At 33.4% G+C, this 206,895-nt stretch overlaps 3 protein-coding genes across 11 annotated transcripts; 1 reads left to right on the top strand and 2 right to left on the bottom strand.

Annotated features, from left to right (window-relative positions):
• Positions 1–4,560: 4,560 nt before the first annotated feature.
• Rrp40 (exosome complex component Rrp40) lies at positions 4,561–28,944 on the bottom strand. Its single transcript, XM_076514927.1, is given in 5 exon segments — positions 4,561–4,962; positions 9,484–9,635; positions 23,251–23,322; positions 23,325–23,402; positions 28,586–28,944. Coding segments are annotated over 5 exon segments (711 nt in total). The 5' UTR covers positions 28,787–28,944; the 3' UTR covers positions 4,561–4,754.
• Positions 28,945–37,876: 8,932 nt separating this feature from the next.
• Prp38 (pre-mRNA processing factor 38) lies at positions 37,877–59,220 on the bottom strand. Its single transcript, XM_076514926.1, has 7 exons — positions 59,035–59,220; positions 43,288–43,447; positions 42,665–42,786; positions 40,863–40,948; positions 40,106–40,207; positions 38,338–38,596; positions 37,877–38,176 (listed from the first exon to the last, which is right to left on the bottom strand). Exons 1-7 carry the CDS (start codon positions 59,162–59,164, stop codon positions 38,034–38,036), a joined length of 1,002 nt encoding a protein of 333 aa, XP_076371041.1. The 5' UTR covers positions 59,165–59,220; the 3' UTR covers positions 37,877–38,033.
• Positions 59,221–65,669: 6,449 nt separating this feature from the next.
• Cdc2rk (cyclin-dependent kinase 10) lies at positions 65,670–190,119 on the top strand. Of its 9 annotated transcripts, none has more exons than XR_013031642.1 (17): positions 65,983–66,136; positions 75,920–76,013; positions 81,672–81,744; positions 95,660–95,731; positions 96,422–96,524; positions 109,122–109,203; positions 113,948–114,015; positions 121,853–121,905; positions 127,900–127,969; positions 140,576–140,635; positions 144,345–144,468; positions 155,989–156,038; positions 169,818–169,907; positions 182,295–182,347; positions 183,007–183,094; positions 189,172–189,282; positions 189,937–190,071. XR_013031642.1 is itself a non-coding variant. In XM_076514918.1 (17 exons), exons 2-16 carry the CDS (start codon positions 75,930–75,932, stop codon positions 189,227–189,229), a joined length of 1,128 nt encoding a protein of 375 aa, XP_076371033.1. In that variant the 5' UTR covers positions 65,983–66,136; positions 75,920–75,929; the 3' UTR covers positions 189,230–189,235; positions 189,937–190,009. The 9 variants fall into 9 exon arrangements, 8 of the variants coding, with proteins under 8 accessions (XP_076371036.1, XP_076371034.1, XP_076371033.1 ...); XM_076514918.1 differs by having other exon boundaries at positions 189,172–189,235; positions 189,937–190,009; XM_076514921.1 differs by lacking the exons at positions 65,983–66,136; positions 189,937–190,071 and adding an exon at positions 65,670–65,846 and having other exon boundaries at positions 189,172–189,880.
• Positions 190,120–206,895: the final 16,776 nt, after the last annotated feature.

Below are 206,895 nucleotides of genomic sequence, written 5' to 3'. Positions count from 1 at the left end.
AAATGGATATATTATAAACATGTTAAGTGCCGCAGACAATGGCACTTAACTCAATTACTACTGAGTGTCAGTTTCTTACTTGCACTGGTTGGTGTTTATTGGAAAAAATTATGATACCCAACCAAAAACACTTTAGATGTAAGAGAAAAGATGCAGCCTAAAAAAAGGATTGATTGGTTGATTTAGTGTTTTATGGCACAAAGCAGCTAGGCTATCTGCGCCAAACGTCCGGTAAAATGGTAAAAATAAATTAAATGTAGTAAAATACATAAAAGGAAATGAAGGTAAAACAAAACATCATTGAAAAACAGAAAAAGTATAAAACCAATGTTGACACCTAGTCTACAATGTTAAGAGAGACACAGAGTAAAAGAAGTTGTAAAGTACTTACTCTAGCAAAATGGTAATGATCATAACCTGCCAGGAAGACTAACAGGTAAGTTCAAGAACCACCGTCAGTCACCTGAAGTTGGCCTTTCCAGTCCTGGTTCCGGGTTATGTGTCATAGCAGCCATTATCAAAATGTAAAAGAATAAAAGTTTTAAAAGACATATAGCAAATTCGTAATAATGAGTAGCCAAATGTCCAGTGAAAAGGTAAAAGTAAAGTAAATGGAGTAAAATTTGTAAAAGTAAATGAAGGTTTTAGGAATACACTGAGCAGCTGCTTGTATAATACAGCCAGTTACAGCTGCCACACAGTCGTCTATTGATAGCTGATTTACGATGGCAGGATCAAGTTCTGCGAGAGCAGTGAAAGTGGACCAGTCTGCCTTATCCAGCTTCTACCGGGGCACACGCGTAGGACTGGACCACGGCCAGTCTCTCTTAAAAGGATAGGAAAGTGATCACTGCCTAGTGGATTACTGTCAACCCTCCATGAAAAATGAGAGAATAATGAAGGGGAGCAAACCGAAAGATCAATAGCAGTAGAAAACTGACTAGGTGCATGAAAATAAGTGGAAGAACCAGTATTGAAAAGAGAAAGATTGTGATCAGAGAGCATACGCTCTACAGAGCGACCCCTCCAATCAATAGCAGCACTTCCACAGAGGGGATGATGTCCATTAAAGTCCCCCAGGAGTAGAAAGGGAGAGGGCAACTGTTCAACGAGAGCATCGAGGTCTGATTGATCATATGTTTCTCCAGGGGACAGGTAGAGAGAACAAACAGTGATGGTATGACCCAAGGAAACATGGATGGCTACGGCCGCCAAGGGTGTGTTGAGTGACAAAGACAGGGTGAGCACATGCTGATCAACCAATAGTGCCACCTCTCCATGTACTCGTCCATCACACAGCCTGTCATTTCTGTACAGAGAAAACTGCCGAATGGTGACTGTATCAACAGGGTTGAGAAATGTTTCTTGTAAGGAAAGACAAACAGGATGGTAGGAAGCAATCAGTGTTTTGATATCATCCAGATTAGAATGTAAACCTCGACAGTTCCATTGTATCAAGGTGGCCATATTTAATGATGGGTAGGTGAAGTGGTTGGAAAACCCTTCTGTTTACGACCACGTCGTTTTTCCTTACTGTCCTTAGTCGGAGGAGGTCTATCAACCTCCATGGATCCTGCCTTGGGTCGAGTGGGCAGGTCTTTGTTATTGCCTCTTGGGGTGGGAGAAAAAGATGTATCAGAAGAAATGCCTGTATTTGAAACTGAATCTTGAGGTTTGTTGGAATGTATGGGAGGAACAAAGATGGGTGTGGAAGTCAATTAATCAACCTTTTTTAACCGTGGAGATTTTTAACCGTGAAAAAGGCTTTTCATTTGTTTTGAAAACGATTCTCCTGGAGGAACAGAGAGATCTGTCTGCACTCCCACTGTAGTTGTGGAATGAAGTGCAGCAGCATATGTCCGAGATGGAGTGGTGGGCAGCAATTTCCGAGCCTCAGGATAACTAATGTTATGTATCGTTTTCAAACGTTGCACCTCTTTTTCCTCCAACCATTTTGGGCAAGAACGAAAGTAGGAGGGGTGAGAACCATTGCAGTTGACGCAATGTGGGTCCATGTCACATTCATAGGCATCGTGGTCCTTGCCCCCACAACAAACACATGTCAGGGAACCACGACATGATGTCTTTGAGTGGCCAAATCTCTGACATTGGAAACATCGGAGAGGGTTTGAAATGTATGGCCGTACCCTGCAAATGAGATAACCTGCCTTGATGGTGGCAGATGCACGTGATGAAGTAAATGTCAAAAAGAGGGTATTTGTTGGCAATATAACTCCATCTTTGCGAGTGGAGATGCGCCTCACTGCAGAAACTCCTTGAGTGGAGAGACCAGCAAGAATCTCTGACTCGGGAACGTTCTTCAAATCCCTTTCAACAATAACTCCTCGTGAAGAATTCAAGGTAGCATGGGGTGTAACCTCAATAGGTATATCCCCAATTGCCTTTGAATTCAAGAGGAGTTCACTGTGTTGGGATGTGGATGTTTCAACCAATATGTCTCCAGATCGAAGCTTCTTTACTGATTTTGGAGAGCCAGCAAGTCCCTCTAGTCCCTTCTGAATAAAAAAGGGGGACAATTGCCCCTAAATGTTTTTCCAAAAGGGAATGTAATATAAGAAAATGAGGTACGTGTGTTACAAATGTTGAAGATTGCTGTTCAGAGTCTTCAAGAAGTGGTCGCTTACCCATTGACTGTTTTTTCACTATTTGATTTAAATTTTTTGAAGGAGGATCCATAGGAAAAAAGAAAATTTTCGGTACCCACAGACCCCACCCACCATGGAGCCCTATGAGGGGATGCATTATAATGTCATGCAAGGACAATGCAGCAACGCCAGGGTTTCGTGAGCACTATACCCAAACACCAGCATCAGGCACAATGTCCACAACACCTGTTGAGAACTTCCAACACTGGTACTTGGTTGACTCTAGTCCAAGTGGACCAGCCGACTGACCCAAGGGGGGCCACCCAAAGGCCGCCCGTCTACAGGAATTCAAGGCCAAAGTGGTGTGCTAGGGTTGGACCCCTCAACCACCAGGATCCTCTCTTCCCCTTCACGGGTTGCCACGCACGGCAAACACGTGGGTGGATGTTTAGATCCCAGAGAAGGTAACCAGACAGAACAGAACCTTCCCTGGGAGGTCCCCTCACCACGTACAGGAATCCACACTGAGGGGAAAAAAAAAGAATTATACATGGAACTTAAAATTAATACAATAAAAGTTAAAGGGCAAACTAGTAGCTACATCCAAATGAGTTTGTTAGCTAGGGTGCAGTTTTCATTCAGCTTGAGATATGATGCTGAGTTAAACAAAAATGCAGCCTTGTTAACTAATGAATGAATATTTGATGCAAAATTATTATCAATGCTGTAAGTGTAGCTACAAATTTAGCTGCCAAATCTGATTTTTTTTTCTTAAGTCACTTGCTCAATCCTTTTTTTCTTTTTGGCTGTACCTTTTTTTCACATCTAAGGTGTTTTTGACTAGATGTGACTAACAATATCAAGTTTCAATGAAAACTAAAGGAATATCTGAGCTTCCTACATGGAGTACAATTAAAATTAAATTATCATTTAATAGAAAGGTTTGACCATTAAAAATAAATGATTTATGCAGAAGTTTTTAATACATTTAAAGGAAAGATAGTGCAATCTTAACTTCACTGTTGAAGAAAATAAAAAAAAGATTTTGTATTATCATTTTAAAATTTTAAATTACAAAACAGTTATTAGTATCTTATTATCAAAAACAACTTTTTCAGGTTTATATTTTAACTCCACAAGTTTCACATATTCTGTTTTCAAAAAAAGATTTAGTTATTGTGTTAGTTCAAAGTACCTCTAGTGAAACAGTAACAAGAATAAAACATGCTTTTCAACTCTAATTCTCTAAAGAAAAACGGTCTTTCCCAGAACTTCGTCAATAAAACAATGAAGAAATGTCAACAAAAAGTGAATATCACTCAAGTGCAAGTGCTTGATGTACATACATTACCTCTAACAAGAGTTTTACTGTTTATGGTTTGTAAGTTTTAAAAAAAGAAAATTATACTGAAAATTTTAAAATCTTCATTTCTACAAACTTCACTGAAAGTCACCTTTAAGCATCAAGTATGCATTAGTTAAAAAAAATTACATTCCAATGTACATTGGAAAATGTACCCATTTTAAAAAGGTTTATACTGGCAATATTAGTACACAGTTCAAATCAAAGCAGATCTCAAATGACATAAAGGAAATCATTCCAGCATTTAGAAACAATTCAACAACATGTAAACCTTTCAATAAATACATCAAGATTCTCTTCTCAATAGAGAATGAAATAACATTGTGAATAAAAAGCTTATTATGTAAACTAAACCTAAATAATACCTCTCCATCTTTCTGCTGTGCTTAGAATTGTAGGTATTTTTTGAACTCTCAAACTGTGTCAACTGTAAGACTGCTTGCTGTTAAATATTTTGGTCAACTAAGCTAACCCAGGAGTACCACAAATATTTTTTGTAAGTAAGCAAGGTGTTGCATTAAATAAATATATAAAAATATCCTTTCTTTGTTAGAATCATGGCAACAAAGGAAATATATCATCCAAATATGATACAGTTATCAGAATTCTTTAATTATAAATCTTTATGTGGGAATTGTCAACTTCATCACATACATTTTTTTTTGTTTAAAAATAAAACAAACAATAAAGCTGTATAAAAATATTTTATCCTTCTTTAAAATTTTATCTGACAGCTCTTGTAATTGAAAAACATTTTCATTTATACATTGTTAGCAAAGCAGCTTCTACTGATGACCATATAAAATTTCTGAACACATTACATTAACCTCTTCAGGAGTCATATATTCAGCAAAAGAAATAGCATTATACACCAATAAGGTATTCTGTATGGTGTTGGCATTGATCCAAACCCGACCATTAGCTCCTACTGTTACTTCGTAAGGAATTTTCTCACCTAGCGTTTTCAGAAGAGGACACGAAGGAGAAAGAATTCTGAAATAAATAACAGAAGTAATTTCATTAGTGAAAAACATCTAAACATGTGTATAATGTTTGTAGTTTCTTCTCAATTATAGCAAGGATTAATAAAATAACTTACAGAATAAACAAAATTATTCCACCCACTGATTAAAGTATGACTTCAGTAATTTACAGAACAAACATTTGACAGTTGAGTTACATTGTTTTAACCAACAACTACACTACTCATAACAGTTAAACTGTAATTATAGTTCATATCAGTCACATAATATTGTCTATACTATTAAAAGTAGCTCGCATAATCTTTTTTCAGTTGTTACTTTGAAGTGAATCCAAGTGATTCTATATTTAATCACTTATGTGCCACAGTTGGACTTTCTCAAAACATTTAGATTGGAAAGTCATCATATGTAAGGAAACCAACCAATTAATGCAGGGTGTTTTAAACTGGCCAAGAATGTCATCCGTAGAAAGCAGAACCAGTAACAAAAAACACGGTTTAAATTACATAGTAAATTTCGAACAAAGCAGAGAAATATCTATATTAGCTTCCTGTAATTTTGAAGTGATAAACTAGAACTAACCAGCACCATTCACCAAGAACTCTTTAATTACTCATTACCAATGAATAGTGAGGTGTCTGAAACAGCAGTAACATGCAATGATAAAATTTGGTCCCCCTCTCATACATTTCAAGGTGAGTGCCCTGTCCACCTGGCCATGTTATGGCTATTTATAACAAATTTATCTTGCATTTATTTGCACATTGACTTCTAGTGTTGTTTTGATCAATTTTAAGCAAAATAATATGAAATTAAAATTTATTAGAAATTCCCCATTTAGTTTTCAAAACAGTTTGCAGATAAAAAAATCCCATTTTTATAAAATAAAGATACTGTTTTAAGAGATTTTATCGAAGTTTGAATAACTAAATATCTTATAAGTCCATACCACTTATTGTTAATTTCAATATCAATATTACAAGACTACACAAACTATAACTTTGATTATCATTATTTTTATAATTATATATCATACATCAATATGTGAAATTAAAAATCCACTAGTGAAACAGATCATCTCATATGTAGATAATTTTAAATAATGTATATTGTGCAGACATGAAAAGTGAGATCATATTTTAGAATTTGTATGCAATAAACTTCAAACCTCAAATACTTGAAGAGGATTTGTATTTTTGTGCCTAAAATTTTAATTCAGAACATACAGGACATAAATATATCTAACCCAAGTCATTATTTGATCAAATCCAAAGTTTTTAGATGGAAAATATCCAAGGAAATTTATATACAGCGCAAATGCAACAGATGAGCTGTGTACTTCTTGTCATATATCATTATGGTACAAAACTTGCTTACAACTCTCACACAGATTCTTCATCCAATCTCATTACTACATGGAGATTTTTAAAGATGCCAATATACACATAGCATCATCTGATTTTTAAGTTTTTGCCGAGTTGAGTTCTGAGTTGACTCAATAATTGCATCAGCTTATAGACACAAACAGTGAGAATATTATATTTTCCTTTTAATATGTTAATTTGTGCAAAAGCCTTGAAATTGGAGGTTGATACCATTACCATGTACCTAAATCTAACTGATATTTTCATGTTAACCATTATATTATTAAAATACATTTAAATACTAATAGTTAATCTTTTATCAGCTTTCAAAGAACAATGCACTACAATTAGCACTGGAAGTTTTGATTTACTTATTTGTAAGCAGAAATTACATTTATTAATGCCACATAAGCTAAAAAAGTAATCAAAATTACTGTTAATCAAATTATGTTATAAAAAAATCAACTAATCTAAATCATCAATAAATAAATTGTCACAAATGTAATCACAATTAAATTTAGGTTTTTCATTTGCTTCAAATATCCAAGTAACAGAAATATTTGTAGTTTACAACACTATTTATAAATGTTTCCAACTCTTCATACAAGATTTTCTCAGTTCAATGAATACCATGTTCAAGTCTTTTCCCCAAAAACTTCTCTATCAACCCTCTTAATAAGAATATGGTAACTACTGTTGATTTGCCAGGAATAAACCCAAACTGTTCTGTTCCTTTTTTTGACCTAATCTGTAGAACAACACAGAAACTTTATGTCTTTATAGTTATTTCAGTCTTGCACATCACCAGTCCTTTTAATTACTAACATAAGGATATGCTCCTTTCAGGCATTAAAACATTGAAAATTCTGTTCAGCATCTGGCCCCCTCACTTTCCTAGTTTATTAAATGATTCTATAGTATATCATGTAGACTTACTGCTTTCCCATTTTTCATTTTCTTTTTTATTCTCCACTGTCACATATTCCACCATCCCCTAGCTTTTCATACTCCTCCTGGTTTCTCCCACTCATGTACTTAATTTAAAAGGTGTTTGAAGTATGATCCCCTTCTACTTTTAATATCTATAATATCTGTAATCATCTGACCATTATCATCTTAATAAACTTCACTTCATCTGCATCCCTATTTTCTCACTTCTCTGACTTTAATTATTCTGCCATCTTTTCATACAGCTCTACATACTCTCTCTTTGGTACTATGTATGCTTGCAGATCCTCCTTTTTAGCTTATTTTTCACACTTGGTTGCACTTCCTAATTTCATCACCATGCCTCTCTCTCTGGATACAGTTTCCTTTTTGATCTTTTCCACAACTTTTTTTCCCATATCTAATACACATTTTGAGAACCCATCTCATTCCCATTCTATCCAATCTGATGCACTCCATCAACATTAGGTCAAAGAGCTCCTTTAACATATCTAGTTCTCACAGCCTCAGTTACTGTATTTTGTGGGTGCACTGGTTTATCATCATCCTTTCTGTGCTTTTAATTTCATATTCCATCACCACTAGTCCATGCTGGAGTGCAACTTTTCCCCTGGTAGAACTTTATAATTTTTCACACTTTAATTCCTCTTTCTTAACTAATAGGTATTATATTTGGCTCATAATATTCTCAATTCTGTATGTTATGAACTATTCTTCTTCTTCTGGAAAAATGTATTACTTACAGCTAAACAATTTTTCTAAACTGTCTCCTTGCCTTTCTTATTTCTTTCTTCATAGCTATGTCCTCAATACCAGTACTGTCCTGTTCAATTTGTTCATTTAGATCAGTCCCACTGCAATTAACTCTTCTCTCAGTATATTCTACATTATTTTCCAAACCTCCTCTAACTCTTTTTCCTTATCATTGGACATCATATACACATATTACATTCAGCATGCCACATTCTGTCTCTTGCTTTACCACAACGAATTGAGTCACTCAACCTTGTCACTTCCACTACTTTCTTTTTCATTTCTGCACTTAATACAACGGCTTCCCCATTTTTTCTTTCGGAGTTGCATGAAAGATGAGTTGTAACTTTCTCTAATTTCCTGTGCCATTTATACATCCTGTCTCTTGTATGCATGCTATTTCTATTCTCCACCTCAGAACTTCTGCAAGCCATGCACTCCTTCCTGTCAATATTTCTATATTTTTTAAAATACATTATATATTTCTTGGTTTTCAAGCATTTCAGCATAGCAGCTCCTGCTGAAACCATGCTGTGGTGCCACATCAATTTTTTTCTCTTCATTTACTAATAAAACATGGCTTTGAAAAAACACCTATAAAGCAAGTTTGAATATGATTGGATAAATAAGGAATTGGTTTATAACAAATTACTAAAATATATAAGTTTAAATGTTTGTTTTATAGTTTCTGTAAACATTTCTTTCATTGTGAATGGTTAAAGTACTTGTGGTTAAATTACATCCATTTGAAAGACATAGAAACTATTTAAATATGAATAAATATTTCAATAGCCCCAACATTTAAGATATAGTACACAATAGAAGAAATTTCACATTTCAAACACCAGAAATACGCAAGAATTCAAGAAAAAAAAGTAATCAAAATCCAGCACCTTAATTAAAAAAATCTACTTGAACACCACACTTCACAACACCTTAACATTTCATAAATAACAAATTCCATATAAGACTACACGTACAGATAGCTAGATGCACTTAAGAATTTCATCAGAATTGTGACTTAATCACTCATTTACTATTACACTGACATAAAGATGTTTTCAACCTGTAGAATAAAACCTTGCCCAAAAAAACCATAAAAGGTAGCTCTTGCTAACACAATACCAATGATTTTCTAATTGGCTTTGTTCAGAATTTAACTTCACTGTTGTTGTTATAATAACAACTTACAGACCATTACTTTAACATTTAAAAAAAAATGTTCATTTTTTGTGCTGTGACATTGACTTGGCTAACTTGCACTGCTTAAGCCATTAACTAGAGGGCAGCATCAATAATTTGTGCAAAATTTGTTAGTCAATCAAATATAATATTTCAGCTACAAATAATTGGTGACTTTAACGTGTTTCAAAAGATATTTAAGACAAAACATCTTTTACAGCTGATGAGAGTATGATATAAAAACAGGATACTAATTAAAATATGCAAGTTTAAAGTAAATTTACTTTCTAACAAGATTCAAGGGGACTGTGAACAAAAATCCATCACTAGGCAGAACTCCTAGTTCTCCACTCTTTCCATGACTGTTCATGCAGACTAGCTCTGGCTCCATGTCTTTGCTGGCAATTAACACTCGAGCATAGACTAGATCTCCAACCTGGTAAAATGTTTACAATCAAGATATTTAGAACTTTAAGTTTTCTACTTAGGCTTCTAATTACTACTGTTATCCTTCATGTCAATAAAGAAATAAAACAAATAAATCAAACATAAAATGGCTTATTATTATTATTACGGACAAGCAAAATTTGAAGCAAATACAATAGCACTACAAAATAGCAACAAGGTTCTAGTAATCAGAAAAAACTTCAAAGTCAGAACCAATACCAATTTCAAAAAAAATTCCTTATATATATATCTAAAATTATTAGAAAAAGGTACAAGAATCAGTTATTCTGTAAAACTAGTTAATAATTAGAGCTTGGTAATAAATAGAACTCACTACACAATTACTTAACTAATTAGTCTACCATTTATCAAATTATAGTATGCATTGCCAGTATTAGTATTAATGGTGTATGTAAATGTGTACTAATTTTGAAAAGTGGTATGTCAGCTTCAAAAGTCTGAGAATCACTGCACTACTTTAATGTAATATTAATCTTTCTATTCTTCACCTAGTAATGTTCAAATGATCCTTTATTTAATATAACAGACATCTTCTAGTGCAAGGGTTCTCAACCAGGGGAGAATTCCTCCCTGGGGGCAATTTTAGAGTTTCAGGAGGGAGAATTGGGACCACAGATTGGCAGATTCAAACTATTGGAATATTAGCCTTTATACAAACTACAGTTCCACAGATTGTACTTAATTTACAGAGGATGTCATGAATTAAATTAAAAATAAAGATAAATATTACATGTTTTATCTGTGAAAATATTCCATTTATAGTTATCTTTGACTTATTTTCATTTTTTATTCACAGAATTTGAAGCCAATCATGAGTGTCAAAAAAAAAATGCAATGGTCCATATATTCAACGTGGATTCATATCCATCATCGTCAATGGTGATTTGTAGCAAAGCTTTGTCAAATGATTCTATAAAACCAACAAAGTTGAGGCAGCATTTGCAGAATGTTCATCCTCAATGCAAGGACAAAAACAAAAGTTTTTTGAACGTCATGGGAATGCTCTCACAAGGATGAAGCTGGATTCACCAAAACATTCCAAGAAATGAGCCAAAAGGTTATTGAAGCTTCTTATGTTGTAGCACTGAAGATAGCAAAGCAAAAACAAAACCACATACAATTGGAGAAACTTTGATCAACAAACTCTGCACTCTCAAAATGGTGGAAATTGTCTTGGAAAATGGATTGGAGAAAAAACTTGCAGCAGTTTCATTATCAAACAGTACTGTTTCAAAGGAGGATCAGTGACATAGCCATTGACATCAAGGATCAAGTTATGCAGAAGACCAAGTCTGTAGCATTTGGCTTATTTTGAGTTCAACTTGATGAATCAGCTGATATGGTATTACATTTCCAGTTGCTGGTATTTGCAAGATATGATCACTCAGGTTCATTTAAATAGGAGTTTCTTTTTTGTTCTTCTCTTGAGACAACTACCAAGGCCTCACATATTTTGGAAAAGGTTTCATCTTTCTTTGAATAAGAAAATCTGTTCTGAGATAACATTCGTGAGTGCTGTACAGATAAAGCACCAGCTATGTTAGGAACAAAATATGGATTTCAAGTTTGTGTGAAAAAGAGAGTTCCAAAAGTGAAAGGCATTCACTGTATGATTCATCATCAGGCACTAGCCTCAAAAACACTTCCAACTCCACAACAGAAGGTTTTGGATCAAGCAATTCAAATTTTGAATTTTGTCAAAGGAGGAGCTCTCAACTCATTACTTTACAAGAAGTTATGTACTGACATGGATGCAGGTCATATTTGTTTCTTTTCCATACAAATGTTTGATGGATTTCAAGAGGAAATGTAACTGAGCAAGTATTTGAGCTTAAAGATGAGCACAAATTATTTTTTGAAGTTCAGGGTAAGATAAATTTTTTGCATGGCTGGATGATAAGAAATGGATTGCATGCCTTGCCTGTTTGGTTGACATTTTTGAGCAGCTGAATAAACTGAATCTTCAGATGCAAGAAATGAATACAAGCATCATAAAATTCATGAATTCCTTGAAAGCTTTCTTGAGCAAGCTGGAAAACAAGAAGAGAAAGGTCAAGATAAAAAATGTTGCAATGTTTGAAAAACTGTCATAAATTCTTGTTACTGGTGGTGAAGAGCAAGTGCTTTTAGAATTTGCAAAAAATGAAATTTTACAATATCTGACAGCACTGGAAAATGAATTAAGTCAATATTTTCCTTAACTCGGTAATGAGGAGTTGGATTTAGTGCGAAATCCATTTAAACTGCCAGTTGAAAAAGTTTCTGATGATTGTCAAGATGAATTTCTGGAGCTAAAGACTGATTCATGAGCAAGAGATATGTTCGATGAGAAATCAATCACAGAATTTGGCCCTTGATGTGCGATTTCTATCCCAAAGTGGCAAAAACTTGGTTGATTTGGTGTTTTATGGCACAAAGCAGCTAGGCTATCTGTGCAAAACATTCAGTAAACAGTTAAAGTTAAATTTAGTACTATTCATATAAGGAAATTAGGGTAAAACAAAACAAAGTTTAAAAAAAACATAAATAGCATTAAAACCAATGTTTACATCTAGTCTACAGCAGTAAGAGAAAAACTACAGTAATACAAGTTGTAAAGGACTTTCTGTAGCATAATTATAATTATCATAACTCGCCAGGAAGACTAACGGGTAAGCTCAGAAAACACCGTCAGCCACCTGATGTTGGCCTTTCCAGTCCTGGTTCAGAGTTATTTGACGTTATGGCCATTTTCATAAAGTAAAGTAATAAAAGTTTTAAAAGATTTGTAGCAAATTTTAATTATAACTTGCCAGGATGACTAATGGATAGTTCTAACTGCAGCATTAGTCACCTGAAGTTGACCTTTCCAGTCCTAGTTTTGAGTTATTTGACGTTACAGCCATTTTCTAATTTCAAATCAAACTAGATGGGCTTTGATTTTTAAAAGGGAATCACATTAAAAAAGGTCTAATGTATAAATTAAAAGCTTAAATGGCATTAAAAATATTAACAGCCTTTAAAACACTAAAAACATTTCCAAGGTGGACAGTGTCACAATCACCAATAACACTATCTAATGCTATGGATAAACCTTGGGATAGAATGTTTAAAATGGTGCCATTGTTGAGAGTCATAACAACAGCAAGTCAGTGAAATGTGGTTTATTGTGACCTTACTGTTACACAGACATCACACTCGTGCATCAGTCCCAGATAAATGAAAAGGATGAGTTAAAAAACTGTGATCAATGCATAGTCTGGTTAGAACAACTTTCTCTTTGCGATCCTTACAGAAGCAAGACAGCCAAAGTCCAGTATAGGGGTTTATTTGGAAAAGCTTGTTTTCACGTTTGTCACTCCACATCGACTGCCAACTGGCACAGAGACGAGTCTTGAATACAGGACCATAGTCCATATATGGAACAGGCACAGCAGTGATAGTGCCAGAGCAGATTGATTTAGCCGCAGTGTCGGCGAGCTCGTTCCTGCAAATACCAAAGTGGCCTGGTATCCAGAAAAACTGGAGAAAAGTAGACTTAAAAGAGAAATGGGCTAATAAGTTTTGAATATCGATGAGAACAGGGTGTGAACTAATGTGAAGCACTTCTAGGGTCAGCATAGAACTAAATGAGTCAGTATAAATAGTGTAAACAGTTTGAGTACTGTTTAGTTTCTATGTGATCCAGGGCAAGAGAAATGGAGTACAGTTCAGCAGTGAACACAGAAGCTGTAGAGAGGATTCTATGCACAACCAACCACACAACAACAAACCATGGCAGAGCCCACACAGTCACCTGATTTCAAACCATCTGTATAAATAGGAATGGAAGGATGGTTCAAAAGATGTTCAGCAAATAACAGACAGTATTTCCAATTGGGAGTGTCTGCTTTTCTCAGATGTCTTAAAGATAGGTCACATTTGGGGAATGTATAAAGCCATGGTGGGATGGGCTGACCAGTGGATACAGCAATGTTATCCAAGGACAGACCCAATTCATCCAACTGTACCTGGATACGATGGCCAAAAGGAGTAATAGCAGATTGTCTGTTCTGAAAAAGTATGGCCCACTGAGGAAATAAAACACAACCTCAGGTGGGATTCGAAGTTTCGAAACATATAAGTAAACACAGTTGCAAACGGCAGAAGTGCAAAGTAGGTTCATGAGACTGCAAATAAGCTCTGAACTGGGGAAGTGCAGAAAGTCCCACAGCAGAGACAAAGTCCTTGATGATGAATGGGGTCCAGCAAATTTAAGGCAGAGGTCCTCACAGAGCCATAGACCAGAGATCCATTGTCAAGTTTCGATTGAATAAGAGAACGATATATCTTTAGCATAGAACATCAATCTGCTCCCCAAGTGGTGGAAGAGAGAACATGGAGAATGTTCAGTGCTCTTGTACATTTGGCCTGTAGCCATTTGATGCGTGGTATAAAGGTCAGCTTATGGTCAAAGATAAGCCCGACAAACTTTGTCTCAGAGACCACAGGCAGCACAACTTCACTAATACTGAGTTCAGGATCTGGGTGAATACCCCATTGGCAGCAAAAGTGCATGCAAACAGTTTTAGAGAGAGAGAGAAGTTAAAGCTGTTTGTTATGGCCCACTTAAGTAAATGATTGAGAGCAGTCTGTAGCTACCACTCAGTGCACCTCATGTTCGATGACTGACATGAGATGGGAAAGTCATCAACATAGAGTCTGTTTGCAACAGTAAGAGGGAGTTGTTCAGTGATGGCATTAATCTTTATACTGAAAAGCGTGACACTCAAAACAAAGCCGAAGGAAAAGTGTCGAACCCACACGAACTTGGAATCTCCTGTCCATTAAAAATTTTTTAATAAAAATGGGTAAATGGCCATGTAACCCGTATATATTAAGGTCGTGCAAAATGCCATACCTCCATGTTGTATCATAAGCCTTCTCAATGTCAAAGAATACTGATACAAGATGTTTGAGAAAGGCTTCTCTGATTGATGTTTCAAGTCAAATCAGATGGTTCATGGTGGAGTGCTGTCATCGGAATCCACATTGGTTAGGCAAGAGGAGGTTGTTTAATTCGAGGAACCAAACAAGATGAGCATCAATCATTCTCTCTGAGGTCTGACAGAGACAGCTTGTCAAAGCAATGGAGGGTAGTTTGAAGGAATCTGGGGATCCTTCCCAGACTTAGAGAAAGGTAGAACAATAGTGTGGTGCCAGGCATCAGGGAAAACATTCTCCTGTCAGATCCCGTTTAAAACAATCAGAAGAATAGCAAGAGAAGCAGGAGATAGATAGCACAGCATTTCATAGTGTTCATTATCAAGTCCAACCGATGTACTGCCAGACCAATGAAAGGCCAATTTGAGTTCCACCAGTGGAAAGAGATGCAGCATACGTCTGAGATGAAGTGGTAGACAACAACTTTTAAGCCTCAGGATAAGTAATGTGATGAATTGTTTTCAAACACTGCACCTCTTTTTCTTCCAACCATTTAGAGCAAGAACAAAAGTAGGGCAGGTGAGAGCCATTGTAACTGACACAATGAGGTTCATTTCACACTCATAGGCATCATGGTCCTTGCCACAGTAACGAGTACACGTCAAGGAACCACTACATAACGTCTTCTAGTGACCAAACCGCTGACACTGGAAACATCTGAGAGAGTTTGGAATGCAAGGCCATACCCTGTGATTAAGATGAGCTGCCTTGATGGTGGCAGGTGGATGTGGTGATGTAAGTGTCAGAATGAGGACACTGGGCAGCATCGTAATTCTATCTTTGCGAGTGAAGATTCGCCTCACTGCAGAAACACCTTGGGTGGAAAAACCAGCAAGAATCTCAGACTCAGGGATGTTCTTCAAATCCCTCTCAAAAATAACTCCTTGTGATGAATTCAGTGTAATCTCAATAGGTATACCCCCAGTTGCCTTTGAATGCAAAAGGAGTTCACTGTGTTGAGATGTGGATGTTTCCACCAATATGTCACTAAACTGAAGCTTCTTTGCTGACTTTGGAGAGCCAGCAAGTTCCTCTAGTCCATTCTGAATGAAAATGGGAGACATTTGCCCTAAAGGTTTGTCTGAAAGAGAATGTAGTATAAGAAAATGAAGTACAACAGGTATTACAGATGGTGAAGATTGCTGCTCAGAATCTTCAAGATGTGGTCATTTACCTATGGACTGTTTTTTCACTATTTTATTTAAGATTTCTTTTGGAGTATCCATAATAAAAAAGTAATATTTCAGTACCTACTGACCACACCCACCATGGAACCCTACGAGGGGACGCACTACAATGCAAAATAAAGACACTGCAGCAATGCGAGGGTTTAGTGAGCATATAGACAAGCACCAGCATCAGATACAATGTCCACAACACCTGTTGAGAACGTCCAACACTAGTACTTGGTTGACCCTACCCCAAATTAACCAGCCAATTGACCCAAGGGGGCCACACCAAGACTGTCCATCTACAGGAATTCAAGGCCAAATTGGTGTGTTGGGTTGGACCCCTCAACCATCAAGATCCTCTCCTCCCTTTCATGGGTTGCCACACATGGCAAACACGTGGGTGGATGTGTTGATCCGAGAGGAGGTAAACTGAAAGAACAGAACTTTCCCTGGGAGGTCCCCTCACTATGTACAGGAATCCACACCGAGTTGGTGGCAGGAAGAGCCATCCATGCATTCCTTCCATTTCTGTCAACATATCTTTGCGAGTCAGGCTTTTCAACTCTGTTGCAAATGAAAACTCTACAACAAAGAAGATTGGAGGTTGAAAATGACTTGCATTGTGCCCTTTCAAGCACTCCTCCACGCATCCAAGAATTGGCAAAGAGAAAACAATCACAGGCTTCCCACTAATTGTGACCATCAGAATAAAATAAATTACAATACCCTGGTATTCTATTGAACTTTTTATTTACTGAAGTATGCTTCAGTAACTTTGGTCTGTTATTAGTTATTATTATGAAAAAAATACTTGTATTCAAGTTTCAAAATCCATTAACATTTTCTATTGCTATTAAATTTGTAAAACTACATTATAAAAATGATCCAAGTAAATATATATGTACTAGTATAGAAAAAATAAAAGATTTTCAATATTATATCCATATTATTTAGAATGTACCTTTTGATTCAGACAATCTTGGAAAGGAGAGAATGACATTCTGACGTATGGTGGAAAGGGTGCATGGGGCAAAAAAAGGTTGAGAACCACTGTTCTAGTGGTTGCCATTTGCATGTTTAGCAAAACAATATTTTTATTGTATAAACAATTATTTTGACAAAAATTGTTTTTTAAAGATAATCTGAGCATGTCCTGCATGGCAAGTAACTCGTATTAACTTAGACAACCACATGGTCATAATTATGTTTTTAAAACAGACAGTAATCCACTATTGATTTTGTGTAAAATGAGTAATAAAAACATATTTTTCTATCACTAAATACACTGATAATGGTAATAATGCTTTTATTTAAAACATATCGCAAATGACCAACTACAATTTTCTGAATTACGTTTTCAATAAGAATTTGAGTCATAAAGACATTTTGATATTGCCTAACATACTTATTAAACCATGTAACCTTATTTAATGACAATACAAGTTGGAAAACAAAATACAGTAAAACCAGTCTAAGTCAGAAACTGAATAGGGCAGAAACCTATACAATTTGGAAATATTAAAATTTTGTAGCATTATTTTAAAATTTCTCTTATAAAAGGCCCTCTGTATGGTGGAACCTGTGTAACACAGATGGAAAACTATCTTTCACCTACCTCATCTATCAACAAGTAGGATAAGAACCTTGGTAAGGAAGAAAAAATGTTTTGATTAAACATTATTTTTTTATTTAATTAATCATTTCTTTAAATATTAATAAGTTCTTGTTTAATTAATAATTTGTTTAAATATTAATAAATTCTTGGACATTTTATTACAGCAAGTATTGGTTAAATATGTTCTGTTCTTTTATCTCCCATTATTATTTTTGCAGTTAAATTAGATTCATGATTTGTAGAAATATATTTGTCTTTTAAGTGCAAAATTCTACTCTTTAAATAATTCCCAAAAAAGAAAAAATCCTATCTTCCCTAACTTTAAAAGAGTGTGAGGAAACAGAAATTCCTACTTTATTGCAAGTGTTAAATTACATTAACACTATCAAATTGTATGAAAAAATGAAGAGGGAAAATGAACTTCATGAAAAGGCCGTAGAATTGGCATTCTCGTTTAACCTCATGAGAAAGCCCATTAAAAAACAAAACAGTTAAAACTGGATACTTCCTTCAAATAAATTAGATTATGATTTTGTGTACTTATGTATATTTTGAATGTCTATTTTTGTTCTTATTCTTGCATACAAACAATATAATAACTTTATTTATAAAAATCTTACTTCCCTTGAGTCAAGCAAGTATAATGTTCTGCTTAAAAATTATATATAATTAAGGAAATTTATGTTCACTATGTCTAAGCTGGAAAACCTGCATAAGCCGAACATTATACTCGGTCCCATGCGATTCTGCCTTAGACAGGTTTTACTGTAGTAATATAACCCTAATATTTACAACCATTGCAAATCAAAAGGCCATAGAGAGGCTAATAAATGCAGAGTAATTGTAAATAAAGATCAAAAAATCTTATTTATTCCCACATTGTCAAAACTTACCACTGAATTCCTTTGATCAATGCTACAGGAATGCCATCTACAAATTTTCTTGCAAAACAATAAACTACTACAAAGTGATCTCTCTAACCACATTGAAACTCTTTGTAGCTGTATTTTATTAGTAAATGGATGATCAAACCATTTGAGGTGAAGTTACAAAAATGTTACAGAAAAAAGAAAGTTAAATACTTGAATATGAAGAAATGAATATATTCTTAAGAGATGAGTAAATCTCAGGAAACAGAGTTATAAAATTAACTTGTCAAAAAATTATGAAAAGCCACAGGATACTCTGCTTTCACTTACAATAGTTTTTGAGTAACTTTGTTAATCCTAAATCGCTAAACATGAAAATGTATCATACATGAAAAGTGAGGCTAAAAACCTGCAACAGGCTAAAAATATGGTTAATAACACTGTTCAATAAGTTTCAGCCCAAAAAAAAATTTCCAAAAAAACTACTGTATTATCCTTTTACTTCTGTTAAGATAACCTTATTAGAAATTGTTAAGAAATCAAGAGACATCAGTGAGAGAACATTTACATTTTCAAATTAAAATTTTTACATCCTTGTGGACTAAACCAAGATTTCAATAATTCTACTATAGTGAATTTGAGTAATAATTACTGTATCACTATTTATTTTTTTCTTTTTGATGATGTTTTTCATGAGAGTAAGAAAATAAATGGTAAAATAAAAATAAATTAAAATGTTTTTTTTATAATTTTGTAATAATGTAGACAATATTTTTATTGTAGTATTAATGTACATAAAAAGTATTTTTAAAAGATTTACCAACTTAATTTTCCTAAAATATGAGCACTAATTGATTTTTGAAATGATCATACAAAACATTTACTTTAGACATTGTAAAATACCAATTAAAAGTTAATGACTTATGTTGAAAAAGGAGAAACCACAAATTAAGACTTCTCACTCAGTAATTAATTTGAAATAAGGTACACAATGACTTACAGTTTAAAAAATTATTCATCAATCTATAAAAAATATTTCTCCTTGTAAAAACTTGAAAGCCTCTCATTGTTTACAAATACAAAGTTCTAACTGATCCACAAAATCATACAACTAAAGTTTTTTTTTTAACTAAGTTAAATGTAGATGAAATTAATGGCTTACCTTATGAGTGTGAATAGTTTATTTATTGACACTTTTCATAAACACATTATCACTGGTAACTAAGCTATATGTACTTTAAAAACAATTAAGATTTTAAAGTTTTCTGCATAAAACTGAAGAAATATACAAATTAATCATTCTGTAAATTAAAAATAAGATTCAAGAATTAGAAGAACAATATGTTGTATTCCTCATTGATAAAACTAACTAATTTTGACTTTATTTGTAAAAACCTTTTATGCAACAATTATGATAAATGAAATCAACAGTACACAAAGGTATAAATTTATTAATCAGTCCAAAGATATGGTAATTAATGATTTCATTAAAGCTTATATGAAACTTTATTCTCAAACAAACTGAAAACATGAATATCAATAACAGGAAAAACATGTTTTATATAATAAAAATAATCAACCCCTTTTCAAATACCTAAATAACTGTGAACAAGTAAAAAATATTCAAACATGTGATTTTACCACACTGTATACCACAATTCTATTAAAAGTCTTAATTTCTGTTATGAATTCATAAGTAGAACAATTCTGTTATTTTTTCATATTATTGGAAGATGAAAAATTTAGCTCCAAAATATAAAAGATATATTAAATTTCTGCATTTATAATAATTATGTTTTTGTTGGGTTTTTTTTTTATAACCAGGTATGTAAGCAAGAGGAGTTCCAATGATAGCTAACTATTCAACATTTATTGCAAATTTATATCTTTATTTTTATAAGAATACGAGGGCTGTTCAAAAAATACGCGGACTGACGTCATAAAACAAAATGTACTTTATTTAGAAGTTACAGGTCTGGGACCCCTTCAAAGTATTCTCCTCCCCAACGCACACACTTATCCCAACGGTGTTTCCACTTGTTGAAACAGTCCTGGTACGTTTATTTTGTGATGTCCTCCAGCTCCTTCGTCGCATTTGCCTTACTCTCGGAAATCGTCTCAAATCTTCTTCCTTTCAAGGGTCTTTTGAGTTTGGGGAACAAGAAAAAATCGCAAGGAGCAAGGTCAGGAGAGTAGGGGAGGTGGGGAAGAATAGTGATCGAGTGTTTGGCCAAAAACTCACAAGTTCTGAGGCATAAATTTTGCAGCAACGAGGTGCATCTTCAATTTTTCGGTCAAAATCTCGTAACAAGATCCAACTGATATCCCACACTCTTCAGCAAGCTCCCTGACAGTCAGACGTCAACTTGCCCGCACCAGGGTGTTTTGTCGACGTGTGGGTTGTCAGTTGACGTGGAAGGACGTCCAGGACGTTCATCATCTTCAATGGACTGTCGACCATCCTTAAAATGTTCATGCCACTTGAAACATACCGTACGCTTCATAGCAACATCACCATAAGCCGTGTTAAGCATAGCAAAAGTTTCAGTCGCAGATTTTCCAAGTTTAACACAAAATTTCACAGCAAGTCGTTGCTCCTTCAGGTCATTCATTCTGAAATCCGCCAAACGAAAAAATCTCACTTCACTTAAAACCGCGTAGCTAATACACAAATGAAGATATCTGCAATCGGGAAATGGCGTCGTAATAAGCTGATCTATGGGAATCTAGCGAAACGAAGCGGATTCCCCTAGAACTAACTGGAGCCTCGCAATTCAAACAGTCCGCGTATTTTTTGAACAGACCTCGTAGGTTTATTGAAAATTGCAGAAACCAGGAAATATTTTCTTTAATGTATAAGATATATAAATCATTTACTTAATACAAGTAATCCTTAGATAAATAATTTTATAAACACTATTTATCCAGCAGAATTAGAAATTGAAATACTTCCACTATTTAAATCTAGAAATTAAAATAACTGATAATAATATCAATCTAAATATTTTTAATTAAATATATTTTTCTTTTCCAACATATGGTTAACCATGTTTTAATAGTAATGTGTCATGCTACTTTATTATGATTATTATAACTTCAAAATTAATATTCAATGGATTTAATAAAAAAAACTAAATTAAGTTATTAAAATAAAAAGTATAAAATTAAGGTGATTTTGATGACAGTTTCCAATAAGTATTTATTTTAGTTTTTAGTAAGACTGCTTAAACAACTTTGTACTACTTTTATGCAGATAAACACCTTTTTGCATATGAAGACTTGTGTAAAGTCTAAAAATTAGTAGTTAAAGTGGACTTAATGGGCAGAGATTGTGAGTTACACTAGTTAGTTTAGATAATCTGGTTGGGCTTTTATAACTTTATACTACTATAAACATTTTGTTTCAGGATAGGTGAAATCCATCTAGTTCATGAAATCAAAAGTATACACAACTAAATATACAATGATGTTTGGTGATGCACACACATATTTACAAAATGTTGCTGGTAAAGATTACAAGGCTTTCATATTCTAAATCTCTGGTTTTTGAAATAAGTACTGAAGGTTTTTCACTCAAAAGATTTTCTAACTTTTTTCATTTGGATTTTTGAATATCTAATTCAAATTTTGGCAGTTTGTATTAAAATACATAAGTGATATACATGATGTATAAAAAAAGATAATGCTAGAAAGAATGATTAAACATAGTATATGTAAATTTCAGCTACAATTACAGCAACTGTGTATTAGAAAAAAAAAAGAAAGACTGGTTTATAATCCACAAACCTTATTAGTAGGAAATATGCTATAATGAGGAAAACAAATGCATATTTGATAACAGATATCAAAGTGAAGGAGAAAAAATGTAATGTTTTTAAAAAATTAAAAACATATATTCTGATAATGACATACAGTGCAATTTAATAAAAACAAAATATATTATCTACCTACCCTAATTTTACACGGAAATATTACCTCAGACATAGGAATATATTTTGGGAAACTTGCATGCACTAATAAATAAATATGTAACATAGAACTAAAGATATAAATTTAAATTTTGCAGATTTAAAATATTGTTGGATCACTTCACAGTAGAATGTTATTCTGCACCAAATAATGACTATTTTTATACCCATGATAATCTCATTTTTCTCTTCATTTATAACAAAATCAAAATGAAACTTGGAAAGTAACCATGTGTCACGTACATATATTCTGTTCACCACAACATTATTGACAGGTGTTTGTAGTACTATTCAAATACAATCTTAAACTTGTTACTAAGACATCAATGTATGTAAACTTTTGTTAACCTGCACTCACTATAAGATGAATAAACCAGAAAAATAATGTTCTTCAAAAAATGTGAAAATGGCAACCTCAAGAAGATTTCTATCATATTTAGTGAAGAGTAAATCTGAAAATTACTTTAAAAAAATAAATTTATCAATTGAACAGTCAGCAAATACCATTAATTTCCTAGGTTTACTTGATATAAAATACATTCTTAGAAAATTAAGAGTTGTACCTCAAAGTCCTTTTCCTCACACACATGAATAAGCAGATTCCTGACAAAACTGACTTTGTAACTTCATTATGATAATTAACATTTTTATAACTTCAAATACAAAATCCAAATGCTATGTTTTTGTCCAATTAACCATCTGATACAAGTGCATGTATAATAACAACAACAATGATTTTCTTTAAAAACTACTAAATGTTATGGTGTTTACAGCTCCTTTCCTTCTTATTTACATTTGTATAAGCATAAAGCTCATATTTCTGTTATACACATTTTAACACCTCATAGTACATTTTCCTGAATATAAGGTTTATTTAGCTAAGTTACAAACAACCAAAAATATTTTATAATGCAAAAATTAAACTGCTAAATGTACAAACACATTAAAGTAAAAATTGATTACACTTAACAAAAATACAAATCTGTAAGTATACTACCTGTAAATTTGGCTTATTCCTTTTGGTTGCTCCTTCAAAACTCAGCAAGGACAACACAGCAGAATCGCCAGCGCGCCAATGTCAACTCGTACTACCTCACTTCCTTTGGTTGTAATGATTCCAATCACATACTCTCCTCTTACAGGTATATACTAAAATAAATAAACATTGTTTGATACTATGCATACAGTTGGGTCAGAATGGCCATCTCCTGGTATCATTACACTCACATTCAAAACTTACTTAAAGCTATTCAACACAACATCTGCCCAGCTTGCACTAATACCTAGAACCAGCAAACCAGAGTAATTTTGACTGCTACATTTCTTATTTATGTATTAAAATGGATGAAAAATTATTGGATATAACTGAAAAGTTTTAGCTAACTACATAAAATCAAATAATGTTATAGAAAACAAAATATATATATATGTATTAAATTGATTGATTGATTGATTTAGTGTTTTATGGCACAAAGCAGCTTGGTTATCTGCACCAAACGTCCGGTAAAAAGGTAAAAACAAATTAAATGTAGTAAAATACAGAAAAGGAAATGAAGGTAAAACAAAACAGCATTGAAAAACAGAAAAAGCATAAAACCAATGTTGACACCTAGTCTACAATGTTAAGAGAGAAAGCAGAGTAAGAGAAGTTGTAAAGGACTTTCTTTAGCACAATGGCAATGAGCATAACCCGCCAGGAAGACTAACAGGTAAGTACAAGAACCACCATCAGTCACCTGAAGTTGGCCTTTCCAGTCCTGGTTCCGGGTTATGTGTCATAGCAGCCATTATCAAAATGTAAAATGATAGAAGTTTTAAAAGACACATAGCAAAATTGTAATAATGAGTAGCTAAATGTCCAGTAAAAAAGGTAAAAGTAAAGTAAATGGAGTAAAATTTGTAAAAGTAAATGAAGGTAAAAACAAAACAGCAATTAAAACAGATATTGGCATAAAACCAATGTTGACATCCAGTCTACAAAGTTGTAAAGGACTTCCTGTAGCAGAATGGTAATGATCATAACCTGCCAGGAAGACTAACAGGTAAGTACAAGAACCACTGTCAGTCACCTGAAGTTGGTCTTTCCAGTCCTGGTTCTAGGTTATGTGTCATTATGGCCAGTACCAAAAAGCAAAGTAATAAAAGTTTAAAAGACATGCAGCTAAATTGGAATAACAACTCGCCAGGACGACTAACAGGTAGTTCAAACAGCAGCATTAGTCACATGAAGTTGGCCTTTCCAGTCCTGGTGTCGAGTTATTTTATGTTCTGGCCATTTCACAATGTCAAACTGAACTAGAGAGAATGAAACTTTGAAAAGGGAACCACTATTAAAAAGGTGTAATGAATAAACATCCAACACTGAAATGAGATTAAAAAGATTAATGGCCATTAAAAAACTAAAAACTTTATCAAGGTGGACAGTGTCACCATCACCAATAACACTGTCCAATGTTACAGATAAACCCTGGGAAAAAACATGTTTAAAATAGTGCCATCGTTGAGAGTCGTAACGATGGCAAGAATGTAAAATGCGACTTATAATGATTTGAGTGTTACACAAATTACACACTCGTGCAACAGTTCCAGATAAAAGAAAACGATAAGTTAAAAAACTGTCACCAATGCGTAGTCTAGTTAGAACAACTTCCTCCTTCTGAACTTTACGCAAGCTAGATGGCCAAAGCCCAATATAGGGTTTTATTTGAAAAAGCTTGTTGTCTCGTTGCTCACTCCAAGTGGGCTGCCAGCTGGCATGGAGCCGAGCCTTGAATACAGGACCATAGTCCATGTACGGAATAGGCACAGTGGTGATAGTGCCAGAGCAGATAGATTTAGCTGCTGTGTCTGCAAGCTCGTTCCCGCGAATACCAACGTGGCCTGGTATCTAGAAAAACTGGATAGAAGTAGATGTTAAAGAGAAATGGGCCAGTCGGTTTTGAATATCAGTGAGAACAGGGTGTGAGCCAAAGTGTAGTGATTCCAGGACCAGTAGAGAACTAAGCGAGTCAGTATAAATAGTGCAGTTAGAGTACTGTTTAGCTTCAATATGATCCAGGGCAAGAGATATAGCGTACAGTTCAGCAGTGAACACAGATGCTGTAGAGGGGATTCTGCATGCAACCACCGAACCGCAGCAAACCATGATAGAGCCCACTGAATTACCTGATTTGGAACTCTGTATAAATTGGAACAGAATGATTATTTGAAAGATGTTCATTAAATCAAAAACTTCACTTCCAAACTAAAGTACCTGCCTTTATCAGATGGCTGAAAGAAAGGTCAGGGCTGTAATAAGCCATGGTGGGATGGGCTGACCTGTGGATTCTGCAATGTTATCCAAGGACAGACCCAATTCATCCAATTGCATCTGGATGCCAAGGCCAAAAGGAGCAATGGCAGATCGTCTGTTCTGAAAAAGTACGACCCACTGAGAAAGGAAAACACATCCCCAAGTGGGATGCTTTGGTAAGGAACGAAGTTTCAAAGAATATAGTAAAGATAGTTGCAAACGGCAAAGGTGCAGAGAAGGCAGTAGAGAGGACACGGAGGATGTTCAGTGCTCTTCTGCATTTGACCCGTAGCTGCTTTAAGTGTGGTATAAAGGTCAGCTTACGGTCAAAGATAAACCCCAAGAACTTAGTCTCAGGGACCACTGGCAGCGAAACTTCACCGATATGAAGTTCAGGATCAGGGTGAACACCCCGTTGGCGGAAACAGTGCATGCAAACGGTTTTAGAGAGATAAAAATTAAAGCTGTTTGCCATTGTCCACTTCAGTACACAATTGAGGGCAGTTTGTAGTTGCCGCTCAATGTATCTCATGTTCGACGACTTTCACATCTCGTGCCAGTCGTCAACATACAGCTCATTTGCAACAGTGAGAGGGAGTTGTTCAGTGATGGCATTTATCTTTATACTGAAAAGTGTGACACTCAAAACATAGCCCTGAGGGACTCCATGTTCCTGTACAAAAGAACGGGAAAGTGTTGAACCCACACGAACTTGGAATATCCTGTCCATTAAAAATGTTTTTAATAAACATGGGTAAATGGCCACATAACCCATTTGTATGGAGGTCTCGCAAAATGCCATACCTCCACGTTGTGTCATAAGCCTTTTCAATGTCAAAGAATATTGATACAAGATATTCACGTTTGAGAAAGGCTTCTCTGATTGATGTTTCAAGTCAAATTAGGTGGTCTGTGGTGGAGTGCTGTCATCGGAACCCACACTGGGTGGGCTAGAGGAGATTGTTTGATTCGAGGAACCAAACAAGATGAGCATTAACCATCTTTTCTAAGGTCTTACAGAGACAGCTTGTCAAAGCAATTGGACAGTAGTTTGAAGGAATCTTGAGATCTTTCCCTGGCTTAGAGAGAGGTAAAATAATAGCCTGGCACCAGGCATCAGGAAAAACATTCTCCTGCCAGATCCGGTTAAAGACAATTAGGACATCAAGAGAAGCAGGTGATAGATGGTGCAGCATGTCATAGTGTACATCATCACGTCCAACAGATGTACTGCCAGACCGATGAAGGGCCATTTTTAATTCCACCAGTGTAAAGGGACAATTATAGTCAAAGAGACAGTCAGTTCGAAAGAAAAGAGGTGAACGCTCCACCCGAGTCTTGATGGCCAAGAAGATGGAGGAACAAGCAGAAGTGCTAGACACCTGGCAAAAGCTTTCACCTAGAGTATCAGCAATGCTACAGACATCAGCCACCTCCTGACCATCAAAGAGTAAGATCGAAAGGGGGACAGAATTGTAGTGCCCACTGACCTTTCGAATCCTGTCCCATACTACCTTGGAACTTGTGGTAGAAGATATGCTAGTTGTGAACTTAATCCAAGATTCATTCTGGCTTTGACGTCTTACCCACCTAGCATGTGCACAGGCCCGTTGGAAAGTGATGTGGTTCGAAAGTGTGGGATATCTATGAAAAGTATCCCAGGCCTGTTTTTGAGCCTTCCGTGCTAAGTGGCAAGCAGGATTCCATCATGGACGAGGGTATCGTGGAAAACGTGTCGAGGTTTTAGTAATACACTGAGTAGCTGCTTGTATAATACAGCCAGTTACTGCTGCCACACAGTCGTTTATTGATGGCTGATTCACAATGGCAGGATCAAGTTCTGCAAGACTAGTGAAAGTGGGCCAGTCATCCTGATCCAGCTTCCACCGGGGCACACGGGTAGGGTGGCATTGACCACGGCCAGTCATTTTAATAATTTTAAGTGATGAAAGATCAAGAAGTCTTTTAGACTGTCCTGGATGTCTTGTCTTTCAGTGCTCCTCAACAAATAGAAAACTTAAAACTATGTTTGAAAATGAATCCAAAAGTCTTCATTAACCCTTTTCTTAAACTTCTGTATAATTTGTAATCCATACCACTTCAGGTTTCAATTTCTCTACACAAATAATTAACTAAGGATGGGGTTGGGAAAAAGCCAGTTAATTACTGTATCGAAGTTTGATGAGAGAAAGTAACAGGTTGGAACTAATGAAGTTCAGTCAAACTGGATTATTGTTTCTTGTTAAGTGCTTCACACTGACAACAGTCAGTATTCATCTGACACAACATCAGGACATGTGGAACCTGGAAGTGGCTGGGTTGTACAGTAGCAAACAACTAGTACCCACATAACTTTCACAGCTTGTAAATTTTCCCAAAGATGTGAAGACTCGCACACATCCTTATGCTGTATATGAACTAATAATATGTAATATCAGCCATGAGTACAATATAAATATTAAGATAATATATATATATTTCAGATATGCTTGTCAGATGTGAGATTTTTAAAAATAATTAGTTAAATATTTACAATAACTGTTCCATATTTTAAAAAATGGGTAGCTGCAGCTTAGAGATAAGATAACCCAATAGAAATATTAGGAAAAAATAAAAAATTACAAATTAAAAAAGTTTGATTAACTATATTCAGGTGGAAAATTACAGGAGTAAAGAAGGTAAATGCTGGTAGTTGAAAAAAATTGATTGAAGTGCTCAAAACTATAAAGACAATGGTGCTGATATATTACTACTTTTGTGTCTTTTCTAATGAAAAGGGTAGGCCTACATCACATAAGACATGAAATATCATATGGAAGAAATCATCTGCAAATCTTTTTTTTGTTGTTGTTTTTTTCAAACAGGGTGATCAACGTTTCAATAGATTACCTTCAATTTACGATACTTGTATCAGAATAATGGCATCGAATGAATGAATTAAAACAAGAAAACTGTCTCCCAATACATGTCTACCATTATTAATGTTAAGCCTTCAATGTAGTTATAGTGAGGTACAATTTATAACTTTTTTTTTACTTACTCTCTTTTCGTGTGAATCCACCCAAATCAAATTTGGTTTCTTATACTTTAAAATGCCACATTTCGTAACAACAACATCGTCAGAATGCCTTTGAAGTCCTGGACCTAATACAGTTTTGGAATTATCAGATACTAGCTCAGAGATGAATTTTGATATACTTTCTCCAGGTAATACAACTCTGCAATTTAACTCATTCGCCATAATAACAACCAAACCACGAGGAATACGAACTCAGTTTTTCATTCTTATTCAAACATGAGCTGTATTTGACGTCACAAGAAAAAACAGACAAACGAATTTACCAAATTCTTCAGAAAAAAACTTAATACATTACGATTAACGCTCTTTACGAAATGTTTGTTTCAGCGTAAAGCCACACAGTGAGTTATCCGCGCACCATCCACCACGTCGAATTTTAGTATTTTAAAGTTTATTTATTATTATTTTAATTTAGTTAAGAGGATGGAACAGCCGAGATGGGCCAATAAGTCCTATGCTGTCCCAAAACAATAAATCTGTGAACCTTTTTATTAAATCCTTAACTCCATGTTTATTGAACTGTATATTTCAAACACGGCAAATATAGTAGCGGTAAGGAAATTTCCTATACACTTCAAATTCTGAAAGTACGCTTATACGAAATAAAACACAAATGGAAAAATAAAATAAAAATAATGTGTGGACATTGAATAAAATTGAAACTTTCCTATGAAGGTAGTGAATATTATCATGCTTATAAAATACAGTAAATTAGGCCTATATTACACATGAAGTCTTCCGCCAGGACAGCGGTTAGTCTTCAGATTTACAACGCTAAAATCAGGGGTTAGATTCCCCTCGGTGGACACAACAGATAGCCTGATGTGGTTTTGCTGTGAGAAAACACACACACGTATATACATACGAAAATTATCAATGAAAGCATTAAAATGTATTACTTCAATGCAGTCTCTTGTTACGGTGTTTATATTGTTTGTTTGGGAATTTCGCACAAAGCTACTCGAGGGCTATCTCTGCTAGCCGTCCCTAATTTAGCAGTGTAAGACTAGAGGGAAGGCAGCTAGTCATCACCACCCACCGCCAACTCTTGGGCTACTCTTTTACCAACGAATAGTGGGATTGACCGTCACATTATACACCCCCCACGGCTGGGAGGGCGAGCATGTTTAGCGCGACGCGGGCGCGAACCCGCGACCCTCGGATTACGAGTCGCACGCCTTACGCGCTAGGCCATGCCGGGCCACGGTGTTTATAACATTTGACTTATTTATAATACAACAATTATAAACGCAAAGTTGAAAACTCATTCATAGCAGTATTTTCTAAGTATTAATTTGTACCTTCATACAAGAAAAAACTCGGAACACGTAAAAAATTGTGGCGTGTCATAAGAAGTCTATTCAAAGTGTTTGCTTGTTGTTTAGCGCAAAGCTACATAGTAGATTATCTTTGCTTTACCCACCACAAGTATCGAAACTAGACCTTTAGACTTACCACTGAGCGAGAGAAGGCATCTACATTTCTTCTTTCTTTTTTTTTGTAATTACACAGCAAATACCATAAATAACTGCTTTACGGGGATTTCTAAACTCTCAGCATTAAAAAAATTGACATTGTTATTATGATGTAAACGGCTTGTATAAGCTAGCGACCCCGTCACTCCAAACATAAAAATGTTAACTAACATACAGATAGTTCACAGAAGCATTAGTTCTTAATAAATTAGTTTAATCGACCAATCTTTACTCGATAAGTAGCTATTAAATCATTCATTATTAAACATTCATTAAATTAACTCAACCACCACGGTTCTCAATAAATAATTCACTAAATAAACTGTTCACTGGAAGTTATAGATCATATACCCTCATTTAGTTATTAGTAAAAATTATTAGGTTCTTTTGAACTTTCTAGGCATTCTAAAATTACTAGAGTAACCTTAAACTCATGCAACCGTTAGAAAATATATAAATTAAAACATTTTCAATACAGCTTACAAGAACAGTATTTCAGTCACACCATGTCTACCACGACAACACGCTCTGCTCAACACAGAGCTCATTAGGATGATTAAGACAATCGCACACAAACATTTGAGGTCGGAAACTATTCACATAATTCATATATTACAACATTTATTATGAGATGAATGCCTTTTGTCAGTTGATGAACTAAAGTTATAATCAGCTATACTTGATATAAGACATTAGTATTAAGCCTATTATATATATATTTTTTTTACATTGTTACAAATGTTGTTGTATAATAACATCTTTTACTAATATTCTGACTAGCAGTGTGTTTCTTTGTGATAAGACCTGCCTAGTGGCCTCTGGGTTAACTGCAGTTTATCATCAATAGTCGATATAACAAAAAAGTGTGGTTGAAATACAATTACACACTTTTCCTTTTGAAAACCCCTAATGGAGTGAATAACCTTATATTTAAAATGTGTATGAAAATGTATATGTCAAGACTTTTAATGAAATTACATGAAAGATATAATTAACTAACTTTATTGTTAATACATGTTAACAAACTTGACAATAAAATGTATTCTATAATTATTATTTTTTATATTAGATAAGTTTAATATCTTTATTTCAAAATAAAATGTATGAATGCGTTTTCAAACTTAATTTGTTTGTGACACGTGACACCCTTGCGCTCCAAATTGTCCCATTTTAGATTTTATTTTGACTCTTTTTATAGGTTTCAAAGTGTATAATTAATCACATACTCACGGTATTAATATTGACAAACCAGAACATAAACTTAGAACAATCTTCTTTTTTGGCTGCGAGTTAAAAAAGAAAGTCAAACCAGTATGATACCATGTCCTGTATAATTCTGTCTTTCAAAAATTGTCAATAATTCTCAATTACTTTGCTATTGGATTATTTACAACCAGCATAAATAAGAGTTTTTCTTAAAATATAATATTTAAATGGGTTATATTTCCTTTAGCTGTTTGTATGTTTGGAAATTTATAGCGGTTAAAACCAGCTTTCGATACCCTTGGTGCACAGAGTACAGATTGCCCATTGTGTAGCTTTGTATTTAACTTCAAACAAATCACGAACAGATATTTGGCCTCAGTTTTATTTTTTATGATCGTATCGGAATTTTTAAAACCCATCCATAGCTTAGTTAGAAAGCCAGTTAACTTAAAAGGTCTTTGGTCATTGTATTATAGTGCATGATATATTTTTCTGTTATGTTCTGAAATGCATCCATCACAAAAGGCATGAGTCCAAATGTAAGCATTAAATATCTTATGTTTTATGTGTACTTTTTATTTGTCATAATAAAAGATAAATTAACTAGCATGCGAAAATTAGAAATGTATTAGGTCAGAAAATAAGACATATACGAAAAAACATGACTCTGTTAAATATCTTTTGTCGAGGTAATCACACTCACGTTGTGTAAAGTGATTGTAATTTGATCGTTTGTTTCCATATAGCTTTCCGACTGATAAATTATTTTAGCATGTTCAGAGGCGGTCTAAGTATAAATGTAAAACAATAAAGTAAATGGGACCACATGTGAATAAAAGAAACTTTTGCTGAAAAAGATTTTGATACTCATTTTGGATGTTTTATAAGTTTTGCAAACTAAATACACGCATTGTAAGATGAAGTATTTTTTTTAATTTTAGCATTAAATTCACCTTTCATTCAGTTTAGTTCATTAAAGGTTTTTTTAACCCAAATACCTTATTAAATATCACGATTTTTTACGTGTTAAAGACTTTCGATGTTTACTAAAAACTTACAAACTTTCATGAAGCTACACTATGTAAGATTATAATTATAGTAAACACTAGCAGGTGCCCCTTGAAACAGTTTAATTGAATTTTTTTCTCTAAAAACAGTGATGAATAAATATAAGACGTGCAGTCAACCCAATCCCTTTATTCAGAGCGTACGTGAAATACGATTCTCTGATGAGATGTTTATAATAATCTTTTGTCATTCCATGTGTTATTCTAATAAGAAACATTATCCATTGTTGGTTTTTAAATAAAGACGACTGAATACATGTATTTTTAGCCAAAAAATATCCGATTTTGATTCAATGGGTGCATCCAACACATTAGAGCACTCACCTTCGCTATAAAGCCAACGATATTTTTATACTGAATGCCACCATTCTTTGTCATTTTACTGAGCATAAAAAAATACTAGAGTGCTACCGAAATGAGCGCTTTTTGAGAGTTATCCTTTCTATAAGAAGTGTCAAAGGAGAGATATTCAAGTCAAACAAATTTATTTATGGTACAATAAAATCATACACGCATGTAATAGTGATATAAAAACAGAAATTAGATACTTAAGCAGTTCCACTTTTTATGCGTTTTTTATACTTATATTTATGAAATATTTCTTTCAATTACTTTACAGAAAAAGTCCCGCTTTTTTTTTTCGTGAAATTCCATTCCAAAACAAACATTTTTGTTCTTAATACGTTTTTTTTTTTTCAGATTGACTGTTCAGCACATGGAAAGACTAATGGATGCATGTTGAGATAGATACGAAAGCTTAGAAATTGCAAAAAATAATAAAAATTTTCCTAAACTTTTGAAAATAAGTATTTTGATAGTTTTTCTCTATGATTAATTGTTCAGGATATACGGCAAGTGACAGACATACAGAGCATGGCAGACACACATTTGGTTATAATATTGATACGTACGGTTGCGTTAACGGATAAATTGAAAGATTGTTTGTTTGTGTTTCTTACAGCAAAGCCACATAGGGCTATCAGCTCAGCCCACCGAGGGGAATCGAACCCCTGATTTTAGCGTTGTAGATCCGAAGACATACCGCTGTACTGGCGGGGGACAAAATTGAAAGAAAGTTATCACAAACTGAATGCGTTTTTTCTTATTTTAATTTTCAAACTTTATAAAGAAATTTAAAAATAGAAATTAAAATGAAATTGCATAAACCTAAATATACAAAAACGAAAATAACACCATTGAATTAAATGGCCTGTGTTTATAAGTGGTTTTAGTTAGTGTTGAATGAATCCAGCTGAACTTTCAAGCATGGCGATAATCCAAAAGTTCCCGTATAGCTTTGTAGCTTTGAATCTAAGAATCCAGATGAAACAGGTGAACTCCTGAAAATGACGTACGTCGAAATTAGTACTTGTAGTGTTGTTTTAAAGTGGAAGCCGTACGGTTTCAATAAAGTTTGAATTGTGTAAACAGTAAATGTTGTTTTTAATTATTTATTACAATTTTTAAAATTTCTTAATCAAGCTGTAGATATATTAGACGCATTTCTTAAATAAGTTGTAACAAATGATAATGTTCAAAATTATCATAGATTTTTTAACAAACTAAATACAGTGTGTTTGTTTAACTGTATGTTTTTTTCCATATAGCAAAGCCACATGGGGCTCGATGGGCTATTTGTACTCTGCCCACCAAAGGTTTCGAAACCCACTTTTTAGCGTTCTAAGTCTGGTTTGGTTTATTCTGAATTTCACGCAAAGCAACTCGAGGGCTATCTGCGCTAGCTGTCCCTGAATTAGCAATGTGAAACTAGAGGAAAGGCAGCTGGTCATCACCAACCACTCTTGGGCTACTCTTTTTCCAACAAATAGTGGGAATGACCGTCACATTATAACACCCCCACGGCTGAAAGAGCGAACATGTTTGGTGTGATGGTGACTCAAACCTGCGATCCTCAGATTACGAGTCTAAATTAACTATTTAGTAATAACAAATGAAATACTGGTTTTTATAATACATGTATGAAGGTATTTCAGAATCCTATTAGTCCACCTGGAGTCTGTTTTAAATTAACTTATAATGGTAATTTTGATATTCAAACAAAACAATTTAAAATTGTTAAAGGTGCAATTAATAACAATCAGGCTGTTGATTTATTATTAATGTTTAACAAAACAAAAATCAATGATAAATCTTTTAATATTCTTAATAGAAATAAAAATTACTGTATGTATTAAAAAGAATATTAGTCAATGATACTTTTGATACTGATAATTAAAAACAAGAGAATGATAGCAGAAACCGATTTAGTCGATACAAATTATGAAGATAAAAATTGTTTCGTATTTCACACAAAACTACAAGAAGACTATCTCCCACTAATTTAGCAGTTAATCACCACTACTCACCACCAACTCTTCAGCTATTCTTTTACCAAGGAGTAGTGGAATTGACCCTTACATTATAATGTCCCCATGGGCAAAATGATGAACATATTTGGTCAGATGGGGATTTCAACCCGCAATTCTCGGATTGAGAGCAAAGTGCCCAAACACTGGCCACATCAAGCCTCATAGAAGATAAAAAGAAAAATCAGAGAAAAACAAAATGATGGAAGCATAAGAATTTCAGAGTCAGATAATAAAATTACAATTCATTAAACACTGTAACTATGAGAAAATTACAATATTTGGAAAGTAATTTTTTAATAGGAAATGATGTAAAAAAATTATAAAATTATAAATGTTGGTTATCATGCCATAGAAACTGATGGTGCCACTAAATCTTGTGTATAACTAGAAAGTTTTAGCAGGGTACAAAAAGTATGTAAATATATTAAAAAATAATACAAGTGAATTAGATAGAGATTGAAAAGTCAATTGATGAAATTATTATTGAAATTAGTAATAACATTAATATAACAATGTTAATATGGAAAATGGGATAAAAGTACAATATTTTGAAAATAATTCATTAATAGGAAACAATGCAACAAACAATTAAAAACAGTTTGGTGATAGAATTATAGTTGTCCTAATGGAAGACAACTGTGCTGAATTCCAATAATTTTTACCCAATGGTTTTAACAAAAATATAACAGAAGAAAACTAAGGATATGAAAAAACAAATAATTTTGGTATACTGAGTAATGAAAGATTTTGGAAATAATAAAATATCCTTTGTCATTGAATTTAGGTCTTCAAAGTAAACAAAATGTTATTAACTTTAAAGATACGATTGTTACTACTTTTGTCATAACTATTAGAGACCTACTTCTAAACAACGATCAAATCTTTAATTTTAAAATTTTAATTTCTTTGCAATGCTATACACATTCCATGTACATTATTAAAAACTGTATTTTTTATGTTTCTGCATTTTAATATGATGTTTGTTATTTAGAGTGGTATTTTTTTCTTCCTGGAACACACTACATTGGCAACGTATATAGACTACTTACAAGTTGGGCAGCATATCACTTGAGGGAAAAAATGGTTATGAGTTCCCTTCAGGTAGTGTAGAATTCTTATATATACAGGGAGTAGGCAAAAAAAGTTTCCCTTTCACTTTGAATATGTAAATTTGTTATATCTTTTCTTAGATAATAGAAAAATATGTAAAACTATTTTTTAGAATGCACTAGACCAGATCTGTTCAAATATGGTCTGAAATCCTAATTGTAGCACTGGCTTTCATAAATACCCAAACTTTTCATCATTTTAGTTACATTTTCTCATAAAAAGTGTTTTGCACCTGCTATAGCTTTTTTTATCTTCTTGTTCCAATTAACCGATAAAATGATCTTTTTTTTTCCAATTTCCCACCCTATAATTTCCCCTTTATTACAATTTGAGCTTGGCATAAATAACACTTATAGTAAAGATATAATTTATAGTGTAAATTTATAGACTGCAAACTTCTTGTTTCATTGAGGTACAAACAAGATAGTAAAATCTTTCACGTTCATTCAAAAATATCAATAATTACCTCTGATATATACTATTGAATTACTGACAGCCAATAGAAAGGCAATACTCTGTATTACTAAATTTTTTACGAAGCTAGTTCATTCAGGCAGTAGGTTAAAAAATTTGTCCTTTTTGGTGCAGCTTGACCAGCTAAAGGAAATTTCTTAATATTCACTTACTGTTCAGTCAGGAAACTAGTCAAGTTATATTAGTTTTAGACCATTCTATTTTTTGTGTATAATAATGTGTGTGTTAATCTGAATATTTAAAATAAAAATAATTTTGCTTTTCACAACTAACAACCTGACAAAATGTAGGCTTAAGGTACTTTATCTTTTAAGCACATAGGTTATAATTTCGTTTTTCAAATATATTTTGTATTTGTTGTTAAAAAAGTCACTAAAATTTACAAGTTAGAAACGTATTAGACTAGATAAGAAAACTTCAAAAAGTACTTGTGGTACTGCTATCATAGTACACATACCTTGCAAGACATGACTGTAATTCAACTGTGTGTACTCTCAACTCAGTTATTTCTTAACACAAAGCTTTTGGCATACTTTAAGAGGATTTAAATTGACTTCTAAAGCAATAAAACTAAATTAACCCAGATTTAAAAAGCCTATTAAGCTTTGGCTGCAAGAATAAATAGTGTGTAATCGTCTGCCATAATATGCAGTTACTTTTGAAATAAAAAGAAAAAGAGGGTGATTTAGATTTATTTCACATTTGCCAACTTTTTATTTTACCATATATTGGTGATTCTACTACCTTCAGTGTTAAGGTTGAAAAAATAATATAAAATATGAAGTTTTACTAAAAACTTTTGATCTTCATTTAATAAATTCTAGAGATTATGCAAATAAAACAAAAATTGTAAGATTAAAGACAGTTTACAAGCATATGAACATTGTAAAATGTTTAATATATAAAAATATTACTCCTCTGTCAAACATTGCTATCACTGATGAAAAACAACTGCACAACCTCTGCCAAGTAAAGCAATGTCAGTCACCTTCTTCAACTCAAATGTAAAAAAATAAGTTTAACAAGAAAGTACCAAAATGGAAAGAATATAAATCTATTCTTATAAACGAACTTGGCAAAAAGAACTACAAGTGGTGAGACAGGCAAGCAGGTTACATGGTAGTTACAAGATTGGTCAAAAGGAAGCTACATATTAATAGGGTTACCAAAGTTACCTTTAATGTGATCATTGTGACTCTGTTAAAAAGTAACTTAAAAGTTAAACTGTATGATAATGTGAATATACAGAAGCCTGTTTGTTTTTTTTATTTAATTTTACTCTTTTCTAGAGTTACCGAAAGGGGCAATATTCTCCGAAACTAGTAAAGTTTAATGACAATGGTGAATAAATCAGGCTTCATAGTTATTTTTATCTAACATAAACTATTTAAAATATTTTTCAATGTAAAAGCTTTAGTATTGCTCATATCTGTAAGAACCATAAAAGAAATTTTGTGTAAGAAGTTACAATTTAGGCTTTAAAAACAATGCAAGATTTTTGCAAGTTTTCTTATGATTCAAAGCACTAGGAATGACTTTTGAACAACAAAAAAGTGTTGATGGTGATTTTAATTACAATGATAACATATAATTTTACACTATAAAAAGCATATGCAGGATTTCAAAACAAAATTTAAGTTTCTAAAATGTCATTCATTATTTCCAGTACCTCATCCACTTCAATGCACTGTAATGATTTCTTTATAGATTATCGCCTTAAAGGAGCAAGTCCAAGCTTAGCACGTAATGCATTAGACTCTGCAATATCAAAACTTTCCTTAGATTCTCTTTCACGGCGACTGTGTTTACTCCGATGACTTGACTTTTTCTCATGACTTCTTTTTTCATGACCTATATTAAATTTTAAAAATGCTTGTACAAATTTATTAAAGAAGAGTAAAAAAATAAGCAATATCTATGAATATCTTATGCAATATCAAGTTTACATTATGATATAGTGTTATTTTCTAATTATTGTGGTTAATGTGAAAAATTTGAGTATCATATCACACCTGGAGAACGATGCCTATAGTCTCGATCCTTTTCTTTTCCATGATAATCTCTTTCTCGAGACCTATGTCGACGACGGTCGCGGTCTTCCCTTTCAGTTCTTTCTCGTGACCTTCTTCGTGGTGACCTTTCTCGTTTGTGAGGAGATCTGCTGCGAACCCTCTTATGCCTTGTTGGTGAGTTCTGTCTTCTAGATTTGTCATCTTCTCGCTTCTGTGCTGAGGTTAAATAATGTTCTGGTGTGGGACTTTTCTGCACTGGCTACAAATTTAAAGGTGTATAGTTTAAAGGTATATCGAAAGATAATTGATATTTCAAACCATTAGTACTTAATGAAACTCCATAGTTACAGAAATGAGGAAAAAGACCAGAACAATTATGCTGTCAACAATGGTTATACAAACAAAGTTAATTGACACATTATTTTTCAAAAATTAAAACCCATAAACCTAAAATTAATATACCAATATACTGTACCAAAGGACAATAGTAATAAGAAGAAATGGTTTAAGATAAGCTACACTGGAAAACTCTCTCATGAAATATATATAACACAATGAAAATAAGAAATTTATAGACCAGATCAGTCTTCTGCCGTACAAACAATCATGCAAAATGTTGTGCAACAGTAATGTTTACTAATTAAAATGCCAAGACTGGAATAGCATATATATAGGTCAAACAGGACATCAACAGTTTTTTTTTAGAAGTTTAAAGGAAAACCATAGGTACTTGCCAGTACCTCAACTATAAATCAAACAATTCCAACAATGTGAAGATGGGAGTGTTACAGGCTGGCTCGTTTCCATGGTGAATAAGATTTGAGATACAGAAGATACTTTGAAGGAATAAAAATATTACTATTACTACAACTGTTAAACATTTGATAAAAAAAAATAACTGTCAATAACAGAAATAAATGAAATTATCATACAGCCATTTGTCAAGATATCCACAAAAACAATAGAAGATATATCTAAACAGTACAAAGTTAAAACACTGTTCATAAGCCATATCATACAAAACCACCCAAGAACTAAATGATAAGGAAAAACACCATTTATAACATCTTAAGAGAACATGAACCCCAATATACTAGAAATAACAACCAACAAAAGTCAAAATTCAGTTGTATAAAAAGCAAAAATCATGAAAGTTTTTGTAGTACTGACCTAACTCTAATAGTCCAGTGTTAGAGAAAAAAATGGCCATAAAATAAAATTGAATAATAAACAATATCAGAACAAAACCACACATGAAAAAGAAAAACAGGAAAATCTGCTACATACACTTAACTTTTAATAAACACTTGGTCAATCTAGCATGGAAGTCAGCTAAACCTAGTTATTCCTCTTAAAATCATTCTAACATTTAATTCAAGTCCTAACAGGGAAGAATTCAAACAAATGTGTACAGCACATCAGTTTTTCTTTTAAGAAACCCAGGATCAAAACCTGGTTATTATAACTAGAAACAGTTTTTCTCAGGATGTCTCTGAAGACAACAGCAGAAAGTTAGCATTTGAAATCAATAAACAACTAGACTTAAGTTATCATATATATTACTATCCATTAAAATAATTGATATGCAATTGTCACACCCCCTACCATATATGCACAAGTATTTTAACTCCAGACTAAGATAATAAATGGATAACTTTATCTAATAGTTTTATATTCTATTTTCCAAGGTTTTAAACACAAAAATATCATGTTGATATTTTCATTACGTTTTAGAAACTAAAAAAAACATATTCTAGAATATTCCAACCTTTTCTTCTTCCTCTTCTTCTGATTCTACGTCATCCAAGTCATCGTCTAAAGCACTAACTCTTGGATCTAATTCATTAAGTTCTTCTAAAACCTGACGTTTCTAACAACAATAATGAATAAAGATTTTCTGTTATAGAAACTGTATGATGGCAAAATATATATTATAAAACATTAAAAGAAAAAAACACTTTTTCTCTTTTCCTTTGTTTTCTTATGTATTGAACTATTCCTGACTATTCTTAAAATGCCCATATTATGAAAGAGTCAATAATAACTTCTGTGGCTTCATTCAAATAGATCAAAATTTGTTACTCTTCGATAAATTTCTGGGAAAAATAGGTATATATGTTCAAAATAAACAGTATTTTAAAATGTTATTGCTATTCCTAAATAGATTACTAATTAAAGTTCACAGTTACTAAAAATAAAAAATCTGGAAATTAATAGGCAATAAAATTATGAAATACTTTGAAACAACTATTTTAGCAGTAGTTATAAAAAATAACAATATTATTACACAGTACAGTTTCCAATGAATTATGTTAAATATTTGTTAGAAATAAAGTTCTCTTCTTTTTGTAATCATAATTACACTAACTTTTACATGGATTGAATTATACAGAAAATAGCTTACTATAAAGCAGAAAAGAGTTTGTAACCTAATGCAATATATTAACACAAATATTTGGTGTATGTATCTACATACAAACTCTCAAATAAAGAGATTATCTAGGTTTTCATTTAAAAATACTTACCTGTATCCTGGGTAAAATTACATCACAAACACGCTCTTCATGAAGTAATTCATCAATAAACTCATCCATGTAGATTGCTTCATATACTAAAATTATTTTACATAAGGAACAAAACTGGTTAATTCTTAAATAACTTAAAAGATTTTAACATTTGAAAAGCACCTACTCTAAAATTAATTACTTATGCTAAGTTTCATTTAGAATCTTACATTTTCAATACAAAAAACCTACTCAGTAAAACTTTTTACAATCATACAGCATCTGAAAAAAATCAGTATTGATTCAACAGAACTGAAGGTTTTGTTTACAAGTCTTCAAAAACGTTTGCATTATACAAAAATAAAATAGTTTATACTTCAGGCAAAAATTTAAACATACAAGAACTTGAAAGCTTGAAAAAATATGTTTACTTCATAGCTGACTATTCTTTACAACAACCATTTCAGTTTTATATTATATATCTGAACTATTCAGTATTCACCTCTTAAACTTTATAAATCAAAACATCAAGGTTCAACAAATAATAAACCCTTATTTCAACAACTTTTAACTTCATTTTCTAGAATCAATTTTGCTCATTCCATAACATTTAGTTAATTCTTAATACCCAAAGAAATATTAAAAACAAATGTCAAGTTTTCATTTCAGAACAGCTTCTAAGAGTCTTGTCTGTAGGTAATGCTTTTATAAATTTTTGTGAGTTTCTTCCCATTCCAAAGCAAAAGTTAATATCTGCTAAGAAAGTATCATTCTTTCAGAATACAATTATCTATATTTTATTTATGTGATTTCTCTTCTCTTTCACTGTTTTTATTTAATATAGCCTTTCATTCAAACCAGTTTATATCACAGCATGTTATATGAGAACTTTGGAAAAGCTACATAGAAGTTTTAAATATCTATGAATAGAGCAGAGTATAAACTACTTACATAAAAGTAAAGTTGATAAAGTGCTATAGAAAGTAATTTATTGTTTTGTGGTAATATTTTGTTTTTATGTATGTTCTTTTTCTTCCTGAAATTTTTTTTCATATTAACTTGTATTTGTTTGAAAGTTTCTTCAGGTACGCTTAGTTAGGTTTAGCTAGTACAGTAAGCAATGGCAAAATATTCCAATGACTGAAATCTTTATTTATTCAATATCATTGTTAAATTTACCAAAATCAAACAATATAAATAAAGAGTATACTATTCAACGAAAAAAAAAGTATATTTATTAAATATAAGCCTATCTGGACCAAGAATATTGTCAGCAAAAATATAGTTACTTAGCCATTATGAAAGTTCTAGTCATAGGACACCAGTAAGTCAATTTTTGTATAATTATTTCAGTTTAAAGCTGGAATTGACAACTATTATAATTAGCAAATAAAATATCAAAAGAAATATGTTAATAAATATCAATCAAAATGAAATTTATAAGGAATCTGACATGGAACTTTGTAACTTAAAATACAAACAGACAAAAGGAATTAATATTTTTGAAAACAAGCCTCACAATAAAAAATTTAAAGATTTCAAAATATAAAAAATGATATAAAACTAAATTAAATTACTTAAAACTTATAAAAGTAAAAACTAGTTAATATCTAGCAAGTTTGTTTCAAATTATATATAATTTGGTTAAGTTTTTTCCCACTGTAAGAAAGGAAAAAAATCTAGCAATATCAGTGATATCTCTTCTTCTGTCCCTGAATCAATTCACTCGCTTTATGCAGCAACTTTTACACTATTCCATTAACTAACTTAGTATTATGTGTCCTCTTGTTACAAGATTAAATTAAACTTATGTTCAAACTCACAGCCCTGTCTGTTTTGTCGTCTAATCTTCCGATAATCATTATACAGTGGTTCTAAATATTTATAGGAATCTATAGAAGTCCCTACCAGTCGCATATAGAAGGCTCCAAGTGCTCTGACATACCTAAGGAGATGTGTCAATAAAAATCAAATTATTATATTAAAAATGTGTTATTTGAAGGAATAAAACTTTTTTATGCACGTAACATATTAATTAGTTTAAGAAGTTTAAAACTAATAACATTTATTAATTTCATATAATGACAGAACAAGCAAAACATTAAAAACCATTAACAAATGTATAGAAAACTACTCTAAAGAACTCCCCTCAAAGTAGTAATAATGATGAAAACCCTGATCTCAATTCACACTTTATTTACTGATTGTTGTGTTGTGCTGCTCTCCTACAGAAAGGGCATTACTACCATAACATTACATAAACTAGTTTTATATATATTTAATATTTATTAATAATTTTAAGCCCTAAAAATATTGTTTGTAAATAACTATTAATCATTGATTTTGTTCAGTTGATGGATGTAAATAGACAACAGGTAGATCAAAACTTTAAACCTACTCTATACAAAGGTATGACACACGAAAGGTAAAGAACAATCAGACTCACTTAAAATCTTCTTGACGAATGAATTCAACAATGATATCCTTTTCAGGCTGAATCTGTAACATTTTTAGGACCAAACACAGAAATGGAGTAGGTTTGATGTTTCCACCAAAAACACCTCCTATGTACTTTAGTTCCATAGCCTTATCCACAAGTAATTCAGCTAAAACAAACATTTATTTAAAAAATGCAATTAAGGATGCAAAAGGTTTGTTTAATAAGCATACCTGCAATTTTCTGAAATAACAGTCAATTGTAAACTACATATAAAGGTAGTTTATTTTTACAATATATGTATTCCTCAAAGACTATCAATCAAGGTTTTCCTGATGTCTAGCTTACCATCTGAGTATAAACCAATGCTTATACAAAGGATATAATAAAATAGTGTAAACCTATTAAGTATTTATGAAAATTACTATGAAAATAATCTAATACTAAAGCCTAAGAATTCAATTTTTAAATTATTATAATAGCATAATTTTAGTGACAAATAATATCAAAGATTAAAGAAAAAGCAGTGAGGTGCAAAACAGAAAATGAAAAAGTTTTGCCATTTATACCAAATGTGAAGGCCAAAGGGAAGCTACATTTGTAGAGTATCAGCTCATTATATCCAAGCACAATAAATATGGGTTTTCTGTGGTATGTTTTGCAATAAATATTTAAGAGTAGAAATATTTTTAATGCTGATTGCTAAACATTTTTAGTTAAATGCACTTTCTGTTAAATAATCTTGATAAGCAATAAAAATTAAATTTATTTTATGAATAGCTGACCTTAAAAGTGTACCTAATGTTTTACACCCAATGCCCAAGAAGATACCTAATAAAAAGAGAAATAAGTGTCTGTCTATTCTAATCAACCCACTGTAATGAAATAGCATTGTTTATTTGTTCTGAATTACATGCAAAACTAAACAAGGGCTATCTGCACTAGACATCCCTAATTTAGCACTGAGAAATTAGAAGGAAGGCAGCTTATCCTCACCACCTACTACCAAATCTTGGGCTACTGTTTTACTAATGAATAGTGTGATTGACTGCTCATTGTAACAACCGCACAGCTGAAAGGGGTAAGCATGTTTGGTGAAACAGCGATTCAAACCTTCCTCCCTCAGATTGCAAGTCAAACACCCTAACCACTTGGCCATGCTGGGCCTGTGAAATAACATAAGCAAGGAAGCAAAAATGATAACTTATCAAGTATGACCACAGTATAGCAATTAAACTAAAGTTTCTTAGCTAAGTTTGTAACTAAGTTGAAGGCCATTACTAACATTTGTAATGTCCTAAGCAAAACTGAAATGGTTAGGAATAGTGTAGGTGTTAGATGCCTGCAATACTAGGGGTGCAATAGATGCAAGGATAGAAAATACTGGATGAACATTCACTTTCAGAAAGACAAAAGTGAAGTTGCACCATTTGTTTTGCAGGTTGAAGGAGAGAGTAGGGTCAGTATTAATTACAGTTACTAAGTTTAGGACAGAGAAATGCAAATTGAGGAAATGGCAACAGGGTTTAACCCTTAAACAGCAGGAATGTTGTAGGTAGCAGCATCAATTGATGATGGTCACCGTTAAAGAGTTAATGAACTTTAGTAGAAAGATTTCAGTAGATAAAAGGGGTTTTCAGGAAGGTAAACATGATAATTAATGCACTTAGGCCTAGGGAGCATGTTGTGCTAAGCAACAGGCTTCAGCTATTAGATGAAGAAGAAGGAAAGTAGGAGAAGGTAAATAGATGAGATGGGAAGGAATGATAATGCCAAGTTTAAATGGATCACAGTTTTAGACAGTTATTTGATAAAGGTATGTAAAAAGAATAGTTGGTGTGGTAAATATGGAGAAAAGCATAATACTCTGCAGAGATGGTTGGTTGGTTTGGTGTTTTATGGCACAAAGCAACTAGGCTATCTGTGTAAAACATCCAGTAAAAAGTTAAAATTAAATTCAGTAAAATTAATGAAAGGAAATTAAGGTAAAACAAAGTTTAAAAAACATAAATAGCATTAAAACCAATGTTTACATCTAGTCTACATCAGCAAGAGAAAAACTACAGTAATACAAGTTGTAAAGGACTTTCTGTAACATAACTGTAATTATCATAACTCACTAGGAAGATTACAAGATAAGCTCAAAAACCACTGTCAGTCACCTGAAGTTGGTCTTTCCAGTCCTGGTTCAGAGTTATTTGAAGTTATGAACATTTTCAGAAAGTAAAGTAATAAAAGTTTTAAAAGACTTGCAACAAATTTTAATTATAACTCACCAGAATGACTAAAAGGTAGTTCAAACAGCAGCATTAGTCACCTAAAGTTGACCTTTCCAGTCCTAATTTTGAGTTATTTGACGTTACAGCCATTTTCTAATTTCAAATTGAACTAGATGTACTTTGATTCTTAAAAGGGAATCACATTAACAAGGGTCTAATGTATAAATTAAAAAACTTAAATAGCATTAAAAAGATTAATGGCCTTTAAAAAACTAAAAACATTTCCAAGGTGGACAGTGTCACCATCACCAATAACACTAACTCTAAGTTCCTGTAGAAATAAACAGGAAAGTGTCCAACCCACACAAACTTGGAATCATCTGTCCATTAAAATTTAATAAAAATTGACAAACGGCTTCGAAACCTATATATACGGAGGTCCCGCAAAATGCCATACCTCCATATTGTATCATGAGCCTTCTCAATGTCAAAGAATATTGATATAAAATGTTGTCATTTGAGAAAAGGCTTCTCAGATTGACATTTCAAGTTGAATCAGGTGGTCCATGGTGGAGCGTTGTTGTCAGAACCCACACTGGGTGAGTGAGAGGAGGTTGTTTGATTTGAGGAACCAAACAAGACAAGCATTAACCATCCTCTCTAAGGTCTTACAGAGACAGTTTGTCAAAGCAATTGGATGGTAGTTTGAAAGAATCTTGGGATCCTTCCCAGGTTTAGAGAAAGGTAGGACAATAGCCTAGTGCCAGGCATCAGAAAAACATTCTCCTGCCAGATCTGGTTAAAAACAACAACAACAACAAAAAAGCAGGAGAAGCAGCAGATAGATGCCACAGCATTTCATAGTGTATATCATCAAGTCCAACCAATGAAGGACCAGTTTGAGTTCCACCAATGTAAAGGGACGATTATAGTCATAGAGACAATCAGCTCAAAAGGAAAGAGGTGATTGCTCTGCCTGAATCTTGATGGCTAAGAAGGTGGAGAAAGAAGCAGAAGTGCTAGGTACCCAGAAAAGCTTTCACCTAGAGTATCAGCTATGGTTCAAGTATCAGCTACTTCTTGGTAACCAGAGAGCAAGATCAAGAGGGGGATAGAATTAATTGCCCACTGACCTTTAGAATCTTGTCCCATATGACTTTGGAACTGGTGGTAGAAGATATGCTGGTTGTGAAAACAATCAAAGATTCTTTCTGGCCTTGACATCTTACCCACCAAGCATGTGCACGGGCCTGCTGGAAAGGGATGGGGTGCGAGAGTGTGGGATACCTACGAAAAGTATCCCAGGCCCATTTTTGAGCCTTCCATGCCATGTGACAGGCAGGATTCCACCACAGATGAGGGTATCATGGAAAACGTAAAAGGTTTTAATAATACATTGAGCAGCTGCCTGTATAATACAGTCAGTTACTGGTGCCACACAGGATCAAGTTCTGCAACAGCAGTGAAAGAGGGCCAGTTTGTTTGATCCAGCTTCCACCAGCATCGATCACAGACAGTCTCTCTCACAATTATAAGAAAATGATTCCTACCGCATGGATTATTGTCAGTCCTTCATGAAAACTAGGAGAACAGTGAAGGGGAGCAAACTGAGAGATCAATAGCAGTAAAGGACTGACTAGGTACACGAAAATAAGTATAAGAACTGCTATTGAAAAGAGAAAGGTTGTGATCAGAGAGCATATACTCTACAGAGCAACCCCTCCCATCAAAATCAGCACTTCCCCAGAGGGGATGATATCCATTTAAGTCTCCCAAAATTAGAAAAAGAGACAGCAACTGTTTAATGAGATCATCAAGATTTGATTGATCATAGGTCTCTCCAGGCAACAGGTAGAGAGAACAAACAGTGATGATACAACACAAGGAAACACAGATGGCTACGTTCTCCAAGGGTGTGTCGAGTGGCAAAGACAGGGTGGACACATGCTGATCAACCAATAATGCCATCCCTCCCCATGTACTCATCCATCACACAGCCTGTCATTTCTATTCAAAGAAAACTACTGAAAGGTGACTGTATTGGCAGGTTTCAGAAAGGTTTCCTGTAAGGAAAGACATGCAAAATGGTAGGAAGCAATCAGTGTTTTGATGCCAGATTAGAACGTAAACCTCGAGAGTTCCATTGTATCAAGGTGGCCATTTTCATTAAGATAACCTGCCTTGATGGTGACAGGTGGACATGGTGATGTAAATGTCAGAATGAGGACGTTGGTTGGCATCATAATTCCATCTTTCCAAGTGGAGATATGCCTCACTGCAGAAACTCCTTGGGTGGAGAAACCAGCAAGAATCTCTGACTCAAGGATGTTCTTCAAATCCCTCTCAACAATAACTCTTAGTGATGAATTCAAAGTAGCATGAGGTGTAACCTCAATAGGTATATCCCCATTTGCCTTTGAATGCAAGAGGAGTTCACTGTGTTGAGATGTGGATGTTTCCACCAATATATCACCAGATCGAAGTTTCTTTACTTACTTTGGAGAGCCAGCAAATCCATCTAGTCCATTCTGAATGAAAAAAAGCATATATCTGCTCTAAAGGTTTGTCTGAAGTAGAATGTAGTATAAGAAAATAAGTTACAGATGGTGAAGATTGCTGCTCAGAATCTTCAAGATGTGGTCGTTTACCTATGGACTGTTTTTTCACTATTTTATTTAAAATTTCTTTTGGAGGATCCATAATAAAAAAAAAAAGGAATATTTCATTGCCTATTGACCCCACTCACCATGGAACCCTATGAAGGGATGTGTTAAAATGCCAAACAAGGACAGCAGCAATGTCAGGGTTTTGTGAGCAAAATACCCAAACATAAGCATCAAATACAATGCCCACAACACCTGTTGAGAACATCCAACACTTGCACTTAGTTGACCCTAGCTCAAGTGGACCAGCTGACTGACCCAAGGGGGTCACCCCTAGGCTGCCCATCTACAGGAATTCAAGACCAAAGTGGTGTATTAGGGTTGGACCCCTCAATCACCAGGATCCTTTCCTCCCCTTTACGGGTCACTACGCACAGCAAACACATGGGTAAATGTTTAGATCCCAAAGGAGGTAAAGTGAAAGAACAGAACTTCCCCTGGTAGGTCCCCTCACCACGTACAGAAATCCACACCGAGGGAATGCAGAGACAGAGTTGAAAAACATAACTGATAAAAAATGTTTGATAAAGTGACCTTAAAAGAAAACAGTTGAAACAGACAAATCCAAAACAAACAACCAAATGAAGACCCAAGGGTAAATGAAGAACAGAAGGACAGGTTGGTTGAAAGCCAAGACCAATAGATAAAAGTCCAAAGTAGGGATAAAGCCTCAGGTACATGAAAAAAGGAGAATGGATGAATGATTCAGGCAAAGAAAGACATTACACAAGGGGCAAGTCCCAAGGTTGAAGCACAGGAATGAAGAAAAGTCACACATGAAGCTGGAATGTGGTAACATTGTGGTGAACATGGTTGTTGGAGAAAGGATCAGGTCAGGGATAAAGGCAAGAACTATAGCTTCAGTAAGGACCAGAGTAGAGGGAACCACATATTAGTAGCCCAATATGGAGCAACCAGCAGTAAACAAGGAGTGAGCTTGATAAATGAAAAGACCCAGGCAAAGAGTGATTGTTGTAGACCCTTCCAATAACGAGGGGTAAGGAACTGGAGACAAAACATGAAAGATGTTAAGCATTCCAGTGAGTAGGAAAGTAATATGTATGTGAAATACCAGTTGAGAACATATCCACACACAAAAACCTGAGGATAAAGAGACCACTCCATGTAGAAAACCTGCTTGGGATACAATAAATAACTGGCCACAAGATTAATAACTCCAGGAATGATTGATTATTTGGAATTAAGCACAAACCTACACAATAAGTTATCTGTGCTCTGCTCACCACAGATATCAAAACCCAGTTTTTAACAGTGAGTCCTCAGACATACTGCTGTGCCACTGGGGAACTACTCCAGGAATGTAACATGCCTAAACAATTATGTTGTGGTTGATGATCTAGTATAGGTGTGTGTTTTTCTTACAGCAATGCCACATCAGGCTATTTGCTGTGTCTGCTGAGAGGAATTAAAACCTTGAATTTTGTGTTGTAAATCTATAGACTTACCACTGTCCCAGCAAAGGATGGTTTAGCACAGAAAATCCAGCCTGAAAACAAAAAAAATCTGGACTTTGTTTCCATTTACTTCATAATATATCTGACAATGGTGAAATTGTCAGAATGAACTATAACCAACCACCTCTGCAAAAATGGGAGGAATGAGACAGGGCCTGATAAACTGTGAAAGGTTCATGGATTTGAAAATGGAAAGTAGCCTCCTAGAATGACAACTGGCCCCAAATCTATGGGGAAGCATCTACAAACAGATGGAAAACTGGTGTGAGACAAAAAAATGGGAATACCCACTGTGGTCAAGTCTCTGTTTAACCACCAGCAAGGTCAGTTCTAATCTCAGATGGTAGAAAAATGGGATAATCCAAGGGATCTTGGGAAAAGTTCCACTGCACAAGAAACTGAAAAGAGAGAGAACCTCTTGTGCAGAAAAAAAAAGAAGGGAAGAAGTTTGTGAATGCCTGCTACATATCTATGAACCAAAGTGGAGATGGTTGGGCTTCATTGAGATAGAAAGTGAACTTCCAAATGAATAAGATACTGTGAGAGTGCAGTAAATGACTTTTAAATTTGGTGAGAAAACCCACCTAAGCATCTTCTTGAAGAAGAAAATAGGTTGGAGCAATTGACTGGGCACTTGTAAAGTCTACAAGGTAGAGAAAAATAGATGAGCAAAATTATGAAAAACATGTGGGTTAAGTGTTGTTTGTATGAAATACTTTGCAAATAGAAAAACTAAAGTTGAAATCAAAACTAGCTGCCATATGATGACAATGACATTATGTCATCATGTAGCACACTCATTGCATTAAAAAGTTTGACAAAGCAAAAAAAAATCTAAATTTATTCTAAATGGAAAAGTCAACATGCAGTTTGGACTCTTCAGATAAGCCTTTCTGGTGATATAAGACTTGTATAGTTTGATCAAAAAATTTGTGAGGAAAGTTCTGTAAAGACAACTTCAAGCATATTATTTATATAATGTGTGTGTGTGTGTGTGTGTTTTAGAGAAAATTAATACTGATAAAGTTAAACACAATCAAATGAAAAAAGGAATGCATTAAAAGCAGTAAATCCAAACCTCTGACTAATTATATGTTTGTTATAACCTAAAAACAAGCTGAAACAAAAATAATCTAAATATTAAACAAAAAAATGCTGCACTAATTAAAAAGATCCCAGGATACAAGCTATAATGTGGGATATAAAATTTACCCTAGGTTTTGAAGGTGACTGCAGAAGTAGGACTGACATTGCAATGGGGATACACCATCTATCAGTCTTAACACCCATTTGCCAGTCTCACATACAGAAATAAAATAAAGGAGTAGCAATAGATATAAAAATAGAAATTAGGAGAGCAAGATGTAGGTGCTCAAGCCCACAATGTCCTATATCTATATCACCCTTCACTGCCTGCAGACAGTTGTGGGAAGGCAGCTGCTCTCCAAAGTAGAAAAGAAAAAAAATTGAAGAATAAGAGTAAGAAGAATCAGATTCTAATTTGGGGGCAAGTTAAAAACCTCTTGAAGTTAGCATTTCAGCCCCCATCATGGTAGGTAGGCACTAACTGGTAGCCCAGTAAACAAATTATACCAGTATGAAGAGTCCCATCTAGTTTATTTAAATAACTATTGTTCTATAAACAAGCTTTTATATGTGGTATATGTGCATAAAGTATAGGTAAGTTGTTAAATGACCTTATAACTAAAATTAGTTTAGAAATGTTTAGTAAAATTTCTATAATTTTTATTTATTTATATAATACATTCTTATATTTGTTACAAAATAGTTTAATAATTTTATTTAAAGTTTCTTTATTAAATCCATTAACTATTAATATTTGTATCAGAATTTTAAAATTACTGATAAAATATTGAAATTTATTACAAATTTTAATTGCAAAATTATAATGCTTTTTACAGAATGATATGGTACACTACTATTAAAATAGGGTAAGCCATAAATTGGAAAGGCAGAACAGTCACACTGACATCCTTACCAATGATTTTAATTTCTAAATCAGAATAATGCACTTCTGTATTAAATACTGAAGTATTTTCAATTTTTAATTCTGCTGGATAAATAGTGTTGATAATGTTATTTATTTCAGGATTATTTATACTAATTAAATCATCTATATATTTGTAAGTTAAGGTAAAAATATCTGGATTTGTGACATTTTCAATAAATCTATTATCATAATAGTAAAGATACAAATTTGATATACAAGTAGAAGAGTTAGCTTCCTTTGGAACTCCTATTACTTGTTTAAAAACCTGGTTATTGAAAACTATATAAATTATTGTAAATACAGAAACTTAATATATCTTTTATGTTTTTGGAGCTAAATTTTCTTTCTTACAGTCCTATAAAAGGATAACAGAACTGTTCTATTAATGAATTTAAAACAAAGATTAAATCTTTCAATGGAATTGTGGTGTGCAATGTGGTGAAATTAAATGTTTGAATATTATTTATTTCTTCACAATTTTTAGATGTTTTAAAATAGGTTGATTATCTTTTATTATCCAAAAGTATGTTTTTTATTATGAACACTTACACTTTTAATTTTATCAAGTAAAATATTAAGTTCTTTATTTAATAATATAGCCACTTGTTTAATAATTGTTCTTACTGAATTACATATAAATCGTAATCTGATATTTATGAAATGTGGGAACAGTATAAAGAAGAGGTAAATCTACATCAGGATTTTATTTAGAATAACATTTATTATGAACTTTAATGAAATTATTAATTACTGTATCTTTGGATTGGTTAATAAGTTTAAATGTTTGTGTACTATTGATTTCTTTTATTATAACTGATGCATGAAATTTTTTATGGATGATACCAATATTACACTTAGCCTTATCAATAAGAACTAACATTTTTCTTGAAATTCTTGGATCTTATTTTCTAACTGATGAAATGATAAATCTGTATGGATAATTTTTTATTTTTGTTAAGTACATAAAACTTTCATTTCATAAACCATCTAGGTGGATAAGATGTAATATAGTTAAGTTTTAAAATATATTCATCAATATTGTTTTCAATAGATTTTAGAACATTATTCTTATTACATTTTGTGACTATTCTGTATTTAGATCCTTTTTTGAGTATTTCATCTAATATTTAATCTTTTATAATTTTCAAGTTACTAGTAACTATGTTTATGAAAAGTATCAATAAATAAACTATTTTCACACTCACAAGGTAAGTTATTAACTTCATCTACTTTTAGATCAGTTAAATCTTCGTTTAATCCATAAGGATATAATGTTCTTAGTTTCAAAATGTAGAAGTTTTCTCGTTGAAGACTATTGGCATCTTCAATAACAATTTCTAATATAGTTATCTTAACAGAGGTAATAGGATGAATCCTAATGTTTTAATTATATGGAATTCATTACATTAATTTTAATTTGAGATCTATGCAAATTTATACCTATATGCAATGGGTTTGAAGTTTGATTCACATATTCCATATTACATTTAGTACATGTTAATAGACAAATTACATTTTTTGTTTTACAAAATGAATTTTTGTGAGTAATTGGGTGGAAAGTATTCAGAACAGGACATATGAGACATCTTATACTATTACATTTTATAACATTTGCAGCAATATAATTACCATAATCATTTCAGTAGGCTAAATTATGGTTTCAAAATATGTCATTAGTTAAGGCTCTTACACTTCTCTTCATAAAGATTAAACAATGTAAAAGTGCAACATAACAACAATTTTAGAGAAAATTAATACTGATAGAGTAAACACAATTACAAGGACTGTATTAAAAACAGCAAATCCAAACCTGACTAATTATAGTAGTTTGTTACAACCTAAAAACTTGCTGAAACAAAAATAAATAAAAATAATAAACAGAAAATGTTGCACTGATTGGCACGTTTTTAGGTTATAATCATTTATATATAAACACACACACACATCACCACAGTGGTCTTGTGTAAAACTTCATCTCAACAACAAGCACATAGAAACCAGGGCAGGTAGACTGTTACTCCTTAGTAAATGCAGATTTAGTGAAGTATAACTTGCAAATCAACACTGGCCACTGGGTGGGTTATGAGGTAGAGATAAGACTTAATAAAATGTCATTCAATGATCACTAAAAGAATGAAGCTATATAATGAGTTAAGAGAGAAATTTGATAAGAAATGATTAAGTCTGTGAATGTCCTCAAATGAACAACAAACAATCTGAATAAATTGCTCAACCAAACTGGTAAGTGTAGTGGACTAAAGATCCATAAATGAGGAGTGATCACACACCAAGAACAGGTGATTGCAGTCATCCCAAAAGATAGCAGTGTTTATCACGTAACACCAGACTGTCTGAATGGGCACAAAGGATTACTGGGATTAGAATGATTTATGTGCAAGAAAGGGATCAACAGTCAAGGAACAGTGATAACCTCAAAGAGAAGGAAAGAGGATAAGAACAGGCAGCTAAGGGTTCAAATGGAGTCTATATGAGAGTGCAAAGAACCAGAAGAATATCCCAATTAAACAAATAAGTTTAAAATGATGGAAAGAAGGAAATACCACAAGTTAGAGAGATAGGGAAGAAAGATGAAAAGTTGCTGGAAAGGCTACACATTAGTTGCCATAGTATAGTTTGATAATCTCTGGTCAAAAAGCACAGTAAAGAAGTTAAATGATGAGGAAATAATTTATCATTATTGCAGAACAAGAGTTCATAGCATACAATGGCTCAAACATGATCTGACTTTTTTCATTTGCAACAAATGTTATTTACAGCTTAATTATATTACAAGAACAAACAACAGAAGATTCTAGCCTAACAAAATTATGAATGAAAATGTCAATTACGTGTTCCATCATAAAAAAAAACCACTTTGTCTACAAAAAGTTAAAACTTCAGTTTCTGTGATAAGTTCTAGTTAAGAATATGTTACTATTTTTAATTTAAATAATGATGTTACTGGTCATCACCACATGCTTATTTATACTGCATTACTGAAATATAATCCAACATGCCTAGATTCCTCATATAACTTATAGCTTTTGTAAAATAAACTTAAAGTTATAAAATGTTACTACAAAATGCCACCTTAGTGCAATAGTGGATAAAATGGCACATGGTTATTACTATGATGAGCTGTGCAATTGCTCCTTCATTGTTCTGAGCTACAATGAAAATAACAAAGAATAACATTGTTTAGATCGTGAGAAATTTCTTATAAAATGACAAATACAATTGAATTTGATGAGCATGCTTAATTTGAAATGCATTTTTCCACAAGAGTAAGTCAAATACACATTTAGGCAATAATAAGTCAAAAATATTATCAAAATATTCTTATACAAAATGTTGTAACTGACAAATAAATGTTTTTGAAACTACTCTCTATGAAAGAAAATTTCGCATGCTTTCAGTTGTAAAAGGTATTTTAAGTCTAGATCTAAAGGAAACAAAAAATAAACAAATAAAGCTTTGTAAAAGAAAATGCATCCAACCATTACTGGGTTCCAAGTTTCAATAAAAGGATCCTAAGAATTTTGAAACTAAAAGTGGATGAACTTTACATCCTGGCTAAACAATTTCCAAGTTCAGTACCATCGACCACTAATCCTTTATATGGAGACTGGCTCAAAGAAGGTAAAAGAGAGTTCCTTTACTGTTGCAACTAGTGGTCTGTATATTGTCTTATTGATACCTAATCATTTTGCATTTCCTAGCTACACTACACATTACTTTGATTTAGTTCTCTTTGGATGCAATGAGAACTTTTGTGTTACTTTCACTTTACTAGTGCAGAGAAGGTCGATATCCTAAAAAGGTAGAAATTAGTATTTGTTAGTTTCCTTACTTAGCTTTACACCTACACAACTTGGCAAGTACATCCAAGTAATATTTTTGCCATGCAGTTGCACTGCTTTGTTGTCTATCAGAGGACCAACTATTGTGAATTTTATGGTCAGTCACATAAGTTAGTGCTACAGTATATTTGTTTTATAACAAACTGATATATAACCAACAAGCTCTTTCACAATCAATAATGCAAGAACCATCTACAGCTATAATGACAGGTGACTGTCCATCATGGTCTTTTAAACAGGTGTAGATTTGATTTTTTTGTTTCATTTTCCACCAAAGCTCTACATTTTCTGTCTAGTGAGGAAATATGAAAATTGGTTGTCAAAATTTTTCTCACTCATAACTATCTTCTACTGTGCCTTTTAAGCAACCTCCTACTAAGAATGGTGTTCATATGGTCAATGTAGAGCTGAAATGTTCCATCTAAAAAAGTCATTGGCTTGATGATAAAATGTGTGGTCTTTACATTGAGATGCCTCATTAAGAATTTTTTTGTTGTACTGTTGATGATATGCAATACTACTTATTGTAAAAACAAACCTTGTTGGTTGACCTGAGTTAAACTATGGATTAGTATATAAACAAGTTCTAATGAATTCTTTCCATATTTTGAAATCCATTACAACCTGTTATTTATGGTGGCTACATTGCAGTGTCATTAAGAACTACTGCAACATCATGAAGAATTATAACTTTAATATTATGAATCGATAAACATGTGCATTCTAACAAACATTACTGTAAATGAACAAAGCCTATAAGTGGAAGTAAATTTTCTTTTACTTTCATCAATTCTTAAAATCAATTTTCATTACATGATTTGTGGTTCCAGGAATATAAATAAAATTACATTTATTCAAGGGAAAGATTACTCAGGAAGATTACACTATTTCAAATTCCAATTTCTTATGAACTGTGTTTATTTAATTTATGCAATATGTTCACTGAAGCAATATGGATGGATCATGCATTACCAAATGGGAAATTCAACTAAAATGATGAAATTCCTCATGAATGCAAGAATATTTGTGATCCTTGGGTTTAAAGGAAAATGCATAACTTTGAAAAAATTGATGTGCCACTCTCAGAATGTTCACAAGTATTGAATTTCCTTTTTTTAAAAGTATGTGAAATATAACTCTACCTTGACAAAAGATGACAGTATTATATCTATTATATTTAACACTACATTCTTTATTCAGTTCCTTAGGGATATTTAAGAAGAATGTATACTAGTATTTCAACCACATTGCATCTGCAATATCTACTATCAATGTTCTTCACTCATTATATTGCTTATCAGGCTTTGCTAGAACACAACAAACAAATGTGACAGAATATAAGTATGTTATAAAAAATATAGTAAGACTAAAACTGATGTCTTATGACAAGTCTTAACTAATTATAATTATAGTTCCTACTCTTTTGAAATATTCCATAATTATAATAATCCATAACAATTGTTATGTAAAAGAGTTTGGAAATTTTTCTGGTTTATGTAAGTTTTGAAACACCTGTAAATGAGTTATTTGCAATATAATTAAAAATTTACAGCTATGTATATAAAGTTTGATATTTTATAATTTTTCATGACTTCTGAATGAAATGAAGTACCAGGGTAGAAATTAGCATTTGGAAATTTATTTTTCCTACAAGTGACAGATTTCAGCTCTGTATACATGATTGTTGCAATACATGTCAGTGTTTTAAACACTAAATAAGAAATGACAGTCAATCTATCCATTTCAGTGCTTTTACTTTTAGTGATAACTATCAAATGTAATAAAGGCATTATTTACTGTAATTGGTGTGATTTGTAATATTCATGAATTTCCCACGAAAGTTTAATTTGTATCCAGTTCTACATTTTCTGTTTTCTACTTAATAATTTTTGCTGCTTTCTTTAATATTAATTATAGATGTATTTAAAATTTACTGTGAAACTTGCTTTTTTTTCACGACAAAATAATTTTAGAGATCTTAAATGATCACCCATGATACTTTTCCATCTCCAGAATCATTCTAGCAGCCCAAATATGACCTAAACAATGAAAATATAGCATCTTTAGATATATATATATATTGAATAACTTTGTAGAGGCAACCTAAAATCCTGTTTGCTTTACCATTATCAATCACACACTGGTTGAATGTTTTAAGAAGGCTGACCAATCACAACACCAAGATATTTTCTTCTATAATACTATTTGGGTTATTCTCATAAAAGTTATATTTATAATTCAAATTATGAGATAACCCACATACATTATCTTGCATTCATCATAACTGAAAGCCATTTGCCATTTACTTGCTCAATTAACTACAGGACATAAATATTTCTTTGAAATCAGAATTATCCTCTTCATAGCTAGCAACAAAACTTTAGTATTACTAGCAAATTTAAGGACTACTGACCACTTCCTCATCTATGTCATTGACAAAAATAAAATACATCTTATTTATAACAACCCTCTTACTTTCTTCCACAAAGCCACTCCTCTATTTATCCCTCAGTTCTATACAGATTATTTTTTAACTAATCTTCATATTGCACCTTCTCAAATGCTTTATAAAATGCAATTACATAAATTCCACATCCCTACCTCCTCCTAAATATATCAAAACATTAGTAAAACATATTCTTCCATAAAACTTTTAACTTGTTAAATGGTTTTATATCTTTTATCATACTTTACTGATTTAATATTAATAGATCTGTAATTATAGGGACAAATCAATTATCTCAAGGAAAGAGTAGCATTATTATGTCATTAACCAACTACACATCATTTAGGAAGTTCTTACTAGCTAGGAGGCCCATGGGCTAACTTTAATAGCAATTAGATTTCTAAGCATTTTCTTTTCCATTCACCATTCTATTAAATATGCATCTCTATACTGTTTTCCTAAAATCATAGCTGTGTTTTCCTCTTGTGAAATTATCATTCATATTAAATCTTATTTTTTATTTTAAACATTGAAATTCCTATAATATCTAAAATAGTAAAACGTTCCTAGAATATGTCACTAGTATGATAAATCTCAACAAATTGTAACAAATGTTAACATCTTAACAGAAAAATGCTTTTCGGTTTTCTATTAAAAGTTCTCCTTAATGTTACACATATATATCTTATCTGCAATTGTTTCTTTCTTTGAAACAATTATATTTGCAAGCTGCGACTGATAAACAGAATTAACATATGTATTCTTAGAATGTATAAGGCCCAATTAGTGTTGTGAATGACCAGTTAAAACGTTCACGAATTTCAGATCCTGATACATCTTTAACACTTTAACAGTAAACCGATAAGTCCAAATTAAAACTTCTAGTTTATTATCTGCCACATTTCCAGAAAATACCCCTTGTCAGGCAGTAAAATTGTGTTTTCATTTAGACGTATCAATTTATTCTTTATTACAGTTTAACCAAGTTGTTCGTCTCACGTCTTCCGTAACAACACACACTCACTCGTTGAAAACAGTAGTTATACACCTATTGTAAATAAATAAACAAACATATTTAATACCTGTTAAAGCAAAACATTCTTCTTTCCAAAACTTTGAGTCATATATTCTAGATCTGACAATCTTTTCTACAAGATACTGAGGATTTGTTCCCCTAACAGACTGTGCATCTTTTACGGTTCTGTTAGCCATTTTGTTTTACAGAGGGCGTTAGAAAAGGAACAGAACCATGTCTTTTCCTCATTTGCAATGATTGTATGTCCACTATCGTTACTCCCATAAATGCGTTATACATCCTCCACAATGTTATATACATTTATTTTAATCCAATGTTTAGTGTTCATTGAAAATCACATTGTTATAATTTTCATAGTAGGTAAAAAAACAAACTAAGTTGATGTAATTAGTTATGACAAAATTATTAGTTTTCGGCAGAATAAAATTAATGACATTGTTGAATATGTATTTTGCAAATAAAAAGTAAAAGAACAAATTTCTCAATAATGAATAAATGATAATTCCAAACTTTGAATGTATATTTCCATTCATTCTCAAAAATAAAGGTTTGTTTCTTTGTAGTCAAGCACAAAACTACACAATGAGTTATCGTTGTTGGACCTACCACGTAATGGAATATCCCACTATTCGTTGATAAAAGAGTAGTCTAAAAGTTCGAGGTGGGTGTTGATGACTAGCTTCCTTCCATATAGTCTTATACTACTAAATCAGGGATGGCTTGCACATGTATCTTCGTGCAGCTTTGCGCGAAATTAAAATACAAATTGATTTTTAACGTTGTAGTCTGCAGACTTACTGCTGAGCCACTAGGTACATAAATAAAAAAGTAGTACAGAGCAGTTTTTGTGTGACTTATAACGTTATCACCAATAACTGATTTTTTTCATAAGAATGTTGTTATATAAGTTATTTGGAAGACAAGAAAGTTATTAATACCAGAATTTCTAACTAGAAAGACATCACATGTAATATAGGCTAAATGGTAGGTTCGGGCCCTCTAATTTTCAGATTCAGTATTGTAATTTTGAACTGTTAACCAGAAAAGAATGTAGACAGTCAGTAGCTTTTGTGTGACAGCTTCATTTTTTTCAGATTAAAGCTACATTGGAATATCTGCTGTGTTAGTTGCTGGGAATTGAAACCCAGGATTTTAGCATTGTAAGTTTGGAAATTTACCAGGGAACCAAGTTAGAGAAACTAGTTCCAATATACCTTGTGCTCCTAAAAATGAAAACATCAGAGTCCTTTCAGTGTATTCCCATTAAACTGTAATAAATGTACATACATTTCTGGGAAGCACTAGTTATAAAAAATGTTTGAAATGACTGCAAAAACTAAGAATTGTGTCAATGTACTGTTGGGCTGTCATAAACAATAGATGTAAATGTTCACACAAGTAGTCTTTATGTGAAGGTAGCTATTAATAATTACCTAAGAATCAAACCAGTACGACTGCAGTAAGTGCATCTCATAAACTATCCCTTCTAATAATATATATTTGAATTAATTTTATTTCTTAAATTTAGTATTTAATATTTGGCCTGGCATGGTCAAGTGGTCAAGACACTCGACTTGTAATTCGAGGGGTTCGAATCCCCATCACACCAAAGATGCTTGCCTTTTTAGCCGTGTGGTCGATATAAAGTGACGATCAATCCCACTATTCGTTGGTAAAAGAGTAGCCCAAGAGTTAGCGGTGGGTGATGATGACTAGTTACCTTCCCTATAGTCTTACACTGCTAAATTAGGGACGGTTAGGGCAAATAGTTTTCGTGTATCGTTACGCGAAATTAAAAACAAACCAATACTGACTATTTTGTCTCACGATACAGATTCAACTAACATACCCAAATGTGGTTTGTTTTAACCTTATGTATAAATAATTTCTAATATAGTAAATTAGGTAGGTCTCTGTGTACTTTGAAAATCAAAAAGAGAAACTATAGAATAATACTCAGTTCTATTAAATCTAACTCATTTATATGCAAAAACGGCTCGTTTGGGTTGAGAAAATATTTTACAAGCGAACAACGTTTCGACCTTCTTCGGTTATCATCAGGTTCACAAAGAAAGAGGTAACTGACCGGAAGCTGACCATATGTTTAAAAGGGGTTGTGTAACTGAGTGTCGGAATGTAGAGGGCGGTGTTAGATGCTTGAATATATAATTTTATTTATTTTATTATATAAACATAGGTATAAAGGCGTTCCTTTATATTGGTTTATTTTGGGTTTAAGTTGTTGTATAAGTAAAGCTTCTTTAATTTTGCGTTTGTTTATGTTTGTTTCTTTATTTAGTATTTGAGTGTTTTCTATGGTTATGTTGTGTTTATTTGACTTGCAGTGTTCGAAAACGTGTGAAGGTGACTTTTTATGTTCTTTGAAGCTGGTTTCCATTTTTCTACTTGTTTCTCCAATATAGAAGTCGTGGCAGTTATCACATTGTATTTTGTAAATAATGTTGGTGTGGTGTTTGTCAGTGTAGTTTTTACATAGTATAGACCTCAGTTTTGTGCCTGGTTTTTGAATAAATTTGGTATTAACTGGAATGTCATATTTTGTTACTAATTTTTGCCAAATGTTGGTTATTTGTTTGCTGATTTCAGGAATATATGGTATACAGCAGTATATGGTTCGTGATTTTTTGATTCGTGAGATATATTTACTTTAGTTGGTTGATTTTGCTTTCTGTCTAGGTGTGTGCGTATAATGTTTTCTACGGTTTGTGGGGGAAACTTACTGATGTTGATGAAGTATTGTTTTATTTTGTCTAATTCATCGTTAATTTTATCTGGTTAGCATAGTTTTATGGCTGTGTTTATTTGGTTTCTTAGTATGTTGAGTTTTTTGTTTTGTTTCATGTGCTGAGTCCCAAGGAATGTATAGTCCAGTATGGGTGATTTTTCGGTGGATTTCTGTTTTGAATTGTGTGTCGGTTCTTGTAATTTTGAAGTTAAGAAATGATATTTGATTGCTTTCTTCCTGTTCACATGTAAAGTTAATGTTGGGATGTATAGAGTTAATGTGATTGAAAAAAATAAGTATGTGTTCTGTAGATTTGAATCCCGCAACCGTGTCATCTACATATCTGTACCAGTATAGTGGTGGATGTAATGCTGTGTTAATTGCTTGTGTTTCAACTTGTGTCATAAAAATATTGGCTAGAACTGGTGATACTGGGTTGCCCATGCTTAGGCCATTTGTTTGTATATAGTTTTGGTTGTTGAACATTCCGACACTCAGTTACACAACCCCTTTCAAACATGTGGTCAGCTTCCGGTCAGTTACCTCTTTCTTTGTGAACCTGACGATGACCGAAGAAGGTCGAAACGTTGTTCGCTCTTCTATGTAAAATATTTTCTCAACCCAAACGAGCCGTTTTTGCATATAAATTTCTCAACAAGTGGGTTTCTCGACATCACTGATAAATCTAACTCAGTCTGTGCTAAGAAATAAGCACATTATTAATAAAGTGTGATATAAAATAAAAAACAATAACTATTATAACACAAGACAAATGAACAGTCTATGTACTTCACTTTATGGATAATGGATTATTTCCAAGCTGACCAAGTCGCTCAATATGATGTTCCAAACTACATATATTTTACATTACTTGGTTGAAACAGTAGTGTCAGACTTACCCATAGCAACCAGCGCTATCACATGTCTGGTCATTCCCATTCAAATATAATGAAATCTTTAACTTTGATATATTATCTGATCGACATTAGAGGACGCAGTGCACAAAGCGCATCTTCACAGTTATAAGGAACATGGATAGATCAGACGTTATTTGCAGGGGAAAATTACATGAAAAATAATTTTAAAAATGAACTTATGACTATCCATGTAATATTTAAAAAATGCATTCATCTAAAAATAAACAAAACTTTTTGAAAATTATTTATTAGAATAAGAAAGTTAAAAATGCTGGTTATGGCTTCATACTTCCCGTTCCACTAAACATGCTCTCTCTTTCAGTGGTGGGGGCGTTATAACGTTACGATCAGTCTCATTATTCGTTGTAAAAAAAATAATTCTAAAGTTTGCGGTGGATGATGATGATTAGCTGCTTTACTTCTAGTTTTTCACTACTAAATTAGGAATGGCTATCAAAGATAGTCTTCGTGTGGCTTTACGAGAAATTCAAAATAAACTAAACCAATACCATCGTATAAAACATTTTCTGTTGTTGTTGTTTTGGATTAAGCACAGAGCTACACAATGGGCTATCTGTGCTCTACCCACCACAGGTATCGAAAACCGGTTTTTAGCGTTGTAAGTCCGCAAACATACCGCTGAGCCACCGGGGGGCAAACATTTCTTCTGCCCCCTTTTTGTTTCATGCTTATTCAGTGGCGGATTTAATATTGTGTGGGCCCAGGGGCTAATAACTTTTGTGGGCCTTATATCCTATGTAATTTTATATTGAATAAAATTATCAATGGGCTCCCATTGAGATCACTAGGCCTACTAGTCCCTACCTAAATACACACTTGGCTTGTCCTCGATACCTGAAACCAACATTCATTCTGATATTACAAACCAATCAGCTTCATAAATGCTTTTGGTATATGAATGTTATAGCTTTCTCTTGTACCTTTAAGATCTTAAACCTAATACAGTGAACATACCTCTTCAATAGATATATAATTCAATATTTAATAAATATACAATAAATAACACGAAAATATCAATAACTTGGCATCTAAACGTAATTTATAAATCAAATTTAATATTATAAGTTTTAATTTCTTAATTCCAAAAGGAAATAATTAAATAAATTCATAGTCTTTAGTATAATACTTTGTAAAGGAAATTGATAGTGTTAATGCATCAATTTTTTCGTATTTAACAGTGAGAATAGTAGGACTAGGAAACAAAAGTATTAATTTTGGTCGGGTAAGAATCATCCTTAACTTAGTTTTCTTTTTCTACCAGTGTGGTTTGTCTTTGGAATGGGTTACTTTCAGATGTTTCAGAGGCTAAATGAATTTAAGAAAGAGATTGATAAGTATATAAGTCATAGGGGCTGGCTTTAAGTTTTTCTAGTTAATTTAATTTAAAATGTGGAACAGCGAAGATGGACCAATAGGACCCATGTTGTCCAAAAATTTTGTTACTTAGCATTGAGTGTTGATTATCGGTATTACAAACTATTTGTGTCAAGAAATGTTACATACCATGGGTTAGAGCATTTAATGAACTCAAAAAATATGTGTTTTGATTTGCGACTCAAAATCTGTAATAACTTAATACAGTTTCAAATATTTTTTGAGTAGGTATTTAGTATTCACTGTCGAATATCGATATTTCAGACTTATTCGGGTCATGAAGTGTTTTAACTCATAACATACAACATTTAAAGACCTCCAGAAATATTTGTTTTGATTTGTGACTCAACTAGTCCATAACAGGTTCATGTAGCTTCAAAGTAACTAATATGGTGGATTTAGTATTCAGTGTTGATTATCGGTATTAAATATATTTGTACATAGCTTATGGAATGCATTGCATCTTGGCCCGGCATGGCCAAGCGTGTTAAGGCGTGTGACTCCTAATCTGAGGGTCGCGGGTTCGCATCCCCGTCGCGCCAAACATGCTCGCCCTTTCAGCTGTGGGGGTGTTATAAGTTACGGTCAATCCCACTATTCGTTGGTAAAAGAGTAGCCCAAGAGTTGGCGGTGGATGATGATGACTAGCTGCCTTCCCTATAGTCTTACACTGCTAAATTAGGGACAGCTAGCACAGAGAGCCCTCGGAGTAGCTTTGTGCGAAATTCAAAAACAAATAAACAAACATCGCATCTTCTGGTATAATAAAATAAGCTGTAGCCCTCTTCAGAAAGGCTTTTATTTTAAGATTTCTCAACCCTTGTTTTTGTAAGTATTACTTTTAACATTTTGTTTGATATTTTAAGATTTCTCAACCCTTGTTTTTCTAAGGATTACTTTTAACATTTTGTTTGATAAACTTATCCGAAATGCTGACTCAAAACTAAGAATATCATTCTTTTTTTTTAATGCCAGACAAGATGGTAGAGTTTGAAGAAGCTGTTCTACAAATAAAAAAGGAAATATTGCTGTCTATTTGTGTAACTTGTGAGGCAATAAAGATCCAGTTGAAAACATTGCATTCTCTCTGTGTCATAATACATAAAACTTTTGTAAATTTGCACCACTAATATTAGTAATAATGTATAAAGTAATTATACGTTTTGTATTACTTATTAATAGCATGGCCAAGCGCGTAAGGCGTGCGACTCGTAATTCGAGGGTCGCGGGTTCGCGCCCGTGTCGCGCTAAAGATGCTCGCCCTCCCAGCCGTGGGGGTGTATAATGTGACGGTCAATCCCGCTATTCGTTGGTAAAAGAGTAGACCAAGAGTTGGCGGTGGGTGGTGATGACTAGCTGCCTTCCCTCTAGTCTTACACTGCTAAATTAGGGACGGCTAGCAGAGATAGCCCTCGAGTAGTTTTGTGCGAAATTCCAAAACAAACAAACAAAACTTATTAATAATGTAAAAATGTTGCTATTTCTGTAATCCGTCTCCAAAAGTATAAAACTATGCTGCGTCCTAACATAATGATAATGTAATACTTCTAACTGCTTTTTTACTCTCAAAAGACTGCATACCTTCCAGTTTCAGTTGTAACCTAATGGACTTTGTGGCAATTTCAAATTCCTATTATCGAACATGTTCGCTCTATTGGTCTTGGAGACGTTTTAAAGTGACAGCCGATCCCACTTTATGTTGGTAAAAGAATGGCTCAAGAATTGGCGGTGGATGTATTGATATTGACTAGCTACTTTTCCTCTTCTTTATCGCTTCTAACTTAGGGATAACCGACGCAGGTAATCCCGAAGTAACTTTGCGTGAAAATCATATGACAATACTCGTCATCAAGAAGAAATACTTGTATATTACAGTTTCTGAATCTTTGGAATCTCGTTTGTCGTAGTAAGGAACGGATATTTTATTAAATTTTGTTATGTTTATTACGCATGTGTATTGGTGCAGTATTACTTGCAACGGTGCAGGATTACAGGTTGATTTTGTTGATATACTAAGTATAGTACAAATACTGATGTTTAAGTGATTTTTATCTTTATTTTCGTCGCGTGGACGTAGATGATTCAGACCTGTAAGTATTAGTATTCATGTTTGGGATGTGTTTTTTTTTTTAGCGTATTTTAGTATTTTTTCAAATATCGAAGGAAATTGTTTTGACTATAGGCTGTCGCACCAGTCTGAATGTGACATGTGTAACTTGTAAGGGCTGTTCGTGACATTGTGACATAAGTACTGCTTGCTACAGTTTTATTAGTACTAGTAGAGCTAGAAATGTAATCTCAAGACGGTTGTTATGGGCATTAAAACTGTAATTAGAATAAAGTAAAGAACAACGTTTCAACCTTCTTAGGCCATCTTCAGATTAAAGGGTTAGATTTTTTCGGACCACTTTTTTCTCAGGATGTTCTTGGAGGGGAACATATCCTGTGCAAAAACTAGTAACATTTGATGGTTTAGCCCAATGTAGGTTTTAAGGCTAAAAGAGGGCTGATATGGTACATTTGCTAACGTCTTTCTAAAAGTAAAAGCTATTATGTTTTATTGTGAAATTTAAGGAGCTAACTTATTTGGGTTACCAGTTTCTCTGCATTTTTCATTGTTTCATGTTCCTGTTGAAACAAAAGCTTTCAAGTATTACAAAGATGATGTTAGAAAAACATGTAAGTTCAAAACATCTTGACAGCAATAAATAAAATCCTTATAACTTGAGCACTTTTAAAAGGTGGATCTTTCTTATTCCAGGGTGAACCAGTTTTAAAAAACTACCCAAACATGGAGTTTGATATAAATGCTATGTCTTCAGTTTTATTCAAAAAGTGGACTATGCACACTTTATTTTAAAGTTTAAGTTTTTTTTTTCTGTTTTGAAAAGCTGGAAAATTGTTCTAAAGGCTTTTATAAATAGTCTTCTATTCTATTTTGGAAGAGGTCTTTTGAACTATTAGGGTCTTGTATTTTAACAGTCCATTTTCATTTAAAATCTGTCACAAATGTCTAATTCTTGTCACTATAACTAAAGTAATCAAAACAACAGTTGGAGAATCATCAGAAAAAAACATCATATTGAGCTCAGACAAATTGTAAAGAAAAATAATTATCCTTAAATATCTCACTTTCTTTTATGAACTGTGTCCCTTTTTAACTCCACTCCTCGAGGTGGATTAGTGTACATGATGAGGGAACCTCTTGGAGAAGGTTCTGTACTTTCAGTTTATCTCCTTTGGGATCTGAACATCCACCCATATGTTTGCCATGGATGACGACCCAGCAAGGGCAGGAGAGGATCCTGATGGTTGAGGAGTTCAACTCCAACATACCACTTTGGCCTTGAATTCCTGTAGAAGGGCAGTCTTGGGGTTGTTCCCCCAATGTCAGTTGGCTGGTTTATGTGGGTTAGGGTCAATTGAGTACCAGTGTTTGACATTCTCAGTGGGTGTTATGGACATTGTATCTGATACTGGTGTTTGGGTATAGTGCTCACAAAACCCTGGCATTGTTTCAGTGTCCTTGTTTGACATTGTAGTGCATTCCCTGGTAGGGTTCTATGATGGGTAGTGTCAGAAGGCACTGAAATGTAGCATCTTTATTATGGATACCCCCATTTATGAAAAATAAATAAAAATGAAAAGAAAAAAAACAGAATACAGGAAAACAACCACACATGGATGACTCTGGTGTACAGTCAATATCACAACCAGATTCTGTACCTCAATTTCTAATTATCCATTCCTTATCTCAGAAATCCTTAGGGCAGATGTCCTCCTTTTTTTTTTATTGAAAAGAGATTATGGTGGCTTGCTGGCACTCCCCTAAGTCAGTAAAGAAGTTGCATTCTTGAGATATTTTGGTGGAAACATCTTCACCATAACACACCAAATTCTTCTTGAAATCAAAGGCCATTGGGGACATACCCATTGAGGTTACTCTCCATACAACTTTGAATTCTTCCAGAAGCATATTAATTGAGAGGGATTTAAAGAACATTCTTGAGTCAGAGATCCTTGCATTCCTAGTCAAGGCATTTCTGAGGTGTGCTGAATCTCCACTCACACAGACAGAATTATGGTACCTACTAATGTTCTGATATTGATATTTGCATTACCATGTCCTCCTGCCACAGTCAAAACAGGTTATCTGAACTTTAAGGTATGACCATACATTCCCAACCCTTTCAGATGTTTCCACTGCCAACAGTTCGGTCATTCAAAAACATCATGTTGTGATTCTTTAAAATGTGCTCATTGTGGGGGCAAAGACCATGATCCATACAAGTGCAAATTAGAACCACGCTGTGTTAGCTGTAGTGATCCACACCCCTCTTACTCTTATTTCTTGCCCTAAAAGGGTGGAGGAGAAAGAGGTGCAATGCTTAAAGATTATAAATAATTATCCTACCCAGAGGCTTGAAAATTGTCCCCAACTCCATCTTGGACATGTTGCTGCACTCCATTCTACTGCCACAGTGGGAGTGTAGACAGACTTCTTCATGTCTCAAGCAGAGTTGTTTACAAAAAGATCTGAAGAATTTTTTGCCCAACCTTAATGAATTAAGTTGAATAATCTATGTCTACATCCATCTCTGTTCCTACCACTCCTTCCAGTGATTGCATGATTTCACTTTCTTTGGATTTTGGTGTAAAACAACTAATTGTTCACTCACTCAGTTGCTAGAATCTTTGTTTACAGACAAAGACCTGCCAATCTGACCCAGGGTAGGATCCATGAAGGTTAATAGATGTTTGTCTAATAAAGAAAAAAAATGTGGTTCAAAACATAAGGGGCCTGGCATGGCCGAGCGCGTAAGGCGTGCGACTCGTGATCCGAGGGTTGCGGGTTCGTGCCCGCGTCGTGCTAAACATGCTCGCCCTCCCAGCCGTGGGGGTGTATAATGTGACGGTTAATCCCACTATTCGTTGGTAAAAGAGTAGCCCAAGAGTTGGCGGTGGGTGGTGATGACTAGCTGCCTTCCCTCTAGTCTTACACTGCTAAATTAGGGACGGCTAGCACAGATAGCCCTCGAGTAGCTTTGTGCGAAACTCCAAAACAAAACAAACTAAACCAAAACATAAGGGCTTTCCACCACATTCTTCTCCTTGTAAATATAAATGGCCACTCTGATCCAGTGGAACTGTCAGGGTTTCCATTCAAATATAGATGACGTTAAGGTTTTAATTCATTTTTTACCATCCCGTGCTTCTCTCCTTACAGGAAATGTGTCTGAAACATGCTGATACAGTTACTCTTTGGCAATTTTCTTTATATAGAAATGACTGGTTGTGTGATGGATGAGTGCATGGTGGACTGGCACTGCTGGTTTATCAGCATGCTCTCACCCTGTCTTTGTTGCTTGATACACCCTTGGAGGCTGTAGACACCCTTATTTTCTTGGGTTGTACCACCACTGTTTGTTCTCTCTACATGTCTTCTGGAGAGACCTATGATCAATCAGACCTTGATGCTCTTGTTGAACTGTTTCTGTCTCCTTTTTTTAATTTTGGGGATTTTAATGGACATAATCTCCCTTGGGATGGTGCTGATATTGATAGGAGGGATTGTTCCATAGAGCACATACTCTTTGATCACAACCTCTCTCTCTTAAATACTGGTTCTTATACTTATTTTCATGCACCTAATCACTCTTTTACTGCTATTGATCCTTCCATCTGCTCCCCTTCACTTTTCTCTTACTTTTCTTGGAGGATTGACAGTAACCCACAGGGTAGTGATCATTTGTCCTATCATTTTGAAAGAGACTGGCTGTGGTTGATGCCACATTGCATGTCAGTTGTCAAGCATGAGGTTTATTGAATGGCAGCTACAGACTTCTCTCAATCACTTACTGAAGTGGATCACAGCAAATGGTTTTACTTGTTCTTGGTCCAAAACTGCATGAATGCACTTCTGCTGCTGACCCAGATCTTGAGTTTCATTTCTGAGAAGGTGCTTTCAGTGGTTTCTAAGACAAAGTTCTCTGACTGTAAGCTAACCTTTATACCACACATCGAGCAATTACATGTCAAGTGTACAAGGGCATTGAATATCTTCTGTGTCATCTCTTCCACCGCTTGGGGAATGGATTAGTGTTTTATGCTAAAAATCTTATTGTGTCCTTATTTGATCAAAACTGGACTATGGGTCTCTGGTCTAGGGCTCTACCAGGATCTTGGACTTGAAGATGTTAGACCTTGTTCACCATCATGGGCTTTGGCTCTGCACAGGGGTCTTCTGCACTTCTCCATTTCAGAGTTTGTACACTGAGTCTCATGATCCACTTTTGCCATTTGTAACTGTCTTCACTGTATGTTTCAAAACTTTGGTCCATGCTATAGCATCCCACCTGGGGTTGTATTTTCTTTCCTCAGTGGGCCATGTTTTTTCAGAATAGACAGTCTGCCATTGTTCCTTTGGGCCTTCATATCCAAGTGCAGTTGGATGAATTGGGTCTGTCCTTGGATAACCTAGCTGTATCCACTGATCAGTCCATCACACCATGGCTGATTACCATCCTCAAATGTGACCTTTTTTGAGTCGTCTGAAAAAGGTGGATACTCCTATTTGGAAGTATTGCCTTCTATTTGCCAATTATCTCTCAAACCATCCTCCAATTTCCATTTATACAGATGGTTCAAAATCAGGTAACTCTGCAGGCTCTGCCATGTTTTTGATTCAGTTGTTGTATACAGAATCCTCTCTACAGTTTCTGTGCTAACTGCTGAATTGTATGCCATTTCTCTTGCTCTGGATCACATAGAAGCTATGCAGTACATGAACTGTGCTATTTATACTGACTCGCTTAGCTCTCTATTGACCCTGGAATTGCTTTATGTTAGTTCTCACACTGTTCTTGTTGACATTCAAAACATGACTGGTTCATTTCTCTGTCATCTGTTTCTATCCAGTTCTTCTGGATACCAGGCCATGTTAGTAATTGCAGGAATGAGCTCATTGACTTTGCAGCTAAGTCTTTCTGCTCTGTAACTAATACAGCTGGTCCTGTCCCATACATGGACTACAGTCCTGTATTCAAGGTTCAACTCCTTGCCGGTTGGCAGTCAACTTGGAGTGAGCAATGTGATAACAAGCTTTTCCAGATCAAATCTTCTATTGCTTTTTTTGCTGTCTTGCTTCTGAACTCATTAAGAAAAATTAGGGAAGTTTAAAGAACGAGAAGGCTTCTAGGCCAGATAATATTTCCTCAAAGGTTTTGAAGGAGATATAGATTGAATATGTGAACCACTTACTACTATTGTTTGTCAGTCTGGGCAGGTACCAAAAGATTGAAATTAGCTAATGTAATTCCTCTTTTTAAGGGAGGTGATGAAAATTGCCTCAGCAATTATAGACTTGTTAGTCTATCAGTTGTGGGAAAAGTTGTGAAAAGTCCTGTTAAAAGATGCTTTGCAAAGTCATTTAGCAAAGTTTAGAATTTTATTAGATATTCAATCTTGCTCTACAGATCTTATAACCTTCTTTTGAAAAGGTTACTGCTTTTGTAGATGAAAGTAACGATGTAGATTTTGTGTATCTGGATTTTTGGAAAACATTTGAAAAGGTGCCACATAAAAGGCTTGCAAAAAAAATTCTCTTTATAAGTGTGAGTGATGAGTTAATAAATAGGATAGAAGAGTGGCTGAATGGAAGAATTCAAAAGTTTGTCACAAATGGAGTTCACTCAAACTGGATTAACCATTTTGCTGAGGGTCATGTTGTTGTGTTTGTAGACTTGCATTCAAAATTTTATTGAAATACTATATTATGAATTTGTGTCAATAAGTTTGGAATCAAATTGTAGATTATAATTCAAACTTTGATATTATATATGAGCTTATTTCTTAGTTTAAAAGTGAATACTAAAAGAACACATCTAAGTATAGATTTTAGTGAGTCCTGGTATGATGAATGCAGCAATGTTTAAAATTAGATGTTTGTGATGTTAAAATACTGAGTCTGTAGCTTTGTACAAATTAGGAATTCAAATTACTAATATTGATAAGCTAGTATATAAATTAAGAACATCAAATCTTTTTATTTTGCTGAGATATGACTTATGTACTGAATAAAATGTGATGGCCCATTCAACTCTTTCCTTTTTATAATGTTTTTAATAATTTTTTAAGTAGTAATAACACCACATAACACAAATTTTGTTCCTGGATAATATGTATTATTTCTTAATTACTTATGTTGTAAAAGTACAGAAAATGGCCATTATTCCCTTCAAACTTTGCTTTTGTGTCCTGGATAATGAAATTTAGAAAGTAACCTATTTTCTATGTAAAAATGGGCAAATTTGCACATTTTCATTTATGTAACATATGAATAAAACAACATAAATCAAGATTTACATGTATTTATACTAAAGTTATACAAAAATGAACAAAGCTGTTTGGAAGTGAGTAGCTTTTTGAGATTTGCGACTGTAATGTAAATCACCTTCACATATCAGTCCCCAAATATAGTCTCTCATTATGTTTTCATTATATGCTTCTTGGTTGTGGTGTTTAAAGTCCAGTATATCTTGGTGGAAGCACTCACCTTGCTCCTCTGAGTATGCTCCCATGTTTTCCTAGAATTTATGAAGATGAGCATCAAGGATATGGACTTTCAGGGACATCCTGCAGCCCATTTTGTCGTAATTCTTCACCAGAGCTTCAACCAATTCCACATAATTTTTGGCCTTGTGATTGCCCAAGAAGCCCTAAAACCACTGTGACAAAGCTGCCCCAAGCCTTTTTTTTCCTTTCTACTGAGCTTCTTGGAGAATTCTATGCACTCCAGGATTTTCTTTATTTGATGTCCAACGAAGACACCAGCTTTGACCTTTGCCTTAGACAGTTTAGGGAAGAAGTCTTGAAGGAATTTGAAGACTGCAGACTCCTTATAAAGTGCTGTGACAAATTGTTTCATAAAACCCAATTTTATGTGCAATGGTGGGAACAATGCCTTCTGGAGGTCCACTAGTGGCTCACACTTGACATTATGCCTCCCCACAGAGAACTTGGTTTGTTGTGGCCAGTGCTTCCTGTTGTAGTGTGCTGCAGTGTCCCTGCTGTCTCAAAGGCAAAGATAACAGGGAAACTTGATAAAGCCTTCCTGGATACCAATTAGGAATGCCACCATTTTGAAGTCTCCGATAACCTCCCAGCTATACTCATCATACTTCAAAGCTTCTAGCAAGGTCTTGACGCTGTTGTATTCCCCTCTGAGGTGCACCGAATGAGCCAGGGGAAGAAGCAGATACTTATTCCTGTTATGGAGAAGCACAGCTTTGAGATTTCTGGATGAGCTATCAATGAAGAGGTGCCACTCATTTGGGTTACAGGCAATTTCAGTTGCCTCACATAGACCAGATAGGTTGTGGCAGAAGCAGAGCCAATCTTGATGAGTTAAGAAGCTTGAAAAGTGTCAGTGACACTTCCTCTGACTTGCTACTTGCTCAATTTCATCTAACAAATCCCACTCCTTGAGCCTAGATGTCAAAAGCTCGGCATTCGAAGTTGTTAGACCAAGATCTCTGATCAAGTTTCTTTGGTTGGGGTAGTATAGGTTTTTTTCACCAGTTGCACCTCTGAAATTGTAATCTGTATCTTCAATGTCTGCCTCCTCTTCTGATTTGCTGCTTTCTTCTGAGGATGGCTGCTTTCTCTAGCAGTGGGTACAGGGAGCTCAGGGCAGTGTGGCACTGGGGCGAGAAAATTCTTTCAGTTACTCAGCACTGAATCTACCTGGAATGTTCTGGAAAATAGGTAAGTTTAAAAATTTCATTATCCAGGTCACAAAAGCAAAGTTTCGAAGAGAAAAATAGGTCTTTTTTTTTCCATTTACTTTAGGCATAAGCAATTGGGAAACAACACTTTATGCCCACGAACAAGAAAAATAAAAATTTTGTTACAAAGTGCAATGTATAATAATTGAAATGTGACTGTATATTACAAAATATTATTGCACTAAAACATAACCAAGACAGGGAACACCGAAGGTCAGTGTCATATTACTGGATGTGTTATGGTGAATGCACATGTACCTCATCAATTCAAGTGTTGTAATTTTAGCTAGGCATGAGTGGAAACATTATGAAACTTAAGCTACTTAGACTAAATATTTGTATTTTTGTGTTATTATATGTAGTCATTTTAGCATGAAAAAAGTATGATTTATATTTATTTCCCAATTTTTTTACAATGGTTACAAGATTGGTTAAGTGACAGACCTCATATAGTTATAGTATAGAAAATAACATATATAGTCTCTCTGAAAACAAACAGTTAAATGTATTTAGGAGGTTTGAGATTATGTAAATAATATTTGAGATTTTTGGGACGAATAATAGTTTTTTTATTAATAGAACAAAATTACTTTGCACTCTTATTAGTAACAAAACAGACTTTATTTTCACAAACACATCTTTGGTTGAAATATTTCGTTAACAATTTGATTTTTTGAATACAAAATACTTGTACTCTTTACTTAAAGTCTACCAGATCTTGTGAAGGTATACACTTGTATCTAAAGCTATAATGCAAATACTTAAGGTATGCAAATGTATAGTGTATATTATACTGAGTCTGTAGCAAAAGGGTTAATGTCACAAGTGGAAAACTTCAGGGCTCTGTCTTTAGGACAATTGCTCTTTTTTATTTACATCAATGATATAGATGAAGGAATAGTCAAAACATTACTTTAATTTGATGATAATATTAAGGTTTTGGATGTTAGCCGTGAATGGGATTTAGATTATTTATTGAATTAGGCAATAAATGGTGGACAATAATTACAGTAAATGCAAGTTAATGATGTGGGTTATCATAATTTAAATTATAAGAATAATTTGGTTGGGAATAACTTTAATAGTGTTACAAAAGGAAAGGATCTTGATGTAAAAGCTGATCAATGTCTAAAGTCAGCCAAACAGTGTGCTTGTTATTTGTGGTAGAATAAATAGGATTTTAGGTTGTATCCACAGAAATATTGAATACAACCCTAAAGCTTTAAGGTTCTAGTTTCATTGGTTAGGCCACATTTGAAGTATTGTGCTCTCTTGGGCTTCGTATCTTAGGAAAGACATTTTGTTGGAAAGGGTTCAGAGAAAGGTTACTAGAATGGTGCCTGGGATGGAGGGGTTGTCATACAAGAAGAGGCTGAACTTTTTCAAATTGTTTTCTTTTCAAGAAAAGATTTGGCTGATCTCATTGAGGTGTTTAAGATTGGGGACATAAGTATAAATCTTGGAGGGTAGGAGTCATTCTGCAAAGACAAGTTTGTTTTTCTAATGGTGGTTGGTCTTTGGAATGGGTTACCTTCAGATGTTAGAGGTGGTAAACTTAAATGAGTTTAAGAAAAAGTTTAGTAAGTATATAAATCATAAGATAATCTTTTAAGTTATTTTTTTTCCAAGTTAATTTTGTTTAAAGTGTGAAACAGCTGAGATAGAACAGTGTTGTCCCAATACCTTATGTCAAGCTTTTATCCCATTTGACACAGCTTAAAATTATGGTCATTGATTTATTTTAATCCTTCTTTCTGACAAATTTTGTAGGCATTTTTAGAACATTCTGATACAGTAATATATTTTTGATGGTAGTTGTATATTTTAAGTTATGTATTGTCATTATTTCAATTATTTCATATATTAGACTTTCATATTCACTGCATTTACTTTATTTCTTGGAGTATATAACTTGCATTTATATGTTGTACTTCTTTGCTGTTTTCTCATTTTAGCACTCTTTGATTTAATATTTTATTCTTTCTAACCAACGAAATTACTTCAAATGAAAATAATGTTGAATGAGATAAATTTATGAATAAATCATTGCATCATTTTCTTTTTTTAATTCTTGTTTATTATTTATAGGTAAAAACCAATGTCAGCACCATTATCACATCAGAAACCTGTTCTAGCATCTTTTACGAGTGGAGAGTTGTTTGAAATTCCTAAACATGATATAGTGAGTAATATCTGTTAACATTTGAAAACTGGACTATATAATTCGTTCATGCTTGAAACTTTGTTAGCCAGAGTATGTCAGTATTATTAAGATCTTTTATCATTTTAAAATACAGAAAAGTTGCTTTGATGTGTGCATATATATATATGCATATATATATTAACCATCTTTCCCAGGCAGGTCAAAGTACATATGCAACAACTTCTTAAAGAGTTGCATTTAAATTCAGTTTAACTCCACTGTCATCACAGTATATGAGTAAATGTGGCATCCACACATAAGTAGTAAATCAATTTTAAATATGTTAGTTTTAAATTCTTAATTTTCTGATGAAATATCTAAAAAAACCTTAATCACTCCAGATATAAGAATTGTGACTTTTGCTGTGCATGTCTTCCTTATTTTCTAATTTATTTACTACCCTCTGAGAGTATAGAATTTAGTGTAAATTACTTTCTATAATAATTATTACTCAGGCAAAGCATAATTTTTATAATCTTCAATCTTTGTTCACAGAGCCATAAACTAGAAAACTAAACCTACTTGCTGTGCCTACATGTTATATCCTCTCTTATACAGATTTTCAATAATTCTCTCTGACATTTAAGACTATATTATTTATAACCAATAGAAGGTAATAATTTAGTCTATCAAATGATTTATATTAACATTATTTACTGTATAGAAAATTGTCTATTTCACTTCCAGTTCAAACTGTATTTTCACAAGAAATACATTGATAGGTTTAGCTGAAATTTCAATGATCCTTATTGCACAGTTAGAAAACCAAAAACATTATGATAGTTAGAGGATATTGTCTGTTTTTTGTGTTATTATTCTGTGTATTTGTTTAAGGAAATAATTATTTAGTATAATAGTATTATTAATTACAAAATTGGGGTTAAAATGTCATTGACAATTGACAGCAAAAGTATAGATGACCCAGGTAAGAACTATGTTTTTGGTTCTCTTGCATAATTTTTAATTATTGTATGAAAAGTAAATGTAAAAATTAGAAACTTATTAAGTAATATAAGAAAAATAACAGTGCTCAATTTTAAAGAAATTTCCAGGTTGTCTGGAAGGTTGTATTGGTTGTTCAAGAAAAATACACAAATCTTCAAAAAAGGTACAATTACAAAAATATTTATGTAAAAATATCCTAAAAAGATGCAGTTACAAGAAATTTGATGTTTTTATGTCTTATTTATTTTTAAAAAGTACAATTAAGGTTTAGTTGGCAGTTAGACATCTTTTTCAATTAATTTGTGATTCTTAATTGTCCAAAATCTTTTGCAGAAAAATGAGCCAAGACCATACTAATAACACATAGCATTTTAAGGAAACAAACAATCAAAGACCTATAAAACTTAAACAGACAGTAAGTTTGGCTAATCACGTTCAATGTTTTCATTCTAACTATCCTGGTCTGTTTGCCAAGTACAGTTACAGCATGTATAAGACTAGACTCAAACATACCACTATACCATAATATGTACACAATGCCTGAGTGCATACACTGCTGTTATGTATTGTTATTCATACTCCTACATTGCATTGACCTGGAGAGAGACAAAGCTAGTCTCATTTTATTTATTGTTATTCTGTTTTAGAATGATCAGAGCTACATAAAGTTATGCTCTGTATAATATTTGGAATTTTCATGCTTTTTCTTGGTGACTAGGTCTCTCTTAATTTCCAGACACAATTAGTCAGGTCTGTGAAACATTGGCATTAGGTTTATGTGTGTGTAATCAAAAGGGAGATAGTATTTCCACTGTGATGATTAATGATGAAAATTTGTAGTTTTGATTTTTTTTGTGAGTGTTTTAGTTTTGAACAAATGATTACCAGTAAGAAGTTGAGACAACTATGTTAGTTTTATTGTTATAAGCATCTGTATTAGAAATTAATTGCACTAAATGTCTGTGTTGTTGGTGTTTATTTTTGTTGGAAGTTCCTGGCTGTTGATATGTATAGATACAAACATCACACAATACAATTTGTGGTAATACTTTTGTTTTGAGTTTATTTACTGATATATTTTTTTTTCATTGCTTGAATGTTGATTTTAAATAGTAAATGTTTTTCACTAGTAAAACTTTGTACTTGAGAATTGATCACATTGGTGATCAAACTGTTGTGCTTGTTTTAAAATTAAGTCTTACTTACTGTAAAAGCTGTAACTTGTACAAAAAAAAAGTTTTATGTAACTAACTGAAGTGTGTACACTGTATAGTTACTATACACAGTCATTCATGCTCAGTTGAATTCCATACAAAATTTACATGCTGTATATCCATGATAGAAAGTTTAGTAACATAAACAATCTTTTTAGCTTATTACAAAAGCAAACATTTCCTAATATTTTGTAGTCCCTTTGGTGGATTGTACCAACATTTCTCTTGTATAAAGTACAATATTCTTTAAATTAAAAAAAATGAACCAAAAGATATTTTTGTTGGTGGTAAGATTTTTGAGTTTATAGTTGGAGAATTTACCAATGATTTTGGCCAAGGATCAGAGTCAACATTAAATGTGTAGTGTGGACATGGATAAGTGTACAGTAGACTATGATACTGTTTTGAGTAAGGGTCTGTTTTAGGGAACTATTTATCCATCAGAAAACACATTCATTACATTTTACTGAAATCAGCGCAGGAAAAAGATCATAGGAATTAAAAGTTAGATTCAATGCTGCTTAAATGATAGAAGTAAGAGAATTATTAAATTTAACTTTATGGTTCTTATGAGAAGAGTGGTTTGGATATACTAATATTGTATGATAATGGTACAGCTTGTGCTAAATTTCTTGCTATCATAATTGATAAAAAGCAGTGATACTCAGAAAGGGGGTTCAGAATGTAAATTACATTTGTATTTTTAAGTGACTGGAACATGTGTAGCTGGGAGAGATAATGTAATTCTGCACTCTAGGTGTAGTAGTGAATTAAATCTCTGCCATGCACGAGGAATCTTAAACACATCCAATAATTTGCTTGGAGTGTACATATTAGTGGTAAGATAAGTTCTTTTGGAGCAAATGGTGCCACTAGTATTAATGGTAGATACATAGGGGGATAGTGGTGGTATTTCAAAAGTTTCATGTTTCTTAGGTTTGTTTAAAGATTTAAACACAATATCCAACTATTTACCAAATGTGTTTTTCTTTTTTAATTTTATTCCAACAGTAATTAAAAATGAAAATAAGCAATGTAATTAACAGATGAATATTAAGTTTAAATCTATATATAAATCTAAGAAGAATGAAACTTTTAAAGTAATGTATCTATCTATTAATAAATTTAACTTCAACCTTACAAATATGCAAATTATTGTGCTATACTTAGGCTTTTATTCTGCTGTAACTTCAAAGATTATACTCATTAATCCTTTTGTGAAAGGTCAGGCATCAAAGGCCATGTTGTTGTGATTGTTAACTTGCATTCAAAATTTCAGTGTAATACTATTTTATGCTAATAAGTTTGAAATCAAATTGTAGATTATAATTCAAACTTTAATATTATATGTGGGATAATATCTAAATTAAAAGTAAATATTAAAAGAACACATCTAAATATAGATTTTAATGAGTTATGTGGTATGTTAAATGCAGAACTGTTTAAATTTAGATGTTTGTGATGTCCAAATACTAAGTCTGTACTTTCGTACAAATTAGGAACTGAAATTATCAATGTTAACAAACTAGAATGTAAAATAAGAACCTTGCATCTTTTTATTTTGCGGAGATATGGCTTATATACTAAATCAAATGCAATGGCCGTGTTCACCTCTCCATTTTTGGAAATGATTTCTTATATACACTTATTTCAATATATGATGTGAATAACCAATAGAATAGCTTAGAATATCCTCTTACTCATGATTTTATTAGCTATTTCAATCTATTAAAAGGCTACTATATTCCTTTTGAACTAAGATTGCAAGGCAGTAGGTTGTGTCTAGTCTGCTCCAAGTTTCTTATGTTTTTAAACTTAAATACAACTTCATTATTAAACTTGATAAATTATAGTGATATTCTGTGGTATTGACATAGTAATTTATGACTTTTTGGTTACTTAACTGTATAAGTAAAACTTTAAACAAATATTTTGTTTCATATCTTGCATGTTCAAAATTTTTAAAAGCTTATCAACCTATGTCTAACAGCAACTGTGTTCAAAGGTCATAGCTAGATGAGACAATTGTTTGCTTTACTTCCTTATTTATTGTTCTGTATTTTAAGAAAAAGAAGTTTAATAACTTATTTCTAAATAGTAATAATATGTTTAATATATAGTAATTGAAATATGACTACATATATTACAAATTACTGGTCCACCATAATATGGCCAAGACAGGGAAGACTAAAGGTCAGTTGCATATTATTGGATATGTAACATAAGTGCACGTGCATTGCATCAGTACAAGGAATCTAACATTAGCCAGGCATGACTGGAAGGTCAATGTAATAATAAATATAAATACATATATGGATATATAAATGTTATGAGACTTAAGCTACTTAGACTAAACATTTGTATTTTTGTGCTATAAGTCGTAGTCATTCCAAATTTTAAACAAGATAATAATGATAACTGCAGACAAAATATATGAAAGTTGTATCAGAAATGAAATGGAATAATATTGAATAAAATAAAGCTAGCTTTGCCTCTCTCCAGGTAAACACAAACTATAAATATAAACAATATTACTTGTCAGCAGTGTGTGTGTGTGTGTGTGTGTGTGTGTGTACATGTGTGCAGCACCAGGGCATTGTGTATGTGTGTAATTATATATAGTTAATGCAGGGTCTCTTTCTTTTTTCCCATGTCCTTACCATTTTGATCCATTCTTTCTGGTTACATTGGGCACCTAAGCATCCAGTACTTTTGGATTGTGTTACATTAATATGATATTTTATTATCTTCCTTTATCCATGTTTGAGCCCATGGTGTAGTTGTACTTGTGAGAGTTTTAACGCAAGTTTAGTTTTATCACAGGCTGTATTTGGTGGGCAAGTCAAACTGGCTAGAATATAAACAATGAACATGTTTGGCCAAAATTGTTGTTTGTTGAAAACCAATACATCCTTCTGGAAAACCTCTGATACAGGTCAAATTGTTTAAAAGACAACCAAGGAATTTCCTTAAAATGAAACCATGTTCTCTTGTTAATAGCTTTAGCTAGAACTGTTATATTTGAATGTATTATTTAATGATTAAAATCTAGAATAATTTTTGCCAATTGACTAAATTTCATCAATTCATCAGGAAGTTGCTTAGAAAATAGTTAAAATAATGTAAAAAGACATTGCTTGCAGCTCTATGATGTTTACATTTTGCAATTATAACTTATTGAATCAACTCTTTATGTTGTAAGTGGAAAGCAGAGATTCTCTGATATATCTTAATTTTGCTTTTAATTTTTTTAACATACCCAATATAATTTTATTTTTGTTTTCTAAAAAGTTCTTTTGTGTGAAGTGAAACCCTGCTGCATAGTTTTGTAAAACTAAGCTGTTGTTGTTTAGAAAAGTTCTTTACATACTCACTTGTTTCTTAAATTGAGTGAAGCTACACACATTCTAAATGTGAATATAAAAATTAAGTAATGGAACATTTACCATAGTTTTATGCAATTACTGTTTACTTTCAGCAAGGACGATGTCGACCTGTTACAGAATTTGAAAAGTTAAATAGAATAGGAGAAGGTACTTATGGAATAGTTTGTAAGTACTTTTGCAAATATTTATTTAATGTTTCAATAAAATAGGGTATTGTAGTTTACAAGCTTATTTTGAAAATATGACTTACAAATTTTTCTTTTCAAATATGAGAATATATCACTAGCATAATTATTTTCCTGGGTTAATTTGCAAAGATGAAAGGTGCTTGTGAGCTCTTATATTATTAAAAATGAGTGCACAGATCTTTCTTTTAGTCCTATATTCCATTGCTGATGATTTTGGATTTAATATCTCAGGTTATGGACTATTGATTTGCATAGTAATTTCCATTGCAGGAAGTTCTGAGTCATAGACTGGTTCATATTGCCTACTTCTGTATTTTTTCTAAAGTCCATATGACCAACTTACAGGAACATTCTCCATGGAAAGCATTAGAAGATGGTATAACATGAATTCCCATTTATAATTACCTCTTGTGGAAGAAATGGCTTGCTTTATTTTGATTGATTTTAGTTTAGTGGCATCTTTATGTAGGTGTGCTATTTTCTTATAATATAGTGGTGTCAGTATACTAACCAGATATTATACAATGTTCATTTTTTCATTTACCTTACAATTAAAGGTATAAGAACTGCAATAGTTATAAACTCTGGAATGATATTTATGGCATGTTCTGGACTATATTTGCAATGCTGCATGACAGCGAGTATGACTGTGAGTTGTCCAAATTTTTGCATATGATCATATTTGTTATTGGTGAATGCTGTTTTTAAAAGTTATTCTTTTCAGCTATGTGAACATGGTTCTTGTATATCTAAATTCCTGTGATGTGTCTTTTTTACGACTCTAAGGTAGGTTCATGTTTTAACTTCAGTATACCATTGTGTTCTTGGGCCAAACAAAACCTTTTTAAAGAGTTATGGATTTTATTCTCAATGTTATTGACCTCGTGTCACGATCAGCCTGCAACAGGAAGAGTGTTTTTTACAAATAGGGATATGCTTGATGACATGTCAATTAGGAAGACCTTGTTGCTTTTAGAAAGGTACACAAAAGTATTAAAGATGCAGTGGGATCTTGACTTTATTCTAGTCAACAAGTAAACAGTACATCATTTTAGAAGTGTTAGGATGAAATACCAGATGTACCATGATGAAGAGAAAATGAAGAAAGAACAGTGTACAAAAAGATTTGTTTTTTTGTTTATTTTCTTAAAAGGTAAGCTTCATGATTTGCAGATAAGAAAAAAAAAATCAACTGTTTATAGTTTCCATAAGGAGGTTAATAATCTCTTCATAGAGGCAGAAGAGAAAAATCAATTTGTTGTGAAGTTGGATGCTCTGAGAACCAAAACACAAAAACTTAAATTGATATAGCAGATAAACTAAAAACTACATAAAGTTTCAAAATTTCGGACTGAATATTGATTAAACTTTGTTGCTGTGACGACTTCTTCAGAAAAATACTGAATGAACATAAGCAAGCTAACTAAACAAAAGAGATATTATTTCTGTTTTAAATTTTCTTAAGTTCAGATACTTTGGCTTATTTTCTCAACCAACTGTGATCACAGTACTACTTATAGATTGTTGTTAATTCCTTAAATACTGATTTTTTGCTGCATTAGTAATTAATGTTGTTTTCTTTACTAGTATATATTAGTTCTTTTGCATTCTTTTATTTCATATTTTTATTTAGTTATCTTCTCCAAAAAGGTTTAGTCTGTAAGAATATCAACATATTTCATAAAATGTAGGGAAAATAAATAACACTACAGAGTGCCATATCCAGCAAATTTTAATGAAGAAAAATAAAAACAAGCTTACAAATATTTAAGACCTAGAGATGTTAAGGGTTGACTATAAGTATTGTTATGGAGGCTAAATAATATATATATATTTTTTTGTCAGGACTGAAAGTTATTTTCAGAAGGTCATTAATTATAGTATCATATTGTATACTCTTTCTCATTGTGGGCATACTGTTTATTAATATGTATTCTTTTTTTAATTAGAAGATAATTAGTCTCATGGAAAAATGCATTTTGTCTGGAAAAATTAGGGAAACCTAAAATTTTGACCTGATATTGGATGAACCAAATGTTCTTAAGCTTGGCAGCTCAGGACCATGCTGCTTTATCTTTATGATTAGTGTCACATAACAATTTAACTCTTTTTCTCATAGTTGAAAACCTCTCTCTATTTTTCATTTAGTTCCATATTCGTGTGTGTGTGTATTAGGATTTTTTGCAAAACAGTAGTGTAGAGATAGGTTATTTTTGGAATTGCATTTTTATTAAAGAATAAAATACAAGTAAAGTTCAAGACTGAAGCTGACAGATTAGGGCTTTTCTAGTTAAAGTTGTATATAATGTCAAGTTGTAATAAAAAAGAGATATGATAGGTCATGTAATATTCAACATTAAAGTTGGGAAGAGTGAAGAAATGGACAGAAATAATTTCATGTAATATCTTAACAATGAACAAGAAGATATCTATTGTAATGTTTTTTGTTTTGTTTTTAAACATCAAAGATATTATACTGTGTATTAGTGCAGAATTCCAATTAAGCAACAATTAAGCATTATGGTTATAAATTTTAAAAGACTTAGATTTTTTAACATATAAAAATGGGGAAAAATGTATAGAAGTTTGTAATGTATTTTAATTTAACGTAATTAAATATTTTAACATTTAGATGGCTTGTGTGTATTGTTGATAAACCTTTAACACAGTGGTTACTAAACCCAGAATCATGTCAAGCTCTGGTGGGATTCTGTTTCTGATGCAGTTTCTTACCTCTTTTTACATACTAACTTCTGTTGTTCAGTGCAGCCTTCTTCATATGCTACTGACTTTGAAACTCCCACCAACCCCATTCATTGTGGTACTACTGTGTCTTCATTTTCAAATGAGCATGCAGCAACCCTCCACCATCAGTAGGAGCACAGCACACTTTTCTGACATAATTACTCCCTCTGTACTGTTCGGCTTAAAATTCACTTCTTATTTAGGTACAGTTGTGTTTGTATGCTACACAATTTTGCTCATGTTTTTAACTTTTCAAATCATTTGTTTTTTGCTTTGTTTCTTGAAGTAGTAGTTTCTTTTAGAAGACATTAAACATTTCACTTATGGTTTTAAATTAAAGTAAAGTTCGGTGTTTTTTCTGTATTCTTTATTTTTTGTGGAATAATTGCAGTTCAACCAAGAATTCTGAATTTCATGTCACTGTTGGCATTGTCATTACTACCACTGTTTCATCTATCATATCTCTAGTGTTAGATTCTACACTTTTAATTGAATAGGTCTTGAAAATTACATAATGTGACCACCTTCTCCTGAACTTGGATAAGATCTTTTCTGAAGGAGTATAGTTTTGACAATGAAAATATAGAGATCTTTTTTTTTCTCCCCCATTCTTGCTGTGCATTCCCATGTGTCACCTGCGGAAGCTACCAGGACTTCATCCTTTTTAGGCGTAATTCCACAGGTGTGTTACTTTTTGTCTGTGTCCTCATCTTATAAGACCCTGCTCCTTTCCTTTTACACACCTTGTTTTTTTTTCTCTTCTTTTTGGATATCTGACCAGTTTCAGGTATAATTTCATGCAGGATCCAGCAAGTTCCATCCACCTAGATTTTCAAATTTTTTAAAATTTTTTTATTACCAAGCAAACTTTTCTTTTCTAGGCTCATAACCTCTGGATTATTTGCAGATTTGGGGGGCCAGTCCTTATTATCCAGTTAGGTTCTCTCAAACCCAATCTTTCCAGACTCTGGCTGACACTAACCTCTACCCTTAAATTCTTGTCTGCCATGCATCTCCTAGCCAGAGTTATCTACCAGTCTCCTGTGAGGTTTTGGAAGAGACTTAACCTCATATTTTCCATGTTTATTTACAGTCCTCTCTCTTTCCAAACATGGGTCCATTGCTGCTAGGATCTTTTGGTGAGTAATGCACATTTATACTATACTGGCCTACACAGTATAGGCCAGGACTATAAAGCCAACTTTAATATCACATTTAAAGTGTGATAGTGGGGTGAGCCACCCTGCTGCTTTTTGTTTTTCTCTCCATTGCTGCTCTTTTTAACCTATCTGTTGACCACCCTCTGCACCTTGCTGCTGTTTTTCTTATGCATTATAATCTGTAAGGTGCATGTTATTTATTTAAAGAATGAATGACTGATAGAGGTATACAAAACTTTTGTTTGATGCAGGAAAGAAGTAACAACATTTCAACCTCCTTAAGTAGTTTTCTGGTTACAAAAGGAATTTGAAAGTGGTAATGTATTCTGAATCAGACTTAAAGATGCCAATTGTGTCAAAAGTGGAGTTGTCTGAAGTGCCTGGTTACCTCACCTCTAGTAGAGTGTGCTGAGTGTAAGTTGTCAAAGTGCTTGCTAACTGTAGTGATACAAATTTATTTTGAGAGCATTGTATTGATTCATAGTTGCATAAAACTCTTAAATGTTGGTAAGACATCATGCCATCTGTTAAAAGGAAGTTAAAGCAGCTTGAAAATAGGAAGGCTAAGATTGCCAAGTTAAACTACTGCATTCAACTTTTTCTCAAAGGGAAAAGCAAGGTAATTTATATTCTTTGATAAATTGTTTAGGCAGAGTATTCATGATGAAACTCTGTAAAATGGACGATGGCAACTTGAAGACTAAAGGCGGAAGACTTTCAAAATGTTGTCCTCTACACTTGTGTTGATGCAACATGCAGTTGCTCTCCATTCTACAAAATTTTATCAAGATAATTTACAATTATTATTTTAAAATATTTGTTGCTGTTTTGCTTTGGAAGGATAATACATAAACTTTTAAAGCTACTACAATTTTAGTGATTAACAAAATAAATGTTTTTTGAGACCATTTTTAGGTAGATTTGCATCAACAATAGGCAAAAATGCTATGTAAATTATATATGAATAGATCTAATTGTTGTTTATTAATTAAAACACACTTTGGTCAATTAGATAAAGCCTAAGCTAGTTTAAAATATGTCTGCTTTTTGTTCCTCTATTGAGCATTTTTAGTGGGTAGGAAGGTTAGGGTTCTTTCATCAACTGCCAATAACTTTAACACATACTTTTTGTTTTTATTCCTAAGGGTTGAAAAAAAAATCAAATCAGGGTATTTTAGAGAGTCGTTTAGAGGACAGCAAACAAAATATATATATTTTTAAAGATGGCTTTACTGAAAAGTATTTTATACCAAAATCCTTGATGTATTTTTACATATTTTCTTTGAATAGTTGAAAGTGTTTGTATCATTTAGGCAGAAACAAACAGATGTTTTTTAATGTTTGGAAAACTTTTTTTATTTTGTAATTATCTTACTTATGTTTGAAAAAAAATGCTTAGAGAAAAGCAGTCTTTGGTTTTGTGTGCCTAAATGTGTTTGCAACATTAGCTTTTTACACTATTTACATTTATATTTTGTTTCATGGTAGTATTTGCAGCTACTGTACTGGAATGTTTTAGGGGGATACTAGAATTTGAAGTAGTCATATTTTCATTAGAAAATAATTAGATTTGATTGTAATTAACACTTATATGTTCTCCATTTGTAGTGAGGGAAACTAAGCTGAGAGGACCTCTAATGTCATAATTTTATGTTGTCTCTGTAGGGCTGCTCTCAAATTATGTGCCACTTAACCTTCAAAAAGCTGTCCAATGCAGAACAATTGACTCCAAATTTTCATGAATCTCATGAAGCTAGCAAAAGTTGCACCAACACACAAGACTGGGTATGATCCCTAGTGGACTTTAAACAGACTATGGTTATAGAACAGAAGTAGAAAAGAAACAAGTGGTTGTAATATTTTGTAAACTGTGCAAGGGGCATAGCACACTTGGTTTGAATGGTAGTAGTATATGGACAGAAAAAGCGTGCAAAAGTTTTAAGTCTTGGCAAAGTTGTATGCCATCAAGAATCTGAACAGTATTATAAGTGCAATGAACTTATAAAGTGATACATAGCTGAACGTACAGAAATCATTCTCAGACAGAATCCCTCTAAACTCCAAGTAATTTGATGTTGTATGTGCTAGCAAACTACTACACGTTCTAGTGAAATGGGAATTCCACACACATTACAGTCTACGACAACTTGATTAATTTTGTGATAACAGAATTGAAAAGCCCATTCTTGCAAATCTGAGCCAAGGCAAGCATGTTACCTATAGCAGTCAAACAATAACTGTTGAGTTGCTGTCAGCTATATCTGCCAATATTAGAGAGAAGGTGTGTGTTAGTGCAATTCTAGCCTATGTGATAATGACTGATGATGCCAGGAACAGTGCCAACAAGAAACATCTGGACCTTTTGTGTGAATTATGTTGATGATGATGGTGAAGCAAATGTGGACTTTCTAAAAGATGTCAAAGCAGACAATGGGAATTCAGAGACAATATTTGCTGAGATAAAAAAATATTTCTAAGAAAGATGTGGTATTAGATTCATTTGTGGCCTCCAGTAGTGATGGGTGTGATATGATGGTAGGATGCAACACTAACATTGAACCAAGACTGAAAATTCTGAAACCTGTGTTGATTAATATACATTGCTATAACCATCACCTAGCCCTTGCTGTAAAAGACATTTTTGAAAACATCAAAGAGTTCCAAAAGACCAATGAAGTCCTTAGTATTGTGTACAGGTTCTACAAGGCTTCTGCAAACCATACATACAAGATCCCTTGAAGAAGTTCAGACCTGGCTTAAAAACAGCAACACAAAGCAACTTAAAAAGGTATCTCCCACCTTATGGCTGTCTTACCTGGAGGTTGTTTCTTCTCTCTGAGATGTCTACTCAGTGGTGTCATGGATCTTGAAAACATAGATGCTGGGGGTGAGAAAGTGCAACTGAACATGGGGCCATTTACAATGGACTTGCAAAGAAAGTTGAAATCACACTCTATGATCTACATCATCCAGTTGTGTGATGCTCTGAGATCCATCACCCAACCCTCCCTAATCTTTGAGAAAAAGTAATGTAAACATCTCAATGATCTAGTCCGAGATGGATACAACGATCTGTTCTCTGGGAAAATTGAAAACATTTGAAGGTGTTAGTCTGAGGAAAGCCAGCAAAGTGTTAAAAGTTTTCAAACATCCAATCAATTGAACATGAAATTATTTCTGTGACAATGGCTGAGGATTCATTCATTAACAGTGTAATTGAGAACATTGGAAGGTGGAGAGAGAACACTGACATTGTTGACAGTCTGTATCTGTATATACTATGAGTAGCACTTACTCAATGGTAGGAAGGGAAAGTGTTGAAATGTTCACCCTCCACTACAGCCTGATGAAGCCCTTGTCCAGTGGGACCAGCTTAAGGGAATGATCAGAGACACCAACAAGAGCAAAACAGAATTACATTCAGCTCTCCTGACAATCACACAACTGAGCAAAATGTTTAGAAATTTGTCTGTCCTTATCTGACCTTGTGATTCTGTATTACCCTGTCATGTCTACTCGATTATTCCAACACAACTCAAGATATATTTCCCTCTTCCTTGAGCCTGACTTGCATCTTTACATTGATGTTCCTCTTTTATGGTTGGAATGATTCTCGACTCCATTACTTGCCTGTCATGAGAGTGTTAGTGACTTACATTCAAATGTAGTTAAATTACATTTTGTTTATATTGTATCAGTTAGTATAGCAAAACATTGTGGCTAATAATTCATATTATAATAGAATATAAGTTTGAGTTTATAAGGCAGTATTAAAATTCTTGAATTTCCCCTTAGTATGAGAAATGTGACTTTTTTTTTCTGTAGGCATCTTCTCTTCTGTATTTAATTCACCACTCATTCAAAAAGTATAAAATTTAATGTAAACTACTCACTGTCAAATCATTACTCAGACAAAGTGTAATTTTTATAGCCTTTAATTTTGTTTGGTTACAGAGCCATCAAATATAATATCAAGACTGCTATTGCCACACCTACCAGTCACATCCTCTTTTTCAGGACTTGTTAATAGTTCTCTCTTATGTTTATTATAGAAAACCAAGGTGTTTATCTGTGAAGTAATGTATTGTATTACATTGTTTTCAGTTGCATAGTTAGAAAGCCAGAAAAACTGTGGTAATTATTGGACATTGTCTGCTGTTTGAATGTTATTATTCTATCTTCTTTGGTGCATTATTTAACTGTATACAAATTTTATTGCACTACTACCATTAATACAAAATAGTAGGGTAAAGTGTCATAAAGAACTGAGAGATAAAAATAAAAGAAAGTCCAGGAAGTACTTTATTTCTTGTTTTTCACATGTATTCTTTTTTTATTATTATGAAAGTAACTAAAATGTAAAAATAGAAATCTATAGGTTATTGAATGTTAGGTAAAATAAATAATAATAGTAGTATAATAAGGTTTCTAAAGGAATGCACACAAGCAGCTTGAAGTAGCTTATGAGTAAAGTAATTTGATAGTGTGACATAAGACTCATGTTCCCAAAGTGAATTTACAACTTATAATGGCACAAATAGTAGTTATACACTATTTAAAGGGCAATACAACAATATATAAAGGTTACATTGCCATGTTCTTTAGCTAATGTTGTAAAATAAAACCCAGTAAGAAAAAGGATGTTTTTGTTACAGAAGCTTTTACCATTGAGTTTAATTGTAGAAGCAGCCACCCCTAGCCTTACATACAAGATTATTGGAACTTGTAAGAGGTGAAAGTGTAATCCTAAAGTGTTGCTGTGTAAGTTGTAGTTGCCCCAAAATAATATTTACAGTACCAATGAAATTACTTTTTAATCTAATTAAACATATTAATTACAAACATTTCCATAAACTCAAGGATATTGAATCATGCATCAAGAAGGGAATGGCAGTAAACAGGTTAAGCAAACTGTCAGTTGAAGTAGCAAAGATAGGGGTCATACTTCTAATATAAGAAAAACTGGAAAAAATGTAGAACAACCAACTCATGAATACTTCATTGCTGCAAGTGCTGAAAGGGTTACCTAATGTAAAATAGATGTACTTTTAACTGATTTGGTTATTGAGGAAATGCTTCAACTATGTTGAACCACAAGTTTTGAAAAATTTTATTCATACATTACAGTCAAATAGAACACTTTTCCAGTTGAAAAGCATTAACATTAATAATTAATGATAAATTTATGTAGAGAAATGATGAATTTTAACGTTTTTCTTCATTTGCTTCTGTTTGTCCATTTGTGCATCTGCAGAGGGCATTTTATCAACAAGAAAAACATTTTGAAGCTAAAAAGCTAGACTGAAGGATAAAAATTTTGAAAAGTTTATACTATTGAAATTAAATAACTTAAAACAACTTTAAAATTGAACAAGTAATGTGTGAAATAATATTTGTTATCTAATATTAGCCAACTTATTCATGTATTGTTATTACTTTCATCATATTTATTTACTGTTTACCATTGTGTTGAAGTACTATCTTTGAATATATTAAAGGCTGTATTGTTAGCTGCTTTCATCTCATCACTCATAAATATGGATGGGCTGTTCTGAGAAGTCTATGCAGTGTTGTTGTAGAAATAAAGTATCACCATGTTCTAATAACTTTGTATTTTTTAATTCTTATATTACCCTTTCACACAAAAATACTGTGAGAAATATCAGATTTTAAAGTAGCAGTAATGTCACTATATTTATGTCAGGAGTAGTGCCACTGCATTTTTCATAGTATAATAGTAACAATAGTGATGCTCCATTGAAGAGGTAGCATGCACAGTTTTGGTATCTCTACATTTATAAAAACCATTCCATTCACAACACACTTTCTGTTGGTAGTATTCAAATTGGATTGGTGTTCTGTCTCAAGTAGGAATCTCATTCGAATAGGGAATTTTTATAACTTCTTTTAATTATTAATTCATTTAATTTAAAGCAAAATATTATAATATCAGGACAAACCATAATAACATGATAGTTTACATTAGGGATTTGAATTGGTTCTAACATTTGATTAAAAAGAATACCTGTCACAGTGGTTTATAGTGCTCAACTATCATGTGGAAATCTTTCATTCAAATCTCAGTCAAGTAGGGATTTTAAGTTAGTATATTTATAATAATATATTCATTTTTTTGTATATTTGATATATTTGAAGCATGCGCTTTGATTTTGAAAACAGTATTCGGAGAATTATGGATTAAGTCAAGGATAACACCATATAAGTAACAGGTAACAGTGACTGTACATCTCTAAAACAACTTAAGTATTTTTTGAATACAATAGGTGATTCTAAAATATTTGTATTTTTCACCTTAGGTAAGATATTTTTTATACAATACAATAGATGGTGCTAAAATGTTTATATTTTTCACCATAGGTGAGATATTTTTAAAACTTTAGTCAAAAACATTCATAAGCATTTTAAACCATTTGAGACCTGGGTGCTCATGTTGGACATATCTCTATTAGACCAGGCTATGTAATTTACATATGAGTAATGTCAGTTTTGTTATATTTCATTCCAAAAATAAAACTAGTGGATGACATTTGATAGGAACTTTTGTAAAGGCATGTAAATTCAGAAAAATAACCTTAATTTTGATATATTTAGTATAATACATTATCATCTTTGAATTCTTGGGAAATCACTTTAGGAAATGAATTTTATAAGAGGTCATTAAAGTACTGTTCCAGATTTGAACTTTTATATTATAGTTGATTATTTTAAAAATCTCAAAATAGGATTTTATCATTCCATAAAATGTAAATTGTGTCTATTAAAAAGAAATAATTTTAATTGTGTACTGTGCTTATGTTTTTCAAGTGATATATGGTACCAAAGGTAATATCTGTAACTAAACTAAAACAATAAGAAAGTATGTATTTTTTTATTCTTAAATCAGGGTTTTAGTATAAGTGGGCTGGGATTCTTTTACAGTAGGTGTTTCTGACTTGTTGGCAATAAATTGAAAATAAATGGACAGCATACAATCAAGTTGTTTTAAAATAATATATTCAAAACAAGTTAAATGTATGTACAAAAAGTTTTTATAGGATATAAGAGTTGTATCTAACTCTAAATAATTCTCCTTTTCTTATCACAAGTCTACACAGGCTGATTTAAATACTTCAAAATCCAATTGACAAGGTGTATTATTTTTTATGTTATGTTTATTACTATATAATCTGTGATAAGTTCACTTATGTTTTTCTGTGGGTTACCACAGTTGTATCCAGACCTTTTTTAAATAATTATCTTCTTTTCATCAAAGTCCACACTGATGGGGTCAGTTATCTTAGAATACACTGACAAGACAAATTCTTCTTCTTGACTCCTTTAAACAATGAAACTGGCTTCAAAATATCACCCATTAAGATTAAGTTAACAATCATACAGATAACTTTCACTAACTTATTTTGTTTGTTACCACAGTTGTATCAAGAACTTTAAACAACTGTCTCCCTTTTTTTAATCAAAAGTCCACACAGTTAATTTAGAATCAAATTGACAAGATAAGTTATTTTTCCCATCTTTGTTGTTACAGTACTCTATAGAAATAAACATGCCAACTAACTTCATGTTTACCTCTACTAGCTAACTTTCTTCTATCTTAACATCTTTAAAAGTCACCCATCATGGCTAAACTGCAAATTGATGTGTCTAATTATCTCTTATTTAAATTGCTTTATTCTGTCTGTACGTATTTATAACATGACATAATGTAGAAATCTCTAGTCCTCTAATAGCAATAATGTTACACATATATAGAAAATTTGGAAGCTTTAAGCTAGGTGATGTCAGCAATATCACTAAAGCCTAGTGCAATAATTAAAACTGCATACTCAATGTACGACTCGCAATGAGCTACGTAATGAAACTTGTCATAACAATCACTTTTAAAATAATTACTTTAACACTTTTGTTATGAAAATTAAATAATCATTAAGTATTAGACCATTAAATGAACTAAATAACTGTTACATTAAGTAGTCCTATGTATTCAACTGATGAGTTTTCATATCTATATATGTATGTATAAAACATTTTAATTTTTTTTTATCTTTATGCTTCATTGTACCTGTAATTTTGTTTACACCAATGGAACCATGACATTAACAGTGTGAATAGTTACTCAATTTCATATCTAAGACCTGCTCAGGGCAGTTTTTTTATCCCACTGACTGTAGCGTAATTGTATTTGAATATTACTGTATAAATGATAGTAAGAAAGTACATATATGTTGTTGGCTGTACTGTACTTGAATACAATGTGTTTTATCCTCTACAAAAGTTCATTTTAACAAATGTTCTTGTATGTGGTTTCACAGTATAAAGTAAAACTTAATATATCACCAGTAGTGAATGTATATCAAAGTTTACATTATAGGAAATTTGTATAACTCTCATCTGAACCATAGCTATAAGGTACATGCTGTAATAAGAGTTTACTAAAAACATATATACCATAAATTACAAAGAATGTGACTTTCCATCAGTTAAAAGATTGTGTCACTATCTTCTCATTATAACTGCTCAAAGGCGAGATCTGTATTTAATTAGAACTTGAAACTAGAGCTCTTGCAGCATAGGATTGTGCAGTGTATATGGTATTCCAAAGTGTCTGCAAAGCACTACATCCTTTTGGGACACAAGTGTATTTAGTATTACATTATTTTAGTAAAAAATTAAAGTTTTTTTTAGTAGTGCTTTGTTATTTATAACATCTTACATTTTTAATAGTTTTTTTTACACCATCACTCAACATTTGTATTTAGGTTTCATTTTGTGCATAATTAATATTTGCATAAACTTATTTGACTTTGTATACAATTTAGAAAATAGAAATTCACATTTTATGTACCTCAGGTATCATGGCTTTACTTATTTAACATTAATGTGCAAATATTTCATAATATATTTTTTTATACAAATTTTGAGTTTAAGTTTTTTCTTAAGAATAAGCAAGGACCACATGCAGTAGTCATGTTAGTGAAATACTGAACAAAGATTGAACATTATATTGCTCATATAATGAATAATTTTTGGAAAGCATGTTCATTCAATATTTGTTTGTATTTAATTTTAAGAAAAAATTCAGTCGGCATTTACTATCATATGACTAGCAGATAGTATCTCTGTAATTGACATGGCTGTTTCCACACCATTTACAACCACAAAAACCATTACCAGGTGTAATTCTGTCCTTGCACCTGGCTCTCACTTGCTGGGTTTACTCATGATAATCCATTGAACTATCTCTCACATACTTTGGTGTTCTCACCAGTGTGTATTTCTTCTTCCCCTCATTATTCAGGAAATTCCATGGCAGCTGTGCATGTGTGATAGTACTTCTTTGTTGGTAAGTATCTACCTGAAGTACATTTTCAGGGAAGGATGGTAATAACTTTAAGAAGGGTAGTAACTTAAAAGATGGAAATCAACAGTTTTTACTATGAAAATAGAAAAGTTTGCAAAATAGTGTTTTGAATAACAGTGTGTTTTATGATTATAACAAGAGCAATTCTGAAAAATGCTTTCACTTGTAAGAAGAAGTCTATGGTTATGAAAGAGAACGACCAAACCCCTGAAAAAAGATATTGCAGTGAAGTTGGACATATCTAATGTGATCTTTAGCAAAATGATAAACAAGGATTAAAAATTAATGAAGACTGAAAATATTGTTTAAATGTGTTTGGTTAACAGTTAGCATCAACACTACTTAGAGAAGCTTTTTTATAGGTGCAGTGGAAAATGTGGTTTTGGAAGAAAGTATAACCATTACTATCAGAGTAACATAATTAATGATGGAGGAAGTAAATCTAAGGACAGCATAAGAAGTATAACATTTTTATGAAATACAATTATCCTTCAGTATAATATGTTTGTTTGTGAATTTAAATAATTTACTATATATGAAGCACATTTGAAATTTAAAAAGTGTAATAATATTGATCTAGCAGCATTGATTATTGATTCTTTTAATAGATAGAGCTAGAGACACTAGTACAAATGAGATTGTTGCAATGAAGAAAGTCAGAATGGAAAGAGAAAAAGATGGTAAGATAATTTTTTATCTTGTGTAATTTAGTATAGTAATCTGAACAATTACATGGTTCAAAGGACAATAACATTTAAGTATAAAGATATGTATACTCTTACAGGATTTAAGCTATTCAGTTTCATGTTACAATTTGAAGTCATTTTAGAAATAAATAAAGAGAAATTTAGACTTAATATTTTTGTATAGTGGTTATGAGGTTGGTCAAACTAGCAAACTTTGTGTGCAGTTATGGTAGAGAAAACAATGCAAGGTATAAAGTTTTACTGACAAAATTGTTTGAAGTTTTTTAAGAAGTTTTAGAGATTATGCAAATAAATTTTGACAATTTTCAGATCACTAAAATTATTTTTAAATTTAACATGGAACCTACCTTGCACCCAGAGCAGTTAACACTTTAACTTCATATATTCATGGATAAAGTTTTATTGAAAATACTTCTTTAAAAATTCTGATTTTTTGTATATAAAATAATGTTAATACTCTCTGAAAGCTTACAAAATTTCATGAAGATACACAGAATATATTAGAAGTTAGAGTATTAAGACCATAAAGGTCAGTTTGAGGTTATGAACTCTGCTGATTCAAACAAACCTGTAGTGAGAGATTAAGATATGTGCCTCGAAAAGCACTTTAAGAAATGTCTAATGATATTTTTGAAGTTATTTGTGTATAATTCTGTGTTTTAGGTGTACCTGTGAGCGGACTCCGGGAAATTAATATTTTGTTAAATCTACAACATAACAACATTGTAAACTTGAAAGAAGTGGTTGTTGGCAAGAGTTTGGACAGGTGAGTGGTAGCAACATTTATTAGTATATCAGTTATTAGACAAGGAATAATTCTTCAGAAATGTGTACTTCTATAAAGCATATTGCTTCTTATGTAAAGAAGAGTTTTTTTTTTCTTTGATAGTTAACCCAAACTATTACTTAAAGCAATAATCCCTGGACTTGTTAGATCTCACGCATGTTTGGAACCATACATTTATACTTAACAAAACCAAAATTCAACATTCATTAAATGATAGTAACAGTATTTTAGTTTCAAAACGAACATCTGGCATGAAAATGCAGTGCACTTCTTTTCTTATCACCATTTAAGGGTAAAATGTTGGATACATCCATAAGTTTGCTACTTCTCTCTGGGCATTTGACAGAACCTTTTCCATTGAATTTTCTTCTGACTTCTCTTGTGACTAACTTTAGAGTATCTGATGTGATATCATGATCCCATCTACAACTGGTACATATATTTATAGATTAACTTTGAATATGACCTCTTTTATGTCTTAACAAAAACAAAGACTGGCTCTTTGACTCAGCAGTTCCACAGGAATATTGAATGTTCAGTAGATATGTTCTACAATAATGCCATGACAAATGCCTGAATTAGGGTGAAAAATCACCCAAATTTGGGGACAAAAACTAATCATAAGTTCTTTGGATTTTATTAATTATAGATTGACATTTATCAGTTGATTTATCATAAAATAATGCATATTTTTATAGATTTTTAGAAGCAGAAAAAAGTTTTGGAAGTGTTTTATAAAGTTTCCTATCATTTTTGCTGATGTTGAGTCAAAGACTGATTTTAAGTCATCATTTACATTTTTGCTTTTTTGGACATTAACAGTATGAAAACATTTTTCACGTGAGTAGTTTGACTTCTGAAAAATGAAGGTTGATTTTATAACAAGTATATTTTGTAAAAGCTGTAGGTGTCCTCACAATGTTAACTTTGATTAAAACAAATCTCTAAAGTTTAATTACAATACAGGCACACAAATACATTGTTAGAGTGTCTGAAGAAAGCCAAGGATGAAAAATTTACTATGGCAGTGCTTAACTGATGTTTATATTGTTGTTTCTTTTTAAGATAATCAGTTAGTAGTTGAGGCCATAACTGTATTGCCTTAGGTTCAAGCTCTTTTGACTTTAGAAAAACTGAAAATAAGTTTTTATACTAATTAATAAACCAGTCAAATAAAAACAGTGAAATACACTATTTCTTTACAATACTACATAGTAGTTTACAGATATTTAGCTCTTTTGTATTAATTTTTGAGAAAATGGAGGGTTGGTGGTCACCCCTCCAGATCTTCACCTTGATCTGATGTGATTATTAATTCAAAAATAAATATGTGAGAAGGATAAAGAGGGGATTTTGGCCCTCCTTGATCTTCTCCCAAAAAGAATGTACTATAATAAAATGAGGTACAGGTGTAGATGAAGGTGAAGACTTGTTTGGAGTCATCAAGATGTGATTGTTTACCAATAAGCTGTTTTTTTATGATTTTATTTTTATTTGGACTTGGGGATTCCATAATAAAAGAAGAAAGATTCAGTGCCCACTGACCCCACCCATCCTAGTTGTTGAGGGTTTAACCCCAAGATGCCACTTTTACCTTGAATTCCTGTAGATGGGCAGCCTTAGGGTACCCCCCTTGGGTCATTTGACTGGTCCTGTTGGGCCAGGATCAATTGATTACCAGTTTTGGACATTGTGTCTGATGCTGGTGTTTGGGTATAGTGCTAGCAAAACCCTGGTGTTATTGTAGTGTTTTTGTTTGGTATTGTAGTATGTCCCCTTGTAGGGCTTCATGGTGGGGGGGGGGTCAGTGGGCACTGAATCTTTCTTCTTTTATTATGGAATTCCCAAGTCCAAATAAAAATAAAATAATAAAAAAAAACAGCTCATTGGTAAACAATCACATTTTGATGACTCCGCGAACAATAGTCTTCACCTACACCTGTACCTCATTTTATTATAATACATTCTTTGTCTGGCAAATCTTTAGGGCAAATGTTTTATTTATAAGGAACTAGAGGGACTTGCTGGTTCTCCTAAGTCAGTCAAGAAGCTATGTTTTGGGAACATCTTAGTGGAAACATCAATCCAAAACACAGTGAACTATTGCATTTACAGGCCATTGGGAATATACCCATTGAGGATGCTCCCTATGCTACTTTGTATTTCTCACAAGAAGTTATTGTTGAGAGAGATTTGAAGAACATCCCCAAGTCAGAAATCCTTGCTAGTTTTTCTACCCAAGAAGTTTCTGCAGAGAGGTGTATCTCCACTCACAAGAATGGAATTATGATGCCTACCATTGTTCTAATTTTGACATTTATGTCACAATGTTCACCTGCCATTGCCAATGCAGGTTATCTGAACTGTAAGATATAACCATATATTCCCAACTCTCTTAGATATTTCCAATGCCAGCAGTTCCTTCACTCAAATACATCATGTCGTAGTTCTTTGACGTGCGTTCATTGCAGTGGCAAGGAGCATGACGCCCGCAAATGTAAACTGGACCTTCACTTGATTAATTGTAGTGACCCTCACTCCTTCTACATTCGTTCTTACTCTAGGTGGGTGAAGGAGAAAGAGGTTCTGCATTTGAAAATCATTTATAACATTTCTTTCCCCATGCCTCATAAACTATTGTTGCCATCTTGGACATATGCTCCATTGCTTCAGCGGGAGTGCATACATATCTTTCCGTGCACATTGACAAGTCTATGTTTACTCCTGTCTCTGTTTCCACCATTCCTTCCAGTAACTGCTTGGGTGCTCTTCCTTTGGCCCCATCTTCTGTCGTATGCTCAGATCCATCTTCTTCAGCCCTGAGATATAAAACAATTATTCATTCTCATCTTCAGTAGCTGGAATTTACATCTATTGACAGAAACCCTCCCATTCAATCTATGGCAGAATTCATGGAGGTTGAAAAAGTCTCATTCTAATAAATAAAAATGACATGGTTGTAAACCAAAGGGTTATCCAACCATTTCTCTTCAACTTAAATAAAAATGGCCACATTGATATAGTGGAATTATCAAGGTTTTCATTCTAATGTGGATGACATCAAGGCCTTGATTGACCCTTCTCATTCTGTGTGTGTTTTTTTACAGGAAACATTTCTGAAACATGTCGACACAGTCACCTTTTGGCAGTTTTCTTTATACCAGAACGACATGTTGTGCGATGGACAAGTGTATGGAGGGGCTACTAGTCAACCAGCACATACCTATTCTGTCTTTGTCACTTGATATACCTTTGGAGGTTGTAGTCATCTGTGTTTCCTTGGGTCATACCATCACTATTTGTTCACTCTACCTATCTCCTGGAGAGACCTAAAATTGATCAGACCTAGATACTTTCATTGAACAGTTGCTGCCTCACTTTTTAATCCTGGGGGACTTTAATGGACATAACCCTCTCTGGGGTGGTGCTGATATTAATGGGCAAGGTTGTTCCACGGAGTATATTTTCTCGGATCACAACCTTTCTTTGTTCAATACTTGTTCTTATTTTATTTATTTTCATGCACTTAGTCTGGTTTTTACTGCTATTGATCTGTCTATCTGCTCTCCTCCACTTTTCTTGGAGTGTTGAAAGTGACCTATGAGACATTTTGAGGGAGACAGGTTGTGGTTGATGCCAACTGGCCCTCTTTCACTGCTCTCTTGGAACTAGGTCCCACCGTCATATGTAACCCATCGATAGATGACTGTGTGGCACCAGTGACTGACTGTATTGTCCAGGTAGCTTCTCAGTGTATTTCTAAAACCTCGACATGTTTTCTATGGTATCTTTGTCTGTAGTGGAGTCCTGCCTGCCAAATGACATGGAAGGCTCAAAAACATGCCTAGGATACCTTTTATAGGTATACCACATTTTCAAACCACATTGCTCTTCAGTGTGCCTATGCTTGGCAGGTGAGATATCAAAGCCAAAGGGAATCTTTGATTAAGTTCACAACTAGCATTTCTTCTATTACCAGTTCCAATATCATATGGGAAAATATTAAGAAAGTCAGTGGGCAGTATACTCCCCTTCCCTTTCAATCTATCTCTCTGTTGGCCAGGAAATTGCTGATGCCCAAAGCATCTCTGAAACTCTCGGTGAAATCTTTTCTTGTGCATCTAGCTCTTCTGTTTCATCCCTCATCTTCTTGACCATTAAGTTTCAGGCAGAGTGATCACCTCTTTCCTTTCAGACCAATCAACTCTATGACTATAATTACCCATTTACCCTGGGGTAGCTCAAGCCTTTTCTTCATTGGTCAGTCAGTATATCAGTTGGACCTTATGATATTCACTATGAGATGCTGCATTATCTCTCTCCTGCTTCTCTTGTTATTTCTTTGATTGTTTTTAACCTTATCTTGCAGGACAATGTTTTTCCTGATGCCTGGTACCAGGCTGTTGTCCTCGCTTTATCTAAGCCTGGGAGGGATCCCAAGATTCCTTCTATCATCTAACTGCTTTGATGAGTTGTCTTTGTAAGGTCTTAGAGAGGATGGTTAATGCTCTTCTTGTTTGGTTCCTTGAATCAAACAACCTTTTCTCACCTACCCAGTTCTGATGACAGTGCTCCTCCATGGATGACCTAATTTGACTTGAAATGTTAATCAGAGAAGCATTTCTCAAGGTACAACATCTTGTTTCCATATTCTTTGACTTTGAGAAGGCTTATGATACTATGTGGAGGTACAGCACTTTGCAAGACCTTCACTGCATGGCCATTTACTCACTTTTGTCGAAAACCTTTTAATGGACTACTGATTCCAAGTTTATGTGAGCTTCATGCTTTCACGTTCGTTATCACAAGAACTTGGAGACCCTCAGGGATGTGACTTGAGAATTACACTTTTCAGTGTGAAAATTAATGCTATCACTGCACAACAACTTTCTACCATTACAAATAAACTCTATATCCACTACTTCCACATCTCATGTCAATTGTCAAGTATGAAGTTTATTGAGCAGCAGCTTCAGACTGATCTCAATCATTTGTTGAAGTGGATCACTGCAAACTGTTTTACCTTTTACCCCATTCATGATCTAGGGCTTTTGCTTTGTACAGGGACTTTCCACACTTCTCCAATCTAGAGTTTGAACACCAAGTTTCATGTACCTCCTGTTCATCTCTGCTGCTTGCAACTTTCTTTACTGTATGCTTCAAAACTTCCATCCTTATCACAGCATCACACCTGTGGTTTGTGTCTTCCTTCCTCAGTGGGTTATGCTTTTTCAGAATAGATGTTCTGCCATTCTTTCTTTTGGTCTTTACATCCGGGTGCAGCTAGCTGAATATGGTCTGTCCTTGGATGACATTGCTGTCTCCACTGGTCGGCCCATCCCACTATATCTTATTACCATCTCCATCTGTGACTTTTGAGTCATCTGAGGAAGATAGATACTCATGATTGGAAGTACCATCTTCTGTTTACCAAACATCTTTCAAACCATCCTTCCATTTCCTCTTATATGGGTAGTTCAAAATCAGTTGACTCTGTGGGCTCTGCTATGGTTGTACACAGGATTCCCCCTACAGTTTCTGTGTTCACTGCCAAGTTGTACGACATTTCTCTTGCCCTGGATTACATAAAAGCTGTGCAGTACATCAATTGTACTATTTATACTGACTCTGTTAGCTTTTTACTGGCCCTGGAATTACTTCATGTTTGTTTTCACTCTGGCCATGTTAATATTCAAAACTGACTGACCTGTTTTTATTGATATTCTGTTTCTATCCAGTTTTTTGGATACCAGGCCATGTTGGTATTTATGGGAAAGAGTATGCTGATACTGCAGATAACACTGTCTGTTCTTGTGCTGTTATTACTGTGCCAGTCCTATATATGTATTTAGGGCTTTGCTCATCAACAGATGGCAGTCGACTTGGAATGAGCAACATGCTAACAAGTTTTTCCAGATAAAACCTTGTGTTGCTTTTTGACTATCTTGTTTTCATAAGGATTGGAAGGAGAAAGTTATCATGGCTAGGCTATGCATTGATCACAGCTTTTTAACTCATTTTTTTTATCTAGGACTAATACACCAATCTGTGACCTTTGTAATACTTAAGTCACAATAGCCCATGTTTTACTGTTGTGCCATTGTTACAACTCTGAATGATGGCACTATTTTAGACATGTTTTTCCATGGGTTTATTCCTGACACTGGACAGTGTCATTGGCAGTGGTGACACTGTTCACCTTAATTTTGTTTTAAAAATTTTAAGGGCTATTGGCTTTTCTGGTTCTGTTCAAGTTTTTACCTGCCTTTTGTAGTTTCATTAGTTTTGCTTTGGTTAATTTTTACATCTTACAATGATTTTACTTTTATAGTTTTTTACTAGTTGTTTGGAGCAGATAGCACAATTGCTTTGAACCAATAAATGCCAACCAACCAACCAAATTCAAGTGAAAGTGTTATAACTGAAATAAGTTAAAATAAAAGTGATTCTGAAAATGATAGTGGCCTTCAAGATGCAAAATCCTGGTGTTATATATACAAGTAACATCCCACTCCCTACCCCGTGCCCTACTTTTACTAGAAACCCAGCCTAAAAGCTAATTTGCTTGAGGTAACTGATCTCTTTACCTATCTAAAGTGATTTTTTGGATGACACTGTTGTAGAGACAACTGTAAGAAGAAACCAACTGGTATGTTCAACAGTTAATAATAAATGTGTTCATTGTTTTCTCATTCTCGTATAAAAGAATGGTGAGTACTTATGATAAAGGATGAACTGTTGGTATTTTATGCTTCTGATTTTCCCAATTGAGCTATGAAAGTGTAAAGAAAAATTGTATTGGATATGGAGTCAGGACTCACTCTGTATTTGCTCTTGCAGTGCATGGAATAAAAATTAGTGGTTGGTACCTGTTTTGTTAATACATATATGACAAGTTCAATTTCATAATAAGTGAAAATTCTGCAAAAACAAATTACATTTATAATGCACAAAATTTGCAAAAATAAGAATGCCAATGAAATTAAAAAATGTTCTTATTAATTTATTGGACACTCCCTCAGATATGAGCTTGATTATACAATGTTAAAATTATGCAATTATAAATCAGAAGCATAAAACAGTGAAAGAAAACAACATACAAACAGTAAATTACCACATATATATCTATTAAACCTTCCAATGTCTGCATTAACATCTCAATTATGGCCATTAAGATATCAATTAACTGAACTCTAATTAAACTTTCTATTGTGATTTAATTTTATAATAAACATTCAAGTAACAAGTTTCCGACCAAACTTCTTAACATTTTAACAGTGTTTTCAATTTCTTTAATTAGGTCCTCAAGAAACTCAGTGTTTTTTATATTTTCTGACATGATTCATCTCTTTAGTTAAATATATTACTAGACAAGATTAGAGACAGCAATTTAACTGCAGGAAGTAAGTGTGGTAGATTAGTTTTAGAGATGACAAAGTGGACATAACATCAATAATTCACAAATCACTAGGATGAGCTGTTGAGGTAGAAAAGACTGACCTCTGTGAAAAACAATTATGACTTTCTATATCTATCAAACTGTATTTTTGCACTGTTCTGGAGAATTTGACAAAGAATGGAATTCATAATTCTTTCCTGTGATTTTCAATTTTTGATTGATTTTTTTTATTTTCTTCTAATAGAAACAGAACTATGACTAACACTGTTTGGTGCTCTCCACATATCCTTGATGATGATTTCCTGTTACATAAGTAGGAATCAAAAACAATTTACTGCTGGCTTACATGTGCTCTTCTCACAGATATAACCATTTGTTATAACCTCTTATGAATTCAACATTTCTCTAAAGTTTACTCCTTCCCATTTGTGGAATGATTAACAATGAACATGTGATAGCTATGTCTTGGGTTTAACCCTCTCTCCATTGGATCATTTACTATGATGCATGCCATAATGTTTTTAGTGAGTAGCACTTCATATTTAATTAAATCACATTTCTTCATGTTATACAATTAGTGTAGCATAAACTTATAGTTAGTAGTTCATATTTTAATAGTATACAAGTTTTTTAAGTTCTCCATTTTATAAGATAATATTAAAAAATATATTGAATTTCCCATAGTATGAGAAGTGTGACATGTTTTTTTCTAGACATTCACTCTTCTGTAATTTAGTTACCACTTCTCCAGTAAATATAAACTTTAATGCAAGGGTGTGTTTTTCTTATAGCAAAGCCACACTGGGCAATCTGCTGAGCCCACCGAGGGGAATCGAACTCCTGATTTTAGTATTGTAAGTCCGTCGACTTACTGCTGTACTAGCGAGGGGGGGGGGTTAATGCAAGTAACTCATTATAATATTGTCATTTCTCTTGCAAAGCATAATTTTTATATCCTTCAATCTCGTTTGGTTACCAGAGTTGTTAAATAGAAAATCAGACCCCTCTTGGCACATCCTCTATTTCAGGATTTGTCAGTAGTTCTTCCTTACATTTAATACTGTATTATTTACAATGAATAAAATGTCAAGGCTCTCATCTATCAAATGACATATTATATTGCATTGTTTTCTGTACAGAAAAATGCCCATTTATTTTTCATTCCCCATGGGAAACACATCAACTTGCTTGGATAAATTTGTAACAGCTCTTGTCACATAGTTAGGAAGACAAAAAAAACTGTGATAGTTATGGGACATTGTTTGCTTTTTGCACATTACTGTTCTATGGTATTTGGTACATTAATTGATTAATTAAATAAAAATTATTTAGTGCATTACTACCATCAGTATAAAAAAGTAAGATTAAGTTTCATAGAAAATTGACAACAAATAAAAAAGAAGGCACTGGTAAGTGCTCTGTTTCTTGTTTTTCATGTATATTTCTTATTTATTATAATAAATGTAACTAAAACCTAAAAATAGGAAATTCTCTAGGTTAGATTAGGTGTAATAAATGCATGGTGACGAGAAAACCCACTTGTAGAGAAAATTATATATGTAAAAACATAGTGTTTTTCTACCCATACCAGCTGCTTTTACATATATAGGGTACAATAAATGATAAAAAAATCTACATGCATATGAGCAACTGAGGGTAGCTTATGGATAATGAAATTTCATAACGTAAGCCACACATTTCTGAAGTGATTTACAACTTACAATGACATAACAATAGCTAGAAATAGTGGCAAAAAACATTATTCTGACAATAGAGTATAGAATAATAATTCTTCTCTTCAATTGGGTTCTAAGGTAATTGATCCAGCCTGTTTACACTTTTGATGTGAAAGAGAATTAGTTTAAGTTCTGGCTACAACTGTGGTAATGCATGGGGTAATCTAAGTCAGTTTATCACTCATTACATTGTAATAACAGAGCTGAAGAAAATAATTTATCTTGTCAAGGGGTATTCTAAAGTAATTGAACCAGCCTGTGTGGACTTTAACAAAAAAAAAAGTATTTAAAGAAGTTGATGCATTTGTGATAACATATAGTGTAAAGAATTCTTTGTACATACAGTTGACTTGTTTTGAATATGTTGTTCTAAAGCAAGTGGATTATGTGTTTTTTAAAACATTCCTAACATCCACTAACAATATGGCTATTATTTGACATCAGCTTTGCCTCTATAAGCATTGGTCTTGCATGCTCCAGACTTTTATACCATATTTAAATGATCCTGGATCCTACTCCTCTCCTTCTGTTATTCATTTTGATTTGTGAGATTGTGTTGCTTTTCCTTGTGTACTTTGAGTCTGCTCCTTTCTTGTTTGTAGATGGAGTGATTGTGTGTGTGGACAATACAGTTTCTCCTCCTTTTTGATTGTTTTGGTTCAGGCTGGGAGATTTATTGTTTTATTATGTGATGAGATAGGTAGATTTTGTAATATCCTTGTCTTTATGCTTATCTTGGTTTTTTGCCTTCTGGTGGAGGTATAATTTTGGCTGCTGACATGTTGATATCATTAGCTGTAGTTATCGGCATGTTTGTAGGTCTTTCGCTCTCCTCTTAGGTTCTGTTTTATCCTCATAGGTTCTTTCTTTCTAAGCCTCTGGCAACTAGGGAAGGGGATACATCCACCTTTGCAATTCTTTTGCCATCTATGTCTTACCACTGAAATCAGTTGTAATCTGACAATTTATTTTGGCTTTTAAGGCCTGGAAGTGCTATTTGGCCCACTTTATTTCCTTTTGTGGTTATTGTTATGTGTTTTCATTGGGATTCTTTAGTTTCCCTTGATTTTCCTCATTTCCTTAGAGGTGATTCCCAAAAAATCAGTTTTTGCATATATTAATCTTTACAAGTGAGGTATCTTCTGAATTACATCTCAGGAGATTTAGCACATTTGTTTTTTGCTGGCCATTTTATTTATCAAGTGGGAGACTTTTTATGAGCCAATATTCAGACTTCTTCCAGTGCTCTTCTCTCACGTTCTTTATATGCTTAGACAGCTTTCTTCTGGGAGTTTTCCCTAAACCATGGTCATTTTTAACATCTGCTGGATTATAAAAATAGTGGGTACTTTGTCACAGTCTTATCTTTCTATTTTTCAAGGTCCCTTACATCTTTCGTTTATTGGATCCTACTTTGTGGCAAGTGTTGATCAAACAGGTATGCTTTTCTCAATCCAATTCCACAAAATAGCAACAAAATTGGTTATTCTTACTACTAGTTGCAACAGGCTCTGTAGAAATGAAGTGTTCCATAAGACCATGTAGGTGCTTAACAGATGGTATTACTATATTATCATGGATTGACACTCATGTATAATCATGACAAATGCTAAAGGAGATTCAGCCTATTCTTGCTGATCATCAGATTGAATAAATTAGAGTCAGTTTACTTTTAACAATTTAGGGAACTTTGTTAACCTACTGCACTGTTTCCAGAGCATTGTTCCTTCTAGCCCTTCTATTTAGGAGTGGCTTGAGCATTCGTGGGAGCCTACTAGTAGTTCTGGTTCAGGTTTAACACTATGATGTTTAGTTGAGGTGTGCATTATGCTTCTCTCTGGTCAATGGTTGTTTTGTATATTATTCATGGAAGGAGGTCCACAGTCTCCTCATAATTACAAACATGAAATGGTCTCATTCTACTTCCTTGGTTGCACACAGGTTCCACTTCCACTCTGTGGTTCCAGGGTACTTATTTTCTTCTGTTTGAGTATTGCATGCATGATCCCATCATTCTGAGCCTTGGGTGTCACTTTTTGGATTTCTCTAGGTGGAAAATAAACTTCTGTGTGGCTTACTTTCTTGACATGATTCAGGTAGAGTGAAACATGTCCTTCTATGGTTACATGTTGGGATAAAAATCAAATGTATATATACCTCTAGAACATTATGGTCCAGTAGGCCTAGCCAAGTGTGGGATATAATGACAAAGACCTCTTAATTCCAACCCTGAGTTGTGTAACCTTGGCTATCTGTTTGGGGCTAGCCTATAATCATTACTCATGCACTTGTATGCCCTTGATACAGGAACTCAGTTTCAAGTGAAGAGCATACCTGTTCTGGATTTAGTGTGATTTCCCCACTTAATATGCTACTTTTATCTTGATACAACAATGTTCTATGCAAATGCTTTATTTATAGATTATGCTCACCCCAGCTCCTCCACCTTTTCAAAGTAGGATTCTAGCTATACAGTTAATAAACTGTATTTTTTAGCAGATGGTCAGTATGATTTGGAAGTTAACATTTTCCTAAACTGAAAATATATTTCCAATAATGCTTACCTCCACTGACACTCTTTTGCCTTATATCCCACTAAGAGCTGGCTAAGTCTCAAAAATGTAATTAAATTACCTAAATGAGGTGTTTGTCTATAGTACAGAAATAGAGGGTGTATTGACAATGGTGGAAGAATTTGCAAATTGGATATTGTTAAGGGCATTTAAGTAGGGTATAAAAGACTGGAGTATATAAGACCAGTGTTTGTTAGATAGGAAAGCTGATGTCAAAGAATAACCATATTGTCTGTGAAGGTAAGTATTATTGGAAATACATTTTCAGTTTAGAAAAAAGTTAAGATTCAATTTTTGTTGAAATTTATCAACAACAAGTCACAGACACCTGCTGTAAAGAATTGTGGCCTTATAAACTCTGATAAAACTAAAGAAAATGTATGTTGAAGAAAACAGTTCCTAAATCATATTGTAAAGGACTGTTTTATTAGTCTTTGCTTTTAGATGCTTAAAATAAAAATTTCTTTAATAATGCAATAATATATTATTTAGGTAAAGAAAGCTTGCATTATGGATATTTTATTTTTATACTTCATACATATTATCACTTCATTGCAATGAAACTGGGTAAATTTAGTTGATAACCTATGTGACAAATGAGAAGGTAGCTCTAAGAAGTTTTTCTTACATCCTGAATCAAAAAAATTTTATTGCAACAGTAAGTACTAATTTCAATGTTAATAAATATATTGTGAATTTGCATTTAAATATAAGGTTATTTAGTTTATTGCAGTTGTATTTTCTATATTTTATTTAATTTTCATAATATTTAATTAATCTTCATCTGTAAGTTTTAGTCATGGATTTAGGAGTTGAATGCCACAAATAATTTACATTTACCTAAAACTTTTTAGTGTGTTTTTTATAGTATATTTTTAGTTATGGAATACTGTGAACAAGATTTAGCAAGCCTTTTGGACAACATTCAGACACCCTTCTCTGAATCGCAGGTTAGTTAATCTTTTTTTTTTTCACAAGTTAGCATAATTATTAAAAATTATGTATATGTATTATACTGTTCTATTGTATTTTTCCTACAACATTTATCGTAGTCTTTTTATTGTTCTGTTTTGGTTATTTCTTTAATTTTGTATGTATATTCAAATAAACAACAGCAAGCCCAAACAAAAAATCAAAGACATTGCACAAATCAAAAGTATCAACAGGGTACAAGCTATGATGCTGAATATAAAATTACTTTAGATTGTGAAGGTGACACTGTCTATCAATCTTAGCCTTTGTTTGCCAGTCTCACATGAAGAAATTCATAGAAATAAACAAAATTAATAAAACAATCAAAAGAAATACAAATTAGGAGAGTCAGATGTGGGTGCTCAAGCCTACAATGTCCCACATTCATATCACCCTTCACTTCTGTTTTATTTTCCCAATTTTGTTTATTAGAGTATCATTAGTCAGATGTTTGGCCATTAGTCAGGACTGTTTTTAACACAGTTCTCTCTTTTGTTTTATTTGAGTATTAATATTCCATACATATATTCAGTGAATGTTATTTGTTGCTGACTATGCCACGCTTTTCCACTACACTGTTTAATCTTTAGGCAGTTAAGTTTCATTGCCTTAACTAATAGATAGATTGAGTAAACTATAAATTAGAATAGTGAGCTGGTTATAGTAATTATATTGCTGGTAATATTATAAAATGTAATAGGAAAAGATGTCTCCCATGTCTTGCTCTAATCACATTTCATCCTATTACTTATACAAATTCATTCTGCAAAATAAATAATGTAGTTTATACATTAATTTGAACTGAATGTAATATGGAATGTGTGGGACAAACTTCAAATCCGTTACATATATATACATATAAACTTTCATAGATAGCAAGTTGAAACAATTTAATGAATTTCATAGAATTAATAAGATAACTATATTGTGAATTGTTAATGAACAAACCAATAGACTTCAATGAGAGAACTTTTAGATTTTGAAGTAAATAACATTATATTCTTATGGATTAAACTAAGATGTTAATAGCTCTACTTCTTTGAATCTGAGTAATGATTACTGTATTGCTTCTTTTTTCTTTATAGATATTATTTTTTCTTGAAAGTAAGGAGTAAAATTAAAATGGATTGATTTTTCAGAATTTTGTAGTAATTTAGATAATATTCTTTAGTTCTAGTATTAGTGCACATAAATTATTTTTCAAAAAGATTCATCAATTTAATCTTCTTAAAATAAGAGCATTACTTTGTGTAATAAAAGAACTTTATTTTTAAAACAATTATGCAAAGCACTTACTTTTAAATGTTATGAAATATTGATTAAAAGTTAATGATTTGTCAAGTTTTGAAAAAGAGAAACTGCAAATCAAAACTTCATATTTGGTAATTAATTTTAAAAATAATGTTTTCAATGATTTGTAGGTTTCTAAAAATCATTCGTTAATGTATAAAAACTATTTTTTCTTGTAAGAACTTAAAGCCTTTTCATTATTTATAAATACAAAATTCCAGCTGGTCCAAATATCGTACAATTATAAAAGTTTTTAACTAATTTAAAATTAGATGAAGTTAATAACTTACTTTGTAAATGTGAAAGTAGTTTATTTATTGATGCTTTTCATAAACATGGTATTATTGGTAACTTGGAAATTATAAAAGATGAACTGTTATGTGAAATACTTAAAAAGGGGTCTAAATATAGACCTGCTACAAAGTGTAGTAAGCAACCTGTTTTGAAATAAATATATATAAATGAATATATTTTGAAACTTAACTGTATTATACCTTATCCACCTAGATGGTTTGTTGGAATGGAAGTTTTATGTATTTAAACAAATATGATTTAATTATTTTATATGAAACTAAAAAAAACATATAGATTTATTGGTTCATCAGTTAAAAAATAGGATTCAAGAATTCCAGGAAAAATGTGTTATAATTCCTATTGATAAAGCTAACTGTAATTTTGACTTCATTTGTTAAAAAGTATTTTGCTTTAATTATGATAAGAGAAATCAGTGGTACACATACATCTAAAATTATTAATCAATCTAAAGATAAAGTAATTAATAATTTTATTAAAGCTTACAAATTTTATTAAAGCTGTTCAATAAAAATAATTATTAAACCACTGGACATTTTATTTAAAAAATTACTTAACATTCTACTTGATAAAATTCAAAATCTAAAAAGTAATAATAAGAAACACAAGTTTAGCATAATAAAAAAATAATCAATCCATTTTATAATATCTAAAAAACTGTGAACAAGTAAAGGATATTCAAACATTTGATTTTACTGCATTGTACTTTACAATTCCATTAAAAGATATAATTTCTGTTATGAATTCATTAATAGAACAATTCCCTTTTATAATAGTGGAAGAAAGAAAATTTAGCTTCAAAACTATAAACAGTAAATTAAGAGTCTTATGGCTTTCTCTATAACCAGGTTTTTAAACAAGTAATAGGAGTTCCAGTGTGAGCTTAATATTGTACTTGTATTGCAAATTTATAAGAATAGGTTTATTGAAAATAATGCAAATTAGGAAATGTTTGGTTGAATGTACAGATATATATAAATGATTTACTTAATAGAAGTAATCCATAGATAAATAAGTTTTTAAACACTATTTATTTAGTAGAATTAGAAACTGAAATTACTTCACTTTTGGATGTAGAGGTACATTATTTAGATACAGAAATTAAAATAATTTAAAATGATATCAATCATATTTTTAATAAAAGAAAATATTTTCTTTTCCACAATATGGCTTAACCTGTTTTAATAGTGATATGGCATGTTCTTTTATTATGAGTATTACAAGCTCAAGATTATTCAGATTTTGTAGAAATTATAATAAATAACTATTTTATTTTTAATGTTGAAATATTGATGGAAAAAATTAATATTTAAGGGATTTAATAAAGAAACTAAATAAAATTATTGAAATATTTTGTGATAAATATATAAGAATGTATTGAAGAAGTAAAAAAATTAAGGAGATTTTTCTGAAAGTTTGATAAGTATTTTTTTTGTTAATAAGGTCATGTAAACAACTTGGCACTACTATTCTGCAGATCAACACCTTACTGCACATAAAGACTTGTTTAGAGGCTGAAAATTTGTAGTTACAGTGGACTTGACAGGTGGTGGTTGGAAGTTATACTAGTTAGTTTAGATAATAGGTTGGGATTCTTTATACTAATATAATTTGTCTACTGTGCTGCTGATAATAGTTTACTATTATAATGGGGGCTGAAATGCCAATTTTAAGAGTTAAGTGGTGGTACCTTATTTCGTGTTTTTTCCCTTATTTTTTTCCTCTTTCATTTTTTTTTTCTTTACTTTGGAAAACAATTACTTCTCCAAGTTATCTGCAGACAGTGAAGGGGGAGGTATAGAACTGGGACATTGTGGACTTGAGTACCCATATCTCACTCTCCTAGTTTGTATTCTTTTGATTATTTTATTAATAATTATATATTTAAAAACAGCTGGTATGGGTAGAGAAAGCACTAGTAGAGGAACGAACAATGTTTTGACCTTCTTTGGTCATCGTCAGGTTCACAAAGAAAGAAAGGGCTACTAACCGGTAGCTGACCATATGTTTGAAGACAGTTGTGTAATTAAGTGTAGGAATGTAGGGGGTGTGCTCGGATGTTGGATATATTTATTATTATAGGGATAAAGGTGTTCCTTTGTATTGGTTTATTTTGGGCTTGAGTTGTTGTATGAGTAAGGCTTCTTTAATTTTGCATTTGTTTACGTTTGTTTCTTTATTTAGTATTTGAGTGTTTTCTATGGCTATGTTTTGTTTGATTGATTTGCAGTGTTCGAAAATATGTGAAGGTGACTTTTTGTGTTCTTTGGATCTGGTTTCCATTTTTCTGCTTTTTTCTCCAATATAGAAGTCGTGGCAGTTATCACATTGTATTTTATAAATAATATTTGTTAGTGTAGTTTTTACATAGTATAAACCTTAGTTTTGTGTCTGGTATTTGAATAAATTTGGTATTAACTGGAATGTCATATTTTGTTCATAGTTTTTCCCAAATGTTGGTTATTTTTTTGCTGATGTAGGGAATATATGGTATGCAGCCATATATGGTTTCATGATTTTTTAAATCATGGGATATATTTATTTTTGTTAGTTGATTTTGCTTTTTGTCTAGGTGTGTACATATAATGTTTTCTATGGTTTATGGAAGAAACTTGTTGATGAAGTATTGTTTTATTTTGTATAATTCGTCAGTAATCCTTTCTTTCTTTGTGAACCTGATGATGACTCCTCTACTTTGTTCACTCCTCTACTAGTGCTTTTTTTACCCATACCAACTGTTTTCAAATATGTAATTTTCTCTACAAGTGGGTTTTCTCATCATCATGGAATATTTCATTAATAATGTTTATTTTTATGAATTTCTTCATGTGAGAATGGCAAATGGGGTTAAGACTAATGGATGATGTATCCCCACTGCAATGTGGGTCCTACTTTGCAGTTATCTCCAAAAGCTGGTGTACATTTTATATCTCACATTATAACCTGTACCCTATAGATCATTTTGATTTTTGCAGTGTCTTTAATTTTGTGTAAGCTTCTTTTTATTAGAATATCACTAGCCAGCTATTTGGATTTGCTCATTTTTAATGCAGTTCTTTCTTTTGATTTTGTTTCACTTGACTGTTGAGTATTAATTTTATAATAATACATATTTTTCAGGTGAAGTGCATAATGTTGCAGTTGTTCAATGGATTACAGTACTTGCATAAAAATTTTATTGTACATCGGTGAGTGAATGTTGTGTATGCTTTTTTATGACTGTATATACATATTGTTTTCATAATTGATCTCCTAGACCAGGGTTATGGTTCCATATCTGCCAAAACATTGAAATATTTTGACATTCTTTTAAACTGATACAGACAGTTAATATATCATTAATTCCTTTAACATTCTAAATGTTTGAGACACTATAGAAGAAAGCATTCCATAAGGTTGAAAAAATACATTTGAAAAGCTCAGAAACAAAACCAGGATTTAGGATTTCAGGAACATTAGTATATATTCAGAGCTACATTTCTCTTAACCATTGTATCATTGATAGTGCAATGAAGTGTTTATAACTGTATAGAAGAGAAAAATCATAAAAAATAATGATTTATTACCTCTCTACAGACTAATATTATTGTTCAGCTATCAAGTACACAACAGCATATCAATATTTAAGTAAAAATTAATACTTTCAACTTCAATAATTTTTAACTCAGTAATATTTTTAGATGGATTTTTTTATTTTGTGACATTTAGTTTATGTCATGTGAAAAGAAAAATTAAACAAATTTCTAACTTACATTTTTGGACTTGTAAAATATGACTTATCTGTAAACTACATTTATTTTATTTTTTTCTCAGTTTTACTCCCTATTCTAGAGTACAGGCTTATGTGGGTTAACAAAATACTGATCTTTAAAAATATGATCATCCATATTTTGTTTCTTTTTGTAATGTCCTTCTCTTTCACTAATTTTATTTACCATTCCCAGTACTAATAAAATTCAGCTCTTAAAATAGCTACAGACAGTGTTTAAATATGAGTTAATATAACAGATTATAGTAGGGATTACACATTTGTTCTTCTTTATTATTATTTAATATTCTTCTTGTATCCTACACCCAGTTGTGGGAAAGCAGTTGCTGGCTGCACTCAGTGAAGGGCTGTAGGAGTTGAGATGATGTTTTTGTTACCCCTGAACTCCATACCCCTAATTGATTTTCCATGTTTGCTGGCTAGTTTAACATCAGCATTTGAATTTTGTTGTATAGATGGGATATCTACAACTCATTTGGGAGCTGTGACCATAAGTATTATTTTCTATGACCCTAAGGCGATAACCAGGATTGACAATGAAATCTGTACCAAAAATTGTTTAATGCTTATTTTATATATATATATATATGTATGTTGTATAACACTCATGCACTTACAAAATCCAGTCCATGCACCATTCCAGTATAGTTTGGTAATCTGGTCCAATACAGTGTTTACAGACTTTCCATATAACTGAAGAGTGTAAATATAGTAAGTTTATAGGTTTCACAAGCATGTATGTAACATGGTATGTTAACTACCAATGTATTATAATGACCATACATGCACTACTGCTATCAGTGATAACATTGTGGTGTTCATATCAGGAGCAATAGCCATCTGATCTGCATAAAGTCAGTCCAAAGGTTGTTACTGTTTCTAGAGAGAGCATTACACACTGATTCTGTATTTCATTAAACTAAACTGTTACAAATAGGACAGTTTTGCTGTTATACAGATATATGTTCATAATGGATATAACAAAAACTAAGGAAACAAGATTATTGAGAATTATTAATTCTAATATGGTACTTGCCTTACTCTTGCATTATACCTTTTCTTAATGTGGGCATTTTCAGAAACTTATATTTTGGGTTGTGCTCACATACATTCCCTGCATTAGATCAATGAAGTCTGTCCTTCCTCCTTTTGGACAGACCTTGCATGGTGGTTGGACAGAGACACAACTCTGGATGGTGTTTTTCTTCCACCTCTTCATTTGGAACTGCATCTTTTACTGATGGCTGGGATGCATATTTCATTCAGAACCCAGAGAATTTCATTTCAGGAAATTGGTCATTGACCAAATCCAGAATTTATTTCAGTGTTTTCTGTTTTAGGTTTTTGTTGAACATGTTCCATTTTTTTCGTCTTCTGAGGATGAAGGTAGTTAAGATGTTTCTAACAGCTCTGCAGTGATCTCATACATTACAATGGAAGAAGGTTTTAAACCCAGGTCCCTTTGTTTTTGGACTCTGAAGCATCTATTCTGGGCCCATGAACACTAGATACAGCTCTCCACTTGTAATATTCTCAGTGCTATTGAAGTTATCATATCTTTTTCTTCATGCTAGTTATTTGCCATACTCACAGAAGTGAATCTAAATTCAGTATAGTAAATCTAAATCACCTTTATTTTGCCACAAAAGTGAATAGAAACTTATTATTACTTTTTAAAGTCATCTTGACAATGTTAGATACACAAGACTATTTAGTGTAGGTATTATTCATTTATTTATTTTGTGAGTTAAGAGTTAATGATTGTGTAGTTTTTCATAAGAAGAGAGTTAAAAGTAATCATTTTAAAGATGATAGTTATGACAAGTTAGGTGACATACTGTTGATGTCATATTAACCAAATCTTCATTATTTTTTGAGGCCTGAGTGAATAAGTAGTATACAAGTGCAAATTAATAAGAGAGAACTAACTGTAACAGGTTATGTTTTGATGCGAGTTTCACAACTTAGAATAATTTACCTTGTTGAAGGGTGTTCTAAGGTAACTTGAACCTGCCTGTGTGGACTTTCCTGAAAAGAAGACAATTATTTGAAGTTTAGGATAAGATTGTGATAACCCACAGGGCATCATAAGTTTGTTTGTTTTGTCAGTTGGATTCTAAAGTAATTGAATCATCCTGAATGGATTTTTAACAAGAAAAAGAGAACTATTTAGTGTTTAAGATACATCTGTGCTAGCTATAATGTAAAGATTCTTTATGCATACATATAACTTGTTTTAAATATATTATTTTAAATCAAGTGAAGTGTGTGCTTTCTGTTTATTGCTGAATTTATTGCCAACAAGTCACAGATACCCACTGCAGAAGAATCCTCAGCCCACTTATTACATAAATCCATAACAACAACAAAGAAGTCAATACCAAACATCACATCGCACGATACAATCAATGAAACACTTTATTGAATAAACATTTTTGACTTGTAACAGAAAGTTTAAGGGATTTCTTTTGATTTAATCCAGATGCCTTTCCATTAACAGGTGCAGTGCCTGGCCCTTATAATGCTTTTTCTTTCAATGTTTTCTTTTATTTTTTAACTTTCACAATTATGATCAGTAATTTCAAACCCATTTAACAGTAATTTTAGCATGCTTCATGTGTATTATTCTCTTATATTGTTTTGCTCCATTTTCTTTTTGATTGCTCTAATTCAAAATCAGTTTCGTACCTGTTATGTTTATTGACCCTTGAAAAATGGCACAAGCCAAAATGCAGGGTTGAATATATTAAATTTTGTCTTAAGCTGTTTGTCATAGTCATTGAGAATAGGCCTGGTATGGCCAGGTGATTAGGATGCTTGACTTTTAATTCATATCACACCAAATATGGGTATATTATAATGTGATGGTCATTCCCCCTATTCATTGGTAAAAGTGTAGCCGAAAAGGTTGTAGTGGGTGGTGATGACTAGTTGCCTTCCCTCTAATCTTACATTGCTAAATTATGGATGGCTAGTGCAGATAGCCCTTGTGTAGCTTTGCACAAAATTAAAAAAACAAACAAACATTGAGAATAGAAATTCACCCAAACAAATAAATATTTTATGCTATGACAACATAATTTAATATTTTTGTGGCTTAATTTACTCTTCACTTTACCATATGATTATATTGCATTGCCAGTGTTAAATAGGCATCTTACATCTGCTTAAGGTTTTTCATTTTTATGCATGATCTTTTTCTCAAGAAACTAAAGGGATAAATTTTATCCAATTAGAGATAGCCTTACTTGGGTCAAAAATGAGTTTCATAAAGATGGTGTCCAAGAAAACAAAAGTGAAAAAAAATCAAACCAAAATTGTCTTTTTTTGCTGTCAGTTCAAAAAACAACAACAATGATAATTATCCAGGCATGCACAAATGGAAGTTTGATTGTGACCACTCAAAAACTATTATGACACAGTGGTGCATGATTATATTGAGACTTTGTGAGATCTTTTGTTTCTGACAGACTAGAGTATGTTTAGCACAATTTCACAGTATTGGAGCAAAGTATTGGTCACTATCTTAGTCATTTAAATTTTTATGTAAAACAGTATTAATGATTATTGCCAATGCAATGCTAAACTCTAATAATGTACTTCTTGCAATTAAGCACTGTCTCTGTCATTATCTGTTTGGTCATCATGGTGAACAGGAAACAATTGTCCAGTGATTTAAAAAAGCGAATTATTGTAAAATATAAGTCTTGTGTGTTTCTTTCCAGTATTGCTACACAACTTAATATGCTGAAATCTACTGTTCAAAGCATAATTGCCAAGTTTAAGCTTAAAGGATCAACTGCTAACCTCCTTCGTTCCGGACGCTCCACCAAAATTCCAGAAAGAACCAAGAGGAAGGTTCTCAGAGAAGTTAGTAGGAACCCTCGTTTGACACGTAATGACATACAGAAACTAGTAAGGGAAACTGGGGTTGAAGTAAGCACCTCTACAGTTATGAACATGTTACCCTCTTCTGGGTTCAAAGCATGCTGTCCTCATAGAATTCCATTTAAAGCCTGTTCATTTAGAAGCACGATTGAGGAATGCAAGAAATCATGTAGATAAACCCTTTACCTGTTGGAAGAGTATTCTTTGGTCAGATGAGACTAAAATTGAGCTTTTCGGGATGTTTGATATATTTTCCATAAGATGGGGGGACGAAATCTTCCAAAGGACACCGTCCTTACAGTTAAACACAGAGGTGGCTCAATCATGTTATGAGGTTCTTTCAGCTCTTCTGGTGTAAGCAGCCTTCACCGTGTCAACGGAATCATGAAAAAAGAAGAGTACGTTGATGTATTAGGCACTTATATCAAGAATGATGCTCAGAACTTGCGGCTTGGGTGTCGTTAGATCTTCCAGCACGACAATGTCCCTAAGCACACATCGAAATATATGCAATCCTGGTTGCAGAGGAATCATATTAGCATTTTGTAGTGGCCATTACAGTCACCTGATCTCAACCCAATTGAAAATGTTTGGTATGAGTTGAAGACCAGGGTTTATCAGCATCATCCAAAAAACTTGCAAGAGTTGCAGGCCTTCTGTAAACTACCAGTTGAGTACTGTCAAACGATCATGGAAGGCTATGAGGAGAGATTGCACCAAGTAATTCACCTGAAAGGCTACACAACTGACCATTAAAATAGATGCACGAACACTTTCTGCCCCTCCTATGTTTGGTTCTTTGTTTATAAACAGTTTATTTGTCATTCAATTTACATAAAAATTTATGTAGATGTAGTATAATATTTATAATATATTGTACTTATATTAGCCTACTCATGATACTTTTTAAGTTATGAACAAAAAAACCACTTGGGATGCAGGGGTACGAACACTTTCTGTCATAATTGTACTTGGTAAGTCAGACATCAAAATCAGAAGGAATATTGGATATATACGCAACTAGCATCTCTTTTTACCCTCAGTTCTAGAGATAATTTGGAAGGCCAGTGGGAAGTGTATTTCAACCCACCTTTAAATTTTGCTCTCTGATGGCCAGGAAGTTAGTGATGCCCAGAGCATTGCCAATACTTTTTGCAAAAGCTTTTCTCATACATCTGGCACTTCTGGTTTATCCCCCACCTTCTCAACCATCAGGACTCAGGCAGAGCAGCTAGAGACTGCTCTCAACCATTTGCTGAAGTGTACCACAGCAAATGGTTTTGCCTTTTCTCTCTCTAAAACTGTCTGCATGCACTTTTGCCACCAACAGTGATTTTCATTCCACATATTAAGCAGCTATGCATCAAATGTACAAGGCCACTGAACATCCTCTGTGTCCTCTCTTTTATCTCTTGGGGAATGGTTGATGTTCTATGCTCAATATCTATCATGCCTTTATTTAATCAAAACTGGACTATGCATGTCTGGTCTGTGGCTCTGCCAGAACCTTGGCCTTGAAGATGTTGGACACCATTCACCATCAAGTGCTTCATCTCTGCATGGGGGCTTTCTGCACTTCTCCATTCCAAAGTATGTACACTGAGTCTCATGCACTTCATCTATATCTTTACTGTTTGCAACTGTCTCTACTGTATGCTTCAAAACTTCAATCCTTACCACAGCATCCTGCATGGGGTTGTGTTTTCTTTTCTCAGTGGGTCATGCTTTTTCAGAATAGACGGTCTGACATTGTTTTTTGTTGTTTTTTTTGCCTTCATATCCAGTTGCAGCTTGCTGAATTGGGTCTGTCTTTGGATGATGTTTGTCTCCACAGGTCATCCCATCTCACCATGGCTTATTTCCATCCCCAAGTGTGACCTTTCTTTGAGTCATCTAATTCTTCCATTCCCATTTATATGGATAGTTTAAAATTAGGTGATTCTGTGGGTTCTGCCATGGATTTTTTGTTGTTGGGTAGTTGTACAGAGGATCCCCTTTACAGTTTCTGTGCTCACTGATGAATTGTATGCCACTTCTCTTGCCCTGGATCACATAGAAGCTATGCAGTACATGAACTATACTGTTTATACTGAATTACTTAGCTCTCTACTGATCCTGGAATTGCTTCACGTTAGGTCTTACCCTATTCTTATTGATATTCAAAACCAAGTGGCCCATTTCTCTTCATCATCTACTTCTATCCAGTTCTTCTGGATACCAGGCAATGTTGATATTTGTGGGAACAAGCTCGCCAATATTGCAGCTAAGTCTGTCTGCTGTGATGCTGTTTAACATCCAATCATGTTTAAGGTCACTTTTTAACTGTGGTATAGTAGATCATAAAATGGTTATGAGTTTTTGTTTCAAGTACAAACTTTTTGCTCACATCTCTATCTGTTGACTGATTTGAGATCAATTTACAGCCATAGCTATTGAGGATTTCCTCTTGTTCAAACATATGAATGTTGTTTAGTAATTAAGTAAGTACCTAATTTCAAAAGAGACTTAGTACATTTAACTGAAGTAATGGAGCTACTACCCTTACCTCCTCCCCCAAACCATAATGGTGTGCTCCAGTACACAGAGGGAATTGCTAGGTAAAGTTTTGATGGTGTGTATGTATTTTTTTTAGAATGCAAGAACAGTTTTAAAGTAATGGGTATTATGTGAATCAAATGAGTGAATTTTCTACTAAATAATGTTTAATGTGTGATTACTGTTGAAATATTGTTAAATAATTTCTGTTTAAGTTTGTAACACATGGTGTTAAAACTTAAAGTATTCAGAATTAAACAGCTACAAGTAGAATAAGCATGAGGAAATTTTGAAGTATAAATTTGGGTTAAGCATGGTTAGGTGGTTAGGGTATTCAACTTGCAATCTGTGGGTCGCAAGTTCAAATCCCTGGTCCACAAAATGGGTTTGTTGTTTGAGCTATGGGGGAATTATAAAGTACAGTCACTATTTGTTGGCAAAAGTGTAGTTCAGAAGTTGGCTGTAGGCAATGATGACTAGATTTCTCCCTCTAGTCTATTCACTTAAGTTAGGAATAGCCTTTGTGTTAAATTTGCCTGAAATTTTACAAATGGTGTATGAATTCTAATTACAAAATAAAATTATTGCTATTGGGTGATGACAACGAAATCATTATTTGGTTACATTTGTAGCATTAGCAAAGAATTAATGTACTTCTCCTACATTTACATAAGTATTTAACCATTTAAATTTTTGAATCACTTTGTCCATAATTTAGGATTTACTTCTATCTTGTACTTTTTTAATTAAAGTTAAAAGGTAGTCTCATTAATTTCTTATTACTCTGATATTATTAAAGCAAGCACTTTTTTGTGTTTACAATTATCTTCTAGTGACCTTAAAGTGTCAAATCTGCTTCTGACCGATCATGGCTGTTTAAAGATAGGTAAGTTGAGATAAGCTGGATTTGATGCCTTTCTGCATTTACCTATAATTAGTTATTATTTTGTCAAACTATTTCACTACACTTATTTTCTCCTGCTCAATGGTTTTAGTTGTTTGTACAAAAGTTATTGAATGTATTAACCCTATAACTTCTGGTACCTTTTTAAATTCTTTTCTGCATTGGTACTGCATTACATTCAAAATTTAATTGAACTGCTTTATTGTCAAGTATTTTAATGAAAGTATTATTATACTTGAATGTTCTATATTATCTGCATTTTTATTTCCTGTCTCTCAAAAGAAACATCTGAAACAACAATTAAAAACTGCACTTTTTGCTGTCATGTGATTTGCTCACAGTTACAGTTTTTCAACTTTACAAGACCTGGTATAGAAGAAACTGTATGTTCACCATAGACATTTCCTTCAGATGCCCAAGGTGCACCTTACATGTGTTGGTTAGCAGAAAGTCAAGCATATTTCAAGAATTTCTCCTTTAAGAAATCATTATAAATATTTCCTTAGTTTAAGATAAGCCACATTCACTTGCAGAGTTGAAGATGTATTACTAAGTAACAGTTTTAAGTTGAATGCCCTTCTTACAATCAATAAAAAGAGCAGATTACACAGTATCTGGAGTAACTAGGCAAGATCAGTTAAGTGATGTATGCATTTTAGAAAGGATTTTTAAAGACCATTAGTGAGATAGAACTTAGTAATTTTTTCTCTCCTTATACATATTAGTTTGGTAGACAGATTGCATTTAAGTTTTGCTTTTATATTTTAATTAACTATGTATTGTTTGTGTTTTGAAAATTCATATTCTGGCATGGTGCATTTCGTCATCTCACATAAATAGCTGTTTTCATTTAGTGCTGCCCTCTGTATGCAACAACATTCTTTGTGCATGCTACAAGTCTTGTAATTCCCATAGGTGTAATTGGTTGTTTCTAATGCATCTTGTAAAGATTCATCATGCAACAACCTTCTGCCAATAAGTGTGAAATTTACTCTCTTAATGTATGTAACTCACTCTCCTCAATTCTGATGAACTATCACTTCATGTTTAGCAGTGTTTGTATTCTTACATTTAGTTTGTACTTTCTTCAAGTGTTTTATTTTAATTTTTCCTATTTCTTTGAATTAATTTCTCTCTTCAGGTGTTTTATTTTAATTTTTTTTCCATTTCTTTGAATTAATTTATTTCAACAAATTTACTCTTTGTTATACAATACTGATACCAGTAACCTGTTGAATTATTCTGAAGTGGAATTATTTTGCATTTCTTTCTGGTTACAGCTCTTATTACTTAATTAGGAAAACTTTTTTTTCTTTGTTTCTGCCAACTCAGTTATATTTAGTTATTCATTTTGCATTATGAATTCTACGTTATCACTTCGGAGGTCATTCATTCTATTTGCACATTTACACTGGCTTCAGGTTGTGGTACTCCATGGGAAGATTTTCAGCTTTACTTCCTCAGAAGATTGATCTTCCAAGGGGCTGATATTTGTCAGGCATCACCTCAATTTCAAAGCCTACACATTTTGACATATAGTCTGCTGAGTTTGAAAAGATAAGATGTATAAATTGTTATGGTTTTTAAATACCTTTGATATTGTTATTCGTAGTTTTATAACATCAGTTTTATTATTTTAGTCAATACTCATTGCCTAGTTCAAATTAAAAATTAGGCTCAGTTGTATTCTTTTTCCTGTACAACTCATAAAAATGGTCTCTTTTTTTTATTTTAGGATTACCTGTAATTCATTTGACTGGGATATCAATTATTTATTTAATTATGTTGTTTTTCTGCCGTATATCTTGTCTCATATGTAGGTTATTGTTCATGCACTCTTATTTTTCAGTTTGTAAATTCCTGTTAATTTCATTTTAATTATTATACTTATTGTTCGGTTAAGATTTTTATTTTAGTGATAGCATTTGTCCTGCACTGTGCAATTAGGCTTACATGTATCTGTTATTCTTGGTTTACTTGTAGTTCTACTTGAGGATTATTACCAATTATAATAAATGCCTTCTTAGCTTATGCTTAACAACTATCTGTTAATTTCTTACAATTTATTTCATTTAACTTATACTTTATACTTTTTACCCTTAATTTTGTTTGTGTTGGCCTCTTTGATGGGATCTATCCAACCTGCTCCCTGTATTGTCTTCCTGCTATAATGGCTGAACCAATTTCAGATACCCAGGTTTTTAGTTTTCCTTCATCTTGCCATGGATTGCATTCTAGGCCTTTACTGCAGAATCTCCTTGACCTATATCAGTTTTTATTTTCTTTAGACATGTTTTACAGTATATTTCCTTCTCTTGAAATTGTTTCTTTATTATCTTTTTGTCTGTTTTGAGATTGGGTACTTACAAGCTGTGCCATTAACAGGATTCAGTCATTTTGCCTTAGTTTACCATCAGGCAGAATTTATTCATGGGGTTTTTTGTTGTTTGGATAACTGTTACTCCTTTTCATTTTCTCCCCTACCTAGATCTTCAGTTTTGTTGTACCCTGTCTAAACTTTTATGGTTAATGTTTACCTTCCATTTCCATTTTTAGGTGTTTTACTTATACTTCGTTTTTTGTGGGATACTCCTTCTTCATCCCTCCATGTTAGGGATTTGCCATCTTTGGTTCTCTTCCTCCACATGTGGCTTTTTTTATTTTTTTTTTTCAGTAGACCCTGCACAATCAATTGAACCTTACTCAGGATTCCTTGGATACACCTATTACCATTTCTTCTTCCCTTGGAGATGATCTTCTTTAATGGTTGGACAAGACTTGTGCGTTGGCAGGTGTACCGTTTCCTACTCATTTGGGCTTACCTCTCTTTTACAGATGCATCCCTTTGGGGGCAGGGGTGCAGGGGTTAATTACAAGGAGGCCTAAGGTTATTTGTCTGTCAATGAAGAGTTTTTATATATTAACATCCTAGAGTTCCTTGCCATTTGTTGGGCTTTTTATCGCTTTCTTCTCATTTACATTTTCTTGGAATGATCCATTCCAACAATTTAATGGTACTGGCTTATATCAGTCATGAAGGAGGCATCTAGTCAAAGTCCCTGTATTTTCATACATTTGTTCTTCTATATTAAGCCCATGTGCAACACAATTGTTTCATTGCATGTCATGCTCTGGGTGTTTTCAACCGCACTGTAGATCCTGCTCCAACAAGATTTATCCAGTGGAGTGGTTCCTTCTTTCTCTTGTTTTTAGGTAGCTTTGCAGTTTGTGAGTTTTTTTCTCACCTTCATGCATTTACCACTACCCAGTTCAGAGTGGTGGTCTGCCAGTGTAGGTGAAGTGATATCCTCCAATCTTTGATTAATCATACTACAGAGTGAGACATTAAAATGCAGTTCACTTCTTCAGTTGGAAGCACTCATCTTTCTCTTGTGTGGATGCCAGTATGCTGCAGATTGGTTTTGAATTTAGAGTGAACCAATCAACATAAGTTTTCACACAGGTTTTGAGTAGTTTATCTTCCTTTCTCTAATTTTCCTTTCGTGTTCTGGGTCACAGCAGGGATACATTGGGTTACTCTGGTTTTATCTTTGGCTTTCCCTCGTTTTCTGTTATTACATGGACGTTATTGCCCTCTGTATGATTCTGAATTATTTCATGGTAAAAGGAGTTTATTGCATGCAATGATAGACTTCCTTTGGCTACAAGAGGTTTAATTCCTGGATTGACAGCTCAAAGCTAATCTTGTGTCATATGCAGGAATTGGAGTAGTTCTCAGTTTCCTGGTACTTAAGTTTGAGAGGAAGAAGGGATGATTCTCATCATTTTCTTGTGCAGATGTTGGACATAATTCTACACTAAAGGATGCATTCTGGTTTACCCACCTTCTTTGTTGTAGGATAGAGTTGCTATATCTTTTATTGGTTAAATCACTTTTCTATTGCATTCTCTCCCACTCAGATATGCTCCTCTCATTTTTTACCTGGTTTCTTACAACTTACACAAATTAGTGAAGAATATACTTGACTCAGAACTGGTGCAGTTCCTCTTATTAGGTCTTTAATTTTGACTTTCTCATTTATGAAGATAACCTTTGAAATTTTTTTTTTGGGGGGATGTCTGTCCCTCTACTTATTCAGCATGGGATTCTAGCTGATCTTGTGATTGAAGGGAGAACTGTATCAGAAGTTACATTTTCATTATAGGACAATTATATTTCTGATAGTTACTTCACTCTGCTTACAATTCTTATCATTTCTCTCCTCTCATTTACGGTGCTTTTATCATATGCCAAACTTCGAGGTTATTGTTTGATAAAGGTGCATTGAGGGAGTCACAAGAGTGTACTGTGGTCTTGTTGGTGAAGTAGTGACATATGATGATTTACATGAGAAATATATTGCAATAATTTGATTCCAATAGGAGTTGCAGAAGGTATGCAAAATAGAAAAATGCTTGCATATAGAAATAAATGAGAATAGCTAATCTTGTGAGAGGAGGGAAGTAGTTATCAGAAATAAATTTTCAGTTATAGGAAAATTATAATATTTTAGGTCACACAGAATGTCCTAGTTCTGCTATGCACAGCCACCAAGAAACTCACCTGATAGGGGAAAGGATCTTTTGCAGTACAGGAAAACGTGGTCAGGTGAAAGTTATAGGGAAGACAAAGATATACTATGCCAATTTGTTGAAGAGGTACTTTGAGACAAAAGAAAACCTTATGGTTGCAGCTATTGGGATATAGATGGACATGGCAACTGTGGCTGTCATAAATGCAGAACCACAAGATGGAGGCTTTGTCCTAGAAGATGAAGACCTACTAGGCTTAATACCATTGTGTGGATATGAAATGTACCAGAATGTCAACATAATGAGGAACTGACTGGCAACTAGTAAGCAGAATAAAAAGGTACAAGATCTACTGTGCCAGTATACAGAAAGATTGGGCAAGACAGATCATAGGTTACACAAGATCAAGACAAAGACAAGGGATCCTGTTGAGGTGATCCGTATTGGCAGCAGCGTGTAAAGAAAGACTGACAAGGAAACTGCAGATATTGGTGCAGACCATAGGAGGAGAATTAGTATATGAAATAAGAAGTTTCTGTAAACAATGAAAAAAAAGAAAAATTGAAAGTATTATTCTTCAAGAGGAGCTTATCGTTTGACATACAAGGCTTTTTTTTTGTAGAGTAATTATTTATTTAAACTTAGTGATTTAATGTTTAACAATATATTAGTTTTCATGACATCAGTGGTGAAGTTTAATTGGTTATAACAGGTTTTGTTATATAGCTCAGTTTGAATTGTGAGTTGTGTATGTAGTTTTCTTATAAAAAACAGCAAAGCCAAACCTCTGACTAATGATATTTTCTAATAAACAAAAACAAGACCAAACAGAAGTGATTGATGGTTCATCTAATATTGAATGGTGTTTTTTAAAAGTAGATGATTAAACCAGGCTCCATTATTTGTTGCTCAGATGATTTCACATAACTATTATAACTAGAAAAGAAGTTAACTACATGCAAGGAAAAGTAAAATAATTGTGTTGGTGTTGGACTTGTGGTTAATCCAGTACTCTTGCAGTGTGTCTTTGTCTCTGGAATGAAAACTATAGTATGTAACCTTGACCTTAATTGGTGATTCAAGCCAATCCATGATTACCTCTATTCTGTTTGTGAGACAGTGTCTAAGTGCAGTATACCTGAGTGAAAACCTTTGCAAAAATTTGACAGTAAATCAGAGGAAAAAAAATGTTTTATTTTTGTTTTGGAAATGAAAATTTTGGCTCTTTTGAACTTTTAGAGTGCCTTTTTAATTTATTTATCTTTTATAATCAGTTTGGCTAAGCCAGTTATACACTTATTTATAAACCTATCTGAAAAGTGGAATTTTGAGTAGTTTAATTACCAACACATAAAGTAAAATAGACAGTACATTTTATTATATGCTAAAACCTAATTTATGTATAATATTGATAATATTGTTATCATTGGATGTTTTTATTAGCTGACTTTGGACTAGCAAGGAAATATGGTATTCCTTTGAAACCAATGACACCTAAAGTAGTGACTCTATGGTAAGTTGTTTATTTCATAATTTACACTGTTTGACTAATGTGTATTTTGATATTTTCAGTTTATGTGCCCAGACATAACATTCATTTGGCAAATTGTCCATTGCTTCATTGAAGTTCATGTTGAAATTATATGTTATACAGCTTTTGGGAATGATTTTGGGGAATTATTTTCGTTATTCATGTGAAAATTTTGTTTTCATAGTGAGTTTTGCTGCTTTATTTTCTCAACATTTAAATGAAAATTTTCATTTACTAAATAACCTGGTTTTTTTTCTTATTCATTCCATTAGTTACCTTAAGTTTACTTTTTTGCAAAAAGTACATTCTGTTGCACCTGTTTCAGATTAAAAAATGAATAAAAAATATAATTTAAAGAATTTAAGTGTATACAATATTGTAAACCAAAAGTGATTGCTCATAATATTTTAAATGGTGATTAACACTCTTGCAATAGGCTCTACTGATTGAACCAAGTTCATAACTCTAAAGTGACCATCACTTTCCAAACTATAACTTTTAAAATGTTTTATGTATCTTCAAAACATATGACAAGCTCTCAGTAAGCATTACAAGTCTTTTGTATGGCAAAATCAGATTTTTTAAATTCAAAACTTACTTTGGTTTTGTATGATTCTTGTCAGGTTGTCAGACCATTTGTTTGTCATTTACATGTTTTCAGGTTGGACTTTCATAATTATATGGACAAATGGCTGCTGTTAAGTTGTTTTGAACAGGTGTCCACCCATCACACTCAACAGCTATTCCTGGAGGTGGCTTGAGTGGGCTGGTTAATCAAGTTCAAGATGTTATTCATGCAACTTACCTAGTGTCCATTTGGGTGTTCTATCAATTCCCATCCCAGTTGAACCCAACTTCCTCTTTTATTTTGTTTTATAAAGTTTTCAGTTCTTTATGCTCTTGCTGCTTTTTCTGTTACAGCTTGTGAGGCTCTGTAGCTTTTTGGGTTGTGGTCTGTGGTGGGACAACCCTTATCCCCTTAGGTAGGGCTTATATGCAGGCTCTTTAGTGGGCACTTCCCAACCAGTGAAATCTCATGAGCAATCCTTTGATGGTTCGTTTCACCCTTCCTACTATTTTTCTCAATGATCTGCATTGGTGGTTAGATAAAACTTAAATGTTAGCTGGTATTCCACTTTCTACTCCTTGTTCAGATTTAGACATTTTCATAGAAGCATCTCTTAAGCAATGGGGGAAATGGGTCAATTAGCATTGCCAGCTTAATTTTTTTTCCTCTTGGCCTGTGGATGATAAGAGTCTTATTGGGGTATTGTTCTACAGCTGAGAGGTCATATCATATCAATATTCTGGAGCTTCTTGCTATATCTCATGCTTTAGTTCAGTTTCTCCATATGACCAGGAATCATTTGGTAATGATCCTATCTGGTCATTCTTAAATGGTTGCTTATCTTAGTCAACAGAGTGGCTCCCACTCTTGATCTGTCTGTATTCATACTTTTTATCTTTTTTTTTTGTGCCAACATTCTAGATATTCATGTCATTACATGTCATGTTCTGAGTGGTTTCAGTTTTGTCACAGAACAGCTTTCTTCTCCAGATAAGATCGATCCAGTGGAGTGGTCTCTTGATCCTCTTATTTTCCAGTGGCTTTGCTTTCAGTCAGTTACTTCTTACATTGATGCTTTTGCCATGTTCCTTAGCCACATATTTCCTCTATTTTGGTTTCCAGTCCCTTATCCTTTCACTCTGGCTGTTGATGCTTTCAGTCAGAATAGGACCAACAAATAACTATATGTCTGTCCTTCCATTCTATTTCTTCATTGGATGATTTTGATAATTTATACCACTCTAAGTCAGTTCCTTCTGATTGCTCATTACTTGCTGTTTCAGCTGTGGTTTCTGTGGCTTCTTTAGCTCCAATTTACTCCTCCATTACTTTTTTCTCTGATTCCATTCTTTATTTATCAACCTTCATTGAGCTCTTCCTTGCCTCCATCTTCATGCTTTTTTTTCCATTCTTTGAGAATGAGATCCAGATTATTCTGTCAGGTAGCTTCTTTTCTGGCTCATTCCTTTTGTCATTCATCCATGAAAGTTTATTACTGTAAATAGAACGTTTTCTACCATTGGTCTTTGGGTTGAGGGTTTTCCCCTGCTCAATTCACTTTTTGGATTTTCCCACTTGGCTTTCTGATTGAGGGTTTCCTTGAACTAGGGTTATCAGATAGTCTTGTCCCACTTCTTTCACTTTTCCTGATATCGTAGAGTGTTTACCTCTCCTACTTTTTCCCTGTTGATGTATTCCTTCTGGATTTGTTGTTCACAACGGTGGGTTGCCCTTCCAGATTGGGATGTTAAAGTGGCCCTTCACTGCCCTGCTTTATCTCTGTTCAAACCAACTTCTGAATACTTCTTCTTTTACCTTTTCCTCAAGACTTACTTTCTTCTTCTCTTGGCCTGTAGACATAAAAGCCTGATTTATTTTCTGTGGATATTTCATGTACTCTTTATCATTCTACATAACTTCTCCTCTATCCAGATTGTTTTTTCCTCCCCAGTCCTTTGGCAGCTTATGTAGGTAACTCCTCTTTTATGCCAGTTTTCCACATTTATTCTCAGCTTGACCCAGATAGACTTCTATTTCCTGTATGTGCTCTTCTCCATTATAGTGCCTGCATAGCTTCCTTCCATGATGCCTGTTACCACCTCTATTTGTTGGCAGCCATTCTCTGTTTGTGATTTTTCATCTGCCTGTCCCTTCCAATCTTCAGGTTGAATAAATTGGAATCAGTTTGCTTTTAAAAATATAGGGAACTTGGTTTACCATTTGCACAATTTTGCAAAGCAACTGTTCTTCAGGGCTCCCCAATGCATTTTATCCCCCAGACTCTACTGGTGAAGCTCAGGAATCCTTACCACTCGTAATTTCCAGTTGCTAGGGTGGTAAACAGAGGCTTTTCTTCCACAGTGTTCGAGTCTGTTTCTCTACTCTTGGCCCCTCGGTGTGGATTTCTGTATGTGGTGAGGGGACCTCCCAGGGAAGGTTCTGTTCTTTCTGTTTACCTCTTCTGGGATCTAAATATCTACCCACATGTTTGCCATGCATGGCAACCCATGAAGGGGAGGAGAGGATCCAAGTGGTTGAGGTGTCAAACCCCAATGCACCACCTTGGCCTTGAATTTCTGTAGATGGGCAGCCTTGGGGTGACCCCCTTGGGTCAATTGGCTGGTCCAGTTGGGCTAGAGTCAACCAAGTAGCAGTGTTGGATGTTCTCAACAGGTGTTGTGGATATTATATCTGATGCTGGTGTTTGGGTATAGTGCTCACGAAACCCTGGTGTTGCTGCAGTGTCCTTGTTTGACATTGTAGTGCGTTCCCTCTTAGGGCTCCATGGTGGGTGGTGTCAGTGGGCACCAAAATTTCCCTCTCTTTATTATAGATACTCCAATTAAAAATCTTAATAAAATAGTGAAAAAACAGTCTATAGGTAAACAACCATGTCCTGAAGATTCTGAACAGCAATCCTCACCATCTTTACCACCTGTTGTACCTCATTTTCTTATATTGCACTCACTTTTAGACAAACCTTTAAGGCAAATGTCTCCTTTTTTCATTCAGAAGGGACTAGAGGGACTTGCTGGCTCTCCAAAGTCAATAAAGAAGCTTTGGTCTGGTGACATATTGGTGGAAATATCCCCATCTCAACGCAGTGAATTCCTCTTGCATTCAAAGGCAATTGGGGATATACCTATTGAGGTTACACCTCATGCTACTTTGAATTCATCATGAGGAGTTATTGTTGAGAGGGATTTGAAGAACATCCCAGAGTCGGAGATTCTCGCTGGTTTCTCCACCCAAGGAGTTTCTGCAGTGAGGCGTATCTCCACTCGCAAAGATGGAATTATGGTGCCAACCAATGTCCTCATTCTGACATTTACATTACCTGCCACCATCAAGGCAGGTTATCTTAATTGCAGGGTACAGCCATACATTCCAAACCCTCTCCGATGTTTCTAGAGTCAAAGGTTTGGTCACTCAAAGACGTCATGTCTTGGTTCCCTGATTATGTACGTTGCAGATGCAAGGACCATGATGTCTATGAGTGTGAAACAGACTTTCATTGCATCAATTGCCATGGTTCTCACCCATCTTACTTTCGTTCTTGCTCTAAATGGTTGGAAGGAAAAGAGGTGCAACATTTGAAAACAATTCATAATATTACCTATCCTGGGATCAAAAATTGCTGTGAACCACCTCATCTCAGACATATGCTGTTGCACTTCGTTCCCCAACTACTGTGGGAGTGCAGACAGATCTCTCTCTCTCTGCCTTTTAAACATTTGTTCTCCAAACAAATAAAATGTCTTTTGACCTCCATGGTTAAAAAAGGTGATGAATCAACTTCAACACCTATCTTTGTCCCTTTTATACATTCCACCAAATCCTAAGATCCACATCCTTTGGTTTCAGGTACAGGCATTTCCTCGGATCCATCTTCTTCTTTCACCCCAAGATGCAAAACAATCATTTGTTTACGTCCTCAGTCTCTGGAGTCCCCTTCCAACACCCAAGACCTGCCCAATTGACCCAGGACATGATCTATGGAGGTTGATAGACCTCCCTCAAATACGGACAGTAAGGAAAAGACATATGGTTGTAAACAGAAGGGTTCTCCACCTAATACGTCTACACATAAATAAAAATGGCCACCCTGATATAATGGAACTGTCAATGTTTATGTTCTAATCTGGATGACATCAAAACACTGATTACTTCCTACCATTCTGTTTTCCTACCATTTCTGAAACCTGCTGATACAGTCACCTTTCTGCAGTTTTCTTTATACAGAAATGACAGGCTGTGTGATGGATGAATGCATGGAGGGGTGGCAATGTTGGTTGATCAGCATGTGCCCACCCTATCTTTGCCACTTGACACACCCTTGGAGGCCATAGCCATCCCTGGTTCCTTGGGTCATACCATCACTGTTTGTTTTCTCTACCTGTCACCTAGAGAGGCATATGATCAATCAGACCTTGATGCTGTCATTGAACAGTTGTCATCTCCCTTTATACTCCTGGGGGACTTTAATGGACATCATTCCCTCTGGGGAAGTGCTGATATTGATGGGAAGGGTCGCTCTGTAGAGCATATGCTGTTTGATCACAACCTTTCTCTTTTCAATGCTGATTCTTCTACTTATTTTCATGTACCTAGTCAGTCCTTTATCTCATTTTTCATGGAGGGTTGACAATAATCCATGAGGCAGTGATCATTTTCCTATAATATTGAGAGAGACTGGCCGTGGTCCATGCCACCCAACCTGTGTGCCCTGGTGGTAGCTGGATCAGGCAAATTGGCCCTCTTTCACTGCTCTAATAGAAATTGATACTGCCATCAATAGACGACTTGTGGCAGCAGTAACTTACTGTATTATACAAGCAGCTTCTCAATGTATTCCTAAAACCTCTACACCTTTTCCACTATATCCTTGTCCATAGTGGAATCCTGCCTCCCATGTGGCACGGAAGGCTAAAAACGAGGCTGGGATACTTTCCGTGAGATATTTCACACTCTCGAACTGCATCGCTTTCCAGCTGGCCTGTGCACATGCTCGATGGGTAAGACATCAAAACCAGAAGGAATCTTGGATTAAGTTCACAACCAGAATATCTTCTACCACCAGTTCCAAAGTCATATGGGACAAGTTTTGAAAGGTCAGTGGACAATCTTCCTCTTGATCTTCCTCTCTGATGGCTAAGAAGTAGTTGATACCTGAAGCATCACCAATACTCTAAATAAAAGCTTTTTTGGGTCTCTAGCATTTTTGCTTCTTCCTCCACCTTCTAGCCATCAAGACTTGGGCAGAGCTTTCACCTCTTTCCTTTGAACTGACTGTTTCTTTTAATATAATCATCCCTTTACACTGGTGGAACTGAAAATGGCCCTAAATCGGCCTGGCAGTACATCTGTTGGACCTGATGATGTACACTATGACATGCTGCGCTATCTCTCTCCTGCCTCTCTTGATATTCTTCTAATTGTTTTTAAGTGGATCTGGCAGGAGAATGTTTTTCCTAATGCCTGGTGCCAGGCTATTATCTTACCTTTCTCTCAGCTTAGGAAAGATCCCAAGATTCCTTCAAACTTCCGTCCAATTGCTTTGATGAGCTGTCTGTGTAAGACCTTAGAGAGGATGGTTAATGCTAGTCTTGTTTGGTTCCTCGAATGAAACAACCTTCTCTCGCCCACCCAATGTGGGTTCTGACAACAGCGCTCCACCATGGACCATCTGATTCGACTTGAAACGTCAATCAGAGAAGCCTTTTTCAAACGACAATATCTTGTATCAATATTCTTTAACATTGAGAAGGCTTATTGATACAGCATGGAGGTTTTGTACTTACCTGTTAATCTTCCTGGCATGTTATGATTATTACAGTTATGCTACAGAAAGTCCTTTACAACTTGAATTACTGTATTTTTTCTCTTGACATTGTAGACTAGATGTAAACATTGGTTTTATACTGTTTATGATTTTTAAACTTTGTTTTGTTTTACCTTAATTTCCTTTTAAGAATTTTATTAAATTTTCTTTTAACTTTTCACTGGATGTTTGGTGCAGATAGCCTAGCTGATTTGTGCCATAAAACACTAAATCAAACAAACAAACAAAACAAACTCTACTCTTGGAGAAGAGAGCAAAGAGTGAGGTCCTCCTGCAAGGGTCCCTGGATGTTTTTCCCAGATGTCAGTACCAGTGGCACCATCTTCTGTGGTAACCTACTAATAATTCCTACTCAGATTTGACACAAAGCTATCTGGTTGAGGAGTGCCTGGTTTTTCTCTTTGATGAATGTTATTTTAGACTTTTGATCATGGAAGGTGGTCCACTGTCTCCTCATAATTCCAAATGCAGTGTGGTCCCATTATTTTTTCTGTATGGATCATGCCTGTACTGGACCCTCAACCTCTGTGTGGGATTCTATCTATAATATCAGTGGATGGTATGTTTTGGAAGATAACATTTTTCTAAAATGAAAATGTACTACTTACCTGTGCTGATACTCTTCCACTATACCTCCTCACCTAAAATTGGTTTATGTCTTGAAAGAAATTATTATATTATCAGGACAAGGTGCTTATATATAGTGCCTAGATAAAGGATACATTGCAGTTGATGGAGGAATTTGCAAATTAGAATTTGCTTAAGGCAGTTGAGTGGTATATAAAAGACTGGAGCAAATGTTCTCAATGGATAGATGGGCATGGAGTGGAGACCCTGAAGTTTGAGAAATAGCTATAGTGTTAGCAGAGGTAAGTATTACTGGAAATATATTTTTAGTTTGGAATAATGTTAACATCAGCACAGCTTGGATCAATGAATCAAAGAAGGCCTTTTATAATTGTGGTGTGTTTATGGATTTTAATTCCTTTGTAACTTACCATTTAATAACATAAATAAAAGAATTCTGTAACAGCATCATCAAACAGTTGGTCTACTGTATAATACTGAATTATAAATTTCATACAATGCTTCAATATTATTCACATGCCTGAGTTAATTTAGGTTATTGCATAGGGGGCTAGAAATTAATTAAAATTTTAAAAACTCATAAAGATTATATTTCTGGAAAACTGTATACATTATTGTTACAACTGGCAGCCAATAAGAGAATAAACATTTTATCATTTTTAAATGTTAAACACTGCAATTGCAATTTTAGCTTACAAAGGCCAGTATTAACCCTAAAATTCCTGCATGGATAGTTTAGTATACAGGTTACCTTGTATGGGGTCATAATGACTTTACACTACTGTTCTATGGTTAAAAACTGTAACTTGGTCATAAATTATAGTGTATGAAGTCTGAAGACAGGAGTTTCCTCTGTCTTTTCAAATTTGTTGCTATCTGATGTATGTTTTAGAAACAGAAATTTTAAAGTCAATTTTATATGTTAATTCTGTTTTCATTTCAACAGTTTTAACTTGAAATTATTTTAGAATAAACGTGTTGTCATTTTCTAACATTTATTTTGTGTAATGCATGAAAAAAAGTAAAAGTTCACATTTTTCAATTCTGCATAGCTATAGAGAGTTTTGCTTGTAATTAAAATAAACTCCACGTCAACTTATAATTTTCCCATACTTTGCAAAGAATATCTTTCTTTTTGCTGAGAAGCTATCACCCATTGAATATATATTATTCACTTTTTAATTTGCTGCCATTTACCTTGGTTTTAGCCAAGGCCTATACAAAAACTTTGCTTTTATTATGCCACGTTAAGTGGTTTGATCATCTTTAACAAAACATAGCTTTGAAAACAATCGTAAAGAAAGTTTAAATATGATTGGATAGAGCAAATGATATTAATAGTAAATATTTAAGTTTAAGAAAAAAATATAGAAAACTAAAACAGTATTGGAATAAATCTTTTGTTTGTGCTTATGTGGGGCTGGGGTATTGTAAGGGAGTGTACTAATCATTTAGTTCTATATAACAGATTAACAAGGCTGTCAGTTATTGATTATCAAATTCCACTAATTGCTCAACTTTGTTGAGAAAACAAATTAAATTTTATGAGTTATAAAACAGGTGTATTCAGTAAAAAATGGCATCATTGAGGAACTATATAGTGTTTTTGAGAAGTAGGGGTAATGTCTCACATGTGATGCAAATATTTTTTTTATTAATTTTTCATGAAACAAGACATATATATATATATACATTTGAACTGGTTAGTTTTTAGTTTTTGTTTCTTTTCTTTTGTGTTTGTGTAATCCTTGCATAATTATAATTTATGGTATTGTCTTAGAGCACTGCTGGTTTAAACAATTTTGATGCAAAATGTAGCTGAAGAAATGTGCCCTTTTCAAGAATGTAATTCAAAATTTAAGTAAAGTTGCTTTTTAATTAATGCTACTATTGATAAATAATTTATTAATTCTGAATATTCTGAATGTGATTTTTACAGTTGTGTCATTGGTCACATGTATTTGTAAATCTGATTTGTATATTTGTCTCTAAACTGGATTTAATTATTTTTGACTGTATTCAAAACATCTCTTTTCTATTTGATTCTTATATTATGCATAGTAAAGCTGATTGTATGGTGTCCATCTGTCTGTCAAGTCATTTTGTTATACTTCTTTTAAACTTTTTGTGAAATATTTCATTTTTTTTCAACTCTGAATAGTATACTTTTTATGCCTTCCAAATGACTGTGGTATTCTTTAATTACCTAACTTTTATCTCTTAAGTTACACTGGTATTCTTTCATGTTTTTGAATTTTCCAGACACACAAGATCTAGTTTTTCATTTCTTCTGTATTATATTTTTGATTATTGTATTTTCCTAAATAACATGATGTAAAAGTGTTTTCTAAATTTAGCTGATGTAAATCTGGTAGCTTAACCAGATTGGTTTATTTTTGTCTTTTAGATTAGATTAGTATATTTCTATCTTCTAAATGTCAGTGATATATTTTTTTCCTTAGAAATAAGCCTTATTCTTCTGTCTTTCAACTAATTATGTTTGTCACAATAATAAGATTGTATACTTTATTTTTTATAAATGGATTAATGTATTTTTGTAACCAAACCATACATAAATATTTCTGTCTTTCAACCCAAGTTTCTGTTTTCTGAAATAATATATTTCTTATAATTTATAAAGTAATATCGTCTAAAATTAGACTGGTAGGCATTTATCTAGTAAACAAAATTTTAATTTGGGTTGAGAAAATATTTTACATAGTGAAGCGAACAATGTTTCAACCTTTTTCGGTTATCGTCAGGTTCACAAAGAAAGAAAGAAGTAACTGATCGGAAGCTGACCACATGTTTGAAAGGGGTTGTGTAACTGAGTGTCGGAACATGAAGGGCGTGTTTAGATGTTTGAATGTATAATTTTATATTATTTATTTTATTATTATTTTATATTATTTTCTTCTTCTTATATTATTTTTAATATAGGTATAAAGGTGTTCCTTTGTATTGGTTTATTTTGGGCTTGAGTTGTTGTATAAGTAAGGCTTCTTTAATTTTGCATTTGTTTATATTTGTTTCTTTATTTAGTATTTGAGTGTTTTCTATGGTTATGTTGTGTTTATTTGACTTGCAGTGTTCGAAAACGTGTGAAGGTGACTTTTTATGTTCTTTGAATCTGGTTTCCATTTTTCTACTTGTTTCTCCAATATAGAAGTCGTGGCAGTTATCACATTGTATTTTGTAAATAATGTTGGTGTGGTGGTTGTCAGTGTAGTTTTTACATAGTATAGACCTCAGTTTTGTGCCTGGTTTTCGAATAAATTTGGTATTAACTGGAATGTCATATTTTGTTACCAGTTTTCAGCAAATGTTGGTTATTTGTTTGCTGATGTCGGGAATATATGGTATACAGCAGTATATGGTTTTGTGATTTTTTGATTCGTGAGATATATTTACTTTTGTTAGTTGATTTTGCTTTCTGTCTAGGTGTGTGTGTATAATGTTTTCTACGGTTTGTGGAGGAAACTTATTGATGTTGATGAAGTATTGTTTTATTTTGTCTAATTCATCATTAATTTTATCTGGTGAGCATAGTTTTATGGCTGTGTTTATTTGGTTTCTTAGTATGTTGAGTTTTTGTTTTGTTTCATGTGCTGAGTCCCAAGGAATGTATAGTCCAATATGGGTGATTTTTCGGTGGATTTCTGTTTTAAATTGTGTATTGGTTCTTGTAATTTTGAGGTTAAGAAATGATATTTGATTGCTTGCTTCTTGTTCACATATGAAGTTAATGTTGGGATGTATAGTGTTAATGTGATTGAAAAAATTAAGTGTGTGTTCTGTAGATTTGAATCCCGCAACTGTGTCATCTACATATCTGTACCAGTGTAGTGGTGGATGTAATGCTGTGTTAATTGCTTGTGTTTCAACTTGTGTCATAAAAATATTGGCTAGAACTGGTGATACTGGGTTACCCATGCTTAGGCCATTTGTTTGTATATAGTTGTGGTTGTTGAACATGAAGTTTGTCTTCGTCGTGGTGAATTCTATTAGGGTTGCTAATTGGTTGCTGGGAATGTATGTAGATGAGTTAGATCTCAGATATAGAGTTCTAAGGCTGTCTTGCAGGCTTCAGTGGTTGGAACTTCTGTAAAGAGGGATATAACATCGAAATTGGCCATAAAGACTTTATGATTAAGTTGATTGAGATTAGACTTGAAATTAAAAGAGTCTTTGATGAATGAGCTGGCTGATGTTACATATTTGGAGAATACCCATACTATGTATGTACCAAGATTGTAATTAAACGATTCATATGTGGACATTATTAGTCATAATGGACAATCTGGTTTATGAGGTTTGGGGATGCCGTATATTTGTAGTGTGCGTGAATCGGTTTTTGCGTAGGTAGGAATAAAGTGTTTGTGAAATTGTGTTGGATTTTTTCATTTTTAGTAGTAATTTGTTCAGTTGTGTCTCGTGTGTCTTTGTTGGATTTGTGTGTATTGGTTTAAATTTGTCAGTGTCTGATAGGATATTCTTCATTTTTTGGGTGTATTCATTCGCATTTATTATGACCATAGCGTTACCTTTATCTGCTTTTAGAATTTTTGTGATTTTGTTTTGTTTTAGGTTTTTAATGGAATTAATGTCTCTTTTTGCTTTCTGTTTTGTGAAATTATGTAGATGGTTTTGTGAGAAAATTCTTTGAAAAAATCGTTTAAGATGTTGTTTTTAGGTGTTTCTGGAAAATATAAATTTTTAATTTTTCCTGGGAAGTTTGGCTGTTGGATGTCAATAAAATTGTCTAAGTTGTCTTCTTTCTGTTGGTTGTTTTCAGTTGTTTTCTTGTTTTTGTTTTCTGTGGAAAGTATCACAAGTCTCCTGGTTAGATCTTCTAAAGATGTTTTAATTTCTAAGGTTGGAATGTATTTAGGTGCTATTGCAAAGTTGAGTCCTTTGTTAAGTAGATGTATTTCATTTTTGTTTAATTGTCAGCCGGATCTGTTAATTATGAGGTTAGTCAATGGTTTGTTGTGGTGTCTTTTATGTTGTTAGCATCTTAGTTTTTCTAGTTTTTTGTTGTGGGTCTTTTTGTCTCTATCATTCCTAGTGTTGATTTGGTTTATGTTTTGTTGTATAAGTCCGTAAATCTCTGGTTTAATGCAGCATGCCAGTTTATGGTCTAGGTTCATTTTTTGTTTTTTGTAAGTCATGTAGGTCTCTGTATTTCGTGTTCAACATGGCTTTAAGTATTTTTTTCTGTAAATTTTGGATAATGTTTGTGTATTTATTAAAGCTTCCAGTCAGTTACCTCTTTCTTTCTTTGTGAACCTGAAGTTGACTGAAGAAGGTCGGAACGTTGTTCGCTCCTCTACGTAAAAAGTTTTCTCAACCCAAACGAGCTGTTTTTACGTATATATTTTTCTCTACAAGTGGGTTTTCTTGACATCACTGAAAATTTTAATTTCTCTGTTATGATTGGTCTGACATATTGCTATCTTTTAAATCTTATTGTTACACATTCCCTTTCATAGGTACTTTAATTGGTAAAATTATTAAATATTTTTTCCCTTTTTCTGAAAAAAATTGACATTGATTATATTTATCTTTCATGTATGAAAATATGTTATAGGTACCGTGCTCCAGAGCTTTTGCTTCAATCCAGAATACAGACAACAGCTATTGATATGTGGTAAGTTCTCAGTCTCACACATCCAGATCTATTTTTCACTGTCTTGTTTATGTTGTGTCATCTAGCCATGACAGACTTTTTCATTGAACTTGTATGATAAATTAGCATATTCCTAATTTCACTTTGGGAGTGAAAATTTCTTTTACAATCTCATACTCATTTAGATGCAATTATTTTGAAGATAAAGGAAAAAGAGATTTGGGTTAGATTATCATTTCTGCATATAAAAAAATATTTTTTATAAATAGTTAAAGATACCTGTAGAAATGCTTCACACTAATAAATTAGAATATAAAAGTTTTTAGTTATTGCATATGTTGGTTTGGTCAAAGTTTTCCTTGACAAGGTTTATTGCAAAGGCTAAAATAAATAGATCTAAGGATTTCTTATCTCTAACAGCAGGGACATATATTTTTTACACCCGATTGGGGGGTGGGATGATTTTTGCAACCACTTATGTGGACTGTTCAATTTGCAAATTGATAACCTCTGATTACATGAATCTGAAAGCTGTAAACATGCAGTTATAGAGTAATCTTGTTGCCACGATACTTGCATGCATACTTAGGCCTACTGACTGATACTTACAAACTACTGCTTAGATCGAAAGGCTTAGAAGCACGCCTTTATTAAAGATGTACATTTCGGCTACTGAAAATGCCTACATCTAGGCCTAATTATGTAATTCAATTGATAAGAACACGAAAATCACAAGAACAAACACAATTTGTAGGCCTGTGATGCCATAGAACAATTCAACAGACCAAACTGTAGGGAGAATGATTGTATGCACCATACCCTCCACCTAAAATGAAGGGGGGATGTATTCCCCCTTACCCCCAGGATCTATGCCCCTGTCTAATAGTTAATATTCTGAAATATATTAAAGAGCATTTAAATAAATACTCTGATATTATGAAAAAGAAAACTGGCATTAATACATTCATTATCATCAGTAATTCTAATGAGTGTAAAGAGAAAATTAAAAACCTTGAAGCTATAATAATAGAAACATTTGTTTTGTGGTAATCTTTACAGTAGTTTTCATATTGATAAAATTAAAAAGTATCTTTCATTAATGATTTCAAATTTCAAGGTGTTTTTAATATTTCTGGTAAATTAATACTTTGTTATTAAACACTATTTTTTATGACAGTGTCACTAATAAAAATTACCACTGTTTCATATTAAACACATTCTTATAGACTATGTATTTCTTACTTGGCAACAAGTTTTCGCAATTGTTGTGGATATTACTGGGTATAGTGCTCACGAAACCCTTGCATTGCTTCAGAGTCCTTGTTGCACAGTCACTATCATAGTAATATTGCATGCCTTGATTTCTCATTTTTCATTCGTTATCTGAGAAATCCTTAGGACAGATGTCTTCAATTTCCATTCAAAAGGGATTAGAGAGGCTTGCTGGCTCCTCCAAGTCAGTCAGGAAGTTGCACTGTGGAGACATTTTGGTGGTGACATCTACACCACAACACACCAATCTCTTCCTGAAATTGAAGGCTGTTGGTGGTACACCCATTGTGGTTACTCCCCATGCTACTTTAAATTCCTCAAAAGGAGTTATTATTGAGGGGGATTTAAAGAACATTCCTGAGTCTGAGATCTTCAATCAATTTTCCAGCCAAAACATTTCTATGGCGTGCCATATCTCCATTTATAAGAACGGAATAATGCTGCCTACAGATGTTCTTATTTTGACACTTACATTTCCACGTTCACCTACAACTATGAAAGCAGGTTACTTGAGCTGTAAAGTATAACCATATATTTCCAACTTTCTCCAGTGTTTTCAGTGTCAGCAGTTTGGACATTCAAAGGCATCTTGTCCAATTTCTTTGACAGGGGTTTTTTAGTGGTAAAAACCACAACACCTATAAGTGTGAACTGGAACCTCACTGTGTTTGCTGTAGTGGTTGGTTCTCACCCCTCTTACTTTTATTCTTGCCATAAGTGAGTGAAAGAGAAAGATGTCCAATGTTTAAAAACTATGAATAATATTTCTTACCCAGAGGCTCAGAAGTTACTGTCCACCACTCTGTCTCAAACATATGCTGTTGCATTATGTTTCACTGCTACAATGAGAGTGCAGATAGATCTTTCTTTGCCTCCAAAAAGAGTTTTTTGCCCTCCATGGTTTAAAGAGTTGATGAATTAATGTCTATTCCTATCTCTGTTTCTACCATATCTTCCATGAGTTTCCCTGGATTCACTTCTTTTGATTCTTTCTTCTGGTGTTTACTCAGGTCCACCTTCTTCTTTGACCCTGAGATGCCAACAATTATTTGTTTGCACCCTCAGTTGCTGTAATCTACATACATTGAAAGGGACACAGGGCAGGATCTATGAGGTTCAACAGACCTTCTTCAGCTAAACAGAAATGACGTGGTCAGAAGTAGAAGAGCTTTCCACCCAAGTAAAATAGACAATTTGATACAGTGGAACTGTCAAGATTCCCATCCTAATATGGATTACATTAAGGCTTTTATTGATGCTTATCATCCTGTGTGTCTTTCCTTACAGGAAACATTTTTTAATGTTTTTCTGCCAAAACTCAAAGTAATAGTTTGGTTGAATCAAATAGAATGAGTCATGTGCATCACATACACCTCTTATTGGTAGAGGGTTGTTTCATGATGTTTTCTTGAGAGATGCATTTGAAACAGTTATCTGTGAGGTACTTGGGAGCTCATGTGTTGTGGCATGCAAAATCATATTTTGCATTCAGAAAGCAGCATTAAACATGAATAGCTATTTATGTGCAAGAAAGTAAGTGCCTATCGGAAATATATTTTCAGTATAAAATTATAACTTCCGTTCATACATAAGTGAACCATAATTTGAAGATATCATTGGAAATTCCAACATCCTTGCACAATTTGCAGTTTTGTAGTAATATCTCCCTTGGTCAGAATAGGTATTATTTATGTGAGAATAAGTAAAGGAATAAAGTGCTAGAACCAAATCAATTTAACATCTTTCTCAGCTATGCATTATGTGAAGTTTTCACATATACAGAATAAATTTGATAATATTACAAGAAAGTATAAATACATGGTTTATTCATATGCTGTATAAGTACAGCTCTAAAAACTAAAAGGTTGTAATAACTGAAAGTATACTGAAAGTTTATAGCATCTTTGTAATTAACATACTTGCCCCTTTTACCTCTTTGCTGTTTTGTTATATGAGAATAACTAGCTGAATTAACATTCACTGCACAAGTTTCCATATTACTTGAAATAGGTATTTACAAACACAAAGACATTTCTTTTAAAGAACATTTATTTAAAAATTCGATTTTCATACAAAAATTACACACTAAGTTAAAGCTTCATGATAAACTACATTGAATTTCCTAGTGATAAGCTACTAAATGTAAACTTTGCCTTCTCCCTAGTTTTTTTTCAGTTTCTCTCAAACTTCTCACTACAGCTGCATCCATCATTCTTCCTAATTTTTTTCTTAATTCATCAGATTTTTTGCATGTATTTCATCTCTTTAAATTCTTTTTCAGCTTCAAGCTTTACTTTTGTTTCTTCCTGTAATTTACTTCTCCTCCTTTTTGCTTTTCTATCTCGTTTTCAGCTTTTAGCTTTCCTGTTCTTCCCTCTTATGATTTATTTCTTCTTCTTTTCATGCATTCTCTGAACTTATTAATACAAATTATTCATTTTAGTTTATAATTCTTTAGGGCAGCAGGGTGTATCCTGGGGGAGCTTTTACTTCACAAACCAATGTTGCCAGGACGATCAGAAATTCATCAAATAGAATTGATAATTGAACTGCTTGGAACTCCTAATGATCAAATTTGGCAAGTAAGGACTTATATTGAGCAGTGAAAGCTATTACTTTAGTAAAGTTTTCAGTATGTAAATTTTTGATTAAACATTTATATTAATGTTACAAAAGCATAGTCATGAAAATGTGCTGATGTGTAATTTTTTTATTTAGGTTTTCAAATCTGAAATCCATTCTTATATACATGGAAGAAATTTTTAGCAAATATTTGGCTTTGCATTGTCATTTAATGCTGAAAAAAATGTTTGCTGTACGACTTTCATGAGTGTGAATATTACCACTTCAGATTAATTTACTAAATCAGTACTGAATCTCAGAAAATATTTAATTTCCACATACTTATATAAATCACTTTAGTACCAAATATACAAAAACCTGTTTAGATCTTGCTCTTGATCAGTTTCTGAAAACTGCTGTTAGGATGAACAGGTATAACTTACTGTAAAAGCCAACAGTACTTAAAATGTCCTTTAATTTTTACAAGTGGAGTGTTGTTATCATAACAGTTAAAATATTCGTTTTAAAAAATCTTCACATGATAAAATACATTTTGATTATTTAAATTTTGCTTTATCGTTAAAAACATCTTATTAATCTTGGAGGAGTGAGCTGAAATAAAATTTATGTCAAGCATTTAACTATACAGTGCAACTGGGTGCACCATACCTTGAGGGAAAAGCTGCACCATTAAAAATGTTTTTAAAAGTAAACTTGTAGTTGTTATTCCACATATTTTTGTTAATACTTCAGCATTTAAGTTTATTCAATTAGAAAAGTTTATTAATTGCATGTTTAAAATTCTTAGAAATACAATTAAAAGAGTTTGGAAGAAAATTCTGCCAGTTTGAACTTTTTGTCTTCCCCTTGAGATAGATTCCTGTGCATGGTGAAAGAACCTCCCAGAGAAAGTTCTGTACTTTCATTTTATCTCCTCTAGAATCTAAACATCTACCCACGTCTTTGCTGCGTGTGGTGACCCATGAAGGGGAGGAGAGGATTATGGTGGTTGAGGGGGTCCAATCCCAACACACCACTTTGGACTTGAATTACTGTTGATGAGCAGCTTTTGGGTGGCCCCCCACGGTCAGTCAGCTGGTCCAATTAGGCAAGGGTGAAGTGAGTATCGGTGTTGAACGTTGTCAACAGGTGTTGTTGACATTGCATCTGATGCTGATGTTTGGGTACAGTGCTCATGAAACTTTGGAGTTGCTGCAATGTCCTTGTTTGGCATTGTAGTGCCTCCCCTCATAGGGCTTCATGGTGGGTGGGGTCAGTGGGCACTGAAATGTATTGCCTTTATTATGGACACCCCCATTCATGAAAAAATAAATAGAAATGAAAAAGTTGAAAAAATAGATTATTGGAAAATGGCAGTGCATGGACAAATCTGTTGTTCAGTCACCATCACAGTGAATTCCTGTACCTTGACTTCTAATTATACATTTTTATCCAAGAAATCCTTATTCAAAAGGGATTAGAGAGGCTTGCTGGCTCCCCCAAGTCAGTAAAGAAGTTATGCTCTGGAGATATTTTAGTGGAAACATCTTCACCACAACATACCAAACTCCTCTTGAAATTGAAGGCCATGGGGGATATGCCCATCCAGATTACTCCCCATGCAACTTTGAATTCTTCTGGAGGAGTTTTAGTTGAGAGGGATTTAAAACAACATTCCTCACTGGTTTCTTCAGCCAAGGTACTTCTGTGGTGCACCAATCTTCACTCAAAAAGACAGAATTATGATGTCTACTAATGTTCTGATATTCACGTTTACATCAGTGTGTCTTCCTGACACAGACAAGCAGGTTATCTGAACTGTAAGGTACAGCCATACATTCCCAACCCTCTTAGATGTTTCCAGTGTCAGTGGTTTCATCACTCAATGATATCATGTCATGGTTTTTTTAACATGTGTTCTTGTGGTGGCAAAGACCATGATACCTACAAGTGTGAACTGGAACTACACTGTGTTAACTGTAGTGGTTTACACCCCTTTTCCTCTATATTTTGTCCTAAGTGTTTGGAAGAAAAAGAGGTGCAATGCTTGAAGATATAAACAATATCTCATATCCAGAGGCTCAGAAGTTATTGTCCACCACTCCATATGAGACATATGCTGCTGCACTCCATTCCATTGCCACAGTGGGAGTGCAGACAGATCTCTCCAGGTTTCTATCAGAGTCATTTGCAAAATATCTGAAGAATCTTTTGTTCTCCATGGTTAAAAGAGTGATGAATCGAAGTTTACTTTCATCTCTGTACCTGCCACTCCTAGTGACTGCCCTTGCCCACTTCCTTTGTCATCACATTTGGGTTTTTCTTTGGGCCCATCCTCTTCTGCAGCCATGGGATGCAAAATGATTATTTGTTCACACCCTCAGTCACTAGGATCTTTATCTACAGGCAGAGCCTATTTGACCCAGGGCAAGATCCATGGAGGTTGATAGACCTCCATCTAATAAAGAAAGAAAAACGTGATTGAAAACAGAATGTTTCTCCATTTCAGTCTCCTGTACATAAATAAATTTAGCCACTTTGATACACTGGAACTGACGGGGTTTTCATTTGAATGTAGGTTCCATTTAGGATTTGATTGATTCTTACTTCCCTGTGTGTTTCTCCTTACAGGTAACATTTCTCAAACCTGCCAATGCAGTCACCCTTTGGCAGTTTTCTTTGTACAGAAATGACAGGTTGTGTGATGGATGAGTGCATGCAGAGATGGCACTGCTGGTTGATCGGGATGTGCTCACCCTGTTTTTGCCATTTAACACACCCTTGGAGGCTGCAGCCATCCGTGTTTTCTTCGGTAGTACCATCTCTGTTTGTTCTCTCTACATGTCACTTGGAGAGATCTATGATCGTTCAGACCTCAGTGCTCTCATTGAATGGTTGCTGTCTTCTTTTTAAGTCCTAAGATATTTTAATGGACATAATTTCTTATAGGTAGATGCTGATATTGATGAGAGAAGTCACTTCATAGAATGTATGCTTCATATCACAACCTTTCTCTCTTCAGTACTGTTTCTTATACTTATTTTCATGCACTTAGTCAGTCTTTTACTGCTATTTATCTCTTTATCTTATCTTCTTAACTTCTCTCTTACTTTTCTTGGAGGGTTGTCAGTAACCCATGGGGCAATGGTAATTTTCCTATCATTTTGCTTTCAGAACTTGATCATGCCAGCATCTGTAAGCCATCACTAGATGTCTGTGTGGCAGCAGTGACTAACTGTATTGTCCAAGCAGCTGCTCAGTCTGTTCCTAAATCCTTGACATATTTTCCACAGTATCCTCGTCCATGGTGGAATCCTGCCTGCCACATGGCATGGAAGGCTCAAAAATGGGCCTGGGATACCTTTTGTAGGTATCCCACACTTTTAAACTGCATTGGTTTGCAGTGGGCCCTTGCACATACTCAGAAGGTCAGACCTCAAAGCTAGAAAGAATCTTGGAATAAATACACATTTTGAACAATTTCAGAACTGGTGGTAGAAATGGTGCAAAATGTGAACCATATACTTCTGGTCACCTTTCAATTTTGTTCTCTGACAGTCAGGAAGTTGATGATGCCCATAGTATTGCCAATACTCTTAATGAAAGCTTATCTCGTGCATTTAGCTTTTCTAATTCATCATGTACTTTCTTAGACATCAAGTCATGGGTAGAGCAATCACCTCTTTTATTTTTGGTTGATTTTCTCTATGAGTATAATTGCCCCCCTTTACACTGGTGAAACTCAAGCTTGCTCTTCATTGGTCTACAGTACATCAGTTGGATCTGATGATATTTATTACAAGATGCTGTGTCATCTCTCTCCTGCATTTATTGCTTTATATCTGGTTGTTTTCAACCAGATTTGGCAAGAGAATGTTTCTCCTGATGTTTGGCACTATGCTATTGCCATCCCTTTTCTTCATTCTGGGAACGATCCCAAGATTTCTTCAAACTGCCATCCAGTTGTTTTGATGAGCTGTTTCTGTAAGGTCTCAGAGAGGATGGTGAATGCTCCTCTTGTTTGGTTTTTTAAATCAAACAACCTGCTCTTGCCCACCCAGTGTGGGCTCTGATAATAGTGCTCAACCATGGACCACCTGGTTCTGACTTGAAATGTCAATCAGGGAAGCCTTTCTCAAATGACAACATCTTATTTCTACATTTTTTGACTTTGGGAAAGCTTATGATACTATGTGGAGGTTGGCATTCTGTGAGATGTCCACTCATGTGGGTTGCATGGCCATTTACCCATTTTTATTAAACATTTTTTTAATGGACTGGCAATTCCAAGTCTGTGTGGGTTCAACACTTTCTTGTTCCTTCTTACAGGAACTTGGAGTCCTTCAGGGCTGTGTCTTGCATGTCACACTTTTATTTATAAAGATTAATGTCATCAGTGATAACTCCCCCTACAGTTGCAAATTGTTGCTATGTTGATGACTTCCATCTTGTAGCAGTCATCTAGTATGAGGTTTATTGAATGGCAGCTATAGAATGTCCTCAATTGTCTATGAAAGTGGATGACAGCAAACAGTTTTACCTTTTGTTGTTCTGAAACTGTATGCATGCTCTTCTGCCATCAACAGGATATTCACCCTGATCCTGAGTTCCATCTCAGAGAAGTTGTGCTTCCCCTGGTCCCTGAGGCAAAGTTCTTGGAACTTATTTTTGACTGTAAGCTAACCTTCATTCTACACATCAAACAGCTATGTGACAAGTTTACAAGGGCACTGAACATCCTCCATGTCCTTTCTTCCACCTCTTGATGATCTATGCTAGAAACCAGTTGTGTCCTCATTCAGTTGAAAATGGACTATGGCTCTGCTAGGACTTTGACTATGAAGATGTTGTACCCTGTTCACCAACAAGGGCTTTGGCTCTGCACAGGGCTTTTACTGTATGCTTCAGAACTTCAATCCTTACCACAGCGTCCCACCTGGAGTTATTTTTTTCTTTCCTCAGTGGGCCATGCTTTTTCAGAATGGATGGTCTGCCATTATTCCTTTTGGCTTTTGTATGCAGGCATAGTTGGATGAAGTGGAATTGGCCTTGGATAATATTGCTGTATCCACTGGTCAGCCCATCCTACTATGGCTTATTACAATCCCCAAATGTGACATTTTTTTGAGTCATCTGAAAAAAGCAGATAATTCTGATTAGAGGTACAGTCTTCTATTTGTCAAACATCTTTCAAACCATTCTTTCATTCCCATTTATATGGATAGTTTGAAATCAGGTGATTCTGTGGGCTCTACCATGGTTTGTCGTGGTTCAATGGTCGCACACAGAATCCCCTTTATAGTTTTTATATTCACTGCAGAACTGTATGCCATTTCTCTTGCCCTGAATCACATAGATGCTAAGCAGTACTTGAATTGCACTATTTATACTGACTCACTTAGCTCTCTACTGGTTCTGGAATCGCTTCACGTTAGTTCTCACTCTGTTCTCATCAATATTCAAAACCAACTGGCCCATTTCTCTCTGTCATCTACCTCTATCCAGTTCTTCTGGATATCAGGTCACGTCAGTATTTATGGGAACAAGTTTGCTGACATCACAGCTATGTGTGTCTGCTCTGCTGCTATCACAGCCATGCCTTTCCCATATAAGGACTATGATCTTGTATTCAAGGCTCAACTCCATACAAGTTGGCATTAAACTTGGAGTGAGCAATGTGATAACAAGCTTTTCCAAATCAAACCTTCCATTACTCTTTAACAATTTTGGTTCTGTAAGGATCAGAAGGAGGACATTGTTCTGGCAAGGCTATACATTCATCATACTTTTTTAACTCTTTGCTTTCTCTTATCTGGGACTGATGCACCAATGTGTGGTCTGTGTGATACTCAAGTTACAATAGCCCACATTTTACTATCATACCATTGTTACAACAATGAGTGATGGCACCATTTAGGACATATTTATACCATGGGTTCATCCTTGTCGTTAGATGGTGTCATTGGTGATGGTGACACTTTTCATCTCGGATGTGCTTTTTAATTTTTAAGAGCCATTGGCCTTTTTAATTCTATTTAAGTTTTTAATTTGAAAATTGGACTTTGATTTATTTTAACAAGATTTCCTTTTATGTATTATCATAATTTTGTTTTTATTTTTACTTTTTTAACCAATTGTTTGGAGTAGATAGCCTAGTTGCTTTGCATCAGTAAACACCAAACAACCAACCAACCAACTTTTATCTTCAGTATAAGCATAGGTTTATCTGTTTTAACCAGTAATTATTTATAATCCTTGGATGTCATGATGTTCTGTAAACTACCTATATCTTAGTTGTGAGATAGAAAAGATATTTTTATCCTTTTGACTGTATAAGCCAGTTTCATTCACAGTTCAGTGGAGAGTCATATAGATATAGAAACAAAGTGATGAAAGTTTAGCTTGGTGATGTTGCTGAATAAAGAAATGTTTATGACATTTTCTTCTTCAATAACATTCCTGCTTTTATTGTGTGTTTTTTTTCTTTTTTCTGATGCATCTAACATAGTATGGTGTAACTTAATGACCTTAATTGAGAGGTTTATGTTGACAGTTTTGTGTTCACTTTGTTTTGTGACAATACAATCCATATTTTAGTTCTTATTAGTGGTGTTAATGCTTATAGCAATAACTTTTGCCAATTTAAAATGGTAGTTTACAATTCATTGTGAAGATCTCACAACTTAAAATATTGGTGATTTAAATAAACAATGCTGAATGCGTGGTAACTGTATGAATAAGTAAGCATGAATAGGACTTTCCCTTATTTTAGGCCAAGTCTTCATGCTCCAGAGTTATGGGGAAGTGTGACTAAAAATGCATTGCTCTGTAATGAATGATACAGTGAATTTCAGAGCTATGAATTCAGCAAGAACAAAGCAGTTTAAAAAGCTTGTAAAAAGAAATTGGACATAAATAGAATGGGAAAAAGTGCTTCAAAAAATTACATCAAAGAATCAAAACACATTAAGAATGTGCAATTATTAAGGAAAGCAACACATGGAGCAACTGTTACATTGAGATATGTCTTTAATAAATATAGATCAGCAATCAGTGATGGGGAGAAATTGTAGACTTAAATATTGTTCAAATACCTGCAAAAAGCTTAACTCTACTAGTAGGGTGTAATGGTAGAAGGTAATGTATAAAATTGTTTAAGTGTACAAGTGCCGTATAGTACTGGGTCTAGATCTATTCACATTTTTTGAGTTAGAAATTAATTTCTTTTCTTGGATCTATATTTTTTAAAGCATTTTATCAGGGTTTTATGTATGCATAGACTGAGATTATTCTACAGTAGGGGCATGTGACTTCTTGGCAATAAATTCAAACAGTTTACAAACAGCACACAATGCACTTTTAAAATAATGTATTCAAAATAATTCACATGTATAAACAAATATTGTGTACACTTTGGAATTCTATTTAAACATTAAATGACTCTCTTTTCTTGTCAAAAGTTCACGTAGGCTGATTCAATTTCTTTAGAATCCAGTTAACAAGATGAACTATTTTTCTGTACTCTTATAACAATAATGTCAGTGAATATGTATGTAAAACTGCTGGTATTGGTAGAGAAAGCACTATGTAAAAAAGCAAACAATGTTTTGTCCTTCTACATAGTGCTTTTTCTACTCATACTAGTTGTTTTTACATATTTATTTATCTCTACAAGTGCGTTTTCTTGTCATCACAGATTAGTGTCAGTGAATAATTCACTCATGCTATTGTAAGGGTTACTACAATTGTATCTTGAACTTTAAATTATTGTGTGTTTTGTCAAAGTTCACACAGACAGATGCAATTACTTTATAACTATATTATTCTCTTATTGCTACTAATCTGTGCAACTCACTCTAAAATGTTACCTATTGTGGCTAATCACTCATGTGTTAGCAAACTTCAAGATTTCTTTTGCTCACTAATTTTCTGACTGAACTGCACTTTCCTCTGTTTTACTTCATTTGACTTTTGCTTGCTTGTTCTCCTGTATTTATATGTTGTTCTCTGAGCTTTTGAAATTTGTCTACTTTACATGAGCAGTACTGTAAAGTAACCATACTCACTTAAGGTAATGAAAATAATACCAAAGAATCAAAGAATTTGGCATCAATAGTATTATAACAGTTGAATTACATACACAACATACAATTAACTGAGTTATATAACCAAACTTGTCACAACTATCCCCTTTAAAATGATTAACTTTTTAACATCATAAAAACTAAATATTTATTAAATATTAACTCATAAAATAAATTAAATAATAATGCCTATGCTAAGCATTGTTATGCATCTGGATCATCTAAATATGAGGTGTGATCAGAAAGTTCTAAGACTTCACTTTTATTCTGAAGAGTAATGTACATATATCACTATTATATGCTATCCCCTTCAAAGTAATCTCCTCCAGCTGATGCACACTTGTTCCAATATTCCTGCCATTTTTGGAAGCAATGCTGGAAGTCTTCAACTGTTATGTGACTAAGTTCTGCTTTCACATTATTACAGGTGGTTGGAATGTAATCAAATTTCTTTTCTTTCAACTTAATCTTGATTTTTGAGAACAGAAAAAATCACACTTGGCAAGATTTGGAGAATACAGGGTTGTGGTATCACAGGAATGTTTTTTTTTGCCAAAAATTCTTGAACAGACACAGCAGTGTATGAAGGCCATTGGTATGATGAAGATGCATGCAGAGTTTTTCAGTTAAAATTGCCTGTCACAGTCCAAAGGAAGTGTCCTGTTCATCAGCTATTTCATGGAAATTAATCACCGATTACTTCGAATTTTGTCTTTCGTCTTAGTGACTATTTCATCGGTGAACGATGTCAATGGTCACCCAGAATGTGAGTCATCTTTGATCAATTCTCAGTCATCTTGGGAGCATTTTATTCACTGATAAACAACAGCCTTACTTAAGCAGTTATCACCAAAGGCAGTTCTTAACATTTTGAGGATTTCTATTCTTCCTTTACCATTTTTCACACAAAACTTGAGGCAAACATTTTACTCTTCTTTTATTCCGACAAGGGCAAGAGATACGTTTGTCTTTGAACACGTTTTTTCGCAACATGGATGTAAGGTCTGAAGAAATGGCTTGTTTGTGGGGTAGATCACTATTTGTACTTTGTACATACCTCAGTGAAGCTCACTGCCTCTGTACTGGCACCTGCAACAGAAAAAGTCTTAGAACTTTTTGATCAGACCTTGTATATGTATATATGTATACATATATAAATCATTTTCCTTTTAGGTTAAAAGTTTGCTGTGCATTTTAATGAAATTTTAAATGAGTCTCAAGACAAATAATTAGTTATATATTTATATATAGACACACACACAAACAAGTTTGGGACCAGAAGTTTGTTCTAATAATGTCTCAGTTTATTGGCCATGCTACTGGCACATAGGTCCTTCTTTCAATTACATCAGGCAAATTGATGCTGCCTTAGAACTCTTGATGGTTGAATCGGTATTGAATTGGAAGCTGTAAAGGATGTTTGAGGAACAAATGGTAAAAAAAACTTCAAGTTAGGGTTTTGTGGTCTATATGTACTGCACATAGGGCACTGATAACTGGTGACTGCACAATCCATTGATAAAATGTAATTGTAATTTCTTTATATCACTTGCACTTGCAAAACAGGTGGCACCATTTTTGTAAAATATCAAGTAGAACAAGTGATGATGCCATTTCTATAAATGGATCTAATACTTGTATTAAACAGCCTCACTGAACATATTGTGAAATAAAATTCCACAATAACAACAACAGTGCCTTTATGAATCTTGACTTAAAGGACAAAACATTACTGAAAGAATACAGGAAAGTAAACATTGGTTTTACTCTTAAAATTTTATTAAGAGACTTCAGAATGAAGATTAGTGATAGAGATGTTGTGTAGTTTCAAAAGGATTTTGGTGATATGCTGGTGAAAACAATATCCACATGACAAGAGAAGTATCCATTGAGGTACACCATTATAAAGAATTTTGATTCACTTCAAGTAATCCAAATTATGCTATTGTCACCTTTGAAAAGATTTGAAAGCAAGTTATAAAGATGATGGAGGAAGTTGCTAAAGAACACTGAATTTGGCAGTATTAAGAATTTCCACTTACTATAATCAGTTGTAATCTTTTTATATATAATACCACATGAAGAAAATAAGAAAAGCTTTAATTCTCTTAATAATTTAAGACAGAGTGTAAAGGTAAATAGTTGCTTTCCTTGATATTTCATTCTTACATCTTTGGTTACTGTTTTAATCCTGGCTGTTCAGTTTCTTACTCTGTACTATAAGGTATAAGGATAAAAGCTATAACTTTGTCACACTAGATAATTCTTTATTATAAATTTATTTTTAACTTAGTTGTGAACCATGATAATCGTTAATAATAGGAATTACACAGAATCTGCTCAAACTCGTGTAGAATATTTAGGTAAAAACCATCTTTAAAAGCTGACTTGTTTTTGAACAAACACTCAAAACCTATCTTTTAAATAGTTAAGATCACCTACACATTTATAATAAGCAAAATAAGTGATTTCACAATTGTAAGACTAAATCAAAATATGCTTATTTGTTTTTCACAAGTCTACAGTTAAATCAGCTGGGTGAGTGTTTTGCACCAAAACTTAACACAGATATGTTGTATAGAATACTGTGAACATTGTTGACCTACTTAAAAGTTGATTTGTTTATATATATTTGTAAATATGTTTATAAATAAATAAAACTTTTTTGTGAAGTATTTTAAATGCAATTAACTCAGGAAATAATATGGTTCTAACATTAATAGTCACAATGTTTAGAATTATGGTAAGTTATCTATCATGTATGTCAATATGTTTGTGCAAAGATTTACATAAAACTGGTACTATGCTGTAAAGTGAGTTACACAGTTTTCCCATGAAAGTTTGCATAGATTTTAGAATTAGTAGTGCTTTTTTTCTCTTCCTTTTTTTGCCAAGAGATAACTTATTTTAAAATCACAACATTGACAATTGCTTGTTATTTATGAAATATTTGTTAATGGAAGAGTCATTAATGAAACAGAAAAAAAATCTGTTTTAACAAATATTTTATGCACTTCTTTCCATGAGAAGACTCATTATTCTATTCCAGTCATTTGTAGTATATGTCAGTGTAAGCTATGCAAAAGATTCAACTGAAAATTACTGTAAAGTATCATAAATAGAAAGATTGCAGAAACTTAACTAACAGTGGAGTAAAGTAATAAACATTTATTTAAAGTACAAATGTATATAACTCTAAAGCATTAAAACATTAGAATGAGAGATTATGACATACACAATAGGTCACATTGTATGCTCATCTAACTCCAATTCTAATTACAGTTACTTAAAATTAAGCTGTTCTTTAAACAAATTTGAATGAGTACAGTTTATTTATATTATATACAATTGATTTTGTTGAAGTACAAACAGGATATTAATTATTCAGAAACATAATTTCTTCTATAAGTTTCCTCTGGAATAAAAAAATATATTGGTCTCTGATATGTTTTTCAGGGCTTCTCAAGTCTACCAGCATTAGAAAACTTCACGTTGAAGAAACAACCGTATGTTTTAGTTTCTTGTATTTTTTTAACATGTTATAAACATGTTAAATCTTAATCTTAATCTGGTACATCAGAAATGATATCCTTACCTCTCTGCATACAATAGCTATTCCTTTTACATCTGCCTTTAAGATTTTATGCATGTTACTTGCCTTGAGTAACCTCACACCTGACACCTGCATTTGAACTAGCTAACTAACATGAACTAACATTGTTCTGAACAGAAGTGTTTCTCCAAACTTGAACTTTGTTCAGTATAGTGAGATTAAGTTCAATATACATTGTCTTTCAATTACTGCTTATACAAAAAAGAAAGAAAAAGAGAGTTAATTCCTGCAATCAGAGTTAAGTCTCAAGTGATGATTATCATACTTCATCTGATCTGCAGGCTTATTGACTGTTGAGGACATTACTGCCTATGATCAATGTATCATGGATTCATTATTGTATTCTGTACAGATAACCCATTGTGTAGCTTTATACTTAACTACTAACAAACAAACAAAGTTGTTATTGTTTTCATTGTCTCATCTTTCTGGCTATACACTGGAAACATGTCCTGTCTTTCTGAACTCCACTATGAAGGTGACAATTTTGATTGGCTCTTTCCACATCGCAGACTTGCAATAGGCTTCTCTTTACCTGTTGAGGCCAGTGTTTTTCCTCCGATTATCTTTGTGGATTTGATTTGTCAGATTTATTCTTTACTCTCTCTTTCACCAATGTCTTTTTATTATTATTCTTTCTTTTTAAATATATTTCATATTGAGGATTGTTAGGTTTTTCTTTCTTATCCAGATGTACACATACTGACTTGTTTCTGGATCAGCTGTGTTCACACTTTCAAATCTGTAGCCCTCTCCAAATCCATGATTCTTCTGTCATGGCTTATGGTTATCCCCCTTTTCCATTTTTGAATTAACAATTCCTGGAATCAGTTTTACCTGCTTTGTGGGGTGACTCCCTTGTCTCGAATAATAGTGCCAATTGTTCCTGTCTTTTCTCTTTTTTTTTTTCTTTACCCATTTAATTTGTCACTTGCCTTCTCTTTTTCTCCTCTCTGAAATTCTACATAATTATCCTGGTAGTTTTTCTGAAAATCTGCTATTAATATTTTTCAATACCTTAGCCAGTGTTTCATCTTATTCTTTGTTCCTGATTTCTTGGTTTCTTTGTTATTGGGACCTTTTGGGATGTGACAAACTTCTTTTTTTTTGTTTTTTTTAAACTTCTGTAGCATCAGTCTAGCACCTTTTCTTTGCTCTGAAGTTTTTCTGGGTGCTTTTAACACATGAAAATATTGAGCTAAGGTTGCCTAACACCAGTCCATCTATTCATTTGTAATTTCTCATATTTCCTATCAACTGCATGATATCTCCACCTCTCTCACTTTTCCCATTTCTCATCCCTCTACATCTTACCATTCCCCACACATCACATCAGTGACTATCTCACTTTGCACTCAGTCAGTTCAGGCTCATAGTGGCATGCCTATTTTTGTTTTCAGTCCTCTGAAACTCATTTGCAATTGACTGGTGGGTCATTTAAATTCATAATGTGATCCTGAATGTTTTCTACATCTCAACATCATGGAATCAGATTTTGTATTCCAGAGATCCATTGAGAGGGTCCTTTACCCTTGTTTTTACCTGTTTTCTAAGAGATTGGAGACTTTCCTACCATCATCAAACATTCTTCTCTCAATCATAATCTAGTGGTTTCTCAGTTCAATATGGAAGGTTTTCTTTCTTTTGTTAGTCCTTTTCCTCTAGACTATGTATGCTCAAGGTAGACATCTCAGACACTTTTGTACTTTTTCATCTTTTTGTTTTTCTTTCATTCATTCACTGGAATCAGGTGTACCAGTTTCAAGCTCTTCTGTTTGGGATAGCTTTGGGCACAAATGTCTTCTACAATGTTATAGGAGCATTTGCTTTGGTGTCTCCACAGTCTTGGCCTTCATTTCTATTATTACAAAGACTACTGGTTCATTCTTGCATCTTCTCAGAAGGCCTCTTTCTGGAATCTCTCTGAAACACATCATTTCTCCTTCATATAGTAGCTTATCTGCTTTGGCAGGTTAAACCTTCCAAGTCATTCCTCAGTCCAGCCCAATTATCCCCATTGGTGTCTTTTTCAATTCTAAACTCAGTCAGGCTCAATCTTCCTTCTTTGGTTCTTTGCACATTATTCATGTTTCTCCAACCTCACAGCTCTTATTTTATCCAATTTTCGTTACCTCTTTACTCTTTCTGTCTGTCAATGATACTGATATGTGTTTTTTCCATTGGTTCAACTACCACTCCCACCAGGCCATTCTTTATTGTTCAGCCAAAGATTTTTGATCTACTATAGCAGACTATTTTGGCAACCTTATTAACTGCATTTTACTATATCTTTTGCTCTTACTCCATTTTTCTTCCCATACTATTTCCAGCTTTTTTGGTTATACTTGTTAGCTGCCTCCCTCCCCCTCCCAATTTGTTTTCCCTGTCTGCTAGGACAAATAATGTGGCTTTATGTGCTCTCAAACAGGTCTTATTTGAACCATGGACTTCTCTAAAACATATTTCCATCTTCTTGCTTGTGGTCATTGCAAATCTGACTTTATGTATTGGATGCCTTCCAAACTTGGTTTCACAAATCATTCTTTACTTTGTTCCCTGACTGCTTATTTCTTTCTATGACTTTTATGGATTGTGAGGGAGATCATTCCTCCTTTCCTATTTTGTTTTTGTCAGTCTTAACCTTCTGTAACCATACTGATCCAAAACATCTTTTGTATCCAGTTTGAGCAGTCATGTGTAACTTGACATACACAGCTATTTTTAGGGGTCCTGTAATAATTCATTTTTGCCATGGGACCCCTCTTTGTAATTTGACAAAAATTGGCCACACAGTTTTTCTTGTTTTAATATTTGTTTGTACTCCCTTGGGCTTTGATAAGTGCTCGACATTGTCACGGCGTAGAGTACACGAAGGATTGAATGCAGACAAATCTGAATTTATGATGCCAGATGTGGATTAGTGCTTCCTGTGTGTACGTCTAAAGTGCCTTTTAGTTTCTTCTTTTACACTTTGTTACCCATTACCTTCCAGCAGTTTTTTACAGGGTTGAGATCTGGTTTATTGCCTAACTAGCACAGTGTCTTGATCTTCTCCCTTTAAAGATAGCCTTTCAATTGAAACAAATGAAATAAAATCTAAGATGTCTTTCCAATGCACATAATGTGAAATTTCATCTTTATTTCATGTTTACTACTTAGAGTGCATATATATGTATATATATATTACCTTTTTAGCCCTAAGACATGAAGCAAAGACATCCTGGCTGGAATGTGCACTGAACTGTATTGTTGACTTTAACTAGATGTACATTTTGGCATTGACAGTGTCTTTTACAAAATGCATGCAATCCAGACTGTGTCAAAGATGCATTCCCATGTCACCTGATCCTGCTGAAGCTTCACAGCACATTGGATGAAACTCTACTTCACATAAACATTGTAGAAAATACTTCTCATCAAACCATTACAGGTTAAACTTTGATTTTTCTGAAACAATCATTGCTCCACATTGCTTCAGTTCAGCCAACTCACTGTTTAACCCAGTTGAGCCTCATTTTGTTGGTGAGGATGAGTTTCATCCTTCACTATTCTTGCTGGTAGAATGGATGGAACACATGGTTTCAGTGAATCTTGAAGTTTCCTGCCATGCTCTCTCATATCTGTGGACAATGGTTGATAATTTTGCACACTCATTCATTTCAAAATGTAATCATCAGCTGCTGTGAAAGCTTTCTTTCTTCCTCTTCTCTTCTACTGCTCCACACAGTCTTTCTATATCTGCACCAAGCAGCTCACAACAGACCAAATAAATTTAATTTTTCTAGCAGTCTGCTCTTTTGAAAGTTTATCTGTGCACAAATAAATGTTGATTGTTATTTTTTCCTTGGAGTTAACTTGCAACCATTGGCCATGGTAGTATCACATACATGTTCTATTATTGTAACAGGTGGGCTTCTGAACTGACTCTCAGGCAGATCTTCTAGTTGTAGCCAAAAAACAAGTAATATAATATGAAGGCAACCTATAAAGCTTCTTATATAATAATTAGATAGTATTATATCACCCATGAAACACATTTGCACCTATGTGCATTAGGGTCTCAAAAACAATGATTCCAAAGAAAAATGAAAAAAAAATTGGTGATGCAAAATGTTATCCCCCTTCTTCATATGTATATTTTCATGATTCTTTTTAGTCTGTGCCTGCCAATGACTATATTTAGAAAAAACTAGCATCAGGAGGTCATCTGCTTTCATTCCTGACTCACTCATTTCATCTTTTTAAATTAGGTTCATTGTAACCCATTCCACTCTCTCCAGTAAAAAACACTTTTGTGATATTTAGGTCCTCTTGGGTCTGAACATCTCTCCAGTGTTTTCCTAACATGAATTCCACTTTCCATGGTCATTAATTGGAGCACAGGAGACCCGAACCATTTACCAGTTTCTAACTGTGGAGATGGTTTACACTTCTAAAGAGAATCTGAATGGGCAGCTAGGTTGAGAAGTAGAGCAGGGGTTCAATATAAGTGGAATGCAGTTCATCCTCTCATATGTAATATGCCAATGTCCTGTTGGTTTGACTAGCAGAATGGAGCAAAGTGTTTTTTATGACAAGTGGGGCCTTGTTATTCATTTTTGTAATGTAAAATGAGTAAATGATACCACAGAAAACATACCAAATTGTGTTGTCTAATCATTGGCATAGCTACACTACACCTCATACTAAACCCACCAGTTATGTACAAATGCTTAGTTGGTCACCTTTCCACCCATATCTGCAATACATTGGCTTGCTTTTGCCCTCTCATACTTCCATCCAGGCAGAGAGAATATTCTTCATGAGATGGATGCAGTCTCCCATGAATGTTGTCTTTCTAGTAAGTTCCACTGTAGGGTATCACATTCCTTTTCTATGTTTTAGCTACTACACTGGCTGTTACAGAACATCAAAGTGGAATTCTAGCTATTGTGTACAGAGAGGTAAGGCTATCATTTTGGAAGTTTACATTTTTCTTACTTGAATATGTATTTTAAGTAGATACCTCTCTGTACACCTTCCTCCCTAACCAGTAGTGCACATTACTCTTTCTTCTTCTAAGAATGAAGTTAATTTTGAGTGAGAGGTGTTATGGGGATCTACTATGCATGGAGGATGTGGCACCCTCTTGCTGCTAGTCTAGTTCACATAAAACCACAGGCCTTAGATAGGAGGTAGCTCATGGCGAGTGGCATGTGCAAAATTCCAAAGCCAGCACGTGAGGAATAGCTGTTGTGTGAAGAAAGGTAAGTGTTTATTATAAATACAATTTTAAGTAAGAACAATTCTAGCTTTTGTATTATTATTTAATAGTATAATCAAGTTAGTGAAGAAAAATCAAAATAATACACAATTATTATTTATTTTTTAAAAATATTAAACTATTATTTTTCATCACAATTAAAACTACTTACAATGTATAACACTTAATATTTGCATATAATAAGGAAAATAGCTACAGAATTATAACAGCAACACAAATATGTTTAAGCTGTCTTAATGTTCATTATGTTATGCACTCTTTCGGTGCATGGGAGAAACACTGGGACCCCATTGAGTGACATAGGGGTTAGATCCAAAAGCCAATCTACATGGTACATGCTAGGTTTGGTGACAATCATTCTAGTGCTTCATCAGTGAACACACCCAATACTTTTACCTAATAATGGTTTAAATTAAGCATTTGTCTGTTCTAAACTACATATAGTTCACTGTTGCAGTTTAACCCTTGTTAGTTGCATGGTTAACTTTGAACTTCAAGTATGTTTGTTAACATCATCTTCAAGAGGTGGTGGCACTGAGGCAGTTATTGTTCATGGTACCTTTTCCAAACCTCTGATAGTGTGCACAAGTAGCTCCTTCCAATTCTAAGTGAGCCACATTGATAGCAGCTTATGATTTGTTATTGCTCTGGTGCACAAACACTCCATGGTATGAAATCAAAGGGCATTTCTGGGAAAGTTTATATCTCAATTATACTTGACTCAGTTAATGTGTTTAAAGCTAATTCATACCAATTATGAAGGAATTTTTCCTTGAAAAATGTTTTTTATGAAATGTCAAAATATTTATTTTTTTGTTATTATTAATGATGGACAGCAACACTGAAAGTGAGAAGATTAGGCATTTTCATTGATGCTAAACTAATGATATTTCATTCAAAATACTTGTAATAGGATACTTAGATAAAAACATATTTACCTTACATTTGTAATGAAGTTAATTGTTTATGAAATGAAATATGAATGATGTTTTGTAATAACACTGCTCATACTTTAAAAATTAAACAAAATGTTATGTAATTGGTCACAGGTTATTAAACCTACAAATATACATGAATATGTTTTAGTTATAATTATAAATTGTAATTACTTTTCTGGGTGGGGTGTGATCAAAACCCATGTACTAATATTGTCTGGCAAACTAATGGTACTAATGCAGAGTTAAAATATTTCATTTCAAATCAGTCAGACTTACTTCTGAAATGCTATAAACCTTTTCTTATTGCATTTGAACTGTTATTGAGATGATTTTCATCCTTTACTTCATTTTTGAATTGGGATAATTTTTGAAATTACCACACTACTCGTACTACATGCTGTGATTTGGCTTGTTTTGAAGTATCGTATCTCATCTCTGTTATTGGTTATTCTTGATTGCTTGATTCCCTTATGCAGTATCATATACCTTGATGTCTTTATTATATATGGGTCACACTGCTATTTTTTCTTTGTTTTTATCACGTACCTCTTACACTCCTTTGACACTTTTTCATATTGTCAAGTATTTATTGCCGTGTACTTGTCATTTATTCACGACTTGCAAATATATATATATTTTTTTTAATTATTCATTTTTGTTGTTAGAAATTTAATACCTGGTTTTTATTTTTGGTTATCATTTCATTCTAGAATGGAATGTGATTTTATTTAATGATCACTGAAACTACTCATATTTTTAGTGTGGCAACCACTAATGTGTCAATCCTACTTCAAAAGATTTTCACTACTGCATTCCAAGGATGAGTTACTTATGTAGGTAGAAAAAACATGCTTGTTTTTTTGGGTAGGCTAGCACTGATACAGGTGAGGTGCATCTTTATCTCTCCTCTCTTGACTCAGTCCTGAATTAGTGTACTGCACAAATTTTGGAAAGGGGTGTCATCTTAGTATTTTGTTGTATTTGTAGACTCTTTGTTTCATCTTCTTTGGGTTTATTATATTCAATCTGATTTACTGTTTGTCATTCATGATTCACATCTTCCAGTGTCTATTCAATTTTCTATATGAAGGTCTTAGACCTTTTTCATGACAAAGTGATATCAAAGTTGCACTTCGTATTACTTCCAGGTTTTTAATTTCATTTCTTTGTAATGCCACAGATAACAAGAGATTGGAGAATAACAATAATTTTTTCTTATCTTCTTTGCCATCTCATGATGGTTCTTTCACCTTGACTTTTAAATGATAAATGGAGTTTCAGTTACTCTTATTTACATGTTCTGACTCAACTTTCTTCACTTCTCATATGATGGGGTGATTTCATTTATAACACTACTTTGGTTTGGATTTGGTATTGTATGAATTCACAAGTATAATTGCACCATTAGGTGGTCTCCTGTGTACATACTGTATCGATTATCACTTTTACATGGATGACTAGAGGGTTATTGCTTAGTGGTTATTATATACTGATCTGTCCTCCCAATCAGCTTCTGTTCTTGGTTGAATTGTTCATGAGTACAGTAAAATCAACTCATGAGTTGTGTGTAAATATTTGGTTGATCATGCCCTTGTCCACTCATACCTGCAACACATTGGCTTCCATTCGTCCTTTCATACTCTCTCCAGACAAAAAGGCATTTTATGAAGACATGCATGAGATGGGTGCAGTCACCTATGAGTGTTGTCCTCTAACAAGTATTGACCACAGGGACTTGATGTGTCTGAAAAGATCACTGCTGAACATTGCTTAAGTCCTGTTAGCATGCTGGTTAGCCCAGTTTAGCCTAATTTTGTTAGAAAGAAGGGGTTTATTCCTTGACCATTCTTACTGGGAGACTGCTTTATCTTTATCAGTTTGATCACCATTGTTGTTAAACCAAGTTAATATCTTCTTCATCCAAGATTTTGTGCTTGGATTGAGCAGCTGTTATCTTCAGATACTTTTGAATATCTCATTGTTACATTTGTGTGTTTAAAGATTTGGGTTGTTTTACACACATCTCAGTAGTCCTACCATTGTGTCTGTATACTGGTGGACACTGACTGTGATGAAGTACACTGACAGGCTAGGTGGAACTCATCTTTTTTAATTATTGATTTTTTATGGGTGCAATAATATCTTGGCTTTCTCTGAATTGATGTATCACGGGTTGTGCAAGAGGTTTGGTTGTTCTCTGCTTTATTAATTCATTATGACTACATCATTTTCTGATGCTTTATCTAGTAGGAGACACTGTTCATTAAAAGACTATCTGTGAACTCAGAGAGCAAGGATCACAACACCATTTCAGCTGAGTTTTCAGACTCGTAGCTATCATCTCTCACCATATAAACTTATGATGTCCTAAGCATTATATTTACTAGTTACAATTGCCTTATCATTTGGGTAATTAAGTGAGAATTACACAAAATATGATGAATATCACTTGGCAGCTTATTTTACATTTCAAATACAACAGAATCAAAGCCAGCTATTCAAGGAAAAGATCATTTGTTTACAGCATGCAAGAAACAGTTAAAATTTCATAGATGCACCCAGTACTATCTTTGAATTACAAAGAAAGTAACAATGAAGTGATTGTAATAGTGGGTGTTATTGATTCAGTAAGCTACACAGGTATGCAGGCATAAAAACAGAAAGACAGGGACAAACAGAACAACTTTTGGCAGATAATCTGAATGATACCAAGTCAATAGAGGTAATGCAACAACTTTGTTGGATTGGGATCTCGATGTTGCCTATCAACAGGACTGGATAATTTATTAGGCACAATAAGCACAGTGCCTAGGGCCTATGAAAACTATGGGTCCATAAAAATTTTCAATAAAAGTTAATCATAGAGGGCTGAAATGTAATAAGTATAAAAACATGAAATACACATTTTACTGTGAAAACTTTATTGCATCTTTAAGTTATGTGATACATATTTGTTTATATGCATTAGTTTGTGTACTCACATTCACATAAACATACAGCTGATATTTAACTTCAGTGTATTAACACATATAAACAATTATACATTATACACATATAAATATTTAAATTTCAAACCAGAATTTATAACTTATATATCTATAATTTATCTAACCTTTGATTTAACTTATACGGCTGGTAGGGCCTACAAACAGAAGATGCCTAGGCCGTATGATCATTTTGATCCAGCACTGCCCTACAAGCCTTGTCTGATTCTCCTTTTGAACCCATTGCAACATGTTTCTTGTACCATCTGTCCTTCAGATTTGTTTCATCATCTTGGTATACAATCATTTTCATTCCAATATTTATGCCTTTAGTGTTTCTCATTCCTTATATGTTATCTTCTATCCAGATTAGGACATTGGACATTCTTGGGACATTGGTTGTCTAGGAAGATTTTACAACTTTTTTGTTCCTTTTCTGCCCTTCCATTTCCTACCTGTATTCCCATCTGGATCCAAATCAACTTATTTGTTCAATTCATTCTCTGCTATGTTATGTGGCTCATATTGTCTCCTTTCATTGTTGTCATTCCTGTCTGTTTGTTCCATGGAATTTCTCTGCTTCCCATGATCTATTACTTCTTATGCTCACTGGGTGGATTCATCAACTGATACAACTGGCTTGTTCTTCACACCAAATTTGTCATCTCAATGTCTTTAGCTGCTTGAAACTGCTGTCCTTCAGAGGAAATTGTTGATGCTGATATGTGGAAACTCCCAATGCATTTATCACGTTTTCTGGTCATCCTTGACCAGGTATCATCTTTCTCCTGTGGCAATTTTTCACACATCTATTTACCTTTGACTGGGGTAAATCGACATACTATTTTTTTATTCAGTTGGTATACATAATATTTCAGGGTCCCACCTGGTGTCAAGTATTGCCTCACCATGTATGCTTTTATAATGTTCTCTGTTGAGATGAGGTGTTTCTGTAAGACCACTGGCCATGTACTCAGTAGCGTGTGTGTGAATATGTATATATGTTTTTTAATTATTGCTTCATACATAAAGGACCGTCACTCACAGACTTCATGTGTAAAGCAGATGGGAATTTTTGCCATCCCTACTAACTCATGATTTTTATAATCAGGATCTTTCTGCTTTTCCAAATAGGGAATAGCAGGCACCAATTGCACTGTCTCCTCTAGACTCTCCATTGTGTATTTCTCCCATTTTCATTCTAGTGGAGTAGAGGAGTCCTTGCCACTTTTGGTTTTCAGTAGCTGAAGTGGTGGATCATAAAGGTTTCTTCCTGATGGGGTTTGTATCATAAACTAAATGAAATTTTATAGCTCATATGTACCCACTTGGTGAAAAGAGGGTTTTGTTGTTATACTTACTGATTATGCAATAAATTTATATTCTGGGTTCTAGACACTTCCCCTGGATGTTTTTGTTCAGACTGGCTCCACTTGTTGATTACAAAATAAATATCTTATGCAAGGTGCTTCCACTGGATATTTTCTACCTCGATGGATCACACTTAACATACCCAGTAGTGCTTCTCCAAAACAGTTTTTGCTAAGCAGACCACACTTGGCCTAATTCAGTGTAACAAAGGTGCTTATCCCTGGGTTTTGCTGAGGCACACTGTACTTGTTAATTTCTCTATTTAATCTAAGGTACTTCCATTGGATGTTTTCTACAAGGATGGACTACACTTGGCATAATACTGTGTATCCCAAGGTTCTTCCTCTGGATGATTGTGCCACACCTAGCAATCACATTATTTATTGTAGATGCTTCCTCTTAATATTTTTTTTTGTCCAGGCAGATAGCACTTATTGATCTTACAAGCTTTTACAAGATGCTTCCACTAGTTTATTTTTCCTTGGATGGACCACACTTGGCATAATCCAACATATCTTTTCATGGATGTTTTTTGCCTTGGCAGACTGCACTTGGCATATTTACATACAAGTTATGGTTCTTTAACCCTAGCCACTCATACTTACATAAAATTATCAGACTCCTTAAAAAAAACTATATTAATATGTCCCTTGATAATGCTTGCTACATATCATATGTGGACAAATTATGCACTATCTGTTCACAACAAGCTAGTTCCAAATTAAAAGACACTTTCTCATCAACTTACTTATTCGAGGTGCTTCCACTATATATATATATATATTTTAAGGGAGAATTACTCTTGTTGTTTACAATATTATAGACAAGGCAGTTTTACTGTATGGTGTGCCTGAAACTCTACCCTTGACATATATTTATTTGGGATCATTGTCAGTTATACACTAGACATTTTGTTTTTGTCTATGCTATGCTGTTTTGTGTCATAGTTATACAACAGTTCTTCAACAAATTGTGCTATACATTTCTTTCTTGAAGCTATGGTGCCTGCCTATTACATTCCACCCAATATGTATTACTGAGTTTGTTACTGCACAAAGAGCATACCTTTTCCAGAAGTAATGCTATACATCACAAGTGTGCTTACTTTTCTTATTATGGCACACCCATTTTCCCAGGCAATTGTTCTATATTTGATTCAATATTGTCATGCCTTCACTGGCCCCCTCCATCTTTGCAGTGTGGGATTCTAGCTTTGGGTGAGTGGGGGTAGTACTATTTTAGAAGTTAACATTTTTTTACTTTGAAAATGTATTTCATTAGATACTTTCCTCCTCTTCCCACTCTTCCTTCTTAATGACATTCCTGTATGTGTAGTTTGCACCTGCAAATTTTTGAAAGTAATGATTGTGCTGGAATAGCAAAAGGAGCTACTTGCACTACTATAGATGGTGAAGTGTGATTGGTAGAGGGTAGCTATGTGATCACCTTAACCAGACGGGTTCACTGTTAGTGATAAAATTGTTAGAAAAATATTTTCATTGTAAGAAAATGTTAACTTTTGTAATTTATTATATGATTAATAAACTAATATGACTGAGTAGATAAAGAATACTCCTTCCTGAATTGTTTTGTTTTATGATCAGAAACTTGTGGCTTTGTGGACTCCTGAAGTGGTAGTGCCTATTATTACTTCCACTAGGACACAAATTTAGGAATGTAAGAGGTGTGATATTATGAACACAGTGCCTATTAAAAAAAAGAAATTGTAATTTATTTAGTACTAGAGAATAAACTTAAGGAAACTTAGGCATAACACAATGTATAAACTTTTACACCTTATTCAACATTTAGGCTTTTGGTTAAGCAATTAATCACATAAAATGTTGAAAAATACATTTAAACTTTATTTAGTACTAAAGTAGCCCAAGGATTGTGGAGTATGCTACCAGCTTGTTGCTGTGGTAGATAGCACTAAATGTTTTGCTATAGCTCAAAAACAAATATAACACCCCAATTGCTGAAAGGGGTGAACAAGTTTGGTGGCAGTGGGAATCAAACCCAAGACCCTCACATCATGAGTCACTAGGTTATGCTGGCTTAAAGCTAAACAACCATGAATTAAGCATTAAATAGTAATGATATTTCATAATGAAAATATTTTAATTACTTTAATATTTAGAATAATATAAAAATATTATAATTGGAAATTCTAGTTTTGATTAAGTTATTTTATTGGTCAAAAGACATTGTCAGGAATTGTTGTAAAGTTTGTTTTTACAAAGTTATACTGATTAAGTTGTTTCATGACATTAAATTTTTCACAGCACATGAAATTAACAAATGATATTTATGGTTTGTAAAGTAGGGTATGCTGTATTCTCTTTCCTATTTACTTTTATTATTGTATTGTTTAGAATGTTTAATATATCTACTTATACTATATTTATTTTTGAGACTACTTTACATTCTTAGCTTAATGTACAGATTTATTAATATTCTAAATCTCAAACTGACAGAACCTTGTGAGATATTATTGTGGTTATACCCTAAAATATTGTTAACAGCAAGTGTGCTCAATTAATAAAATAATGTATTCTAATATTTGTAAGTAAGCACAGTATATTTTATTAGGCATACACATTACTGAATTCATTTTTAGATTTTGACTTAAGTAGGCAGCTAACTTACTCTGATAATAAAATAATGTGTACTAATTGCACGGTTTTGTAAAGAGTTTTTAAAATATAAAATGTACATTGAATATTTTAATACATAAATGTAAATCAGTGTCAGGTTAATGTCAAGTATGTGTGAGCCAGATTCTTTACAGTAGGTGTCTTTGACTTGTGAGCAATAAATTTTAACAATAAACAAACAGCACACAGTCCACTTGTTTTAAAATTATATATTAAAATAAATCAAGCATATATATAAATTTTGTTACACAGGGCAGTTGAAGAATTTGAGAAATAGGAGGGCTCTGTTTTGAGAATTAATATGTGTCTGTTATAATGGTGGCTACTGATACCTTCTGTTGATAAAAGTGTACATTCTTACAGAGATACATGCAAGGTGCTTATCATGTTGAGTGCTATTATTTCTTAAGCAACCAAGATCACTTTTATCATATATGAAATAGTCTATTTCTTTTTCAGATATAACAACATCAAGCACATCTTTCCATGGCTTTCCCCAGCTGGAATCAGGCTTTTGAATTTTCTGTTCATGTATGATCCAAGAAAGAGGTAAAGCTGTAACTCACTGTTTATATTTTGCACATATAAGAGTATTAGGTTTTTATTAAAGTGAGTTTAATGGTATAAGATATAACAAGCAAATTTGATTGAACCTTTAGCTGTGTGGTAACCTCAAGTGCACTAATTTCCCTTATGAAAATGGTACACTAAATAAAACCATTCATGATAAATTTCTTTGTAGTCACATAAAAATATTGTTTGTGCTTTAAATGTAGTTATACTTGTTTGCATGTTACCATTATTAAGAGAAAACAACCCACTTGTTTATGTATTATTTACTCTCAAGGGAGAAGCTTCCCTTTGGAACTATATAAAAAAACTCTTAAGGTATTTATGATTACCCTTAGAGAAAAAAATGAAGAATATGCATGATAACATAAAAGTGTTAAACAAATAATGTGTTTAATGAAAAATTCTATGAAAATTATAAAATCTGTTGTCTTTTATATTACACTTTTGATTCACATGTTTAGGACTATGTCCCTTTTCAAATATGAATTGTTCAAAAAATTAAAGGAGCAAGTACGTTTTCTCGTATAATTTATCTCAGTGTTCCAAATGTGATAATATTTTTATTTTTTTAGGTAATTTGCCTCATTTCAGTTCCATCTGTATTCATTTTTTAATGTGTGATGAATGGTAAAACATGAAGAAATAAAATTTTTAAAATAGCCAATATCACCAAAACTGATATCGTATATGAAACAATACTTTAAACAGTTTAGATGCATTTATTCAAGAAATGTTTGAAACATTCAATATCTAGTGTGACACACTCCTGACACTGATTTGGCACCCTTGAATCAGTCTATTGATGTTATCTTAGGATATGGCAGCTCACTTGTGTACCAGGGCTTGTCGGAGTATCTGTACATTCTGAGGAGGGTGCTGGCATTCACTAACACACCTCAACAACATGTTCCGACAATGTTCATTCGGAATTAAATCTGGAGATCGGGCAAGCCACTCAAAAGTCTCTATTCCTTCCTCATCAAGGAAGTCCATATGCAGTCTGACGACGTGGGCTCACGCATTAACCTGCATGAAAATGAACCCATTGCCAACAGCACTGGCAAAAGGCCTTACAATAGGTTCCAGAATTTCATCTCTATATCGTTGCATGTTCAGGGTACCCCTGTTGAGTATGAGTAAGTGCATGCAGCCAACCAAGATTGTGTCTGGTCAGACCATTACAGAAACTCCTTCATAAGCATCAACTTGCACAATGTTACAAGTGGAAAATCACTCTCCTCAGTGTCTCCACACTTTTGCACGTCCGTCATCATGAGAAACAGTGAACCTGCTCTCGTCTGTAAACAGCACAGTGGTCCATTGACGAAGTTAACAGTCCAGGTGCTGACGAGTAAACTTCAGTCTGGTTGCATGGTGTCATGCTGTCAGAATAACGCCTCTTGCAGGCTGTCTGGCCCTAAGGTGTCCTTCGTACAGATGATTGCAAACTGTTAGGGTTGACACATGGGTTCCAGTGGAATGCTGAAGGTCATTTCTCAGTGACCAAGCCATAGCTAAGCTGTCCTGCAGAGCAGTAGTCATGATGTAGAGGTCTTCTCTGACTGTTGTGCAGTGATGACAGCCTTGACCTGGTCTCCTGCCACAAGAGTTTGTCTCCTGGTAGCGTCGCCAAAGTCGATTGATGATGCTTGGTGACACACTGATGTGCTATGCCATCCTCCTTTGGGTCTGGACCACCCTGACCACCTTGTTGTCTGTCAGATGGAGCCTGACTGCTTGGGTACAAAGGATGAAGGTACACACTGACAAATCAAGCTGCAAAAGATCCTTGTTTGTTTGTTTCAAGAATTAATGAGGAATGCACAGTTTCACATAACAGCCTTATATAGGGTACCTAGAGTTATATTCTCTTGAGTGAGGTGAGTTTCATTTGGTTTGCTTCAAACTTGACTCACAAGCTTAAAAAATACACTTGTAGACGAACGGATATGTTTTTCAAACATAAATTTAGTTATGACAAAAATATACTGAAATATGTACTTGTTCCTTTAATTGTTTTGAGCAGTGTATAAACGTCAAAAGTTAAATGGAATATTTTAGTGTGAAATCTGCAATTCAATGTATATTTAATAAAACCTGGTTTAAAAATACATTTATTTTAATAAAGACAACCTTTTAATCTTTTTTAATATATGTAAGTTTTGAAAATAGAAAAGGGTAGCTACATTCTTACCACAGTTTGTTTCTTTGACTTTTCTCTCACTTTTCAAAGCAAAATTATGGATTTTCCACATCTTTTCATGGGTTTGTAAAATGAACTGCAACTTTTTTCTTGAAATTTTACTTACTTAAGATCACCTTAGCTTATAATTTGGTTATAAAAGGCAATAAAACTTCAGATCATACATACTTCAGACTGTGGAAATACAGAAAAAGGGCAAAGCAACTTGATGGTACATAAAAATTGTTGAGTTCTTATTTATATTATTTGACCTAACACATGATCAACTATAATGTATTAGACAGTTATCTTCAGATAAAATGATATACAGAGACTGATTAAGATTGTTCAAATATTCCAGTGATTGATTGGCATATCTGAGCAGTATGGTTTTTGTGTCTGTACTCAGGTTCTAAGATAAAAAAGAGGGGAATTAAATATTTTGATAATATTTATAGTTTCCTTACTTTCTGAAACTTTTTGCAAATTCCTTAAATATTCCAAGTTTGTATTTGCATTTCAGTTGTACATGTAGCTTAATTGCTATTTTCACTTTATATACTTGAGTTCCAAAACTATAACCAAACCAGTTTGTAGCTGATTGAGATCCAGTTGTTAGCTTAATGGGCTGTTGATCCAAGATCCCATGGTTTACATCCTGTTGTTGCAAAAATAAATCATACTCTATATTTAAAGATTGTAGATGCATTACAAAAGTTATGTTCATGTCCCACCATGTTCAGCATGACGAGAGAAGATCAAAAGTTTGCATTGAGTGGTGTTGACTAGTTGCCTTATCTTTAGTCATCCCTTTAAAATCAAGAATAGCTAGTGCATTTTGAAAATTTGTACTGTTTGGTATGGTTTGTATTTTAATGAAATGCTTCTAAAGAAGCTGTATAGGGAGTGTCTAGTTTTTAAAAAAATGACAATTCTTTATAAAGTTTTTTAATTTTGCTATTAAAAACAAGTTCTTTCATTTTTGATGTTATTAATTGATAAGTTTAATAAACATATCCACATTCAGGGTGTGTGTTGAGTTTATCATTTGGATCAGCATCTCTAAAAGTACTATTGATGATATAGGCAAAGTGAGTAAAATAGTTATTTAAGTAAACAAATTAATATTTTACTTACCAGTATTCTACACACTATATGTAACACTAAATTTTAGTGTAACATTCTAAACATTTATAGTGAATAGTTAAGTGGATCACACTTATATAATTCACTTAACTCTTCACTGTATTTAGTCACACTGTTCAAAAAGAAAAAGTCATATCCAGAAATGATGTATAATACAAAAGGACAATGCCAAATGTGAAAAAATATTGATTATAATTTTTTATGAAGTTTATATCACACATCTGTACTTGCACATTGCATGGTGGATAGGCAACAATATTTGTTAAACTAATATTTGGAATAACCTTCAGCTAACTAAACACCAATAATACCAAGACTAATATCTTTTAAGCTGAGGCATTATATATGAACATTACACCCAGCAAAGAAATATGTCAAATCCAGGAATTTTTTAAGTGCATTTATCACAACCAACATGAAATCAGTCCATATAACAAACTAACAAACCTATAATGCCTTAATGTCTCACTCCTACTCCATTATGCAAACATATATACCATCTATGCTTCAATCAAAAATAAATTCTAATTGATACAACAAATTAAACTGAAAATTGGATGAGTAAGGTGAAGGAAACTGGTAAAGGCACTGTTGGAAATTCCTACTTTCCTGAATGTTACCATTTACAAAAACAAACTTAAATATTCAAAGGAAAATCTCTAAATTACAGAACTATTATTACCATCATATGGTGGAAACATCAACTATGTCTGGTGATGCAAGGATTCAGACTTACGATTCTGTGATTTGTAAGACCAAAACCTTATCTACTGGGCTGTCAGGCCCAATATCAAAAGCAAAATATAGTCTGATGAAAATACAAGTTTGCAATTTAGAAAATAGATCTGTTGTAGCTTAATTAAGGAACATATATAAATATATCATAATATTAAAGAAAAATCATATTATTTCTATTCATTGAACAAAAATGAAACTTTCTTTACAATATAAATGTTATTTTCACAAGCTTATTTAATATTTTCCATAAATTTGGCACAATAGTTAGTCTTAAATGAAATCACTGCTTTAAAAATCCAAAAGATAATAATTAAAACTTCTCCAAAAACTTCAAGTTGATTTTCTCATAGAAGTTAAAAATTAGAGTATATTCACAATTACAAAGAAAACAGTCCCATCTTTCACCAACAGTTGTATCAATGTCTGGAAGCTCTACAGGAAAACAGTTTGTTCAGATGTTTTCTCCATATGTTAAGCTTAAAAAGTTGACAATTGCAAAATGTGTAATGGGACAATTACAATCTTTTGATTCAGGATATTTTTCTTCACTTTCAGTTCCTTTAAAAACTTGAAGAGCAAATGTTTCAGAAATAATTTCATCAAGATGACTTATTTTGAAGTATTTCATCAACATCTGTCATTTTAATGTAATTTTGGCATTTTGCAAAACCGTTTTACATTGAGTTGAGGAAACTATTTACCTTTTAATGATTTTGAAGGAATTAGTTTGTGTTTTTACCACTAAAACATAAGTTCATTAAAATCATTATTTAATCAGTAGCACCCACTGGCAATTCTTGGTATACTTTTGTTTTCTTTGTCTTAATAGCAGGATTTGAATGTCACTCTGTTAATGCAACCACAAACCAAGAAAATGTAGAGAAAATTCTGTAGAAATTTCTCAGATTCAAAACTGACATGCCAGTATTAAAAATAAGTGCTCTACTCACAGAGCTACTTTGGCTCTTTTTGATTAAATTAATTAAAACATAATATGTTGCACAAAATAATATTTTGTTGTTGTTCTTGCTAGTGGTCACATGGCAATAGTATACCTATTAATAAATTTATTGTACAGGGTGTTCAGAAAGTCACTGTGCAGTTTTGTAATCATATTTTATTCAGTCTATTTCAAAGCAGAAAGTGATAGTGGTGTTTAGAAACAAAATAAGAAGGATCCAGGCCTGTATTGATGCCAACAGGGGTCACTTTCAACGTTGTTTATAATTGTTATTCATATTTACCTCCTGTATTCTATATTGAAACATGTCTGTTAATAAATATATAAGTGCACAGTGACTTTCCGAACACCCTGTATTATTATAATTGATACAAGGGCTTATGTGGGATGATATGTTTTAATTGGAGCTTTACTTATCATGTAGTGAACCTGATGATGACTGAAAAAAAATCAAAACGTTGTTTGCGCCTCTACATAAAAATTTTCTCAACCCAAACCAGCTGTTTTTACATATATATTTTTCTCTACAAGTGGGTTTTCTCACCATCACTGATTAGAAATTGTTTGTTTTTTGAATTTCATGCAAAGGTACACAAGGAATATCTGCACAACTTAAAGATAGCTCTTAAAACATGTAACTGGTACAGATTTTCAGAAAGCTTTTGTTGGGCATTTCTGTAATGATAACTTCAATACAAGTAGATTAGAATGTGCATGTTAATGACTCTTTAGTGTTACATTCAGCATTTAATTAAACTACTTTATTATCATTGTATTTGAATAACCTTGGTATCAAAACATAGATAATAAATGAAATGTTAAAGTAATATAAATTTTAAATTCTTAATTTTGTAAGGAAATATTTAAACATTTCTCATTCTCCCTTATTATAAGAATTGTGGCATTTGTTCTGTATGTCTTCCTGCCTTTCTAATTTATTCATCACCCCTTTGTAAAGTACAGAGTTCAGTGTAAATTACTCGGTATAATACAGATATTACAAAGGCAAAACATAATGTTTATAGCTTTCAATTATATTTATTTATTGAACCATAAACTAGAAAATCAGTCCTGTTTGTCACATCCTGTCTTTCACAAATTGCCAGTAGTTTTCTCTGACATTTCATAGAACATTATTTATAATGAATAGAAAGCTAAAGTTTTACAAATTATTTAGTGTACTTCTACCAGTGTTATAAAAAATGTAGGCTTACATTCATTGGAAACTGGCAGTGAAAAAAAGAAGTGGTCATGGCTAAATTATATATTTCTTGTTTACTATTATAAAAATAACTAAAATTTAAAAAAATAAAACTTGCTAGATTAGACAAGGTGAGTTAAAAGAAAATGGTAATAATAAATCATGAAGTATGGCTGTGAGCAGGTGGTGCATTACAAAAGTCAATACTGTAGCATAAGCTACATGTTTTTCAAGTGATTTGCAACTTATGTGGTGGGATTATTAATTGAATGCTGATCAAAGGGAATGAAACAATAAAATTAAGCATAAATAGATATAAATTTTGTAACTATACAGAAACCATATTAAAATTTATAGTATGGAAACTTTGATGGTTACAATGGAGTTAAAAGGTCAATCTTTTTGACTGAGCCTATAACAAGAAGGCTAAGATGAAAATTTAATATTACTGAATCAGTGAGTTATTGAAATAATATACCTCACTTTTTTTCATCACAGCTGCTTCTAGTTCATCATTAACACTTTTAGATGAACCTTTTCATGCAAGCATCTTCCTCAAGCACTTCATGTACAATTTAATTCAAATCCACATGTGTTTACTCAATAGTAGAATTTTTTTCAAACAATTGCTTACCAGTAAGAGCATGCATTATGTTTTATATGTATCTGCATATGTCAAAAGTAGGGGTTTAAGAAATGCCATCCTTATATAATGTAGCATTTGTAATGATTAGTTTGGTATATAAAAAGTGGTTGTGTGTGTACTGGTACAAATTAATCCCTGTCAAAATAGAATGCTGTCGTTGCCTCTTGGGTTAACACCAAACAGGATGTGTTTTTCTGATATTGTACATCACCTTCACATGCATAAACAGCTTTTCTTGTTCAGTGCTGCACTCTACATTTAAAACGTTCTTTACACATGTCACAAACTGATTTAAATGTTTCTGTCATGCAAATCATAATGTATCAACTTTCCACCAACAGGAGTGCAACATACTCTCATGATGCATGTGACTCCCTCTATTCCATTCTACTTAACTTATACTTTGCAGTACTTGTGTTAAGAAGTTTCTTGCTTTCTATGTGCTTTGTACTTGTAAATTAAATTGTTTCAATTTTGAAGTGGGATTTCTGTATTAATTATTTTTATTATGTAAAAGACTCCTCTCACTATAACTTGATTTTCTGGTGTTTTTTTTTCTCCCCATGTCTTCCTATGCCAAGCCTGCAGGATCAGCTAGGCCTAATACAGCATTTTTAGGCATGATTTCATAAGTATGTGATGTTATATTCCTTTCCCCAGTTTCCTATGGTCTTTGTCCTTATTTTGTTGTGCTGTAATTCTTTTTTGTATTTAGTTTTCCCACCCTTCCCAGATACTAGGGTTCTTGCTGAGCAATTTACATCACAATTAGTTAAAAGTTTCAGCATGATTTGCTCTCCACAGGCTACAGATCATTTTTCTTTGGCTTACCATCAAGCTGCCTCTCCAATTTTTGACTCTCAGTCGTTGGGGTCTAATTTACCTGCATGTGTATGAAGAGAGGGCAATCTCTGATTTTCTAATGTTTAATCCATGCCCAGTTTTCACACCTTCATCTTACTGTTACTTCACTTCAACAGCATTTATTTATCATGCATTTCCCTTTTAAAGTGACACACAGAGATCCTGAGGGTTTTTTGAGGTACAGACCCTCCCCTATTGCCTGTTTTTGGCTCATTTTTCAACTTCAGCACTTGCTTTACATATGTGGTTTCTCTGTTGTTGGGATCTTATGTATTGTAATGTATCCTTGTCCCAGGTTAACTTGCAGTCCACAAACCTAAGGGATATATGTATGGCCCCTTTTTTTTTGCAGTATGTTTTTGACTATGTACCATCGACTTTGGAATAATATGGAATGTGTATGAACTCTACCCTATCCTCATTGATAGCTATTTTGTCACAATCAGAACCATGAGAAGATCCTATTCCTTTTCTCCATCTCAGTACCTCTCAACCCTTACCTTTCACAAGATCACTTGTATGTTTATCCTTGCAATAGAATTACTTCATAAGTTTGCCTATTCTGAACTATATTCCTCATTGACTACATGGATAAAGCAGAAGGGATAGTTGCACATCCCTGCCATGTTTACTGTTGAATAAATTGGTATGGTCTACTTTTCAAAATAAGGTTTCATGGTCATTTGTTGCACTGGTTTAGGATGGTGGTGTTCCTCTGAACTTTCTGCTTGACTTTCCCCTTATTTTCTTCTTGTGGATTCTGGGAGTCCTTACCACTTTTTAATTTTAAGCCACTGGGGTAGTGGACTGTGGAAACATCCTTCTGAATGGGTTAATGAAATACAAACAATGAACAGAATGATTATAAAAACAAATAGATGTGAGACATCTAAATTGCAGTTCATCTTTTTCATTGGAATTCCTCATCCTACCCCCATGTAGAAGTTATTTCCAAGTATCTGGGTTTTGGATTTAGAGTTGAATCAGTCAACGTACGTTCTCACACATGTATTGCAGATGTCTGTATTTCTCATTCATTTATACTCCATCATTGTTTGTGGTAATAATGGAGGTAATTGTGGATTGTTTTAGTTTTTTCTCTTCTTATATCCCTTGATGTTTCTTATTCTGAGGATTTTATTGCACTTTGAGTGGTTCTGATCAATTTTGCTCTTGGGGGAGGTGGTTTTGCAGACACCTTCATAATACCTAATGTCGGGTTCCTGGGTTGATGTATCAGTTTATCTTATTCACATGTGCCCCATCTATGAGTCAGGGGGTAATATATTCCTTCTGGGCTTATGAACCTGAGGTGAAGGTGGCATGATATTCTTTCCTACACCAACATGTGTGTTGGTACCTGGCAGCTGATTTTTTATTGTAGTTGACTTTCTGTTATTATGATCCTCATCTAATTCCAGCTTGGATGTTGTTGACTTGCCATGTAAAATCTGTTGCATCTTAGCCACTCTACACCTGGGGCCACATTGTTTTAATTTAACTCATTTTTATAATTTTTTGGATTACGTTTTATAAATATTGCATGGATCAGATCACCTTTTATCCATAATTCTCTCTGAGTTGGATGTGTCCCCTCTTCTTTCTGCTCATATGTGCAGTATCTTTCTATGATGGGCAAAGAGTATACCTCATTGAGAAGTGGTGTAGCTCCTGACATCAGATCTTAACATTTGACTGTTTTATCTTACAGAGTGTCCTTTGGACACTTTTGAAGGATATTTCTTTCTTTCCCTCACACCAGTTCCTCCATCTATTCAGTGTGGGATTCTAGCTATTTATGTGAGTAAGAGTAATTTGATGTGTTGAAAGTTATAATTTTCCTATAGTGAAAATGTATTTCTGATAAGTACTTACCTCTATTCTGATTTACAGCCCTGTAAAATTTTTTTTTTTTTTAATTTTGGCAAATTCATTTTTGGGCAAATTTGGCTGCTTAAAGCTGCAAGGGTAATGGTAAAAAAATATTGGTTTATTTAATAAGCCATAGCTCTAAGACTTAATATGATACAAAGCTGAATTTTGTTTTCAACTTTCTTATAACATGTCAGTTGATAAGTCAGCAATTGTTGTAATTAAAAGTCTATTAGATCTCCTGTAAAAAAATGTAGTTGCATGCAACTTTTTATGATTTAGCAACAAATTGCCCTACTTCAGGCCACAGTTTGACCATGTCACCAGTTATTAGCCTTTTCAGATTTTTACCATATATTCTTAGATCTCTGAATATCATCTACCAAAAAAAAAAAAAAAAAAAAATCAGATAGTGCTCAAACTACTTTTTGAGTTATAATTTTTTGTAAAGTATCCTCTGACCATACATTGTTTACATGAAAAAAAAACAACTTCAATTCAGGTGTGTTACTGTGTGCAAATATATCCTTACAATTTTGAAATAATTTATGAATCCCATTGAAATATCATAATCAGCCTTTACTATATATTTTTACATCTCTGAACATGATCTTCAAAAAATTCAAGGTTGTGTAAAATAATAAATTATCAAATGTTAAATGTCTCTGATATGTGCCATTGGGCAAAGGACCACATTCAGGGCATTCAGTTCTTTCTTATCAGTCAGGAATCAGTCCTGCAGAATTGTGTAAAGTTTGATCTACTTGAGTGCTATGAAAAATGCAAAACTATGGCAGATAGTAGGTCACATCATAGTTTTATTTCCCACCCTACCAACAAATTGTACATGAGAAGGCTATCAGATGATGATGTGTACACCATTGTAACTGTTGGTAGTAGCAGTGAAAGTGATGCTGCAGCAGCTCAAATAGGGTCTAATGATAGCAATGACAATTATCAGCCAGGGAAATATGTGGCATGCATATACGATCATGAATGGTATGTGGGAAACATAAAAGATAGATCAGATGAACATTCCTATGTGTTGGTGTCATTTATGAAGAAATCAAGAAACAAACTGTTCTCATGGCCTGCAAGGTCACGTAAAGATGAAAGCTGGATTCCTTTCCAACATATTCTTTGTCTGATAAGGCAAGGCAGTAGTGCTCACCACTGTGTTCTAAGTCAAAGTGATCTCAACATAATCAAACTCGAATTTCAGATATTTATTCAACCTGTTTGAACAAAGCAATGTTTATTTGATGTTGTTAAGACTAATTTATCGCCAAAGCAGTTTTTTGAAACATTTCATTGTCACGATTATTGCAGTTTGGTGTGACTATGATCTTTCTCAGTTATTCCCTGTTGTAGTACTATGCTTTTTGTGTCTGATTTACCTTTGTAATTATTATATTATGAATCTTAAACTCAGCGATATCTGCATAACTGTAATGCATAAACAATATATTTGCATTGCCATGTGACCTAACTAGTTATACCAATAAACTTGTTCAGAAATGAATTAATTATTTCTTGTTTCTTACAATATCATTATTTAACATTGTGAAAGACTGGTTAGAATATTTCAGTGGGATTCATAAAATTCTGACAGGTATTTTTTAAAATTGTATGGATATATTTGCACACAGTAGCACACCTGAACTGAATTTTTTAAAATAAATAACGTATGGTCAGAGAATACTTTAAAAGTTATAACTCAAAAAGTAGGTTGAACACCATCCTGACTTTTTTTATAGATCATATTCAGAAATGTAAGAATATATGGTAAAAATCTGAAAAGGCTGAAGAACTGGTGACATGGTCAAACTGTGGCCTGAGTTAGGGCTATTTTTAGCTAAATCATAAAAAGTTGCATGCAGCTAATTTTTTTTGCAGGAGATCTAATAGACTTTTAATTACAACAATTCCTGATTTATCAACTGATATGTTATAGGAAATAAGAAAATAAAATCAGCTTTGTATCATATTAAGTCTTAGAGCTATGGCTTATTACATACACCAATGTTTTTTTTACGATTTTAGGTTTTCAGGTGATTTTACAGCCTCACTATGCAAATCCTAAGAGAGATAAACTTGGTTTGAGACCATGTTTGAATTCTGTGAGATTAATTCAGTCAGTGTTGCAAATTTCAGCCTTCTACCACCATTACTCTTGCAGCTTTAGGCAGCCAAAGTTGCCCGAAAATGAATTTGCCAAAAATAAACAAGAATTAACTAAATTTTACAGGGCTGTAAATCAGAAACTATTAGAGATAATGATCTAATCTTTGGCAGTTTTTCATTATATGGGTAAATGAGCACATGTGAATTTTTTCAAGGCATTTTGAGACAAATTCATGCTTTGATGTCTTTGACAAGTTTCTAGATGGCCTTATGCTCTTCTCATATTGGAAATCCTTAAATGTATTTCTTTTTGAGATATTCTGTGATATTTCATTATCAATCTATAGTGTTATAAACTTTATAATTGCCCCCACTCATATTAGATAATACACTATGTTTCTTTCACTTTTATGTAGAAAATTAACTCACAATTGCCATTCACTTGATAACACTAGTTTGCTTGGTTATGTTTAAGGTATAAAAAGGTATTATCTTAACTGTTAAATACACATTTATGAAGTATGCTGTAATGTATGTTAATTATTTTAGATGCATGTTAAGTACTAGTTTCACTTTTCACCAGAATAGGTGATAAAACTTCACTAATTATTTGTTTTGTTTATTCCCAGAGCAACAGCTGAAGATTGTATTGAGAGTTCATATTTTAAAGAACCTCCTTTACGTAAGTATGATTCATGTTTAACACAGTAATGTTCTAATGTTTTTTCACTTGTTCAATAGACAGTGTATTTAAGTTTAAATATTATTAATAATGTGACGTAATTTGGTATTTGTGTGATCAATGTAACATAAAGCACGTTATGATGATGAAGTGCTGGTAAAAAAAAAAAAGCTTTTGTAATAAATGTATATATAGCAAATTATCCAACTTCATATGATGTCTGTATACATTGTGCAAGAACATATTTTACAAATTAAGATAATCAATCTACTTTTACACTATTCTCTACCAGTAGGTCCACATATTACATCATATTTAGTAGTGATATGTTTTTGCCTATTATTCATTAAGCATATAGAAGTAACAAAAAAATGAATAAAATCAGCAGTTTTCTGTTAAAAATAAATAGGGGACCCTGGCAGCAGTTGGTGATATTTATTGTAAAATTGATGATAGTTTTGTTTTTAATTTGGGAAAAGTTGTATACTATAAAAATTTCAATAACCATTAAAGTTATGAACCAAAAGTAATTTGTTGCATAAATAGTTAGAAAGAGCATTTTAAAAACTATAACATTCATATGGACCAATTTGTTAATTCTAGGGTTGCTTTTTTTAATTTGATTTTTATATAAGATTGTTTTCTGTTCCTAATTTTAGCATGTGAGCCAGAACTTATGCCATCTTTCCCACAACACAGAAATCTGAAGCGTAAAATTGTAGAAGATGGAAATATAAAAAATGAAAAGTGAGATCTAAAATATTCATTCATTTGAAAGACTTAAAAAGAAGTATCTGAAAAGCAGAGACTCTTTTAACTTCTGAAGATTATGAAATAAATTGTTAATTGTAAGACTTAAAAATATTTCTTGCTTACTTAAAAGGTCTGAATTGGTAAACATGTGGGCTTATAAGACTAAAACTTATAGTCTGATTCACATGGTGGGCATGGCCTTATGTAACCTATTGTATAGCTTTGATCTTAACAATGAAAAATAAAACAAATATACCTTAAAAATTAATGTTTCCCCAATAACTTACATTGCATCAACTTTTTAATCCATGTGTTTCCTATAATAAATGAAATTAAAACTTCATGACAAAATGGTTTTAAAGTGTAACATGTTTATTTGAGCAAGGTTAATATATGAACTTTTCTACCATTCTACCTCACTTTTTTCTCTAGTTAGGTGCATGGCACAAGTTGGCATGTGTCAAGTAAAGTTTCACACACAGTTTCTAAATTATCTTACATTACATTGTGCTAAATTTTATTAGCAAATACAATCTTCATGACTTGAAGGCTTTTGGCAAAATTTAAAATGTTTCTAAATTTCTAATATTTCAAGATATTTACACAAGTAGGCATGAAGCACTTTACATGGTGGTATTTATATTATAACATCATCTTTGATGTCATACAGGATGTAAAATGCTTGTGCCAGCTAAACATGATCTGATAATAGATTATATTAATTCACAAAAACTGATGATATTTATAATATCATCATACTTTATTAGGTCAGCATAGCTTTCTGATACAGTATCTTAACTCCACTCATATAACAGTTTCATCTCATTTTGTCTTGCCCTCTATATGTGCAAATTCTTTTGCTCATCACTAGCCTTGAAACTTTTATCTTCTTCATGTAATCTTTCACCAATAATAGGGCAAACCATATTCCTAATGCAAATTACACCATTTATACTGATAAACCTAACCTCAATTTTTATTTAGGCATTGTAGTAAACTTGGTTTTTGTATTTTTTATTCTGCCACAACTAAACCTGAATTTCTAAGTTTTGTGTCTGACACATCAGGTTCGACTTTTTCAGCTGAGGAGGTCTTGGCCTGATTTTTAACAGGATCTTCAACACATAATGTTGAACCAAGACATGCCAATTTTATTCTGGAGAAATCTTGTATTGATAACAAAGATTTAGAATTTTTTTCCTTCATCCTCCTATGCCATGCAATTCTGTATTTCATCTGCAAAAGCTATTGGGCCTTTCCACCTTCCTGAACATGATTTCACAAGTATGTTACCTTTTGTATGTGTTGCTTGTCTAATATAACCCTTCCTTCTTATACACAATTTCTTCATCTGATTACATTGTATTTCTTCTTTTCCATATATCAGGGTCCATGTTGACCATCTTCTGACACTGTTATGTGCAGGGTCTAGTATGGCTTTTCACCCTAGGTCTTGGATCATTTCTGGACTCATAATTCCTTGGGTGTTCTATGCAAGTATGGAATGCCAGTCCTGATTTGGCAGTTAAACTTTCACATGTTCAGTTTTCTAGGTTTCTGCTAACCCTCATCTCTATCCAGAGAATTTGCCCACCACAAATCTTCTCTTTGAGGTACTCCATCATTCCCTTATGGAGTTTGCAAAGGAGAATCACAACCTTATTTTTTATGTGTTTGTTTGTTTATCCTCCTCTGTTTTCTTTTTCCAAACATAACCCTTTTGCTGTTGAGATCTTCTATATAGGAATGCCCTGTTATCTCTCAGGAGCCTACCCAAAACTTATCTATGGATTCTTTGATTTTTGGTGATGTTCCCAAATCATTGAAGTCACAGGTGGAGTTTGTTTGACAGCATTCTTCCATCTTGTCTTCAGCTTCCAATTTATCACAACCATTATCCACCTATGCTTCTATTGTAGCTTCCCATCCATTTTTCCTCCTTCATTACCAGTTCAGTACCTTTCTTCAGGTTTTAATCAGTGAGTTGTCATGTTTTCCATTGTGCTGCCAATGGTACCAGTGACTATTCTGTATCATTTGGCAACGTATGTGCATGCCTGCCAGATCCATTCACTTATGACAGAATTTCACTTTCGATCCTTGAATGATTCAGGTGTTACCTGAAGGCACTCTTCATTCACTTCCTCTCTCTTTTTCTGGTGTCAGCAGGTTCTTATTCCTCCTCCCTTGGGTTCCTGCCACATAGTGTCTTTCCAAAACAATCCAGACACTTCTACTAATATACAATATAGAACCTGTCATTTTCAACCCCCCAGGGTTTTATTCTAGAGTGTTTGTAGTTCCCTAAATGACCAGGGACTGGTGTGCAGTGATAAATTTGTCTTAGCTCAACAACTTAATTCACCTTATGCATTTCACTGTGGAATTCTTCCTTATCCTAAGGAAGGCTTTCACTTCAGTTCTAGTTATCAGCCTTCACTAAACTGCTCCCTCGTTTTTTTGTGGCTGTCAGAAGTCAGACATTTTTGCTACCAAAGTATCAAATGTTCTATAACACCATGTCTGTGTTCTCCTATATCTGAATTGCACTGGCAACTCATGAAGGCAATATTTCTTTTCCACCCATCTCACTACTCTTCATTTCCTATTTTCTCATTTATATTCTCAGTTGGATTCAGATTGTCTTTTATGTCCAGTACAAGCTATTTTTTGTTATATCACCTGAATGGTGATACACAGATATATACAACTATAAGGCATAAAATGCACGCTATGAGCGTGAGTAAAACAATGGAATAACTGCTCATTTTTGAATAAATCAGGGGCAGTCTGCTGCTCAAATTAGGGTTACTGTGGTCACCCATTGCACAGTCTTTAGTATGGCACTTCTTTGGACTCCCCACTGCACTTCCCATTCTGTGCTAGTGGAGTACAGGAGTCCTAGCTGTTAGGGTAGTAGACCATGGATGCTTCCTGGATGTGCTAAGTTCCATTTAGTAGAGAGTATGGTAATGGTGTTCTGCCAGTGTAGATGGTGCAGATCTTCCCATTGAATCATAAATATGAATTGATTCACCAGAATGTAGTTCACTCACACACACCCAATTGGGACCCATCATCCTACCATACTATCACAAGGTATACTGGTATTGGATTAGAGCTGTATCAGCTAATACAAGTCCTTATGTGTATGGTGATGGTAGGAATCCCTCATCCTACCAGGGACTCAAAGTATTATTTGGTTTGGGAACCCCCACTATACCATCTCATCCACATTGAGGCTTGGGACATCATATGGCAAGGAACTCAACTGGCTAATAGGTAATTTGGCTGGCTGGGGAACTCTCAGCATGCCAAGACGTAAATTCTAGTATAGCAAGGAGTTAAATCAGAAACCAAACATTAGTTTGGTTTTGGATTTGAATCAACCATCACTATCACTTGGATGCCAAGTTTCCAGGTAGCTGATGTTGGTTGCAATTTTGCACACATGTGTCCTGTCTAGCTAGATGCAATGGAACATTTTTCCTTCTGTCTTGAGGTGAAGATGGTAGGAACCCTCCTCCTATCATTAAATGGATGATAAATACCCAATGCTGCTTGGTTTTGCATTGGAGTTGACTTTCCAAGTATGGTCTAACACATCCTAGTCATTCTACATCATGGAGCACATTTGTTTAATTTTCCCTACATTGCTAACCTTTAGTTGGGTAGTCTATATACTACTATCTCCTGGAAGACAATTTCTAGCACTTAGGTTTTGGTGTGAATTTGGATCAATTAATATGAACATAATTAAAGATGTAACTCAAAGAAATTTCTTCCCAGATCAGCAACAGAAACTATCACATTAATCAAAGGATATATCTAGTACAAATGTGGTGTGGTTTCCTCCCATTGATGTGTTCCTCTCACAAGTGAGATCACACTCAATGGGAATACTTCAGATGCTCTCCTACATAATTTTTGTACTAGTTTGTCCACCGTGTCATTGTGGTATTCTTGCTATTATATGAGAGGAGGTACAATATTGTATCAACAATTATTTTCTCACACTGAAAATATATTTCTTATAGATACCTCCTCTCCCACTTTCCACCCCATTTCTAGTGCTTTTTTTGTACCTAATTTTAAAAGCGAATATTAGACTTATCTGTATAGAGGGAGTAACCTGCATCAGTTGAGTGTGTTGCACTAATAATGGTAGAGGGCAGCTGCATACAAAGACTGTAAAACTGTGTTGAATGTGTAGAGTACATAGGAGTTTTAAGGCTAGAGGTGAGAAAAGAAAAAAATTGTGAATATAGAAACATCACAGAATTAGAGAAGGCTGGAAGTATATTTCAGGGTAGGAAAATATTGACTTCCATTCTGTTATAAATCCAGTTATTTTTATCTCTCATAACTACATTGAACCCAAGAACTCACAGATAGAAGAGGGTACGTTTTATACTTTATTTTCAAATCAAGGTCAAGTCCAAGACTTATACATCTCATGAGTGTGAGATATTTTCTTATAAAAACCAATTTCCTTGATAGGCAAACCTGCAAACAACTGATTCAATAAAATAAGAAATAAAAGGAATGTTCTGTAATAGATAATTTGATTGTGTGTCTTTAAATCTTAAACAGTGAGACTAAATAAATGGACAGATGGAATGATAATTACTTTTGATAGGTTGTTTTTGCTCCATAGCTTTCTTTCTTTCAAGATTAATCTCTGTAGAAGTAAACATGATGTCCTACACGTATATTATTACTCAATGATCTTCTAGTTAATCTTGTTAAAGAAATCATTCTTGAATTTGACAGTTAAATTTTCTGTGTTCTGGCAACAATGGTCCCCTCTTGACATTTGTTCTTTTACAGTACTGGCTAGCTATTACAATTAGTTAATGTCTACCTAGTCAGCAAGGGATATCAATGCTATTCTGTTCAATCTGGGTGCTACATACCTAAGGCATTGGGGAGTTTGGAAATAGGAAGTTTAAATCATAGCATCTTATGTAATAGTTTTGTAGAAAAGTTTGTTAGGTTCAAAGATAAACAGAGTAAGGTCAAGAATAAGCTTAGTTGCTAATATTCTTATTTCAGGGGTATGAGAAACAAATTTTGAGCTGAGGATCCTAGTTGAAGTGAAAAATTCAAAGTTATTGAAATTTAGAGAACATTGAAAATAATTATTTTGAAATTAAGGTAGATGATTAAAAGAAGGATTAGATGTCAAGTTTCTAGAGTAGAAATGTTTTAACTGATAATTGTCACATACCACCTGATGAGGGAGGTAAATTCAAAGAAGAATTGTAGAATGGTTGGTACTAATAAGAATACTGATTATAACGGTACTGATGCAGTGATTATGGGAGACATTAATGTAAGGCACATTAATTAAGATTGAGTGAAAGAGGTTTCTTGAAGATATTTAAGGTGACTTTCAGCACTGGTGTTAGCAGGGGGAGCAGTCCCTACTAAGCTATTATAATAATGCTAGATAAAAAACAGAAACAAAATTAGCTTATTATGTGTTGGAGTGAAAATGAAATACAGATTTTTGTGTATTGGTCAGTAATGCTTTTTTGTTCTATTTTAGTTTGTTTTCAAATATAGTAATTTGAGAAAGTACTCTTTACAATTATATATAAAATTAACTAAATTTTATTTTCAACATATGTCAATAAAATTAACATCAAAACATAGTTTATAACTCAAATTTTAATATTATAAATTTCATGTTTTCAATTAAAAATTAAATATTTGAATAAATTCTCATTGCCACTTCTTTGAATTCTCCATTTTTATATTTTTATTTCCTCATATGAATTTCAAAACATACAATAATTAGAAACACCACCTTAAGTAGTGATAGGCTATAGCTTAAAAATAAGAACATCCCATCTTTATTTTCTGAGTTATCAATAAATTTGTTTCAGTCACACCAAAATCTTCTTCCCATTTTTCATTTTTGAAATCACTTGTTTATTCACACTTACTTGTCTATGGTATATGGTTATGACATCTGTATTTTAATTATTTTGGTAAAATGGGTTATTTCCCAGGTGATTTTATTGTAGGTATTTGAAGTGTCGTTTGTGTTTTATAATGCATATTAGAAAGCTGGATGAATTATTTTTGGACACACAACACAGTCAGAAAATACGAAACTTATGAGAGCAGATAATTTGAGTAGAAAACAGCCTTTAAAATTATTATTTTAAACAAAGGTAATCATAATGTTAAAATTAAACAAATTAGTATGTTAGGTAAGAAAAAGTAAATAAAATATTTCACTGTGGGATATCCATGTGATCTATTTATACATTATGTAATTTGATAATTTCTTTGAACTAACTTGAGCTATGTTCTCACTTTGTGGTTTTTTCTTTGTTACACTAGTTTGGTAGTTAGACACATTTGAAAAGCAGTAAAGAGTAAAGTTAAATGAAACTATTTGTGAAAAGGTTAAAAGCCTGAAAATGTAGAATGAATAATTGTAATTGTCCATTACAGTATGCAACCATTCAAGAAAACAAAATATATTTTTGGGAATTTTATTTTATATCATAATTTTCAACTTTTACTACAGGTGATTTTACTACAGTTAGTTTTGTGATATAGAAAATAAAAGGTAAATTATGAAGTTTAATCAAAAAATCTTTTGATAATAGTTTTGGAATCCTAGAGGTTATGTAAGAATGTAAGAACTGCAAGATGGAAACAAGTATTTTTATTCTTAACATGAATATCACTTTGCACTCATGTTAAAATGATTTTGTAAAACCTCAAATAAATCTTTAATAAAAATACTTTTCTAAAAATTTCATTAATGTACATTGTAAAGATTTTGAATTACAGTAAACATTATTTCTTCAATATAGGGTCAGTCCAGTGGACATCTTGTGTACATAGTGTCATGTACCCAGAATACAAGCTATAATAGTGTGTGTGTATGACAAGTAAAGTGCTTGATGTTGTTATATCTCTAAACCAGTGGTTCTTAACCTTGTTGGAGGTACTGAACCCCGGAAGTTTCGTACTTACATTCACTGAACCCTTCATTATTGGAAAAATAAAATATGATTTTTTTCAAATTCAAAACATAAGTAGATATTTTATAGTGCACAAAATTAACCATGCATCAGTTGCACACAATATCACTGTGTTCAAAGAACAAAACCAACAAAACATGAATTTCACACAAAAACAAAAACATAACTCAATGAATATTTACTGCAAATCAATGTGACTTTTGCTGTAGCCTTTCAGAGACAAGTTCAGAAATGCACGGCTTCACCTTGGCAAGTGTAACTCTCATATCATTTTCACAACAAAGTCTGTTCCTTTTCTTCGTTTTTATGTCTACCATCCTCAAAAAGGATTGCTCGCAAAGATACGTTGTAACAAATAGTATGAGTATCTCAAGGACTTTCTTAGCAATAAGAGGGTACGCTACAATTTGGTGATACCAAAACGTTGAGAGCGTTGTTGTTCTGAAAAATTGCTGTTGAACCTGGCTCTGCTGAAGTTCAATGATTTCATCAAGGTATTAATCATTGACATCTGCTGTCACAACACTAAATGTGAACGGTTGTCTCACCCATGCTGGATATGACTCTCTGGTGGGGAAGTATCTGTGGAGAGACTTTGCGAGATCATCTAAGTGCATGGCAATTGCTTGCTTCAGTTCCCCGGGTACAGAAATGTCTCTGATTTCAGACACATCTTCCATCTTACTTACATAGTCGTCCAGCAGGGGAAAGTTTATGAAGTTATCATTCTCTGTTCGTCATTTCCATAATGGTAGCTTTTTTTGAAAAGCCTTCAGGTTTTTTCCGTTTCGATGATGTTGACTCCACTGCCCTGCATCTGTTGATTGAGATGATTGAGAGCATTGAAGATATCGACTGTGTATGCCAAAATAAGAATGAACTCAGATTTTTCAAAACAATCTGCATGACAATGTTGGTGCTCTCGCAAAAACAGGGCTAATTCAACATGCATGGCAAAAACACAATTCAGCACCTTTCCACGGGATAATCACCGAACGTTAGAATGGTACAGAAGTACCTCAAATTCAGAGCCCATTTCATTACACAGCTCTTTGAAGATGCGGTGCTTCAGGACACTATTTTGCACAAAGGTCACACATTCCACTACAATTTTTAATACTTCTGCCAGTTTTGAAGGTAAGGTTTTTGTTGCCAGCGCATGCCTGTGAACACAGTGCGTTACAATGATGTGTGGTGCATCGGCTTTCACCAGCACACCAAAACCAGAGTTTCATCCCAGCATGACTGGAGCTCCGTCCAAACAAACTGCAGAAACCATATCCCACGAAAGATCGTTGTCTCTGAAGAAGTCATCCAAAAGTTTCTTCACGTCGGCTGCCTTAGGTGTTGTTGTAAGAGCCTTACAAAATAAAAAAACCTTTTATTTCGTTGTTCTTCACATAACGCAGGAATACAACAAGCTGGCTTAGATTGGAAACGTTGGTGGTCTCGTCGTGTTGAAGGCTGAATTTTGCTGGGCTTGAAATCAGATCTGCAATTACTTGAGCCAAGATGTCATCATTCATGTCATCTATTCTGCTGCTGATGGTGTCATTTGAAAGAGGAATTTGGGATAACTTATTTTCAGCAGCTTTTCCCAATATGATATTCCCCATCTTCAATGCAGCTGGTTTTATGAGTGCTTCACTAATGGTGTGTGGTTTGCCCTGCTTTATGATCAAGTACGCAACTTCGTACGATGCTGTGAGGATCGGTTTGTCGATGGGTACAAAGCCGAGAACAGGGAAAGTAGCCTTTTCATCAAACCTGGCTCTCTTTACCATGAAATCAGCAAGCGTTATGTTCTTGTATTTCCTATCTCCATGCAGCTTTAGGGAGTGTTCTCTTATTTTTGCCAGTGCTAGACTAGAATTGCTCAACTTGTCATTGCAAATCGTGCATTGAGGACGCTGACTCCCATCATGTTCCGTTATACACGTGAATCCGTATTGTACGTATTCGTCCGACTACTTTCTGTTTTTGCTCGACATAGTTAATATGAAGGGATTAAAAGAATAGGGAAAAAAATGATGCACGATTACTACAGTCACAAGTCGACTGCTAAGAGCACAAAGTTCCCTGCAGCACAGATATTAAGGCCAAGTGATGTGATGTGATCAGCTTCTGTCTGATTAGCAAATACCAATAGTGTGCCATTGATCTATTGTTCTTATTTTCTTTACAGTATATTCAACTGAGAATCCAAATACCTAGTTAAATATTTAAAACTGTTAGACTACACTTTCTTATTGGTAATCAACTGTCAGTAAAATTGAAACTAATGCAACAGTATTAAATTCAAAATGTGCTGAGATGAAAAAGTGTTATAATTAATTCAGTAAATTAAAACATATTTCTCTTAACAACAAATAAGTCAATATCAAACTTCAAGGTGACTTATTGACATTTTGTTAAAGAGAGGATATGACAGTAGGATATGCCAAGTGGTTTTGGCTTTTTGTTTAATATTTAAAAAAAAAAGACAGATTGGACTGCAGATATCATGGAGTCGATAAACTCTTATGTGTAGGGATGGCTGGTGTACTCAATAGACATAATACAAATATGCACATTAAAAAATAAAAAATGACATAATTTTACTTTAAAAGATTATTTCCACTTACTTTCATTTGTTTCTCTTCCATACAGGTCAAGAAACCATTTGTAAAATACCAATTCACGAAATTGTTCATCTTTCAATCAAGATAACCTTATAACTACTTTATCAGTAACATTTGTTTAAATTTAAATTCACTCTGCATTTCTGGGCAGCACATGATGTCATTGATTAATTGTAATAATCAGTAGTAATTTTAAACATCATAATTCTGGTATAAATGATACTGTCAGTACCCCTTGAAATTAGCTTTCTTACATAAATATTGTTTTTCTTTAAAAAAATTTAAGTCCCAACTTAAACAGGAATTACCAGTCAGTGATAGATCAACCTTAAAAGACTGTAACATTTAGAATAATCCATGCTTTGTACACTGTAAGAAAGTGTCTTTAAAGAACTAATCCTTATATTATGTATGAAATGAAGGAGTACAAAAAATCAATAAACATAATTTTATTACATACACACGTTCATAGAATACACTATCTTTCAGTCGGGAGAAAATGTCACAAAATAATTTTAAAAAAACACTATAAATGTGAAATGATAATTATAGCATAGATTGCCACTGAAACATGTAAAATATTTTGAAGGCTGTGTCCTGTTGTGATAAATCTAAGTCTTTTACAATAATTACTGTTGTATATATTTTAATATTTTGTGGATAATAATGTTTTGTGTACACAGGAATTTAATATATTAAAAAGGTTTTGGAGCTTCACCATATCATTACAGTAAATCATGCTGTTTTTGATACCCATGCATCTTAACAATAGCTCACCAGCATGGTTTCAATTATAAATGTTTATGTTGTAAAACTGAAATATTCAAAGAACATCACTCCTCACTGCATGCTTTTCATCATGTCTGTTTACAAGGATTATAGTTTTTCTACATCTGGTGATTTGTCCAGGATGTTTTCTTATGAAGTAGCATGGATGCTTGTTCTATTCTCCATCTTCTTGAGATGTGTATGCAAGAGAAAAACTTGTGTACATGTAACTTTTGTTGTTCTTCCAGACAGAGATATTACTTAATTATTTACATACTGCCATTTGAGATATTTCTACATTTGCCACTTTTTGGATATGACTTGTTGCATGTTTCTTTCTGCATGGTCTTGATACTCCAAATTTGTCCATATTCCTTTGTTTTTGAAAACCATTAACAATAGGGATGTTCTTCTCTTTGAAATTCTAAGTCCACAGTTTGAACTCACATTTATGATCTGAGTGCACAAACATTTTGTGCTGGAAAGGACTTTTATATAGCTTTCATAAAAGCAGTCAATTTAAGATGACATCATATGGTATATGAAATGCCAAACACTGTGAAAATGGCATTCTGATAAATCTCTATCCTCTGTAATTTTATATCAGCAGTGGTTGTCACTTGAATTGCTGATTTGTGTATTCAAAATTGTTTTAATATACATAATCAACCCTCTGTATAATGTTGTACTCTCTTTGTCAAGGATAAAATATCTCTGGAATAAATTGTGAGTTCACAAACCTCTATTATATAAAAGCACTATCTGTCATTTAATATACTAATCTATTTATCTGCTTGTTAAATTAAGGTTAATTTTGCTTTTTCATTATTTTGTTTAGTCCCTTTTCAACTCTGAAGTTAGAATTTTAGTTATTATTCTGTAACACATTTTCTGCCATTCCTTTATTTATTTGCCACTATTATTCTTGTCTGTAAAGTTATCACTGAGCCTTAGATACAACAGAGTAGTACGGTTATATAGCATGCCCAGCACAGCTGAATTAGTACATGACACTTGGAAACAGGTAGTTGTAATTTATAAAACAAACTTTTATTTGTACTTTAATCTTCTACTATGCATCCCGCTTGCTCAGTGATAAGTCTGAGGGCTTATTACACTAAGAACTGGGTGTCAGTACCCTCATAGGATAGACTACAGATATCCTGTTGTATTGCTTTGCACTTAACACAAACAAAACCTTCTGGCAATGAAATGAAAGCTTTGTTGTCTTGAGGCAAGTTGTTCCCCAACCTTTACTCATAAGATCACCCGAGTTTAACTGAAATAAATTTCTACTATATTTTACAAGTTTAAATTACAATTACCTTTACATTTTCTATCAGTGTTAAATATGATCCAAGTTCTCTTTAAAGATTGTTGTCTGAATGTTTAAGTTTGTTTTAATTTTCAGTTTCTAATGTGCATGTTCATTTAAAATTCCAAATATATACATACATATATCTTCAATTAAAACTTATCAGTTAATCAGATACAAATGATATTTTATGGCCAACTGTTTGCATAAAATGCTTACTTATGCTCAAATGGGATAAGTACACATTTATTTTATAAACGTTACTTAAGTTGAATTGATAACACCGTCCTCTCCTAATGTAGTTGCTTAATTATCTTATATATTTACCCTTAAACATATGTTGCTTTTAGGTTATACATTTGTGAGTGACATTCCAATTTAATGAACAATAACGTAGTACTCTATTTTCCTGCAATTTATCAGGAATTAACAATGAACATTTACTTTAACTCAGTGATGTCGAGAAAACCCACTTGTAGAGAAATATCAACCTGAATATGACCGAAGAAGGTCGAAACATTGTTCGCTCTTCTACGTAAAATATGTTCTCAAACCAAACGAGCCATTTTTGCATATATATTTACTTTAACTATATAAAATAATTCTGTATCTATGGTTTTGAGAAGAAAAAAAGGAAAAGAGGGAAATATGACCACATAATATGCAATACTAGCACATCATTTGCACTATCTATATTAAAATATTTCAAACATATAATAGTAATGAATTTTTATCAGTGTCACTCACCTTATACATGGAAAAATATACGGTGACAGAAATCAGTGGAATAGTCAACTAATTACCAATAATACAACAATTTTTCCAGTGCTTATTTTTAATATCCAGTTGTTCAGTGTCTTCTGTACATATTTTCAGTGAATGTTGCATTGTTGTTTATATTAATGAAAGTGATAATTTTGTCTTTCAATTTATAACCTTGTACTGTGGAAGAAGCTTATTGTTTGCATAAGAATATTGTTTCTACCTTCTAACACAAGGTAGAAAAATCTCATGTTATAGGCTATCAATTTCTTCTCAAATTAATTGTTTGGACCTAACATGTCTTTCTGACATTGTGAAATTATCCTTTCTAATTCACCAGATAAATGAATAGAAAACAATCTATTGGGCATTGTACATGTTTGGCCTCTTACAGTAGTTAAACCCTTCTATTGGTCCAAATCACTCTGAGTTTATATTTATCACTCATAATGAAGCATTTATTTAACACAGCTTAGGAATAGTTTCTCTATTTCTAGAAAAGAAATTGAATATTTTCTAATATTCTTTAAATTGAATTTACCTGGTAACATAAATCACTTCTCTTGAAACTTTACATGAAAACGTTTTTGTTTTTTTTCTACATGAGAGATTTATAATGTAGTGTGAAAATACTACATATCTCACATCACTTTCCCATTGTATATGCTTTTTCATGTACAGAAGTGTTAGGTTTTAAGTTCTAGTTATACCATACTTCAACTAATGTGTAAAAAACTCAAACTATTTCCAGTTATACAGTTTTGTTGATCTGGTAGCATATTTGTTTCTGTTTTCAGAAAGAGCAGATTCGTTTCTGTCTCAAAAAAAATCAAGTCTTGCTGTTGAAATTTTCAATCTTTTATTCATTATTTTTTGCTGATTCTTTGTGTTATCTTAAATCCATTTATAAATACAAAAAACGTTCCACTTAAAAGATCGCTATGCAAAAGTTCTTTTCCCATGTAAGTTGATTTTTTTCTGTTTTCATCAACAAATGAAGTCTTTATTTCACTTAAGCAAGTTTTGTCTCTTTTGTTCCACCATTACAAATCACTGTACTTGTCTTTTCACATACTACATATTTGAATCTCCACTGTTGTGAAGATTGTGTTTACCTTTCAGTTACCAGAGATTCCACTTGTACCTTTTTCTCTTATGCTTTTGACGACACACAGTTTGAGAACTTACTTTGTATTCAGGTAAGAATTGTAAGAGAGAGAGAAGACACTGATCTGAGGATGAAAATAAAGGATTCTCGATTGACATGATTTACAGATATTCATAAATACCCACAGACACAATGAAATTGTGGCACTATCCCTCAGTAATCACTGAGAAGGTTAGTTGTCTTTGTGTGTGTAAGTCCAACTCAACAACAGTAATAAAAAGATGCCAAGGATGGATTACTGACAGTAGTTATGCTGCAACACTGTGAAGCATTTGCATATTTTGAAATCCAGCACTACTGATGGGACCTTAAAAATGACCTTGTGCATATCATTGGCCCATAAGCTGATGGTGCTCCAGAAAATTAGTTACATCCATTATGGGGAAAGATAATCTAAATAAAAGAGATCACTTGATTACTAAAAGCTGAAAGATATTAATGTGCTGTAAAAGGAATTTATGGCATACCTTGACTTAATGTGGCTTTATTTTGTGATGTGCCAGCAAGTTTATCTGGCCTCATAACTTTGCAAAAAAGCCTCTGGAAACTAGATGATTTTAAAGTACTCCAAAAATAGATGTTTTGCTTTTCTTAAGTTAAAATATATCCAAATGGAACTGCTAATATTTTTACCTCAATATGCATTTAAGTTGTTTATGATCACATGAAAGACCAGTACAAAATAGAAAACCCCATTTTTTAATTTCTGTAGTGCAACTGACAATGCTCTCAGTGTCCTGAGGAGATCACCTCACATGGACTCAGATTCACTTGTCACCAAATTACCTCGGTAACACTCAATTGTCTCCTTACTTCCCTTGTACTGAAATTTATCTTAAAGGGCAATACTCATTCTTCCATTCTTGATGCAACAGGCATTGGCCGATCTTTCTCAACCTGTAACTGAAAAGAGATCAACATCTGAAATCTTCACTATATCACCAAAATTCCTATGTCCAAGAAAAGACATCTTCTAGACTCCACATGCAGCTGTTTTATGCTCTCCAGCAGCAAACTTGCCTTTTCAGTCATGATTACTTCTTTTTTTAAATATGTTATTTCTTAGGAGAGAAAATTTATTTTATATTCCCACATTCAAAAGTTCAGGTAAAGACAATAGAAACATTAGTAAAAAGAAAAACTTCCAATAAGAGTCTGTAGTCATGGCATAAAAAATCCCTTCCTACTTATTATGTGATATTTTCAGTTTAAACTGGTTTTTGCAAAGTATGTTAGATAGATCTGCTTTATAATAGGAGGATTGTCAGGATAAATTGCAAAAAAGGTCTGAACTTAACTACTAAATGAATTTAAGCAAAGAAGTAGTTGGATAAGATGTGTAACACTGATTGTAAATAAAAATATTTTCTTTCAAAATCATTAATAGTAAGAAGAAATGGTACCTGAAATCCATTTCTCAGTATGTGGACAATACCTCTGCACAACATTGGATGAATTTTGGACAAATGTACTAGATAATTGTAAATACAAATCTGACTAGCTCACAACAAAAACTAATACTTATTTGAGATTTTAATGGTGAAGACTGAATTTCAGGAAATTCTGAAATGCTAGTAATTTAAAATGCTTTTGGCATTACCATGTTTTTAATATTTGTTATGAAATTACTTAAAAATAATTTTAACCATGTATATTCTGGAATGTGCATTTTAAACATTATTTGATTTATTTTGTAACTGTATGTTTTAAATTGGTTCTACACATTTTAATAACTACAAGTAAAAAACTTTGCAAAATACTTATGTATAAAGGTATAACATCTATTTTTTAAACATTTCTGTGCATGTTGCTATTCAAATAGGAAATCTGTTTTCGTTGAACAAGTGTATTTGCATGTGCTCCTTTGAACTCTTATGCTATTGAGTTGAAGCTCTACAGTTGAAGAAATGGCAGTTTCCATGAGTCAAAGGTGAAAACCAGAAGGAAGAATTAATTGCTGAGAAGCAATGGATGTAAAACAAATTTATCAGGCCTAAAATAAGTATGCTAAAGAAGATGGACATTGGACTTTTTCTGATTCTGCAAATGTGCATTACTTCTTTCTCATTGTTTTTCCAAGCCGGTGAACAATAAATTTCAGAACTTAATGCACTCAGAATTGCCAGTTCTCCTTCTGAAGTTTATCCTCAATGCTCAGGAGGCATGGTTCACTGAAGATTATCACAATGATGTTTGGTCAGACAGGCTGAAAACTGAATAAGTGATCTCTACAAGTCTCCTAGGCATTTTCTGACCAACCCTGGCCCTAGTCAATGCTATCTATGACCAGACACTAGGAATAGGAAGTGTTATTAGTGGGTGACATCTGCCACTCAGTGCTGTTTCATCAGCAGGTGTGAGAATAAAGACAGATCATTTAATGTGGAGATGTGCAATGGTGAACCTTTCCATGATGGAAGGTATACTGTTAGGATAATCACAGGTCATAGTGAATCATGGGTATCTCTGGTAACTTTCCATTCTGTGACCCCAGGGTAAGGATTGACATTTATTTAAGAGTTTTGGTACCTTGCACCTTCCACTATACTGTAACTTGATATTTAGTTGATAGTTGAAAGATCAAGAAAAGGTCTGGACTATTTCCTTGAATTACTTAGATAGGTCACTGCCCATAATGAATGGATTCAGAGATACAAAGCACAATAACTGATGATGAATTTGTTGATTCAGTATTTTGCACAATCAAATGTTTGGATGAAAAACAGCTGCAATAGCCAAGCTGCCAACACCAACCTCATGATCTTAGCAGAGTTAACAGTACCTAGAATTGTAATTTGTTGAAAAACCAATCACTGAAAGAAAGTAGTATTCATTGCTTTCAAAGACATCAGATGGTATTTCACTATAAAATGTGTGTGCAACGGTTTGTGATGGTCACTCAATTTTCACAAAAGTGGGATAACTTATTTATCACTATTCAATGGATCAATAGCTTGGTACTTTTATTTTCTGAACTAAAAATAAAAAGGTCATCACAGCTTTCACTTTCCAAGCTGCTGAGTGGTTTTAAATGACAAAAATGATCATCTCATGTTTCACAAAAATCTCTCACCCTATCTAGATAAGTAGCCACAGTTCTATGGAGCTGAATGTATAGTACTCACTAGGATTATCATAATAAACTGAAATATGCATAACTAATGTACACTACATTGCCAGAAATATGTGGGCATCCCTTCTAATTAGTGGGTTCAGCTATTTCAGCCACATCCATTGCTAACAGGTGCATAAAATCAAGCATACAGCCATGCAATCTCCAAAGACAAACATTTGGCAGTAGAATGGGTAGTAGTGAAGAGCTCAGTGACTTCCAACATTGCACTGTCATAGGATGCCACCTTTCCAACAAGTCAATTTGTCAAATTTCTGCACTGCTAGAGCTGCCCCAGTCAACTGTAAGTGCTGTTATTGGGAAGTGGAAATGTCTAGGAGCAACAACTCAGCCATGAAGTGGTAGGCCACACAAACTCACAGAACAGGACTGCCAAGTGCTGAAGCTCATAGTGTATAAAAATCGTCTGTCCACAGTTACAACACTCACTACCGAGTTCTAAACTGCCTCTGGAATCAATGTCAGCACACGAATTGTTCATTGGGAGCTTCAAGAAATGTGTTTCCATAGGCGAGCAGCTGCACACAAGCCTAAGCTCACCATGTGCTATGCCAAGCATTCTCTGGAGTAGTGTAAAGGACACTGCCATTGGACTCTGGAGCAGTAGAAACCCATTCTCTGGAGTGAAGAATCATGCTTCACTATCTGGCAGTCTGATGGATGCCAATAGAACACTACTTGCCTGAATGCATAGTGCCAACTGTAAAATTTTGTGGAGGAGGAATAATGGTGTGGGGTTGTTTTTCATGGCTTGAACTAGGCTCTTCAGTTCCAGTAAAGAGAAGTCTTAATGCTACAGCATACAATGACATTCTAGAGAATTGTGTGCTTCCATCTTTGTGGCAACAGTGTAGGGAAGGCCCTTTTTGGTTTCAGCATGACAATGCCCCTGTGCACAAAGTGAGGTCTAAAAAGATATGGTTTGCCAAGATTAATGTGGAAGAACTTGACTGGCCTGCACAGAGTCCTAACCTCAACCCCATGGAACACCTTTAGGATGGATTGGAATGCTGACTACGAACCAGGCCTTTTCACCCGATATCAGTGCCCAACCTCACTAATGCTCTTGTGGCTAAATAGGAGGGAATTCCTGCAGCCATGTTCCAAAATCTAGTGAGAAGCATTCCCAGAAGAGTGGAGGATGTTATAGCAGCAAAGGGGAGACCAATTCCATATTAATGCCCATGGTTTTGATATGAGATTTTCAACAAGCACATATGTGTGTTATGGTCAGGTGTCCACATACTTTTGGCCATGTTGTGTTTATGCAGTAAGAGAGTTGTGTTCTTCAAAACAGAATGTAAATCAAGTTATTGTGTACGTGATTGGAATAGTTTCTACTTTATTGGACTTGCCTGTATTTACTTCTCTGTGTTGTCAAAAGAAGCAAGTGGACCAACTTGAATATGGAGATACACTATTTTTATGGTTCTATATCTTATGTTGGTAGTTGTTTAAAACAGTGCATATATATTATTGAAATTTATTTTATTTTTCTGAGCATATATTGATAAATACTGTAGGGACAGCCCAAATATTTACCTCAGCTGCAAGAATTTTAGCTGTAAAGGTTTAGTTTATGTGAATTGTATTTCATTATATCCACAATAGTTGTTGAGTTTAGTGGCTCATAGTTTGTGGCATGTTATGGCATCACAACTGTCGAGACAATGCTAGCAGAGGTGACCCATATACATTGCTATGGTAATGGCACATAAACCAGAGACAGTCTAATTACAGTTACTAGTGCAAGTGATAGGTTTATATGGCAATATAAGCATATCAATAAATATATGTATATGATGCTGTACACAAATACGTAATTTTTTACACAGTCATTCGTGAGTGTTCCATAACACATAAATCAAGTACTTACAGCACAACTGTTAAGCAAATAAAGGATTTTATTTGTATGTTATGACTTTAAGGTATAATTTCTGATTTGTAAAGGATTACTTGCTGGTAATGGTGTATATGATATTTTTGTGAACGGTGATGAGTGAATATTTCAGCTTTGACTATGAAATATTCAGAAAGTGGAATAATTTAATTAAAAAGGTAAGAATAGTGAGTAGAATCATGCTACAATATAAATAAAACACATTTCAACTTTTCCTTTTGGTATTGGTAGCCACTAATACTTCAATCAGCTTGAAGTGAAGTAGTTGTGCATATGTAAAGTTATCTGTACAAAATGAAATTCACAAACAATAGTTCGTAACATATCAAATCTAAGCTTGGTGTACCCTAATATCTTATTTGATTATGATTTTATATTTTCAATCATGGAAATTACAGTATTTTGAGAAGAATGTAGTTCTCTGCATATTTTATCATTATTTCAATACAAGGTAATTCATTACATACAAATGTGAACTTTTAAGTATATAATCAGATGTTTTAAAGTAACACCCTTGTGATATTGCTTTTGTAGTTGCCTTTAGCTGTGTTCAACTCATATCTGAAGTTAGTCTGAAAACGAATAGCATATTGATGTTAATGAATATACATGGTCAAAACATCAAGCTTGCTACTTCTGTGTGGCCAGTCTCTTTTTACATACGTGTGTAGGAAACAGTGCAGTCTTGCTTCCATTTATCTCCTTCTAAACCTTGCATTTCTATTTGCATAAAAATCAGATGTTAAAGGCATCTGGCCATTTTCCAAAATAGCTGGAGAGTATAGCTTGATCTAACTCAAAAACAAGACTTAATGTTCTATAAATGATATACATGAAGTACACATAAATCTGAAAAAATATTACTTGATCACAATAGCAGTTTAAATACTGTTTGTTGGTCACAAGTGGAAATGGTAATGAGTCTATAGTGGGATGGGCTAATCATCAGACTGAGCAATATCATTGAATATCAGACCCAAATCAGCCTAGATACGAAGGTGAAAGGTATGAATGGCATACAACATATTCTCTAAAGAGACAGCCCACACTGAAATGAAAACACAACATCTAAGGATATTTCAGGACAGAAAACTGTTGCATGTGAGTTGTTATGGTTATAAACTATGCTTGTATCTCAACTTCTAACTAATCAAAATTTGTTTGACCTTACCTTTCAACCATAATATTCTATCTGAAGTCACATTGTGATTATTTTGCTATAAAATAGTCACCTGGACATTTTTCATTCTCATTTTGTTCTTTAACCTGTCAGAATTTGTGCATACTATGGAGGAAAATTGCAGTGAAAGTTTTCTGTTCAGAGATTTTAAGGACATTCCCAAATATCAACCCATACTTAAGACATCAGGGGTTAGCTTACTTTCATCTTAACGGGGTTTGTGGATGAAGGTGTATTGATGGATGATATTAGAAGATGTGAGAGGACTGACTGATATTACCTGGAGGCTGGCTATAAAATCTATGAAACCACCATGAATAATTACCAACCAGCCAATTACCGTCAAGCCCCTGAGGAATTGTCTAATAAAATTGACAATACCTCTAACACCAGATCAGCTGATGGTGCCTAGCATATTCTCTCCCATGTGAGCGATGATGAATCCTCTAAGTTGGGGATAAAATCACCAAGTATTCAACTTGGAATTCTTTTGTTGTAAAACATCAACACCCAATGAACCTGTTCTTCTGATGGGGCTACCAAATTACTTGGCCTAAAAAACCGTTGTAAGAGCTGAAATCTTTGAGGTGATATTTCAAGTGCTGGGAATTTTTACTGACACCCATCATTATGGAACCAATGGTAATCATCATCCACCAGTAGTGTAAACAACTACAAGGGACCTTTCCAGCAATAGGGAAACATCATTGAGAATCCAAACACTATGGTTTACAAACTAGTAGCTGTTTGTTATCTACACCTCAAATAACATAAAAACGCATCTTGCACTTCAGAAAATATCTGTTATAAAGTACTATTGCCAGGAACAAGTTATCAGATGAGTAGAGGCATGAGAATTTTATGACATTCACAGCTGGAGAAGTCAAATGGAGCTGACACATGAGGTCTTTATAAATGCACAAAAGATTATCTCTCACACTACCAAATCTCACTGCAAACCACTAGAGGATTTTCTTTTGGGACTTCAGTCGTTAATAGGTTCTAGTTTATTTAGAAAGTTATGTATAAATAGTTTTTCCTTCTTGTTCTTATTTATTTATTTGATTAGCTTTGGTGATAACCCGTATGTTTTAATTTTCACTGTAAATACATGGAAATTATTAATTTTCTTGTTTACAATTATATTTCTCCTAAATATTATTATCATTATGTTTTTGTGTGTGTATTATATATGTGTACATTCTGAAGGGGCAAATATATGTATTTACATTAATTTGTTATGAAGGGTTCTTATTTTTCTATATACTTGCATTTTTAATTTTGTGAGGATTTTGGTGCTATTTCATTTTTTGACCATCTGCCCTTTACTCATTTAAGTTCATAGCGAGATATTTCTGGCTAGAAAGAGACCATCACCCGTGGGACTCTTTTACCATTCAAAGCCTTCAAAGAGTCAACGACGAAACTTTCAGAGAACATCACATCGTTCGACAAACCTGAAAACTTCGATTAGAAAAAAACCCGTCAAAAAATGATCGGCTGCGAGAATGTGCAACACCACTTCCTGAGGTGCCATTCACTGCACCAAAACTAGAAAACAACATCAACTCAAGAACTGTTGCAAGAAAGCACAATACCAGACGCAACTATAGAAAAAAAAAAGAATAATTCTAGTTTATTAGATGACCTTTATGAAAACCTAGTATTAGATGAATCTCTTAATACTTCGCCAAAAAATAAAACAATTAGACGCATTAGAACAACAAGTAATAAGACGAAGAAAATATCGCGGAATGAAATGTAAAGTAAGCAATCCCGCAGAAAATTCTGATAATGATGAAAAAGCAGGGGAAACAGAACATACTGAAGTAGATCTCGCGAATCCTGCAGAGAAATCCCAAGTACTAAGATCAGCTACTAGTGAGCCTTGGGTGTTGTTAGAATAAACACACCACAACACTCAGACGACACCAATCAAGATGGTTTCACTTTAGTAACATCAAAAAAGACAAAAACGAAACACCAGAAACATACACACACAAAAAAGAAATTAAAGAATAAACTATCACAAACACTACAACTGAAGCACCACTATCAAAATAAAGAATGATTATAGAAGGAATACCCGGATGTTATAATAATCCACAACTAACTACAGAAATAAAGAGAAGCAAATCAAAGGGGTGGCGTCCTTGTCCGAGGACAGGAAATCACTGACCTGAACTGGTACATGAAAGAAAAGCTGAAAGACGCCTTCAGGACAGGTCACATCGAAGTACATACACCCGGAAGTAAGCTTCAGCGCGAATCTTTCGTCATGTGAGGATTTCATTAAGTCTATCAAAAATTACAAAATACAAGAAGCGCTAGCAAAACAAAATATTCCATCATAAGAGTAAAAAGAATAATCTCAAAACTCGCACAAAAATCAATAAATGTCCAAAAGAGTTGATACAGACAACACGTATAATAGCACATTAAATACCATTAACATTGAAATAATATCTTGGTATCAAAGATGTCAAGTAGAACGAACTAAAACACCAACAATTGTAGTCACACAGTACTTCCACTGACAAAGATTTGGATATGTTTCTGCAGCGTATGTGGTTTGGTTTGTTTTGAATTTCGCGCAAAGCTACTCAATGGTTATCTGTGCTAGCCCTCCCTAATTTTGCAGTGTAAGACTAGAGGGACGGCAGCTAGTTAGCACCACTCACCGCCAATTCTTGGGCTAATCTTTTACTAACGAATAGTGGGATTGACCGTCACATTATAGCACCTCCACAGCTCAAAGGGCAAGCATATTCGGTGCAACGGAGTTTCGAACCCGCGACCCTCAGATTACGAGTCCAACGCCTTAACCCAACTGGCCATGTCGGGCCTGCAGTATATGTGTCTTCATCGAAGTGCGTGGGATATGATGGAGAACATTACATAATCCATAGCATAAAAGACAAACCACAACTTAAATGACATAATTGCAGGGAAAAATCACTCAGCGAACTGTAAAGACTGTGATAAATACATGCACAAATAAGTGAAACAACGCACCAACTAAATTAAAAATCCAAGAAAAAAGAACACCGAAACAACAAACACCACCACCGAACAAACAAAACAACCATTGCTTCCGACATTAAAGTTACACAAGGAATGTCTGTGCTAGCCATCCCTAATTTAGCAGTGTAAGACTAAAGACAAGGCAGCTAGTCATCAACACCAACTTTGGGGTTAGTCTCTTATCGACAAATAGTGGGATTGTATGTCATCTTATAATATTACTATGGCTGAAAGTCGAGCATAATTGGTAAGATAAAGATCCGAACCCACCACTATCAGATTTCAAGTCAAATGCCATAAACGCCTAGCCATGCTGTTTTTTAGCTTATTTTCTTTTTATTTGTTATCGTAGTTTACTTATTTTTGACTTGTTAGTGGTTGCTTGGCACAGATAGCTTTGTTGCTTTGCGCCATTAAACTTCTAAAGACTCTCCAACCAACTTTTCATATATTCTACAACTTCAGCTATGATCTCTTCTCTCCTCTGTATCCTGTCATGGAACTATGCGTGGATACTCCCATCTGGTGTTACAGTTCAAACTTACTGAATGTGATAGCTACCAATGCTTAATAGTTGTTATGGCTCTCAGCTCGAAGTTTACTTAATGTTATTAAAATTGGTCTGTTAGAACGAAAAACAAGGTTAATAAGTTATTGTTCACTATTCTACCTGCTGACTATGAAAATTATTTCAAATTGGGTCAAATATGCATCACATAGTTCCATATAATCATATTTTATTGGTTTACTGATTAGGTAATGTTGTTGAATTGGTCAGCTAAATTTGATAACTGGGTTTGGTAGTGACATAGATGAAACAGTCCACGATGATTCTATAGTCACAAGTAGTACAACAGTAATGGTAACAGGTGTATTTGTGTGTGTTCCCTTTTTGTAAAGCCACGTCGGTCTGTCTG

The sequence above is a fragment of the Tachypleus tridentatus genome, chromosome 7, assembly GCF_004210375.1.
Source record: "Tachypleus tridentatus isolate NWPU-2018 chromosome 7, ASM421037v1, whole genome shotgun sequence".
In the NCBI taxonomy this organism is placed as follows: domain Eukaryota; kingdom Metazoa; phylum Arthropoda; class Merostomata; order Xiphosura; family Limulidae; genus Tachypleus; species Tachypleus tridentatus.
The sequence above is the reverse complement of the archived record's forward strand: the minus strand, read 5'-3'. Positions and strand labels throughout refer to the sequence as shown.

Bases quoted from the DNA above. Each gene is read 5' to 3' on its own strand.
- Prp38 (XM_076514926.1), bottom strand. From the start codon at position 59,164: ATGGCTAACAGAACCGTAAAAGATGCACAGTCTGTTAGGGGAACAAAT. The intron at 42,787-43,287 runs GTGAGTCTGATT...ACATCTCCTTAG, and splicing joins ATTCGTCAAGAAGATTTTAA to GTATGTCAGAGCACTTGGAG. The intron at 38,597-40,105 runs GTTGGAATATTC...TTAAATTTGTAG, and splicing joins AAGAAGAGGAAGAAGAAAAG to CCAGTGCAGAAAAGTCCCAC.
- Cdc2rk (XM_076514918.1), top strand. From the start codon at position 75,930: ATGTCAGCACCATTATCACATCAGAAACCTGTTCTAGCATCTTTTACG. The intron at 144,469-155,988 runs GTAAGGACTTAT...TATGTTTTTCAG, and splicing joins CTAATGATCAAATTTGGCAA to GGCTTCTCAAGTCTACCAGC. The intron at 169,908-182,294 runs GTAAAGCTGTAA...GTTTATTCCCAG, and splicing joins ATGTATGATCCAAGAAAGAG to AGCAACAGCTGAAGATTGTA.